Genomic DNA, 243,793 nt, shown 5'->3' with positions numbered 1-243,793 from the left:
CATTATCATACATTAAATTAACAAATTTACAACCCAATCAATTATATTAAAAACAAAGTTAATAGATACTCCACACTCATTTCTTCCTAATTATTTTCAACATGTTTTGCTACTGTTTATGCCCTGGAGGCTGCTTATGACAACTGTACCCGTATGATGGAGTTGCTACACAAAGGTGGCTACTGTGTATCTCTTTCCAACTCTGCATTCAGTGACATTTGGTAGCTAGAAATCCACCACAGTGGGAGTTTTACCAGAAATTGGCAAATGCTACAATCAGGGCTTTCCCTGAAGAGAGCTGGTTGGTAAACATTTGCCTGCACACCACAGATAAAGAAGTATGAGCTCTTCATAGCAGGTCACATACCAAGGTGAGTACAAGAGGCCACCTCAGAACTCCCACTGGGTGCTCTTGTGGAGAAGGAGACAAAGCAAGGTCTACACAGTTAGGGTGGAAATGGGCTCTAGGAGTTTTATACCCATCCAAGTTCTCGCTCACATGTGGAGGACAGCAGGTAACGTGCTGACACTGAAGGACAACAGCCCAAGTACATCCAGGTGTGTAGCAGTATGGCCAAAAAGGGCAGTCCTTTCATGAAGGCATCCCATGACGCCTTTGTGGAAGGGACCCCCAACCCATGGGCCACAGACCAGTACCAGACTATGGCCTGTTAGGAATGGGGCTGCACAGCAGCAAGTGAGTGCTGGGCCAGCGAGCATGACCACCTGGTCTACACCTCCTGTCCCATCTGCGGTGGCATTACATTCTCAGGAGCACAAACCCTATGTGAATTGCACATTCAAGGGTTCTATGTTGTGCACTCCTTATGAGACTCTAATGCCTGATTATCTGAGATGGAACAGTTTTGTCCTGAAATACTGAAACCATAGCCCCCGCCACCCCTCATCTGTGGAAAAATTGTCTTCCACGAGACTGGTTCCTAGTGCCAAAAAGGTTGGGGACCACTGCTTTATAGTACCTGAAATTACATTATATGTTTTTGTTGACAGAGTTTTCTAGAGGGATCTGCAAGAAACTGTTACTATTTATTGCATGAGGAGGGAAGCTTGGGGTGGCTAGAATTCTTTACTTCTCCTGTGTTGATTGCACTTTCTACATTGTATGTATGTACCTTTAATATTTTATAAATGTGTGTTTTTTAGAAGAGATATGCTGACATAGGACACAGAAAGATTTAAAATAAAATGAAAGAAAAGATATATTAAACCAATATTACCCATTAGAAAGCTGCTGAATTGCTACGACTGTCCCATGAAATAGACTTAAAGGCAAAAAGCATCGTGAACGTTAAAGAAGATAAGAGGAATGATTCACCAGCAGGACAAAAACTGTGATAGACAAAAACTGTGGACATGAGGAATGACTGTGATGGAGAAGGACAAGAACTGTGATGAACCCATATGCACCTAAGAACATGGCCTCCAAATACAGAAAGCAAACACTAATGGAACTGTGAGTCCACAGTCTCAAGAAGTTTTGTATATCTCTTTCAATGACAAGACAACAACAAAAAATTAGGATACAAAAGAATGAGTTGAGTCTGTTCGTATTAATTTGAAAAGATCTCTTCAACATATTATTTATTCAATATGCCAAGACGCAGAGCAGTATTGCATAGTGTAATCTCATTGATGTGTTAAAAGTATACATGTGCACAGTTGTACACACAGGCATGCACGCACACACACAAGCCCTTTGGTTCTGCATGTACATGTTCTGCAAGGTTCCAGTGGGGAACAGAACCAGAGTTTGTAGGGATGGGGAAAGAGAAACTTGTATCTCAAATTTTACTCCCCTTATGTTTAAATTTCGTCATGCACACTTATTAGTATTATACCTTTTTAAAAACAAAGAAGGAAAAGAAAAGTCGTTTAAAAAATCTGATTAACTGTCCCTGCAAAAGGCATTCATCTGGTTTCCCAAGTGCTGTCAAATCAAACTGGTGACAGAAATAATCGCCCCAGTCTATTTTCAATGGAGAGAAGGAACACAGTTTTTGAACATTGGTCTATTTATTTTGAAAACTGAAATGTGTACCAACATATGACAAACGTACCGGGGGAGAAGTTTGTGTGAATTGTCTACCACTTCCATTCAAAAACCTCTTTATCTCTGATAATTTTCACAGCCCGGTCTTATCTTTCCAAGTTTGGTGGTGTGAGTTAAGATAAAGGGATCCTTAGACCCTATTGTTGTCAGTGGAACTGGTGCACACCACCCCCGCTTGCAGCAACTCACACAGAGTTGCCCCACCTCAGGGTAGAGAGACTCCCGCCATCGTGGTTTTAGAAAGGAGACACCTGCCCTTGTTACCAGGTACCTTCCCTGAGGGCCATGACTCCTTCCCAGAGCCACGCCCACCATACTCTCCAGAAAAATACCAGGGGTTTACCAAAGACCGTGCGGAGTCAGAAGCCTTGGTTACCTCACGTCTGTGCAGAGTACCCAGGAGGCCCTCGGGAGCCCTCCTGCTTGCTCTGTACGAGGTCACTGTCCTTCCCAGGGGCTCCTATTGTCCCTAATCACATAATGTTGACCCCTAAAGTAGCTGAGGGACTTGCTCAGTTAAAAAGGCTGGGCTGGGCCAGGGGCGGCGGTGGCTAACATCTGTAATCCCAGCACTTTGGGAGGCCAAGGCGGGTGGATCACGAGGTCAGGAGGTCAAGACCACAGTGAAACCGCGTCTCTACTAAAAATACAAAAAATTAGCCGGGTGTGGTGACGGGCACCTGTAGTCCCAGCTACTCGGGAGGCTGAGGCAGGAGAGTGGCATGAACCCGGGAGGCGGAGCTTGCAGTGAGCCGAGATCATGCCACTGCACTCCAGCCTGGGCGACAGAGCGAGACTCTGTCTCAAAAAAAAGAAAAAAAAAAAAGGCTGGGCTGGGCTGACAGTCCCCTTCCAAAGCAGCCTTCTTCTCACTTCTTGTCTGGTGTCCCCCCAACCCTGGGCTCCCTCTCCCCACATGGAAGCCCACTCCCCAGGCCTCTCCGTGAGCCTGGGCTCCACCCAGCAGGGGGGTCTTGGGTAGATGGACTTCCTGCGTGGCAGGAGCTTCTAGACAGCAGGAAGGGGCGGCCATAAGCCAGTTCCCAAGGACAGGCGGCTCTGCTGCAGGCTGCCCGTCAGCCCAGCCGTGGGGCACCCCGGACTCGGGGCCACGTTATGGGATGAGGGTCGTGGCAGCTATCTCTGGGGAACACACTGGCCACAGTGAATCATGTGCTGGCACCTAGGGTGCACTCACCCTGCTCAAAGCTCCAGTGCCGCATCCCCCAGAATATCACTTCCAGTTCATGATCTCGTCATCCACATGGGGTCCAGGTGAGGCTAAGGCTTCACAGGTGTGGATCCCCCTAGTCTACAATGGGACAGAATAGCTGCAAATAGCACTCCCCACTCCCAAGAGGGGCACGGGTGTGAGAGGCTGCCGGCCCATAGCAATTCTGAAATTCGTCTGGGCGCAGGCTGCCGGTGATTGCCCCGGAGACCCGGTCAGTGGCTTTGCTGTGCCAGAAAGACAATGCAGGTCCAACGCCCACCTCGTGTTGACCCTGCTCGCCCAAGGCCTTCTCTGAGCCCACGTTCAAATCCAAGCAGGCGTCTGACGAGGGAGGTGAGAATTCGTCATTGTCTTCCCTTCATGTCTGCTGCAGTTCACACCTGGCTTCGCACTCACTGAATGGCGTGGGGCACGGGCCTGTCTCCGACAGAGATTCCCACTGGGATTGCTGCGTCACCTCCTCCCCGGCTCGTCCCCACCCTCCCAGCGCTGCTGGGCCTCCTGCCCCGTCCTTGCCGTCTGGGATTTGTCCCCTGCCAGGCGTGTGCTCCTGGGGCAGCATCCTTTCCCTTCTCATCCTGCGGTCACAGCTGCAGGGCGGCTATAGCACCTGGAATGGGGTGGAGACCATGACTAGCTCCTCCTGCACCCCGTGGGGAGTCTGGCAGGGATAGGACTGCCGTCCGGAAAGCCTTGGGCATGTGTGGCCCTGAGACTGGTCCTCACCAGCAGCACTTGGTAGGAGAGATGCAGTCCACTCCACTTTCAGAGGCTTTTAGAGGCAGCTGTGTCTCCATCAGGCTCAGGAGATGGCAGGGCTCAGCCACCAGCTAGCCAGGGACTCCATCTGGGACCCCATAACCACTGTTATGCTTGAGCCGTTTTGTACCTTGGGGCCTGTTTTTCACACACCCAGCCTGCCCTGGCAGCACAGAGGACCTCCGAGAATGTGTGTGGAACAAATGAGCGAATGTGGAAGCTGGCGGCCGGCACCGGGCACGTGTCTGTTGCAGCTGAAGCCCAGCCTCACATTCCAACTGCCCCCCTTCCCCCATGGCCAGATGCCCAACAAGGAGAGTGCAGCTGGCACCAGAGGTCTTGGGCCTGTGCAGGAACCTGAAGAAAGTTCTGGAACAGGGCTGCTGGCTTTGCATGCCGTCATACCCACTGTTCATGCACCTTGACTCTCCATTCAGTACTGGCATCTCCAGGCAGAATCTTGCAGTGTGCAGGGCTTCCACTGTGCCTTCCCAGTCCCTGCCACCAGGAAGCTCTCCTTGGCTCACATGGAAATGAAGCCGTGGCCAGAGTTTGCACGAGTGGCCAAAGGTCAAGTGGCTGAAGTTGCCCACTGGGAAGGACGTCAGAGGCAAGTGCACCCCCATCCCAGAGGCACCGACATCCCAGGGGCACCCCCATCCCAGGGGCACCGACATCCCAGGGGCACCCACATCCCAGGGGCACCCACATCCCAGGGGTGCTGTGCACAAGAGGTGACCCTCCCCTCCCCTGGGAGCACTCCTCTCCAGGCGCTGCAGGCCAGGGTGGGGGAAACTCTGTCTGGATTGGGAGCAGGGCGTGGGGAACCCTATCTGGATTGGGAGCAGGGCTGGGGGAACCCTGTCTGGATTGGGAGCAGGGCGGGGGGAACCCTGTCTGGATTGGGAGCAGGGTGGGGGCAACCCTGTCTGGATTGGGAGCAGGGTGGAGGGAACCCTGTCAGGGCAGGGGGGGACCCGGGCTAGGAATGCACATCGTGGCAGCCGGAGCCCTGATTCAAGTGGAGTTTGGCAGAGACACCCTGAAGACGCAGCACTTGAGCACAGAGCTCCACGCTGAGTGGGAGGGATGTGGGTGCAGGGTGGTGAGTGGACATCCAGCCAGCGCTGGGGAAAAGTCCCATCAAAGCAACAGACTCTTTGTACAAACTGGCTCAGGGCCAGCTCAAGTTGAAGGACAAACAAGAGGTGAGCCCCAGTCTGCCAAGGCAGGCGGGTCTGACGCAGAGCTCGCGGGTTTCTGGCATCCAGGCACTCGGGCCAGAACCTGCAGCAGGTTCAGAGAGAGACAGCTGCGACGTGTCCTCACACCTCCACCAGGAAATCGATTCTGGGGTTCGGAAAGGAGGAGTGGGTCTGGGACAGCTGCCCACACAGGAGCCCCCGTGGCTAAGGACAGGCCAGAGTCACATGGTGAGGACACTCTCCCACCTCTGCCTGCTGGCCTCGCTGCCTGCCTGGGGCGCATCCAGGTCCGGAGTGGAGACCACACCAGCCCCAGTCCCCAGGTCCCTCCCAGACTCCCTGAAGGGCAGTGAAGGCTCAGGAACCTTCCAGGCCATGTCAAAGCTTCTTCCCCACCTTGGGTGTGAGGCCACGCACCTTCCCCAAAAGCTGGTGCAGACATCACGGTCACCACTCACCTGACCCTGGTGAGTCCAAGCACATGCAAAGCTCACCTTCAGCCCTGTGGCGGGGCCTGGCTGTGCCCTAGCTCCAGGCATCCAGGGTCACGTGGGCAGGATCTGAGGATCAGATCAGCAACCCTCCACCCACCTGCCATGGAGCTGTGCACTGGCCAGCTCTCGAGGCCCTTTCCTAAGCCGGCACGCACCCCACGCAGCCCACCTGGGCCCCCTGAGCAGGTGGATTGTCCTGCCTCTCCTGCCTGTCACCTGGTGGTCCTCCTGCCCTGGTTCTCACCACCAGAGTCGCCAAGCTCCTCCAGGTCCTTCAGGGGCCCCCAGTCGCCACTTCCCTAGTCACCCCCAGCCTCCCCCAGGCCAGCTCAGGGCCCACAACACTGTTGTAATTACTTTTAAATCATAAGAAAAGAAAAAGGAAATTTTAGATCAAATAAAATGTTTTAATATGTAATATTAGCACATTTGGGCTTCTTATCAACACAGATGTAAAACAGAATTTTTGATGTTTTGTGGAGGGAGGGCCCACGGAGGCAGAGTGCTTGCCACACGGCATCTTGTGTCCTGGCCGTTGGGCCACGTGGCTTCCCAGCTGGGCAGGACCCTCACCCTCTAACTCCTGGGGCTCACAGCCTTGGCAACTGTGAAGCCTCATGGGTCCAATTGAGCGTCTGGATTCTTGTTGAACAGAGTTCAGGAAGGACTTTCTGATTCCATGAAATCTTGCGGATCCGGCACAGCTGCCCTCTTCTTCCTGCCGAAAAGTGCCAATCGCTCCCTGGTGTGGTGGAGCTGCCAGCCAGCTGGGTGGCTTGTGGCCCAGAGCCAGCAGCACTGAACAGAGCCCCCCAGGGGAGTGCCTGGGGGGCTAGTGAGGAGGGGCCCTCAGCAGGGGTGTCTGCACAGCTGAAGCCCCTCCAAGGAGTGCCCAGACAGTGCCACATGGTCCAGAGAGATTTAACCCCTGGGCCAGAAGCTATAAGAGGCAGGCAAGCACTGCTTCCTACGGGGAGAAGGCCGCTCGCCCAGCCTACTACAGCCACTGGCAGGAAGGCACGGGCTGCCCTGCGTCAGGGGTGGGATGGCGCGTGGGCCCGGGTCACTCTGATGGGTCCTCCTCACTGTGAAAAGGGATGGCATCGTGTGTTCAGACGCGTGAATCAGTGTCAGGCATTGCTTGGTGCCGTGGCATGCTTTCCTGTACAGCCCGAGGCTGTCTGGGGAGAGGCGGGAACTGACCTTTCGTCTCTCTCTGCAGCATCCCCTGCCACGGGCAGCTCCCCAGATGCCACCTCTTGTTCCGGGCCCTTGGCCCTGCCCCAGGGGGAACTCAAGGGTTGTCTCACCCCCAAAATCAACCTGTAGGTTGATGGCCCCAAAGACCCATGGAAACCAGGAGCCTACCCCAGGCAGCTTCGGCCTCATTTTGGAGGTTCCAGCTGAGCTGAGCCAGCAGCTGAACAAGCCCACAGGCCCCGCAGTGTCCTTCCCAGGTGGTTCCGGGGCCTCCAAAAGCTGCGTGGGGTGGGGGGGCGTGCCTTTCCCTGGCAGGGACCAGGGGCTGGGTGGGGCAGAAGGACAGCCAGGGTCTCTGATGAAGGAGAGAAGACCTTTATTGTCAACGAGAGGAAGACAGAAACAAAGGACAAAAAAAGATGTTATTGGTGAAAGCTTGGGGGATTCAGCCAACTTCTATTTCTAACAAATGAAGGACAAGAAAAGGCTTAATCAGCTAATGGAATACAGGCTGGGCCGCTAACGCGGTGTGAGGGGCCAGGGAGACGGCGTCTGTGTTTGACATATAAATCAGCTGTGAAGGCGCCAGTCCACCAGGGAGAAACCAAGCCGTGACCCCAGAGCTGCTCACAGCACCGGCCCTGCAGGCAGGGGAATGAGCTGGGCCAGGGTGCCACGTGAGGGGGCAAGAGGGCAGGGCAGGGAGCTTCGTCCCAGGGTCCTCCTGTATCTGCAGCTCACACAGCTGTAGACAAGGGCAGGATGAGCAGGGGCGCCGGGCAGGGGCCTCCAGGAGGCACTGGGAGAAGGCCCAGGGGGCCAGGGTGGAGCCTGCGAGGTCCTCCTCGGGATGGATGCTGCAAGGGCCAAGTCTGCTGGCAGCAGTTTCACTGATGTCTGCCCATGTAGCTGTGGTGCATTCGAAGCCCTCTCAGCAGCGAGCAGACCACTATCCGCACATCAGGAACAGAAACCCACCGAGGGAAGCGAAGAATCCTCCTGGGGCGCATCCAGCAGCAGGTGGGGAACCGGTGGGAAAGGAGCTTCGTGGGGAAACAGCCCGGCCTGCTCCGGGTGGTGGGTGCCCCTGTGCATGAAGTTATCAGAACCCAGAAGTAGACACCTGGTTTGTGCATTTTAGTAGAAGCTAATTAACCTCAACTACCCACATGTACATAAAATTCTCGGAACCAAATTTCCATCCTGTTGCCTCTGGAGGCAAATCCAGGGGCCCCCGTGGCCCCCGGGCACTGCTTATGCACCGCACCTCACCGGAGGGCACAGGTGAGCTCCTGTGCCCAGGTAAGTGGACGTGGGAAGTACTCATCCAGCAAAGGCAGTGACTGCCCGTCTGCAGTGCCTGTCTGCCCGTCTGCAGTTACTGTGCACGTCTGCACAGGGCCAGCCGGGACACATGGGGCAGGGCCTCTCCCACCCGCTGGGGGGTTGCTGCTTTCTGGAGCAGGTCATGCTGGGGTTCTTTGTTCCCTAAGGAGACAGGAGGGGCCCAGTGGTGCACACTGTACGCTGCTTCATGGGGCTGCGTCATGCTCAGAAGTGCTTACAGCCAAGCAGGTGTTTTCCGCACAGAATGTCCACCAACCTATACAAACCCAGAGGGCTTTTAAATTATTCTTATAATTTTTAATGAGGTAGGAGCTAAAACAGAAAAACCTGAACCATCAACAACCAGAAAGTGCCCATCACTGGAGGCAGGAGCTGGGCTGACTCTCCTCATCCTGCGGGCATCAAGTGGCCCGGGCCCTCGTCCTGCAGGCATCAAGTGGTCCAGCCAGGCACTCCAGGGGAGACTGTGGGGTGGGGGTTGTGTGGAAGACACACCTGTGATGCCGGGACAGGGCTTCCACCCCCTTCCTGCCAGCCCTGTGGCCCTGTGACTCTCCAAACAGTGTCCGCTGCCTCTGCCTGGGGATGGGGCCCTTGTTGGTATTCTCTTCCCCAGGATGGAGGGCACTGCCCGATACTCAGCTGCTCACTGAAATGGGGGTGGGGCTGGGCGCCTGCGCACCCCCGGGGAGCACAAAGGTCAGGGAGGTCCTCCTGGCCCGCACAGCTGCAGCCGGCTGGCCACCCACAGCCCTGGGCCCGAGAACGGCGCCAAGTCCTCCTCAGGCCCTGGTCCCCATAAGAAGCATTGGGCAGTTAGTGGATTTTCCCCGCTCTCGGGAAAAGGATGGAATCTAAAACTTGGGATTGTTCACTGCTCTCTCAGGAGGGCACAGCAGGGAGTCTGCAGCTTCCGCCAAGATCAGTTTAACATTGTGAAAAAGAAGCACGCGGGCCACACCTGCAGCCTTGAAACTTGGAGCCAAGAGAGAAAAACAGGCCCCAACCGATGGCCTCCTGTGGGGCCAGGGGTGACGTCCCACAGCCCCTGGGGTTCACCGAAGTCAGAACCACCTGATAGAGCCGACCCCTCCCCACACATGGGCAGTCCGAGGCCCTGGACGTGAGCAGAGGGGCTGTGAGAGCCGGGCCGGGGGTGGGGCAGGCTGCTCAGGGCAGGAAGTGAGGCCCAGGACACAGCCCTGGGAAGAATAGAGTCCTGACGGGGAGGAGGGTGGCTGGAACGCCCACTGGAACGCCCACCGTCTCTTTGGCTTCGTTGTCCTGCCAGGGTGCAGGTGTGGGACGTCTCTCCCAGGTGGTCAGCGCCGCCGCCAGTCTGCCTGTTAGCACGGGCGGCTCTGTAGGGGGAGATGCAGCCAGCGAGGAGAACCCGGCAGAGCCTGAGAAACTGAAACGCAGGGTGTGCAGCCGCTGCTGGCCTTTACATTGTGGGAACAAGCAAAATGGAAAAACAGTGAGAGGCTGAGAATAAACCACCACGAGGCCATTCGAAGGCGCCTCAGCCCAGCAGGTGGAAGGTGGTTCCACCTAAAACTTCTGGGCTGTGACAAACAGAATGGGCGAAGGCTGGAAGCCTCAGCATCCACTACGATGAAGCAAAAAGCCACGAAAAGAGGAGAGTGAGATAAAAAGCAAGCGCTACCGCTGAGTTCCAGAGAAATGCAGGTCACAAGGCCAGGAGGCGCTTCCTGGGAGCCAGTCACGGACCAGATCCGGAGGCCAAGGCAGAGACGTCGCACTGCACCAAGGGATAGTGAAAGCAGCCAACGTCCTTGGAGGAGACAGTGTCCCACTCAAGTAAGGACTCTAGACATTTTTGAGGAATAAACAAAAACATTTGAATGGAAAGAAAAATAACTGAAAACATAAGTGGAAATGTTTTCCTCAGGCCTCGGAAAGATCTGTTGACGCAGATGGGGACGTGCACTGTGTTGCTTTAAGGAGTCAAAGCAAAGAAACACAGACACATGCTGGGAATGCATTTGAATCACACGGATTTTGGAAACATCCTACGTGTGTCTAATGAAGAAGAAAAAAAAAACACAGGGAAAAAGTTTACCAGAAGAAACCAAAGCTGGCCTGTCCTCAATCCCCCACCCCCTTCCCCACCCCAGGGTGTCTCCGTGTGGGAAGAAAGAAAAGCAGGACCCAGGGAAGCAGGTGAAGCTTCCCCCTCTGTAAGCCTGTTTCCTCCTCTGCAAGATGGAGCTAATTACAGCTCCCGCCCATAATGCTGTTGGGAAGACGAAGCAAGTTCCTGCCTGTGGAGACCTTGGCACTACCCCAGGTAGGGTCAGGCACTGTATTATTATATTGTTATCATTGGCATGTATGAGCCCACAGAAAGACAACTTTAGCAACCTGAGCGCTTGATGTCCTCTCTAGTACTAAGAATGTTCCATTTAGTGCTGGCATCAGATGGGGACTTTTATGTTTCAAGAATGCCCAACTCAAACCAGCTTAAACATGAATTTGTTGATTAATATTGACTCTTATAAAGTCCAGAGGAGCGCAGGCTTCAGGTACAATGTGATCAGGGTTCCAGTAACATTTATCTACAAATCTCTGCCATGCCGTGCTCCACCCATCTGTCTTATTCTCAGCGTTGCTTCCCTCCTGGTATCAAAGTAGCTGTAGTAGCTGGGCACAGTGGCTCACGCCTGTAATCCCAGCACTTTGGGAGGCCGAAGTGGGCGGATCACTTGAGGTCAGGAGTTCCAGGCCACCTGGCCAACATGGTACAACCCCGTCTCTACTAAAAATGCAAAACTTAGCTGGGTGTGGTGGCGTGTGCCTTTAATCCCAGCTACTGGGGAGGCTGAGACAGGAGAATTGCTTGAACCAGGGAGGTGGAGGTTGCAGTGAGCCGAGATCACTCCACAGCACTCCAGCCTGGGCAACAGGGCGAGACTCTGTGTCAAAAAAAAAAAAAAAAAAAGTAACTGCAGTAGTTCCAGGCTTCATACCCACACCCCACACCAGTGACAGCACGAGTTTCTGTCCTAGACTTCCAAATAAAGACCAGGAACTGCCCTGATGCCTGAAGGGCCATCCCCTGGAAGCTGGGATCAGTGAGGAGGCTGTGCTGACTGGCTTAGAGCATCAGGGCACCCCTCCAGCAGGGGAGTGTGCGCACCCAGCACTAACGGGGAAGTCGCTGAACCCTAAGAATAGGCAGTTGGCCTGCAAACCCAGACTCCATGCAGCCCCCTCCCCAGGTAAGAACCAGGCATCTGGCTGGCCACAAGCCGTCGAGACTTCAGGGCTGGGCCAGGGCCTGGCCTCCTCCAGCACCCCATGCCAGCTTCTGTCCTTTCCACGGTATTGAGTCATCCTCCAACACATCTCTCACCCCAGGGTTCAAGTCTCCTCCCTCCTCTTACAGCAGCCCTTGGGGCTGCTCTGTCTGCATGTACCTAATAGCTGGCCTTTGACTTTTGCACAGCTGGATGGTTCATGCTAGAGGAAACTTTTACCTGTTCTCCCTGGAAGGAAAGCTGCAGGGACCCACACAAGACCTGCAGCCTTGCTGGTGTCCTCTGCAGTTGCTTCTTTCTTTCACACTATAGAAAATAAACGGTCTCTTTTTTGTGTACTTTGTAGAAACACCAAATCAGAGTCCGAAGAGCCCCAGGATGGTAGATAGGAAGGGGACACTTCGACCACAGGGCGCAGGTTGGGGCCCAGAGAGAGTAAATCATGCTGTCAGGGTCACAGGTAGCAGTTTGTAGAACCAGATCTGACCCAAAACAAAGTCCATTAACAGACCTTTGAGCAAAGAGCGATTTCATGAATTACGATGCACCTGCACACTCTGTTTTTTTCTAACTGGAGTGAGGAGGGAAGCGTGTGCTTTGAAAGAGAGCGTCGGTCTGGAAACGCTGCACATTTATTTTGACAGGAACACGGCAGGCAAAACAATCTGATTAGTGACCCTCCGGGAGCCGCGATCCGATTAGGCCTCCCAGGCGCCTGTGCTGGCTGCCCCTGGACGGAGGTGGCTGGAGACAGCAGAGCAGGCGGAATCAGGTCTGGTTTATGTTGAAGACTAAGATGCGTCTCTGGGGACGCTTGCCGGTTTCTGCTTGGCCTTGGCAGCTTTGTTAACCTGGCAACTGGAGCAAGAGAGAGGCCTATTTGAAAAATTAAAGATGTGACGAAGGGAAAAAAAGGTCTCTGGAAATTTCCATCTGAGTGCTGGAGACCAAATCTGTTTCCCCCCATCAGGACAGCAACTTGGGCTGCTATCTTCCTGCCCAGAAGCTCAGCGGGGCACGTTTCCACTCAGCCTGCTGAGGAGAAGTCAGCTATTAGCAGTGTTATTTTTTAAACACGAGACGCATTCCAAGAGAATTCAGAAGACACATTTGTCTTAAAAATTATGACTTATTCAATGCAAGCTGTTTGTTGTGTAACAAGATTGGGTGAAATGAAATATGCTCCAATGACAGGGCTTCTGTTGGAATGTGCCACTGTAGACAGTCTGTGTTTATAGACTTGAGAATTAATCATTTTAAACTCCAGAAAGAACCCACACACTTCCAGGGTGAATGCTAAAGACAGTGCTGTGGTCCCCCTGTAACACCAACAATCCACAGACTTTACTCCAAAACCTACATTTCCAACTCTGGGGTCCCTACTTGCTTCCCGCACCCTGGCTTCGCTTTATCGGGAGCACAAATTACCTGCACATATTTAAAGTGTACAATATGATACGTAGGCACTCCTGAAACTGTCACTAAAATCTAGATCATGAACATATTCACCCCAAAATCTCTTCCTCCCCCTCAGATTCTCTTACACTGCTCCCCTGTCCCCAGGCAGCTGTCGGTCTGTTTCCAGAGCTACTGACAGATCTCCACCTTCTAGAGTTGTATAGAAATGGACTCAGGGGGCCAGGCACGGTGGCTCACGCCTGTCATCCCAGCACTTTGGGAGGCCGAGACCGGCGGATCACCTGAGTTAGGGAGTTCGAGACCAGCCTGGCCAACATGGTGAAACCCTGTCTCTACTAAAAATGCAAAAATTATCCGAGCATGGTTGTGCACATCTGTAGCCCCAGGTACTGGGGAGGCTGAGGCAGGAGAATCACTTGAATCAGAGAGGCAGAGGTTGTAGTGAGCCGAGATTGTGCCACCACCCTCCGGCCTGGATGACACAGCAGGACTCTGTTGTTAGACTGGCCTCAGTCACGAGCACAATTGCTTTGACGTTCATTCACGGCATTGCACGGGCCGGTCACTCCTTCTCTGAGTCATGCGGATTGGTCATTTACTTCTTTTTTTTTTTTTTTTTTTGGAGATGGAGTCTCGCTCTGTTGCCCTGGCTGGAGTGCAGTGGGTGCTATCTCGGCTCACTGCAACTTCCGCCTTCCAGGTTCAGGTTCAAGCAATTCTCCTGTCTCAGCCTCCTGAGTAGCTGGGATTACAGGCGCCTGCCACCACACCTGGCTAAGTTTTTGTATTTTTAGTACAGACGGGGTTTCACCGTGTTAGCCATGATGGTCTCGATCTCCTGACCTCGTGATCCACCCGCCTAGGCCTCCCAAAGTGCTGGGATGACAGGTGTGAGCTACTGCACCCAGCCGTCTTACCGGGTTTTAATTTCCGTTTCCCTCATGAATAATGACACTCTTTCATGTGCTTATTTGCCGTAACTAAACTGTTTATTATTTTTTCTAGTGTAGTTTTTCCTTGTATTTATTTTTAAATCCTTTTTTTTTTTTTTTTTTTGAGACGGAGTCTCGCTCTGTCACCCAGGCTGGAGCGTAGTGACGCAATCCCAGCTCATGGCAACCTCTGCCTCCCTGGTTCAAGCGATTCTCCTGCTTCAGCCTCCCAAGTAGCTGGGATTACAAGTACCCGCCACCACACCTGGCTAATTTTTGTATTTTTAGTAGAGACGGGGCTTCTCCATGTTGGCCAGGCTGGTCTTGAACTCCTGACCTCAAGTGATCCACCCACCTCAGCCTCCCAAAGTGCTAGGATTACAGGTGTGAGCCACCTTAAAAGTACTTTTTGTAACAGATTCAGATTTACACAAAAATTGTGAAGATGGTACAGAGAGTTCCCACATACCTGGTACCCACAGTTTCCCTCATAAACATCTTCCATTACTAGGATACATTTGTTACAATTCATGAACCAATATTGATATATTGTCGCTCTCCAAAGTCCCCGCTTTATTCGGATATTATTTGTTTTTCTCTAAGGCACCTTTTCTGCCCCAGGATCCTGTTCAGAATCCCATGCTACATTTAGTTATCTCGTCCCCATAGGCTTCTCTTGGCTGTCACAGCTTCTCAGGCTTTTTTTACTTTCGATGGCCTTGTCAATTTTGAGGAGGACTGGGCAGGTATTCTGCAGAGTGTCTCTCAGTTGGGATCTGCTGGCATCTGAGGTTTTCTCATGATTAAACTGGGAATATGGGGTTTTGAAAGAAGACCATTGAAGTAACCCACCATCTTCAGCCAATCATGTCGAGGATCCGTATGACCAACATGATTGTCACCATTGATGAGGACTTTCATCACCTGGCTAAGACAGCTTGTCGGCTTCCTTGCTGAGAGTGTTCCTTCCCCTTCCAGAACAGTCCTCTTGGAGGGAAGTTGCTGTGCCCAGCCTGCAAGCAAGAACTGGGGAGTTACGCCCCCCTGAGGCAGAGTGTCTACATAAATTATTTGTAATTCCTCCGCGTAGATTTGTCTCTTCTTCATTTGTGACTATGTTATTGCATCCTTTATTTAGATTGGCATGGACTTGTGGGTATTTACAATTGGGTCACGGTGCGATAACACTTCTTGATTTTGTTGCTCACACTGTTCCAGCATTGCCCGTTAGGAGCTCTTCCAGTCAACTCCTGTAGCCCTTTGACATAGCCCATCAATCTGAGGTTTGTTTTGGCATTTTATTACTACATTTTAGTACAAGATGCTCTAGTCTCATCTTGTATATTACTGGCCCCAGCTCTGGAATCCACCAGTTCTCCAAGGAACCCTGGTTCCTTTCATTGAAGAAGCGTATTGGAAACCGAGATCTGAGTGTGAGATGTGCTTATAGCTATTGAGGTGTTGTTGCTGCCAAACCCTCTCAGCTCACAGAGGAGAAAATATATGTGCATATATAAACCATGTATATATGCATATCTAAAATACTTCTCTAGGTAACCATCGAAATCTATACGGGGCTAAACATCAGTTCATACCAATGTCTCCAACTCAAATCTAGCACCATGTGGATCATCCCAGCTGCCTCCTCTTGCTTCTGTAACCTCCTAATAGTGAAAAATCTGGCTCCTACCATCTACTATCCATGTATTTAATTGTTCAATTTCAGTATACATGTGCTATGGTTTGAATGTGTTCCCCAAAAGTTCATGTGTTGAAACTTGATCCCCAATGAAGCAGTGTTGAGATGCAGGACCTTTGAGAGGTGATTGGATTAATCAATTCATGGATGAATGGGTTATGCCGGGAGTAAGTGAGTTCTCACAAGAATGGGTCTGTTGTAAAAGCGAGTCTGGCCATCTCTTGTAAGCCCCCTCACCATCTGATGCCCTGTGCCACCTGGGACTCTCCAGAGAGTCCCCACTAGCAAGAAGGCCCTCAGCAGATGCAGCCCCCTAATCTTGGACCTCCCAGCTTCCAGAATGGTAAGAAATAGATTTCTTTATAAAGTACCTAGTCTTAGGCATTCAGTTATAGCAACAGAAAACAGACTAAGACAATATTATGGTAGTGTCAGAACTGTTAACTCACACCTCACTGGGAAACAACTTTGTCAGCTAGATTCTAGTGCTTATGTACTGTTCCTTTGCCTTTGGTCTTACAGATTCCCCTCATTCTGAACTAGGTCAGTGCTGTTCCCCCACTCCCTTCAGTGAGGATGTTCCATGCATTTGTAATACAGTTAGATGGTTTTGTCACATTCTGGATTCCATCCTGAGGTCCCTGAGCTTCCTAAATGGTTTTTAAATTTGCATACAATGTGGTGTATTCTTTGTACTGTAAAGTTTCACAGGTTTTTGATAAGTTTATAATATCACATATCCACCAATACACTATCATACAGAATAACTGCCCTAAATAATCTCCCGTGCTTTAGCTATTCAGTCCTCCAGCCCTTCCCACAAACTCTTTACCACTGATCTTTTTACCAGCACAATGGTTTTGCCTTCTCCAGAATGTCATATCATTGGGGTTATATAGTGTGTAGTGTTTTCTGCCTGACTTCTTTCACTGAGTCTTAGGCTTTTAAGATTTATCAGGAATGCATTTCTGTATCTATTGACCATATGGTTTTTCTTTATGTTTATTGTGGTGAATTCCAGTGATTGATTTTCCATTGCTAAACCAACCTTACATTCTTGGCATAAACACCAATAGGTCACAATGGAGTTTCTTTTTTACATGTTGTTGGGCATAATTTGCTAACATTTTAATTGAGAATTTTTGTATCTACATTTAACTAAGGACAGAGCAGGGTGAAATATTTAAAATGTTGAAAGATCTCCAACAATTTCGAGTTCTATATCCAGTAAAATTATTCTTCAGTGTAAGGGAAAAATAAAAATGTTCTCAGACAAATAAAAATGGAGAGAATTAATCACCAGCAGACATGCTCTACCAGAAATATTAGAAGAATTTCCTTAGGAAGAAGGAAATTATATAGGTCAGAAACTTGAATTTACCTAAAGAAACTAAGTGTTTGAGAATGAATAAATACAAAATCCTTCCCCCCTTGTTCTTAATTGATCTAAAATACAACTATTTATTAAAAGTAATAATCATAATGATATTGGGTGATTATAGCTTATAGATAAGTAAAACAAATGACAGCAATGTGGTAAGGGATGGCAGAGGATTGGGAATATTCTGTTACAAGATACTTGTAGTGTATGTGGAGCAACATAGCGTTATTTGGAAGTGGATTTAGATTAGTTGTAAGTGTATATTGCAAACTCTAGGAAAACACCTTAAAAATTTTTTAATAAAAATTGATATGCAAAGAAAAGAAACATATGGAATGTGTATAGAATCATGTAAGATGCTCAGTTAAAACCAGAGAAGGCAGAAAAATAATCTCAAATTGTGTTTTCATCTTCAACCAGTTTAAAATACTTTCCAATTTCCCTGTTCATCGTTTCTTTGACTGGTGGGTTATTCAGTTATCTGTTTTCAGTTTCTAAACATTTGGAGATTATTCAGAAATCTTTGTATTATTGATAACTGATATATTTCCAATTGGCCAGAGAACATAGCTTGATGCAGTGAATCCTTCAAATTTATTGGGAATTTTTTTTTTTTTTTTTTTTTTTTTGAGACAGAGTCTCGCTCTGTCGCCCAGGCTGGAGTGCAGTGGTGACATCTTGGCTCACTGCAAGCTCCGCCTCCTGGGTTCACACCATTCTCCTGCCTCAGCCTCCCGAGTAGCTGGGACTACAAGCGCCCGCCACCAGTCCCAGCTAATTTTTTTTGTATTTTTTTAAGGCGAGACGGGGTTTCACCGTGTTAGCCAGGATGGTCTCGATCTCCTGACCTCGTGATCCGCCCACCTCAGCCTCCCAAAGTGCTGGGATTACAGGCATGACCCACCATGCCCGGCCGGGAATTGTTTTATGACCCAGAATATGGCCTATTTTGGTAAACTGTTTTTGTGCAGATGAAAAGAATGTGTATTCTCCTGTTGTTGGGTGACATGTTCGATAAATATTAATTTGACTGATAGTATCCTTCAAGTCTTGTCTGCCTTTACTAAGTTGTCCGTCAATTTGTTCTATCAGTTATTGAAATGAGGTGTTGAAATCTCTGACTGTAATTGTTGGTTTGTGTACTTCTCCTTACGTTCTAGCTGTTTTTGCTTCATGTATTTTGAAGCTTTATTAGATGCGTACATGGTTAGGGTTGTTAAGATCTCTTGATGAATTGATCCCTTTATTATTATAAAATAATCCTCTTTATTTCTTACAATGTTCCTTATCTGATATCTACTTTGATATTGTAACAGCCACTCCAGCCATCTTTTGAATAGTGTGATGGTATATATTTTTCCATCTTTTGATTTTAAACCAATTTGTATATTTATATTTAAAGTGTTTCTCCCTGTCAGCAACATAAAGTTCAGTCTGGCTTTCTTATCTAATCATATAATTTCTGCCCCAGTTGAAATGTTTGGGCCATTAGAACATAATTGTGATTATTAATACGATTGGGTTTAAATCTATTATCTTACTTTTCTTCTCATATTTGTTCCATCTGTTATTTTTTCTTTTTTCTGCCTTCTTTTGCATTGTGTTTTTAATTCCATTTCTCTTCTTTGTTGGCTTATTAGCTATAATTCTTGTTTTTTCTTTTATTGGTAGCTTTAAGATAAATAGTATATATCTTTAACTTATGCAGTAATGTGATATTAAAATAGCATCTTTCCATTCCTTCTCACACCTTTTTTGCTGTTGTCAAACATTTTTAAACCTCACAAATTTTTTTTTTTTTGAGACAGGGTCTTTCTTACTCTGTCATCCAGGCTGGAGTGTGGAGTGCAATGGCACGATCATGACTCATTGCCACCCTGACTTCTCGGGCACAGGAGGTCCTCCCACCTCAACCTCCCGAGTAGCAGGAACTGTGGCACGTGCCACCATGCCCGGCTAAGTGTTTGTATTTTTTGTAGAGATGGGGTTTCGCTACATTGCCCAGGCTGGTCTTAAACTCCTGAGCTCAAGTAACCCGCCTGTCTTGGCCTCCCAAAGTGCTGGGATTACAGGCGTGAGCCACCGTACCTGGCCAAACTCACACATTTTTAAACCTCACAATACATCATTAGGGTTTTTCTTTTCGTTTTAAGCAGTTGGTTATCTTTTAAAGATATTTTAAAAGTAAGTTTTTAATATTTGTCCACATATTTTCCATTTCCAATACTTTTTATTCCTTTGTCCAGATTCAGATTGTCCTTCTGTCTGAGGACTGCCTTTAACATGTCATATGACATTTGTCTACTGTTGATGAAATCTTTCAGTCTTTGGGTTCCTAAAAAAGTTTATTTGACCTCCATTTTTAAAAGATGCTTTTCTCGGGTATAGAATTCTAACACTTTTTAAAAATCTGTTGGTACTTTCGGCCGGGTGCGGTGGCTCATGCCTGTAATCCCAGCACGTTGGGAGGCTGAGGCGGGTGGATCACAAAGTCAAGAGATCGAGACCATCTTAGCCAACATGGTGAAACCCCGTCTCTACTAAAAATATAAAAATAAGCCAGGCGTGGTGGAGCATGCCCGTAGACTCAGCTACTCGAGAGGCTGAGGCAGGAGAATTGCTTGAACCTGGGAGGCGGACGTTGCCGTGAGCCGAGATCGCACCACTGCACTTCAGGCTGGCAACAGAGTGAGACTCCATCTCAAAAAAAAAAAAAAAAAGAATCTGTTGGTACTTTAATGAGGTTGCTCCATGGTCTTCTCACTTGCATTGTTTCCAATCAGAAATCCATCCTTATCATTATCTTCATTCCTTTGTATGTGAAGTTTTCCCTCCCTCTGGTTGGTTTTAAGAAATTTCTCTTTAACACAAGTTTTGAGCAATTTGATTATAATGTGACTTGGTTGTGTTGTTTTCTTAATATTTCTTGGGCTTGGGGTTTATTGAGATTCTTGGATTTGTGGGTTTACCTTGTTCAAATCCTTGTTTTACAACTTAAAGTGCCTTAATATTACACACGCATTAGGGCACTTTAAGTTGTCCTGTAGCTCACTGATGCTTTGTCCATTTTTTTAAGTATTTTTTTTCTGTATGTTTTATTTTGTACAGTCTCTATTGCTGTTGCTGTGTCTTCAAGTTCACGCATCTGTTCTACTTCAATGTCTAATCTGCAGGGATCCCATCCAGTGTACTTTTCACCTCAGACGTTGTAGTTTTCATCTCTAGAAGTTTAATTTGCTTTTTGTTTTTGAATCTTCATTGTGTCTCCTCCTAATACTCTCTTTTCTTTACCATTTTGAACATATAGTTATAATAATTGTTTTAATGTCCTTTTCTACTAAATCTACCTTCTTTGTCATTTCTAGATCTGTTTCTATGGATTAATTTAGATCCTCATTTTGGGTTACGTTTTCTTTTTCTTTTTTGCATGCCTGCTAATTTTTGATTGCATGCCAGACATTCTGAGTTTACTTTGTTAAATAATTGACATTTTTGTCTTCCTACAAATATTCTTGAGCTTTGTTCTGGAATGCAATTAAGTTACATGGAAACAGTTTGTTTCTCCCAAGGCTTGCTTTGAACTTTTCAGGCAAGGTCAGAACAGTTTTTAGCCTAGAACGAGTTTATCTCCCCTACTGTAGCAAAGCCTTCTGAGTGCTCCACTCCACGTCCCATGGGCCATGAGATCTCTGCTCTGACTGGCGGAACAGGCAACATTCCTGCCTGTGCATGAGCTCTAAGGGTCACTCCTGCTTCTCTTTCTGATGGTCTTTCCCTGGCCTTCAGTATTTGCCTCTCACACCTGCACAGATCCGTACACACCTAGATACCGGAGGAGGCTCTTCCATGGACTGTTGGAATCTACCGTAAATTCACCTCCTTCCTCTCTGATCCATTCACACCTAGTTACCGGAGGAGGATCTTCCACGGACTGTTGGAATCTACCATAAATTCAGCTCCTTCCTCTCTGATCCATTCACACCTAGCTACCGGAGGAGGATCTTCCACGGACTGTTGGAATCTACCGTAAATTCAGCTCCTTCCTCTCTGATCTATTCACACCTAGATACCGGAGGAGGATCTTCCGCGGATTGTTGGAATCTACTGTAAGTACAGCTCCTTTCTGTCTGGGACTCCGTCCGGTGATTTCTGGCCACCTTTGCCTCACAGGCTCCCAGCTGTGTTTCCTCAGCTGTAGGAAACCATGGTTCTGCCTGGATTCCTTTTCCCTGTGCTGCATCCTGGAAACTTTCTCCTGGTCATGAGCTCCGGCAGCTCTAGGTCTCAACCCGTTTGTTTCACGTCTCTCAGGGAGCACTGCACCACGCTGCCGGGCACCAGGCTCTGAAAACATTTTGCTTCACATATTTGCCTGTTTTTTTCAGTTGTTTCATGGGGGAGAGTGAGTCTAGGTTCTGCTCCTCCCGCGCTGTTAGTGGAAGTTTTCAGAACTGGCCTTTTGAAAAACTTCCCAGAGACTGTCATAAATGTTCCGTAGTCACTGGGGCTTCCCTTTGTGATGCTGATGTGGCAAATGTGTGTGGTGTCGTGTCGGTGTGATGTGCCTGTGTGGTAAGTGTTGTCTGTGTATCGTTTTCCACAAACATAGCTTTTGGTTCATGCCTGAGCTCTCTGACTGATAACTGTCTTAAAATTAAGAGGAAACCCTTTGGAGTTAGTGTGCATTTCTGGATTTTTCTTTTGTTTTGTTTTGTTTTGTTTTTGAGAAGGAGTCTTGATCTGTTGCCAGACTGGAGTGCAGTGCTGTGATCTTGCCTCACTGCAACCTCCACCTCCTGGGTTCAAGTGATTCTCCTGCCTCAGCCTCCTGAATAGCTGGGATGTCCAGCTAATTTTTGTATTTTTAGTAGAGACAGGGTTTCACCATGTTGGCCAGGATGGTCTTGATCTCCTGACCTTGTGGTCTGCCTGCCTTGGCCTCTCAAAGTGTTGGGATTACAGGTGTGAGCCACTGCACCCAGCCTGGAAGTCTTATCTTTCTTTGCTGTGCAGGTTCCCACCTTCACTTTTTATTTAATTTTTTAATTATTTTTTATTTATTTATGTTTTGAGATGGAGTCTTTCTGTGTCCCCGAGGCTGGAGTGCAGTGGCACGATCTTGGCTCACTACAACCTCTGCCTCCTGAGTTCAAGCAATTCTCTTGTCTCAGACTCCCAAATAGCTGGGACTACAGGTGCACACCACCACACCTGGTTAATTTTTGTATTTTTAGTAGAGATGGGATTTCACCATGTTGACCAGGCTGGTCTCGAACTCCTAACCTCAGGTGATCTGCCCACCTCGGCCTCCCAATGTGCTGGGATTACAGGCGTGAGCCACCGCACCCGGCCTCACCCTCACTTCCAATGCAGCGTCCAGTACTTGTAGCTGGAACCCACCAGGCCAGGAGAGGGAACACTGGGAGGTGTCCGGGCCCCAGACCTGCCATATTTAATCCTGGCTGCACAAACACGACACTGTTCTAACTCGAAAGAGGTTCATTTGTTACAAGTGAATGGCATGGCAAGTTACTGCAATAGAATACTCAAATATTTATTTTATTCTTTGTCAATTATTTTTAGCACATCTTTTAGGGTCATTGCTCGTTCCTGTTTTACTTTGGTCGTGCTCATCTGAAGGCATTTGCCCCCAGCTGGGTGTTGTTCAGACCTCTTGCCTCTCTTGTCTTCTCAACAAGACTCGGTGACATTTGCTCTCTCCAAGTGCACTGCAGCAGAAAATACTGTGGTTCGCAAGGCAGGTAAAGTGGATTAGGCTTGGTCGTTTATTCTCGTTCTTTCCTTCTTCCCTTGCACATGGGTGGCTGGGAAGCAGCTTCGTTTCTAAGGGCCGGGAATGACCACGGCAGTGGTAAGAGCAGCAGCTGAGGCTGAGCCAGGCCATGAGCATCCCCTCCACCAGCCGTGAGAGCGCCTTTTTATCATGGAGAAAGCAGGATCAGAGAGGCCAGCTCAGAGGACAGCGCCGATTCACCGGGGCTCGGGCGTCCCTTAGCTCCAAGCCGATTCTCTGGGGCTCGGGCGTCCCTCAGCTCCAAGCCGATTCTCTGGGGCTCGGGCATCCCTCAGCTCCAAGCCGATTCTCTGGGGCTCGGGCGTCCCTCAGCTCCAAGCCAATTCTCTGGGGCTCAGGTGCCCCTCAGCTCCAAGCCGATTCTCCGGGGCTTGGGCGTCCCTCAGCTCCAAGCCTGGGTGCTGCTCTTCTTGTTTCTCTGTTTGGCCTCAGCCCAGCATTGGGTTTGTCCTCCTCATTGGCACTTGGCCGCTGTTGTCACCACTCCGCAAGGCCCCTCACCTTTGTCATTCCTCTTCTTGGTCCCTCGAATCCTCATTCCCAACTCCAACCTCCGCTCCCCTGCCCCGCTGTGCGCGGCTGTCCTTGCTGGTGTTGTCTCTTCCCTCCTGTTCTGGAGGAGTGTGTGTCTCTTTGTTTGGACTCTGATTTCGCTTCCTACCAGGGTGCCAGTGCCACATCCCATTCCCACATGGCATCTCCAAGACCCCTCCCTGCTGCGTAGTGGATTAGCTCCTGTGGGCGCCACTGTGGGCACCCTAGCGGGGATACCAGTGCCACATCTCATTCCCACATGGCGTCTCTAAGACCCCTCCCTGCTGCGTGGTGGATTAGCTCCTGTGGGGGCCATAGTAGTGGGCACCCAGTGCGCTTTGCCTGACCCTCCCCAGATGATGGACATGGAGTGTCCCGCTCCTGCCGGCCTCACTGAGCCGTGGGCACGTCCCCGTGTGGGCCCTGTGTGGCTGTGGGAGGAGTCCTTGAGGGGTGGATCCTGGAGAGGACTTTGCCGGGCCCTGGCGTCCCCACCTCTCAGGGCCAGGCCGCTCCCCAGGAAGGCTTCACGGTTTATGCTCCATGAGTGACCCCAGGGCTCCCCTAAGCCCACGTTCCAGCCACACCTGGCACGAGCCAGTTTCCTACATTTTGGGAGCTGGGGGGTGTGACGTGCTGCCTCCTGCAGAGTAAGCTGCATTTCTGACATTTTGGCCCCTGCGGGTAGTCTGTTCACATGCGGATCCTGTCTCTGGCGCTGTGGCCGATTGCCTGAGGTTCAGCTGTGCCCACTGCCCATGTGGAGGGCTGTCTGCCCCCATCATCACCAGAAATGGATGTCACAGTGAAAATAAATCTGCTTGTCACACTGGGGGCCATTTTGACAGCAAATTCCATGTCTAGCAATTTCTCTTAAAAATACCCTGTGTGAAGGAATGGTGCGCATTTGAATGACTAGTTCTTCACTGCTGTTAATGAGGAACATGGAAGCTCTGTGTGTGCTGACGTGGAACCACCTCCGAGCCAGTAAGTGAGAAAACTTGGCACGCAGGTGTGGCCCCACGTCCGGAGGTCCATCTGCATGCCCCGGGCTCCAGGTTTGGCCGGGTGCTCCCTGGACAGAGCTGCAAATCAGAATCCACAAGTACCTGCAGGGGCCTCGATAAAATAAAGACTGAAAAACAACTGGAAAAAAAATATATAAATCTTAGCAAATCTTTGCAAGTTGGAGCTGGAAGACGTGGCATTCCCGTGGTCTCCGGAGGACCCTACCTACCGCTGGTCCCCATGGGGGACTTGCCCATACCCTTGGCCGTTTTCAGTGTGTGTGTTTGTCTCCTTGTTGGTGCGTGGTGACACCTCACCGACCTAAATACACAGATGGGGGCAATTCCTTGATGGACCCGGGACACCGACACTCACCCAGCCTCAACGTTGCGACGTTTCCACACAGCTGAGGGGCTGGCAGTTCTTCATGGTGCTTTTTGACTTATGTTTTTAGGTTGGATGCAAGCACTTCTACCCGTCTTTTCCTTTGTGATTTCTGCCACTGGCATCCCTAAATTTATGTAGTTATTGACTTCCACATGAAAATTCAATTTAGGCCACGCACGGTGGCTCATGCCTGTAATCCCAGCACTTTGGAGGGCTGAGGTGGATGGATCACGAGGTCAAGAGATCGAGACCATCCTGGCCAACATGGTGAAACCCCGTCTCTACTAAAAATACAAAAATTAGCTGGGTGTGGTGGTGTGCACCTGTAATCCCAGCTACTTGGGAGGCTGAGGCAGGAGAATCGCTTGAACGTGGGAGGCGAAGGTTGTAGTCAGCTGAGATTGCACCATTGCACTCCAGCCTGGGGACCTAGCCAGACTCCACCTCAAAAAAAAAAAAAAAAAAAAAAAAGAAAAAGAAAAAGAAAATTCAATTTAACTGAAATGTGTTTTCCTGTGTGCTGAGAAATTGGAACACAGCTCCATCTTGTTCCAAGCAACCAGGTGGCCGTGCTCTGTCCTGCCCTGGGAACAAGCCTGCCCTGACTCCCTCAGATTCCCGGCCGCAGGGCTCCCTGTAGCAGCTCCGCTCCCTACCTGTGCCTGCCCTTGCTCAAACCAAACGCAGTCCTCTCACACATTTATTTCTGGAGCTGAACTCGAGTCACACTGGCCACATGCGAAGAAGAAACACCCTCTGCAGCCTGGTCACAGCCCCACCACCTGCTGCATCCCTGGGAGGATGCCCAAGGCTCGCCAGCCAGCACCCCTTCTGCAGCACCACTGCCTTCCCGGGTTCTCGGGTTCTCACTGCAGTGACAATTGGGGCGAATCCTTCAAAGCTTGAAGGGCCCACTCAGGATTTCTCAGCAGCCAGAGCTGCAGGCCCACACCCTGGGGCCAGGCTGCAGAGCCAGCATGTCTGAGTCCCAGCTGAGGTCCAGCCAGCCGTGGCCCACCTGGACTTGGGGGGTCTCAGCCTGTCGTCTTGGATGCTGGGTGTCATACACTTGTCTGGCCTGATCTATCACCGGCTGTGTGGAGCCCGACTAGAGAGCCTTGGCCCCGAAGGGTTTTCAGAAGCCGCCTCCAGTCTCTCGTCAGCACGGGACGTGCTAACCACTGAGCCCAGGCTTGGAGATGATGCCGCTGCTGTCTGAATCTGGAGCCACTTGGCACAGACTGCCTTGGATGGCACGACACTAAAAATATCCCCAAATAGGTGGCCTCCTGGTCATGCCCTCCAAGGAATGGAGCTCATGTCTAAACAGGAATGATTCCATCAGAGATGCAGGAGGCAAATGTGAGCATCACACTATCACTCCCCACGCCACTGGGCTCAGGAGGCCAAGTCCGAGTGGCCAGGGCACGGCCACCCCCACACCCGCTTCCCCTCCGCAACCGTCTGGGCTACATCTGTGCTGTTAGTTGAGCAGAGGGCTCAGCCTGAGCCAGGACAAGCTCCTCACTAGCATCCCCGAGAGTCACCAGAGCCCAGGACAGGGTCCAAGAGAGGCATACCGTCTGAGTGTGGTGGAGGGTTGAGGCTCCCCGGGAGCCTTGGAGCATCCCTTCTGCTCAATTCAGGGCAGTGAGTGGCCTTGGTTTGGGCCCCTGCACCCTGGTCCTGGTCACTGCACAGACCCCCAGCCTTTGCTCCTCTGCTCTGGCCATGAACCACTGCAGGGCTGTGGCTGGAGCAGGACACTCCAGGCGGACCCTCACATGCCAGCAGCCCCCGGGCCCACCCGTCTCTGTGACAGAGACTACCAGCAAGGTGTGCAGGGCCCGGGGCTCAGGGCCAGGCTGGGGCCACAGGGCACAGGCCAGCACCTGGTTTACCCAGAGCAGACGAGAAGCCTCAGGAGAATGTGGCAGGGGCTACAGGGTCAAAGCTGGGGACTCCAGGATGTCACGAGGCCAAGGTCTGGCTCCACTGATAGGGAAGACCCATCTCCCGGGCCGCTGCCTGAGCCCCAGTGCCCTGGCCTCGGGTTCTCTGTCTCAAATCTCTTCCTGCTGCCAGGGCTGCAGCAGCCCCAGGGCCCAGCCTCCAGCTCCGTTCTTCCTGAGTCCTGGGCAGCTCCATGCAATGGGCGCCATTGTGCAAGGAGCTGACACGTGGGGAGACAGTGGCTGGTGCCCAAGTCCTGGCACCAGGGCACTGGCCAGGCTAGGGCTGAGCCCAGGGGAGGCTCTGTGGCGTCCAGAGGCCTCTCGGAGTGGCCAGGCCAGGGCTGAGCCCAGGGGAGGTTATGTGGCGTCCAGAGGCCTCTCAGAGTGGCCAGGCCTCTGAGGCGCCGTCCCAGGAGACACATGCAGGCTGGTCGCCGTGCAGGGCCCCAGGAAGCCCCGGCCACAGGTCTCCCACGCCACCCTCCACCCCGCCTCTCTCCCCATCCAAGATCTTCCAGAGGACGTGAGAGAACACTTAAAATACTTTGGTGCAACAGAGACAGATCAGCCACAGAGCCCTTGACAACGTCCTGTTCTGTCCCATCTATGGCAGCTCCGGCCATGTCCCTGGCCCCGACCCCGTGTCTCCTGGTGCCATGGCTGCAGACAGGTGTGTCTCTGGCTGGTTTCGTCTGCACGGTGTTTTGAGAAGAATTCAGTTAGTTTTAATTAGTATAAATTTAATCAATTTTAATTAATTTTAACTAGCTAATTTTAAGTCTTTAATTAGTTAAGAAAGGGTTTCACATAAGAATTACAGATTTCAAGCTTCTCTTTAAAAGTTGGAAGCATCAAACACCCAAGCCCGGGTGCTGGTGGGGAGCAGCAGGGGAGGACGAGCTGCTGACCAGCGGGCCTGGCTCAGAGCAGTGTCCAAACTCGGCCCTCACAGGCCCCGCTGCCCTGCCGCCAGAGCTTGAGCTTGCAGTCTTGGGTCGGCCTGATCTTTCTGTCTGCGGTGGAGGTAGAGACGCTGACGTGCTCAGCTTAGGAGTCTCAGGTCTCCCTGAACCGCAGGCCGTGAGGACCTCTGCTGGTCATCCCCCAGGTGGCTGGAGCCACCCTCTTTCGGGGACTGGAACGGGAGCATCCTTGTGGCCTGAAGGGGACCGTGCTGGTGGCCACCCGATGCTCAGGCCCCTCTTTCCAGCTCTGTGTGCCCCACCCCAGCTTCTGTTCTCAGCTTTGACCCGCGACCTCCGACCTTCAGAGGGTTAGGGTGGGGGTCTTCCTGGAAACCTCAGGGGAGCGTCTGTCCCGTGGCCATCTCCCGGGTGTAGCCCTCGCTGCATCCGCACCGTGGCCATCTCCCGGGTGTAGCCCTCGCTGCATGCGCACCGTGGCCATCTCCCGGGTGTAGCCCTCGCTGCATGCGCACCGTGGCCATCTCCCGGGTGTAGCCCTCGCTGCATGCGCACCGTGGCCATCTCCCGGGTGTAGACCTCGCTGCATGCGCACCGTGGCCATCTCCCGGGTGTAGACCTCGCTCCATGCGCACCGTGGCCATCTCCCGGGTGTAGACCTCGCTCCATGCGCACCGTGGCCATCTCCCGGGTGCAGACCTCGCTGCATGCGCACCGTGGCCATCTCCCGGGTGTAGACCTTGCTCCATGCGCAGCGTCGCGGTAATGTCACTCACTGGGCCCACGGGGACCACGTGGTTCCTGCCTCAAGGTCCGCGACCCCCTCCCGGCACCTCCAGGACCGCGCACCGCGCATGGGCGGCAGCCGGGCCCCTCGGCTCGCGCGAAACTCTGCGTGGGTCGCTTTCTGCGAGGGCCCGCCGTTCGCGTGGAGCCCACCCTGAACGGGAGGCTGCGGTCCCCCATCCCCGGCGCGCTGCTGCGCAAGCCCGTCCCCTTTCGCCGCCGTCCCCGCCGCCCCCTGCACCTCCGTTCCCCGCAACCCGCGCCGCCCGCACCGCCGCCCACGCCGGTCCCCGTTTCCCCCACAACCTCCCCCAACCCCTCCCGCCCCCAACACCCCCCACTGCCCCCCATACCGTCCCCGCCGTCCCCTGCAACCCCCACCCCACCCCCACCTGCAGCGCTGCCGCCCCCGCCGCCCCCTGCGCCGCCCCCTGCGCCGCCCCCGCCGTCACCTGCGCCGCGAGGCTGCTGGGCTGGGACCCGCGGAGGCTCCGGGCGCCGCTCGCCCCCTGGTGGCCACTCCCCGCGTTGCGTCGGGGAAACCCGAGGCCTCCAGGCGCGCGCACGGCGGCCCCGCACATAACCTAGACGTGCTCCAATGACTGGGCGCGGGGTTCTGGAAACATCGACCCAGGGAATGGACCGAAAGTACCGATGTCGTCAAAGGGGCTGCTTCTGGGGAAAGGCGAGGGGCCTCGCCGTTGAAGCCAGGAACAGGGCCCGCTGCTGGGACTCAATGAGTGTGGACAGTTAAAAGCAAATAAAATGGGAAAAACCGAAACAGTACGAGGAAGGTTCACTTGTCAACTTGTCATAACAATAATAGTAAAAATGATAGCACAGCAGCTTTAGTCACCACAGCCAAGCGGAAGGAGGCGTCCAAATGTCCATCCATGAATGAAAAATCAAACTGTGGAGACGCACACAGGGAGGATCGCCGGACTGAAAGGAAGTTCCCACGCCGCTGCCCCGTGCAGGGACCTGGAGACACGATGCTGAGTGCCCCTGGCCAGGCACAAGAGGACGCGCACTGTGCGTGGTTCCACTTAGAGGCCCCGCAGTGGCCAAACCCGGCCAGAAAGTGGGATGGGGGCGCAGGAGATTGGGAGGGGGCGCGGGGGACTGGGAGGGGATGTGGGGGATTGGGAGGGGGCGCGGGGCATTGGGAGGGGGCGCGGGGGACTGGGAGGGGGCGCGGGGGATTGGGAGGGGGCGCGGGGCATTGGGAGGGGGCGCGGGGGATTGGGAGGGGGCGCGGGGGACTGGGAGGGGGCGCGGGGGACTGGGAGGGGGCGCGGGGCATTGGGAGGGGGCGCGGGGGTTTGGGAGGGGGCGCGGGGGATTGGGAGGGGGCGCGGGGGATTGGGAGGGGGCGCGGGGGACTGGGATGGGGGCGCGGGGGACTGGGACGGGGCGTGGAGGATTGGGAGGGGGCGTGGGGGATTGGGAGGGGGTGTGGGGGACTGGGATGGGGGCTCGGAGGGATTGGGAGGGGGCGCGGGGGGGATTGGGAGGGGGGCGCAGGGGGGATTGGGGGTGAGTGTGTCCTGGGTGCAGAGCTTCAGTTTTGCAGGACAAAAGCGTTCTGGAGATGATGGGAGTGATGGCCGCACAACAGTGTGAATGTCCTTAATGCCATTGATGTGTGCGGTTAAAAATAGTTAATATGGTATGTTTTATGTCTCTTTTACCACAAAAAAAATACAAAATAATAACAGCAAGGCCTAGGGCTGGCACTGTGATGGGCTGGGCTGCCTCCGGCTGAGCCGTGTCCCCTGTGGCTCCTCGACTTTATCCCGGGGACCCTCATGGGCTGGAGGAAGGATGTGGCCTGGAGTCATGTCCTTCACACAGCACCATGACCCTTGCACAGGTCCTAAAGGTCAGCAGCTCCCGTCCCCTTAGGCCGGTGGCAGGGATGCGCTGTGCCTGGAAGGACCAGTACAGCTTGCAGGGCAGGACCCAGCCCCAGCCTCTGCTTACAAAATAGCACCCATGGCAGCAAAGGCCCCTGCCCTCCAGGCCCAGCCTCCAGCGAGGCCCCCGCTCCAGTCCTGCCCCAGCCCTAAGCCTGGCCACCTGCCGCCCGGGTGGAGTCTTGTTTCTTCTCAGCATGGGTGCTGAGTCCTCCGGGTGAGTGAGATAGTGGAATCTGCTCTCTGCGATTTCCCAGGAGGAAGAGCTTCCATTGTGCGAGGTCTTGTGTAAAAGTGAGCACACGGGGCCCCACGGAGAGCTGGGGCTGGCGCTGCCCTGGATGCCCCGTTCTGGGCGAGAGGCCGTCTGCTCTGCTGGTGACTGTAGATTATAGCACACAGCCATCATGTGTTTTGTGCAGTGTCCTCCTATCAGCACAAACGCAGGGACAGGGTGGACGGGCGGACCAGCCCAGAGACTCCCGTGTCAGGTCAGACTCATGGCCCAGGAATGACCTGCAGGCTCCGCATTAGGGGTCTGGGACCACACCCAGGGCCAGGATGAGATTGGCCCCAACCCACTAAGACCCGCTCCACTCCGCTGAGACCAGCCCCTCTCTGCTGGGGCTGGCGCTGGCGCTGTCCCGGGTGCCCTGTTCTGGGCGAGAGGCTGTCTGCTCTGCTGGTGACTGCGGATTATAGCACATGCTTATCCCTCCTCCACATGGTCCTGAGACCTGGGCCTGGGTAGGAACTGGGTGTCTCTGCACATTCGAGGGCTGCAGTCCTGGCCTGGCCTGAGCCTCCGGGTGGGTGTTGCTCTCCCCAGGGGCTCTCCCTGGGGCCCCCGACCCAACAGCCACCAATGTCCACACTGCCTGCTGGTGGCACAGCCTGTGGGTCTCCCTGGAGCGGACAGGAGGGCAGTTTTTTTCTTTCCCTGGGACACTCCTGAGAGCTGGACCAGCCTGACCCCCGCTGCTCAGGCCGGGAGGGAGGTCCTGAGGCCAGGATGTAGCTCCCCTGGGCAGACACAGACACAGCAGCAGCAGCCCAGCCTCTTCTTTGGCCCATCGCAGACCTCTCTGGTCCGGCAGTGGCCTCACCCACTCCCTGGGGTCATCACTGTCTCCTCCTGAGAAGGCCGTCAGTCCCCACCACACAGCCAGCCCTGTGGAGTGGTGGAGACCGTGGGTCAGACACTCGGGCGGACACCTTTTGTAGAAAAGCAAATTCCATCCCATGCTCTGAGGAACGCACCTGAAACAGCCATAAGGAGGCCGCACAGGAAGCCGAGGTCTCAGGCCAGCACGGCGGCAGAACATGCAGGTGGTGTGGGTCCATCTCCACGCTGCCTTAAAGTACGGACATAAAGGTGTGGACGTGCAGGGAGGCGCGAACCCCAGTCACAGCAGGGCCCTTCACTCTGGCAAACTTGACAGATACCCCAGAAAATGCATGAATGAGGCTATCAAAGATTGAAATCCCACTATTTGCAATTTAGATTTTATTCATGTAAAACACGATGTGCATAGAGAATATGCATTTTTCGAAAGCCCATGAAAATGTTTAAAAGGTAACCCAAAACCAAGCCACAAATTGAAGCTCAAAACAATTTCACAAAATGAAAACCTGCTTAGGCCATGTTCTTTTATCTTAACTTTATAAAATATTAATGAAACCAACAAACAACAACATCTGGCTACTGGAAACGTTTGAATCATTCTCTGAAATGAGTCATGAGTCCAAGAGGAAATCAAGCAAAAATCACGTCCTACCTAGAGGCTGACGGCAATAAGTGACACAGCGTCCATGGGCCTGGCCAAAGGTGCCCAGTGAGAGGAATGAATTATTAAATGGTTTATTATTCCTAGTTTTATTCAAATTAAAGGAACATAGCAGTTAACTCAGAAACTAGAACAGAAAAGGAACAACAAAGTCAACAGGAAAAAGAAAAAATAATGAGAAAAGCAGAAATTAATTAATTGGAAAGCAATTAAAACTTGATTATTTTTGTTTTTTTCCTTTGAGATGGAGTCTCGCTCTTGTCGCCCAGGCTGGAGTGCAGTGTCTCGGCTCACTGCAACCTCCACCTCCCGGGTTCAAGCTATTCTCCTGCCTCAGCCTCTTAAGTAAAACTTGAGTTTTTAGATCCAAAAGGTAGTTCCTTGAAAGAAAATAAGAGGAACAGAGAGTGCAACCAACCCAGGTGCAGCTGGGCCTGTGAAGAACAGGAAAGGGACTAAGACGATGGGGAAGGTGGAGGGAGGGGGAAGGTGGAGGGAGGGGGAAGGTGGAGGGAGGGGGAAGGTGGAGGGAGGGGGAAGGTGGAGGGAGGGGGAAGTGGGTGTTGTGGGGAGGAGAATGGAGGCAGGGGCCAGTGCAGGGAAGGTCGGGGAGGGCGGGGGAAGGGTTGTGGGGAGGCGGGGGTGTTGGGGGTGGTGGGAGGGAAGGGGACGGAGAGGCGGAGGAGAGGGGAGGAACATGGAGGAGGGGGAGGAAGGCAGAGGAGGGAGGCAGGGAGGGGAGATGGGTGTGGGGGGAAGGGAGGTTGAGGAGAAGGCAGAGGAGAGGAGAGGGGTCTGCAGACTGCACGCCCCTGCACCCCTGCATGTGAAAATTGAGAGGGAACGCCAATCATCCAGGAACACGTGAATACAGAAACATTCGGAAGAAGACGACGAAATCTGCGTGCAACAAAACCGCGGAAGCCCGGGGCCTGCAAGGCTGAGCCTCCCAGCGGGGCCGCTGTGATCCTGAACCGTGGATGGAGAGCTGGCTGTGGTCTCCCCTTGGCTGGGAGAACTGAGCTCCGTCCTGCCCACATCTGCCTGTTTGTTTCATGCAGTTCCACTCTGGATCTAATAAGACCGTGTAGTCAAGGAAATTCCAGCTGGAGAACCAGCCCTTTCCACCTGGAAACGTTCACTTGTGCTTGTGGACGGGGTGGCAGGTGGCCCACGGGAAGAAGGGAGCACAGAAGACCCCGTCTCCATGGGGTCTGGCATACGGGGACCTGAGGTGTCTGTGGGGGCTGGAGAGAACCAACAGCTGCCACCTGAGGACACAGTCTCACGTGACCCTTTGGGGCTCAGAGGCCTCGGGGGCAGGAGGCGCCTCCCCGGGAGGGAAACACCCCAAACCACGGAGGTGACCAGGGCGGTGCATGGAGTGTGGGAGAGACCAGGTGCCAGCCTGGGCTGGGTGGGCAGGAGCAGGATGCACAGGAGCCCAGGAGGAGCTGGGATGCGGTGGGCGGTACCCCACACTGATCCCCACTGTCCACTTTTGGCCAATCCTGCAACATCCATATTTGCCAGCCTGGCCGGGGAGAGACAGTTCCCAAGATGTCGGAGAGTTCGGGGCTCTGCAGCCTGGGAGGGCCTGGGAGGGCTGCCCTGGGGCTAAGAAGGGGCAGAGATGGGGGTCTCTGTGGGGACAAGATGTGAAGGAGGTAACATGGAGACCTACGTGGCTGGAGCATACTGGACCTGCACCCCATCTGCAATCAGGAGCCACAGTGTGTGCCCGGCTGTACCCTCCCCACCGTCCACCACCCCCCACCTGTCCCCCTCCCCACAATCCACCACGTGTCCCCCTCCCCCCTCCCCACCACCCACCACCTCTCCCCCTGCCCCTCCCCCATCCCCCTCCCCACCACCTGTCCCCCTGCCCCTCCCCCCACCTGTCCCCCTCCCCACCACTCACCACCTCTCCCCCTGCCCCTCCCCCCGTCCCCCTCCTCACCACCCACTACCTGTCCCCCTGCCCCTCCCCTGCCACATCACTCCCCTTTTCTCCCGAGGCTGAGGCCATTCTGGGTTCTCCCTTGTAACCAGCTGAGGCCTGGATTGTCTCCCAAGAGACACGAGAGGGCTTGGAGCATTCGACTTGCTTCCAGGCCTTTCACCCACTTCCAGCAGTGCAGGCTTTTAAAAAACAATTTTATTGACGTGCAATTCATATGCCATAAATTGCACCCATTAGAAGCAGTTGTTAAACATGTCTGACAGATGAACACAGCCATTAACCTCTACCCCCATCAGACACAGAACAATTCCACTGACCCCGAGCCTCCACCACAGGCACCTGCTTACCTGCCTCCTTCCAGGACGGAGCCTCCCTCCCCCACAGATGGACTTTCCCAGGCTGGACTCTGGCCCCCCAGTATGAGGGTGCTGAGACTCACTCAGTTATTTCCTTTTAGTTTGAGTAGTCCCTGTTCTGTGAATGTACTGTGTGTTCATCCTTCATCCCATAATGGATATTCGGGTTGTTGCCAGTTTTTAGCAGTTACATGAGAGAACAGGGTACAACTCCTGTGCATGGGCTTTTGTGGGATCATGCATTCATATCTCTTCAGCAGATGCCTAGGAGTGGAACTGTGGTTCATAAAGTAGACACATGTTAAACTCCACAAGAAGCTGCCCCACTGTTTTCCAAAGTGTTTGTAACATTTCACATCCCCACATACTGCTCCACAGCCTTGCCAACACTTAGTATTGTCAGCTTCTTAAATTTTAGCCTTTATAGTAGGAGTGGTTTGGTACTTCAGGCCTTAATGACAAAGGATTATGATATTTATGATATTAGGTATATTTTCACATCTTAAGTGTTCAAATCTTTTGCATATATATATTTTTATTTTTTTATTTTTTGAGACAGAGTCTTACCCTGTCGCCCAGGCTGGAGTGCAGAGGTCAGATCTCGGCTCATTGCAACCTCCACCTCCCAGATTCAAGCAATTCTCCTGCCTCAGCCTCCTGAGTAGCTGGGACTACAGGCACCCGCCACCACACCAGCCTCATTTTTGTATTTTTAGTAGTGAAGGGGTTTCACCATGTTGGCCAGGCTGGTCTTGAACTCCTGACTTCAAGTGATCAACCTGCCTCGGCCTCCCAAAGTGCTGGGATTACAGGTGTGAGCCACTGTGCCCGGCCTCTTTTGTGTGTTTTAAGAGTGGGCTATTTTCTTATTACTCAGTTGTAAGGGTCACTTATGTGTCTGGATACAAGTCCTGTATCAGACACAAGGAATATGAATGTTTCCTCCCACGTGTGGCCTGACATTTTGTTTGCTTCCTGTGTCACTGGACACAGATCTACAAGTTTGACAGTGTTAGCTTTTAGTTTGGGTCTATCAGCCATCTCAAATTAGTGTTTGTGAAAGGGACGTGATAAAGTCTGATGTTCATCTTCCCCTGTGGATATCCAGCTGTTCTTGAACTATGTGATCTAGAGACCACCCTTTCCCCAACTGAATTACATGGACACCCTTGTTGGAAATCTGTTGTCTGTGTGGGTGGTCCTATTGCCAGACTCCACCAGCTTCCCTTGGCCTCCATATCTCTGAGCTCTCCGACATCGCTCTTCTTAGTCACAATTGTTCTGGCTATTGTAAGTCTTTTACATTTCCATCTCAATTCTGAATCAACATCTCGATTTCTAAAAAATAAGCCTGTGAGATCTCTATTGGATTGCACTGAATCTATGGATCAATTTGGGGAGAATGTTCACCTTAATAATGAGCCTTCCAATTGTCAATGAAAAGAGTCAAACTATGTAAAATATATGAAGAGATTTATGCTGAGCCAAATATGAGTGACCATGGCCCTTGATGCAGCCTCAGGAGATCCTAAAACATGCGTCCAAGGTGACTGGGCACAGCCTGGTCTCACACATTTAAGGGAACATGAGACACCAATCAAATACATGTAAGATATACACTGCTCTGGTGTGGAAAGGTGGGACAATCTGGTGGGGGCTGGATTCCAGGTTATAGGTAAAGCTAAACATGTCGGGATTGGCAATTGGTTGAAAGAGTTATTATCAATAGAAAGGAATGTCTAGGTTACAGTAAGGAGTTGTGGAGATCAAAGTTTTAGCAGCAGATGAAGTCTCTGGGTTGCAGGCTTCAAAGACTAGATTCTAAATGATTCTTATCAGACTCAAGGTGTGTGTTGACGTTGAAAGTTGGTCGGCTTTCTCTGAATTCCAAAAGGGGGTCAGGTGTAATGACGAGTATCCATCCCTCCCTTCCCCTCGTGGCCTGAACCAGTTTTTCAGGTTAACTTTGGAATGCCCTTGCCCAGAGGAGTGGTCTGTTCAGAGGGTTGGGGGCTTAGAAGTTTATTTTTGGTTTACACAATCCATGAACAAGGTCTGTTTCCCCCATTTGTTTAGCTCTTCATTAATCTCTCTCAGTAATGTTCTGCAGATTTCAGTATAGAGAATTTACACATTTTTCATTAAATGCATTCTTAGATATTTTCTGATTTTCAATGGCATTGTAAATGCTGTTTTTCAAATTCTGTCTTCCAATTATTTGTTGCTAGATTATAGAAGCACAATTACTTTTGTATATAGACTTAGTATCTGATGGCCTTGCTAAATGCCTTATTATTTCTAGTATTTTTGATAACCTGTTAGGATTTTCTGCCCTGAATTGCATCATCTGTGAACAGAGACTCTGCCGCTTCCTTCCCAATCATTTTGTCTTCTAACGTCATGCTTAGGTTTCTCAAATAGCTTGCTTGCAACCAAGATACATGCCTGTGATTGTGGTGGAGCTTGATGTAAACCTCCTCCGACCCCAGGATGTTCCTGTAGCCGGACATCACTCCACCTGTGGGCAGGAGGGTTATCACCTCCAAGTTCTGCAAATGAGGACCAGGCAGCGTAGGCTTCAAATTCCACCTTGCACTGGCCAGATTTCCACTGGTTATTTCAATGTTTTTTGAACACTCTCTTGTTAGATGACATTATTTTAAACAGCTGCCTTGTAATTCCAAAGAGGTTCAAACCTCCCCCTTTCCCTAGTAAAGATGGGCTATTTAAGCACAATTTTGTGAAAGTCTGCCTGTAGGGAGACTTGGGGGCATCGGGATTCAGTGTTCTGCTGCTGGGCCAGGCAAGGCTCAACTGGGAGGGGCTGGGCCTGCTGGGGCCACTGTCCGGGGCCCCAGTAGGGCTCGGAATTCAACTCCATGCCCAGAGGACCAGGTGGGACACACTTCCAGGGAAGAAGTGTGGCAGGCACAGGCCCAGGTTAGCCCCACTGCTGTGACAGGCTGTGACAGGCTGTGAGGGTCCTGCGCTCACCTGGGGGATGTGAAAGCCGGGAGCTCCTGGGCTCCAGGCAGGCCAGGGACAACGCTTCTTCCTCTGGGCTTTGCTTCTCCGCTCAGCCGCCACAGGGCTTCTGGCTTCACAGAGAAGGTGCTGAGGATGGTGGCCTGGCTCAGCCTCTGAGAGGATGGGGGCCACAGCTGCAGGCAGGCCTGGGCTTGCGGCTAGTGCTGGGAGGCCTGACACAGGGGCATCCATGTCAGTCCCCCTTCTCCAGACCTTTGGGCCCCTAGGACCTTGTGATGGACCACCCCTGGCCACTGGGAGTGTTAGGAGGTCAGCTCGTGGAAAAAGTGGGGGCAAAGGCTCGGCGGGAGTGGGGGCTGGAGAGAGGGGCAGCTGCAGCAGAGACTCACAGGCCAACAAGAGGCTGGGGGCGAAGGCCTGGCGGTGGGGGGCTGGAGAGAGGGGCAGCTGCAGCAGAGACTCACAGGCCAACAAGCGAGGCAAGGCATTTACAGGGTGCACTGCACCTCTACCAAGCAGATTCAGATGGGAGCAGAAGCACCTGTCATTCAGCAAGGTGAGACTGGGGGGACGCCTGGAAGTGTGGGAGGAAAAACTGGCTGAGGCCACGTGCAGGCCAGTTCACTGCACGTGCTGGGGCGTGGCAGGCCGGTCCGTGCCCGTCTTCCTGCGTATGGGGTGCCGTGTGCACAGGAGCATGCATGTGTATGTGTCTCTATCTCTGTATGTCTGTGTCATGTGTGTCTGTGTGTTTACGTCTCTGTATCTGTGCATATGTCTTGGTGGTGTCTGTACGTGTGTGTATATGTGGGGAGGGCTGTTTTTGTGTTGCTATGAAGGAATACAGAGACTGGGTATCATAAAGAAAATAGGTTTAACTGGCTCACGGTTCTGCAGGCTGTACAGGAAGCATGGTGCCAGCATCTGCTCCTGGTGAGGCCTCAGGAAGCTTCCACTCATGGTGGAAGGTGACGGGGAGCCAGCGTCAGATAGCAAGAGTGGGAGGAGGGGAAGGAAAGGGGGGGTCCCGGACTCTTTTAAACAACCCGCTCTTGAGTGAGCTAACTGAACAAGAACTCACTCATCACCAAGGGGATGGTGCTAAGCCATTCATGAGGGATCCGCCCTCATGATCCAAGACCTCCCACCAGGCCCCACTTCCAACACTGGGAATCACATTCCAACATGAGATTCGGAGGGGACAGAGAATCCAAACCACATCAGTGTGTGCGTGTGTCTGTGTGTGTCTCTGCACATCTGCGTGGATCTGTGTGTCTCTGTGCATGTGTGTCCATGTATTAGCATTTGGTCCAAGCCTTGCTTCCAGAGCCACAGCTACCACAACAGCACCAGCTGAGGGAAAGGGCTGCTCGAATGCCACTGCCTCCCTGATGCTGACAGGGACCTTAACCACAGGGACAGCCCTGCGTCTCTCCAGCCAAGGCAGAGGACTGGCCGGTTGGTCTCAGAAGGCAGTGGGTGGGCAGGGTCCTCGTTCTCTGGCAGAGATTTCTTGGGCCTGGACTATGGGTGCTAAGGCTGCCGGGGAGTGGGGGCCCAGGAGCTGGGGATGGGGCACTGCTGTGGGGTGGGCTGCAGAGCCCACCTGAGCCCCTCCAGGAGGGGAAGGGGTCTCTGCAGCTTGCAGCCCCCAGACATCACTGTATATGGCTGGAGCCTACAGGCTGGAGGGCGGGGATCCACACCGCTGGGCCCCTGCTGATCCCTCCAACCCAGGGCTTCTCCCAGGGACCAGCTCTCCCTCCCATCCCTGATGCTCAGGCACTTAACTATTTGACAAACCGATGATGAAACACGCAAGGACGGGGACCGCTGGAGGCTCATGAGGCCCCCCAAGCACAGGATCCATTCCCAGATGCCAGTGTCACTCCCAAGTCACCTGCTTTTGTAAGTCTCTATTTTGGGTGGAGCCCTCTGGAAGCCCACGCCCCGCTGTCTGTGGCCACTCCTCACAGGCCTCGATGGAGGTCTCTGTAAGGTCTTCACGAGTCTCCTGGCTCTTCCCTCAGAGCAGCTGCCTCCAGATTACAACTGCCAAGTGCTGTTGGTGGCTGCAGCCCCACCTCCCCACTCCGAAGCACCTCCTGCAGGAAACCTGGGCCTTGTGTGGCTGGGGAACTCCCAGGACTCCTGCCACGCAAGGGGACCGGAGGGCAGCTTGGGCAGGCCCCTTGCGGGCAGGGGTGGATTCGCTCGGCTCCACCTGGCCGGAGAGACAGGTGAGGGACTGGTCTTTGTGGGTCCTGCGGGGTCCCCTTGGGGCTGTGGCTCCCTGCCTTACTGTCTCCAGGCGCGAAGGGGGTGGGAGCCATCCTTCTATGGGAAGGGGTCTAGGAGCCCCGCTGCTGTTCATCCCCACTTCCCCTCGGCTTCCTGGCCTGCCCTGCGCGTAAAAGGGAGCAGGCTGCCCTGGCAGAGCTGGGGCCGGCTCTTCTCTGCCTGGAGGGAAGGAAAGGCCCCTCCTCCTCCGCGTTGCCCCTCCCGTCTTCCAGCAGGGCCAGGTTCTGCCCGCCCGTGGAAAAGGCCAGTACTGGGGAGAGAGCCAGGGCTCCCACGAAGCAGGGGAGCCCTCCAGGCGAGGCGCTCCATCCTGTAGTGTTCCCTTAAATTCTGCAAGCTACCCCAGAACCCCCATTTCCAGCCAACAAATCCTTTTTAAGTTCCTTTTAGATTTGTTCGTGTGGCTTGCTACACTCAGGACTCTGGAAAGAAGGCCCAGGCCAGAGCTTTGGGCAGGCGGCCATTTAGGGCAAAGGCCCTGTGTGGGCTTCCTGGTGGGGTTGCCCGGCTGGTGGGCAGGAGAGCCAGAGCACCCCCCACACCAGGAGGCAGGTCGTGGACTGTGCTGTCTACACTCGGGAAGGGGTGCATTCCAGGGGCTGCTGCCCCAGACTCACCGCTCACCTGGGACCCGCAGTCTTGAGCTGTGGGTGCCACGGTGGCCGTCCCCTTCTGTTCTGTGCGGCGGACTTCCCGGCTCCTCCTTAGCCTTGGGGCCCCCACAGCCCTCGGCTTGGCTTCCCTCCCCATAGCCAGGGGCTGGATAACTCCAGGGTAAAGTGACCCTGTGGCCCCCCACGTCCCCCCGTGTCCTGCACAGGCCCTGGGCTTTCGGCGGTGCTGTCTGCTGCAGCCCCACACCTTCCTAGGAGAGTGGCCCAGGCCCCCCTCCCTGAGTGTGACTGCGCTGCCGTCTGCGAGGCCTGCGCGGGTCTCCCCGGGGCTCTCCCTGCTGAGATGGGGACTGGTGGCCCCGGGCCACGTCCTGGATCCGGCTTGCTCCTTGGTACAAGCCCGTAGGGGTCACGGTCAGGCAGGAGGGCGGGCAGCAGGGTCCTGGGGGCGCCGAGTTCGAGGCCGTGCGGTCCCCAAGAGCAGGCTGTGCGTGTCCCTGTTGGAGCCCCACGAAGGTGGCCCAGGGCCACCCCTGAGGGCCCGTGGGCCCGACCCGCGTCCCGGATCCAGCTTGAGGCCAGGAATGCAGGTGTTTAAGGTGCCAAAAGGAAAACGCACAAGGCCTCGTCGAGGAGGTGGGGGTCACGAGGGGGTCCAAGGAGGGGACTGGGGGTGGGAAGAACGCGGGGGAGAGGGATGGCAGGGTGCCCGCCCGAGGGACCGACACCTCCGCGAGCGGCACCCCGGGATGCTGACGCCGGCGAGGGTGGGGGCCCGAGGGGCGGTCGGGGTCAGGGGGCGGCCCCAGGGGTAGGGCCGCAGCACGGGGGGCCGCGTGACCCGGGAGGCGACCGGATGGGGAGCGGCCGGCGCCGGGGCTGGGAGAGGGCCGTGGGCGGGCGCGGCCGTGGGTGGGAGGATGCCCCGCGGGGACGCTCCTGCCGCAGCGCCCGGCCACGCGCGAGGCCCCGCCCTCAGGACGCGTCCGGTGGGACGGACCCGCCCTCCCCGCAGCCGCGCGCCCGCCGCGCCGCCTTGTGGGCGCTGTAGTCCCGGAGTCCGCGTGCGCGGGGCCGGGTCCCGGGAGCCCCAGGGCAGCCGCCCCGCCGAGTCGCAGGTACTGGTGGGGAACGGGGCCACGGGGCCGCGTGTCGGGGGCTGCGGGGTGTCTCGGGGCCCCGGGGTGAGTGCGGGGCGCGGGCCGAGGTTTGCAGGACCCTGTGAGGTGAGTGTGGGGGCTGGCGCTGGGGTCCGCGGGGCTCTGGGGAGGGTGCGAAGGCTTGGGCCGGGGTCTGCGGTCTGCAGCCTGGGGTCTGGGGGGCCCTGGGGAGGGTGCGGGGCGTGGGCCGGGGTCTCAGCGGGGGTCGCGGTGGCCCGCGCCTGGCAGAACGGTTGCTGTGCAGCGGGTTTCCCGCCGCTAACTTTCCGCCCCAGCCTGCTAATGGGGTGGTGAGTCCCGCCCCCCAGCCTGCCCTCCGCGTCATCCTGGGGCGCCAAGTCCCACCCCCGGGTCTGGAGGAACGCGTGGATCCGGCGTTCGCGCCCAGGCACGTGTTGCTTCGGGACGGGCCAGCCGGCGGGTGAACCCTGCCAGCCACGCGTGGGGCGGGCCCCTGGCACATCTCCAGGCCATTGTCTCCTGTGCCAGAAGCTTTGTAGGTGCAACTTCCCCTTGGAGCAGCTGTGGGTGCGGATCCAGCGGAGCAATCCCGAGGCGTCTGAGAGACAGCCTGGACAGCCGCTGGAGCCTTTCCCGAGTGGGTCCTTCCAACACCTCTACAGCAGGAAAGCCATCCCCCTAGGGTCCTGTCCATCGGAAACTCCTGTCCTGGGGAGTCTGGCCTGCCTGGCCTCAGGACACAGGCTAACTAAGCTGGCCCCGAAATCCAGAATGCATCCAGAGGGAAGGTGGGATAAAGTCTTTGGAGGTGCCTGTCGGCCGCCCTGTAAAGAGGTGGCCTCCCCCTACGGAGACCCGAGAATCCCCGCATAGGCCAGATTCAATCAGCAGAGCCGAGGTCCCTGTGGCCCAGTGCACCTGCCTGCCCTGTCCAGGCCTGGGAGCCAGGCTGCATCTCACTGGCCCCCTTTGCCTGGATGCCACCTGTGCGCTGCTTGCTGCCATTGCTAATTGCTTTCTTTCCAAAGGGGCTTTGGTGGATTTTTATAATTCCAGATAGTACAGTTATCTGTGCTGGACACAGACGAGAAAGAGTGCTTCTCGGGTGTTTGGGCCTGCAGCAGTGATAGCCGGAGGGTCTAATTATGCTGTTAGGAACCCTGAACTTGGTCATCTGAACGGGGGCCAGAGGGTGTGCAATGCTTTCTTCTTCTTTTTAAACTAGCAGGCGTTCTAAAAAACCTAACGAACATTCTTGGTTAGCCTTCCAGAGTAGGAGCTGGTTTAAAGACGGAATGATAGGTGGCATTTGCTTTTGTTTTGATTGCGGGTCTCCGGCCTTCTCAGGTGCTTGGAAGGACAGGGCCTGGGTGGGGGTGGTCACTGGGGACAGTGGGGCCGGGGATTTGTGGGGGCTGTTACAACCTTCTCCTGAAGGCAGGGATTCTCGCTGCTTCCCCATGGCCCTCCTGTCTGGCCAGGGACTTCCTTCAGATGCCGGGAAGAGGCCTCAAGCTGTATGGGACTGGGCTGGGGTCTGGACACTTGGAGTCTAGGCGTCCCCTGGCTTGGGGCTGCGTTTCTATGATGGTGACCAAGTTCCCTATCTTTCCTCTTGGAGGTGGTCTTGGCCGTGATGGCCGAGCACCTGTCAGTGGGCTACGTTTACCGCACGTAAGTTGAGTGTGCTGGCAGCAGAGGCTGACTGTTAAGACCAGCAGCACCCCCTTGCTGGCTGAGACTCTGGCTGTCTCCCCAAGGAAGGAATGTTCTGGTCGCTTCTGGAGGTGGCACCTTTCAGAACAGGGGGCCCAAGTACCCAGGGCTCCTGAGCCCCTGGGGGTCCTGTGGGTGGGGATCTGACTCCTGCAGCCATGGACTGTGGGCCCAGACTCTGGGCTTAGTTCAGCCCCTGATGGCTCCCCATTGTCTGCGGTGATCTGGTTGCTCTGGTTGTCTGGGTATCGGTGCGCCTGTCTAAACCTGCTGACTGGTGGGAAAGTGAACTTGACAGGGAGTCCCAGGGCTGAATGGGTCTCCCAGTGGGGAGGGGTGGGTGTGGTCTGAGGTATGTCCAGCTCTACCTGATGCCTCTCTGGGCATCAGGGTCCCTGGTGATGGAGCCCAACCTTTGTGCACTGATCTTCCCAGCTGTTGACAGGCCCTGAGGAGGCGTGGAAGGTGAGGCCGAGGCAGGCGACCGTCAGATCTGCCTCAGCCTTGCAGTGGCCCCTGTCCGCGCTTCCTCCTGCCTGGCTGGCTGTTTTCATTCTGGCCCTTTGAGAACTTCTAGGGTCCTGGCTGCCTCCAATGGAGGGTGCTGGTCCCATCTTCTTCCCAGCTGTGCCCTGCCATGGAAACCTCGAGGTTCCCCTAACCCTTCCCCCTCTTCCCTGCGGCCCCCATTGCAAGCCCACCAGTCTCTGCCTCTTAAGAGCTTCCCTGCTGTCACCTGTGTTCCTTCAGACATGAGTGTGTAGAGGTGTCAAGACAGGACCCCAGATGATGCTGATGGCTTTGTCTAAGTGGCCTGGGGAGGGTCTCTCTCTCCGGTCCCTGAAGGCAACCTCTTTCCTAAGCCTGTGTCAGGTTGGGGGCGGTTCAGGGAGCACTTCCAGCCTGAGTGGTCTCTGATACCTGGAGACTGAATGCTGAGAGCCTGGGGCAGATTTTCCTAGGGGTCCCTGGACCCCCAAAGCTGGCCCCACATCGAGGGATGCTCTGAGCCCCTGCTAGAGGGTTGGAGGAGACTCTCCTCAAATCCAGACCCTCTGCAGACCCCCCTGCCACCCTCCCAAGCCGGCCCTGTGGTGAGGCAAAGTTGTCCGACTGTGTCAGCCCAGTGCAGATGGGACGGCGACCCCGCCCCACAAGGCTGCTCAGCTGCCCTCTGCGTGTGCTGCATCCCCACCCCACCTGAGCAGCAGACGGCCTTTCCACACGCACTCTGCCAGGGCTGGCCTCCGGGAGCAGAGGTCAGCTGATACAGACGTGAGGTGCACCTGTGTGGGACCAGGGCTGGGTCCACCTCATGGGGTTGGCTTGGTGTGGGCGCCTGACACACTTGTTTATGGCAGCTCACTTTTGACTTACTTGAAAGAGAACTTTACACCGAGGCCTTAAATGGAAAACCAGAGCCACGTGGCACCTGGAGACATGATTCTGATAAGTGGACAGGCTCCTGCCCCACAGCTAGAAGGCACGATTTGTGGTGGTGAGACGTGCTTTTGCCCGCACCGGAGGAGCCTTTCTCCTGGGCAGAATCAGGACCGAAAGAGACAAGCCCTCCAGTGTGCCGCGTGCTGCTGCTGCTCCGCCACGTGCCCTGGCCGTGTGGGGTGGGGGTGCTGGCGGGATGGTCCCCAAGGTTGGATGCATGTTGCCTCGTGGATAAAGGCCCGTGGTCTAGGGTGCTCCATCTGGAATGTGTCAGGTCCACTCATGGCTCCTGCCAGCTGCTTTTGTCTAGGGTAACCTGCCTCCGGGGATGCTGGGGTCCCTGGGCTCAGGGCCTGGGCCCAGCTCCATCCCATCCTCCCTCCCATGTATGCTTCAGCCCTGGCTGCCCTCAGCCCCCTCGAGGACACCTGCTTTTCCCTCTGCCCTTCCCTCACTGTGGGCTTGGCCTGCATGCCCTCCGGCCAGGGCACGGGGGCAGGTGCATTCCCCACGCTCATGTGCAGGATCCGACCCCAGACTGATGGGGACCTGAGGCTGGTACCTGCAGCCACCTGCCGCTGGCCACCTGTGGTGTGACCAGGTGTGTCCCCAGCCTCCAGCAGTGTCCATTCCTGCCTGTGCCCTTCCTGGGCCACCTGGGTGCCGCTAGAGCAGCAGCAGGCACGTGGGCTGCCTTCAGGCCTGTGGGGTGAGGTGTGCCCGCCCGACCACCACAGCCACACGTACTGCCCAGCAGTGCCATGAGTCTAGTGTGGCCCCAAACCCTAAATTTTGTTAGTTTAGTTAATATAGTAAGTCAATTAGTTAATTAACTTGGTTTTGATTGGCATTTAAATCACTCCATGTGGCTGGAGACTTCCCTCAGCCTCGGAGACCCTGGAGGTGGTGACGGCCTGGCCTGGGGGACTCTGGAACGGCTCAGGTGTAGGTGGCTCCCAGTTTGGTGCTACGGGGTGTGGATGGGTCTGGGGTCTGCATTCGTCTCCAGGGTGGTGTTTGGTCCTGAGTGGCGAGGAGGAGGCCGGCACTGGGCCTCGTTTTGCGGGGTAGGGAGGCTGCAGACCATCTTCCAAGGTGCCCTGACTCCACCCCTCCTTCCAGGCAGAGCGTCACCTTCGTCCCCTCCGGAGCTACACGTGGCCTGAGCAGCATGGAGCCCTCCAGCCCAGCGGTGGAGAAGCAGGTGCCCGTGGAACCTGGGCCTGACCCCGAGCTCTGGTCCTGGCGGCGCCTTGTGTGCTACCTTTGTTTTTACGGCTTCATGGCGCAGATACGGCCAGGGGAGAGCTTCATCACCCCCTACCTCCTGGGGCCCGACAAGAACTTCACGCGGGAGCAGGCACGTGGGTGCAGGGGTGCGGGGGCGGCCGCCAGTGGGTGGGCGGGGAGGAGTTTCTGGAATAGGCACATGGGCACCGGGGTGCCAGGGCGCTTTTCCTGTTGGATGCGCGAGCACTTGAGGCTGGAGTGGGTGAGTGGCCATGTCAGCTGATAATATGGTCCCAGAGGGAACCCGGCTGGGGTCTCACACCCCCTGCAGCGGACACCATCAGATGGAGGGGCCTGGCTTCGGCCTAGTAACCAGGCTAGATAAAAAGTGATATTGTATCCTGCAGAGAGGGAGCCTGCCCCACCCCACCTGCCAGGCCGGGCTCATCAGCCCTCCTGGTGAGGAAGCCCATGTCCAACCCTGCTGGGCACCTGCCTTCAATAGAGACTTAGTGGCTATTTACCTAAAGAGATTATTGAAGGAATTTTCATTTTACTCAGCCGTGAGGACAAAGGGTCTTATTGAAACTGTTCTAATAGACTTACTCCCAGTCACGGGTCTCTCAGGCCACGTGAACGGTGGAGGCGGGAGCGGCCCTATCTGAAGCAGTTTCCTCCTGAGCTGTGGGGTCCTTGTCCATAAGGCACATCCGCACAGAAGGAACCTGGAAGCCTTTGGGAAAAGCGCTCTCACAGGCTGCCGGCCCAGCTGGTCACCCTGACGCCCCATCCCAGGGCCCTGGGCCTGCTCACCTGCCCATCCCAGCCGCCGTCCCCGTCCTCTGCACCCACATTGCTGACGCTAGGCATGCCTCTTGTTCCCTGTGTCTCCTGGCCGGAAGCCGGGCCCTACCCCTCCCAGACCCTAGAATTGTGAAACTGATGCGCAGCCGAGGGGTGTGCTCTCGGGACAGTGGAGGTGCTGCCCTTCCCACGTGCCGGGCTCAGAGCACCGTGCGGTGTGATTGTGTCTCGTCCCACGGCCAGCACTGCTAACCGCCAGGCTGGGTCACTTTCCAGGCGAGGACAGGGTCTTGCCCTGGCTCCGGCTGTCGGTGGTGGGGCTGGGGCTGGAGCGGCGGAGCCATCTCCTTGACCCCTCATGAAGTGCCTTCTGCTCCTGGCCAGTCCGCCCCTCTCCCTGCCACCCACTGACCAGATGGCATCTCTGCTCTTAGTGGAGGGCCACTGTCCACCACCAAGGTTATTTATAGGGATGAGCATTATGTGTGGTGTTTCCCTTAAAGTAACAAAATAAGAAAAGTCTCTAGAGCGAAAATGTTTAAATCCCATCTGCCTGCCCTCTCATGTTGCACATTAACGGATTAAAAAGTAGATTCCAGAAATTAAGCCATTCCACCAGGCCTTGGATGTCATCAGAGGGACGATGGGTGCAGGCGCTCTGTGCACCTGCCACTTGGTGGGGCCCCCTGATCCCAGCCCCTCTGGCTGCAGGAGAGGCCCGGGGAGAGCTTCATCACGCCCTACCTCCTGGGGCCCGACAAGAACTTCACGCGGGAGCAGGCACGTGGGTGCCGGTGTGCGGGGGCGGCCACCAGTAGGTGGGTGGGGAGCAGCTTCGGGGGTAAGGGAGGCCCGGCCTGCCAGGACTCGCCAGCCCCTGTTGTTGCCAGGCTTCTGTCTAGGAAGTTCACTAAGTGGTGTCTTGTGACCCAGCTTTGGCAAGTTGCTCTCCTGCCCAATCTGACTTGAGAGACGTTCCACGTGGGTTCGAGGCTGTTCTTAAGCTGCGCCTCCTGGGTTGAACTACAAGGTGCTTATCTGCTGCTTTGCTGGAGGTGATTAGGGGATTCCGGCTTCTCCCACCGCAGGTGATGGCTGCGGGTAGAGTACGAGCTGGCAGCCTCAGGCAGTGGGCCTTGACCCAGCTGGCCCGGGTTGGCACTTCCAGCTCACTCCTGGGGCAAATGCTGCTTCCTCTGCAGCCTGCCACAGGCTGCCCATGTTCCCCTCACCAGCTCGGGTGGGCTGCTGAGCGCCGGCCGTCTGGCCACTGTGAGGAGCGTGGTTTCCTTTGCTCACATTTGCCCTGCCTCCATTTCTCCCGCCGTGGGCCGATGTTCCGGGGCAGCCCTGCGGTTGCTGTCCTTCTTGGACCTGGTTCCCTTTTCTGCCTCCTGGGGACCCCGTGCCCTTGGGATTGGACTGGCTGTGTGTTACATACGGTGTTTCTCTGGAGTCATTTTGAATTTGGCCAAATTTCCCTCCAGGGTTTCTGCTTTGAGTGTCAGCTGAGAGCGCTTTCCCCGGCCGAGTCCGTGAGGTGCTCCTGGGTGGGTTGAGGGTGCCGGGGCCCCCGCTGGAACTGTGCTGTGTGGTGGGAGCTGCAGCCCCCGCCCTCCTCCAGGGAGACCCCCTGGCCCAGGACCCTGTGCACAGCAGTCCCTCCTGACCTGCAGACCATGCCCCATCCCCAGCCAGCCCCTGTTGGGTGCCCTTCTGTGGCATCCAGTCCTGCTGCCCATGCCTGACCCTGCCCTCGCATCCTGCCTGCCTTCAGGCCTTGCCCACCTTCCTGCCTGCCTGTTCAGAGAAGCTGCCCTGAGGCCGTCTGGGCGTAGATTTGGGCGCAGCTGCCTGCACTCTGCCCATTCAGCCTGGACCCCAACCAAGACCTGTGGAGAGCACGGCCGACGCTGGGCTCAGGCAGCAGGAGGCTGTCCTCGTGTCAGAGCCATGGCCGCCTGACAGATGCCACCTCCCTGCTGGGACCGTTGTGGGGGCCCCTCCCCCAGCAGCCTTGTAAGTGGGACGCAGGTCACAGCTCTGGGCAGAGCCTCCCTGCTGTCTGCCTGCCAAGGCTGAGGAAGGGGGAGTAGGGGCCGTCGAGGAGGTGCAGGGAGAGGAGAGGGAGGGCTCCGGGTGGGTGTTAGGGGGTGTTCAGGCTCCACCTTGACCCCGTGGTCTGCCAAGGGGGAGCTCTGCACTCAGACCCTCAACTAAGACCAGGAGGTGCCTGATGAGGCCCCAGCCTGCAGAGCCAGCTCCTGGTGGAATGAGGCATGCTCCATTCATTCAGAGGTGGTGAGGCTTCTAGGACCCCTGGCCGCCCTTTTCCAGAGAGCCGTGGGGTCTGGGGAGAGCCTCTCTGCTGGCTGGCTACCATTTTGACTCTGGGCTGTGGGCAGGACCTGTGCCCTGGCCAGGGGCTGGGGCTGTCATGCCCCCGCGCGACCTCCTGTGTCTGGGGGTCGGGGGTCCCTGAGGTCCTAGGAGGGCCCGTGCCTCTGAGCCGCTTCTTTCGGAATCTGCAGGGGTTCTCTGGGCTGGCCCTGAGGAGGAGCCTCCCTCAGTCGAGCAGGCCATCAGCCAGGAGAGCTTGCCCACAGAGGGACTGTTTGATGTCCCCAGGACATTGCTGTAAACACAGTGCAGAAGCCGATGGCTGGCCCTGAGGCTCTCTGTGACCCGACGTGGTCACTCAGCCTCCTGGCACATGACCTGCCCTCAGAGTGTCCCGGAATGTCCTGAGCAGGACGGAGTGCGGGAGGGACCTTGGGTGCCTGGTGCTGCTGGGACCACAGCCTTTGGGTCAGCCTGGCCTCCATGAGGGTGCAGGCTCCGGGGTGCGACCTCAGGGTGCCCTGAGGTGGGGTCTCTGGGCAGCCTTCCCCTGAGCCCCTGGGAAGCTTCTCAGCATGCCGGCCTGGCTGCAGGTCCTATTGCCCAGCTGTTCACAGTAGCCGGTGGCCAGGCTCTGAGCACATCGGGCCACACATCTTGGGTGTGCCAGACAAGAGGCTGAGAGGCCCTGGGGAGGCGGTGTGGCTCGGTGCAGCACCCCCTGTGCTGACCCAGGGTTTGGTCCTGTCAAGTGTGGCTGGCAGGGGCTGAGGTCACCTGGGGCAGCACGAGTAGGGCTGTGGGGTTGCTGGTGGTCAGGCCTGAGTCAGGTGGGGCCTGCTGGAGGCCCAGAGTCCACCAGGGCCCTGCTGGCTCACCTGGTACCAACCTCCAGTGGATCTGAGGTGGGGTCTGGTGGGGCCTGTGGGTGGGGCCACCTGCTGAAAATGCACCTGGGCCCCAGGGGAGGCTCCAAGCGTAGGGTGGCTCCCACATCAGTCCCCAGGGAGGGGCAAGGCAAGCAGCTTGGCCTCACAGGGGTGGGGCCTCTTCCTCTGGACTGTGTCCAGGTGTGCCCAAGTGTGCCCGCAGCAGCCCTGGCCCCTACCAAGACAGCTGAGGATGTTTGGTGCCTGCCTGGAGTAGAGTCTGGGGCAGTGCCCTCTGACCTTGTCCTGTAGGAGGTAGCACCCCCAGCCCCATGCCCAGCTCCACGTTCCCATGGAAGGTGGATGTGTGTTGAGGCCACAGGCCTGGAAGCCAGGCCTGGAGTGTCCACCATCAGCTCAGTGGCCAAGGCTGTGGAGCTGGGTTCCCACATAGCATGTGATGGAGGAGGTGGGGGTGGGCAGGCTGACAGCCTGTGCTCCCCCTCCTGGGTGGGTGCAGGGCGGCTACAGGGGCGCTTGCCCCGCTCCCTGCCCCTGGGTTGGAGTCTGGCCTTAAAGACCTTGCTCTGAGGACAAATGTGAGATGGGAGTGCGCAGCCCAGGGCCCTCTGCCCTACCCCACACCCTCTCTTTCCCCTTCTTCCCCTTCCTGTCTTTCTTCCCCTGCTGGGTTCCCCCACGAACAGTCCCTCCCACGAACCTGCTGTTCCTGATCCTGCCCTTCCTTTCTGTGTCTTCTGTTTTTGTCTCTCTCCAGGAAGGATGGAAGGAGCTTGTGCTGGTGTGAATGTGTATGGGTTACAGCTGTGTTTTCCATGTTGTTTAAAATGAAATAAAACCATGTTTTTATTCTATTAAAAATAGAGAAGCTGGCTGGGTGTGGTGGCTGGTGCCTGTAATCCTAGCACTTTGGGAGGCCAAGGTGGGCAGATCACCTGAGGTCAGGAGTTCGAGACCAGCTTGCCCAACATGGTGAAACCCCATCTCTACTAAAAATACAAAAATTAGCTAGACGTGGTGGTACGCACCTGTAATCTCAGCTACTCGGGAGGCTGAGGCAGGAGAATTGCTTGAACCTGGGAGGTGGAGGTTGCAATGAGCTAAGATTGTGCCACTGCACTCCAGCCTGGGCGATAGAGCAAGACTCTGTCTCAAGAAAAAGATAAAAATAAAAATAGAGAAGCTTAGATGAACAGGATTGTTAATAACGATTCCTTCTGTGGCCACTGCCAGCTTTCTGCAGGCAAACGCTCCCAGGCTCCCGGGAGGGTCGGGAGCCAGAGGTCCCTGTTCAGAGAGGACGATGCAGTGGGACATGGGACGGGGCGTGCTGGGGAGAGGGGGTCACACCAGGCAGTGTTGGGGCAGGAAGCCGTCAGCAGCCATGACCTCGCGCGGTCTGTGTCCGCCGCAGCGGCAGCATTGCTAACGCCTGGTGGGGCGCACGCCCGCCTGTCCGCAGGTCACGAACGAGATCACGCCGGTGCTGTCGTACTCCTACCTGGCCGTGCTGGTGCCCGTGTTCCTGCTCACCGACTACCTGCGCTACACGCCGGTGCTGCTGCTACAGGGGCTCAGCTTCGTGTCGGTGTGGCTGCTGCTGCTGCTGGGCCACTCGGTGGCGCACATGCAGCTCATGGAGCTCTTCTACAGCGTCACCATGGCCGCGCGCATCGCCTATTCCTCCTACATCTTCTCTCTCGTGCGGCCCGCGCGCTACCAGCGTGTGGCCGGCTACTCGCGCGCTGCGGTGCTGCTGGGCGTGTTCACCAGCTCCGTGCTGGGCCAGCTGCTGGTCACCGTGGGCCGAGTCTCCTTCTCCACGCTCAACTACATCTCGCTGGCCTTCCTCACCTTCAGCGTGGTCCTCGCCCTCTTCCTGAAGCGTCCCAAGCGCAGCCTCTTCTTCAACCGCGACGACCGGGGGCGGTGCGAAACCTCGGCTTCCGAGCTGGAGCGCATGAATCCCGGCCCGGGCGGGAAGCTGGGACACGCTCTGCGGGTGGCCTGCGGGGACTCAGTGCTGGCGCGGATGCTGCGGGAGCTGGGGGACAGCCTGCGGCGGCCGCAGCTGCGCCTGTGGTCCCTCTGGTGGGTCTTCAACTCGGCCGGCTACTACCTGGTGGTCTACTACGTGCACATCCTATGGAACGAGGTGGACCCCACCACCAACAGTGCGCGGGTCTACAACGGCGCGGCCGATGCTGCCTCCACGCTGCTGGGTACGCATGCCCTGGTCCCCGAGGCTCCTTCCCCCAGAGGCTCCCCGTCCACCTCCCCCTGCCCCGTGGATCCTTCCCCCGGAGGCTCCCTCTCCCGCCCCCTGCCCTATGGATACCTTCCCCCAGAGGCTCCCTACCACCTCCCCCTGCCCCGTGGATCCTTCCCTGGAGGCTCCCCGCCACCTCCCCCTGCCCCGCGCATCCTTCCCTGGAGGCTCCCTCTCCCGCCCCCTGCCCTATGGATACCTTCCCCCAGAGGCTCCCCACCACCTCCCCCTGCCCCGTGGATCCTTCCCTAGAGGCTCCCCGCCACCTCCCCCTGCCCCGTGGATCCTTCCCTAGAGGCTCCCCGCCACCTCCCTCTGCCCCGTGGATCTTTCCCCGGAGGCTCCCCCTCCCCGCCTCCTGCCCCGTGGATCCTTCCCCCGGAGGCTCCCCGCCACCTCCCCCTGCCCCGTGGATCTTTCCCCGGAGGCTCCCCCTCCCCTCCCCCTGCCCCGTGGATCTTTCCCCGGAGGCTCCCCCTCCCCGCCTCCTGCCCCGTGGATCCTTCCCCCGGAGGCTCCCCCTCCCCACCCCCTGCCCCGTGGATACCTTTCCTCAGAGGCTCCTGCTACCTCTCCCTGCCCCGTGGCCCCCCAGGGCCGCTGCAACGCCGCATCCCTCTCCTCTCAGGAGCCATCACATCCTTCGCCGCCGGCTTCGTGAAGATCCGCTGGGCGCGATGGTCCAAGCTGCTCATCGCCGGCGTCACGGCCACGCAGGCGGGGCTGGTCTTCCTTCTGGCGCACACGCGCCACCCGAGCAGCATCTGGCTGTGCTACGCGGCCTTCGTGCTGTTCCGCGGCTCCTACCAGTTCCTCGTGCCCATCGCCACGTGAGTTCCAGAAGGGTGGGAAGCCGGGAGCGGGCAGGCGCCAGGATCAAGCCCCGCGCTTCGCTGGGTGCTCCCACCTTCCTGCCGCGCCCCAGCAGTTGTGCCACTGCTGGCCCCGCCAGCCACCCGGAGCTGACCAGGGTCCCCACTTGCCTCTCCCTGGGACCTCGGGCATCCCTTCCTGTGCCGTCCTGCTGCTCCCCCAGGCCCTCCGCGCTCCTCTTTGAAGCCTGCTGGGCTCACAGCCTTGCCCGGCTCCCAACCCCACCCTCCAGGTCCCGGGCTGCTGAGACCCTATCCAGGCAGGAGTGGGAGCTTGCACCTGTGTGAGTTCATCCTCAGCTTACACTCACACCAGGCACTCACACCACACACACCACACACTCATGAACACACACCACATGCTCACAGAGCGACACACCACATACCACACTCACACATGGACACAACACATGCTCACACACGGATACACACCACACACATGGACACCCACCACACACACATGAATACACCACACGTGCACACATGGACACCCACCACACACATGAACACACACTACATGCTCACACATGGATACCCACCACACACTCATGACCACACACCACACGCGCACAGATGGACACTCACCACACACTCATGAACACATACCACACGTGCACACATGGACAAACACCACACTCACACATGGATATATCACACATGAACACACCACACACACGGACACACACCATGCTCACACATGGATATATCACACATGGCGACACACTACACATGGACACACCACACACACAGACACACAACGCACACTCACATGAACACACCACATGCTCACAGATGGACACACCACACAGACACACCACACACACGAACACACACCACACACACATGAATGCACCACATGCTTACACATGGACACACACCACACACATGGACACACCACACCCTCACAGATGGACACACATCACACTCACATGAACACAACACATGTTTACACATGGACACACTACACACTCACAGATGGACACACACCACACACACGGACATACAACACACGCTCACACGTGGACACAGCACACATGGACACCCTACACGCTCACAGATGGACACACTCCACACTCACACATGGATATATCACACATGTACACACACTACACATGGACACACCACACAGACACAATGCATGCTTACATGAACACACCACGCACTCACACATGGACATACCACACACATGAACACACACCACATGTTCACAGATGGACATCCACCACACACACGAACGCACCACATACTTACGCATGGACACACATCACACACATGGACACACCACATGCTCACAGATGGATACACACCACACATGGACACACCACACACACAAACACACACCACATGCTCACAGATCGACACCCACCACACTCACATGAATGCATCACATGCTTACACATGGACACACACCACACATGGACACACCACATGCTCACAGATGGATACACCACAGAGACACACCAGACACACGAACACACACCACATGCTCACAGATGGACACCCACTACACTCACATGAATGCATCACATGCTTAGACATGGACACACACCACACATGGACACACCACATGCTCACAGATGGACACCCACCACACTCACATGAATACACTACATGCTTACCCATGGACACACGCCACACACAGACACACACCACACACTCACATGGACACACCACATGTTCACGGACACCCACCACACTCACATGAACGCACCATATGCTTACACATGGACACATCACACATGGACACACCACACACGGATACACACCACACTCACATGAACACACCACATGCTTACACATGGACACACAACACATGCGCACACATGGACACACACCACACGTTCACACATGGACACACCACACGTTCACACTTGGACACCCAACACGTTCACACATGGACACACGCTCACACATGGAGATACGCACACATTGACACACTCCCACCACATACTCAGACCACACACACTGACACACTCAGACACTGATGCTGTGCGCTCACACTGGCCCCTGCCTCCCTGGACCTGCCCCCTCTTTCCTGCCCGCTGGGAGGACTTTGGCCCCAACTCAGTTCCCCTTCCTGGGCTTCCCCTCTGGGGTGGCCTCCGAGCCCTGTCTCCCTCCCTCCGTGGGTCATCCCCCTGGGCCTTATGCTGGTCACGAGCCTGTTTGAGCTGAGAGCACCCTCCTGACCCTTGCATTGTGCCCTCTGCGTCGGTGGCCTCACCCCTGCAGCATTCTGCCTGGATGTGCCCGGCCCTGTACTTCCCCGTCCTCCCCACATGCAGGCAGCAGTCTCCTGGCATGGGCAGCCCGGCCCACCCTTCTTTCCCACCCCTGCCATACTCAGGGCCCCTTCCGCTCCTGTGTGGCCGCCTTCTCCACGCTCCCCGAGGCCCACACTGGGCTCTTGCCGTCCCCAGCTCGTGAAGGCCCGGTGTGATCTTGCTCGGGCCCCCCTCCCTGACCTGCCAGCACTGTGGAAAGGGCCAGGGCCTCTGCCGATGTGCTGTCCCATTGCTGCATTCAGGGGGACAACGCCTGAAAGGTTTTAGTTATAAAGTCATTGATGCCCATCGCAAAAAAATCCAACACAGTGCAGCAGCGTGCAAAGCAGAAAACCGCTGTTTGCTACGGGGAATCCCAGCATTTTCTGCTTGTCTGTGTTGGGCTGATGTCAGACACAGGTGCAGGTGGTCACTCCCGGTCATGAGTGGTGGGCCTTACAACCCATCCCCAGTCTATGGGTAAAGTCACCGTTTCCATTTTTCTTACACAAGAAAAACACTGAGATGAATGCCCTTCTACCTACATTTTTGTTTCCAAATTCTAATAATGACCCTCAGGTGGATTCCTGGAAGGGGAATGGCCAGGTTGGAGAGTATGTGCTTTTGAAAGAAGGTTTCTGTCAATATTGCAGGTACCCTGCAGGCTGGCATGCGGGCTTCCTCCCGTCGGGATGGTGGAGTGGCCTCCCCACCCTCCCTGAGTCCCTGACGGGCCGGCTGGGCTCCCAGCCTTTCCTTAACCAGAGCGAGGCCGGCCGGCCTGCTGTGGACTGAGTGGCCCCTGTGTGTCTCCTGACTGTGTTGGGACTCGGTTTCCTCCCTGCTGATCTGGGGAGCATTCATCTGTGTCATGTATTTTCAATCACCTGTGCCCCCATCACACCCCACACTTGTTTGCCTTTAATTCAACTCACAGTGTTTTCTGAGTGTCCTTGGAAGCACCCTGGGGGCTGGCCTGGGTTCTGCCCTGCCCAGCGCCGGCATCCAGAAGCTCGTGTTTGTGCTGGGTTCTCCCTGTTGTTCGTCTGCCCTTTGTCCCACTGACTTGCTCACCAGGACCTCTGTGTGCTTCTCATCCTCCCTGCCGCCCGCCTGCCTGCCCCCCCATCTCCACTGTCCCCCCATCTCCAGTGCCCGGCAGCACAGACACCTCTGCCCTTCTCTAAAGGGTTCCTGGGCATTTTTGTTTATTTTTTCTTCAGGTGAACTTTAGGACATTTTTTGTCCAGTTCTTTTTTTTTTTTTTTTTTTTTAAGTACTTTGTGGATTTTAATAGGAACTGCATCCGAAGCCTAGTTTCTTTGCAGAGCACTAGAAGCCTGGTGTGTCACCTCTCCATGTCAGGAATGTGGTGCCTTCATTCCTGGACATGTTCATGCCACGCTCACCTCCAGGGCCCGCCGTAACTGGCTGCCACTCACCTCTAGGGCCCACCCTGCCCGGCTGCCACTCACCTCCAGGGCCCGCCGTAACTGGCTGCCACTCACCTCTAGGGCCCACCCTGCCCGGCTGCCACTTACCTCCAGGGCCTGCCCTGCCCGGCTGCTGCTCACCTCCAGGGCCCACTCTATCTGGCTGCCACTCACCTCCAGGGCCCGCTCTGCCTCCAGGCCCCCTCTCCCCGCCAGCTGCCACTCACCTCCAGGGCCTACCGTATCCAGCTGCCACTCACCTCCAGGGCCCACTCTGTCCAGCTGCCACTCACCTCCAGGGTCCCCCTCCCCCAGCTGCCACTCAACTCCAGGGCCCCCCTACCCAGCTGCCACTTAACTCCAGGGCCCCCCACTACCCAGCTGCCACTCAACTCCAGGGCCCCCCCCCACCCAGCTGCCACTCAACTCCAGGGTCCCCCCTACCCAGCTGCCACTCAACTCCAGGGTCCCCCCTACCCAGCTGCCACTCAACTCCAGGGTCCCCCCTACCCAGCTGTCCCTCACCTCCAGGGTCCCCCCTACCCAGCTGTCCCTCACCTCCAGGGCCCCCCCTACCCAGCTGCCACTCAACTCCAGGGTCCCCCCTACCCAGCTGCCACTCAACTCCAGGGTCCCCCCTACCCAGCTGTCCCTCACCTCCAGGGCCTGTCCTGCCTGGCTGCTGCTCACTCACCGACTTTCTAATTTATGGAACATTTAACCATGAAAGACTTTTGTTTCAGACTTTTCTGTCTGTGCCCAGAGGTTCTCTTGATAATGATTTTCTGAGCGTTTTGAGATGCCTGTGACCTGGTCTGTCCCAGAGCTCATGGGAGCCCTTCCAGGCATCTTCTCGAGTTTGTGTTTTGTGACACCCATTGTATAGGTTCATCATCCCTAATCAAAACAGCCAGAGTTCATCCGGGTGCAGTGGTTCACACCTGTGAGCCCAGCACTTTGGGAGGCTGAGGTGGGCAGATCACCTGAGGCCAGGAGCTCGAGACCAGCCTGGCCAACATGGTGAAACTCTGTCTCTACTAAAAATACAAAAATTAGCTGGGCGTGATGGCGCATGCCTGTAATCCCAGCTGCTCGAAAGGCTGAGACAGGAGAATTGCTTGAACCCAGGAGGCAGAGGTTGCAGTGAGCTGAGATTGTGCCATTGCACACCTGGGCAACAGAGCGAGACTCCATCTAAAAAAAATAATAATAACAACAAAAAATCCAGAATTTGAAATACTCCAAAATCTGACAGTTTTTGAGCACTGGAAAGACAACCCAGTGGAAAATCCTATACCTGACCTTGTTTGACGAGTCTCAGAACACGGTCAAAAGTTTCTTCATGCACAAAATTACTCCAGAACTCAGGGTGAGGCCCTGGGCAGTAGCAGGAAACCCCTTTGGCTTGCAAATGTGTGTTAGGTATTATATAAAATCACCTTCTGGCTGTGTGTATGCAGTGTATATGAGCATAAATGAATTTCGTATTTAGAATTGGGTTCCATCCTCAAGATATCTCATTATGGATATGTGAATATTCCAAAATCCAAAACTTCTGGTCCCAGGCATTTTGGATAAGGGACCCTCACTCTGTACTGAGCCAGGGGGACGCAGCAGCTCCCAGAATGGCCCCTTGAGGGTGGCCTGGGTGCGGGCTCCTGCCTGGCAGGGGCGGGCATGTGTGGGAGAGATGGGGGCCTGGTGGGGGGCTTGTGCGTGCCCTGGGACCCCGTGGCTGCCGGGCGGGTCATGGGCTGGTGGGAGCTGGGCTGCAGGCTTTTCCCTGTGGCTGCTTCTTGTTCTCCCAGCAGCGCCTGATGTTCCCGCTCTTCCCGTTCAGCTTTCAGATTGCGTCTTCTCTGTCTAAAGAGCTCTGTGCCCTGGTCTTCGGGGTCAACACGTTCTTTGCCACCATTGTCAAGACCGTCATCACTTTCATTGTCTCGGACGTGCGGGGCCTGGGCCTCCCGGTCCGCAAGCAGGTGAGCCCATTTCAGGCCTGCGTCCTCGGGGACGGAAGCTACTTGTGGGGACGTTGTCAAGGCCTCCTGGTGCCCGCCTGATGTGGAACCCACTGTGGGCTGGGGGCACAGGGTGCGGGCCTGGGGCTTCCAGTGGGACACACCGGGCCAGCGAGCGCAGGAAGTGAGAGAGACCCCAGCGGGGCTCAGTAGTTGTGGGCGGGAGCCTCCGTCAGGCCCTGGGCCTCAGTGGGAGCAGCTGAGCCTCTGCTCGCCACGGCAGAGCTGTCCTTGTCTCCGCTCTCTGCCTGTGGCTGCCGGAACTTGGTGTCCTTGAGCCCTGGCTAGAGGCCACGTGAGCTTTGTTCTCTTCAGGAAGGAAAGCTGAGCAGAGCCACTCAGCAGTGTTGGTGCGCAGGCCTCTGCGGGTGCCCTCCCCTCTCCCACCTCTCGCGGGCCTTTGCTGCTTCTGAGAAGAGCTGGAAAACACACATTTAACTCCTGAGGGTCCCAGCCAAGGCCGGGTCTCCGAGTGAGCTGGAATCAGCCACAGTGGGCGTGGTGTGAGAGGTCCTTCCAGGGTCCTCAGGACTGCCCCAGCCTGCAGCTAGACAGATGCCCTTGGCGGGTGGGACAAGGGCTTTGTCCACCTAGGGCCCAGGTCTCACTGGGCAGGAGGACTGTCAGGGTTAGCCCTGATCCTCTGAGGGTGTGGAGTCTGTTCAGCCTCAGTGACTCCAGAGCTCAGGGTGAGGCCCGGGCAGTAGCAGGCATCCCCTTAGGCTCGCAAATGCCTGTTAGGTGAGGATGGCTGTTGCTCGCTCATCGAAAAGCATTCTTCAGCCCAAGAGTGTCATTAGGGCCTGTCCACACTGGCAGGCCACGTGGCCCTGTTCCACAGAGCCCTCCGGGTACAACGCCCCCGACCCAGGTGTGAACACTCAGGGCGGGTGAGTCTCCGAGGCCCAGGTGTGAACACTCAGTGGGTGACCCTCCGATGCCCAGGTGTGAACACTCAGGGTGGGTGACCCTCTGAGGCCCAGGTGTGAACACTTAGGGTGGTGAGCCTCCAAGGCCCAGGTGTGAACACTCAGGGCGGGTGACCCTCTGAGGCCCAGGGGTGAACACTCAGGGCGGGTGAGTCTCCGAGGCCCAGGGTTGAACGCTTAGGGCAGGTGAGTCTCTGAGGCCCAGGGGTGAATGCTCAGGGTAGGTGAGCCTCCAAGGCCCAGGGGTGAACGCTCAGGGCGGGTGAGCCTCCAAGGCCTAGGGGTGAACACTCGGGGCAGGTGAGCCGCTGAGGCCCAGGGGTGAATGCTCAGGGTCGGTGAGTCTCCAAGGCCCAGGGGTGAACGCTCAGGGCGGGTGAGCCTCCAAGGCCCAGGGGTGAACACTCGGGGCAGGTGAGCCGCTGAGGCCCAGGGGTGAGTGTGTCCAGGCCCGGCCTGGGTGGGCACAGCCTCCTGGTGGCTGGGCTGGTCTCAGGTCTGCAGAAAGGGGGCCCAGAAGGCTTCTATTGAATACATGGCCCCAGGGTGGGACGCTGGCAGCAGTCCAGCTGGCTTTGGAGGGGCTCCAGCACCCGGGAGGAGGTCTTCCCCATTCTTGGAGCCCCGAATTACCTCTGACCCCAGACAGCATTGGCTGCCAGCATGTATGGGCAGGGAGCGCCCGTCCCAGGGAGACCCCAAGGGCCCTGTGTGGCCCCAGCCAGGCTGGAACTGGCTTTTGACCTGCCTCTGGGTGCTGACTGCCCCTGACTACCGTGCCCGCCCCACCTCCATCCCTCTGTGACTGCCTCTTGTTCAGCCCCTGGCAGCTGGAGGGGCAGATGCCTGAGGGCCCTTTAGGGACCCTGTGCGTGTGCTGCCCTGCAGCTGCCCTGTGGAGGGGACCCCTCACAGTGGGCTTCTAAGGGCCCATGGGGGCTTGGTGCAGGGGGTGGAGCAGTTCTTCCCCAGAGAGCTGGTCATGAGGAAGCCCTTTCCCTTCCTCAGCTGGTCCTGGTGTGGCCGTGGAGGCCGTGGGGGAGATGGCTCTGGGGAGGTGAAGGCAGGTTCTGGCCTGTGGTTCCTGGCTGCCTCTTGGCACATAGAAAAAAAACACATGGATGTTTCTCTGGCTGGTTTGATTTCTAGGTTAAAAAGTAACTAGTGGGGCATCTTGCTCATGGCTAGACATCCTGTTGGGTCTAGAGGAGGTGGTGCCGGCTCATCTTCCCCTCCCCCCGCGCCTGTTACTGGGTGCCGAGTGTCCACTCTCTTTCCTCCAGCATGGGGAGAACAGCTGGGCCAGGAGTTCAGGCTTGGTCGGGGGTAGAGTCTGGAGACGGGTGGGAGCCGTGATGGAGCACGGGGGGACAAACAGGCCTAGAGCTTGCCTCGGTTTGCCTGCTTTTTAAATTAAGCTTTATATTTGGGTAATCTTACATTCACATGCTGTTTAATAAATAATACAGGGAGATCCATGTACCCCGTACCCAGTTTTTGCAGAGGTCACGTCTTACAGTTCTGTAGCACATCACAACCAGCATGGTGACAGTCAGGATCCAGAACATTCTATCCCCACAGGGATCCCTTACGCTACTCTTTATAGCCATGGCCCGCCCTACTTCCAGCCTCACCTCCTCTTTAACCCCTGACAACCACTACCCTCTTCTCCGCTTGTATGATTTTGTCATTTCAGGAGTGTTGTATAAACACAGCTATGCATTGTGTATCATTTAGGGATGGGCTCTTTTCACGCAACATTGTTCTCTGAACATTCCTCCAGGTTGTTATTGTGGTTCTAGCTGATTCCTTCTTGCTGCTGAGTGGTGTTCCAGGGTGTAGATACAGCACACTTTATTTATTCACCACTGAAAGACTTGTTTCCAGTGTGGGGTATTACCAATAAAGCTGCTACAGACATTCTTTTATAGGTTTTTGTGTGAATATAGGTTTTCCTTTCCCTGGGACACACACCCAGAAGTGTAAGTGCTGGGTCACCAGGTCATTGCCTGTTTCTTTCCAGGAAAGAAGCAGGGAAGCAGCCCACTTTCCATAGTAGTCATACCGTTTTATATCACCACCAGCAGACTTTGAGAGATCCAGTCACAGTGTCTTCAGTATGTCATGTTGCCACTAGTTTTTATTTTGGCCGTTGTGATAGGTGTAGTGATATTTCATTGTGGTTTTAATTTGCACTTCCCTGGGGGATAATGTTTTAATTTGCATTTCCCTGGTGGATAATGATGTTGAACATCTTTTTATGTCCTTATTTTCCATTTGCAAAATCTTCACGTTTTCTGCCCATTTTCTCATTGGATTGTTCATTTTTATACTCTTGAGTTTTAAGCATTGTTTGTGTATTCCAGATATTAGTCCTTTGTTGGATATATACAGTTTGCAGTTTTTTTTCAACTCTGTAGCTGGTTGTTTCATCTACTTAACGTGGTCTTTTACAGAACAAGTGTTTTTTTAACTCCCACGAGGTCTGATTTAACAGTTTTTCCTTTTATGGAAACTCTTTGCCTAGCCCTAAATTCAGATTTTCCTCAAATTTCTTTTTTAAAGTTTCGTGTTTTTACATTTAAGTCTCTGACCAGCTTTGAGTTAATTTTTGTATAAGATGTGAAGTTTAGGTTGAGGTCACTTTTTTTTGGCCTGTGTGTATCCATTTATTCCAGCATCATTTGTTGAAAAGACTTAGCTCTCCCCATTGAATTACTTTTGCACCTTTGTCAAAAGTTGGGCATATTTATGTGAGTCTGTTTCTGGGTTCTTTATCCTGTTCCATTGAACTATGTGTTTACTCTTGTACCAATATCACACTGTCTTGGTTATGAAGCTTTATAGCAAGTTTTGAAATTGGATAGACTGATTCCTCCAACTTCTTTTTATTCAAAATTGTTTTGACTATTATAGTTTCTTTGCCTTTCCATATACATTTTAGAGTAATCTTGTCTGTCTACAAAAATTCTTGCTCAGATTTTGTTAGGAATTGCAATTAAGCCAGTGTATCCATTTTGAGAGAATTGATGTGTTTACTATGTTGTTTTCCAATCCATGAACATGGTATATCTTTCCATTTATTTAGATCTTTGATTTCTTTCAGCATTTCGTAGTTTTCAGCATATGAGTACTATACATGTTTTTAGTTTATGCTTTTTTTTTAAGTAAATCAAACAATATTTTGAAATTTGTTATGTGCATTAGTCTGTTTGGGCTGCCATAGCAAAATATCACAAACTGGGTGACAAACAACAGAAATATATTCTCTCACAGTTCTGAAGGCCGGAAGTCTGAGATTAAGGTGTTGGCAGGTTGGTTTCTCCTGATGCCTCTCTTCTTGGCTTGCAGTTGGCATCTTCTCCCTTTGTCTTCATATGGTCTTTTTTTCTGTGTGTGGTCCTCCCTGGTATCTTTTTTTTTTTTTTTTTTTTTTGAGATGGAGTTTTGCTCTTGTTGCCCAGGCTGGAGTACAATGGCACAATCTCGGCTCACCGCAACCTCCTCCTCCCAGGTTCAAGCAATTCTCCTGCCTCAGCCTCCCAAGTAGCTGGCATTACAGGCATGCACCACCATGCCTGGCTAATTTCGTGTTTTTAGTAGAGATGGGGTTTCTCCATGTTGGCCAGGCTAGTCTTGAACCCCGGACCTCAGGTGATCCGCCCGCCTCGGCCTCCCAAAGTGCTGGGGTTACAGGCATGAGCCACCTCGCCTGGCTAGTGTCTGTCTTCTTATAAGGACATCCAGTCAGGTTGGAGTAAGATGCCATCCTTGTGACCTCATTTAACTGTAATTACCTTTTGAAAGGCCCTGTCTTCAAATGCAGTGACATTGCGGGTTAGGGCTTCAACATATGAATTGGGTGATGGGTTCACAATTCATTCCATAATAGCATATACATGTTCATTGCTAGTGTATAGAAATATAGTTGATATTTGTGTGTTTATCTTGTATACTGCAATTTTGCTGAGCTTACTTATTAGTTCTAGGAGGCTTTTCCGTTTTTTGGTCTTTGTTTTTTAAATTCCTTGAGATTTTCTATGTAGATAATTATGTCATCTGCAAATGTTTCTTCCTTTCTGATTTGTGTATCTTTTATTTCTTTTTATTGACTTAGTGCAGTGGCTGGAGCTTTATTAATTCCTTCTTTCTGCTTGCTTTAGATTTATTTTGCTCTTCTTTTTTCTAGGTTCTTGAGGTGAGATATTGATTTGAGACTTTTCCTCTTTTCTAATTTATGCATCTAATGCTATAAATTTCCCCACTCAGTACTGCTTTAGTTGCATCCCACAAATCTTAATAGGCTGTGTTTTCATTTTCATTCATTTCAGTGTGTTTTTTGATGCATCATTATTTCAAATTTTGTTGTTTAATTTCCAAGTGTTTCGAGATTTTCCTGTTATCTGTTATTAATTTCTTTTTTGATTCTATTGTGATTGGAAAACACATTATTATTTCAGTCCTTATAAATTTGTTAAGATTTGTCTTATGATCCAGAATATTGTCTGTTTTGATATACTATGGACACTTTGAAAGAACGTATATTCTGCTTTTGGGTGGAGTGTTCTGTAAATGCTGATCAGATCCTGTTGGCTGATGGTATTGATTTCCTCTCAGTTCCTGTGGATTTTCTGTCTAGTTTTATTATTATTGAGAGGGGGTATTGAAGTCTCCTAAGTATAATTGTGGATCTGTTTCTCCTTTCAGTTCTGTCATGTTTTTGCTTCACATATTGGCAGCTCTTTTGTTTGTTGCATACACGTTTGGGATTGAAATTTGTTTTGGTGGACTGATCCTCTTGTCAATTGTGTAATTGTGGGATTATATAATGTCCTTCTCTGTCTCTGCTGTCCCTGGTCTTTTTTTTTTGCTCGGAAGTTTATTTTACCTGACATTAATATAGCCACCCCTGCTTTCCTTTGATTAATGTTCGCATGATACATCTTTTTCCATCGTTTTACTTTCAACCTTCCTATCTTGGTATATTTGAAGTGAGTTTCTTGTAGACAGCACATAGTTGAGTCATGTTTTTAAATCTACTTTGCTAATCTCTGTTTTACAGTTGGTGTATTTAGAGTCTCATTTATATTTAATGTGATAATTTGTATATTAGGGCCTAAGTCTGCCATTTCGTTTTTAATTTTTCATTTATTCTCTGTCTTTAGTTTCTGTTTACATTTTTTGCAGCTTCCAGTGGGTTACTTGTACATCCTTTAGAATTTTGTTTGGTTTATCTATTGTGTTTTTGAATGTACTTAGTATAGCTTTTTTGGTTGCTTTATGTATTACATTAATACATAAAGTTTGAGTGAAGTATAGAAACTTTATGTCACTTTATCATCTCCCACTTACAGTACAATTATCTTAAATATTTTCTCTACTTACCTTTAATGCTACATAAGAAAATATTGTAATTTTTGCATTAATCATCAAACATATTTTAGAAAATGAAAGAAGGAAAGTCTGTTTTATTTACTCATAATGTTGCCTACTGTGGTATTTCCTCTTTCCTGTTATTTCAAGATTCTTTCCTTCTTTAGTAATTTCCTTTCTGTTTAGAGAACTTGTTTTTTGTTTGTTGGTTTTTTGCCATTATTTTAGATAGATCTGCTGGTTACAAATTTCTTCTCTTAGTTTTTTTTCATCTGAGAGTGTCTTGATTGCTCTTTTATTCTCAAAGGATGTTTTCACTGGCTATAGGATGTTGGGTAGACAGTGTTCTTTTTTTTTAGCCTGTGAGAAATGTGGTGCCCCTTCCTCATAGCTTTCAGGATTTTTGATGAGAAATTACTGTTATTCAAATTGCTTGCCTGTAAAGTGTCATTTTTTTCTGGCCACTTCCAAGATTTTTTCTTTATTTTTATCACTAGCTTATAGAAGTTTGAATATGGTATGTGTTGGTGTGATTTTGTTTGCGTTTTCTATTTGAGGTTTGCTCAGCTTCATGAATCTGCAGTGTACGTCTCACCAAATTTGGGAAGTTTTCAACCATTATTTCTTGAAATGCTTATTGAACCCCACTCCTTTTCTCCTCTTTTTCTAGAACCCCCATGTCACAAATGTTAGATCATGTTATGTAGTCCCACAAGGAATGAGGCTTTGTTCATTTTTTTTTTCAGTCCATTTTTTCTTTTGTTCAGGTTGGATAATTTCTATTGTTCTACCTCCAGTTCATTGATCATTGCTCTGCCTCTTCTATTTTGTTGTTGAGATGATTCATTAAGTTTTTAAATTTTGATTATTGTGTATTTCAGTTCTAAATTTTTATTTCTCTATTTCTTTGCTGAGACTGTGTTTTTTCATTTGTTTCCAGCATGTTTGTTATTGTTCACAGAAGCATTTTTATGGTGGCTGCTTTAAGATCTTTCTTGGCGAATTCTACTGTCTGTGTTGTCTTAGTGTTGGTGTCTATTAATTGTCTTTCAGTTTGAGATCTTTGTGGTTTAGTGTGCCAAGGGATTTTTTAGTGAGATGCAAGCATTTTGGGTATGATGTAATTTCGGCATCCTGTTGTGGCTGACACAGCTCCTGCAGGTCAAGTGGGGTGTGCACCTCGCTACAGGCAGGTGGGGTGGAAGTCCAGGCTCTCATTCAACCTTTGTGACACCTGAGGGAGGGTGGGTAGCTGGGTGGGGGCTCCTTCTTGTTGCCAGGCAAGGATGGGAGTCCAGCTCCCCTCGTGGCCCCCTTGATGCCCCTGGGGTTGGGACATTCTCATTATTGCTGGGTGGGTGAAAGTCTGGACTCTCCACTTGACCTCCTCTGATGCCCCCCAGCATGGAGGGGGACAGGCACGCTCTTACTACTGGGTGAGGATAAGAGGCCAGGCTCCCCACATGGTCTCCACTGACTCCATGAGGCTTTGGGGGTGACTAGGCTCCCCACATGGTCTCCACTGACTCCATGAGGCTTTGGGGGTGACAGTCTAGGCTTCCCTGTGGTTTCTGCTGACTCCATGGGGGTGAGGGTGGGCGTCTTTACCAGCCAGTGGGAGTGGAAGCTCTAGTGCCCACTGGTGTTGTCTGACACCACCCCGCAGGGGACTCGGGGGTCCTTGTTACAGGCTGGGGAGGGTGGGGGGTCCTTGCTGACGTGGTGGGTGGAGCTGAGGTCTGGTGCCTGGGGGGAGCAGGGCAGTTCCTGTTGAAAGGTCTTTCCTCATGTTGGGCTGCCCCTTCTCTGGGTCTTAGGCCAGAGAGAGAGCTGCTTCCATGGGCTCTTTTTTCTGCATCTGTTGGCTTTTCCAGCCTGCTGCCTTCTTCAGTTTCAAAATATCTGAGGCGAAAAGAAAAGCCCTCAGGGAGCTCTGTATGGCACAGTCTGCCCTTGAATGGCACAGTCTGCCCTTGCACGGCACAGTTCCCCAGACCCCGAGGGCCTGGCCAGTCTGCCCTCGCGTGGCACAGCTCCCCAGACCCCGAGGGCCCGACCAGTCTGCCCTTGCGTGGCACAGCTCCCCAGACCCCGAGGGCCCGGCCAGTCTGCCCTTGCGTGGCACAGTCTGCCTTTGCGTGGCACAGCTCCCCAGACCCCGAGGGCCCAGCCAGTCTGCCCTTGCGTGGCACAGCTCCCCAGACCCCGAGGGCCTGGCCAGTCTGTCCTCCTCGCTCCCCCTTTCAGAGTCTTCCCAGGTGTTTATCTCAGTGTCTTGGGTAGAGAAGAGCAGGGAGAAGTGTGTCAACCCCATCTTCCTGAGTTTGCTTTAAAAACAGCTTTCCTGGAAGGGTGCCGGTGCCGATGGGCTGCAGGGATTCTGGCCTGCGGGTGTGGAGCTGGGGCCTCAGGGGTCTTGGGCGGGACTCACTGGGCTCTGCCCACAGATGTCCTGAGGGCACTGCAGCCTCCTGAACCCTCTGCACCTCCGGGAATGATCAGGTCCCTCCCTGGTGTCCCAGGACATCTCCAGTCCCTCCTGCCCCTGGCAGCTGTGAGAATCAGGAGAGATGTGGCCACCACTGGTGCCGCTCCTTCTGGTCATCGTAGCACAGCTTCCACTGCCAAGGTGGAGACGGGCTCCATGTGCAGGCTGCTGAGTGGTCGCTCTGGGCGCGAAGCCCTGGGGATCAGCTCCCGGTCACCTGCTGTGGCTCTCCTCACTGTGCTCTGCCAGGCGAGACGTTCTGGCCCTCATGGGCGCCCTTCCGCTGTCTCAGCACCATGGGTGGGCAGCAAGCACCACCAAGCAGGGGCCTCGGGAGCAGACACTGCAGGCCACGCAGAAGCAGGCCACCTGCCAGGTTCCAAGGGGTTCTTGGGAAATGGTGGGAGCCCCCCTTCAGGCCTGTGCCAGGCTGTGGAGGTCAGGGGGTGCTGTGGGGAGCACTGTGGCACCTGCTCCCGGGGCTGGCCTCTGACTGCTGTGCAGTGTTCAGGGTCAGCCTCTGAGCTGGAGGAGGGTGAGCCTGGGAGCAGGTGTCGGGGTGTAGGGTGCCAGTGTCCCAGCCAGGCCCTCCCCACCCACCTCACCCGGCCTCTCTTTCCAGTTCCAGTTATACTCCGTGTACTTCCTGATCCTGTCCATCATCTACTTCTTGGGGGCCATGCTGGATGGTCTGCGGCACTGCCAGCGGGGCCACCACCCGCAGCAGCCCCCGGCCCAGGGCCTGAGGAGTCCCACGGAGGAGAAGGCAGCACAGGCACTGAGTGTGCAGGACAAGGGCCTCGGAGGCCTGCAGCCAGCCCAGAGCCCGCTGCTCTCCCCAGAAGACGGCCTGGGGGCTGTGGGGCCAGCCTCCCTGGAGCAGAGACAGAGCGACCCAGCCCCGGCCCCGGCCCCACAGGCAGCTGGATTCCTGAGCCCAGTGACAGCCCCTTCCGCCTGCACTCTGTGCTCCACCCAAGCCTCAGGCCCTGACGCTGCAGATGAGACTTGTCCCCAGCCGGCCGTCCATCCTCCTGGTGTCAGCAAGCTGGGTTTGCAGTGTCTTCCAAGCGACAGTGTTCAGAATGTGAACCAGTGACTCCTGGGCGCCCCTGTGGTAACTTTGCAGGTGGCCCTCGGTGCATCCCCATGACACCCGCCTCGAGGGCCGCCTGCCTTAGCCATGGGGACCTCCGCTTATCCTGCTGGCAGGCCCCCTAGGATTCTCCCTGCCCTGTGCTGCACTCTGGCGGTGGCCACAGCGTGCTGGCGACACTCAGGGCAGCTGCCTGGCCATGCTGTCCCTGCGCTGTGCCCCGCGGGCTTTGGTTGCTGGAAGAGGTGGGTGGTGGGCTTCTGTGTCCACCAGGCCTGACTGGCTCATGCCCCTTGGGGGGCTTGAGACAAATCCTTTCTGCTCCCCAGGGCTGGTGAAGTGGCCTTAGATACCAGCTCAGGGGACACTGGCCCCACAGGAGTTGTGAGCCCTCTAGGGCAGGGTGGGAGCCGGGACCCTGAGGTGTAGCTGAGCTGTGACATTGCTGGTCATCCTCGGTGCTCTTGCTTTTTGAAAGATGCTTCTTTTTTTTAACTGACGTAGAATGAAGAACTGCATGTGGCTTCTCTGTCTCTGGAAAAGCCATCTCAGGTTGGCGGCAGACGCATCGTCGTCAGAGGGGAGCAGCGGCTCTGGTCCTCGGAGCTGGTTCCTCTCTTCCACCCTAAGGGCAGCCCTCCATGGTCCTGTCTGTCCTTCTGAAGTGTGTCCATCCTGACCTGCGGGTCCTCAGCTGCTCCCACACTCGTGCCAGCCCGGAGAGGACTGGTCCCGGTCACCGCGGACGTGCTGGCCTTGGTATGTGCCAGGCTTGCCTGGGCTGGGCAGCCTTGGGGGGGCTGCCTTTGTGGTGGGCGCTGGGGAAGTACGTCCCAGCGGCCTCAGGGTCTAAGGAGCGCTAGTGCCTTGCCCACAGGTGCAGGACCATCTGATGTGATGTGAACACTCTTCCCACATACATTAAACACACTTGTTAAGTGAGTGTGCGCAGGGCTTCTGATTCCGGGCCGGCCTGGCCTGGGGGTTCAGGGTCAGCAGTCAGTGAGGAGGCCAGGAGAGGCGTCCCAGCCTTCTCCCATCTCCAGCCCACGCGGGGCCTTGGTGCCCATGAGCTGAGACTCCCACAACCCTAGTCAACGGCCCTATCCTGTGGGGCCTCTGCCACATCTCGGCAGCCCCGGGTGAATGGCTGGCTGCTCAGCAGCTCAGCACGGAGAGCTGGGGAGAGAATCTCTGGCTGGAAAGGGGCTGCTAGAGCTGCTGAACCCAGGGGTCTCCCGAGGCGGCTCAGGGGAGCAGGCATCTTGGGGTACCCTGGGTTGGGGCAGAAGCTGCACATGGAAGATGGCCCGAGTCAGTGGATGGTGCCGGTCAGACAGGGCCGTGGTCCCGGGTGCATCCAGGGGCTCTGTCATGGCCACCCCGGGGACCCTGCTGGGAAGGGTCTGCACCAGCCATTTCCTGGGCTCGTAGATCTAGCAGGATGTGATGGGTGGAGGTGGGCTGGGCCTGTGCCACGGGCCAGAGCGTCACTGGGGAGGCCCACACTGCCATCAGAATCCTCCTCCCAGCGCCTCCCCCACCTGAGAGCCTGCTCCCTCTGCAGCCCGCTCACTGCACCCACCACCTGCCTGCCTCTGAGTCCTGCACTCACCCGGCCACCAGGACAGGGATGGCTGTCAGGATGTAGTGTTCCTGGGAGCAAGTCAGGTCCTGCTGTGAGGAGAGACCTGAGAGTGTTGGTGTGTGTCCACACACCCATGCATGCTTGTGTACCTGTGCACACTATGGATGCTCCTGCACAGCTGTGTATAACTGCACACCCGTGTATGCTGATGCACACCCGTGTATGCTGATGCACACCTGTGTATAACTGCACACCCGTGTATGCTCAGGCACACCCGTGTATAATTGTGCACACCCGTGTATAACTGTGCACACTCGTGTACAACTGCACGCCTGTGTATGCTCATGCATGCGTACCCCATGTAACCGTACGTGCCCGTGCACACTCGGGATCTGCCAGTGGGGCAGTCCAGGGATAAAAGACTCCTGAGAACTCCTTTTGGAGAATTGTGTCCTTCCTGTGACAGTGAAGGCTGCTTGCAAACCAAGAGTCAGCGTAAAAGGTCCCTTTTATTTGCCTGTCTGAATTGGCTTCACATCACACACAATTACAGAACCAGCCCCACCGGTTTCGTCGCAGTCCTGAGGCAGGTGCGTGTTGGCCGTGCTGTGGTCAGCCTGGCGCTGCCCTGAGTCCACTTGTCCCTCCACAGAACGAATGACTCTGGCGTCGATGTTGCCGGATCTCAGGGGTGGCTGTGACAGAGGACCTTGTTGCACCTCGTGGCTACTTTGTTCGCCCGCAGGGCGGCCTGTGTGCACCCTGGGGGTCCCCTTCAGTCGCAAGGAAGGCAAGGATATGGGTTTCCTAGGAGACAGCCAATGACTGCCCTGCATCTGGAGCCAGCCTGTCCATGGGCAGTGCACAGATGACAGCCCTCCCTCACTGCCCTGTGTGCTGGCTGCCGCATGTCCTGTGCCAGCCTCAGCCTCTTCGACGTGATCTTGTTCCATCCTGGCACTCAGCTGGATAAGTGCTGGCTGAGCCATGTCCCAGCCAGGGGCATGAGATGGGGACCCTGGATGGGAGGCTGCCAGACCCCAACTCATGGGTCCCTTGAATCTCCCAGCTTGGACTCGGCCAGGGTGCAGCTGTCTGCTTTGGATGTATGTATCTCATGGCTCATTTGGGAGGCCAGCCCCAGGCTGCTGTGCGTGGTGTTGGAGGACAGGCCAGAGCTGGGGGTCACAGTGGGCCTCTGAGCTTGCTGTGGAGAATGACCCAGAGCTGAGCAGAAGGGGCTCCCCCTAGCCCCAGGGACCTGAGCCTCCCTCCCATCTACCGCAGGGCAAGCACACACCCTGGCGAAGAGCCCAGGTGGCCCTGTGCTGAGTGTGGCCTCAGCAACCATTGCCTCACGGGGCCTGTCTGCTAACAGGTCTGGGTTTTGTGCACAGAACGGTGCTGCTAGGTGGGAGATGAAGTCAGCACCTGCTGGGGCGAGCACAGCTTCCCAAAGCAGGAAATCCTGGAGAAATCGAGCCATGGTCTGATCAGGCCAAGAGGTTGCACAGGGCATGATACTGCACCCCGCCTGACCCAGGCCGCGCCAGCTGGGCTCACAGGTCAGGGGAGAGTTGGGGCAGGTCAATGTCAGCATCAGGCTTCTGTTTTAAACTTTTAAAAAAATACACTCTTTGGCTTCCTTTTATTTCTTGAGGATTACATGAAACGTGAACTATACAGGAAAGTATGGCAGCCAGGTCCTGGGGCTGGCCGGCCGCTCCCTGCCCACAGTGGGGGCTTCCTCCGAGCCGCCCGTCCTCTCCGGCCATCCGCATCCAGGCGGCGGCTACTTGGAGGCAGTCATGAAGCTGTTCTCGATGCAGAGCACGATGTAGGCGTGATGGCAGCTTGCGGCATTCTGCCCCAAGAGCCTGCCCCCCAGCAGCGAGGAGGCCTGGCCTGTGGCCGAGGGAGCCTCTGTCCGCCACGTCTCACAGTAGCTCTCGGTCAGCCTGCGCCCGTTGGGGTCCGAGCCATGCCACACACTCTTCTGGGGCCTGTAAGACGGGCCGGGCCGTCAGTCAAACCCAGACCTGCTCCGCTTAGGGCAGAGGCTACTCCCCGGGCAGGAACGGTGGAGGCAGGAGGCCAGCCCTGGGAGTACGAGGGGGCCGCAGAGGCTCCCTGCTGGCTGCCTGTGGAGGGGGCTGCATCTCCCAGACTGCCCCCCATGCTGCTTCTGCCAGACACACCCACGGCAGAGGGGAGAGGGGCCAGGGCTTGGCCTGGCTGGGTGAACCTGGCCCTCATGCCTGCTGAGCAAAGGCTTCCTGTGGCTGCCTCACTAGGAACCAGCTACGCCTCCCGGGCTCCTGGCTTCAGGCCTTCCCTGGGGCCCAGCCCCGCCCACAGCGCTCCTGTCAGAGACCCTTGGCAGGTGCATCTCCGTTACAGCAGATGGCCAGGCACTGCTGGGGACACGCTGTGTGGCACCCCGAGACACCCCTAAATGCATGAGTGTTGGAAGAATTGGGGTACTCAGGTGGGGAGACACCCCTAAACACATGAGTGTTGGAAGAATCGCGGCGCTCACATGAGGAGGGCACAGCGACATTTGGGATGAAGCGTTCTTCTAGACACCCTGGAAATTTCTGTCAACATTTTAAGGGCACACATGCTCGGACTCCGTGTTGCCCTTTGAGGAGTTTATTCTTGGTGAATAAACTCACTGCGCTGCTTACATGGCTGACCACGGGCTTGGTGACATCCGGGAGTCGTGGAGTCTATCCACCATGAGCAGAGGGCCGGGGGCACTTCAGGGCCTTCTTAGAACTACATTGCTCTCAAACGCATTGCTAATGATTACTTCTCAGAGCAGTTTTCGTTTTTCTCAATGCTCTTTTGGATTTTACAATTTTAAAGTAATGAGCATGTATAAGATCTGTCCAAAAACTCAGGGGGAACTGCTGTTAGGAGCCTGGCCGCCCACCCGCCTGCCCGTCCGTCTGCCTTCCCTGGCTGGGGCTCTCAGAGCTGCTCACACGGCACTGGGAACCTACCAGGTGGGGTGCCTCAGGACGTCCTTGCCGTCAAAGGAGAAGATGCGTGCCCCGGGCTTCAGCGGACCCTCAGAGCCTGAGAACAGAGCCTCCCAGCTGGGAAACAGCAGCTCATCCTGGAAGAGAAACCATGTGTGTACGTGTGTGTGGGGTGTGGATGTGTGTGGGTGTGTGGCGGCTGTGTGGGCGTGTGTATGTGTGGGTGTGGATGTGTGTGTGGGGGGTGTGGGGATGTGTGTGGGGGTGTGTGTGGGTGTGTACGTGTGGGTATGTGTGTGGGGGTGTGGATGTTTGTGGGTGTGGATGTGTGGGTGTGTGTGGTGGCTGTGTGGGCGTGTGTATGTGTGGGTGTGGATGTGTGTGGGGGGGTCTGGGGGTGTGTACGTGTGGGTATGTGTGTGGGGGTGTGGATGTTTGTGGGTGTGTGTGGATGTGTTTGGAGGTATGTGTGGGGGGGTGTGTGTGTGGCGGGTGCGTGGGCGTGTGGATGTGTGGGTGTGGATGTGTGTGGGTGTGTACGTGTGGGTATGTGTGTAGGGGTGTGTGGTGGGGTGTGGATGTGTGGGGGTGTATGGGTGTGTGTGTGCTGGGTGGGTGTGGATGTGTGTGGTGCGTGTGGGGGTGTGTACGTGTGGGTGTGTGTGTAGGGGTGTGTGGTGTGGGGGTGTGGATGTTTGTGGATGTGTGTGGGGTGTGTGTGGGGGTGTGGATGTGTTGGAGGGTGTGTGTGTGGTGTGTGGGTGTGTGGGGTGTATGTGGGTGTATGTGTGGGGGTGTGTTTTTTGCGGGGGTGGGGTTCTGCAGCTCCTGGGCACGTCCCGCCGGGGAACAAGCGCGGGGGAGCCAGGCCTGGCCAGGCAGCCTCTGCAGACTCCAAGAGGCCTTGGCTAAGGCAGGGACCCTGTCCCCTAACGCCAGGCTGTAAGGGTGGGGCACGCCGGGCTGCAGCCGCCTGCTCCCAGCCCTGGACCCTGGGTCTCTGACCCCTCTGCTGTTGGCTCTGGGGAATGTGGGTGCTCCCCGGGGCACCCAGAAACCACAGCCCAGGGGCCACAGAATAAAGCCACGTGGGGGGGTGCTGTGGCAGAGAGGCCACCAGGCCGGGTGGCATTGGAGGCCCAAGGGACGGTTCCTGATTCCAGGCTTGTGAGGCCTGTCACCTGTGCGGACACTCGGGCCAGCAGCCTGGGACCCTCTGAGGGGCACTGCCGGGGGAGCAGGGTCAGGGGGCCACGTGGGGGGCCTCATGGGATGCCCTGGGGGAGGTGGCAGCACCCAGGGATGCAGAGGCTCTGGCCTGAGCTTTGAGGGGTGTGACCCACCCGGAGCCTGTCCTGAAGTCACCAGCCTGGGCGGCAGTGTCTGTACCATGGTGGCCTCCAGAGGCCCTAGAGGGGAGCTCCCCGCTGGGAGTTCACCCCAGAGGTCAAGTGGGGGCCGAGGAGCCTGTGCCCTCGGGACTGGACTGACCCACCTTGAGGTTGACGATGGGCACGGCTGCGCGGTCGGCGCGGCGCACGATGCTGTACAGGTCCTGTAGCCGCGAGGACAGGAAGGCGCGGAAGGTGCCCGCCAGCCCCACGGCCCGCGCCTGCTGGAAGCACTGGAAGTCGGCCCCGCGGATGCCCCGCATGCTGCCTGACAATGGGCTGTTGAGCGCAACCAGGTGGAGCTGCGGGGAGAGGGGCGCGTCACGGGCTGCGTCCCATGCTGCCCCCTGCACCCAGGCCCTGGGCGCACCACCCCGGCCCCGCACCTGTGTGGACAGGCACGGCCAAGGGGGGCTGAGCAGGAAGCGCCCAAGTGACACACCAAGGGGCCCAGGCAGCAGCCCCCATACACTGCCAGGTCAGAGCAGGCCCGGGCCATGTGGGTGCCCCCCCAGCTGCCTCTGTAGGCGGAGATACGCCAGTTCCTCAAGGATGTGACACAGGCTGGACTTTGATGACCACTGCTTGGCCACCAGAGGGCAAGTCCCAGGCCCGGCCGAGCCGCCCCGATGGCCCTGAGCCGCCAGACCCCCACCCATGGCTGAAGCCTGGGACCCCCAGCAGCTCTGCGGGGGGCTGGGCCCTCTTCCGCTGCCGAGAGCCGAGGGGCTAGATGGAGCCGAGCCCACTTTGGGGGGACACTCACCACGGGCTGGAAGTCGCGGTGGGTGTGGGCGGGTGGGCTTGTGGGTCGCGCCGGCCGCAGGTGCACGTAGGAGCTGTGGTGCGGGGCTCCGGGGTAGGGCTGGGGCTCGGGCAGGCGAGGGGGGCTGGCCAGGATGTCGTCTGCCCGCCAGGGCCGCGCGGTGGGGTGGGGGTGCTCCCACCGTGGGTAGGGGTTGCTGTCGTGCAGCTGCACCACGGGGGGCTGCAAGGCGGCCACTTCGTTGTCCTGCAGGTGGGAGACGCGGGGCGTGTCGGCGGGGGGGCCCTCCGGGTGCCCCTCCTCCATCCGTGTCCTGTTCTGGGCTGGGTGAGAAGGGCTGGGCTCCGAGCTGGCAAGCAGGGAGCTGCGCCCCCGACTCTGGGGCTGCCCTGGGGGTGTGGGCAGCAGCAAGGGTGGGGAGTCCTGCCTGCTGTGGCGCCGGATCACGGGTCACCTCTGCTCAGGCCCCACAGACCCAGCCACGCTCAGAAGCCGCGGCCCTCACTGACCACGTGCCCTGACCTGCCCTCTCCTTGCTGCAGTTCCTATTCAGGGCCCCGACCTCAACATGGCGACCTTTGACCTTCTCATCTCCCTGAGCCCTTGCTCTGTCTCCCTCAGAGGTGACCTCCACCCTAGAAATCCCAGCCCCCAGGCCTGCACCCCAGTCCGGATTCCCCTGATTGATTCTGCACCTTTCCCCACAGCCCTCAGCCCCTCCTGCCCCAGCTGCCATTGCCATCCACCTGCACTCCGTCCACATGGCTGTCCCCACTGTCTGCTCCACAGGGCCGGGCTGTGTGTTACCCAGAGCAATATCCATGGCCACCCGGCGCACAGGAGGGGCCATGACTATTGACTGGCTGAATGAGAGAATGAATCAGCAAATGAGTGAGAGCAGACTGGGCTGAACCCTATGAGGAGACAGGCCACTGCGGAGCCCCTGACACTGCTCCACATCAGACTGGGCTGAACTCTGTGAGGAGACAGGCCGCTGCGGAGCCTGTGACACTGCTCCACCCACATCAGGCCTCACTTCTGAGCCAATTAAGGAATCATGACCTCTACTCATGGAGGGGCCGACAGCAGCGAGACGCAACACTTACTCAGGAAAACAAAAATATTTCTACCCATCCATCCACTCACCCAGCTTTGCACCATCCATCCACCCACCCATACACTCACCCACCTGTCCAACATCCAGCCACCCATCCACTCACCCACTTACCCACCATCCATCCACCTATTCATCCACTCATCTACCTATCCACCATCCATCCACCTATTCATCCACTCATCTACCTATCCACCATCCATCCACTCACCCACCTGTCCATCATCCACCCATTCATCTACCTCCCCATCCACTCACCCACCTATCCACCATCCAGCCACCCATCCACTCACCCACTTACCCACCATCCATCCACTCATCCACTCACCCACCTGTCCACCATCCATCCACCCATCCACTCACCCACTTACCCACCTATCCACCATCCAGCCACCCATCCACTCACCCACTTACCCACCATCCATCCACTCATCCACCCATCCACTCACCCACCTGTCCACCATCCATCCACCCATCCACTCACCCACTTGTCCACCATTCATCTGCCCATCTATCCACTCACCCACCTGTCCAGCAACCACCCATCCATCTACCTCCCCATCTACTTACCCATCCACTCACCCACCTGTCTACCATCCATCCACCCATCCACTCACCCACTATCCACCCACCCATTCATACACTCACCCACCTGTCCACCATCCATCCATCTCCCCACCTATCCACTCACCCACCTGTCCATCCACCCATCTATCCACTCACTCCTGTCTACCAACTACCCATCCATCCACCTCCCCATCTACCTACCTATCCACTCACCCACCTGTCCACCCACCCAGTCACCCACCACTCTAGAGATATCCATTCTTGTGTCTGGCACTTTGGGTGAGGGAAGGCAAAGACACAAGATGTGGATTTTGGCCCCAAGGATTTTGACCCTGAGGAGGTCAATGAGCGGCAGACACAACTGGGAAAGTTGAGGGATGAGAGCGGCTCCCTCGTGAGGCCGGCAGCTGAGACGGAGGTACTGGGGTGGCCGGCAGCTGAGATGGAGGTACTGGGGGGGCCGGCACTGAGACGGAGGTACTGGGGGGGCCCTGCGCTGAGACGGAGGTACTGGGGGGGGGCTGGCACTGAGACGGAGGTAGTGGGGTGGCTGGCAGCTGAGACGGAGGTACTGGGGTGTCCTGCGCTGAGATGGAGGTAGTGGGGTGGCCTGCGCTGAGATGGAGGTAGTGGGGTGGCCGGCACTGAGACGGAGGTACTGGGGTGTCCTGCACCCGTTTCTGCAGCAGGGGCTGATAGTGAGCCACATGTTCAGCTCCAGGACTCCAAAGGACCACGTGTTATTCCCCCAAACAGGAGACAGCACATACCCCCTCATGTCCTGACCACCCACCAGTCTCAAGAGAAAAAATGCTCCTTACCGTCCCTCGTGGGAGTGGCGTCCGGGCCTCCAGCTGGAAGAAAGCAGCAGGGTCACCCAGGACCTGCGGCTGGGCCTGAGCCAGGGTGCCCTCCATGCCCAGCACCCGCCTCTCCCTCCCCAGCACCTGGCCCTCCCAGCCCACAGGAGGGTGCCCTCCCTGCCCAGCACCTGGCCCTGCCAGCCCACAAGAGGGTGCCCTCCCTGCCCAGCACCTGCCCCTCCAAGCCTGTGCCAGGGTACCGTCCCTGCCCAGCACCCAGCCCTCCCAGTCCACAGCAGGGTGCCCTCCCTGCCCAGCACCCGGCTCTGCCAGCCCACAGAAGGGTGCCCTCCCTGTCCAGCACCCGGCCCTCCCAGTCCACAGCAGGGTGCCCTCCCTGCCCAGCACCCGCCCCTCCAAGCCTGTGCCAGGGTACGCTCCCTGCCCAGCACCCGGCCCTCCCAGCACGCGTTTGCTAGGATGCCATCCTCCTGCCTCCTCCTGTCAGAACCAAAGCCCCTGAAAGTTAGGATGGGGCTGCATCTGGGTGCCTATGAGGACACCTGGCACACAGTGGGCACCAGCTCAGCATCTGTTATGAGACTGGCAGCCTCTCCCTGGCCAGATGAAGGGACTGGAGTGGGATTCACTGTCTGGGGTGCTGCAGGGGCCGGCCAGGCCCAGTTGGGGGCCGGTGGCCAGAGGGAGGGAGTGCTAAAGGGAAGGTGGGAGGGCTCTAGAAGGAAGGTGGGAGGGCTCTAGAAGGAAGGTGGGAGGGCTCCAGGAGTCAGGGCTGTGTCAATGTGCAGTGTTCTGCCATGGAGGCTCCCACGGACGTCACAGGCCGTTTCAGTGGCACGGAGCTTCTACCAGTCCTCACCTTTGCCACATGAAGGTAAACCTTCCCCGGGGCCCTGCAAGCGTGGCCATGCCCACCTGGATCAGAGCGGCCACTCCTGCCACCCAGACCATTTTGGGAAAGCAGGAAAGGGGCTGGCCTGGCCTGGAAAGGGCAATCCCAGGTGTGTCTGAGGAGCCAGGCCGGTGAGCAAGGCCCGTGCTAAGCGGAGAGGACACATTTCACCCCACCTTGGTGTTTATAATGCGGGGTGCAGAGCCACGGGACAGCCTGCACCCCAGCCGGGGCCGTGCTGTGGATGTCACGTGGCCCTGGAGGGCCTGAGCCCCCCTGCTGCCTCGTCCCATCAGGCGCCTTGTCTTATTATCGGGTGTGTGAGGTGACATTTATCTTTGTAAACGTTCACTGTGACATGACCCGCCAGGAGCGCCTCACACACCATGTGTTCATCCGCTTTCAGAAGCTTGAGCTCACTTTTCTCTAAAGCCAAAACTGCTCACAAAAGTATTTTACTAAACTTTACCAAAAGTTTGAAAGTTTAAGAAGCGCTGGCTGCCACCTGCCCCCATCCCTGTCCGGGACCTGGGCCTCTCGCCTTCGTTAAGCCCCAAGAGGTGGCTTCGGCCCTTCCACGGGTCAAGAACCCGTCACACAGAGCGCTCACCTGGACCTTCCGGAACCCGTTCCGCACGCGGACGTAGAGCTCCTCCTGCTCGGCCACGAAGATGAGCCAGCCCTCGGGAACCTCGTGCACCTGGCCCAGCATGGCCTGGCGCGTAGCCCAGAGCCTCACCTGCTGGGACCAAATGCAGAGGTGTGGGGCTTGAGGTGGGAGGGCATGGGGCAGAAGGAAGGAATGCCCGTTTCAGGGTGCTGGGCAGGGGCCGCAGGGCTTTGGACAGGTGTGGACTGAGGCGGCTGCCCCCATGAGCACCATGGGGACCCCTGCCTGCCTCCAGCCCCTCAGGCTCCGTGGACAGTGCACGGGCCCTGGGCACTTCCCAGCTGGTGGTCGTCCTCCTGGGTCCACTGGATCCCCCCATGGCCTGGCCCCGCTTCCACCCTGGAAACCGCATCTTGGCCTCCTGTGTATCTCCCTGTGGGGTCCGTGGGACGGTGCCTCCGAGGGGCAGGGGCTGCAGAACCAGCCAGGGTATGGGACGCAGGTGCCCAGCTGGCTGCCTAGATACTTACCCCTGAGGAGGCGCCCACGGTTCCAGGGGGCCCAGGGGGCCCAGGGGGGCCCGGAGGGCCGGGAACGCTGATAGCTGCAGGAAAGAAACCAAAGTGGGAACACGAAGCCACACGAGGTGGCCTCTGCCCGGGGCTCACTTCCCACTGACTTACTCTGCCTGTGAGGGCCGGGAAATGAAGGGGGCCCTGGGGGGCCGGGGGGGCCTGGGGGGCCAGGAGGGCCCTGGCGCCCCTCGTAGCCGATGCCGGGGGGTCCCTGAGGTCCAGGTGGGCCGGGCTGGCCCCGGATGCTCTCTCCCTTGGGACCCTAGGGACGGCGACAAGAGACGCTTCCTGGTTACCTCGTGCCCTGGGCTGGGGGCAGGCAAGCTTGTGGGGTTGGGGCTACATTGAGCTGGGGGTGGGCAAGCTTTTGGGGCTGGGGCTGCCTGGGGCTGGGGGCAGGCAAGCTTGTGGGGCTGGGGCTGCAGCTGCCAAGACCCCCTTGGCGAGCGCAGCCTCTGAGTCACCAGTCCCCTCCCTGCCCACGCCATAGCCTGAGAAACCCCCACACCATCACCCCTTCTTCCCTGGGGGTGCGATCCCGGGGGAGAGACCAGCAGAGACCAGAGACCTGACAACAGTGTGGACCCCCAGGCAGTAGCTGGGGCCCATGGCTCTCTGGAGGCTTTCAGGACTGATGGGCCTAAACCCTGATCTGACCCGGCCCAGGAGCAGAGGTGGATGCACATGGCCACAGCAGGAGGGCAGGCCATGGAACACTGCAGGGGAACGGGGGGTGTCCGGGGTCAGTGCACCCACACCCACACGGCCTGCTGCATCCCCACAGGGGGCAGGGACATGTCGGGGCTGCTGAGCTTGCAGGGGCAGCTCCGGCCTTGGCGGGCGTCGGTGGCCAGGCTGGACCTGTCCTCAGCTCCTGCACCCAGACCCCTGGGACATGCGCTCTGCCTGCACAGGCTGGGACTTACTGGAATCCCAGGGTAGCCAGGTGGGCCTGGGGGGCCGGGGGGGCCTGGCAGCCTGGAGCCGAAGAAACCGCCGCCCCCGGGCTCACCCCTTTCGCCTTTCTGTCCTGCGTCACCTCGGTCTCCCTTCTCCCCCTGTGGATGGAAACACTTGTGACACGGGAGCCCTGAACCCCTATAAGCCACAGGTGGCCTCCCATCCCCCTGAGCCAGGGCAGGGCAGTCAGAAGCTTCCGGAGTCCAGGCCTGGGAGCTGCTGGCTGCATAGAATAGGGCTCGACTCCCCACCTCCCACTGCATCAGCCAAGTCCCCCAAAAACTGAGCCGGGGACAGGAACGTCCTGAGGGACGCCCTTGACACCCTCTGGAGCCAGTGCCCCTCGCAGGGCTGAACAGGAAGGGGGCTTGGGCTGGATGGGAGGAGGAATTGGGAGCAGCCACCCAGGGGGATGTACAGGACCTTGGGGGCCCCCAACCCCACAGGGAGGTCACCCACCTTCATTTCAGCCTCCAACTGAAGAAAGTCAAACGGAAACTGCCCTGCGAGAGAGAGACAGGTGGGGTCTCGCTGAGGTGGCGTCTGATGGCGCCGGGCTCCCCCTGCAGCCCCCAGCACTGGTGGGTTTGCCTGAGGCCCTTCCAGCCATTTCCCAGTAGAGATCGAGTATTTCATTAGGTTCTTCTTAGTTAACTGATACTTTCTGCTGTTTTTGTTAATGGTGCCTTTTTAAAACTTCACTTTTAATTGCTTAGGACTCTGGTGGTTTTTCTAAACTGCCCTTCCATCTGGTGACCTCGGTACATTTACTTACTAATCCTGACAGTTCACCTGCAGATTCACTTGGGTGGTTTACGTGGGAGACGTGCTGAGACAAGAGCAACGCGATTCCCTCCTCTCAGCGTCCTGTCCTTCCTGTCTGTCCTCTGCCTCCTCCCAGGGTGGGCAGGCAGCCGTGTCTTGGCCCTGACTTGAGGGTCCCTCCACCCGCTCCGAGAGTGAAGCTGTGGCAGTTCCAGGTGGCTCCTTCCAGACCACGGAGGAGCCCTTTGCTGAAATTACTGCTTGTTGCTTCTTCTCTCCTTTTCATCGGTCTTCACAGAGGTGTAGGAATGTTGTTAGCCTTTGCAAAGAATTAACTGGATTTTTGGACTTTCTTGATCCTTGCTATTTTTATATATAAAACATACACAACTTCTCTTCACTCATTTTTGATGTTTAATACTTTTTCCCATCTATTTTCATCAAATAAATGTTGTTCTTTAACAATAAATGCTGTTTGTTCTTTAACATCTTAGGCTGATGTGTAGAAACAGGTACTACTTAAAGCTGTAATTTTGTCAACGGAGATGACAAAACCCCTTCTCCTTCCAGGTGGGATCTTAAGACAGCCCTGGGCAAACCTTCTCCCGTGACTGTTCCCCTGGAACCGTGACCAGGGTGGGGACCACCTCATCCCTGGAGGCCGTGCCCTGTAACCCAGAAGCTTTGGAGCATGTGGCTCCACACCCCCAGGGCCCCCCATCCCACAGGTGCAGTTCCCTGGGGTTGGAGGTCACGGCTGCTGTCAGGACCCATGCTCCCTCTCGGGCTGGGCCCTGCTCCGGGTCCTTCTGCAGAGGGAGGTGACCGGCTGTGGAGCCCGAGGGTCCTTCTGCAGAGGGAGGTGACCGGCTGTGGAGCCCCTGAGGGTTCTTCTGCAGAGGGAGGTGACCAGCTGTGGAGGCCCCACCGCCTGGGAGACCCGGGGTCGTGCAGGGCAAGGCCCCTGCGGCTGCAGTGTGAGGGCTGAGGATGCCCTGGACGCACCTCAGCTCCAGGGGCTTCTGACTTCCACCTGCTTCTCCTTGACTCATGAGCCGCGTGGAAAGGCACTACCCTGTGGGCATTTCCCACTTGCTTCTACTGCACTTGTGAGATCACAGTTCCTGGAAGCCAGGCCTGCTTTCAGCCTAGCCGGGGCCCCTCTGGGGCAGACCCTGGTCCCGATGCTGGGGATGCGGCCTGGAGACCTTCGCAGGTGATGCCTGTCAGACCTGCTGTTCAGATCTCTCTGGGCTGAAAGTCCCCCTATAATGATTGATTTGTGTTTTTCTTTCTCACTTTGCCAATTTACTTGTCATATCTTGAGACTATCTCATCAGATGCACAGAAATGTAGAATTACTGAATTTCTCTGGTAGACTTGCTCCGTCGTCTCAATGAACATTTATTCTTGACCTTGTTTCTTACTCCAGGATATACTTTGCACACACACACACAACACACACACACACCAAACCACACCCCCACACTACACACCCAACACACACACACCAAACCACACACTACACACCCAACACACACACACCAAACCACACACTACACACCCAACACACACCAAACCACACCATACTACACACCCAACACACACACACCAAACCACACCCCCACACTACACACCCAACACGCACACCAAACCACACCCCCACACTACACACCCAACACACACACCAAACCACACCCCCACACCACACACCCAACACACACACACCAAACCACACCCCCACACTACACACCCAACACACACACCAAACCACACACTACACACCCAACACACACACCAAACCACACCCCCACACTACACACCCAACACACACACACCAAACCACACCCCCACTACACACCCAACACACACACCAAACCACACCACACTACACACCCAACACACACACACCAAACCACACCCCCACACTACACACCCAACACACACACCAAACCACACCCCACTACACACCCAACACACACACCAAACCACACCCCACTACACACCCAACACACACACCAAACCACACCACACTACACACCCAGCACCCCCATAGCCACACTCCACACACACCCCACACCACACACCCAACACGCACATACACACTCCACACACCCCCCTCACACCCCCACCCCCTCACACCACACTACACACCCAACACCCACATACGCACACTCCACACACCCTCACACTCCCACTACACACCCACATATACACACTCCACACACCCCACTACACACCCAACACCCACATATGCACACTCCACACACCCCCACACCTCCACACTACACACCCAACACACCCACATACACACTCCACAAACACCCACACTATACACCCCCCCACTACACACCCACATATGCAAACTCCACTCCACCCACACCCCACTACACACACTCAGCACACCAACATATGCACACTCCACACACCCCACACCACACACCCAACACCCACATACACATTCCACACCCCCTCACACCCCCACCCCCTCACACCCCCACCCCCTCACTACACACCCAACACCCACATACGCACACTCCACACACCCTCACACCACTACACACCCACATATACACACTCCACACACCCTGCACACCCAACACCCACATATGCACACTCCACACACCCCCTCACACCTCCACACCCAACACACACATACGCACACTCCACACACCCCCTCACACCCCCACACTACACACCCAACACACACTCCACAAACACCCACACTATACACCCCCACACTACACACCCACATACGCAAACTCCACACTCCACCCACACCCCATTACACACAGCACACCCACATACGCACACTCCACACACACCCAAACCCACACCAGCCTCTGGGTGCCTTGACCTCTCCAGCCCTCACGTTCAGGGAGCGTCTTTTGTAAGCAGCATACGGTTTAGCCATATCCCACTGACAATGTCTGTCCTTCAATGGATGTATCTACCCTCGTCATACTTAGAGCACCTGTGGATGTATCGGGGCCTAAATCTACTGTTTTATTTCCTAGTTTCTATTCATCCCACCTGTTCTGCATTCCTTTTTCTCTCATGTTTTGCCTTCTTTTGGATTTACTGTGTGTGTGTTAAACGTCCTGTGTGTGCCATCCTGCCTGCCCTCCTGCCTCTCCACCAGTGTCAGCTCTGCATTCCTCTCCAACCTCACCGTCCAATATAGTGAGAACTACCACCACTCCCCAGGGCGCTGAGACCACGGGAACCCCTAATTGCACTGACGCTGGGACACCGTGCTGTGCAGCCTGTGCCGGTTCCCGTAGGAGCCTCTGACCCCACTGTTGCTGGTACCCTGTGCTGGGCAGCCCACACTGGTTCCCAAGGGAACCTCTGACCCCACTGTCACTGGGACGCCAGTTCCTGCTGGCATTGTCTCTCCCCATCTCTGTACTCCTTTCCCTCGGCCTCATCTTCCCCCTGAAGTGCCCTCCACCGCCGACACAGCTCGGGTCTGGAGTGCCAGCCTGCATGTCATCCTCATTCTGAAGGCCACGGGAATACCACTGGCTGTCGGAGTCTACACTGGCAATTGACTTTCTTGGATATTTTGGAAACCATTTATGGTCTTCCGGCTTCTCCCGTTTTGCTGAGAAATCTCGTCACTCTAATTGTTGATCCTTTGAATAAGGGGAATGCTCTGAGCCTTCCTTGGCTTTGGAAGAGCGTCAGCCATTCCAGCTGCAAACATTGTTCCCTCTGGAGCCCTCGGAGCCCTCATTCTGGCTCCCAGGGACAGGCAATCCCATGTCCACCAAAACCTATACACAGGTCTCAAGCTCCAACTGTTCCGCCTTCAGCCCCGGGTTCATCCCAACACCTCTGAGCTTCCCAGCTCTCTGCTGCCATCTCCAGGCTTCCTGTGGCTTTTGAATGTGTGACCTTCGGAGTTCAAGGTGGGTCCGATGACCCCATGAGCTGGGCCTCCTGGTCTGGTGTGTCACTGGCCTCTCCTCCTGGTTCCTCCTGGTTTCTGGTCATCTGTGCATCACTCAGTCCTTCCTGGGCGTCGTGTGTGATGCTGAGAGATCCAAGGCTGGGACGGGCGCATCTTCCATCTTCCCGCTTGCTTTCTGCCTGCCTTTGCCTCCACAGGCCTTAAGGATGTCCTGGCCCAGACTCGGCCTCTGCCTGCCTGGTCCCTTCCCACCCCAGGGTGCAGCCCCAGCAAGAGCAGGTATGGCGGCCTCCTCTGCAGAGGACCCTGGCGGTGAGAGGGGACCCTGATGGCGAGAGGGGACCCTGGCGGCGAGAGGGGACCCTGGCGGTGAGAGGGGACCCTGGTGGTGAGAGGGGACCCTGGTGGTGGAGAGGGGACCCTGGTTGTTAGAGGCGCCCGAGGCTGGCCTGGCTCTCTGGGCTTCTGCTCTGCCAGCCCCCAGACATCCTCAAACAGTGGTTTTCTCACATTTTATCCAGCTGTTCTCAGTGGTCTTGGCAGGATATCCAAGCAGCCCTGCCACCCTCAATGGAGGTGGGGCTCGGGGGGAATTCTTGTCCTTCGGGGGAGCACGGGTGCTGGGCTCACCCTCTGGACGGCCTGTCAGGCAACGCCTCCTTCCCACATGAGACCCTGGAGAGTTTCTCGACAGAGGGTCCTCCAGTGCCGACCCCCGGCCCCGTGGAGGGGAGGGGGCATCTCAGGACTGCCGGCCCCGTGGAGGGGAGAGGAGGGGGCGTCTCAGGACTGCCGGCCCCGTGGAGGGGAGAGGAGGGGGCGTCTCAGGACTGCTGGCCCCATAGAGGGGAGGGGGCGTCTCAGGACTGCCGACCCCGTGGAGGGGAGGGGAGGGGGCGTCTCAGGATCGCCGGCCCAGTAGAGGGGAGGGGAGGGGAGGGGGCGTCTCAGGACCACCGGCCCCATGGAGGGGAGGGGGTGTCTCAGGGCACTGAAGCTGCTGTGTCTCTGCGCAGTGCCCACCTGGGTCTACCGTGGAAGGGCAGCCTGCTCCTCAGGAGGTGATGGGGGTATCTTGCTGGGCCTGTGCCCTGCAGCCACCCTCGCCCCCAAATCCAGGTCCTGTGAGGGCCCCATCAACCCAGAAGGGGCTTCCTTCCTCCCGTAGGGTGAGGTGGTCACCACCCAGTGATGGTCCAGGACTTGCTTGGGGGGGGCGGCTCTAGATGTGACCACACTTCAGTGCTGGCCACGCCATGGCTCTCCTGCCTGGGATGCCCAGAGCTGCTCACCTGGTGGTCCGGGGGGGCCCACTTCTCCTTTGGCGCCCTTGGGTCCTGGAGGGCCCTGATTCCCTGGAGGAAGAAAGACCCAGTGCCCGTCATGGAGTGTGCCAGGGAGGGCTCCAGGGTGGTGCCCCTCCTGCCCGAAATGCCCCAGTGCCTGGGGGCCTGGATGGGGGGGGCATCAGATGGGGGGGCCTGGATGGGGGGCATCAGATGGGAGGGCCTGGATGGGGGGCATCAGATGGGAGGGCCTGGATGGGGGGGGCATCAGATGGGGGGGCCTGGATGGGGAGGCCTGGATGGGGGGGCCTGGATGGGGGGGCATCAGATGGGGGGGCCTGGATGGGGGGGCCTGGATGGGGGGGCATCAGATTGGGGGGACCTGGATGGGGGGCATCAGATGCGGGGGCCTGGATGGGGGGGCCTGGATGGGGGGACCTGGATGGGGGGCCTGGATGGGGGGGCCTGGATGGGGGGGCATCAGATGGGGGGGCCTGGATGGGGGGCATCAGATGGGGGGGCCTGGATGGGGGGGCATCACATGGGGGGGCCTGGATGGGGAGGCCTGGATGGGAGGGCCTGGATGGGGGGGCCTGGATGGGGGGCATCAGATCGGGGGGCCTGGATGGGGGGGCCTGGATGGGGGGGCATCAGATGGGGGGGCCTGGATGGGGGGGCGCATCAGATGGACATGGGGACAGTCAGGTAGGAGCTCCTGGAGAGTGGGGGCGCCCTGGGTCCCCCTCAGCAGGCCATGTCGGGGCCAGGCCACACCTGCAGGGCACGTGCTGACCAACAGGAGGGACGGGGCTGCTTCTACCCTGCTTTGGCCAGAGAAGCAAAATCTAAATGGAGAACAGCAAATGGGGGCCACCCCAAGGTCAGGTCCTGGACAGCTGTGCTGGGAGGGCCCGCAGGAAGGGCCAAGGTCATCGGAACTGGGGCGTGGGCTGGGTGTGTGGCACTGGCCTTGGGGCACTGGGGGAGTCTCACTGCTGCTGGCACGGGAAGGAAGGTGGGGCTCTGGAGCATCCCTTCAGAGCCTGTATCCCCAGCTGTGAGCCCGGGACCCTCACCTGGCAATCCTGGAGGCCCGGGGCGGCTGGACTCTGCAAACACCTGCAAGGAATGGGGAGAGGTGGCTGCTGAGGGCGATGTTCTGAAATGGAGGCCACCACCACTCAGGGGTCCCCAAGCCCAGAAGCACCAGCCCCTGTATGAGGCCACATGGCAGCCTCCCCCAGTCAGAGACGGGAGGGAACAGGGGTGTGGAGAGCAGGAGCCACGGCGTGACGCCACTTGGCCCTCGTCGGTCACTTCACCTTGCTGAGCCTGGGAAAATGGGGGTGCCCCTAGCACCCCTGGGCTCAGGCCCTTAGCAAAGTCAGCTGGAAGCAGCTCCACAGCCAGAGAGCCCTCCCTTCCCCAGGGCTTCGCCTTCCTTAGGAACTCAGCTGCTAATCCACTGCCCACCAGACTGGCGCATCCTAGAAGGACCCCCAGACGCAGAGGCCAGGGGAGAAGAAGGCCCAGCCCCTCTGTGGGGCTCTGTGTGACAGCCAAGGGCGGCTGCAGGACAGTGGGTGCCCTGGGGACTTACATTGCTGTCGTAAACAGGAGTCCCTGGAGGGCCTGGGGGCCCTGGAGGCCCTGGGGGGCCGGGCATTCCCTGTGGGGAGGACAGAGAGCTGTTAGTAAGGCTTATAGCCTGCCTGTCAGGCAGCAGCTGGGAGCAGAGACAGTTCAGAAAAATCAGAAAAATCAGAAACCTGACCAGGCAGACCTCTGACCAGGCAAAATCGAGAATGCAGTGGGTCACTGGGGCCACGGCTCCCTGAGGACAGGAGCTGGCCCCGGCCCCACCTCATCCCACGTTGGAGTCGTGCACAGATGTCCCTCGGGAGGAGTGAAGAGGCCACCGGGTCTGCATCTCAGGTAAAAAGGTGACTGAAAATGCCCCACCCTGCCGACATCAGGGAGACAAAGCTCTTGGCTCAAAAGACAGCAGAGTGGACGCCTTTGGGCTGAGCGGGAGAACCCCCAGCATGGAGGGCATGGAGGGCATGGCCCAGGCCCATGGACGCCCTGCTGAGAATCCACGGGGGCCTGTTGTGTGTGTGTGTGTGTATATGGGTGCACATGTGTGCATATATGTGTATTGGTGTGTATGCATGTGTATACGTATGTGTGCATGAATGTACATGTGCAGTGTGTATGCCCATCATGGAATGGGCCAGGGAGGGCTCACAATCATGTATGAGTATATGGATACACGTGTATACATGCACATGTATGTATATATAAGATGTACGTGTGTGCATGTAGACAGGCGTGTATATCCACGAATATATGTGTATATGTGCACGTGTGGATGTGTGTGTGCATGTGTGTGTGTGCATGTGCATGGATGCATGTGTATGTGTGCACACATGTACGAATATGAGCATATATGTGCATGCATGTATGAGTGGGCACACGTGTGCATGTGTGTGTGGACATGTATGAGTGTGCATGGGTATGGCAGGACCAGTGCAGTGTGGCCACATGGCACGGCTGCTTATAAGTGGCCTCTGAGAGGAGCTGCAGGACCCCAGGCTGTGGCCAGGCCATTCCCAGGTCCTGGTCTCCCAGCCACCCAGGCCGCCCCTTGAGAGACACTCACCCTCATGCCAAATCCAAGGCTGGCATCTCCGGGCTCCCCTTTCTCTCCTTTCAATCCGTTCATCCCGGGGCGACCCTGGGGCGGAGCACAGGGGGTGGGGACTGCTGGGCACTGGTCATCACCAGCCACGTTCCCGCAGGGTGGCTGCCGTAGCCCCACGCCATGCCCGGCCCACCCTCAGCCTCACACGTTCCCTGCCCTCAGGCTACCCCGGCCCTTCTCACCCCTTTCCTGCACAAGGACCCTTTTGGGAGGAGGTGACTGAGCCTAGCACACACAGGCCCACTGCCCTGTCTGCCCCCAGGGCTTCCTCTTGGGTACTGGCCCCTCGTGGGGTATCGCCAGCCACATCCAGGACAAGAGCTGCGCTCAGGCAGGGCCAGTTCTTGGGGGAGGACAGTGGGTGCAACGGCCATCCACTCCCCTCTGGGCATGTCACCCCCATGGGCCTGGGCTGCTCCCCACCTGCCAGACCCCATCTGCTGCCCCCACTGGAGACCCCAGGTCCTCACCGGCCGTCCAGGAAAGCCAATCTCTCCCTTGTACCCCGGCCGTCCGTATGGACCCTGCAAGAGGAAGGGAGCCAGGCTTAGTGGGGCAGACCCTGGCCCTTGTCCACGAGTTGGGGGGACCTGGGGAACGGGAGGGGCTATGCAGAGCCCAGCACCCTCGGCCACCCATCAGCTCGGAGGAGCCCACTGCAGCCTCACACCGACACCTGCCCCACACGCTTTAAAGCTGCACTAGGGAGCATGAGCTCAGCAGCCACGGGCAACCGTGTCCTTAGGGGCTGTCATGCCCGAGCTCAGTGCAGAGAAAGCCAAGAGCTGACTTACCGGGGGTCCTCGGAAGCCCGGCTCTCCCTGAGCAAAAAAACAAGAAGACAGGGTTAGGTGGCAGCTTGTGCCCCACCTGGCAGCCTCCCTGAGGACCCCTGTGGTCCCTTTGGGTGCACTGGGCAGTCCCCAAGGAGCAGGCAGCCCTGGGGAGGACGGGAGACACTGGCAAGGGGAGGGTCAGGATTGGGGTTTGCGTCCAGGTTGGTGCAAGCATGGGGCATGCCCCGGGGCCCTGAAGCAGGGGTGGAGGGTGGAGGGTGGAGGGTGTGGGCCACAAAGTGTCGTGGTTGCCGCAGGCCCTGGCTCCAATGCACAGCTGGGTGGGACAGTGGAGCTCTCGCTGGGCCTAGGGATCCTGTGTCTGAGGCCCACCCCAAACACCCCGGAGGGCTCACTGCTCCCTCTGAAAGTGGGAGAGCCGGTGCCCCACACTCCAAAGATCCAGGCTCCTCCCTAGGACCCTCCCCGAGGGCTTTTCTGGGCGGCTGCCTGCAGGGGGTGGGGACCCAGGCACAGGCCCCTTGAGGAACTGACTCCGGGCCCTGCCAAACTCAGGGTCCTGCAGGCACCCTGGGGCTGTAGAGAGGAAGGAGCCTGCGGCTGCTGCCCACAGCATCAGGGCCCCCAGGAAGAGGCTGGAGGGGCAGCCAGAAACCTGCTGAGGCTGAGCTGGTACAGCCTGGGCTCCTGAACCCCACAGGCCAGGCCCCAAGGAGGCGTGAGCTCAGAGCCGCAGCTCACCGAGAACCTCCACTCGGCAGGGTGGGCTCAGGGGCAGGGAGGGCTCAGGGGCAGGGAGAGGACGAGGGGCCGGCGGGACCACTGACATGGGTGCGAGACAGGAGGGGCCACGAGGGCCAGGCCTGGATGGTGGAGCCCTGCTTGGGAGACGCTCGTGCATCAGGAGCCAGACCCTCAGGAAGACCCTGCCCAGGCTGTCTCCACGGCCCCAGGAGCCCCCACGCCCGCTGGAAGGAGGCTGCCTGGCCCTCACCTTGGCTCCTTTCTGGACAGGGCCCAGGGCACCGCCGTCGGGCCTGAAGATGCTGCCCGGTTCACCCTTCTCACCCTGGAATGGCAGGAGGTCCAGCAGGGTCAGGGCCAACTCCTTCCCCACAAAGCCTCACCCAGAGCCCCGAAGGCAGGGCCACTGTGACTGGGCCTCGCAGTCCGGGTCCTCTCACGGGAGGTGACCACAGGGACGGCCCGAGCAGGGATGTACCCCTCATGTGTCACAGCAGCAGCCGGGGGGTCCCGGGTCCCTCCCAACAGTGGTCACCTGGGCAGGCTGGGGCCACCCCTGGGTCGCAAAGGCGGTTGAGAGACAGCACCTGAGACCCTTACCTTGGGTCCCGGGGAGCCTCGTTCGCCCTTAGAGCCCAGGTCGCCCTTGGGTCCTGCAGGTCCCTGGAATGGAGGCCAGGCAGTGAGGCCTGGTGGCTGGCGTCTCCCCCAGCCCCAACGGCTGCTCCATCTCCCCCGACAGCTGCCCCCAACAATATGCCTGCCTTGTCAGCCCCACCAGGACCTGTCTTGGCCCCAGCCTCACTCCAGACACTGCAGGCCTCAGCAGGTGACCCCCACCAGGACCCCTCCCGGCCCCAGCCTCACTCCGGACACTGCAGGCCTCCGCAGGTGCAAGAAGCTCCCTCAACCTCACGGGTGCCCACCCAGCACGGGGCCTGCCAGGGGCTCTCGCCCACATTCCGCTCCCATCATTTCCGTGGAGACAGTGACTGTCGCTATCCCTCAGGCCTGATGAGGCCCACCCCAGCTTGACCGGGCTGCTCTGTGCTACCAGGCGGAGACCCCTCCCCAGCCGGGAGGGCAGTGGAGGGCAGCGTGCAGCTCTGGCGCCAGGTTACTCACAGGAAAGCCTGCGAAACCTGGCCGGCCCTGGGGAAAGAGGGACGGCGTCAGCTGGGGTCATCACGCACCCGCGCGGCTGCCCGGACCCCACCCAGCCTTGAACCCAGGTCCCCACAGGCCCATCTCTTAGAAGCTGGGCAGGCACGTACCTCAGGTCCCGGCACGCTCAGGACGGATCCCTGTCCACGAGCAAAAGGAAAAATCGGAAACAAAGAGCTGCATTTAAAATTAAACTGGACTCGAGCGACTTACAGATCAACAAAACACCAAACCAAGAAATTCAAGGAAAATGTTGCTTTCCAGTCTTCCTGGGCCTGGGGCGTCCCTCCTGCAGCACAGACGCCTCTCGGCTCAGAGCAGCTGGAGGCAGACTCCAGACGCCCTAAGGGCCACAGTGTTTACTTTCATTTTGGTTTAAAATGCTCCTCTCTCTGCTAGATGCTCCCTTGCTTGCCAGCGGAGGTGGCTCGGCCTACGGGAGGCTTTTCTGATGTTCTGATGACTTGACCGTCACACCGAGGTCCCTGTAGCCTCTCGGGCTGCCCCTGCCTCGCAATGCCTGTCTGCCTGCTCCTAGCAAAGCCATGCTGGGGCAAGCCCTCTCCTGCCTGTTCCCAACTCCACCCTTCCTCTCAAGACTGTTATAGTCCCACCTCCTAGGTGGGGAACTGGAGCACAAGGGTTAGGTAACTTGTCCAGTGTCACACAGCTGACGGTGCCTGCTCTCAGCTCTGCCCCGGGCAGCCCCTTCCACTGGTGGCCATAGAGAAGCAGGGATCTGAACCCCTGGCCACACCCAGCTCTGCTGCCCTGGGCCCTGCATCTGCCCGGGGCTCAGCTCCCCGCCCAGAGCAGGGCTTGGTCCCTGTGTTCCATGTGGCTGGGCAGAGACGCGTCTGCCTCTGTGAGGCCAGGGTGGCACAGGGACCAGTGGGATGCACTGCTGGCAGGCGCAGAGGGTGCAGCTGAGAGGCCTGATGGACGGGCCGCAGTGGGGAGGAAGGTTCCGGAATGAACACAACCTTCACCAGAGAGCCAAGGGTGCGTCTGCTTCTTCTGACGGGGCAGCTGGGTGACTACACGCAGCTTTGGGGCCACAGTGTCAAGGACACAGGGACTGAGCCCAGTGGGAGCCTTTGATGTAAAAACACTGGCCCCTGTGCAGGCCCTCACCCCTCCCCGGTGTCTCCATCACCACATGGAGCTGGGCTCCCCGGGCGTCTCTGACCGAGGGCGTCTCTGACCGAGGGCGTCTCTGACCGAGGGCCTCTGCAGCCCCCACCATGGAGTTGGAGTGTGGCCTCGAAGTCAGGGCCTGTCCTGACCTGGGGGGTGTGGGGGGGTGTGTGCGGCTCAGGGAGGGATCTCTGCACCCAGTGGGGGTTCTGGACAGATTGGGTGCCCACCCACGCAGCGTCCTTACGTCCTGTTCCGACACGTAGACCACAGGCCCCGGGGGTCCGGGGGGGCCAGGGAGGCCTGGCTGCCCAACTCCGTCCTTCCCTGGATCTCCCTGGAAGAGGAAGCCACGCGTCCGGCATTTCATCTCAGCTGCTCTGGTCAGGACCCCAGAGTCCACCCAGCCCTGGAGGGGGTGCCCAGAGCCCATGGGGGGTGAGGAGGCACCCGGGGCTGTGGACTGTGGCCTTGGAGCCCCCTGCCAGGCAGGGCAGGCTCCAACAGGGACGGTCGAGCCACACACGCTGCCCCCAGCCTGAAAGCCACCCCTGTCAACTTGCAGGTCTTTGCCCTGAGTCTCTGAGGTCACATGGGCAGCAGGGGGACGGACCTGGGCGCAGCTGAGGCCAAACCTTCTGGGATGTCCCAGCGCCCCCCACCCCCATCCACCCACCCCAGGGACACTCACCTTTTCTCCCTGGCTGCCTCTGTCTCCCTTTGGCCCCTGAAGACACAGGAAGGAAATAGTTCATCACCAACAGAAACAGGAGCCCCTGGCCCCCCGTGAGGGATGGCTGTGATGAAGATGTGGGGTTATTTCCCGACCGGCTGGGGCCTGGGAGGCAGGCAGCCACCGAGAACCCTGACAGAGACTTGTACTCAGCTCCTGGCACTCAGAGACCCAGGAGAGGGCACACGGAGGCCCAGGGACCCGGGAGGGCATACCTCGTGCCAGCTTTCATCTTGGCATAGTCCCTTCAGGGCTCCACGCCCCCTGCCCCCCGCACCCTGGGCCTACCAAGGCGGCTCACCTGGGGCCCAGCAATGCCCTCTCTGCCAGGGAGGCCGGGGAACCCAGGGGCTCCGTCTGCTCCAACTTCTCCCTGAAAGGGTCACATGGAGGACGCAGGGCATTGGCCACACGCCCAGGAATGCAGGGACCCCCATGTGGAGTCCGGGGTACCCGTGGACGTGGCGATGGCCTGGGCTTCTCTCTCTTATCCCTGTGGGCCTGAGCGGGGGCTGTGGAGGGATGGAGCAATGGGGGAGGGAGGAGTCGGGGGGGGGGAGCCGGGAGGAGGAGGAAGTAGGGGAGGAGGAAGTGGAGGAGGGGGAAGTAGGGGAGGGGGAAGTGGGGGAGGGGGAAGTAGAGGAGGAAGTGGGGGAGGGGGAAGTAGAGGAGGAAGTGGGGGAGGGGGAAGTCGGGGAGGGGTGTGGGGGAGGGGGAAGTCGGGGAGGGGTGTGGGGGAGGGGGAAGTCGGGGAGGGGTGTGGGGGAGGGGGAAGTCGGGGAGGGGTGTGGGGGAGGGGGAAGTCGGGGAAAAGGAGGGAGAGGTGGGAGGCTGGTGGCAGGGGCCGAGGGGGCCTGCACAGCCAGACAACTGGGAGGGAGGAAGGCCATGTTTCTGACGCAGTCAAACCTGGGGGTGCCCTGGGGTTGGGTGCCCTGCAGGTGGGTATCCTGGGGGTTGCCTTTGAAACCAGCACGTCTTCAATTATAAAGAAACAAAGCAGTGGCAGGAAGAGCGGGGGAGGCCGCCCCGAGCTGATCTCCGCAGGCGTCCACCTGGGCCCTCCCTGCCTCTGCCTGGCCACGTCCCTGAACCCGGGCACAGTGCTTACCTTCGCCCCCGGCAGCCCAGGCACGCCAGGATCCCCCTAAGTAAATAAAGGGGCTCGGTGAGTACCTGCTGGGGCCAGCCCAGTCCTCAGGCAGTGTCCACCCCGGGGGAAGGGAAGGGTGAGTTACCCAGGATGCATCTCACTGCCCTCCCCCAGCCCAGAGCCGAGGGGTCCCAGGGACACTAAGCAACTTGTGCAGGGACCTCGTGGCCCACGCTGGCCGAAGGCACCCGGCCTGGACTGCTGTGGAGCCTGGGGACATATTCCATCACGAGGACTGCAAACAGTACCCCGCTGAGATAGCCTCATTCAAACAATTTAAGAAAGCAAACACACAGCCCTTCCCAAAAGTCAGCCTTTTGAAATGTCCCGATGTCTTGCAAATGAAAGCAAAGCATTCTCAAAGGAGCAGGTGCCATGGCAGGGGCTGGTGACGCGTGAGAGTGCGGCCCCAGGTGGGCCCCGTGCGCCCTTGGCCCCGCACGCAGCAGAGGACACTTTGATGAGCACGCAGCAGGGTGAAAGGCAGCTGCTGCCCAGGGCCCAGGAGAGGAGGCTCCAGGCTCCCCACTCAGGCACCTGCCCTGGGAGCTTCGGGGCCTGGGCAGGGGTGGGGTCTTTGGGGCCAGGCTGGGGGCTGGTGTCCCCCAGGGACGGGGGGAGCAGAGGACACAGCTCCCGGGTCCTACAAGGTCACCACGCCTCTGTCCCTGAGCCCAGGAGTCCACCTGTCCCTGAGGCTGAGGTGGGGACCCTGAGTTCTTACCCATGCCCCTCTTTTCAGCCCAAGTCTGAGAATATGCTTCAGGTGTGTGAACCCAGGAATCTTGATTCCTGGGCTTCGGAGAGAGAATGGGACAACAGCCCCTTAACGCTGGAAGTCTAGGTTGGGGGTGGTGTGTGATTATTTCCCTGTCAGGCTTTTTTGCTGTATTTTGCAAATTTCCCAGGATGAATTCATCCTACTCCTGCCATCAGAAAACCCGAGGCAAGGCCCTGTCTCCCCCAGCCCCAAGGTGTTGAGACCAGGGCCGAGCCAGCGACCACAGAAACCCAGGCATATCCGTCACTGACCTTGAGTCCTGGCAGGCCGGGGGGTCCCTGTCAGGGCAAAGGAGACACAGTGTTAGTGCAGCTGGAGGCCCCACTGTGAGATGCTTCTGCCACAAGAAAAGCCCACTGGTAACAGTCAAGACTTAAAAATACGTGTGTAAAAGGAAATGTACTAAGTTAAAATGGTAAAGCCATTCTAACTTACTATGGAATCAATTAGTTTCTGCCTAATTGAAATTTCTCATTCATTTTGCTCCGAGTAAGAAATGTGTCCCAGCCAACCGTGCTCTCAACAGGCTGAGTCTCAGCATGAAGCTGGACGCTGTGGCTTCAGCCACCCCATGTGTCTCTTGGGCAGGGCTGTGGCCCTGGGGGGGTCCTCCATGCTGGTGCCACGGGAGTGCTGGTGGCGTGGAAGGGACAGCGGGGGCAGGGGAGGAAGGAGCTGCCAGCCCCTGGGTCTGCCCCTGACACGTCTGAGCTGTCTGAGCACAGTTGTTTTGGGATTTTGGTCACTCCTTGCTGGCCCTAACCCTGAGCGGTATACACGTTAACAGTAGAACAAGGTGGCTGGCCCTAACCCTGAGTGGTATACACGTCAACAGTAGAACAAGGTGGCTGGCCCTCACCCTGAGCGGTATACACGTCAACAGTAGAACAAGGTGGCTGGCCCTCACCCTGAGCGGTATACACGTTTACAGTAGAACAAGGTGGCTGGCCCTCACCCTGAGCGGTATATATGTTTACAGTAGAACAAGGTGGCTGGCCCTCACCCTGAGCGGTATATATGTTTACAGTAGAACAAGGTGGCTGGCCCTCACCCTGAGCGGTATACACATTTACAGTAGAACAAGGTGGCTGGCCCTCACCCTGAGCGGTATACACGTTTACAGTAGAACAAGGTGGCTGGCCCTCACCCTGAGCGGTATATATGTTTACAGTAGAACAAGGTGGCTGGCCCTCACCCTGAGCGGTATACACATTTACAGTAGAACAAGGTGGCTGGCCCTAACCCTGAGCGGTATATATGTTTACAGTAGAACAAGGTGGCTGGCCCTCACCCTGAGCGGTATACACGTTTACAGTAGAACAAGGTGGCTGGCCCTCACCCTGAGCGGTATACACGTTTACAGTAGAACAAGGTGGCTGGCCCTCACCCTGAGCGGTATACACATTTACAGTAGAACAAGGTGGCTGGCCCTCACCCTGAGCGGTATACACGTTTACAGTAGAACAAGGTGGCTGGCCCTCACCCTGAGCGGTATATATGTTTACAGTAGAACAAGGTGGCTGGCCGTCACCCTGAGCGGTATACACATTTACAGTAGAACAAGGTGGCTGGCCCTAACCCTGAGCGGTATATATGTTTACAGTAGAACAAGGTGGCTGGCCCTAACCCTGAGCGGTATACACGTTTACAGTAGAACAAGGTGGCTGGCCCTCACCCTGAGCGGTATACACGTTTACAGTAGAACAAGGTGGCTGGCCCTCACCCTGAGCGGTATACACATTTACAGTAGAACAAGGTGGCTGGCCCTCACCCTGAGCGGTATACACGTTTACAGTAGAACAAGGTGGCTGGCCCTCACCCTGAGCGGTATATATGTTTACAGTAGAACAAGGTGGCTGGCCCTCACCCTGAGCGGTATACACGTTAACAGTAGAACAAGGTGGCTGGCCCTCACCCTGAGCGGTATACACATTTACAGTAGAACAAGGTGGCTGGCCCTAACCCTGAGCGGTATATATGTTTACAGTAGAACAAGGTGGCTGGCCCTCACCCTGAGCGGTATATATGTTTACAGTAGAACAAGGTGGCTGGCCCTCACCCTGAGCGGTATACACGTTTACAGTAGAACAAGGTGGCTGGCCCTCACCCTGAGCGGTATACACATTTACAGTAGAACAAGGTGGCTGGCCCTCACCCTGAGCGGTATACACGTTAACAGTAGAACAAGGTGGCTGGCCCTCACCCTGAGTGGTATATATGTTTACAGTAGAACAAGGTGGCTGGCCCTAACCCTGAGCGGTATACACGTTTACAGTAGAACAAGGTGGCTGGCCCTCACCCTGAGCGGTATATATGTTTACAGTAGAACAAGGTGGCTGGCCCTCACCCTGAGCGGTATACACGTTTACAGTAGAACAAGGTGGCTGGCCCTAACCCTGAGCGGTATACACGTTTACAGTAGAACAAGGTGGCTGGCCCTCACCCTGAGCGGTATACACATTTACAGTAGAACAAGGTGGCTGGCCCTCACCCTGAGCGGTATACACATTTACAGTAGAACAAGGTGGCTGGCCCTAACCCTGAGCGGTATACACGTTTACAGTAGAACAAGGTGGCTGGCCCTAACCCTGAGCGGTATATATGTTTACAGTAGAACAAGGTGGCTGGCCCTAACCCTGAGCGGTATACACATTTACAGTAGAACAAGGTGGCTGGCCCTCACCCTGAGCGGTATACACGTTTACAGTAGAACAAGGTGGCTGGCCCTCACCCTGAGCGGTATATATGTTTACAGTAGAACAAGGTGGCTGGCCCTCACCCTGAGCGGTATACACGTTTACAGTAGAACAAGGTGGCTGGCCCTAACCCTGAGCGGTATACACGTTTACAGTAGAACAAGGTGGCTGGCCCTCACCCTGAGCGGTATACACATTTACAGTAGAACAAGGTGGCTGGCCCTAACCCTGAGCGGTATATATGTTTACAGTAGAACAAGGTGGCTGGCCCTCACCCTGAGCGGTATACACGTTTACAGTAGAACAAGGTGGCTGGCCCTCACCCTGAGCGGTATACACGTTTACAGTAGAACAAGGTGGCTGGCCCTAACCCTGAGTGGTATATATGTTTACAGTAGAACAAGGTGGCTGGCCCTCACCCTGAGCGGTATACACATTTACAGTAGAACAAGGTGGCTGGCCCTAACCCTGAGCGGTATACACATTTACAGTAGAACAAGGTGGCTGGCCCTAACCCTGAGCGGTATACACGTTTACAGTAGAACAAGGTGGCTGGCCCTCACCCTGAGCGGTATACACGTTTACAGTAGAACAAGGTGGCTGGCCCTCACCCTGAGCGGTATATATGTTTACAGTAGAACAAGGTGGCTGGCCCTCACCCTGAGCGGTATACACGTTTACAGTAGAACAAGGTGGCTGGCCCTAACCCTGAGCGGTATACACGTTTACAGTAGAACAAGGTGGCTGGCCCTCACCCTGAGCGGTATACACATTTACAGTAGAACAAGGTGGCTGGCCCTAACCCTGAGCGGTATATATGTTTACAGTAGAACAAGGTGGCTGGCCCTCACCCTGAGCGGTATACACGTTTACAGTAGAACAAGGTGGCTGGCCCTCACCCTGAGCGGTATACACGTTTACAGTAGAACAAGGTGGCTGGCCCTAACCCTGAGTGGTATATATGTTTACAGTAGAACAAGGTGGCTGGCCCTCACCCTGAGCGGTATACACATTTACAGTAGAACAAGGTGGCTGGCCCTAACCCTGAGCGGTATACACATTTACAGTAGAACAAGGTGGCTGGCCCTCACCCTGAGCGGTATACACATTTACAGTAGAACAAGGTGGCTGGCCCTAACCCTGAGCGGTATACACGTTTACAGTAGAACAAGGTGGCTGGCCCTAACCCTGAGCGGTATACACGTTTACAGTAGAACAAGGTGGCTGGCCCTCACCCTGAGCGGTATATATGTTTACAGTAGAACAAGGTGGCTGGCCCTAACCCTGAGCGGTATACACGTCAACAGTAGAACAAGGTGGCTGGCCCTCACCCTGAGCGGTATACACGTCAACAGTAGAACAAGGTGGCTGGCCCTCACCCTGAGCGGTATACACGTTTACAGTAGAACAAGGTGGCTGGCCCTAACCCTGAGCGGTATACACGTTTACAGTAGAACAAGGTGGCTGGCCCTAACCCTGAGCGGTATACACGTTTACAGTAGAACAAGGTGGCTGGCCCTAACCCTGAGCGGTATACACGTTTACAGTAGAACAAGGTGGCTGGCCCTCACCCTGAGCGGTATACACGTTTACAGTAGAACAAGGTGGCTGGCCCTCACCCTGAGCGGTATACACGTTTACAGTAGAACAAGGTGGCTGGCCCTAACCCTGAGCGGTATACACGTTTACAGTAGAACAAGGTGGCTGGCCCTAACCCTGAGCGGTATACACATTTACAGTAGAACAAGGTGGCTGGCCCTAACCCTGAGCGGTATACACGTTTACAGTAGAACAAGGTGGCTGGCCCTAACCCTGAGCGGTATACACGTTTACAGTAGAACAAGGTGGCTGGCCCTCACCCTGAGCGGTATATATGTTTACAGTAGAACAAGGTGGCTGGCCCTAACCCTGAGCGGTATACACGTTAACAGTAGAACAAGGTGGCTGGCCCTAACCCTGAGTGGTATATATGTTTACAGTAGAACAAGGTGGCTGGCCCTCACCCTGAGCGGTATACACGTTTACAGTAGAACAAGGTGGCTGGCCCTAACCCTGAGCGGTATACACGTTTACAGTAGAACAAGGTGGCTGGCCCTCACCCTGAGCGGTATATATGTTTACAGTAGAACAAGGTGGCTGGCCCTAACCCTGAGCGGTATACACGTTAACAGTAGAACAAGGTGGCTGGCCCTAACCCTGAGTGGTATATATGTTTACAGTAGAACAAGGTGGCTGGCCCTCACCCTGAGCGGTATACACGTTTACAGTAGAACAAGGTGGCTGGCCCTCACCCTGAGCGGTATATATGTTTACAGTAGAACAAGGTGGCTGGCCCTCACCCTGAGCGGTATACACATTTACAGTAGAACAAGGTGGCTGGCCCTCACCCTGAGCGGTATACACGTTTACAGTAGAACAAGGTGGCTGGCCCTCACCCTGAGCGGTATACACATTTACAGTAGAACAAGGTGGCTGGCCCTCACCCTGAGCGGTATATATGTTTACAGTAGAACAAGGTGGCTGGCCCTCACCCTGAGCGGTATATATGTTTACAGTAGAACAAGGTGGCTGGCCCTTACCCTGAGCGGTATACACATTTACAGTAGAACAAGGTGGCTGGCCCTCACCCTGAGCGGTATACACGTTTACAGTAGAACAAGGTGGCTGGCCCTCACCCTGAGCGGTATACACGTTTACAGTAGAACAAGGTGGCTGGCCCTCACCCTGAGCGGTATACACGTTTACAGTAGAACAAGGTGGCTGGCCCTCACCCTGAGCGGTATATATGTTTACAGTAGAACAAGGTGGCTGGCCCTCACCCTGAGCGGTATACATGTTTACAGTAGAACAAGGTGGCTGGCCCTCACCCTGAGCGGTATACACGTTTACAGTAGAACAAGGTGGCTGGCCCTAACCCTGAGCGGTATACACGTTTACAGTAGAACAAGGTGGCTGGCCCTAACCCTGAGCGGTATACACGTTTACAGTAGAACAAGGTGGCTGGCCCTAACCCTGAGCGGTATACACATTTACAGTAGAACAAGGTGGCTGGCCCTAACCCTGAGCGGTATACACATTTACAGTAGAACAAGGTGGCTGGCCCTAACCCTGAGCGGTATACACGTTTACAGTAGAACAAGGTGGCTGGCCCTAATCCTGAGCGGTATATATGTTTACAGTAGAACAAGGTGGCTGGCCCTCACCCTGAGCAGTATACACGTTTACAGTAGAACAAGGTGGCTGGCCCTCACCCTGAGCGGTATACACGTTTACAGTAGAACAAGGTGGCTGGCCCTAACCCTGAGCGGTATACACGTTTACAGTAGAACAAGGTGGCTGGCCCTAACCCTGAGCGGTATACACGTTTACAGTAGAACAAGGTGGCTGGCCCTCACCCTGAGCGGTATATATGTTTACAGTAGAACAAGGTGGCTGGCCCTCACCCTGAGCGGTATACACGTTTACAGTAGAACAAGGTGGCTGGCCCTCACCCTGAGCGGTATATATGTTAACAGTAGAACAAGGTGGCTGGCCCTAACCCTGAGCGGTATACACGTTTACAGTAGAACAAGGTGGCTGGCCCTAACCCTGAGCGGTATACACATTTACAGTAGAACAAGGTGGCTGGCCCTCACCCTGAGCGGTATACACGTTTACAGTAGAACAAGGTGGCTGGCCCTCACCCTGAGCGGTATACACGTTTACAGTAGAACAAGGTGGCTGGCCCTAACCCTGAGCGGTATATATGTTTACAGTAGAACAAGGTGGCTGGCCCTAACCCTGAGCAGCAGTATACATGCTAATAGTAGAACAAGGTGGAGATTTCTTAGGAATTTCAGATGCTACTCAGGCCAAACATTTGTTACTACCCAAAACTGGGACCACAAAAAGAATGTGATGACTTGAATTTCCCCAGAAAGGCCTTTCAGGGGGCACACGGCCCCATGTTCCTTTGTCTTGGCCACCCAGTGTCTCCCACTTTGCAGACCAGGCCCTCACCCCGTGGCTTTAGTTCAATGAAGGGGCATCTCCGAAGAGCGAGGGTGGCCCGTGGGGCACGGTGCCCGCCACACGTGGTCCTCACGGCTCTGCAGGGCAGCTTCCGATGCCTTGCAAGGCCAGTGGCTCTCAGGGACACTCTCCTGCCCCAGGCAACACCCCCTTTCCCCTCAGAGCTGGCCATGCCCAGCTCACAACAGTACCTGCGGCCCATCAGCGCTTCGGGCTGTTGACCAGAAGGGACCCCCGGAGCCTTCCATGTCATCCTGGAAGAGACACACAAGACACGTAAGGGCCTGTGTCCCTCCTTAGGGAAGGGCCCCTCCCTGGGCGGCCCGAGAGGATGGTGGGACATGCTTTGGGGCCACGGTGGTCTGGGGAGCCACCATTCTCAGATGGGGACTGTCTGCCTGGTGGCAGGGCCTGGGTGGGGGCCCCCCGGGGCAGCCCGTCTCAGGTCAGCTCATTCGCTCTTGGTCAGGGCACGGGTCCTGGGGCATGGCTGGGCCGAGTTCCCCATCAGCACCGTGGGGCACGGGCAACGGGCGAGAGACTCGAGCCCCACCATGGGGAATATAGAATCCCAGGCTGAGGCAGCGCCAGGACGTGCTGCTCTGTGAGTGAGATGCCAGGAGTAGTACAGCTGGGGCAACAGCAGCCCCCGGCTCTCCAGGGGGTCAGGTGTAGGCGGTACTCACAAATCCAGCGGGGAGTCCTGGTCCCGGTGGCCCAGGGGGCCCAGGGGGACCTGGTGGTCCAGCGGGTCCAGGGGATCCTGCCAGGCCGCTCTCCCCACGAGCGCCAGCAGGACCGGGGTCTCCCTTGCTTCCCTGCGTGGGGTGAGGAGAGTGTGTCAGGACCCAGCCCAGGCCCCGCTGGCCCTGCAACCCCAGTGTAGACACGTTTTCTTATGATGCCTTCTAAACCCTGCAAATCAAAAGGTAACGAACATTCTGCCAAGCAATGCAGGCCCCACAGCAGCCTTTCTTCTAACTTTACGACACGATTTCAGCCACATAGAAACACAACTGAGGAGAGAGCCACGGAGCCCGAACTTGGTCGGGGTTGGGCCCACATGCACAGCGGGAGGCACACATGCACAGTGGGAGGCGCACACGGCGCCCTCGTTACCTCCAGCCCTGGCTCCCAGGCAGGCGAGGGGAGAAGAGAAGAGAAAGGAGAGAGGAGAGGAGGCTCAGGACCCTGGGACCAGCCCTGGCTCCCGGGCAGGCGAGGGGAGAAGAAAAGAGAGAGGAGAGGAGGCTCAGGACCCTGGGACCACCGGGGCTAGAGTGGATGCAGGCGTTGCGGTGACTGTATTAGTCTGAAAGCCGTGAGAAGCAGGCGAGCCCGGAGGCATGTGCTGGAGCCATCGGTGACCCAAGGCCCCAGCCACCTGGAGTGTGAGGTGAGAGCCCGGTGCAGGGGGCGCGAGGCAGGGAGGCCCTGGGGCAGGGGTCCCGCTGTGACGTGGCCCAGCTGCACCACCCCCCTCGTCGCAGCCACAAGCTCCCTGAGCCTCGGTTTCCTTGGCCGTAGACGGAGAGGCCCAGGGTTCCTTCCTGGGCTCGGGACAGAGCGGAATGAGATGGTGTGAGCCCAGCACTGCCCACAACTGGGGCAGGAATGTGACCAGCTGCCTTGATATGGTCACAAGCCCAGCCGGAGGTAGGAAACCTCCGCAGTGGGGAAGGGTCTTTCCATGTCCCCCACAGGCGCTGGGCCTCCGAGCCAGAGCTTTCCCCGCCCTCCACCTGCCAAGGTGATCCTCGACTGCCGCCTGTCTCCTCCCTTCTAGGGCTGGGTCTCCGCTGCGGCCACCCTGCAACAGCTATGCTGGGGCTGAACAGATGGGTAGCAGGTACCACCCACTTAACTTGAGGGCTAACTTTATGAGAATCTTAGATTTTACTTTCTTGGCTTTAATCTATCTTAGTGCCTGACATCCTTTTATCGTCTTTAAAAATCTAATTTTTTTTGTTTTTAGACACAGGGTCTCGCTCTGTTGCCCAGGCTAGAGCACAGTGGCATGACTGTAGCTTACTATAGCCTTGAACTCCTGGACTCAAATAATCCTCCCGCCTCAGCCTCCCAAAGTGCTGGGATTACAGGTGTGAGCCACTGTGTCCAGCCTCATCTAATTTTTGATCTTTAAAAAGTGCCTATAAAAAAGTTTATTTAGGCCGAGTGTGGTGGCTCATACCTGTAATCCCAGCACTTTGGGAGGCCGAGGCAGGTCGATCACCTGAGGGCAGGAGTTTGAGACCAGCCTGGCCATCATGACGAAACCCTGCCCCTACTAAAAAAAAAAAAAAAAAAAAAAAATTAGCCCGGCGTGGTGGCAGATGCCTGTAGTCCCAGTTACTCAGGAGGCTGAGGCAGGAGACTCACTTGAAACTGGGAGGCAGAGGTTGCAGTGAGCTGAGATCACACCACTGCACTCCAGCCTGGGTGAGAGTGAGACTCTGTCTCCAAAAAAAGGTTTGTTGAAAACTTCTTTCTAATTTCATCCCTTTTTTCTTTATTTTCTATTTGGTTTACAATTAGGTTGTAGGGTTCTAGAATTCTCATTCATGTTACTTGACATTTTTGTTTTTTTTTAATTTGCATTATTTTCACATGTACATATCTAATTTTGCTGATTTTAAAGTTGATCAAAATATTCCTCCCCTGCTTAACTCAAAGCCTACATGTGTACATGTATGCACACATACTAGAGACATAGATGTGCATACACTACAAATACGTGTGTGTGTACATATGCTAGAGCTATGTGTGTGCACGTGTGCTAGAAATACATGTGGGCACATACCTAGATACATGTATGTGTATGTGCACATAACAGATACGTGTGCACATGCCCTACATACATGTATGTGTTGTGCATATACACCAGATACGTGTGCACATATGCTAGAGATACATGTGCACATACATGAGAGATGTGTGCACATGTGCTGGCTATGTGTATGCATGTGTATGTGCACGTATGCTGGAGAAGTGCATGTGTGTACATATGCTGGAGAGGTGTGTGTGTGTGCACATATGCTGGAGAGGTGCGTGTATATGTGCACGTATGCTGGAGATGTGTGTGCGTGTGTGTGTGCACATATTCTGCAGAGGTGTGTATGTATGTGTGCACGTATGCTGGAGAGGGGTGTGTGTGTGTGTACATATGCTGGAGAGGTGTGTGTGTACATATGCTGGAGAAGTGTGTGTGTGCGTGTGTACATATGCTGGAGAGGTGTGTGTGTGTGTGTGTACATATGCTGGAGAGGTGTGTGTGTGTACATATGCTGGAGAGGTGTGTGTATGTGTGTACATATGCTGGAGAGGTGTGTGTGTACATATGCTGGAGAGGTGTGTGTATGTATGCTGGAGAGGTGTGTGTGTGTGTACGTATGCTGGAGAGGTTTGTGTGTGTGTGTACATATGCTGGAGAGGTGTGTGTATGTATGCTGGAGAGGTGTGTGTGTGTGTACGTATGCTGGAGAGGTTTGTGTGCGTGTGTACATATGCTGAAGAGGTGTGTGTGTGCGTGTGTGCATATGCTGGAGAGGTGTGTGCGTGTGTACATAGGCTGGAGAGGTGTGTGTGTGTGTACATATGCTGGAGAGGTGTGTGTGTGTACATATGCTGGAGAGGTGTGTGTGTGTGTACATATGCTGGAGAGGTGTGTGTGTGTATGTGCACATGCATTCATTCCCAGCCCATGTCTTCTCAGCCCCTCCGGGTGCCCTCACCACCTGACTCGCAGCTGTCCTCTTCCTCACTCCTCTCCCCACTGGCCTTCCTTCCCTCATCACCCCCATCCTGGAGCTTGGCCGTGCTCTGGGGAAGTTCCCCGTTGAGTGCCAACCCCGTCCAGCCCCAGGTGAGGAGCTCCTGACGTTTTGGACATGATTCGAGTGGGCTGCCCACGGAGGCCTGGATCCTCAAGGGGACCTCCGGGGGCATCTGTGGTGGGGTCGGCACAGATCGAGGGCACCTCCGGGGGCGTCTGTGGTGGGGTCGGTACAGATGCTGACTGGAGGCCCAGGCCCGGCTCCCAGCCCCTCCTCTGCAGGGCTCTAGCTTCTCCTCCAGCTCCACTCCCACAGAACAGGAGGAGGAAGTGGGTCGTTGTGGGGGTGTCAGATAAACTGTCTGGTCAAGCAGGCTGTGGCCCAGACCTCAGGTTGCCCGAAGGAAGGCTGGGTCCATGGAGAGCAGCTGCCCTGAGTCCAGAGGGTCTGAGCAGACTCTGGGCCAGGCCAGGGCCGCCAAGGACACCCCGGCTGCCTTCAGCTCTCCCTCCGAGTGCCCCCAGATGCTCATGAGCCTGCAGGACGGGTGGATGGGGCTCCCCTATGGGGGGATGTTGGGGGGCCCAGCTCAGGGCCCTCCCCAGGCCACAGGCAGCCTGTCTACCTGCTGTGGCCCAGCCCCTCCTCCCAAAGCTCCCGGAGCTGCTTTATCACGCTTGCCACAGGGAGCTTGTTTCCAGATGAGCTCAGCTTCCAGGGCGCGTCTGCCCTCAGTTCACTGGCAGACCAGAGCTTGGCGGAAGCCACATCGCAAGAGTGACAAGGGCTGAAGCCACCTCGCCAGAGTGACAGAGGCCGCTGCCAGCGATTCCAGCAGGACGGATGGACAGATGGCAGAAGTGGGGGTCAAGGCCAGCCCCGGGAGAGCTCACTCCCTTGACCGTGGGGCCTCTACCCTCTTTGGGGGTCTGAGCACTGAGTGGGCACCGGGGCAGGGGACTGGTGTGCCAGGGATTCTGCTTGTACCTTATGTCCTGGGGCGCCTGCTTCACCCTGTATGGAAAAGAGCAGGATTATGACAAAATCAGATCCGCAGCACAGCAGACAGAGGAAGGCATGTCGCCCTGCCAGGAACTGTGCCCTGACCCGGGTCCCTGCTTTGCTGCCTGTGCCGGTTTAATAGTTTCTGAGGCTGTTGCCACTGTCATCCCCCTTTCTGGTGTGGTTGGGGTCCTGAAAGGGAAGCCACAAGGGATGCCAAGCCTGATCCCAATGCTGGACCTGGCTACATGTGGGGCCTGGGGCCTGGATGCCTCCCCAAGGAGGGCCCTTCAGCTCAGCCACAGGCTTAGAGCAGCGAGGGGCATTTACAGCCTGCGTCCCCTGCTCAGTCCAAAGCAGCACAGCTCTCATCTGAGGTCATGCTGGAGACCACCCCCCAGGGGGCCGGACGCAGGCGCCTCCTGCCAGGTCCACCCACACACGCCCGGGGCTCCAGCTCCTTGTGTCAGTCCGACAGAGGCTAATGGCCACTGCCCCATAACCAATGTGGAAGCTTGGAGTAAGATCTCAGATCTCGCGGGGCGCCCACATTCTTAAAACCTGTGAGTCCAGTCATCATCACAGGGTTACGAATTCCTACCCAAGCCCCAGCCGCCCAGGTCAGGGCGACCTCCAGAGCCCGAGGCCCCAGGCTGTGGGGCTGTGATGGGGGGCTATTCCTGGCATTTCCCCTTCACGGGCGTCACCAGGCACCCCCGGACCCGGGCCACATGGTGTGGTGCTGGGCCCCACTCACCCTGGACTTGAGGGAAGACTTACCAGGCTGCCTTTCTGCCCAGTCCTTCCTGGGGGCCCCTCTCTTCCCGGAGGGCCTGGGGGTCCCTGGGGGAGAGCAGAGCATAGTGGGTCTTGATGGCATTCGGCCACTAAAACGATTTCTGGGTTAACAGGTGATCTCGGCTTCCACAGGTTTCCGGAAGGCAGGACACAGAATGTTCCCCAGACACAGGGCCAGGGTCCCAGGGCTCACGGGAGACCCCACACCCTGCGCAGCCCGCAGTTTCCCAGCCACATTGGCAGGGCGAGATGGCAGGGCCGACAGCACCGCGGCAGGAAGACACCTGCACACCAGCTCCCTCTGAGAGGCGGTCTGGCCACACGTATGAATATGGATTAGGCATGTTCTTTAAGCCCAAATTGCCCCTTAGAATGGGTCCCGGGGAGCACTTGCCATGTGGCACCCAGAGAGGCCTCACGGCCGATGGTGACAGAGAACGCCCATCAGTAGGGTTGGCTGGCTCAGGTAGGGACTGTCACGGAGGCAGGGGCATGTCATGGGTGACCTAACCCCACACTCCCGGCCCTGCACGGCATGGCATGCTACCGAGTGAGCCCAGGCCACGGGGTGCCAGTGCAGCACGACCCAATTACAGCAGCCATGCCTGCACCTGCTGCCCATCACGACCTGCTGCCCGTCACGACCTGCTGCCTGTCACGACCTGCTGCCCGTCATGACCTGCTGCCCGTCATGACCTGCTGCCCGTCACGTGTGGCAGAGACAGTGGGGCAGGCACCTGCTGCCCATCATGACCTGCTGCCTGTCATGACCTGCTGCCCATCATGTGTGGCAGAGCTGGTGGGGAGCCTGCCGTGGGGCCCTGAGACCCCATGAGCCGCGTTGGCCAAGCCCGCTTCTCTGTCCCTCGGCCCTCCAGCAATGCTGACCTCAGCCCTCCCACACCCACCCATGGGAATTGCTCATGGAGATGCTCTCTGTGCAGTCCGTGGACCCACAGGGCCAGAGAGGTCGGAGGCCTTGCTCGCGGTCACCCCCACTGGTCAGCACCCCTAGAACCACGGGGTGGCCACTCAGGTGCCTCCGCACACCCCAGGGCGGCCCCGAGTCAGCAACCGCCCGCCAGCTCCCAGAGGAGATGAGGTGAGGGGGCGGGGACTGGGGAGGCCTGAGGCGGGGCAGGGGCTCCCATGTGGCGTGTTCACCCCCAACTCCCAGCAGACAGGGCTCCTGACACTGACAGGACTTACCGGGAGGCCGGGAAACCCGGGGGGACCCTCGCGCCCAGGCACACCAGGAAGGCCGGCAGGTCCTGGGACGTCGGAGCTGTTCACTCCAAAGCGGCCTGGCTCGCCGGGCAGGCCTGGGACGCCGGGGGGTCCGGGGGGTCCAGGGAAGCCTCGAGGACCCTGGACGTGGGCGAACACAGATAGTCACAGCCCATGTGGCACCCACCAGGGATGACCACCACCCCCAAACCGGGCCTCGTCCCCACCCCCCACAGGACCCCAGCGGAATCTCGGGGGTCCATGGCCTGTTCCTCATGGGCACAGACATCGGGCAGCGCCGCAGGTTAAGGGCCACTTACCCGCAGGGCCTCCAGATCGCCACTGAAGCCAGATCCCTCCATGTCAATGAAGGTCTGAGGAAAAGAGCCAGAGAGACACATTGCCCTGAGCTCAGCCCCCCGCCTGGCCTACTCCTGGCCCCTGCCCCGCAAGCTGCATATCAAGCTGCTTCTACAAGGAGGTGGAAACCACAGCTCTTCTGCTGCCCCCAGAGAAGCCTGAAGGCAGGTGGATGGGGACTCCCACCACACCTGTGACCCCTCAGCTCAGCCGAGACCCCACGCAAGCCCGAGTGTGGAGCTGATACTCCTGGGCCAGATGCCCTCCCAGAGGCAGTGCCTGCTTTTGAGGAGGGCAGACCCGAGGTCGCAGGAAGCCAAGGGCGGGACTCACCAGCTTGTCGTGTCTGAAGGAGGGTCCTGGGGGCCCCGGAGGCCCTTGGGGTCCTGGGGGCCCTCTCTCTCCAACCCCAGGGTCTCCCTGGCAACACAAGACAAGCCCGTCACACCCTGGACATGCACACAGCCCCTATCTTGGGGCCAAGGGCCAACACAGGAAGGGGCCCCACCCAGCCACAGAAACTCACCTTGTCGCCCTTGGGGCCTACGTCCCCTGGAGTCCCAGGGAAGCCCTGTGGCCCGGTATCACCCTGGAACACAGCAGCCGGGGGCTTGGTCAGGGAAGGCACCACCATGGGCCGCGCCCAGCACCCTCAGTGCTCCTCCCCCAAGCAGGGGACGGACGGGAGCTGAGCCCTTCACGGGAGTCTCCGGGGCCCGGAAAGTAGGAGGGCGCCAGGCGCAGCAGACTGTCTCCTGCCTGAGCCCATCCCACCAGCCATGCCTGGGGGAAGCTGTGGGGAGCATCCCTCAGGAGGTCACGGCAGGTCCCCCGAAGGCCTGCACAACAGCTGGTGCTTGGGTGTTACATATGTGTGTGTGTGTGTGGTATGCATGGTGTGTGTGAGGAGTGTGCATGTGTGATATGTATGTGTGACGTGTGTGCATGTATGGTGTGCATAATGCATGGTGTGCACATGTGTGCACACATGGTACGTGTGTGCATCCACGTGTGGTATGTGTAATGTGTGGTGTGTGTTCATGTGTGTCCACATGTGGTGTGTGTAATGTGTGGTGTGTGCACGTGTGTGTAGTGTGTGTGCATGTCTACATGTGGTGTGTGCACACGTGTGTAGTGTGTGTATGCAAGTGTATCCACGTGTGGTGTGTGTAATGTGTGGTGTGTGTGCACACGTGTGTGTGTGCATGCATGTGTCCATGTTTGGTGTGTAATGTGTGTGTGATATATGCTGTGTGCATGTGTGGTATGTGTACATGTGGCTCCTCACCCCCCCCACACACGCAGTCTCACACACTCACACATGCACACTCACACATGCACACTCACACACGCAGTCTCACACTCATACATTCACACACTCAAACACACACGCACACACACACGTGTGTGCCCTGTGGGTGGGCCCCATGGATCCTCACCCCACACTCACACATGTGTGTGTGTACCCCATTGCAGTGGGTGGGCCCCGTGCCGCCCCCCAGCTGACTGTCCTGTTTTGTCTGCCGTGGTCCTCATCGCAGGCAGCTTGGCTGTGGGGTGCCAGGCGGTCAGTAATGACCATTCGGTGGGCACCATGAGATGCCCTCCCTGTCCTTTCAGACCTTCTAGACTGTTTTTAACTTGCACCCTCCTGTCCAGCGTTCGTGACGGCCCTACTTTCTGCCGAGTGTTACCATTCGCTGGGCAGGCTGTTCCCAGATCTTTATTCGCAGTCTATCACGTCGTTTTACTGTGTTTGGAAACAGTGTTTGCTGATTTTTAAAGTCTGAACTGCGTGTTTTGAGACAGAAGCTCTGACTTCACGCACACCCAACCCCCCTCCTGACTTCCTTTTTCTTTGCTGTGCGTTTTCCCTCTAAGGGTTTGGAAGCTCTGCCTTTTCTCACTTCCTTTCCTTCTTCATGGTAGTTGTGGCCTAAATGTCTCAACACAAATGCATAACTGCTATTTCCCATCAACAGTTACACTCATCTTTTCTTTACAAAATTCCATTTTCAAAATGGTTTTGCTGTACAGTCTCCTCACTGGGTCCCGTTTAAAAAGAGTGTCACTGGCAACAAAGCCCTGGGGTCTAAGCAAACATCACAGATAACACGGGAGTCAGAAAGAAAAGCAGACTTACTGGCTTTCCGTCTTCACCAGGGTCACCCTGGGTGTGCAAGAGAGGCCATTAGTGATGGGAAATGACTCCTCCGGCCCCACCTACAGTCTGTACATGGAAATGCACCCCACGCTCCAAGTCCCCACGAGGTGGCAGACGCCTTCCCTCGATGTCCTCGCACCGGCACCAGGAGCCTCCTCACACCCACAAGGCCTGTGTCTGAGCAGCTCCACCTCCCATGTCTGACCACCTTCTAGCACCAACCCAAGCAATGGTGGGCCTAAGGAGGCTGCTGACCTGCCCAGATCCCAGCTCAGCTCACTCCCACGTCGGCCGCAGGCTCTCCCCCTCCTGCCCAAGCCCCCACCTCCAGACAGGGCCGGACTGTGGGGGGCGTGAGGACTCACCGGCTCACCGTCCCTTCCAGGGGTGCCGTCCCTCCCCGGAGGCCCTGGGGGTCCTTGTGGTCCGGGAACAGGTTGCAACGCTGGGCCTGCAGGACCCAGGGGACTCACCGGGCACAGGAGACCCGGGGGACCAGGCAGACACGGGGATCCTGGGGGTCCTGCCCGGCCAGGTGGGCCTGGAACACCTGGCTCCCCTTTCTGCCCCTTCAGGCCGCCCTGGGAATAAACAGAACACAGGGCCCGGGCTGGGGTGGGGCCCCACACACCCTGCCCGTGTGTACCGCTGTGCCCTCCAGAGTCCCAGGCTGGGCTGCTTCCCACAGTGGACACGCAGGGTGGACGCATGCTGGCACCGAGTGCTGGGCACAAAGGAGGCGCGGGCACAGAGGGGCTTCATCAGGGCTCACCAGTGAGTGGCCCAAAAGGCCATGGGTGCTCTGGTTCAGAACGGTTCAGGAGCACAGGGAGGTGGCCTTACCTCTCTCATGCGGCCCCCAGGGGTCCGGACACTCCCGTCCCACGCGGAGACAGAATCTGAGCCAGGAAGTGTCTGAGCTGGGAAGAGAAGCAGAGGTGGCCACTGCCAGGCCCCCCGGGTGGCCCCAGCTCTGCTCTCGGCACCCCAGACGGCCCCGGCAGCCCAAACGCTTTCAGTCCTGGAGCCCGGCTGGACACCATCAGATCCCCAGCCTCAAGCCACAGTCCCCTGAGCTCCGGCTCCCAGGCACAGGCTGGACACCATCAGATCCCCAGCCTCAAGCCGCAGTCCCCTGAGCTCCGGCTCCCAGGCACAGGCTGGACACCATCAGATCCCCAGCCTCAAGCCGCACTCCCCTGAGCTCCGGCTCCCAGGCACAGGCTGGACACCATCAGATCCCCAGCCTCAAGCCGCACTCCCCTGAGCTCCGGCTCCCAGGCACAGGCTGGACACCATCAGATCCCCAGCCTCAAGCCGCACTCCCCTGAGCTCCGGCTCACAGGCACAGGCTGGACACCATCAGATCCCCAGCCTCAAGCCGCACTCCCCTGAGCTCTGGCTCCCAGGCACAGGCTGGACACCATCAGATCCCCAGCCTCAAGCCGCACTCCCCTGAGCTCCGGCTCCCAGGCACAGGCAACAGGGAAGCAGAATTTAAAATCAACAGTGAGGCCGGTGTGGCCATCTAAGCCGATGACAGCTGAAACCTGGGAGATGCTTCCTGAATTTGTTACAAGAGACCCCGGCCCCCCAGAATGCCTTCTTATCACCCAGCATGCTTTGTCCCTTTTCCTTTTTACCTCTTAACTTTTAATTAAAATAAAAACGAAAACCAACAGAAATCCTGCAAGAGAAGCACAGTGAACACCCAGAGCCTGTACCCAGAGCCACCATCCAGGCCTCGGCATCTCCCCACCTGTCTCACACACAGACACACACTACACATAATACACACACATCACACACATGTACATTACACATGCACATCACACACATACACACAATACACACACTACAGATACAACACACAACGTGCACTGCACACCACACACGTACACTACACACAACACACACCACACACAATGCACACACCACACACACTCTGCACACATCACACTCTGCACACATTACACACACCCACACATGCATGCACCATATACACTACACACACATCAAATAAACACATCACAAACATGCACATCACACGCCACACACACCACACATCACACAAACACGTGCCACATATTACACACACATGCACCATATACACCACACACTACACACACCATACATCACACACATACCTCACCATCACACAAACACACGTTACACACCACACACACCCCACACCACACACACACCACATCCAGAAAAGAGCTTACCTCCTAACGAAGCGCTTACCTCCTAACGAAGCCACTGTGGTCTGCTCCTCGATTTCTTCGCTTCTGGAATCTTCCATGCTGCTGCCTCCAGCCAAGGGTGGAGTGGTGACAGGGGGTGGCATGGGGAGCCTGGGTTTTAGGGCCGCGCCCTGGAGGACAAGAGGGGAGGTGGCCTGTTATTCAGCCAGCAGATGCCCAGTGGAGACTTGCTTGGTTTGTGAAATAAAATACTTAAGATTGCAAGAAAGATAAAGAAAAATCCTCTGAAACAGGAGGGTGCTCCAGGGCTGCGTGCAAGGGGCTTCCTTCCGTGGGCCGCAGGGGTGTGGCCGCCCGTGGGCTCCCCAGATCCCCAGGACCCAGGACTGCGCCTGCTGTCACCACAGAGGCCTCCTGGCGCCCAACAGGCCATGCTGGGAAGCTGATGTGAATCTCCAGAGGGTCCCTGCAGGGACCACGTTCCTGCGCCCGTCTCTAACAGAAAGCACCACGCCTCAGTCCCAGGGCTGGAGCCTCCCCATTCCCCGCCCCTCCCGTGTTTTCTCAGGTGGCCCGAGCTGGGGAAAGCCTTCCGCACGCTCCCTGCACCCCCTTCTCCTCCCGGTCGTCAGACTCACACACCCCGCACGCTCCCTGCACCCCCTTCTCCTCCCGGTCATCAGACTCACACACCCCGCACACTCCCTGAACTGCCTTCTCCTCCTGTTCGTCAGACTCACACACCCCGCACGCTCCCTGCACCCCCTTCTCCTCCCGGTCATCAGACTCACACCCCGCACACTCCCTGAACTGCTTTCTCCTCCTGTTCGTCAGACTCACACACCCGTTCATTCCCTGGTGGCCACCCACAAGCTAACGGAGGGATGGGGCGAACGGAAGGCCAAGCTTGCCTCAAAGACCAAGGAATGTGCAGGGCAGGACCTTGTTTTAAAGGAACATCCTCTCAGCAGAGACACGCGGTGGCCAGGCAGGGCCGGAGCGGGGCCTGTGCCTAGGCTCCGAGCGTCTGCCCAGCCCAGCATCCCTGTTCCCAGCCAGGAATACGTCTTCGTGGCATAGAGGGAGCTCTTGGAGCCACACCTGTGTGTGCACACGTGTGCACCCCACTGCTGGGAGGGGCTCTCCGGGGACCCTGCAGGGTGGGCTGGGCCCCGTCCAGCTACTCACCGTCTCCTCCCTGAGACGCTCCCGGGCGTCCCCGAGCCCACTGCCAAAGTCTCCGGATGCCTGAGGAGTTTGAAAAGGGAAAGGCTGGAGACATGGCAGCCAGGCCAGGCCCCGAGCCCAGCGGACCTGAGAAGTGAAGGAGGCTGCTCTCGCCTCCTCCCGGTCCCCTCTCGCCTCGTCCAGCCCTCTCTGGTGCTCTCGGAGGGGCCGCTGGGGTTGGCACGCTGGCCTTCCCTGCCCAGACACTATCTGGGCTTCAGTAAGTCGTGTCCAATCGGGTCGAGGACAGTGACGCTTCTGAACCTGCCTCGGCCGGTGGTCAGACATGCGGAGGCAGGAGGGGGAACGCGCTCCTCTCTTCCAGCCGGAGCCCTGCCCCGGAGGAGGCCGCACCACAGATGCTCCCCGCACAGGTCTCCCCAGTGCAGTCCCCGCTGGGCCCAGGCCTGGGCCGAACACGCGCCAAGGCGGCTAGTCGTTTTAAACTTCATGAAAACCCGGAGGAGAAACATCCTCAGGGACCACTACTGACCCCTGAGGGCAAGACAGACCAGGGGAGGGGTGCAGCGCCTCGGCGACCCCCAGCACCCAGCAAGCTGTACCAGGGCACAGCCTTGTCATGGCCGCCATGTGAACAATCTGGCATCTTCTGGCATGTTCCAGGCAAAAACAATGGGCTTATTGGGCAAAATACAGAAAAAACATGAAAGTAACATGGATGTTCACACGCTGCACACAGTCCAGCCACGGTGTCTCCGGCCCACGCCGCCAGGAGCAAGGCTGTGGGTCCATGTCCACGGTGTCTCCTGCCCACGCCGCCAGGAGCAAGGCTGTGGGTCCGTGTCCACGGTGTCTCCGGCCCACGCCGCCAGGAGCAAGGCTGTGGGTCCGTGTCCACGGTGTCTCCGGCCCACGCCGCCAGGAGCAAGGCTGTGGGTCTGTGTCCACGGTGTCTCCTGCCCACGCCGCCAGGAGCAAGGCTGTGGGTCTGTGTCCACGGTGTCTCCAGCCCACGCCGCCAGGAGCAAGGCTGTGGGTCCATGTCCACGTGGGGCACGTTGTGATCTGGGCCCCTGAGTGAGAATTCCCTGCTGTTCCTCACACCTGGGTCTGGCGGAGTCTCCCCTTGGGTACCAGGTGATTCCACACACCCCACCAACACACACGCCACACAACACACAGACACAGACACAGAGACACACGCACCATGCAGACATGCAGACACAACACACAAGACAGAGACACATGCCACACAGAAACACACACAAAAACACACAGACATGCACACATCCACACACAACACACAAGACAGACACACCACACACACAGAGACACACTACACACACACACAGACACACCACAGACACGACACACAAGACAGACACACCACACACACACAACACACAAGACAGACACACCACACAGACATACACACACATCCACACACAACACACAAGACAGACACACCACAGAGACACACCACACACACAACACACAAGACACAGAGACACACCACATAGACACAGACACACACACACTTTGCTGAGCTGCCTCACATCTTCTGTCTCACCAGCTGCCATGGAGGGTGGTTTTTGGTGTTTATCTTATGCTTTGTATTTGTTTTTACGGGAAAGTTCAGGGCAAGGAAGGGTTCTGAGGTGCCGCAGGAGAGCATAGAAATGGGCATCGTAGCTTCCCAGTGCCCCAAGTGGTATATTTTGGGACTTTAACTGTCATAGCCCTTGGCCCTGAACTCCACGTGCCAGGGATTGAGGGGAGACCCCGCCCGGGCCCCGGATGTCACTCACCCCATCTGAGTCATCGCCTTCCTCGTCCAGGCAGTGCATGGGGCTCACCTGGGGGTCCCCGCGTACCTTCAGCTCAGCGATCATCCCCTAAATGCAGACAGAGAAAGGGGTCACCAGCGGTCCTGAGGCAGCAGCGGCAACCCTGGTGCTGCTTTAGCTCCAGATTTCAGGGGGCCCACAGAGGGCAGGAGAGTCTCGGAGAGGGAAGGGTTCTCGGGCAGCCTCCCTGGGGGTGCGGTATGCCTCATGGTAGGAAGACGTGGTGAGACCCAGGGGCGTCTGGGCGCTTTCGTGTGGGAAGCACCTGGCTGGGCGGAGGCTGCTCCCTCAGACTGAGCTCATCTGAGGCGGCTGATGGGCCACCTGAGGGCTAGGGGTTTAGAACCACAGCGGGTGTGGCTCGATCCAAGGCCTGGGAGAGCGGGCAGATTTGAGGGGCTGCAGGTCAAGTCCCCCAACCCCAAGTCCTGGGAGCTTTACGCAAGCACCAGGCGGCCTCATCTCCTGACTCGGACCAACCGAGGCAGCACCATGGCTTTGCTTTCTTTAAACTTCACCTTTTCATAAAAAACAAAACCCAGAAGCCAAGGACAGAAACGCCGCAGATGTGGGCAAGTTTCATGGATCTCTGTGCCCATTCCGTCCGGAGCCGATCTCACTCACTCACCCACCCACCCACCGCTCCCTCCGGCATCCTCAGTCCTGGGCTGAGTGCCAGGGTGCCTGACCCTGCCCTCTAGGGTCCTGGCGTGGCCGGCAGTGCCTCGTGAGACGCAGGCCAGGGACGCTGGGCAGGGACACAGGAGGGCACAACGTCCTAAGCCTCAAGCAAGCAGCGAGCCCGGGGGAGAGGACACTGGGAGGGGCTTTGGCAGGAAAAGCGGCTGCCAGGTGGGGGCCGCGCACAGTACCAGGGGCTCCACTGGCCGCACTGCGGGTTCTGCATCCCGGCCTAGATTTCAGAGCCAAGCGAGGCCAGCTGGAGCCTGGGGCTCCCCATGCCGGCTGGGCCCTCAAAGCCTGAGCCTGCAGGATGGGATGTGAGTGCTGAGTGTGTGGGCACATGTGCGTGAGAGCATGCATCTGCATGGACACGTGTGCAAACATGAGATCATGTATGCACGCGTGTGTGAGCTCATGCATGGGGCGGTGTGGACCCTGTGGGCCCCCTGGGTGTGCACAGGTTTCCCAGAGAACGCACCAGCAGTTCTCAGCGTCACACTGCAGGGGAGGGCGTTGCCTACAGTGCCCCCGGGTCGGCCAGGGGCAGCACCATGGGCTCCAGGGTCCACCATCCACCAGGACCTACTGCGTGGGGGCAGGGCAGCAGCCCAGCGGCTGAGCCTTCACATTCAAGAGCCCCCAGGTCAGGCCCAGGGAGGAGCTGTGGTTGAATTCTAGAAAACTGCGCTTCGGCCGGGCGCGGTGGCTCACGCCTGTAATCCCAGCACTTTGGGAGGCCGAGGCGGGTGGATCACGAGGTCAGGAGATTGAGACCACGGTGAAACCCCGTCTCTACTAATAATACAAAAAATTAGCCAGGCATGGTGGCAGGCGCCTGTAGTCCCAGCTACTTGGGAGGCTGAGGCAGGAGAATGGCGTGAATCCCGGAGGCAGAGCTTGAGTAAGCCACGATTGTGCCACTGCACTCCAGCCTGGGCAACAGAGCGAGACTCCGTCTCAAAAAAACAAACAAACTGCGCTTCTGCCCTGGGGCAGCCCAGGCGGGGGGTGCATCTTGGGTGGTCTTGGTGTCAGGGAGGGACTGGGCATTCCTGACACCCGATCCCCACACAGACATGCACTGTCCAGAGAGGCCCGTGAGGCCCTGACATCCCGACAGGTGGCCACAGCGCTCTCCTGAGGGTGCCCCCGAGGGGCCGACGCCTTCTGCATGGGGCTACAGGGTGCCTGGGTGGGGGGCGGCTACAGAGGGCGGAGAAGCTCTGAGCCCGTGGTGGCCACTGGCTCCAGCGGTGGGGCAGGAGGCACTAGTGCAAAAGCCACAGGCCCATTGCAAATATTTAAGGGACTTAGGACTGAAAGTTATGAAATCTGGAGACACCCAAAACACAGATCACAGGAATTCTGTGAGGAAAGAGCATGTAAAATGCTTCCCGACACGCTGCAGCCTCAGCGCCCTGGAAATCAGGACACAGCTGGAAATGACGTTCAAGGCAACAGCAGCAGCTGGAGGGGGTGCATGATTTCCTGGGAGACGGTCACTGACAAACCCGACTCAAGAAAGTGAACCTGAAAAGACCAACAACGCCCAAGGACTTTTACGACGAGGAACACAACCAGTGCTCCGGAGGGCTCTGTTGGACCCAGCCGTGGCCGGGGGTCCCAGGCACCATCTGTGGCAGCGCCGGTGTTGATGCAGCCTTGTGGAGAGGCTGAGGAGGAGGAAGCCTCGGTTTCCTCCCTGCTCCCAAAGCTCTGTGCTTGTTTCTGCCAAAAATTATGAGTCACACAACTTGAATGTTTCTTTCCCAAGTATCTCAATTCAGAAGTCTGAGAAAATCCTGTGCTGAACAATTCTTCTTCTCTACCACACAAGCGTGCTTCTTCTCTCCCCAGCTGGAATCTCATCTAAGACCCAAAGAGAAAGTTCCTGACACCTGAGGCCTGCAGGGACCTGACACAGAGACCAACCAACACAGCCCTCAGCACACAGCCTGCAGCGCGCCACCCACGCCCAGCAGCACACGGCCTGCAACACGCCACCCACGCCCAGCAGCACACGGCCTGCAGCGCGCCACCCACGCCCAGCAGCACACGGCCTGCAGCGCGCCACCCACGCCCAGCAGCACACGGCCTGCAGCACGCCACCCAGGCCCAGCAGGGCCCTCTAGCTCCCTCCTGTTCCAGCTCTCTGACCTTCCAAGGTTTCACTGGGCTGTTGTAAGTCATGCTGTCTTCTCCAGGCCAGATTTAACCACATAAACACATCAAATCCCAGCCGGGTACAGTGGTTCATGCCTGTAATCCCAGCACTTTGAGAGGGTTAGGCGGGTGGATCACCTAAGGTCGGGAGGTTCGAGACCAGCCTGACCAATATGGTGAAACCCTGTCTCTACTAAAAATACAAAAATTAGCCAGGCATGGTGGCAGGTGCCTGTAATCCCAGCTACTTGGGAGGCTGAGGCAGGAGAATCGCATGAACCTGGGAGGCAGAGATTGCAGTGAGCTGAGATCACCCCATTGCACTCCAGCCTGGGCAACAGAGCAAGACTCCATCTAAAAAAAAAAAACACAAAAAACCACACATCCAATCCCAAAGGTCAAAAAAAAAAAAAAAAAAAAAAAAAAGACAAGGTAAAAAGGCAAATGACAAGGTAGAAATAAAATCTGCAGCATACAAAACCAAAGAGCAGTTTCTTTTATATATAAGGAGTTTGTATAAATCAATGAGAGTTGGGCCCATCGAAAACCACAAAGAACATAAACCGGTCAGTCACAAAGGAAGAAATACAAACAGACAATAAACAAGTGACAAAATGAAAGTCTGTCTTCATTAACAGTCCAAGAAATGCAAAATTAAACACCCAGACCCCCTTTTCCTACACATGGGACTTCGCTGATGAGGAGGCCCTCACCGCAGGGCGGCGGCCCCACTCTCCTTAGCGCCATCAGGGCACAGCTGTGCACCCAGGTACCAAGCTCTCGGCACTTAGCCGCTTTTCCTAACAGTGTTAAAGATGTCCGGCACTTGTGGGCAACTTTATTCCACCAAGAAACGGCTGGGGATTCACACAACAATTTGCCTCTCACTGGAGGGGGTGACTCTGACTTCTTTCCTGGTAATCATGTTTGTGATCAAGAGGAAAACAAAGAGGCCCAGTTTGGTGTCAACGTCCTAGCAGCTCCTGAGCTCTGGGGGTTAAAAGTTCCGGCCAAAGGTGAAAGGTCAGCTTTCAGAACCCCCAGACACCAAGACTTAGAACAACTTCAAACAAACAGCCCTTGTCTGGGCAATAATTAACCTTCTGTCCCCTGCGGCCCGCCAGGGCAGGGGCGTCCAGCTGCAGGCCAGCTTGAATGCTAGAATTCAGGGACTTGTGAGACAGTGCCAGCTGAGGTCACCCACGTGGCTGTTCCCAGCCAAAGGTTCCCAGAAATGCAGGGGCTTTGGACACAGACCCCACATGGGTTTAGGGATCTGTCCGCTCCCCCAACTCCAAGAAATGAAGGCCCACTGGAGGGACTTCCCGGAGACTCAGGTGGAGACGGCCACGTGCGTTCACCGCTGGGGCACTCCCACCACGTGCTCCGAAGTAGAGTCTCACAGGCCTGGGGCTGCTGCACCCTTTGTTAAAGGTGCTGACTTGCAGGGCCGCCCTGAGCCCCTGGTCCCAGTGGCTATGCAGCTACCACAGGAGAACCCTGCTGGGATCAACGCCCTGCTGCCGCCAGCTTTGGATCATTCATCGTTTTCAACAAGGACCCCAGCTTTCATTCTGCATGGGGTCACGAGGCGTGTGGCTGGGCCTGGACTCGGTCCTCACACACCCGACCAGCTGGTCAGAGGCCAGGAGCCCCAGTTCACCACGGGGCTTGGTACAGGCCTGGGGGTATCTCTGGGTCACGGGGTCACGGCTGGGGTGGATATCTAGTCACAAAGTCGTTCAAAGGGGGCCCTCCTGGGCTGGGCCCCAGGGTCTCAGAGAAACCATGGAAGCCCAGGGCGACCCTTCCTGGGGGCGCAGGAGCCAGAGAGCCAAGAAAGTGAATACCACCCCAGCCAGGCCAGCCAAGAACCCGGGAGGCCTGCGCCGGAGGCCAGGGCTGAGCAGCCAAGAACCCGGGAGGCCTGCGCCGGAGGCCAGAGCTGAGCGCAGCTGGGGTGCGGGCTCTCCTCTTCCGGCCACAGCTCCGTCCCTGTCCCAGTGGCCACCCCACCCCACCTCACCCCGGCTGCTCCAGTCCCCCAACGACAGCACAATGGCGGCTACCTGGAACTTGTCAGGGTCCGCTCCTCCCGCCTGAGCCACGAAGAGCCCGGCACCAGGCTCCAGCTCCAGGCCCCGTGAGGACCGAGCAAGCAGCATTCTCTGGAACTCCTCACAGTCCACGTAGAGAGTCACATAGCCACCCTCCACGCTGAGCGCTAAGTGTGTCCACTGGCCGACAAAGGCGGGGAGCCGGAAGCTGGCGGCTGTGTGGGTCTGGCCTGCACCTGGTTCCGTGTAGAGCAGGGAGATGTCCTGGTGCCCGTCCTGCACCCCAGAGAGCTTCACGCCCAGCAAGACCACGGCCTGCGCGGAGTCCGTGATGGCAAACAGCACCCCTGGGCCCTCTGTGGCTGGCCGGATGTGGAACAGCAGCGAGAAGTCGCGGAAGAAGAGGCTGGGGAAGTGGTACCGGGCCACTTGGCCGCTGTTGGCATCTGGCCCAAAGACGTAGGCCAGCCCGACGTCGGGGTCATCCGTCTGGGTGACCTGCTGGGGCGGGGGGTCCCCAAGGAGCTGCAGCAGCCCCACCTCCTCGCTGACGCGCTCTGCAAAAAGAAAGACAGCTGGTGAGGTGGCTGTGCAGGACGGAACCGGGGCCACCGACGCAGCCTGGAGAGGCAGCCAGGCAGGAGCAGAAAGGAGAAACTGAGTCTGGGAGGGCTCTCCACACGCCTGGCAGCCTGCCCTGATCCCCTGGGCTCAGCCACCCAACGGCCACCCAATGGCCACCCTGGGTCACTCATTCCCAAACGACTGGCGTGCTCCATGCAGAAACCTGTCTGCAGGGGACATGGTGTCTGCAGGGGACATGGTGTCTGCAGGGGACATGGTGTCCACAGGCCCCCTTCTGTGCTTTGAGCAGGGATGGGCGGAGCCAGTGGGGAGAAGGGGCCAGGGACTGGCCGGCACCCCCGCCGGAGCAAGGCGCTGTGAGGGGCTGGGGGTGGCAGCCCTCCCGCCCGGCCGTGTGCCCCGCCCGCCCACTCTGACCCTGCTGGAGCAGTTCAGGCCGGCACCCCAGCCTGGCCTCCACAGTGAAGCCACAGCTCCACCGCAGGGAAGGAGGGAGGCTGACTCCACACCCCACTGTTCTTCGAAGCCTCGGCTACGGGGCCTCGCCCAGAGCGGCTGCCTCAGCTGGGGCTCCGTGCGGCATCTGAGGACACAGTGCGGGATTTCACCCAGAGCTGTCAGGGGCGCCGGCTCACCCGCTGGGCCAGGTGCCTCATGTGGCAAGGACAAGCTGTGTCTCCCCACCCCGCAAGCTGATTCCCCTAGGGGCCACAATCACCCTTTGGAGGGGCTGCATGCCTGACATACCTGCCAACGTGCCACAGTCTCCCCACCAGCCCCGCTGCTCCCTGCAAATGCCCCACAGTGCCGGGTGACTCACTCCATTCATTCCTGCCCAGGCGGAGCTTGACCTCACTTCAACTCAGTAGCCCAGGGTCAGAAGGAGCCCCGTTCATCCCTCACCCAGGGAGCCCAAGCCAGGACGCAGCCCCGGTGCCCGGAGTTCTCACACCTCGTTTCCTGCCCACGGGAGGGGGGCAGCACCCACTTAAGGGCAGACCCTGCTCAGAGTGACTTCCCAGCACACCTGCCGTGCCAGGCAGAGCCCGGGCTTTGCAGCCACAGTCTGGGCCAGGGACTTGCCCTAAGGCCCTAGTCCGGAGACCCCGAGACCCCAGACAGGCTGGACACGGTCGGCTTCCGAGAGTGTAACGGTTACTCCGGGACGCTTGTGCGGTGGGCTGGCTCCTGGTGGGGCACTCCTGTGGGAAGGGGCTGCTGCAGCCTAGGCGTCCTGAGGAAGGCGGGGGCGAGCGCCTGTGCACGTGTGCGTGTACCTGTGGGGTGGGGAGCTGACGGCCCTGTGGCCGGGCCAGGCTGACCTGGGACAGGACACGAGGGAAGAAGTGCTGAGCCTGGACGTCCTGAGGGAAGCGGCACCTCCAAAGAGCTCACAGAACACAGAACCAACGGAAACAAGAGTGCAGAACCCCCGGCCCCGCCCCGGCCCCTGTGGAACACAGAACCAAGAGAAACAAGAGTGCAGACCCCCCCAGCCCCGCCCCGGCCCCTGTGGAACACAGAACCAAGAGAAACAAGAGTGCAGACCCCCCCGGCCCCTGCAGAATACAGAACCAACGGAAACAACAGTGCAGACCCCCCCAGCCCCTGGCACACGCCGTGGGCACCTCCAGCGCCATCGCTGCCCCACGAGGCCCTGACCCCAGCATGAGGCAGTGTGGCAGCGTGGACTCCCTGTGGTCCCCACCCTCATGCCAACTGGACTCAGGGCCGGGCGCAGAGTGGACAATGGGCTCTGTGGACAGCAGCCTGGCTCGGCACCTGCACCCTGAGGCTAGGGGCGGAGGGGTCCCAATGGGCTGAGCCTGGGCTCTGGGGGCCAGCAGTCACGTCCCCCTCAGACAGAGGCCGCCGTCCGCCCAGATGGCAGCTATTACAATGATCGTCCATCCAGATGGCAGCTGTGACAATGATCCTTTTTCTTATACGAAGTACCCTGGCCCCACATGTCCACGCTGGGGCTGTGCTAAGATCAGGAAACAGGACTCTCGGCCTGGGGGCCAGAGGCCCTGGCAGCTGCCCAGCTGCCTCCGAATTCACCTTGGAGAAACCTCCTGCCACCCTTCCTAGAACATTCCGTCATTGATTGGGAAAGCAAGATGCGGCAGCTGCCACCTTCCTGGGCTGGAAGGCACCAGCACACTACGCCAGCGGCCCCAGGGACCCCAGTGACAGCAAAGCCCTTTCCAAAGCTGTCCCGTCTCCTCTCCACGAAGCTCCTGGGGGCTCCCTTCAGAAGTCAGCTTCCAAACGCCCGGCCCTAAGATGCTGGATGGGCAGAGAATGGCGCAGCCTCCACTCCCCGAGGTACGGGCCCAGCTGTTTCAGATGTCCTGGAATCAAACAGCAAATGCCTGAACCCCATTTCGAGAGCTCAGCCTTCCCGGGTGCGAGAGCTCAGCCTTCCCGGGTGCCAGAGCTCAGCCTTCCGGGGTGCGAGAGCTCAGCCTTCCCGGGTGCGAGAGCTCAGCTTCCCGGGTGCGAGAGCTCAGCCTTCCGGGGTGCGAGAGCTCAGCCTTCCGGGGTGCGAGAGCTCAGCCTTCCCGGGTGCGAGAGCTCAGCCTTCCCGGGTGTGAGAGCTCAGCCTTCCTGGGTATAGTGGGGCGGCCCCTCCTGCTGGGCCACCTCCCTTTGGATCAAGGTGCTTGCTTCTTTAAAGACCATTTCCCCCTCAGGAATCAGGCCAGCCAGAGGTGTGGATGGTTCTGGAGGCCTGTGTGTGTTAACAGAGGCCCCTTTAAATATGCCCAGGACAAACAGTGCAGCCAGCATCCTCCCTGCAGGAGAACAGCGGGGACCTCTGGCTGGGACTCTCCGCTGTTCTCACACCAGTGTGGAACGTCCCTGCCCCTCCCCTTGGGTCCCTTATCTTAGGAGGCTGGGGACGTCCATCCCTTCTGCAGCGGCAGCCTCTGAGCCAAAGCACCCTCTCCCAGAAGCTGGACTTTCCAGGACTCTCACTCCCGGCCTCACCCTGACACGGCCTGACTGGGGGTCTCCTGTGAGTCCCATCCTTGGCTTTGTCTGACACCTCCCAGGACAAGACCCTCCCTTCTCCCCAAACTGGGCTCTCCACCAAGAGCCGCGTTCACCCATGGGGGAGTGGGATCCAGCCAGGCCAGTCCTCGAGGGCCACACCCAATGTCCTGCATCCCTCACGGCCACCATGGCCTCGAAGAAAAGCGCAGACCCCTCAGAGACCCTCAGACACGTGTACCCCACGGACGCCTGCCTGTGCTCAGCACCAGGTGCTCCAGCCACTCCCCAGAACCAGCCCAGCCTGACTCCTCGGGGCACAGGGCCTGGAGTCTCTGCCGCTCTTTGAAGGGCTCCTGAGGACAAGATCCAAGGCTGCCTGGCCAGCCCCCGCCCTCCCACACAGCCCCCTCCAGTCCTGCAGAGCCAGGGCTGCTCCTGCCCGCATGGGGCGAGCCGAGTTGGGGAAGCCAAGCCCAGCCAGGTGGGTTTCATGTTGCTCAGGCAATATCCAATTCAGCACTCGGAGGCCCAAGAGCTTCCGAGACACAGGGTCTGATGCAAACTAGAAATCAAAGCAATCCCATGGGCGCCCTAAGAGAAAATGGCTCTGAGATGGGACATTTCCCTCAGGCCAGGGAAGCCAGCACAGCCTGTCTTTCAGCTCCACCTGGGCCTGTTCAGAAATCCATGCACGCAGCAGCTGTGGGGCCCACGAGGGCCAAGGGCAGGTGGGCTGCGGCATCTCCAGGGCACAGCCTCGGAGCCCAAAAACCCACAGCATCCACACCATGGTAGCTGAGACCTTGGCGTGCGGCCACAAAAGCTGCCCTGTGACTCCCAGGACCAAGTGCCCTGGAGCTCCGTGTGGCACCTGCACGGCTGCCCAGGTCCACGCCAGCAAGTGGAGGCTGCGTCAGTGGTTCTGTGACAGCTTTCAGGGACTCCGGGAGCCTCCCTTTCAAGCACACAAGTGCAGGGCTCTCGTTAAACAGAGGTCACAACCGATCCAGAAGAGAGAGAAGAAGGACAAAAGCCAGAAGTTCTCATCAGTGACCACAGTGACACGAGACAGCAGGGGAGGTGCCGGCGAGCCGGCGGTCTCGGCGCCCGGGGCACAGGACACACAGACCACACTGGTGGGCCCAAGGCAAACAAGTGGATGAAAAAGCAGCAAGAAAAACCCAGCTCCACCTTGTCAAAAACGTTAGCTAAAATAACACCAAAGGCTAATGGAAAAACAGCAGGTAAATGGCTGTGAAAGTGAGCACCACAACACTAACGTGGGCCAAACGGACCCGAACACGAGCCGGAGCCATTCGGCGGACAGCGGGGACGATGTGCTCTGACAGCCCTGTGGAGTCTGCCGAGCCGGTAACCGCTGTGCACCTACAGGCGAGGGAGTTGCTCCCAGTGACAGACCCTAAGGCTCCTCTCTCAGCCCACTTTCCTGGGAAAAGAGAAAATAACCACCTCAGTAAGACTCACACAGAGCTTCCGGAACCTGATCCAGAGCTTGAAGAGCGCGCCACCATCATCGCTCCATCACACTGTAGCACTTACACAGTGAATTCCCCTGGGGACATTAACGCACCACCATCATCGCTCCATCACACTGTAGCACTTACACAGTGAATTCCCCCGGGGACATCAACGCACCACCATCATCACTCCATCACACTGTAGCACTTACACAGTGAATTCCCCCGGGGACATCAACGCACCACCATCATCACTCCATCACACTGTAGCACTTACACGGTGAATTCCCCCGGGGACATCAACGCACCACCATCATCGCTCCATCACACCATAGCACTTACACGGTGAATTCCCCCGGGGACATCAACGCACCACCATCATCGCTCCATCACACTGTAGCACTTACACGGTGAATTCCCCCGGGGACATTAACGCACCACCATCATCACTCCATCACACTGTAGCACTTACACGGTGAATTCCCCCGGGGACATGAACGCACCACCATCATCGCTCCATCACACTGTAGCACTTACACGGTGAATTCCCCCGGGGACATTAACGCGCCACCATCATCACTCCATCACACTGTAGCACTGACGTAGTGAATTCCCCCGGGGACATTAACACACCACCATCATCACTCCATCACACTGTAGCACTTACACGGTGAATTCCCCCGGGGACATCAACGCACCACCATCATCGCTCCATCACACCATAGCACTTACACGGTGAATTCCCCCGGGGACATCAACGCACCACCATCATCGCTCCATCACACTGTAGCACTTACACGGTGAATTCCCCCGGGGACATGAACGCACCACCATCATCGCTCCATCACACTGTAGCACTTACACAGTGAATTCCCCCGGGGACATTAACGCACCACCATCATCACTCCATCACACTGTAGCACTTACACAGTGAATTCCCCCGGGGACATTAACGCACCACCATCATCACTCCATCACACTGTAGCACTTACATGGTGAATTCCCCCGGGGACATCAACGCACCACCATCATCACTCCATCACACTGTAGCACTTACACGGTGAATTCCCCCGGGGACATTAACGCACCACCATCATCACTCCATCACACTGTAGCACTTACACGGTGAATTCCCCCGGGGACATTAACGCACCACCATCATCACTCCATCACACTGTAGCACTTACACAGTGAATTCCCCCGGGGACATTAACGCACCACCATCATCACTCCATCACACTGTAGCACTGACGTAGTGAATTCCCCCGGGGACATTAACGCACCACCATCATCGCTCCATCACACTGTAGCACTTACACGGTGAATTCCCCCGGGGACATTAACGCACCACCATCATCGCTCCATCACACTGTAGCACTTACACGGTGAATTCCCCCGGGGGCATCAACGCACCACCATCATCACTCCATCACACTGTAGCACTTACACGGTGAATTCCCCCGGGGACATCAACGCACCACCATCATCACTCCATCACACTGTAGCACTTACACGGTGAATTCCCCCGGGGACATCAACGCACCACCATCATCGCTCCATCACACCATAGCACTTACACGGTGAATTCCCCCGGGGACATTAACGCACCACCATCATCGCTCCATCACACTGTAGCACTTACACGGTGAATTCCCCCGGGGACATTAACGCACCACCATCATCACTCCATCACACTGTAGCACTTACACGGTGAATTCCCCCGGGGACATGAACGCACCACCATCATCGCTCCATCACACTGTAGCACTTACACGGTGAATTCCCCCGGGGACATTAACGCGCCACCATCATCACTCCATCACACTGTAGCACTGACGTAGTGAATTCCCCCGGGGACATTAACACACCACCATCATCACTCCATCACACTGTAGCACTTACACAGTGAATTCCCCCGGGGACATCAACGCACCACCATCATCGCTCCATCACACTGTAGCACTTACACGGTGAATTCCCCCGGGGACATCAACGCACCACCATCATCACTCCATCACACTGTAGCACTTACACGGTGAATTCCCCCGGGGACATTAACGCACCACCATCATCACTCCATCACACTGTAGCACTTACACAGTGAATTCCCCCGGGGACATTAACGCACCACCATCATCACTCCATCACACTGTAGCACTTACACAGTGAATTCCCCCGGGGACATTAACGCACCACCATCATCACTCCATCACACTGTAGCACTGACGTAGTGAATTCCCCCGGGGGCATCAACGCACCACCATCATCGCTCCATCACACTGTAGCACTGACGTAGTGAATTCCCCCGGGGGCATCAACGCACCACCATCATCGCTCCATCACACTGTAGCACTTACACGGTGAATTCCCCCGGGGACATTAACGCGCCACCATCATCACTCCATCACACTGTAGCACTTACACGGTGAATTCCCCCGGGGACATCAACGCACCACCATCATCGCTCCATCACACTGTAGCACTTACACGGTGAATTCCCCCGGGGACATGAACGCACCACCATCATCGCTCCATCACACCGTAGCACTTACACGGTGAATTCCCCCGGGGACATGAACGCACCACCATCATCGCTCCATCACACTGTAGCACTTACACGGTGAATTCCCCCGGGGACATTAACGCACCACCATCATCGCTCCATCACACCATAGCACTTACGCAGTGAAGTGCCCGGGGGAACATCTTGGCGATCCCAAAGTGCTGGGATTACAGACGTGAGCCACCATGCCTGGCCAAGACTTGATTTCTTGACAGAAAGAAACATGTTTGAAAATGATTCTGGAGTACTCTGGGAAATGGCAGATGGAAAGCGCCAGGAATCCATCTCCCCAACTAATTAAGAAGTACATGGACAGAATTTGTCTTAGAACTCTTTTGGAACTCTGGAGTCTACTGAAAGCTTGCAATGTCCAGAGGAAGGCTTGGACAGTAACAGGTGGTTAATTTAGCTAAACCCCAGCTCTTGGCACAATAGCAGCCGCACATCCATCCCCCACCCCCATTCCCATAGCAGGTGCCATGCACGAGTTCCTGGAGCAGCAGCCACACAGCTTGTGGGAAACAGGATGGCAAAAAGGACCCTGTCCTGCAGACATCGAGAACCTGTGCTCTGATCAGGTTGCTTGGAATCACAGAGGTGCAGACAGGGCGGGGGCCATTGTTTTACACTCCCTCTGTTGTTGCAAGCTCCCCCTTCCAGCTGAAGTGACTTCAAGGGGATTTAGAGGGCGGGCACTGTTTTTTCTCCCTCATTTTTATCTTATTCCTCCTTTGGGAGCCAAACATGAAAGAACAGGACTTTGAAAAAGAGCAGCATGTAAGAGGAAAATTAGAAAGTGGCTGCACACACCCAGGGAAAGGGACAGGCTCAGAAAAGACCCGAGAAGACCTGAAGTTCACACCTCAGGGAGATTTTTGGCACAGAGACAAAACATTTTTTAAAAAGTAACAACAAAAAAAGCGAACGCTGGTGAAGGGCGAAATTGACTTCAAGAGCCACATTACTGAGTTCAAATGTTCACTTTTTAACACAAAATCACAAGGCACACAAAGTGATAAGAAAGTATAGCACATTCAAAGGAGAAAAATAAATCAACAGAAGCTGTCTCTGCAAAAGACCTGATGGCAGATCTACTAGACAAAGACTTTAAAATGACTGTCTTAAAGATGCTCAAGGAACTACAGGAAGGTGTGGAGAAAGTCAAGAATGTGATGTATGAACAAAATGGAAATATCAATATAAAACCCTTGAAAGAAACCAGAAAGAAATTATAGAACTGAAAAGTACAATAGCTGAAATTGAAAACATCACTAGAGGAATCTGAAGGTGATTTGAGCAGACAGAAGAATAAATCAATGAGCTTGAAAATAAGATAATGGAAATTTTCGAAGACAAAAGATGAATGGAAGGTGAAAAGAGCCTAAGGGGCTTGTGGCCACCATCAAGAGACAAGGAAGTATGCATGCTGTGGAAGCTGCAAACAGAAGAGAAAAAGAAAGGTGCAGAGGGACTATCGGAAGAAATAATGGCTGAAAACTTCTCAAATTTGTTGGGAGACATGAATATAAACAGTTAAGAGCTCAGGGAACTCCAAGATGAACTCAAAGAGACTCACACCAAGTTACATTATGATCAAACTTTCAAAAACGGAGAGAGAATCTTGAAAGCAGCAAGAGAAAAGCAACTGATCACACCCAAGGGCTTCTTAATAAGATTATCAGCAGATTTCTCACAGAAACTTTGGAAGCCAAAAGGCAGTGGACCAGTACATTCAATGTACTAAAAGAAAAAAAAAAAAACAACTGTTAACCAAGAGTTCTATATCCAATAAAACTGTCCTTCAAAAGTGAGGGAGAAATTGGCATTCCCAGATAAACAAAAGCTAAGGGAGTTAATTGCCACTAGACCTGCCTTGCAGGAAATGGTCCAGGGAGTCCAGCAGGTGAAATGAAAGGACACTAGTCAATAACAGTAAGTCACATGAAGAAACGAAGATCTCAATAAAGGTAAATACATGGGCAATTATAAAAGCTAGTACTGCAACAACAGTTTGTAACTGCGCTTTTTATGAATGAACCTGGAGGATATTAAACTAAAGGAAATCAGGCAGGCATAGAAGCAAATACTGCATGATCTCACTTATATGTGGGATCTAAAAAGGTCATATTCATAGGAGCAGAGTAGAATGGTGGTTGTCGGGGCTGAGGTCTAGGAAGGACAAATATGTGTGCATGCCACAGATGTGGCTAGCAAGAAGGGAGCCTCGAGGGGGGCCCAGCAGCCTGGCTCGAGAGGGCTCTTCAGCATTGCAGCAGACACACGACAAGCAAGGGCCCCACAGGGGGGCACCAGGAGACCAGCAGGCATCCACCCTAATGGTACAGGCCATCTGATAAGGGGTAGGGACTGGTGCCGGGATGGATGGTGCCCATGCACATAGTGGGATGCAATGGGGCACAGCTGCCACCCTACTCTGTGCATAGGCAACGGGGGCCTCCTTGACTTACTGTTACTGAGTAGCGTCCTTTCATTTCACCTGTTGGACTACTGGACCATTTCCTGCAGGGAAGGTCTAGTGGCAATTAATCCCCTTAGCTTTTGTTTATCTGGGAATGCTAACAGGGCACAGCCGAGGCCAGCCCACAGAGAAGAGGAAATGTAACTGTTGGTCGAAGGGTACAAAGTTTCAGTTATGCAGGAAAAGTAAGTTCTAGAGGTCTAATGTACACATGGTGATTACAGCTAGAATACTATATTGCATATGGCCCTTCAAACTTGAGTAGATCTTAAGTGTTCTCACCACACTCACAACGGTAACTGGTTGAAGTGATAGATGTCCACTAGCTTGACTTTAGATATATACAAAAACCATGTAAAAGGACCTTCAGGGAGCCCCGTTTGGAGTGCTGTGCTTTTCATTCTGCCTGCGCCTGGTTCAGAATCACACAAGATCTTGTACCCACAGACAACTGCACCCAACGCACTGGGCCCTTGACACTCCAGTAGGAGTTAAATGCTGAGTCACTCTTGGTGCATCTAAGAGGCATGGAGAATTTACGAGAAGCTTAGCCAGCATCATCGAAAAAAATATTTGTAGGTTGCCAAGCAGTGAGAGACAAGCATGAGTTATTTCCCACGGAGTGGTCTTCTCCCTTCTTAAACCAGTTACATGGGAACGTCAAACAAATCAAAGCATTTTAAGGAAAAGGGACATTTTCTCAAGTTCTGCATTTGACTAAAGGAGCAAGAGGTAAGCACTGTGTAAGGATACCTGTGTGCCAGTGGCTGGCCCATGGGGTAGGGAGCAGTGATGAAGGAGCAGCCCCTCGGGGCCATCATGGTGACGTGACCTTCACGTGCACTCCCGTGGCCTCCCACTGACCTCCGAATGTCTAGTGATGCGGGTGGAGGCAGAGGAAGCCCCAGCCCAGGGGCCTGTGCACCACTTGCCAAGATCATGGGACTTGTGCATTTGAGATGAGCGACTTGGCCGGCGTGTGTGTAGACCTGCCTCCCGAGCACCCCGGTGGTAGCTGTGCCCGGTTGCACCCCACTCTGTGCATAGGCACTGTCCATCCCGGCACTGGTCCCTGCCCTCATCAGACAGCCTGCACCATGAGGGTGGACGCCTGCTGGTCTCCTGGTGCTCCCCGGCTGGGAGCTTGCTTGTCCTGCATCTGCTGCGATGCTGAAGAGCGCTCTGAGGCCAGGCTGCTGGGCCCTCCTTGAGGCTCCCTTCTTGCTAGCCACACTTGCGGCATGCACACGTGTCTGTCCTTCCTAGGCCTCAGTTTCTCACCTGTAAACGGGAACAATACACACCTCCCAGGTCAGAGGATGCTTGCCTGTAGGACTCCTTGGAAATATCACCTGCCTCTGCCACAGTCCCAGGGGCCAAGGTTTGTGAGAGCTCAGGAGGGGCGTAGAGAGCAAAGTCCAGAGGGCCAGGCACCCGTTGCTGTTGTGGGGTGACACTCCCACAGCCCTTGTGACCTGAGCTCCATATGTCACTCACAAAGTCCTACTAAGACAGCCCAGGGGGCTTCCTGGAGGCAGTGTCCCAGGCAGCCCAAGCCCAAGCCCTGCTCACTCACTCTTGGCAGCTGCAGCAAGGGAGCCTCCCTACCCCACCCTGGCCCTCCCCTGTGAGGGGGCCTCACTCCCTTCCTCGTGGGCCTGAGGGACAAGCCCACAACACAGCAAAACCCTCCACAGGGTCCCTGCCTGTGTGCTGACCACAGGGTTCACCCTCCCTTTGAGTGCCCCCCACGCCCCAGCACAGCCGCACTGTCCCCCACGCTCTCCTCGGGGTGGGCTGGGGGGGTGGACACACAGGGCAGTGCCCAGGACGAGATGGAGGGGGCACTGGAGATGGAGCTGGGCAGGAGGCAGCAGGACCCCTCCACCTCCCCTCCCCTCAGAGGCACATACTCCCTGACCCATGGAGATGCAGCCAGGGACCTCTGTGGGCCTCGAGGGCTCTGTTCTGGTGCCAGGATCACAGCCCAGCACCCCCACTTTCGGGGCCTCACAGTCTGCCCTGGGGAGTCAGGCTGGGCTCCCCCTCCTCCTCCTGCCCCTCACCCAGGGCTGGGAGTGTCCAGCCCAACATTTGCCCGGCAGGAGTTGGGGCTCACCCAAGAGAAGCCTGGGCTGAGGAGGAGCTGAGAGGCCAGAAGAGGGGGCAGGACCCTCCTGGCCAGGCCACACCTGGGAAGGGGCTCCTTGATAAAGCCTGAGGCCCACCTCTGGCCAGAGGCAATACAGGCCAGGAATGCTGGAGTCCCCCAGGACCCTGCACGGGACATGGCCTCCCTCGCATGGGGACACTACCAAGCTGTCCAGATGTTCAGTGAGAAGTCCCCATCAGGCTGCGCCACCAACCCCGCCAGCTGCAGTTACAGAAATTCCTCACCCTCACAGCCCCACTCGGACCCCAGCCCCCAAGCCATGCAGCTGAGCCCCGACTCCCGGGAGAACAGCACCTTCCCTGAGGCTGAAGCTTGTTCACAGCGCTCAGCTGATCCCAGACAGTCTCGGGCTGGCAGGGCTAGGGCAGGGTCAGGTGCGCAGGCCTGGCGTTTCCCCTCCCACAGGCCGCAGCCCTCCCAGCCCGCTGCTGTCCTGTCTGCCTCCATGGGCTTGCAGTGGAGGAGGACAAGGTGGGCTGTGCTCAAGCCTCCCGGGGCTCCAGGACACCGGACCCGGGTCCCTCCAGGCAGTACGGCTCCTGCAGGGCTGCCCTATCCACGTGCTTGGTGGGAAACAGTAGCCAGGTGGGGTGTGGCCCTGGGGGGGCCCTGGGGGGGTTGCCTGCTGGTGCTTGCTCGGCATTTGGGTGTTCCAGGGACGGAGCATGAGCAGAACCCAGGAATCCGGCTGCTTGTAGCAGTGCCAGCTGCGCTGGGGGTGACATCTAAGCCCTGAGGTGCCAACATCCGTGGGCACAGCCCCTGCCTCAGGAGAGCTCCAGCCCTACAAGATGCCAACAGCCGCAGGCACAGCCCCTGCCTCAGAGAGCTCCAGCCCGACACTTCTGGGGTGCATCCACAAGGGCCCCCACTCCTGCACACACCAGGCCACCCCAGCGCAGTTCCTGTGCCCCGCTCAGGCTCAGCCAGGCCCTGCTGCAACCCTCCCTCCCTCCCTGCCTGCCCCTCCATTCCAGCCCACGTGGGCTTTACTCCTGGGACCACCTGTTGTCAGCACTTGTCCATGCTCTGTCTGTGGCCCCCCGACCACACCCCAGGCCCCACGCAGGGTCTGCAGAGGCTCTGGGCTTTGCTGAGAGAAACGGTCACTGGCCTGAAACTCGAGGGGAATCACCAAGCTCGTCATCCCTCACAGAGCCTGGCAGGTGGCCGTCCACCAGAATTTCCACTGCAGGTACCCCCACCTCCAGGTCCGGCACAGCCGCTAACCCCCACCAACCCTGTCCCAAAGCCCAAAGAGCAAACAGCAAGGCTGCTTCCCCTCGGCACTATGGGGAGGACAGCAGGGGAGGACAGAGCACCTCACCCTGTGGGGACGGGGCCTCTGGGCCAAGGCTGCCAGGTGCACACAGCAGGCAGAATCTGAAAGGGGCAGGCACAGCTCAGGGGCCCTGTCTACCCCTGGACACAGAGGAGGGAGCTGCTGGGGTCCTTCCTGGGCTGCCCCTGCCCCCGGGAAGTTAAAGAGTCCCCCCTTCCCTCCTCTTCCTGCCCCTCAACTGCCCAGCCAGCAACAAGGCCAGGCCACGTGGTGATGGGGCAACGTCCCCTGGGCCCAGGAGCGGCCCCCACTGTGGCAGGGAGACTGTGTGCTTCAGGATGGGGAAGGGGACATGAAAGGCTCCCTCTCAGGACAGGCCCTGCAGACCTCCCTGGTCCCCACGCTGGGAGTGTCTCTGCACTGCCCACGCGGCAACACCCTTGGACCGAGCACGCTGGGGCTCCCAGGAAGCACGTCGAACCGTGCAGCTTAGTGACCGGGGCAAGGTGGATGCAGCCGCACCTGAGCGGGAATCTCGGCTCCCTGGGGTGAGTCACGCCACTGCCCCACGCCTCAGTTTCCCCTCTGTGACTCGGGGCATGGCAGGGTATCTCGGAACCGTGCTGAGGACTAAATGTGCTAAAATGCTCAGGGAGCCCCAGGCCCAGGCAGCGCCTGGACACATCGGCTGCGGTTCATCCAGCCCTCTTCCCGTCTAGACGCTGGCCTCCTCCCCGCACAGGAGGCCTCACTCCCAGCTCTCCCACCTCCCGAGGGCCACGGGCCCCTGAACATACAGACTCAGTGTGGGGGGAACCTGTAGCAGGCTCACGTCAGCCCCGACCACGCTTACCTGGCAAGGCAAAAAGGAAAGGGTGGGGAGATCGGGGCCGGCCAGTTACCTGCAGCCGGCCCAATGAACACACAGTACCCGTCCTCCTGGGTCAGGAGCGAGGCACAGGCGACAGGCAGCCGGCCCCCACCCAGGCGGCTCCAGCACGCATCCTGCAGGGCCTCGCAGAACTGGCGGCAGGGTGGCGGGGCGGGCGGTGGGACGCTGCCGCATGGGGGGGGCCAGCAGCAGGCAGAAGAACCAGGCGAGGAAGGGGTGGCAGCGCGTCCGCAGCAGGCCCCCCCAAGCCTGCGCCCCGGCCCGCACCTGCTCGCCGCTCTCGTGGTGGAGGTGGTTGGGCAGCCAGGAGCGTGAGATGCCCAGGCGGCCGCAGACCGGCAGGGAGGGCGGCAGGGGCAGGCAGCGACCGGCGGGGGCCTTGGGGTCAGCCCGGAGCAGGGCAGAGTTATTAGCAAGACCCGGCCCCGCAGAGTTAGCCGCGTGGGAGACCCAAGCACCGCTGTCCCCGATTAAAGTGGTGATTGCGACCTGAGACAGTGCGCCCGGGAGCCCAGAGGAGAAGGCAGAGGGGGCTGCGTGCTTGCCCAGGGAGCCCGTCACCAGGGGGTGCAGAAGTGGCGTGCGCAGGCGGACGTCAGGGCGTTGGAGCTGCTGGCTGGCAGCGGCTGCGGCGGGTGAGAGTCCTTGGCTGTCTGGATCCTGCAGGCTTCCCCAGGGAGGGGCCCCGCCCAGCAAGGAGGAGAGAGAAGCTCTACCTGAGGACGATGGTGGCACCGAGGGCCCCGTGAGTGGTGCCCAGGGCCTGCCCAGGGAGGGAGGCGATGGGGTGGGTGCAGGCAGGGTGCCAGCCTCGGTCGTGTGGGCGCCCGGAGAGCTGGGAGTGCCACGGCTGGGCCAGAGAGTGGTCCCATTCTCCTGGGGGGTGCTGGAAGGCCCAGGGAGGGCAAAGGGGCCCACGGGAGTCTCGAGGACCAGCGTTTCCACCCTGGTCAAGCTCTCAGTGGGGACAGTGTCATTCCACAGCTGGACGAAGCTCCTGATGCCTTGGGCCACGTTCAGGATCTTGGCTCCGACACCGGCAATGTTCTCCTCTGGCGTGTCTGGGCTCTCGGCAGAAGTGGGGGTGTCCTGGCCATCTTCCAGCAGCTCTGAGGGTGGTTCAGGGCTGCCAGGGACTGTCGCTGGCTCTGTGGAACCATTCCGGGGGGCCATGTGTGTGGGCTGCGCAGGCAGGGGCCCCTGGGGCTCAGGGATCGTGGTAGCTGCGTGGCTGGTGTCCTCATTGTTGAACCAAAGCCAGTTCAGGTTCAGCAGGTCGGCCCGGGCAGCCGCCAGGGAGCAGAAGAGCAGCAGCAGGATGCGGCAGCCGCGGGGGTCGGGAGCCATCGGGGCAGTGCGGCTGGAGCCACGGGCTGCGGGAGGGCCTCTGTGCCTGGAGGTGGGGCTAGCCAGGCTCACGCCCTCCTGCTCTCCCCTGTGCAGGCTTCCCAGCCTCTGGCTGGCTGTCTTCCACCCCCCACTCTTGCAGAAGGAAAGAAGGCACCAGCCTTGGAATCAAGGTGCCCAGCACCCGGGGGTTCCAGCACCCAAGGATTTATAAGTTTTCCCACGGCCCTGCAGCAACCCTAGGCTCCGTGAGGACAGAGGGTGACTGTGTGCAGTGTCCGCAGGGTTCCCAACGTGCTCCGCTAGGCTCTGCCGGGGCAGGGCTGCTGAGTCTCTGGATTGGGGCTCCAGGCCAGGACCCCATCCCAGAAGCACTGAGGCAGCGGCCCCCAGCCCCTGCTCCCCTCTGACCTGGGCCGCCCAGAGGCACCTGGCCTGGAGCCATTGTGTTCTGGGAAACTTGGAACTGAAAAAATGCTCAGCTTGTTGCAGTGCCAGTTCCACTGTTGCAATGGCTGCCCAAGTCGTTAAACATCCTGGGGAGGGTCTCGGGGGGCTCGGACCCTCTCAGAGCCGCTGTGCCTCCCCTCAAAGCTGGGGCTTTACCTGCCTTGGACTGTGTCCGTCTCAGCCCTTCCTGACCTCCTGCCCAGGAGACCCAGCAGAGAAGGAGCCCAGGACCCGGGCAGGAATGCATCCTCCTTCCCGGCCTCAGTCTCCCCGTCCACAAAAGGATCCGATTAGACTGGAACATTCCAGGCAGTGGGTAACCCACAGGGATGTGAATGGCATGTGAGTGGCTGCTGTGCACCCCCCCAGCTGCCCAGGCACAGCAGTGGGTGCTGAGTGTGCCTTATGCCCTCTGAGGACCTGTGTGCAGCCTGGCCATCGGCCCATTTCACAGATGAAGAAAACCAAGGCATGAGCCTGCTGACCCCACTCAAGATCACGGAGCCCATAAGAGGTGGAGCCAGATGGAATCCAGGCAGTCTACACAGGCGTGCTCACTCACACACGTGCACTCACATGCACACACGTGCTATCACACACATGTTCACATATGTGCATCCTCACACGCACACACCCACAGTTTTCACCCCACAATCCACCCACCCCCTCAGTGCTCTGCATGCCCGCTCCCCCAGCTGGAGTCCCTCGTCACCCTGCCTCCTCCAGGCTGTGTGGCTGGGGTTGCAGCCACCCTCCCCCAGGGCTGGGTCCAGTAGATGTGACAGCAGCTGTGACGAAACAGCCCCACAACCTGTCCCCAGCTCAGGATATGCTATAGCCATTGGTTGACTGCTGTCCACAGGGCAGGGCTGGGCTGCTTGGGACCCGGCCTCGTTTCAAGCAGCTGAGTGCCACGTCCTTCTCGAGGGCAGGCGCAGGCATTCCATAAGCAAACATCTGCGTCTCAGTGAGGCCGTGCTCCCAAAACTAATCCCCACACTGCTCAAACTTGTCTTAGAGATGCCCAGAGAATAGTCTCTTTGCTTGAAAACTGACTGCTGCTGATGTGATTTTATGCCTGAACACGCCTCCGGAAAGTCTCCGAACAGAAATTCCAGAGACTGCCCCCTCTTCCCTCAGCGCATCTCGGGGAGGGAACTCTGTTGTGGGGGACGCCCCCAGCCCCAACCTGAAGGCTCTGTGCTCAGAGGGTCACTGGCCAGCTGGGCTGGCCCTGCATTCATGTCCCCAACATACAGCTCCTGGGCAGAGGCAGGCACAAGGAACTAATTATGCCCGGCAATGGAGGGAGAGCAGCTCTGGCCCTCGGGGCCACACTTGGAGGATGGTGGCAGCCCCATCGCACTAAGCACCCACCCTGCCAACTGCAGGGTGCCCAGCTCCCTCCACCCTTCACCTGCCCACTCCATTCCTGACCCCACCTTTCCTGCCCCCTGTCCAGGACTCCTCCACCTCCAAGTGCTTTGAGAGCTTCCTGCAGGGTTCTCTCACCTCCAAGCACCTCCAGTGTCACACGTTTAACCTCCTGGAAGTCCTAGTGCGGCTCTGCCACGGCTCCACAGCTCAGCCCCTAGGATCTGGTTCCCACCAGGAAGCACCTGGCAAGGGTGGCTACTCCATGAGCCTCCTCACACATCATCACTCACACGCACGTGTGTGTACACACACGATCACAAACACCCACATATGCACACATATATGTATGCTCACTCCTGCTCACACATGAACACATGCACATACATGCTCAGCTATGCCATATGTCATGTGTGACTACTCACATGCTTACATGTGTCCGACATGAATGCTCACATGCACCCACAAGCACACAGTACATACATGCTCACACATGTCACATATGAATACTCACTTGCACACACAAGCACACACGTACATACATGCTCACACGTCACATATGAATACTCACTTGCACACACACAAGCACACACGTGCATGCATGCTCACATGTCACGTGAATACACATGCATATACAATCTCACATACATATATGCACACGTCACACGTGAATGCTCACATGCACACACAAGCTCACACACATACATGCATGCTTACACATCACAGAGTGCATATGCATGCTCACACACACACGCACACACACACACACATGCACACACACAGGCAAGCACACTCACCATGTACTTGCACTCTCAGAAAGCACCCTGGTGTTGCCCAAGTCCTGCTAGCAGCATGGCCAGGGATCCAGGCCTCCTCCCCAGCCCCTGCCCAGCTCCGTGTAAAGGGCCCAATTGTGGCTCGTTCCAGGAGTCTGTGTGCCCAGATGGCACCATGAACAGTGCGGACCAGGGTTTCGGCGTGGCCTCTTCCCCTTGGTGGAGGGAGTGGAGAAGCTGAGGCACACAGAGCAGCAGTTGGCAGTTTCCCTGTGGCTCCTCGGCACCTCCTGGGGTGAGTGCGGCCTCAAGCCTGCCAGAGACGGAGGACACACGTGTCGTCATGAGGGACCTTGGGGTCTGCAAGAAGGCAGGAACCACTTGGCTCTGATGGGGCGGCTGGGAGGCCCATGATGGAGCTCACTGGAGACGACCCAAGCTAAGGAGGAAGAGGGCCCACGGCTCCCGACGGAGCAGAGTTGACAGGACAGGTGAGACCCCTCTCTGGGGGTGCGCGGGACCTGGGTGACACACGAGAGTGCCCCAGTCTGAAGTCCTCACACCCTATTGCCTTGAGGCCTGAGATTGACCTTCCCAGTCTGACTTCATAGAGGAAGCAGCCTTCAAATCCCACCGCCTTCCCCTCTGAGCGTTCCTGCTGCTGTGCGCAGAACACGGGGTCCTCATTCAACTCAACAAAGGCAATGTTAACCACAAACTCCCTCAGCAAACCCCACGCAGACAAGCGCATCATCCCTGTGAAAGCCAGCGAGGAGCTGGGGAAGAGCATGGCTCGCCAACCCCTTGGGATCCCAGAAAGGTGGCACCACACAACACAGCCACCCAGCTGCGTCCCCAGGGCCCCAGAGCCTGTGGGGCCCCTTTCTCTGGCTCTCAGTTATGACAACAGGAGGGCCAAGGGGCTCCCTTCCTGGAAGCCAAGCTGACCTAGCTGCTGTGTTGTGCATCATCACAACCTGTCCCAGGGCGTGTGGAGTTTGACCTTGGGTTGACTCCCTGCTCTATCCTCCGCTTTATTCCCTGATGAGAAAATGGGTCTCCTCTGTTGCTAGGCTACAGTGCTGTGGTACCATGGCCTCCGCTGGCCGGCCATCTGGCCAGGGCACTAGAAATGCCCATTGGAAGCTGTAGCCATGGGCTGCCCGCTCCTGAGGGGCCTGAAGCTGACAGCTCAGAACCCCACATCCCCAGAGGACCTGCCGTCCCCCACTGGTGCCGTCCTGCAGAGTCGGGCCCTGTCTCCAGAGGTGACGGCACTGCCAGAGCAGCCACGAGGGCCCTGGAGCCTAAGCGTCCACCTGGCCTTGGTGGACCGGGGGTGCTGTCCCACCACGGAGTGGGTGTCCTCCCTCAGCCTCTGGTGTCCGCACAGCCATCGAGGGCTCACCACTGCCACGCCAGCCACGGGCTCCAAACGTTGAAGCAGCTGGCAGCAGGGTGCAGGGTGGGCACACTGGGAGGGAGGCCTGAGATGCGGTGGGGAGGTCACATGCACTGGCTGCAGTTTCAGAGGCCGAGGGAGACTCCGCCCACCATGAACACAGGTGCCAAGAACTGAGCCTCCCCACTCCCTGCACCCCATCTGGTCTTCAGGAAGGTTCCACCCTCCCACTGTCTCTGCCCTGCCCCAAGCCAGGGTTTGTCCTGTCTTGTTGGCCTGTCTGGTTTGAATTCCTAAATAGTGTGGTCTTTTATTTTCTTTTTTTAAAAAGGCACAAACACCCACACATGAACAGGGGAAACTGGTTCATCAGGGGACAAAGAGCGGGGCTCATTTCCGGGCTGAAGGCCCCAACCGTAGCTTTGAGGATCCGGGTTGTTCAATCGTCAGAAACGCCCCTCCTGCTTTTGGCCACCCTAGGCCTCAGCCCGCGGTGGGTGGCTCTGGGCTCCCTCCCCTTAGGTCTCCCACACCTCGACCCTGAAGGCTGGGGGAGGATGACAGGGATGAGGGAGCAGGGCAGCTCCCACCTGAGCCACGCTCTTCGCTCCCTGAGCTTGTCCTTGCCCCCAGATGCTCGCCTGAGCCCAAAATGTCCTGCAGAGACCCCTCAGGTGTGGCCTCCCTCCTCTCCTTCCCCAGGGACCAGAGACTGTCCAAGGACAGGCCCAGGCAGGCTCCGGGAGATTCCAGGGAGGGAAACCTGGGCCCTGAGGTCCCAGTACCCACTGCCCACGGGCACGCCCCCAGGCGGGCACAGCCAGTCAAGGTTTGGATGCCGCAGACACGTCTCCAGCCCTTTTGAAACTAAAACATGACTTTTCATCTTTCTGTGGTGCAACTAGTTTATGATTGTCTAAAGTCTCTGAATGTGCTTCCTGGGCTCTGCATTTTGTAGCTACTTTTTCAAACCACAATGATAAAGGCAGCTTTATCATGGCATTTCCAGAAGCTCTGGAAGTGCTCCCTGACAGCTCCGCTGCTTGGCCGGGACCTCTCACCAGACCTGGCCACCGGGCACAACCCGGCCAGCGGCACGACCAGCTGCCGCCGCCTGCAGATTCAGTGGCTGGAGGTGGCTGCACAGTGAGAGGGCCAGGTGGCCGGGCCTGGGTCCAGGTCCCTGGAGCGCATTCCCCTGTCACCAAACACATGGACCTGAAGACCTACGGTGGCAGAGGGAGTGTGGCAATACCCTATCTAACATCCACCCCCAGCTTACAGCCTCTTTCCCCATCTGCTCAGTGCTTAAGGTGCCCCATAAGCCCATTCTCTCCCCCACAGTGGGGGCAGAGTGGAGGCTTCTGTCCCCCGATTCCACGACGAGGCTTCTCTTAGCTCTTCCCTGGATGTACATTCCTGGACTCAGCCGTGTCCCTCCCCAGGCTCTGGTGTCCCTCTGACTGCTCGGCAGAGCCTGGGGACTATGAGGTGGGGAGCCTGAGCTCTTCAACCTCAAATCGTCCACTGGGTGATCACAAGCGGTGGGAGCCTTCTTGGCTCCTAAATTAATGCCAAGCACAGCCTGGCGCTCAGTGGGCGGCCTGCCTCTTCTCCCTGCACCTGGCCGGCGGCAGCTGGAAGCCCATGAGAGCCAGGCCCTCCCCTCGGGCTTGGTGCAACCTCCACCACAGCCCCAGAGTCCACCCTTGGGAAGGCCGCCAGAGACACAGGAGATGGATCACTGGTGCAGGGTCATGAGCCGGGCAGCGGGGCCTGAGGCAGGAGCAGCAAAAGGATCAAAGCGCCGCAGGGAAAAGACACTTTAGACATCTTCCCAGGGACAGCTGCCACCTCTGCCCCTGACAGGAGGCCACGGGGAGGACACACAGTCCCTACCATGGCTCTCCACAAAGCCTGCACCTAAACACGAGCAGGCAGGTGGGTGAGTCCAGGCTGTGGGACAGACACCCCCACAGACACCCGGCTGGACTGCCATGTTAGGAAGAAGGCGGTGGGGCAGCGGGGGCAGGCAGGGCTGCTCCAGAGTCAACAGACTACAGAGCAGGACACTAATGCCACACGTGGTCCCTGACGGTTCTGGGACTGCCCAAAAGACACGCAGGCCAGTGGGGCAAAGGACATTATGGAGCGCATCAGGAGATGGCCTGTTCGCAGGAGGACAGACAGAATTATTGTAAACTTCTCAGGCATGACGGTTACACTGTGGCTCTGTGGGAGAATGTCCTCGTTCTTGGGACAGGCACACAGAAGTGCATCTACAGGGCAATGGGTGGAGACGCTGCGGCTCACCTCAGCGAGTGTCTGTACTTGCATGTGGGTGTGCAGGAGCACACGCATGTGCATGTACACGGATGTGTGGTTATGGATACACGCATACACAGATATCTGCATGTGTGGACTGCATGTGGATTATGTGTGCATACAGATAAGCATGTGTGAATGTGTGCATGGGTATGTACATGTGCACACACGGATACGCATCACGGATGTGTGCAGATATATACACACGGATACGCATCACGGATGTGTGCAGATATATACACACGGATACGCATCACGGATGTGTGCAGATATATACACGTGGATACGCATCACGGATGTGTGCAGATATATACACGTGGATACGCATCACGGATGTGTGCAGATATATACACGTGGATACGCATCACGGATGTGTGCAGATATATACACGTGGATACGCATCACGGATGTGTGCAGATATATACACGTGGATACGCATCACGGATGTGTGCAGATATATACACGTGGATACGCATCACGGATGTGTGCAGATATATACACGTGGATACGCATCACGGATGTGTGCAGATATATACACGTGGATACGCATCACGGATGTGTGCAGATATATACACGTGGATACGCATCACGGATGTGTGCAGATATATACACGTGGATACGCATCACGGATGTGTGCAGATATATACACGTGGATACGCATCACGGATGTGTGCAGATATATACACGTGGATACGCATCACGGATGTGTGCAGATATATACACGTGGATACGCATCACGGATGTGTGCAGATATATACACGTGGATACGCATCACCGATGTGTGCAGATATATACACGTGGATACGCATCACCGATGTGTGCAGATATGTATGCACATGGAGGTGTATGTAGATATTCTTGTGTGCACATGCGCGTGGATACCTGTGCACGTGGATATGCATGTGTGTGGATATGGACACGGATGGAGGAAAAGGGAGTGCCTGGGAAAAATATGGCAAGTGTTTGCTTGTGAGTCGAATGGAAGGTGTGTATGAGCATTTTCTGATACTCATATCAACGTCAATGCAGGTTTGAAATGTTCTCAAAGGATGTTTGTAGAGAAAATAGAGCTTTCTTCCTGATGTCTTCTGGCAAACTCCCTATGCCAGCTCTACCTCTGGCAGTGCAGGTGACTCAGCAGAGGGTGGGAAGAAATGCTTTTCAGACCTCGATCCACGTCCCCTGGGGCTCTGTGTGGGTGTTATTCCTGGCACGCCTTCAAAGCCTTGTTACTCCTCCCAGTCCAAGGAGGCTGGCAGAAGACGCTGCCTCTGTCTTCTGAATGCTGCCGCAAGGGGGGCCGATGGGTGGAGCACAGCGGGGCAGCGAGGCTCACCGACATCTCCTGCTTGATGTGATAAAGTTCACTGAGGGCAAAACAAAAGACCTCAATGTGCTCTATAGGCTCTAAGGGAACCATCTACGCTCTACCCAAAACAAAGCAGATATTTTCAAAGACTCTAAGAAGTTCGAGAGCCAAGGGGTCCCCCGATTTTGTTCTTCTCCAGGATTGCTTTGGCCATTCTGGGTTCCTTGAAATTCAATTTAAGTATTGGGGTCACTTTGACAATTTCTATAGCCAGTGGGGATTCTGGCAGGAGTTGTGTGGACTCTAGTTGATTTAGGGAGTATTCTATCTTCCAATCCACAAACATGGGATAACTTTCATTTATTTAGATATTCCTTAATTACTTTCAATGTTGCTTTGTAGTTTTCAGAGTATAAGTTCTTGTTGATGCTGTTGTAAACAGATTTTTCTTTCTTAATTTCATTTTTGGATTGTTCATTGCAAAATAAATACAATAGATTTTTCTATACTGATTTTATACCCTGCAACCTTGTTGAGCTCATTTATTAGTTCTAATAGTTTTTGTGGATTACTTAGAAAAAACTGTAATTTTAGAGGAACAATAAAAAACTTCTTAGAGGCTACAACTTTTACTTTTAAATATATATGATATATGATATATAATATATGTAAGATCTGGCCTCTAAAAATACAGTTTTACTTGTTCCTTTCCAATCTGGATGTCTTTTATTTCTTCTTGCCTAACTTCCCTGGCTAGAACCTCCAGTACAATGTTAAATAGAAGGGGCAATAGGGAACGTCCTTGTCTTGCTCCTGATCTTAGGAGGAAAGCATTTGCTCCTCCATCACAAGCACAGTGTCAGCTGTGGGCTCTGTCACAGATGCTCTTTACCAGCTTGTTGAGTGTTTTTCATGAATGGTGTTGAATTTTGTCCAATACTTTCTCCGCATCTATGGAGATGATTGGGTGTTTTTAATATTTTATTCTATTGATATGATGTATTACATTGATTTTCAAGTATTAAACCAAACTTGAATTCCTGGGATAAATCCCACTTAGTCATGGTGAATTTTTTTTATATGTTGCTGGATTTTATTTACTAGCAGTCTACCAAGGATTTCTGTGTCCATATTCATAAGATAAATTAGTCTGCAATGTTCCTTTTTTGGCAATGTCTTTGTCTGATTATGGTATCAGAGTAATACTGGTCTCACAAAATGAGTTGGGAAGGAAGTGTTTCCCTCTCTCCTAGTCTTTTGAAAGATTTTTTGAGAATTGTTTTTAATTCTTTAAATGCTTGGTAGAATTTAGCTGGGAAGCTCTCTGGTCCTTGGCTTTTCTTTATGGGTGTTTTTGGATTACTAATTCAGCCTCTTCACTTGTTATATATCTATTCACATTGTCTATTTCTTGCTGAATCAGTGAGTAGTTTGCACCTTTCTAGGCAATTCTCAATTTCATCTGCCATCTAGTTTGTTCATAGTATTGGATTAGAAAAAAGTCAAAGGACTTATATTCCCAATTTTAAAACTTACTACAAAGCGATGGTAACAGGACAGTGTGGGAGTGGCACAAGGACAGACACATGCATTGGTGCAGTGGAACTGAGGGTTCTGGAATAAACTCATAACCTACGGGCAACTCATGTTTGACAAGAATGTCAAGACCGTTCAGTGAGGAAAGAGCAGCCTTCAACAAACGGTGCTGGGCCAACGGAACAGATACACGCAAAAGGGCGAAGCTGGATCTTCACACCACATGCAGCTATTAAAATTTTTATTTTAGCTCTTAAATAAAAGAGCTAAAATAAAAAACCTTTTGAAGGTTTTCTTTTTCATAACCTTGGATTTGGCAAGGGATTCTTACATATGACAGCAAAAGCCCAAGTGACAAGAGAAAAATAAATTGGACTTCATAAAAATTTAAAAGTTTTGTGCTTCAAAGGACACCATCAAGAAAGTGAAATGACAACTCACAGAATGGGAGAAAATATTTGCGAATCATGTATGTGAGGAAGCACTTCTATCTAGATGATGCAAAGAACTCATAACTCAACAACAAAAAGACAATAATCCAACTAAAACTGGGCAAGAATCAGAATAGGCATTTCTCCAAAGAAGAAATACAGACAAAAAAAGATGTTCAACATCATCAGTCATCATGAAAATGCAAATGAAAACCACGAGACACTGCTTTACACCCAAGATGGACTGGAATCAAAAAATCAGATAAAAATAAGTTATGGCAAAGATGTGGTGAAATCGGAACTCTTAAGGCTGCAGGAAGGGACGTGAGATGGTGCAGACACTTGGGAAAGCAGGCTGGCAGTTGCTCAAATGAGTAAACACAGTTACCATAGTCCCTGTGATTCCACCTTAGGTATATACCCAAGAGAAACGAAGACACATGTCGACATTGAAACTTGTACACAAGTGTTCACAGCAGCACTGTTCATCACAGCTAAAAGGTGGACACCGCTCAGAAGTCCACCAAATGCTGAATCCATAAACACAGCATGATGCCTCCACCCGGTGGGACATTATTCAGTGACAGCAAGGAATGAAGCCCTGGGACAGGGTGCAACACGGACGAACCCAGAAACCACACGCCGAGGGGAAGAAGCTAGACAGAAACGACCACACGTTACATGGTTTAATTCATATGGAAGCTCAGAAGAGGGAACGCAGGGACAGAAAGGAGATGAACGGTGGCCAGGACTGGAGGGAGGGCGGGCGGCGGAAAGGCTTCTCTCTGGAGTGATGAAATGTTCCAAGGTCGATGGGTATGATGGTGGCATAGATTTTTGAATATACTGAAAACCACTGGATTGTACACTTCGAGTGAATTGCAGGGAATGTGAATTACATCTCAGTAAAGCCGTTCAAAACAATCAAGGGAGACCCACATCACATTTTCCAAACCACAAAATCCTTAATGCTGCTTGATTTCTTAATAATTCCATTTTGAGTGAGATTGATTTTTTTCATGTATTTGATGAAAGTGTTTCTCTTATAAATTCCTGTGCTTTTAAAACTCACTTTTAGAGGGGTATTTATCAACTTTTAAAAACTAGGGTATGGACACGGAGCCTTCTTTGCTGCTAGTGTTGGTTTTCAGACCTAGTACCAGCATGTTCGAGGAGCACGTGGCTTCCTCCTAACACATCAAGTAGCGTTTCCTTCCTGGCTCACAGCCTGCGCTCCCCGGGGCCTCTCTCGCCCTGCACGACCCAGGCTCTCAGAGCTGCTCTCATGCTGGCCCCCGGTGCTCGCGGCTGGCATTTATCGAGGGCTCCTCTGTCCACAGCACTGTGGAACCACCCTCCACGCACGAGTGAGCGTGCACCTCACAACTATCCTAGCATGTGCATTTTACAGCCAGAAAACCAAAAGCCCGGACGACCAGCCGACCCCCGTCCTATGCCTCACCACACCCCCGCACACCACCCACAGGAGCACACCGTCCTTCATTCACTCTGCACGTCCCACACCTCACTACACCCCTGCACGCACCTCACTACACCCCTGCACCCCCACACAAGCACACGGCCCTTTATTCACTCCGCACGCCCCACGCCTCACCACACCCCCGCACGCCACCCACATGAGCACACGGCCCTTCATTCACTCTGCACACACACCCGTGCTCCTGTTGCAAGCCCAGCCTGCTCACAGCACTGAAGATGTAATGGAGAACAAAACCTGGCACAAAGTGAACAGAGAGGTGATTTCGGGAGGCAGGAGGTGCCACGGAGCACACACGTCACATGGGAGAGGGTCGAGGACGCCACGGGATGACCATGCCAGGCCAGGATGTGCAATGGGGAAGGGGCCGAACAGAAGGCAAGAGAGAGCGACAGCATGGCAGCTGGGAAGCACGTTCCGCACAGACGGACACTGAATTCTTGTGTGGCAACGTGGCCCCCCAGTGGTAGGGCCAGACACCTACTCAGCCTGCAACATCCTGGCCACCCAAAAGAGGACAGGCAGTCCTGGCTGCCATTGGGAGGACGGTCCCCTTCCTAGGAGTCTGGAGGGCCACCAGATGTCCAGCGTCCCTGGGACGCATCTAGGGGATCATACAGCAGGCATCTCTCCTTAGTGCTGCAGCTCAGCTGTTCCTCTCCACCAGCAGAGCCGCTTAAAGGGGCACGGGGCCGCACAGCTCTCATACTCTTCACCAGGAAATTAGCACTTGATCTGTGTTTTCACGGAGGCCTCCCTGGGGACCCGGCTGCAGCCCGGGATGTGACGGACAGGTACAGCACCACCCAGAGGCTTCACCCTTCGCCCACGTGGGAGAAAAAGGGCCGCCTGTCGGAGAACAGTTCAGCACAGTCCACACCCCGGGACCTCCTAGGTCCCGAGAGACCACAGTGCAAGGAGGGAGCCCTTGGCCGAGGCTCCCAGCCCTGGATGGCCAGCGGCAAAGCATCTCCACCACCGGGACTCTGCTGCGACATCAAGCTGGGCTGTGAGGGCCAAGGAGGAAAGGCATGGGCGGCCTTTCAAGCTGGTGAAGGCCCACTTGGTTTTCAAGGGTTTACCAGGTTGCTCATTAACTGGGTTTTCTCATGGAAGACCCCAGGGCAGGCTCACACAGCCAGGTTCCCACGGGGCTGCCAGACCTACCCAGACCCCAGCTGTGACAGCCACACTTGTTCCGGTTGGAGCCATGGGGTAAGCACCTCCCAGGCACCAGGACCTGTGCTGGATGCAAGACCCACGTGTCCTCCAGGAATCCACCCACACCAGCACCGCCGCCCACACCAGCACCACCACCCACACCAGGACCACGCCCACACCAGGACCGCTGCCCACACCAGCACCGCTACCCACACCAGCACCGCTACCCACACCAGGACCGCCACTCTTGGGCCTGGGCGTGCTCATCCAAAGGGGTCCGGCCCTGCTACTACCCGATGACAGAGACTACGATGTCCAGGAGGTGGAGGAAGTGGTGGCGGAGGCAGAGAGGGCAGTGCGTGCCCAGCTGTGGACACAGGTGAGGGTGGGCTTAGGGGCAGGGACACCCATGGTGAGTGAGACACGTGGGTGATGTGGAGCCAGAGAGTGAGGGGCCCTCCCCACAGACATGATGCGTGCCTCTGCGGCTTCACGGATTTCATCATGCTCTGCAGTTACAAAAATAAAACTCACAGGTGGGATTTAAAGGAGAAAAAGCAAGGCACAGGCACGGAACGGGCAGGGTTTCCTCACGTGTACCCTGTGTGTGTGCAGCGGGTGGCATCCAGTCATGGCCAGTGTCCAGGCCCAAGGCTGTGGCCCCACAGCAGCCACGGTGGGCAACAGGGCAGCGCCGCCCACTCAAGGGCACAGCCGAGCTGCAGGACTGTGCGGTCAGGGCAAGTGGGCCTCCCCGCAGAACTGTGTGGATGAGGGCGAGGTGACCTCCCCTGGGCTGTGGATGAGAGCGAGGTGACCTCCCTGCAGCACTGAGTAAACAAGGGTGAGGTTGTGGGGAGGTCAGCTGAGGGTGGTCTGCCCCAACTGCAGGCTCTGGGCTGGGCTTCCCTGAGGGTGGCGTGGGTCCGGCCATGTGAGGCGGTGGGCAGAGCCCCTTCTGTACCCCACACAGTGGCTGGTGAGAAGCACACAAGATGCACAGTCCTCTCCCTGGAGTGGGGGTCCCAGGGGGTCACCAGGCCTGCGCTTTGGCAGGGAGAGACCCCGAGACCCCATGGACCCTGTGCTGAGGGCAGCCTCCCATGGCGTTGGGGGTGGCGTGGGGAGTCCCTCCTTTACAGAGAGAGCCGTGTACCCAGCAGTGTGCTCCATCCTTTAAGGACACGGGACATTTTCTGCTGGAAACAGCTGCATATCAGAGGTGGGCGTCTGAGGTGGACAGGTGAGAGCTGACCTGGCGCCACGCCGTAAGCTGGCCCTGCTCAGAGGAGACCTGTTGGCGTGAAGAGCCAGCGGCAGAACATTGGAAGCTCACGGCCATGTTCTGTAGAAGGCGCCGGCTGGTGAAGCGGAGATGGCAGGTCATGGAGAGGAGCAGGGGGAACATGAACAGCCCGGGACGGGAACGGTGGCCAGAGCCAACGGGCAACAGGACTGGAGGACCTGGTGGGGGCACCTCCAGGCCAGGAGCTGGCAGCCCTCGAGGTGGGGTCAAGCGTCCCGAGGCCTGGAGGCAGCTGCTGGGGCAGGTGGGGCGCCTGGGATGGGCATTTGGGGGTTTTATGATTTAACACAGGAAAACTCAGCCTGGGAATCTGTGCTGTCCCTCATCTTCTGGGGACAGTAGGGGCAGCGTCTGGCCCCATTGCTTCCCCCTCTCCCAGTACAGAACCAAAATAAGACCTCGATGAACCCTGAAAGGCAGCAGGTGGAGGAGCGTGTGCCAGGAGTAGAGGTGAGGGACCGGGGGTACGCAGGAGCAGCCCCTGTGTGTAGGGGAGCTGTGGCGTCCAGCACCTGTAAGACCCCGGGTCTGGGCAGCTGCAGCAGATTCCGCCCACAGTGGGGAGATGGGAAGTCTGTTGTAATTCCCAGGGCCATGTGAGGCGGTGGGCAGAGCTTGGAGTGGGAAGGCGGGTGTCCCTGGGGTTTGCATCCCGGGGGGCACGCAGTGAGGTCTCCATCAGTCTCGGCAGAGCGAGAGAACTGCTGAGCCTCCTATGAGTGAGCATCCCGTGGTTTCCACGCACGATAACGTCCTAGAAGTGCCGATCTCGCCCCCAGGTTCCAGCCCTGCTCCCAAGTTCAAATCACCCTGGTGCTGGGAAAGCTCACCCTGCCTGGGCCCACGGCCAGGGGCCCATTCCTAGCTCCAGGTCTGAGGCGGAGTCCGGCATCGACATTTCCAAAAAGCTTAGACGCGATCCCCACCTGCAACCAGGGTGTGACATAACGCCAGCAGGCCCCGACTGCTTCCGGGAAACGTGGCTCAAACCCCAGCGGGCCCCGACTGCTTCCGGGGAACGTGGCTCAAACCCCAGCGGGCCCCGACTGCTTCCGGGGAACGTGGCTCAAACCCCAGCGGGCCCCGACTGCTTCCGGGGAACGTGGCTCAAAGCCCAGGGGGCCCCGACTGCTTCCGGGCAACGTGGCTCAAACCCCAGGGGGCCCCGACTGCTTCCGGGGAACGTGGCTCAAACCCCAGCGGGCCCCGACTGCTTCCGGGGAACGTGGCTCAAACCCCAGCGGGCCCCGACTGCTTCCGGGGAACGTGGCTCAAACCCCAGCGGGCCCCGACTGCTTCCGGGGAACGTGGCTCAAACCCCAGCGGGCCCCGACTGCTTCCGGGCAACGTGGCTCAAACCCCAGGGGGCCCCGACTGCTTCCGGGGAACGTGGCTCAAACCCCAGGGGGCCCCGACTGCTTCCGGGGAACGTGGCACGGAGGCCCAGGACCTGGAGCCAGGGGTCAGCCCTGGGCAGGACCTGAGGAGCCCACCCAGCAACTGCCAGTGGACCCCTAGCAAGCCTGAAGCACCCGCTTTCCTCACAGACAGCAAGGGGCAGCTCTGGACCCTCTACGTGGGTGGGCAAGAAGCTAAGGGTCTGTGAGAGCCCAGGGAGGCCTCCGCTTCTGAATCTTGCAGAGCTTGGAGAACGCAGCAAATTCCAGCGGGAGCCTGTGTGCACAGGTGAGGAAGCTGAGCTGGTGCGGAGCAGTCACACAGCCACAGCCGAGGTTCCGACCCCACAGCCCTTGCCCTTACATCCGCGAGCATCGGGGGCTGGGCCGGAGACGTTTGCCCCATCATGGGAGGACCGGCCCCTCCGCCAGTGCGGCCCACGGCCTGCCAGCCTCCCCTCGCGCTTTCTGGGTGCTGGCCCCACAGAAGGGGTGGGAGGTGCGGGGTCGGGGCACCAGCGCGCAGCCCGAGATTTTCCAGTTTGCTTTCGCTCAGGAGGTCATTCAAACACTCCCATCTCCCAGGCCTAGTTCCCACTCCTTGCTACATTCGCAGCCGGAGACTGTAATGGACTTCACAGGCTCGCACTGAGCACTCGGGCGCAGAGAGCGGCATTTCCCAAGCATCTTAGAGGACAGGCTCTGTGCTTGGCACCAGGACGAGCTGCACTTCCAAATCCAAACCCTGCTTGCTGCACGCGCCCAAAGCCGCCCAGGCTGGCAGCAGCTCCGCGCAAAACACGCTCTGAACACGGCCGCAGCTCGCAGACCGGAGGCCCCGCGCACAGGACTTGGCCCAGCCAGGACGTCTGGAGCCCGCGCGACGCGCTTCCGTCAAGCCAGGAACCGGCCGCCAGGGGGAGCCAGAGGCCCAGGCATTTCTCAGCAGGCACCGAAGTCCCAATGGGAACTTTCACCCAAAAGTTCACTTTGCTCTTGGTTTCGTTGGACGTTTTTATTATGAACGTAACGCACACGTTGCAATATGTAAAGGCCTAGAAAGTAAAAGGTCATGACCTCTCTGCCCACCAGCCCATGACCGGCGGGCGCCCGGTCTGCTCACACGCACACGAGGCACGCACCGGAGGAGCCGAAACGGAACGCGCTGCGCCCTCCGCGCCCCTCGACCGCGGCCACTCGGGCCGTCCAGGCCTGCCTGGGGTGCTGCGGAAGAGCAGGTCCCTGCCACCGTGTTCTGTTGGGGAAATGACCAAGGAACACGTTTGTTGATTACAGCACTGTACATAAGAGCAACAGATAGGTTTTCTCGAATTAAAAAACGTTAAGTGTAGTTTTTAACTGACACATAAGGGTCACATTTGTGGGGTGCCTGGTGGGGTCAGATACGGGTGATGAGCGTGGCCTGCACCTCCAACAGCCTTTCTTTGTGCTGGGAAAGGCCCTGCCAAATTGCCATGAAAGTCCCTAAGCACGTCCTGTGGCTTTTGGTATCCATCTCCACACAGACCCACAGCAGCCCCTCGGCCCCCACCGGCCCCCAGACCACACCAGGGAGCCCCGGGTCACCGTCTGGAATGTGCCTCTGGATGCCAAGTCACATGTGGGCATCTAACTTCATTTTCTTCCTTCCGGCTACACAGACAGACCCGCTAACGTGTCTAATAAGCCACTCTGCCTGCAAGGATTAGACGCGCCTTTGTCCACGTGCTGCAGAGCTTGCGTGGCCCTGGCACCCTGCAAAGGCGCCCTGAGCCTCAGTGGACTCCCGCCAGAGTTGAACGGCCATGGAAGAGCTCAGTGCAAACGGGGTCTCAGCCTCCACAGCACACACTCCCTCTCCACTGCCTCTTTCCCTTTCCTGCCCCGAACAGCAGCCCTGCAGAGTAGCTCAAAGCCCTGAGAAGGGCAGGCCGTGCTTCCGGCAGGAAAAGTAAACCCTACATCGAGAAAACAAGGGTGGGTGCACAGTGTGACTGGCACTCCCTGCCCAGGCATCCAGGGATGAGCTCCAGAGGCCAGGTCCGGGGTCCCCTGCCCAGCCCTGGAGTGTAAGGGTCTGTGTGAGTGAGTGTGTGTGTGCGCGTGCAGGAGAGTGCCTGTGTGACGCTGTGGTGTGAACAGCACACACCCCCACCTGCAGAACCTTGGCAATAGAACCCACCTTCACTATGTACAGGAGTGGATGCAGGGAGCAGAAGCCCCAGCCACAGCTCCTGCCACAGCCAGCTGCTCCCCAGCCAGGGCGCCCCCAGCCCGGCTTGCCCCTAGCCAGCCCCTCCCTAGCCAGGGTTCCCCCAGCCATGGCTGCCCACCAGCCAACAACTCCCCAGTCACGGACCCCCAGGCACAGCACCCACCCAGCCACAGCTCCCCAATAGCCACAGCTCCCTCCCTCCACAGCTTCCCCGCCAAGCCACATCTCCCTCCCATCAGGGACCCCACAGCCACGGCTCCCTCCTTCTAGGGCCCCCCAGCGGCGGTCCCCGGAGCAGTCTCAGCTCTCTCCCCACCAGACCCCCTCCCCCAGCCTCAGCCCTACCCCAGCCACAGTTCCAGGGCTGCAGGGGTGGGGCAGTTTCCCGCCATCCAGTCCCACGGTCCCCTCCCCCATGGGAGTTCCATGTGGCCTCCACGTGGCCTGAGGCACAGGCGCCCACAAAGACGACCTTTTTGCCGAACTGAAAGCCCTCTTCTTCCAGATAGAGCAGGAAGTGGAACCTCTACTCCCCAGCTTTAAAATCACAAGAAATGCAGGAAGTCAGGAAAATGAACACAGATTCACAATGGGGCGGCGGCACAGTCCCTCGTCCCTGCCCAGCTCACGCAGGCTTCTGCCCACTGCACACGCTGGATGGGCCCAGAGAGAGGGCGGCTGCTTTGCTGCGACACTGCTGTATAGCTCGCTCGTCCCTGGGCCTGGGACCTCCTGGCTGAGGGTCTTCTCAGCCCAGGGGCCCACCATCAGCTCAAAGAAATCAAGGGCTAGAATCACTGTCACCCACATGGGCATTCACCAAAGGGATGGCAACCCTGTAGGTAGGGTTTCAAATGAGCCCCCTTTAAACATGCTCTTGCTCACAGAGGATACTGTCTGCAAAGGCCCCACATTGTGCTGGCTTTATAAAGGCACCCAGAAGATGAGCCTGAGGCCCCAGTGTCCCCCTTGCCGACTGCAGTGGGCAGGAATTGGCCACCCTGCCTGGGCCATGGACCCACAGCTCTGCTGTGAAGGACAGCGGGTGAGGCCGGGACCCCAGGGTGCATCTCACAAGGGCTCAAGAGACGGGCTCACGGAGTTACTGATGGGAAGAGCATTTGTTCATAGGTGTCCCAATTAACAGACCCACGATCCTGAATGCAGAGGAGGCCGACACCCTCCAAGCAGACCTGTGCCAGGGAGCGCCGGGGGGACGTCCAAGGGACCCATAGGTGCTCGTGATGCCCCAACATGCCTCAGCCCAGGGCAGACCCTTCACCCCATAGGACTCCCAGCTCCCCGTCCACCCAGCGTCTACCCCAGCAGGCAAATGCTCACTTACTGCTCCCTGACCCCACCTCTGCCCCAGCCAACCTCTGACTCCCTCCCGGACTCCCACAGCCTGGCCCTGCCCGTGCCTCCACCTGACACATGGAGGCCGAGCTGGGGCTCAGAGGGTGGGTGCCCCCCAGCCCCCAGGGTCACTAAGAATGGGCTGCCCATTCCCGGTGAGTCTGTGCTCAGAGGGAAGGCCAGGGCTCCGTGGCCCAGCTGAGCAGCTAACACTGAAGGGGCTTCTGAACCCAGGCCTAACCAACCCACCCATGGACCAAACTGCTGGAGGTCTGCAGGAGGTCTCTGACGGGAACGCCCCCACTTCCTCCTTCTCCCTCCACCCACCCCACACCCCCCACTCCTCCTTCTCCCTCTTCCCACCCCCACCCCACCTTCCTCCTCTTCCTTCCTCCCTCCCCCCACCCCCTTCCTCTTCTCTCCTCCCGCCCCCACCCCACCTTCCTCTCTTCCTCCCATTGACCCCCTACCCACTTCCTGGGACTCACACCTGCAGTGTGGCATCCCGGCATCCCTATATCTGTCCCCGTGAGGGCAGGTTCACCCCACCATCCCCACCTGCACCCACAGAAGAACAGGGACCAGGGCTGCGAGAGAGCAGGGCAGTGGCTTTCCTTCAGCCCTTGGTGCTCCAGGGGCAAATCCCACTGAGCACATCCCTCAGGAAACCATGCAGAGTCAGAACCAGCCCCTGGCTTCCCCTCTGACTGGGCTTTCCCAACCCAGGCTCTCAAGCCACAGCCTGTCAGCATCATAGGAACCACGGCCTGGTCTAGGACCGGCTGTTCAAAGGCCCTGGGTCACCCCTCATCAGAGCGACCCCAGCACAGCCCAAAAGAGAGAAGCGATGCCCCTTTCCGGGAAGCCCGGCTCTGGGGGCTGCAACCCACCAGGACCCCCGCCAAGATGTGGGGGAGCCCCATCTCCCCACTGCCAGTCAGCCCTCCTCACCCCAGATACATCCAGGAACCACCTGCATATACAGTCTTTGGTTAGGAAGAAGGTGGAGGCGGAACGTCCAGGTGCAGATTCATTCAGCCTCTGCTTCCCTCTGAGGAGAAGATGCACTGGGTTCTTCTCCATGACTTTTTAAAGGTCGTCGTAACAGCCCTGCTTGTACATGCCAAGCCTCTGAAGCTCACAGAGCCATGGGAAGCCCTCACCCCGACTCAGGCAGGGAGTCCCAGCCTCCGGCCTGATGCTCAGAACTGCTGCAAATCCCCCCCAGAGAGAGCAAGGAAAACAGGTCTCATGCACAAACTCTTATCACCTGGACCTGTTAATGGCTGCCTGGGGGGTCAGATGGGAAAGGTACCTGGTTTCTGAACTGAGAACAGAGGTTTCAGGAGCTCCTGTGCCCGTCCCAGCAGGGGCTGCCTGTCCCCGAGGGCAGAAATGCTGCGGCCCTGCACCCTCTGGTCAGATGCTTCTGTCCTGCCCTGCCACAACCCCCTCCTGCAAGAGCTGGAATGGCACCACCCCCCGGTGAAGCCACTGCCTCTGGGTTTCTAGATCATGCACCCATGAGCCACAGGAGCACAGGCTTGCACAGGAAGTGTCTGCTCACACATCTGGCCCATGCACCTGCTCGCACACCTGGCCCATGCACCTGCTCACACGCCTGGCTCATGCACCTGCTCACACGCCTGGCCCATGCACCTGCTCACACATCTGGCTCATGCACCTGCTCACACATCTGGCCCATGCACCTGCTCACACGCCTGACCCATGCACCTGCTCACACACCTGGCTCATGCACCTGCTCACACATCTGGCCCATGCACCTGCTCACACATCTGGCCCATGCACCTGCTCACACACCTGGCTCATGCACCTGCTCACACATCTGTTTGGCACCTGAGCCCCCAAAGGGTGGGTGTTCATTCCCCTCTGCCCCTGATGGCCTCTTTCCCACTGTGCACACAGACTGGGGTTCCTGGGGGGCTCACCTGACACCACCTGGCTCCTGGCACCTGCTCAGTGCCCCTCAGCCTGTCATGCCATGCCACAGCCCCTCCCCTGGCCAGTGCTTTCAGTGAACCCATTTGCAGGGGAGAAAAACTGAGGCACAGAGAAGACACATGACCCAACAGTCACACGGCTGGCCAAAGAGATGCTACCTGTCAGTGTAAAGAAAATTATCGAACCCCACATGGGACCAAGAGCTCAGGAATGTGAGCTGCTGGCTGCTCCAAATGCCATCCAGCTCATCTCCCCAAGGGGTGACCTCAAAAGGTGTTCTTGCAGGAGCTCTTCTCATAGGACAAACCCAGCTCACAGGGGCCACGGCAGCCACGCGAAAGGAGCCTCCTTGCAGGCCCTGGGCTGGCGTCTGTTGGATCAACCTGAATCCACTCGAGACCTGCAAAGGCCCTGGTATTTTCTTGGTGCTCTGTGGCCCTGCCCACCTTTCAGGCAGAACTACTACCAGGCACAGGCACAGACGCACACAAAGACGACCAGAGAGGCTCCCGGGCTCCACTCTCTTGGAGCTGGTCCAATCCACACACAGTGGGTACTAGCAACCTCAAATTTTAAAGTTTGTTTAAAGCATGTTACCTATAAAAATAAAGGGCTTTTAAGAGCTTTAAGTTGGAAGATTGAACTAAATGTTCTGTCCTATCATCCAAACTTTCTGTCCACATCTGAACAAACCCAGCGCGTCCCTCTCTCCTTGTCCTTCTGTAAACTCACAAGGTCAGAAGGAATCAAACATGAAAGGGTGTCCGTGACCCTCTCAAAATGAAGCTATTGTGACTGTTTTCTTTGGCTAAATGACTCAGTCAAGTTTTGAAGAGGATTAACATCTGTGCACACTGCTGTTTTTTCTAGAACCTATTTGGGGTTTCTCATACTTATTCTAGGAAAAGTGGCTGCAGGAGGCACCTCTCCCTAGAGGGGTGAATTTAGTGGGACATTTGGCATAACTCTGCCGGAGGGGTTGGCGCAGGCGTCTGTCTTCTGCAGCCCTTGATTTCTGTGGGTGGAGGGTGAGGCGCCTCGCAGCTGTACCCAGGGAGGCCTGCCTGCACAGGGCTGGCTCACAGAGCAGGCTTTTGCTGTAGGACAGCCTGCTATGGGGCCATGTGCCACCCTGACCCACACAGCCACGTGCCCAGAGACATTTCAAGGAAGCTTCCAGATCCCAGCCCACGGAATGGCTCAAGATTCCCGCCAGCAATCACACAGAAAATGGCCATTGTCCTGCCGCGCTCTGACCCCAGCAGTGTGGTCCAGATGCTCTGACTGGAGCCACAGGCGCTGAGGTGCGGCAGATGTGAGGACTCGAGGGGGTTCTCGCCCAAAAAGTGGGTGATGAAAAGTGGCAATGTGGCTCCCAGCAGAGCCTGCATAGCCCAGGGGGCTGTGTCTGCAGAGCCTCCAGCTGAGCACCCCAGTCCATCCCACTCCAGGCCCTGTGCAGAGGCAGAGGAGGCTGCTAGGTGAATATCCACCTGATTTAAACCTGGAAGCAATCGATGGACTGCATCACCCACAACATGAAGTGGGGGGTCCCTCAGCGGCATCTGCAAGGCTGCCTGCCGCAGACTCTCACTGAGACCCTGGAACGTGGCCTCCGCCAAGGCCACCTCCACCAGCCCAGCCCCAGCCCCAGCCCCAGCCCTGACCTTCAAGATCCCCCATGAAGGCACTTGTCCCTCAAACCCAGGGAGGCCCTGCTGGGGCAGGGAGAGGCCTGGGGCTTGTTCTCCAACCTGTGTCTGCTCTAAAGTGCTGGAAGGAGGCCAGGGGGACTGAGGTGGGCACCGCCCAGGGCCTGCAGCCCACAGCAGGCTCAGCTGTGGGAGGGTCTCCATGGGCTTAATAGGATGTGGGCTGGGAAAGCAGCTTATGACACCCTTGTTAGCAACGGGGCAGGAATGAGAGCAGCCGTCACCAGGGCAGCAAGTGCAAACCGAACCAGGGCTGCCCTTGGCAGGAGCAGTGACCATCCACCCACTCACCCACCTGGTGCCCCCGCTGTACCCCGAGGAGCTGAGGGCAGGGGCTCTGCTGCCCCCACCAATGCGTGCAGCTTAGACAGTCCGAGACAGCCTGCCCTGCCTGTGCCCAAATTGTCTCAAATGGCAGACACCGAGAGCCGCAGAAAGCCAGCTGGGATTGTCTTGGGGGCCTGGGGGTCTGCTGGGCCCTCCAGAACATCACCACCTTCCGGGGGCTTCCAGGAATCAGTCAGAATGAGTCCACCCTCCTGTGGGCCGTCTAGGCCTGGCCTCCACCCCTGACCCCCAGGGCCGCCTGGTCCTGCCTGCCTACCTCCCCTGGGCTGGGGGTCCACGCAGGCTCCGCTGTCTCTGCAGCCAGCACTGGCCCTGCACACAGCAGGCGCTCGGTGGACGTCACCTGGGCCTCCCCAGGTCTGCAAACACTGCCCCTCTGTCCTTGGCCCAGAAGGGGTGGGACACCCTGTCTGTCCGTCGCCCACCCTTGGAAAGCACAGAGGCGGGCTCCCTCCCAGGCCTGCCTGACAGCCCAGATAAGCCGCTATGAATGGAATGCGACCTCCTCCTGCACAGGAGCGTCACCCCCAGCCTCGCAAACAAACCACCTGGAAGCCAAGAGACCAGCTCCTGCCTGTGAATAGTCCTGCTCGGCCCACCCGTCAACAGGCAATGGCACCCCGGGCCTTATTTCTAGGTCTTTCTATGAACTTGATTTTCAATGGCCCAGCTGACTAAGGGCGGGCGAGGCGGTCCACGCGTTCTGTTCCGTCTGATCTGCCTTGCTCCCGAGCTGAGCCTGCCTCCTGGGGTGACCACGGCTGGCAGAGCCTCGTGATCCTGGCTTCCCAGGCCAGCCCCACAAAGGAGATTGCTTCGGTGGACAAGTGCAGGCTGAGGGCCGGGGAAAGCCAACGGGGCCATCGACGCTCCCTTGCAGTGCAGCCTCCTGCCTAGAAATAAAGGCAAGTTATCCCAGACCAGCCACGAGACCCCAGGCCGAGACTCGCCATCTCCACATTCTTGGGCTTCCAGAGACTTAGGCAGCCACCCACGCTCTCCATCAGCCTTTGTAACCGGACCCGGGGTCACCAAGAATGACCCTGAACCTGCCCAGGGTGGATGCCCCACCCGGCCCCTCCTCAGCAGCTCCCTTGGGCACAGCTGGAGCAGAAGCCCACAATCCCAGTCTCGAGCCCCCTCCCCAGCAAACAGCAGGCAGCAGAGGACCCGGGTGGCGGGGAGGCCCCTCCTGCCATGTCAATCGTAGCCTATGAAAAGGCTGTGTCCTCCCAGAGCGTTCAGGGTGAGAGGCGCCAGAGAGGTGCTTCGACCTGTTCAGAGCCTTAGCTCTGACCTCCACAGAGTTCCACACACTCAGGAGAAGGCGAGAGGACGCTAGAAAGATGGGGGGCCCCCAAACCATGACCCCACTTCACATGCCAGAGAGGGCGAGAGGGCACTAGGGAGATGGGGGGCCCCCAACGAGAGGGCGCTAGGGAGATGGGGGGGCTCCCAAACCATAACCCCACTTCATGGACACAGCACAGGCAGGAGAGGGTGAGAGAGTGTTAGGGAGATGGGAGCCCTCAAACCATGACCCCACTTCACGGACACAGCACACATAGGAGAGGGTGAGAGGGTGCTAGGGAGACGGGGGGCCCCCAAACCACGACCCCACTTCACGGACACAGCACAAACAGGAGAGGACGAGAGGGCACTAGAGAGATGGGGGGTTCCCAACAAGAGGGCGCTAGGGAGACAGGAGGCCCCTAAACCATGACCCCACTTCACATGCCAGAGAGGGCAAGAGGGCACTAGGGAGACGGGGAGCCCCCAACGAGAGGGCACTAGGGAGATGGGGGGGCTCCCAAACCATGACCCCACTTCACGGACACAGCACACATAGGAGAGGGTGAGAGGGTGCTAGGGAGACAGGAGGCCCCCAAACCATGACCCCACTTCATGGACACAGCACAGGCAGGAGAGGGCGAGAGGGTGTTAGGGAGACGGGGGGCCCCCAAACCATGATCCCACTTCATGGACACAGCACAGGCAGGAGAGGGCGAGAGGGTGTTAGGGAGATGGGGGGCCCCCAAACCATGATCCCACTTCACATGCCAGAGAGGGCGAGAGGGCACTAGGGAGACGGGGAGCCCCCAACGAGAGGGCACTAGGGAGATGGGGGGGCTCCCAAACCATGACCCCACTTCATGGACACAGCACAGGCAGGAGAGGGCAAGAGGGTGTTAGGGAGATGGGGCCCTCAAACCATGACCCCACTTCACATGCCAGAGAGGGTGAGAGGGCACTAGGGAGACGGGGGGCCCCCAAACCATGATCCCACTTCACGGACACAGCACTCCTGGCCTGGCACCGTTGTAGAGGCAGGAGCCGTTCTGCTGGACCAAGGCGAGCAGGCTTGGTGGGGGGAGCTCAGGTCCCGTGCACATGGGCCCAGAGGAGGTGGGGAGGGGGCACTGGCAGCTGAGGACACACAGTGGCCTTCACAGGCCCTGCAGAGGATGCTGACAGAGGCCGCGAGAGCCTGTCCGTCACCTGAAGTCAGGCTCCCAGCTCCACCGTCCTGAGATCCCGCCGCCTGCTCATGAGCATGTTCGTTAGCTCAGAACTCAAAACTAGAAGATGCCTCCGGCCCCATCATGAGACTGGAGAGGGGAGAAGAGGAGACAGGAAGTGGAGTCTTCCTGGGCCACGTTCTATGCAGCCAAGCCTGGGTGCTGGGCACACAGTGGGTGACTGAATGATGGAAGGGGCGGGCACTGCCAATCAACGTCCGCTGACTCTCTCTCCTCCTGCTGTGGGCACTGCCCCCTCCTCACAGGGACCTGCAGCAGCCATTGCTGACAGTGACCATCACCCACAGCTCACCGTGGCAACTGTGCACCTGCAACGCCCATGCCTGAGACTCTGGCCTTTCATCTTGGGGAGGCCTGGCTGAAATGTTTTCCAAAGCAAAGGAGACAGGGAAAGAGACTCTCAGATCCCTCCAGGGAGGTGGTTAAAGAAAGCTGTAGTCTCGGCTGGGCGCGATGGCTCACGCCTGTAATACCAACACTTTGGGAGGCTGAGGCGGGCAGATCACAAGGTCGGGAGATCAAGACCATCCTGGCCAACATGATGAAACCCCATCTCTACTAAAAATACAAAAAAATTGGCCGGGTGGGGTGGCACGCCTATAGTCCCAGCTACTCGGGAGGTTGAGGCAAAAGAATCGGTTGAATCTGGGAGGCAGAGGTTGTAGTGAGCAGAGATCGTACCACTGCACTCCAGCCTGAAAACACAGCAAGACTCCACCTCAAATTAAAAAAAAAAAGAAAAGAAAGAAAAGAAAGAAAGAAAGAAAGCTATAGTCTCTAGTGCAGAGATATTTCGAGCACATAAAACATGCTTTAAAACGTAGAGAATCTATGGTGGACTATTACACACCCACGAAAAGGGATGAATCGTGGGTCCGCACAACACCACGACGTACCTGGAAGCGTGAGGCTTGTGAGACGAGCCAGACACAAAAGGCCTCGCACTGTGGGAGCCACTTGCACGAACGGCCAGAACGGCCGATCCACAGAGGTGGAGAGTGGACTCGCAGGTTCTCGGGGCCAGGCAGTGGCTGCGTGACGGCCCAGGGCTCCCCATCTCCAGTGTGTGAATGTTCTAGAATTGGGCAGTGGTGATGGCTGCACAGCCTTCTGGCTGTACTAAATGTCACCGAATTGTTCACTTTAAGATGGTTAATTTTATGCGTTGTGAATTTCACCTCAACTTTAAAAAGTTAAAGGATCCGATTGTTTCCAGTTCTTCAAAAGATGGAACATGCCAGGGTGGAAATTGGTGGCCTCGGTCCTGGCTGCTACTGAAGCCTCCTGACCCCACAGACCCCATCCTTGGGGCCTGGCTGGTCACCCCTGCACGCCAGGTCAGCTGAGGGTGACCCTGGCCCCACCTTCCTCAGAGCGGGCTCAGCCAGTCTCCCGGTTCCCACAGCGCTACGTGTTTGAAGCCTGAGGCCACCCTCACCACATGCTCCTCAAACTCTGAAAGCCCCCAGGCCCAGACGCCGCCTGCCCACAGGAGTGCCGGATCCCACACTGCACAGCACTCAAGATGCACACTCGAGCTGCCCACGGAGGGATGGGGGGCAGTCAGGAAGGCTTCACGGAGGAGGTGGTGCCGACGGGCCTTGGCCCGTGCGAGCAGTGGGCAGGAGTCGGCTGCTTTGGCTGTGACCCAGGAGACCTCGTGTCCTCCCGGCTCTGCAGGGCCAGGGACAACATCTCCCAGGACAGAACAAGCAGGGAAGTGCCTGACCCATTCAGACACATCCAGGCCCCGGGTATATGAGTCACCTAGGCTCATTAGTCAGGCCTGAGCTCATCACCAGTTGCCGGCGCATTCCCGAGGCCTCGCCCCCCTTCTGCTGGTTCTCAGTCCTGCAGACCCAACCCCAGGGCCAGGCGCATGGGAGTCACGTGACAGCGACCAGCGTGAACGCTGGGCCCGGCAGACCAGTTGTCCGGCAAAGGCACCCAGAGCACTGGCCACCCCTCACGGCAAAGTCCAGGGTACGCACAAGTACACACAGAAACCTCAACACCCACCGGCCGGCCCACCCCACCTAGAGAATTCTGCTCCCCGCCCGCCATGGTGTTGGTGTGTCCAGACACACCGCAGAGGTGTGAGGTCAGGAGCAGGGGTGGCCGCAGAGCAAGAGGGGGCCTGCCTGGGGGAGGCGGAGCCCATGGGCACGGCACCCGGGCACACAGTCTGGTCAGTGCCAGGCGGGTCAAGAGGCCTGAGGCAGACATGGGAGGCTGGTGGGCCAGGGGAGCCAGAAGCCTCAGGGACTGCTGGTGAGTTACTAAGGGCCACATCTGGCCTCCTGATTCAATGCCAGCCTTAAGCATTGCCCCAGAAGAAAGGGGTGGGGAGAAGCCTCCGGGGGCCAACGGCAGGACAGCAGGGGGAGATGACACTGTGATTTAAAAGGTCTAGAGAGAAAGGGCTGTGATGGAAGTGGATACGGCACCCACACGGAGAACAGAAAGCTGGGGCCAGCCCCCAGCGTGGCTGCCCATCAACATTGAGTCCAGATATTCCAGTGACCAGGCCCCACACATGCTCCTGAGACAGCCCAGCTTTTTAAACTTCAGCAGAAAGCAAACGCACAGACATCGCCTTCCAGAAGTGTGAGCGTGAAGCTGGGGCATCTGCACCTCAGGAGTCTGCCCTGCTGGGGTGCGGCCCTGGGACGGCAGGGCTGAGATGCCCCTGCGTCCTGAGAGCACCTGTGTTCATGGCACCCCCGCATCCCCTCCCCTCTGCTCAGCCCCCTGCTCTTCAACAGGCAGCTCCTTCCACCGCGGGGAGCATCAGTCCCAGCAGCATGGGCACCCTCCAAGGCCTCCCTCCTAGACCCCTCAACACTTAGAGGAGAAAAGACAGAGAGGAGGACCCAGAATAGGCAAGTATCTGCAGGAGGATGCAGCCATGAGCTCCCAAACCTGCTGGACAAAGCGGGCAATCAGCAGCACGTGTAGAGGGCGGACAGTCCCGTGATCTCACGCAAGGGCTGAGCATGCAGTGGCGCTGCCGTCCCGGCTAGGACTGGCACCCAAGGGTTTCCGGGGGCTTCCAGGGCTGGACATGATGGGGGAGCCCTGCAGGGGTCTGGGCTTCTCCATCTCCATGAGGAGTGTGTGGACGCCCGCCCGGGAGAGCAAGCGCAGCCTTACCGCGCTGAACCAGGGACTGCCCTCTCTCAAAATAACTCCAGGCCAGGAGTGGTGGCTCACACCCGTAATGCCAGCACTTTGGGATGCCAAGGCAGGTGGATCATCTGAGGTCAGGAGTTCGAGACCAGCCTGGCCAACATGGTGAAACCCCATCTCTACTAAAAACACAAAAATTAGCTGAGTGCGGTGGCGGGCACCTGTAATTCCAGCTACTCTGGAGGCTGAGACATGAGAATCGCTTGAACCCGGGAGGTAGAGGTTGCAGTGAGCCGAGATTACGCCACTGCACTCCAGCCCAGGCGACAGAGCGAGACTCTGTCTCAAAAAAAGAAAAAAAGTAACTAGAAAGTCACTCAAAATAAATGCTGTCAATTCACTTACACCCCAGCCAGGCAACTGCGAAAAGGTGGGGAAGCAGGAGGGAGCGGGGCGGGGGCAGTGCTCTCTAAAAACCAGGGGAGTCGCACTCAGCCCCTTCCCGGGTTCTCATCCCACAAGAAAGAAGCAACAGGGATGCAGGGATGAGGCCTCACGGTGCTTCAGGCAAGGACAGCCGGCCCAAGTCTGAATGAAGTTTGCACGCACAGATGTGCTGTTCTGACTTGGGATAAATGTGGATCTCGTGAATCCCGAGAGCCCTTGGCGCTCTGGCTTTGCTTTGGAAGACAATGCCCCCTGCCAGACCACCCTGGGGAGGATGGGGGTCACCACAGGCCCCCAGGAATGTTTCCGTCCTGCTGCCCAAGTCCAGAGACTGCCCCTGAGGAGCCGGGGAGGCTGGACGACTAGAGGGACCCTCTGACTCCAGACACAGGACCCCACCTTGTGCAAGTCTGCAGCCCAGCTCCACACCTCACAGGGCAGCCAACGGGAGGTAGCAGTGCAGTGTTCACGCAGGAGGGTGTGGGTGAGTGGGGTTGTTTCAGAGGCCTTGGGCCACCCAAGGGTGAGGCAGGGGGTCCACCTCCATGCACACCTCTTGGGGGACAGTTGCAGGGACCCCAGGGACCTGCCGACTCTGTGGCAGCACCAGGGTCCTGCAGGGGAGCCCAGTCTGGGGCTCTGACAGGCGTGTCCGGGGAGACAGGTGGACGCAGTCACACTGCACTCACAGCACACACACATGGCTGTGGCTCCAACAGGCGTGTCCGGGGGGACGGGTGGACGCAGTCACACTGCACTCACAGCACACACACGGCTGTGGCTCCAACAGGCATGTCCGGGGAGACGGGCGGACGCAGTCACACTGCACTCACAGCACACATGGCCAGGGCTCCGACAGGCGTGTCCGGGGAGATGGGTGGATGCAGTCACACTGCACTCACAGCACACATGGCCAGGGCTCTGACAGGTGTGTCCGGGGAGACAGGTGGACGCAGTTACACTGCACTCACGGCACGCACACACACAGCTGTGGCTCTGACAGGCGTGTCCGGGGAGACGGGTGGATGCGGTCACACTGCACTCACAGCACACACACACACAGCTGTGGCTCCGACAGGCGTGTCCGGGGAGACGGGTGGACGCAGTTACACTGCACTCACGGCACACACACACACAGCTGTGGCTCTGACAGGCGTGTCCAGGGAGACGGGTGGACGCAGTTACACTGCACTCACGGCACACACACACAGCTGTGGCTCTGACAGGCGTGTCCAGGGAGACGGGTGGATGCAGTCACACTGCACTCACAGCACACACACACGGCTGTGGCTCTGTGCAGCCCAAGGCTGGTGTGAGGAAGGAGGCGGTGGGCGGTGCTGCCCACCCATCGGCTCACAGGCCCAGCAGTACCGATGGAGAGGCCACGATGCCACGAGTCAGACCCACCCCCTCACCACGAGACTGACTGGCCCCCAAGCCCGGGGCGTCTGAGAAACCTCCTGCGAACGGCTACAGAGGAAATTTTCATGTGTGAGAGATCTGCAGAAAGTTCTGGAACCCGCACCTGGACCAGTTTGGACCCTCAGTGGAAACACGTCAAAGAGAAGGAAAACCAGCTGGGGAAGGATCCCGGCAGCAGCAGCTCAGATCTGGGAGAAAGAGGCACAGGCGAGGCAGTGCCTGAGCAATGGAAACCGACGGGCAGGAGGCGGGAAGGGGCTGCGCCACGGGCCTCCCAGGGTCCCCACACCACTGCACACCTAGGACTGAGGGATGGTCAGTGGGAGTCAAGGGCTGCCCCGGAAGGGAGCCGGTTTTCAGCAGCTTCCAAGCTGAAGGGCAGAAGCCACCAGGACCTGGCCCAGCGCTCTGGTCCAGGGTCATGTCACACCTCCGACCAGGGATTGGAGGCTGCAAATTGGAGGCACCACTGGCCAAGTGCTCTCGAGTTCTCCACTGGTCAGGTGGGCCGCAGGGGCCTCGGGGGAGCGCCTTGGCACTGTGAGAGGTGATCATGCAGGTTCAGGCACAGCCGCCCTGGGGGTCGTCCTCCGTGGGCACCTTAGGGCAGGTGTCCGTATCCCAGGAACCCTCGCCCCAAGACCCACGGCTAACCCACAGCAGAGTTGCGCTCCAGGCGTGTTTACCTGCAGCCACACACCTCCCCACCCGGCTCCCTGCCCTGCAGAGACGGCCTCCCACTGCTCCCCAGCGGAGCCCTGAGCCTGCCTGTGCCCTGGGCCTGCCAGCACCACCAGGGCCCACCACAGAGGCACAGGAAGCCTGGGTTTGCTCCTGAATTGCCGTGACTGCCACCTCCTCCACCTGAGAAGGTGTCACTATGTCACTGTGGACGGCGGACCGGGCACTGCGGGAGGTGGGGTGGCCTGCCAGGGTCCCGACACGAGGCCTCCTTAAGCCCTACCCTCCCCCCAGCACCAGCGCCCGGGACCCTCTGCAGGGACTGTTTCCACCAGGGCCCTGCACCACTGCTCAGCACCCTGGCCCAGCTCTGTCTGCAGGACCTGCTGGCAGGACAGGCCCCTGTCTGTGCATCGGAATTCACTGGGAGGCAGCTGCTCCTACAGCCTCAGATTCCAAATCCAAATGCCCAACAGGAGGGCCCTGGGCGAGAAGCTGAGTGCGTCTGGCCTCTGCCCCCAGGACGCTGCAGAACCCTGCTCCGAGAGGGTCTTAAACTGGCCGGTAAGGGCTTCAGCTCAGAACCACGGAGTCTGCAGGACGAAACTGCCTCCACCCGGTATGGGCAATGCACTCAGGGAGAAAACCAAGCTATCCTCCAAACACTGGGGAGCTCTGGCTGGCCTCCTCTGTTAATATTTGACTCAAGCCTGAGCTACCTAATTCAGCATTAACTGGAGTCACTCAATGGCCATGAGCCCCCTAGTTCTGCAGTAACTCAGGTGGGGGTGGGGACGACCTGGGCTGACCCCGAGGAGGCTGGGATTCAGGAAAGGCCGACCTCCAGATCCACTCACATGACCCTTGGAGCCGGGCCCTCCGGGAGGCGGGGAGCGGGGGGCGGGAGGCAGGCGCCCGGCTGTGTGTGGACACAGCTTTGGGAGGGTCCTGCTGCTGCCCGAGGTGCTTGTGGAACTCCACGCCTTTCTCTTTGCAAATCACTGAACACAGCAGCAAGGAAAGGGAAGACAGTGGAAGCTCAGGGAATGTACCCCAGCATGGCAAGGGCAGCTGGCCGATGCTCAGGAACTGGACCAGCCAACACTCAGGGACCAGACTGGCCAGCACTCGGGAACTGGACCAGCTAACCCTCAGGAACCATGTCACCATGGAACATAAGCCATGGTTTCCAACTCCCTTAAGCTCCAGGACACCATTTCCAAGCTTGATTTGCCCTATGGAGAAGGAGAAGTGGTCAAAAGTGGGGGCATTAAAACCACTTCGGCTGGGTGCGGTGGCCCACACCTGTAATCCCAACACTCTGGGAAGCAGAGGTGGGCAGATCACCTGAGGTCAGGAGTTAGAGACCAGCCTGACCAACATGGAGAAACCCCATCTCTACTAAAAATACAAAAAATTAGCTGGGCAAAAATACAAAAAAAATTAGCCGGGCATGGTGGCGCATGCCTGTAATCCCAGCTACTTGGGAGGCTGAGGCAGGAGATCTCTTGAACCCGGGAAGCGGAGGTTGCAGTGATCACAGATCACGCCATTGCACTCCAGCCTGGGCAACAAGAGCGAAACTCCATCTCAAAAAAAAAAAAAAAGCCACCTGGACCTTCCTGAAACCCTCCACCAGGTGGTCTCCCAAAGAACAGGCCCCTCCACCCAGGAGGCCCACAGCCCCGCCTCACCCAGTGGCCTAACCTGGGGCCGCCACCTCCCCTTTCCTTGGCAGAGTGCTGGGCGGAGGCCCCGTTTTTCACCGACCGACGGCTGGGAGAGCCCGTGCCACCCACTGTGCCCTGAGACGCGCACAGGACGGCGACTCACAGATGCCTTTTGCTGCCCTGCCTGGGTCCTGCCACAGCGCGAGGTGCATCAGGCCAGGCAGCCACGCAAAGGCCCCCGCTCCTGGCTTCTGCCATTTTTCTGTCCTGCAACTCTACCCTGGAGCCTCCCACCCCTTCAAAAGCTGCAGGAAGAGGTGAGACCCCTCAGTGCCCACAGGCGAGGCCCCGCCATTGCACTCCAAACGCCTGCCCACCAAGCCCAGGGCCTCCTGCCCCTCTACAGACAGAGTCCACCAAGCCCAGGGCCTCCTGCCCCTCTACAGACAGAGCCCACCAAGCCGAGGGCCTCCTGCCCCTCTACAGACAGACAGCAAGCCCAGGGCCTCCTGCCGCTCTATAGACAGAGCCCACCAAGCCCAGGGCCTCCTGCCCCTCTACAGACAGAGCCCACCAAGCCCAGGGCCTCCTGCCCCTCTACAGACAGACAGCAAGCCCAGGGCCCTCCTGCCCCTCTACAGACAGAGCCCACCAAGCCCAGGCCCTCCTGCCCCTCTACAGACAGACAGCAAGCCCAGGGCCTCCTGCCCCTCTATAGACAGAGCCCACCAAGCCCAGGGCCTCCTGCTCCTCTACAGACAGAGCCCACCAAGCCCAGGGCCTCCTGCCCCTCTACAGACAGACAGCAAGCCCAGGGCCTCCTGCCCCTCTACAGAGTCCACCAAGCCCAGGGCCCTCCTGCCCCTCTACAGACAGACAGCAAGCCCAGGGCCTTCTGCCCCTCTATAGACAGAGTCCATCAAGCCCAGGCCCTCCTGCCCCTCTACAGACAGACAGCAAGCCCAGGGCCCTCCTGCCCCTCTACAGACAGAGCCCACCAAGCCCAGGCCCTCCTGCCCCTCTACAGACAGACAGCAAGCCCAGGGCCTCCTGCCCCTCTACAGACAGACAGCAAGCCCAGGGCCTCCTGCCCCTCTACAGACAGAGCCCACCAAGCCCAGGCCCTCCTGCCCCTCTACAGACAGACAGCAAGCCCAGGGCCTTCTGCCCCTCTATAGACAGAGTCCACCAAGCCCAGGCCCTCCTGCCCCTCTACAGACAGACAGCAAGCCCAGGGCCCTCCTGCCCCTCTACAGACAGAGCCCACCAAGCCCAGGCCCTCCTGCCCCTCTACAGACAGACAGCAAGCCCAGGGCCTCCTGCCCCTCTACAGACAGACAGCAAGCCCAGGCCCTCCTGCCCCTCTACAGACAGACAGCAAGCCCAGGGCCTCCTGCCCCTCTACAGACAGACAGCAAGCCCAGGGCCCTCCTGCCCCTCTATAGACAGAGCCCACCAAGCCCAGGGCCTCCTGCCCCTCTACAGACAGACAGCAAGCCCAGGGCCTCCTGCTCCTCTACAGACAGACAGCAAGCCCAGGCCCTCCTGCCCCTCTACAGACAGACAGCAAGCCCAGGGCCTCCTGCCCCTCTACAGACAGACAGCAAGCCCAGGGCCCTCCTGCCCCTCTACAGACAGAGCCCACCAAGCCCAGGGCCTCCTGCCCCTCTACAGACAGACAGCAAGCGGGTGTGCCAGGGTTCCTGAGCCAAGTCTAGGTGCCCAGACTTTGCTGAGATTAAACCTCACAGTGAGCCTGTGTGTGCCTGCATGTGTGTGTGTGAGCCCATGTGTGTGAACCTGTGTGTGTGAACCTGTGTATGTGAACCTGTGTATGTGAACCTGTGTGTGTGAGCCTGTGTGTGTGAGGTGTGTGTATGTGAACCTGTGTGTGTGTGAGCCTGTGTGTGTGAGGTGTGTATGTGAACCTGTGTGTGTATGAGCCTGTGTGTGTGAGGTGTGTATGTGAACCTGTGTGTGTATGAGCCTGTGTGTGTGAGGTGTGTATGTGAACCTGTGTGTGTGTGAGCCTGTGTGTGAGCCTGTATGTGTGAGCCTCTGTGTGCCTGCGTGTGTGTGTGTGAGCCCTGTGTAGGTGAACCTGTGTGTTTGTGAGCCTGTGTGTATGTGAACCTGTGTGCATGTGAGTCAAGTGTATGCGAACCTGTGTGTGTGTGTGACAGCCATGTGTGCATATCAGCCTGAGCGTGTGTCTGTGTGTGTGAGGTGTGTGTATGTGAACCTGTGTGTGAGCGTGTGTGTGTGTCTGTGTGTATGAACCTGTGTGTGAGTGTGTCTGTGTGTGAGGTGTGTGTATGTGAACCTGTGTGTGAGCGTGTGTCTGTGTGTGAGGTGTATGTGAACCTGTGTGTGAGTGTGTGTGTGTGTCTGTGTGTATGAACCTGTGTGTGAGCATGTGTGTGTGTGTCTGTGTGTGTGAGGTGTGTGTATGTGAACCTGTGTGTGTGTGTGTCTGTGTATATGAACCTGTGTGTGTGTGTCTGTGTGTATGAACCTGTGTGTGAGCGTGTGTGTGTCTGTATGAACCTGTGTATGTGTGTGTGTGTGTCTGTGTGTGAGGTGTGTGTGTGTGAGCGTGTGTGTGTGTGTGTATGAACCTGTGTGTGTGTGTGTCTGTGTGTATGAACCTGTGTGTGAGCATGTGTGTGAGCGTGTGTGTGTGTCTGTGTGTATGAACCTGTGTGTGTGTGTGAGCGTGTGTCTGTGTGTGTGAGGTGTGTGTATGTGAACCTGTGTGTGAGCGTGTGTGTGTGTGTCTGTGTGTATGAACCTGTGTGTGTGTGTGTGTGTGAGGTGTATGTGAACCTGTGTGTGAGCGTGTGTGTGTGTGTCTGTGTGTGTGAGGTGTGTGTATGTGAACCTGTGTGTGAGCGTGTGTGTGTCTGTGTGTATGAACCTGTGTGTGAGTGTGTGTGTGTGTGTATGAACCTGTGTGTGTGTGAGCGTGTGTCTGTGTGTATGAACCTGTGTGTGTGTGTCTGTGTGTATGAACCTGTGTGTGTGTGTGTGTCTGTGTGTATGAACCTGTGTGTGTGTGTATGAACCTGTGTGTGTGTGTGTGTCTGTGTGTATGAACCTGTGTGTGTGTGTGTATGAACCTGTGTGTGTGTGTATGAACCTGTGTGTGTGTGTGTGAGCGTGTGTCTGTGTATGAACCTGTGTGTGTGTGTGTCTGTGTGTATGAACCTGTGTGTGTGTGTGTGTCTGTGTGTATGAACCTGTGTGTGTGTGTGTATGAACCTGTGTGTGTGTGTCTGTGTGTATGAACCTGGTGTGTGTGTGTGTGTGTGTGTGTATGAACCTGTGTGTGTGTGTGAGTGTGTGTCTGTGTGTGTATGTTGGCATGGAATGGATGAAGATGGCACCACACCACAGGCAGTAATGGAGGGTTGCAAGCTGAGAGGCCACACATATGACGCAGGTCACGGTCACAGTGCTCAGGAATTCCAGAGGTGCAGCTGGCCCTGGGGGACCCGGGCTGTGTCCTGTCACAGGGCCCTGAGCCTCAGGTGCTGAGGTGTTCAAATGTTCTCTCCACTCGGTGGTCCACCTGGCTGCCTAATGCCTGGGAGGTGGCAGGAAGGAGGGTCTCTGTGCCAGGCAGGCACGGCAAGTACCTGGCCAACCCTGAAACAGTGTGAGCTTCCTTCCTGGCAACCTGCCGGCCACCCGACCCACTCCACGCCTTCCAGGCCTGCAGGCAAGAGAAGAGGACTGCAGGAGTGAGCAATTTAAGAAACGGAAGGTCGAGGTTTTCCAATCTAATTAACAGCATGACAAGCCAGGATGGGCTGCTGACCCGCATGGAGCCTTGCACAGCCAGAAACGCGGTGTCCTGCTCCGCTCCTGAGACGCCAGGGCTGTCACTGCAACACAGCCCCCAACACTTCCACACGGGCGGACTCTGGCTCTCCAGGCACTGCAGCGCCCTCTCCTCCCCTTCCCAGCTCTCCTGAGGCCTGTGGTTCTGGAATCTCTGCTCCGTGCAAGCATGCCTGTGGCCCTCCTCCCGTGTCCAGTCGCACCAGGCCCTGGGATCCCGGATCTGGCTTCCCCTTTGCAAGTGGTTCGAAGCAAGCACCTGTGGGGGTGGGGGCAGCAAAGCCGTCTGGCCAAGGTCCCTTCTCTAGAGTGCCTGTCTGTCCGTCTGTCCTTGAGGAGCCTGAGGAGTGCAGGGCAGGACAGGCAGGCACCAGCTGACCCGGTACCGGGCAGGGACCAGTGCAGGACCTTGAGGCAGGGCTTGGTGGGGTGGGGGTGGCCAGAGTCTCCTGGCTCGGAGCAGATGCGGGTGAGTGGCACAGACTGTCCTCACACCCTCCTGGGACAAAGGCAGGAATCCATGACCAGGACAGACACACTCAGGACTGGGAGAGGCAGAGCAGGTGCCTGAGCTTGGCCACGCACAGCTTCCAACGAGGCTGGGCCGTCCACAGCTCCCCAAGGTTACCCGCCACTGTTCACCCCACCCCAGCACAGCCGAGAGCCATGGTTTCTCCTCCCATGGAGTCCCACGTGGCTGCCCACTCCAGGCCCAGCCCGAGGGCACCGCCTTCTCCAGGCTGCCTTCCCCGCACACGCCACACCTCCAGCCCCAGAAGGTTCTGAGGAGGGGAGGAGCTGGGGCCCCCACTCGCCCTCCTGTTGCCAGGATACAGGCCCAGGAAAAAATGCCACAGTGCTGGATTAATGTCTAGACAACGTGACCTTTCCCCTGGTTCTCTAGATATAATTGGGACCCAAATTGTCCGGTGTCATGAGCTGACAGCAGGGATGAAGGAGGGGTCTGTTCTCGGTGCCCCGAGGGGACTCCGGGAGAGGGAGAGGGCAGCCCACTACCTGTGTGGGGGCTACATGGGGACGAGCCAGGGTCGCCCACAAAGGCGCTTTCTGTGGAGGGGACGTCACCTCTTCCATCAGCGATGACACAGCTCTGAGATCACAGTGTCCTCACAATGGCTCCTGTTAACTCCCTGCTGCCCGTCCTGCCAGGCTGGTGCCATGAGACCCTCGGGGCTGGGCCGTGGGACAGGTGCCCGTCCTGCCAGGCTGGTGCCACGAGACCCTCGGGGCTGGGCTGTGGGACAGGTGCCCGTTCTGCCAGGCTGGTGCCATGAGACCCTCGGGGCTGGGCCATGGGACAGGTGCCCGTCCTGCCAGGCTGGTGCCATGAGACCCTCAGGGCTGGGACGTGGGACATGTACCCATCCTGCCAGGCTGGTGCCACGAGACCCTTGGGGCTGGGCTGTGGGACAGGTTCCCGTCCTTCCAAGCTGGTGCCATGAGACCCTCGGGGCTGGGCTGTGGGACAGGTTCCCGTCCTGCCAGGCTGGTGCCATGAGACCCTCGGGGCTGGGCCGTGGGACAGGTTCCCGTCCTGCCAGGCTGGTGCCACGAGACCCTTGGGGCTGGGCCGTGGGACAGGTTCTCGTCCTTCCAAGCTGGTGCCACGAGACCCTCGGGGCTGGGCCGTGGGACAGGTGCCCATCCTGCCAGGCTGGTGCCACGAGACCCTCGGGGCTGGGCCGTGGGACAGGTGCCCGTCCTGCCAGGCTGGTGCCACGAGACCCTCGGGGCTGGGCCGTGGGACAAGTGCCTGTCCTGCCAGGCTGGTGCCATGAGACCCTCGGGGCTGGGCTGTGGGAGGTGCCTGTCCTGCCAGGCTGGTGCATTGAGACCCTCGGGACTGGGCCATGGGACAGGTGCCTGCCCAGCCCTGCAAACACATCCAGCAGGTGTTGAGGGCTGCCAAGCACAGACTCCTACTGCCAGCCATGCACAGCGCCAGCTGCGACAGCAACGCCTCTGCCGGGAGACGCGGAGGAGACCGGCCCCGACGCTCCTGTCCCGGGGGGCTGCTGCACACTCAGGCAGGATGCAGGGGTCCTGAGGGGGACCCTCAGCCCACCTATGGCTCCCGTGGCCAGTCTGGTCCTGGTATTTATCTCAACTTCATTGTTGTCCAGAAGCTGCTTTTTATTATTTGTGACCATAAAAGGATGTAAATAAATTCCTGTTTTGAGTCCAAACTACCTGGGTCCACCAGGCCACAGAGCAGGGACACGGCCTCAATGTGGAGTCAATAAGCCAAGGTTGTGAGAAGATTCTCAGGAGTGGGGTCCAGGAAGGGAGAACTGAGGGCTGGGGTTTCAGGGGGCATTTTACTTTTCATTCCAGGCAGCGCTGTATTGGCTGGGGTCTCAAATGCTGAATAATGCTCCTGTTGGACTTCAGTAATTTAAAAAAATAAAACTGTTTAAAAATCATGAAAATTTCATAATGCAACCAAGTAGCCCCAGGTCCTGTCCCTAAGCATGGTGCCCACCCGTGGCTTTGAGGAGGATCCTTCAGCGCCAGCCAGGCTTCCTGGCATTCACACCCAAAACACCTGATAAATCTGCTGAGAGAAGCACTGTGCCTGGCACGAAATAAAGTCCAGGCCACTTTGCAGCCCAGCTCCCACCCCAGGGCCCGAACAGTGATGGGCGGCCTCAGAGACCACCCAGTGGCCCCAGGGAGCCGGACCCAAGCCTTTGGAGCCAGCCTGGTGATCCTGCAAGCTTGTCACTACATGGCATTGAGTGTCACCACACACAGCATCACATGTGACCACACATGGCATCACGCATCACTACACACAGCATCATGTAACTACACAGCATTGCATCACTACACTGCATCATATCACTACACGGAATTGCCTGTCCCCACACACGGCATCACGTCACTACATGGAATTGTGTGTCAGCACACACAGCATCACGTGTCACCACACATGGCATCACATGTCACTATGCACAGCATCATGTCACTACATGGCATCACGTCACTACACGGAATTGCGTGTCACCACACACGGCATCACGTGTCACCACACATGGCATCACATGTCACTATGCACAGCATCATGTCACTACATGGCATCACGTCACTACACGGAATTGTGTGTCAGCACACACAGCATCACGTATCACCACACATGGCATCATGTCACTACAAAGCATCGCGTCACTACAAAGCATCGTGTCACTACACGGAATTGCATGTCACCACATATGCATCACGTCACTATATGGCATCACATCACTACACAGAATTGTGTACCACCACACATGGCATCACATGTCACTACACACAGCATCATGTCACTACATGGCATCACGTCACTACGCAGAATTGCACGTCCCCACACACGGCATCACATTACTACATGGAATTGCATGTCATCACACATGGCATCTCGTGTCACCACACACGGCATCACGTCACTACACGGAATTGCATGTCACCACACACGGCATCCCGTGTCACCACACACAGCATCATGTCACTACATGGAATTGCGTGTCACCACACATGGCATCCCGTGTCACCACACACGGCATCATGTCACTACACGGCATCACGTCACTACACGGAATTGCATGTCACCACACATGGCATCCCGTGTCACCACACACAGCATCATGTCACTACATGGAATTGCGTGTCACCACACATGGCATCCCGTGTCACCACACACAGCATCACGTCACTACATGGAATTGCGTGTCACCACACACGGCATCACGTCACTACACGGCATCACGTCACTACACGGAATTGCATGTCACCACACACGGCATCCCGTGTCACCACACACAACATCATGTCACTACACGGCATCACATCACTACACAGAATTGCGTGTCACCACACATGGCATCGTGTGTCAGGGCCCAGCTCCAGAGCCTCTGGCCAGGGCTGGCCAACTTCTGCTCAGCACTTTGGCATCCCTGACCCGCCACTGACACTGGGGACCCTGGTCCTCTCATCCATCCTTTACTGAGGACAGGGAAGAGCTGAACTGCAGCCCTGATGCTCCCAGATTGAGGCGGTGAAGACTATGGCACTGTCTGCCCCGTGGAGGGGCTGCTTCTCCATCTCCCTGCCTGCAAGCCGTCGGGGGGTCTGGCTGGTTCCACATGACAGAAGCTCCTCTAGAGGATGTATATTGGTCATCACGCCTGGCAGGGCCGCAGGCACAGGGGGTCGGGGTGGGAGGACCCGGGGACCTGACGCTAAAGCGGAGACAGCCTTGGAGGTCCCTGAGGAGGCGCCGCTTCCCTGAGACCCCAGGAAGAGACGTGAGCCAAGGAGGGCGGGCTGTGCAGAGCAGGTGAGAACCGTCGGCGAGCATCCCGAGGCTCAGCAAGGAGGCAGCCTCTGCAGTCACCGCAGCAGACAAGCGACCGGGCAAGCGCGGCTCCAGAGCCGGCCCGGGGATTCATCTAAACACCCAGCAGCTGTTCCCAGGCCACCAGCTCCTGCCACAAAGCAAGGGAAACCACCAAGAAGGGACGGCTGCCTTGACGTGGGAAGAATGAGCCCAGCACTGAGCTGCCCTGCCAGAGACATCCCTCCCCAGCTCGGAGACCCTCAGCGATGCTGGCGGGCAGGCGTGGGAAGGGCACACCCATCCTACCACTTCGGCAGCCAGGGGCTGGGATGCAGACCCCTCTGCCCCTACCAGGGATGAGCACCCGGTCAGCTCTGCTCAGCACTGTCCTCAATCTGCAGATGCAGCCCACAAAGAGCTCGGAGTCGGAGCCGGCTCCTCTGGAAGGGAAGGGTCTTGTCACTGCACATCTAGACAGCAGGCCCTGGCCGTCCAGCCCCACGCCAGGTGCCCCCACTCACAGCCAGCACTCCGGGGGCGGCACACGTTAACGAACAGGCACCTGCCCTTCTCGGTTCCTGCGGCAGCAGTACTGGCCATGCCAAGGCCACCTGCCAGGAAAGACGGGTCTAGGGAGGTGGGAGAGGCGGGAGACACAGAGTGCTGCCAGCTGCGCTGTGGGTGGGGCCTGGGGAAGGAGGCTGGAGGCCAGAATCCCCTTTTCTCTCTTCCCTACAGTGCAATTCTCCCCACCCTTAGCGTTTTCCACAGAGCAGCACCTCCTTCACTGCTTCATGGGAGTGGCACCCAGGACAGAGGGCCCAGCTCTGCCCAGACCACAGTGGCTCCAACAATGGATGCAGAGGATTTGGGCCAAACCACATCCCCTGGCCAAGAGCGGTCACCCCACAGTCTGTTGTTATTAACAGGTCTGGTGCACAGGTCACCCCACAGTCTGTTGTTATTAACAGGCCTGGTGCACAGGTCACCCCACAGTCTGTTGTTATTAACAGGCCTGGTGCACAGGTCCTGGGTGTGCTGAAAAGCCCATCAGGGAGCTAGAGGGAGCAGAAGTTGGCACACAGAACGCCAGAGAGATCGCGGGCCTGGAAATGCCACGGAGAGGGCAGCTGGGCCAGGCAGGGCAGGGGGCACCCGTGAGACCCTCGAGTCGGAAGAGGACACCTGACGACACTGAGCAAGCCACAGACCGCAGGACAGGGAACCTGCAGGTGAAAGAGCCCCAAGCTCCAGGGAACCCCAGGGCTCCCTGCACAGCAGGCAGGCATGGCCGGGGTCCAATCCAGAGACTGCAGTGGAACAGACCACAAGCACAGAGAAGTAAGCGCCAGAAGGAGGTAAGGCAAGCCAGTGCCATTCATATCCATTAAGAGGCTAAGAATCCCACAAGGCCCTGACAAGCCAGGAGGCGAGTCCACGTGAAATACAAAAACCAGCAGGGTCTGGCAGCAAGGGGAGGAGCTGCTCCTGGGGAAACTGGGCAGGCTCTCTGGGATCCCAGCACCACCTTTGGAAAGATCATTCCCCAAAACACACATTATCTAAACAGCGACCCACCACAACCAAAAGCAACCAAGAACACTGACAGTCAGAAAAGCCCATTAACAAAAATAACTTAGGGAACTAAAATTATTTCTGCTGAAAACAGAAAGGTAAAGATCAAATTAGCTGCTCCCAAATATCTGAAAACTCACGGAACAAGAAAACATACCTGACGTTGAAAGCACTGTCACTCTCTTGAGAGCAAGACTAGCTTGCAATTCAGATGAGGGAATGCAGAACGAGGATATGCAGAACGAGGGAAAGGAACAGTTGTCAGGGGCAGGGGCTGGGGCTGGGGATAAAAGACCCGGCCAAAGTGAGCTGTGCTGCTTCCAATCAAGTGGGAGAGTAGAGGCTGCACCTCCGAATTCAACTAGAAACTGTGTGCTAGTCAGCATGCAGCTCCAATCTGACTAATATTTAGCACCTGCTGAGCCTAAGCTGGAATCTAAGAGATGCCAGGTGACTGGGTCACAGAGGACAGACCGAGGCCCAGGAGAGGCGCTGCCCTCAGAGGAACCTAAGAGATGCTGGGGGACCAGGTCACAAAGGACAGACCGAGGTCCAGGAGAGCGCACTGTTCTCAGGGTCAACACCTAGGGGCCTGGATTTCTGAATCCGAGCAAACGCCGCCCTGCCCCAGCCACCCCCACACCAGTGCGGAGCCTCACGGTCCCCACACCACCCCCAGTTCACAAAGGACACCAGGCGTGGGGAGACTGTGCCCCGGCCACCCCCACACTGGCCTCAGTTCACAAAGGACACTGGGCATGGCAAGATTGTGTGTGCTGCCCCAGTCTCCTGGCCAGAAAGTGGGCTGCAGGACAGAGATCCAGGCTGGCCAGCCCTACTGCTCCTGACCAAGATGGACCTCAGAGAAGGTCCCCGTTCCCCAATAATAGGTTTAAAAAGCCGGGTCTAGGGAGCCACGATCCAGATGCCAATGAGAGGTGTGATTCAGAGGTTTCACGGGCCCCACAGGAAGGGCCGGTGTGGCCATGTTCCCAACTCAGCTGGGTCAGGGTGACAGAGGCATACCTGCCCGGTGTCGCTGGGCAGTCTGGATAACGAAAGGGGTCTGGCTGTGTGTTCTGGATAACTGAAAGGCCCGGCAAGGCATTCCAGATAGCCGAGGGCCCACGCGGTGTTCTGGATAAGCGGGGGCTCACACTCTCCCGGCCCCCGGCAAGTACCCTCAGGGCTGAGGGCCTGCTTGGCACGCACCTGGTCAGCTTTTCTTTATGAAAACCCCCAACACACCATGCCCGCCTGGCTGCGTGAGCACCACCCGGGGCTCCACCCGGCATCAGTTCTCCCCTCGGCTGCAGCGCCAGGCACTGGGCTGGACGGCACTTTCCAGGAGTGCTTCTGCGCCTTTGCCTCATTCTCCAAAAGTAGAGCTCGCACCTCTCTGAAGGCCAGGCAAGGCGTGAACTCCGAGGCCCCAGCCAGGGTCTGATCAATGGCACTGCCTGCACTTTCCCGTCCGGGGCCTGCCCAGGCCGCCTGCCGCACCCCCGCTCTCAACTCCACACTGCGCCGGCTCCCCCCTGCATCCATCTTCCGGAAGGGGGGCTCCATTCACAGCCCCGCTCCGCCACCCCTGCGCACGGTCCTGCCCCTCCTCCGCCCCGCCCATGGCAGCCGGCCCTGAGCCCTGAGCCCCAGGTGTCCAGCTCCTGGCTGCTGCCCCAGGCCTGCTGGGAGGTCATCCTGGGGACCTGATGACCAGAGGTTCCATTGACAGTCAGGAGATTCCGAAGGCCGAGGACTCATCTTTAAGTCTCCACAAAGCCCACAGCCTGGGGTGGCCCTGGGTGTGCAGGAAGTGCCCATATTCTGACCCCCAGCAGCCTTGAGGGTCCTGCTGAAGCTCGGAACACATCCAAGGCTTCCTGCCCCATGGAGTGGGCCCTTCACAGGTGAGAGGCCCTTATTCGCACGGTTACTAATGCCACCTCTTCTGTGAACCAACACCACGCCGCACTGTCACCTCTGGCTGCTGGGACAAGTCAGTCAGTGTCTTAAAGCAACACAGACGTCCCTCAGAGCTCAGGAGACTGGAAGTTGGAAGTCCTGGTGCCCGCAGGGGTCCTCTGGAGGATCCAGGGGGAACCCAATTCCTAGTCTTCTCATACCCTCCCCAGCCCCCGCCCATGGCCCCGCCTCCATCATCCCCTCCTCTCTCAGTCCTGCCCCTTCCCTATAAGGACCCTCATGACGACGCGGGGCCCACCCGATAATCCAGGGTCATCCCCACCTGATCCTGAGCCTCATCACACACACGAGTCCCACAGGCCGGGGTGGTCAGCTCGGGGTCAGTATTCGGCCTTCTATGCGTGTGATCGGAAGTAGAAGCATAAATGAGGGTTTTGGGTTTTGTTTCTTAGGTTTGGGGATGTTAGTGTCCATCTGTCTGCCCTCTCGCTGGCGGACAGGGCTGTTTTCTGGTCTGGGAGGCGGCTGTCCGTGAGGCCCTCAGGCCACACGCCCGGAGCACGGCCGTCAGCAGGGGCCAGGCCTGGGGCAGAGTCGGCCGCAGGGTCCGAGCCTTGTCTGCAGGAGGCCACCCGGGTCTGTTAAAATGTCAGACGTCCCCTGTGATGACAGGAAAGGCTGAATTGGGACAGGTGGTCTCCCTGGTTTCCAAACCTCCCACAACATTCTTAGTCATTTTCACAATAGAAACGTGTGACTAACAACCTGAGCAGGTCAGGCTGGAGCCATTCCTTTGGGGGTGAAGTCTCATTTCAGCTAGAAAACAGGGATGTCCTGCTGCCCCGAGGGGATCAGAGACCCCGCATCAAGATGTGCCCCCGAAAGGGAGACAGGGCTGAGATTTGGGGACCCAAAACAGATGAGAGGTCAGCAGCAACACTGCCTGCCAGGCACGGGCACACCATGGCCTCCCAGGAAGAGGCGGGGCAGCAGCAAAGCCAGGAGAAGTGAGCTGACTGACGGCCAGAGCCGCAAGGCTAGGCAGGAGGGCCTGGGGCCAGGCGGTGCATCCAATACAGAAAGGGCCTCCCCCTCCTCCTCCCGATCCTCCTCCTTCTCCTCCTCCTCCTCCTGCTCCTCCAAGGGACCGAGGCTCAGAGAGCAGAGATGGTTCAGGTGCACACGGGCTTGGAGAGGGCAAGCTGTTTAGCTGAAATGAGAATTTATACTAGAAGATGCCTCCTAGCTCCATGGACCAGCTCACTCCATAAGGCTCCTGCCCCTGAGGGTCCGCCACCTCCCTCAGCACCCCTCCAATCCCACACCTAGGGAATTTCCTGGGAACCTGCCTTTTAAACCCTCCCCATCCTCTACCCTGCCTCTGCAAAGTCCCAGGCACAAGTGCTGGGCATGGCTGGCGGGGCCTTTTCTTCCCTCAGTGCCCAGGGACAAGGATGTGCAGGGCTGGCAGAGGGACCCCGAGGTTAGCGTGGACGGGATCCACGGACACTTCCTTCTTTCTGGCTGGAAGGCTGAGGTGATAACAGAAAGGAAGCGGATGTTCTCTGAACTCCTCCTCAGAGGCAGCACGTGAGGCTAAACTTTACAAAGCACAGACGCCTCCCTCCAGGAACGGCCTCTTCACAAGAAAGCTCCTTGCCGGGGCAAAAGAGGCCCGGCTTTCTCAGAAGACTCCTGACAGCTGAGGGGTCTTAGCGGGAGATTTTAGAAAACGTTGGCCACCCAGTCACAAATCCAGCAAGTAGAGGAGGCAGGTGTTCCCTGGGTCCCCACGACAGGGGCAGTGAAGCCTGTCACGGTGCAGGCACCCTGGCCTGTGGACATGTGGCGGGGCTGGAGGAGGCAGGAGTGGCTGCCCTCTCTAATACACATCGTCGGTTCAGCAGGCACAGTGCAGGGCTGAGTAAGAAGCAGCACAAAAGCTGCGTCTGCTCACGGGGACCCATTTTACTCGCGTTGCAAACCAGTCCCTCCTATGGGGCTCTGCCCTAAGGGTGGGGATGGAACCCTCTCTCCACTGCAGAGTACCCCCTAGAGCCTCAGGACCAGCCAGCCTCAGAGGGCTGTCAGCAGGATGCACCCCAGGAAGCCGATGTGTGATGTCCCATCTTTCCTGTATGGCCCCATGACGCTCCACCATCCCCAGGCACAGATTAGAGACCAAGACACAGAGAGGGTGAGCAGCCTGCCCATGGCCACACAGCACTCAGGGTCACAGCCTGAGCTCTCAGCCATCACACTAGGCGGCATCCCACCCATGAGGACATAGAGGATGACCAGGCTTCCTGATAGTTTAGCCACTACTGTGAGAAGCATCTCTAATTCCATATCCACAAAGGCAGAGTCAAAACGCTAACAGCTGACAGGTGCCACGTGGCCTCCCCACAGGCACTGATGTCTCAAGCACCTTCACTTGCAGGACCCCCACGGCCCCTCAGCAGACCTGCGCCACAGATGAGCAAAGTGGCAGGGCCAGCTCCACTGTCTGTGTGCCTGGGCCGCAGGCCCCTGAGCTCTGCTGGCCACTCCAGGGTCCCACCTCTAAAGGGACCAGAAAAATGAGGAAAAACAACTCCACACGTTAAGAAATATCATACCCCATGGCTGGGCGCAGTGGCTCACGCCTTGAATCCCAGCACTTTGGGAGGCCGAGGCAGGTGGACCACCTGAGGTCAGGAGTTTGAGACCAGCCTGGCCAACATGGCAAAACCCCATCTCTACTTTAAAAAAAAAAAAAAAAAATTAGCCAGGTGTGGTGACACACACCTGTAGTCCCAGCTACTCAGGAGGCTGAGGCAGGAGAATCGCTTGAGCCTGGGAGATGGAGGTTGCAGTGAGCTGAGATTGCACCACTGCACTCCAGCCTGGGTGACAGAGCCAGACTCTGTCTCGAAAAAACAAAAAACAAATATCATACCCCCAGTTAAAGGCTGACCATAAACAATAAAAGTACGCAAAATAGGACATCCAGAACTGAAAGCATCAACAGACAAAAAGCAATGGGGAAAGAGAAGGCACCTGCAGGGCAGTGGGCACGAGCTGCAAACCCGGCATTCCCAGAGAAGCACAACAGCCCCTTAGTGTGTGAAAACGTTCCCCGGCACGGCGAACGCCGCGTTCCCAGAGAAACACGACGGCCCCTTAGTGCGTGAAAACGTTCACCCACACGGCGAACACCACGTTCCCAGAGAAGCATATGACAGTCGGTTAGTGTGTGAAAACATTCACCCACATGGCAAACTTCGCGTTCCCAGAGAAACACAACGGCCCCTTAGTGCGTGAAAACGTTCACCCACACGGCGAACGCCACGTTCCCAGAGAAGCACGACGGCCCCTTAGCGGATGAAAATGTTTGCCCGCACGGCGATGGGGACTCACAAAACAGAACTCTGAGATGATATTTTCCATCAACCAAATTAGCAAGGTTTTTTAAAAGACAGGACCCAGCCTGGCCGTTTGGGCTGCAGAGCTGCGTGTAAATGAAGGTCGCCCATCAGAAGTGAGGCCCTCCCCTCTCCTGCGGGTCCCAGACCACAGCATCCCCCGACTCAGCCCTGACTTTGGCTGGGGCGGCACCCAAGATAAGAGCTGTGAGAAGACGAAGCCCTCGCCTGCATCAGCGATAAGGGTGCACTGTTCCCTGTGACTGCTCACTCATGGCGCCGGGCCCTCCAGAGCCTGTGTCAGCGATAAGGGCGCACTGTTCCCTGTGACTGCTCGTTCACAGCGCCGGGCCCTCCAGACTGTGGGCGTCTGAGGCTTACTCCGGGCCCTTCAGACTGTGGGTGTCCGAGGCTCATTGTGGTGTTTCCTTCCCCCCTCTCGGGCAGGCACAGCTTCTCGCACACAGAAGGTGCTCAAAAATGCACACAGGAAAAAGGAATCAAAGGCCAGGTGGACCAAGAACAGTGGCTGGGCTCTCCCCGAGCAGCTGGCGGGGGCCTCGCCGCCCATCAGCCCACAGCCCTGGGCTCCGAGGTCCTCCACTAATGCCGGCTCCCAACCCTGCTGGCCTCTTTAGCCCCAACATGGAAGAGGTCACAGACACTGCCTCTGTGGGGTCACCTGGCATTGGGGAAGGCAGAGCCACTGCAGACGATGTCCTGCCCCTGGATAACACCCTGCATTGGCAGCCGCAGGGCTGGGACTTCGCCGCGGGCCCACGGAGTTCCTGGGACGCTACCCCTGTCTCTCCCATGTCCCACCCAGCAGCAGCGTCCACCTGAATTGAGTGATTCCTCCCAAAACAAAGTCTCCCGTTGTCTAAGTTGTAACATGGAAGGAAGGTCTCTCTCAGTCCCCAAGGTCATGGGGTGTGTGGACTTGGGCCTGCCCAGGTGTGTCCAGACGAGGCCTCCGGAGCAGCCAAATCAGACAGAGGCTCTTCCTGAGCCCTCATGCTCCGGGACCGGAGATGCCAGATGGGGTGAAGCCGCCACCAAGATGGGCTGCTGGCCCAGGAGCTATGTCCAGCCTGGCTTTCCCATCAGCTCACGTCACCCCAAAACAAACAGTGCCTCTCCTGCCCCCAGGAGCAGCTGTGCTGGCAGGTTCTCCGCAGATAGAGGAGTCCGAGCTGCTGAAACTTGACGCTGTCTCACAATCTCTAAGCACAGATTCCAGAGAGGCCTAACTGCGGCAAATGTTAAAGCTGCTCAACGGAACGGTGGGGAAATACAAAAGCACGGACTTCAGACCAAAATAGATGAGCAAACGAACAAACAAACGGCTGGGGGGGTGGGTGCGAGCTCTGCCACGGTAACCCATCACGCTCCCTCCTCCTGCCATTCCCATTGGCCTTCCTGCCTGTTGCTCTGGCCCAGTGTCTGTCCGCAGGGGTCCCCGCAGGGGTCGGCCCTGACCCCCAGTGTCTGTCCACGGGCACTCCCCGCAGGGGTCAGCCTTTGACCCCCCCACCAGTGCCCGGCCCCAGCACCAGCGTGTGCCCACTCGCAGGCCTGCTGGCCCTCTGGAAGCCGGTGTGGTGAGAGCCAAACCACCACCCAGCCTAGTGCTGATGCCTGCCCTGCCCTGCCCATCACAAGGCCCCGGTGGGAAAGAGGGGCCCCACAGGGGATCAGCCCCGAGGTGGCGAGGTGACCCCATCTGCCACCATGAAATGCCAGAAAGTGCCAGAAAGATGCAGGGACTTGAGAATAATTCCCCTTCCCATGGTTCCTGTGGAAGAAGCCAGAACAGCCGTGCCGGGGCCTGCCTGCGCCAGAGGAGCTGCAGGGAGAAGGCATGCTCCTGCAGGCACGGGGCACAGACGCTTCCCCTGCAGCCGCCACATTTCATCTGACTCAGCGCATCCGTGATCAAAAACTCCTCCTGACAGCCCTTCTGCAGAGGCCCAAACCCACCATCTAAAACGTTACCGCTAGAGCTGGTAAGCGCCGCTCCCTTACTCTCTGTGGCCCTGGGCAGCACCAGGGGACAACACAGATCAGCTCCCTGCCTGGGCTGGCTGTCTCCTCACATGACACAGGGTCTGGAACAAAGATCCAGTGTGTGGTATGTGGCTTTTACACAATTGCCAGCGGCCGCTCACAGAACACCTGGAGGAAGCAGCCACTCCCGCCCCGGGGTTAAGGAGGGGGAACTGAGGCAGCAAGGCTGGTGACGGCCACTGGCCGTGGAGCAGGATCTGCGCTCAGGCACCAGATGGCAGGGCCTCACTTGCCTGGCACTCCACTGCCTTGGACAGGTCCTGGCCTGTGACCGCCCGGTGCTGGGCTCTGGCCTGTGACCGCCCAGTGCTGGCCCTGGCAAGGCTTCCAGGAGGCAGGTATCAGCGGCCCAGTCATTCTGGGCAGGTGCCTGGGCCCCGAAAAGGGCCTTAGACCCCAAACTCCCAGGCCTGGGAGGCCTTGGATGAGAGGAGCACCCCACAGTGCCCCCAACTGCTTTCAGGATCTTCATGGGCCACAGTATGTCAAAATGTACCAAATATCATCATCGTATAAGGGCACCCAACATGTATTTTAGTTTCCCAGGATTCCGCCCCGCCCTGCACAGCACCATACGAGGGAACATCTGTCTCAGGCCCTGTGCCATCCACCGCTGGCCAGCTGCTGAAATCTCGCCGTGGGGTTGGGCCTGGCCAGGCCTGTCGTCTTGTTCTCTGACAGGCACCTGCTAACAGACAGCCCGGAGGGTGGCAGCTCTGACTGGCCCTGGCAGGCACTGGGGTGGCCCCTTCTCTGCATGGTCCAGTGCCCCATGCTGGGAGTGGGGTGAGGGCCATGGCCAGCCCCTCCAGACACAGCCCCAGCCTGGGGGCTGTTCTCAGCCACAGCCAGCTTTGTCCCTGCCAGCCTCTGCACCTGACCCCTGAGCACTGGTGGGGAGCTAGTGCCGGCACAAAGGCCCAGTTGGCTGGCACACCCTCCTCTGCAGGCCTGGGGCTGAGAGAGGAAGAGACTTGCTGGAGGTTTCAGGTGTCGCCCCACTCCATCCCCCATAGCTGTGAGGTTCTTTGGATCCCTGGGCTTCACCTGGAGAGTTCCAGGGTGGCCTGGGGTCTCCAACATACGCTCCACAGCCAGACCCAGGCGGGTCTCCTTCCTGAGCAGAAGCAGGCACCCCTCCCCCCACACAGTGAGCGGGGGTGGGGAGGGAGTTGTGGGGGCCCCTCTCTCTGAGCTGCCTGCATACTCCCTGCCCCTACACAGTGAGCAGGGGGTGGGGAGGGTGTTGTGGGGGCCCCTCTCTCTGGGCTGCCTGCAGGCTGCAGCTTCTACCCCCGTCCAGCCCAGCCCCTACTGTCTGTTTCCAGCAATCAGGAGCTGCTCCCAGGGCGGTGGTGCTGCTGCTCATACCACAGGATCCCCTGGCACTCCCGGGGCCCAGAGAACCCAGCCTTTTCAACAATCCAGGTAAAGACAGAACAAGGCACTCTGAGGGAGAAAGAGTTTGTGCGGATGCAGCATAACTACGTGAGAATCACACACCTGCGGGGGGCATGTGTGTGCACATATGTGTGCACTTTTGTGTGTGTGTGTGCATGTACACAGGTGTGCCTTGCACTTTTAAATGGAACAGCAGCAGGTGAAGTGGGGCTCTCCCGGACTGGCCCCCAGTGTCTGGCGCCTGCACTCTGGAGCAGGGCAGTTCGCTCCTTCTAGGTTTTCCTACAGAGGACTTCCCCGCTGTGCTTTCATTTATAGGAAAACAGGAGTGCCCTGAAAAACAAGTTTTGCTGAAATTCAAAACTATCTTCCAAAGCCCTTGCATCTGAATCCTGAAGACTCCCCAGTGGGTGAGCCCAGAAACAAGACCACCTTCTACAGGAGGGTCTCTCTTACCTAGATGCCGTGTGCCCTGGGGTGAGCCACACCCACGGAACCCAGGTCACTGAAGCCCAATCCCTGCAGGGCTTCAGAGGGAATGGGGAGTGAGGCACAGGGACCCTGCCTTGTACCCACACCACTGGGCTCTGTGCTGACCACCAGACAGGAAGAGGTCCTAGTGGTGAGCAGGGGCAGGACGTGCATCTTCTGGGGGCTGCAGGGGGGCAGGGGGAGAGCCTGATGCCATGGTGGAGTGTAGGAGAGGCTCAGAGACAAGGCGACTCATGAGACCAGGCTCCTGGTGTGGCCATGGGCATCAGCAACTGCCCCGGTGACACAGTCCTCTTCCTCAGCCACTCTGACTCTGAAGCACTGACTACAAGCACCTCTCGGGAGTCATGGCTGTTTCCCACACACAAATCCACCACAGGAGAGACTGCAGGTAAGACTGTGGCACCTCACACAGCTGGGTGGCAACCAAGCAGCCAAGTGACCACTGAGCCCCCAGGTTCCTGATTACAGGGAAAGGCACAAACACCATTCAAGAACCTCAGCATCACAGCGACCAATCCTGACACAAAAAAGCAAAAGACTTTTCTAGGGATCAAGTATAGCACAGAGACATGGAAAGATGCATCATTCTTGGCCAGAAAAAAAATGTGCAAATCAGCAAACTGGGCCTCAGGCCTTCAACTCTCAAGGGTGCTTTTTAAGTTTTGAGAACAACTCAAACCCTTGCCAGAGTCAGCATTTCATACACATTAGCTCTTCTCCAATAACCCCTAAAGGGGGCGACTGTTTTCCCATTTCAAGGGGACTGGGTCCTGCAAGGACTGGAACCCCGGCTGCGGGTGGCCTGGAGCCTGAGTTCTCTCCAGGCTGGGGGAGGGGTGTGTGGGCAGCATCCAGACCCCTCTCTGGGCCTGCTTCCGCTTCAGCCTCCTGGCCACCCGCCTTCCACATTCCATTAGACACCTCCAAGGGGCCTTCCTGCCCCAGAGTGCTTGAGGCTGGGGCAGGCCCGGGACAGAAGAGGAACGCACAGCCCATTTGGCAAACGGTAACTCTCCCTGCTGAGGCCTGCACTGACTTTACACCCCACTCTTAGATCTCAAGACTGCATCTCACCAAAGCTCGACTAACATTTTTTTTTTTTTTCTATTCAAAAGCAAAAAACCATCACCTTTTACATCTCCTCCTTGATAACGTTTCATAAGCTCGGGGCTTGGGCCCCAGCGTCTTTCCTTTCCTTTGTCCCTGTGCGATTTAAAACATCCCGCCCAGGGAGCCCTGGTCTGGGCCCTGCGGGCGCTGGCGGCCCGGCTCAGAGGGCAGCTCTGCAGCCTGATTAATGGCCCCGAGTGACCCTGGGCCGCGGTGGGGATGGAGCCGCGTGAGCTCACAGCCGCTCTCCGCCAGTGCTTCACCCCCTACAGTTCACACAGTAAATGAGGAATTGTCTACGACTCAACAAGCAGGTGTTTTCAGCACATCTACTTATAAGGTAGCTACTTTTCTGAAAGGTCTATGCTACTATTTAACCTGGTGACTAAGTCGATTGGAAACAATGAAACAAATTATTACAAGAATCCAGACGACATCCCTCCCTCCCTCCCTCCCTCCCCCTTTCCTGCTTCCTCACCCGCTGTAGCAAGCAGGTGTGGAGTCGAGTCGGAGGCAGGGGCTGGCTGCCTGGACCCCCGGGTGGGATTCCACCCGCGACAAGGCACCCAGGCCCTTTGGGCGGGGCTCCCCTGGGGTCCGCGTCCCCGCCGCCTCCCCCGGGCCTCTGCTGGGCTGGCTGGAGGCAGGAGGCCCCGGTTAGCAGCGTGGTGGGGAACTGGGTCCCGGGGTTGGCGACAGGAAGGTCCCCACGGGCCCCGCGCACAGTTTGCCGCGCACGGGAAGCGGCGAGGCCGGCGGGGCAGCGGCTTCTGGGCATTGTTCTCGGACCGCGCGGCGCTCGGTTGGCATCAAAGGGGACCGCGCAACCCGACACCACGGCGGACGCGGGGACAGAGGCCTGAGGGCGGTGGGGACAGAGGCGCACAAGGCCCGGCCCGCGGCGAGGAGCCTGGGAGCCCGCGCGGCTTCGCCTCAACAGGTTGGAAACGCGGAGACGACGCCCCGCGCTCCGCCGCCTTCCGCCCGCGGTCAGTCCCGGGACCCGGCGCTGCGGGGACGAGGCCGTGACGGCGACACAGGCCGCGTCTCCCGAGACCCCGCGGCCCCGCCCCGAGCCCTCCCGGCACCGACGACCCCGCCGGCCGCGGAGGTTCGGTCCCCGCGCGGGGACTCCGGCCGCTCGCACCGCGCACCCCTCCCGGCCCGGACCCCGCGGGGAGAATGAATGGGCGGGACTCCGGCCACCCCGCCCCGCCCGCTCCGTCCGGCTCCGGCGCCTCCCGCGCGCGTGGGCAGGGCCGGGGCTGAACCCAGAGCGGCCGGGGCGGGGGTGAGGGAGCCGGGCGGGGACCCCAGCCAGGGCGGCGAGGCCGGCGGGGACCGGCGCGAACCTTCCCGTCCCGCCCGCGTCTTACCTGGCTCCGCGGAGGCCGCGCGGACCCCGAGCAGTAGGACCAGGGGCGCGAGCACGTCCAGGAGGCGCCGCCGCCGCGGCCACAGCCAGGGACACCTGCGCGGGACAGGCACGGGTCAGGGCCCCGCAGAACCCAGCCGACCCCCGCCGACCCCCGCCGACCCCCGCCGGCCCCGCGGCCCCGCAGCCCCCGCCCGTCCGCAGCCTCACCTTGGCGTCCCCCAACCCCCGCCCGCAGCCCCCGCCGCACCTCGGCGCCATGCTCCCCCCAGGACCGTCAGCGCCGCGGGATGCTGCCTCCTCCGCCGCGGTGCACCCGCTCGGACCGCCGCGCTCCAGCCGCCGCCGCTGAGAGGCCGGGCAGGGGGCGGGCAGGGGCCGGGCGCGGGGCGGGGCGGGCGCGGGGCGGAGCGACGAGCAGGGCCAGGCCCGGGGAGGGGAGAGCGGGGCGGGCGCCGCGGCGGACCTGCGGCTGCGAGGACCGGGCGGGCCGAGACCCGGGGGCGGCGGGGACGGGCGAGGACGGACAGGGACGCGCCGCGCCCCGAGGAAACTGCCCGAGGCTGCGACCCAGCCTAGGGCCCGGGGCTGCCCCGCGAGGAAGCCCAGGTTTATGCGGAAGGTGAACCCCGCTGCCCGCCGGGCTACGACCCCAGCCCCTGAGTCCCGTGGGGCAGCGGGAAGGGGGGAGATTCACCGCGGGGGGGACGGGATGGCGAAGGAAGCCGGCACCTCCGGCCCGCAAAGCCCCTGCAGGGTCCTGCCCCGGCTGCACGGAGGGACGCGGGACAGGAGGGGCGTGCGAGGGCCAGATCTGTCCCCAGGTCCCCCTGTCCCCAGGACCCGGCCCAGCAGAGCCTCTTCCTCCCCAGTTCCCAGGCTCCTCCTCCCTCCCAGGTGAAAACCCTGTTTCTATTTCTTCAGGGCCAGCATCCTGAGCCCCACCTGCGGGCCCTGGGCGCTTTCCTCCTGGCAGCTGTGCCCCCACCCGACCGGACCGCTCCCTGCAACTAGAGAGCCCTCACACCAGCAACCACCCCCACCTGCTCCCACCTCGTGTGCACAAAACTCATGGCACTGGCTTGACGGCTTTCTCTGATTCCGCCTGGCGCATCCACACTGTCCCTTCTCGGCCAGGGCTCATCTCCTATGCCTGGACCAAGCAGCATGGTTTTCAGTCTCCCTGGTCTCCCCACACGTGACCCCACCCATCCTCTGAAGCAGCCCCAGGAGGCAGCAGTGACGTCACACTTCTAGTACCCGGCCCTCCCGGCCCTCCTCTCTGGGCTTGCTTGCCAGGGTCCTCCCAACCTGACTGCTGCCTCCCACCTCCTCTCCGCCCCTGGAGCTCTCCAGCCGCAGCCCAGCCGCGGGGCCTGCTTGGGATTCTCCTCTGCTGGCATCATCCCTGCCTGCCTCAGCCTTCCCAGGCCCAATCCTGCCCAATCTCACCTCTTCCCACCCATCCACCTGGCCAGGTCCCCACCAGCATCTGCCTTCAAACCTGGAGTCCTTCTCTGAGTGCTTGCGGTCCACTGTGAGGAAGGAAATCAATTTAAAGGATTATGACCCACATTTTTTAAAAATAAAAAGATTAAGGAGAACAGCATAGAGTAGAAGTGGTCATCGCACACTCTTCTGCAAAACTTTTGTTTCTCAGGTGGATGGAGGAGTGAGTCTGTGTGGTGTGTGTCAGGGTTTGGTGGTGTCTCTGCAGTGCGGTGGGTGTGTCTGTGTATCTGCTGTGTGTGTGTCTGTGACTGTACCTTGTGTGCATGTGTCTGCGTGTCTCTCTGTGCTGTGTTTGTGCGTGTGTGTTTCTGTAACTATGTACAGTGTGTGCATGTGTGTCAGCATGTGTGCGTGTGAGTGTGTGTCAGGGGTGTTCATGTGTGGGTCCTGGTGGCATCTCCTCCCGAGGCTCCTGGTCTGTCTGGCCCCCATCCATTAACCCTGCAGTGCAGGTCTCTTTCACCTCTTCCATCTCACCTGCCCTGGGGTGCCACTTCCACCCAACCCAACCCATTCCTAAGTCTTCCGTCAGGAGAGGTGCCTGCTGCCAGGGGAAGCAGGTCTCTGCAGGTGTGGCCTGATGCACTGCCCTGGGGGCCTGTCTGCGGCTCCCAGGAGGGAGGGGCTGGGGCAGGGCGGGTGCCAGCCCACCTGTGGCCCAAGTTGGCCTACCTCTCTTCTGCCCCGCTCCCCACCTTTGGGGACTATGGGGGTGTGATCAGTAGGAGACATAGCTACTATGAAACACATGTGACTGCTTACCTGGTAGCTGTAGGAACTCTTTTTGCTCATTTGTTTCACTTGGGGCCTTACCTTGGCCTCATGGCTGTGTCCCCATAGGCCCTGCAGCATCCCCTCTTTCTATTAGAGTTGTATTGTTTCCTTTGTAGACACGAGTGATATGTGATAACCACAGAAAAATCAACAGAAAATGCAGAAACACACGTAGCAGATAAGACCAAAAGTCTCTCCATTTGCCTTACCTCCTCCCGGGCCCTTCTGCACAGACGCCCACAGATGCTCTGAGGGCAGCGCCCAGCGTCCACGTGGAGCTCTGCTTGGCCCTGTTTGTCCCTCTGCCAGGGTCCCGGAGGCTCTGTGCCCTCTGGTAGGGGCAGGCTCAAACCAGCGCCCCCAAAGAAACGGACGTGCCAGGTGCCTGGGGGGCCTTGGAGCACAGGTGTGGGCAGCAGGGGAGTGGCCATGGCTCATTGCAGGGACCCAGGGGAGGGCTCATGGGCTGTGGAGGAATGGGCTGTGGGGTGTGCAGGGAGGAGAGAGCATCCAGGACCGAGGGCAGCTCCGGCAAAGGTCCTGGGGTGGAGCAGGGTGGAGCAGGCTCAGGACTGTGTCCGGTTTCCAAGAAGTGGTAGCAGATACCTCAAGTCTGCGGCCTGCACCACAGGTGTCTGTCTTGCTTCCTGGGCAGGTGGGGCCTGGGATGGGGTTGATGAGTTTGCAGGGAGAGGTGGTACAGACAGGGAAGGGGCTGCACTCAGGCTCAGAGGAGCTGCCCGGGCCGTGGTTACAACCCGCAGTGCACAGGAGCCTAGGAATGGTTCAGCTTTTGTGAGGGGCTGCACTCCTCTTGACATGGAGCAGAGCCGGCCTCAGCCCTGCCTCCACCTGCACCTGCCAGGGCCCTTTGTGCTCCCTTCCCTGCCGCACCATCCACCCAATCACAGGGTGAGTCATCTGAAGACACATAACTCACACAGGACACAACCTCACTGTAAAAACTCCACATGTGACCAGTAAAGCTGGAGTCCCAACCCTGCCTCCTGCCAAACCGAACCCTTATCATCTTCTGTGGGTTTTCCTTCCAGGCTGTTTTACAAAATGCATTTTGTAGATATTTGTTACTCTAGAAACATTATGTTGCTTTGTGGAATTTTAAAAACAAAGCATACATGAGATAATATCCATGGTTTTGAAGCTTGCTTTTAAAGCTCAATTTCTGTTCTAGCTCTTTCTATGCCAGGATGAACACATTTATGTAAATGATTGAATGAAACTAACTAGCTAAGTCTCCCTAAAATTAATGAAACTTAGCTTATTTGTCAGTTCTTCCACCATTCATGAGACTTAGCTTATTTCCATTTCTTTGCTTAAAATAATATGCTGTCTTGAAAAGAGATAGAAACTGTGAGAAAGAACAAAATGAAAATGCTAAAAATGAAAACACAGTGAAAGAGATGAAAAATGGCTTTGAGAAGCTTGTCAGTAAACTTGACTTAGCCAAAGAAATCCGTGAATTTGAAAATAGCTCTACAGAAATCATCCAAATGGAAAACCAAAGAGATAAAAGGAAAAACATAGAGCATGTTTCCAAGGGATTACAAGACCATCTCAAGTAGTCTAACACACATACAATTGGAATCACAGATGGTGAGGGGGTGTACAAGGAATATTTGAAGAAATAATGGTCAATAATTTTCCAAAATCGATGACAGACATCAAAGCACAGATTAATGAAACTCAGAGAACATCCATCAGGAAAAACACCAAAAAAATAAAACAAACAAAATAGAACAGAAACAAAAACAAGCACAGAAACCTGTGCATATTCAAGCTGCTGGGGAAAAAAGACATGCAGAAACTCTCTAAAGGAACTGGGAGGAGAAGGGAGGGAGAGGGACACGAGGTGCGAGACACCTGCAGACACTATGCAAGGTGGATGACGATGGAGGGATGGCTTTCTAGTACTCAATTCAAGGCACTTTGTCTTGGAATTGGACCACTGTATACATTATTTCCTTCAGACATGAAGAATAATATAGAAATGGAAGAAATAATTAAAAATTAAAAAATTTTTTTAATTGCTGCAAATGACAACTATTTAAAGGGAAAATGGTAGTGTTGTATTGTGTTGATAACATGCTCCAAGGTAAAGCATGTGATGATAACTCACAAAGGATGGAAGAGAAGAGTTGGGAAAATACTGATGTGGGGTCCTTACACTATACGTGAAGCAGTCTCATACCATCTGAAGGTAAACTCTGATTAATTTAAGACTTAACCCTAGGACAGTGAGTACAATTTTCTAAAAGACATATAAGTTATAGGACAAGAGGACATAAAATGGAATGATAGAGTAATGCTCAGTTAACCAAGAGAAGGCAGAAAAGTGAGCAAAAGAAGCAAAAAACATGTAACAAATGGAAAACACGTGACAAAATGGTAGCTTAAAATCCAATTGTATCAATAATTTATTAAATGTGAATGGTCTAGCCATACCAGTTAAAAGATAGATTGTCAGATTGGATTTTATTTATTTATTTTTATTTTTTTATTTTTTTATTTTTTTATTTGAGACAGAGTCTCGCTGTCTCCCAGGCTGGAGTGCAGAGGCGCGATCTTGGCTCACTGCAAGCTCCGCCTCCCAGGTTCACACCATTCTCCTGCCTCACCCTCCTGAGTAGCTGGGACTACAGGCGCTCGCCACCACGCCCAGCTGATATTTTTGTATTTCTAGTAGAGACGGGATTTCACTGTGTTAGCCAGGATGGTCTTGACCTCCTGACCTCGTGATCCGCCCACCTCAGCCTCCCAAAGTGCTAGGATTACAGGTGTGAGCCACCACGCCCGGCCTGTCAGATTGGATTTTAAAAAGCAGGATTCAACTATATCGTGTCTACAAGAAATGCACTTTAAATCTAAAGACGTATATAGAGTTAAGCATAATACACCATTCAAGCACCAGCCAAAAGAAAGGCGGGATCGCTGCTTCATCTCCGACAAATAGATTTCAACATCTACATGGATGTAGATGTAGATCTAGAAGGAGCATCCACATGGATGATGAGGGACTTTGCATCATAATGAGGGTCAGGGCTCCAAGAAGACATCACAATCATAAATGAGCATGTACCGAACAACAGGGCTTTAAACCCCATGAAGAAAAACCCATCGAACTGGAAGGAGAAATAGATAGATCCCCAGCTATGCTTTAAGACTTCATCTCTCTTCTCTCGGTAATTGTCAGACACATGGACAGAAAAATCAGTAAGGATGCAGAGGGCACGAGCAACACTACCCAGCACCTAGAGCTGATTGATGTTCATAGAACACACCACCCAGCAACAGCTTTAGCACATTCTTCTCGAACGCGCATGGACGTCACCAAGATAGACCATATCCTGGGCCATAAGATATATCTTAACAAATTTTTAAAAATACAAATCCTACAAAGTATGCTTTTAGGGCATAACAGAGTTAAGCAAGAAATAAAAAATAGTTATCTGGAAAGTCCCAACATATCTGGAAATTTTAAACAACACATTTCTCAATAAATCGTATGACTCTTGGGAGACAATTAAAACTTTGTTTAGTTAATTGAAAATAACAGCATATCCAAATTTCTGGGGAAAAGCTAATGCAGCGCTTAATGTGAAATTTATAGCACTAAATGCAGAAAAAAAGGAGCACAAAGAAACGACCTGAGCCTCCAACTGAAGAAGCCAGGAAAAAAGCAAATTAAGGACAAAGTAAACAGAAGAAAGGAAATAATAAATATCAGAACTGAAATTAATGAAAAATAGGAAGCAGACCAAAACAGTAGAGAAAAATTATTGAAGCCAAAAGCTGGCTGTTTTTTGTTTTGTTTTGTCTTCTGGAAATTCTGTCTGGATTGAATTTTTTTTTTTTTTTTTTTTTTTTTTTTTTTTTTTTTTTAATGGAGTCTCACTCTGTTGCCCACGCTGGAGTGCAGCGCGATCTCGGCTCACTGCAGCCTCCGCCTCCTGGGTTCAAGTGATTCTCCTGCCTCAGTCTCCTGAGTAGCTGGGATTACAGGCGTGAGCCACCATGCCTGGCTAATTTTTGTATTTTTAGTAGAGACAGGGTTTCATCATGTTGGCCAGGCTGGCCTGGAACTGCTGACCTCAAGTGATGCACCCGCCTTGACCTCCCAAAGTGCTGAGATTACAGGTGTGAACCACTGAGCCCGGCCCAGACTGATTTTTTTTTAAAGGGTACTGACATAAATTTCCAATATCAAGAATGAAAGAATAGAAGAAGGAAAGATCTTACAGATATTAAAAAGATGGGCCAGGCTCAGAGTCTCACTCCAGCAATACCAGAACTTTGGGAGGCCAAAGCGGGATGATCGTCTGAGCCCAGGAGTTCAAGGTTACAGAGAGCTATGATCATGCCACTGCACTCCAGCCAGGGTGACAGAGTGAGACCCTGTCTCTTAAAAAATAAAAAGGATAATAAATGCTACCTATGAAAATAGAAAATTTATAAAATACCATTTGTGAACAATTTTAATTTAAAAAACTGAATAGCTCCGTGTCTGTTGAAGAAATTAAATTCATAATTAAAAGCCATTTAGGAGGAAAACCCCTAGCCCAGATGTCTTCACTGGTAAATATTATAAAACATTTATTGAAGGAATAATTGCAAATGACAGAAGCTCTTTCAGAACGTAGAGGAGAAAGGGAAACTTCCCAATTCATTTCATGAGGCCTCTATTACTCTGATACCAGACAGAGACACCGCAAGGAAAGAAAACTGCAGATCAATATCCTGCAAAAATCCTTGACAAAATGTTAGCAAAGAAAACCCAGTACTGCAGAGAAAGGATCATCACAATCCTGACCAGCAGGTACTATCTCAGGGATGCAAGGTTGGTTTAACATTCAAAAGTCAGTCAATATAATTCACTCTATTAGTAGAATAACTGAAAAAAGTCGTGGGATCATCTCCCTACAAAGAATACACATCTACAGAAAAATAATATGGCAACATTAAACGCCAATTCTTAAAAAAGTTCAGGAAGTTAGGAATAGAAGGCAATTTTCTCAGCCTGGTAAAGAACATAATTTTATACTTAATATTGTAAAACGAAATGCTTTCTCCCAAGGTAAGGAACAAAAGAAGGATGCTGCTTTCACCATTTCTATACAATATTGCATAGGAGATCTTAGTTTAATTAGGCAAGAACAAGAAATAAAGGGGTACAGATTGGAAAAGAAGAAATAAAAAAGGTCTATTCACACATGACATGGTTGTCTCTAGGAAATCCTAAGGAAACTATACACAAACTTTTAGAACTAATAAGTGAGTTTAGCAAGGTTGCAGGACATAAGGGCAACACAGAACAAGTGGCTGTGTTTCTATATACTAGCGATGAAAAATTAGAAATCAAACAAAAGCAATACTTACCACAGCAGGGAATATGAATACTCAGAAGATTCTTGATCAGAAGTTTCAATATTGTGAAGATGTCAATTGTCCCTAAATTACGTATAAATACAACACAATTACAAGCTACATGCTAGCAGCTTTTTGGTAACTATTAGCAAGCTGATTACAAACTCTGTATAAAAACGCAAACGAACAAGAATAGCCAAAACAAGGTTGAAAAAGGAAGAACGAGTTGGAGAATGCTACTCCCTGTCTTCAATATTTTATTATAAAGCTGCAGTCATCAAAACAGTGCAGTTTGCAAAAGGAAACAAATATAGACCGATACAACAGAATAGAGTCCAGAAATAGATTCGTGTGTATATGATCAATTGATTTTCAGCAAAGGTGGCTCCTCTTCTCTGGCCCCCTCTCCCCCTCTCCCACCAAGTGGCAGCTGGGATGTGGGAGAGCAAGATCCATGTGGATGGGTGAAACCACGCTGGTCTATGGTTCCCCGTCTCTAGTTCAGCTCCAGAGGCGTCGGTGCAGCACCCATCAAGGAACATGCCCAGGAGCAGGTCACTGCACCCGGGCAACCACAATCAAGGGTGTCCCCAGCAGATATTTCTAGTACCTGCAAAGACCTGCAAATTTAGGTGCAATGCACCCATCAGGGGTCATTTCCTGGGTAACATTCTGCCTTGATTAGATTTTCAGGGAAACATAGCTAGAAAGTTAGAGCAGTGTTAACTTGCCCATATTGATGAGAGAAGATTATGTTAATCTTTTACTCACCTCCCAGAATTGGCTAAAAAGAACACAACGGACAACACCAGCTCTTGGAGGGGATTAGAACCGGGCGGAGCGTCCCTATGCTGCCGGTGGGAGCATAAATTGTACAGTCTCTTTGGAGAAGTGGCCTGTCTGATAAAGTGGAGCATGCATGCATCTGACGAGAAGTCCTCTCCTGGGAATGCACCCCGCAGACACTGCCGCATATGTTCTAAAAACACGTGTCCAGGAACCTTCACAGCAGCACCGTTCATCACAGTCTGAACCAGAAATAGCCCAGTGTCCCTCAGCAGTCAAATGGAGACGGTGGTTGTTTAACACAACGCGGTGACCTTCGGCAATGAGGAGGAAGGTGTGACAGCAGGACTGAGCCTCACAAATGTCACGGTTGCATGGGAGGGGACAGACGCCTAAGTGCACACAGTCGATGATCCCATGCACACAAAACCCTTACTGTTTAGTGGTCAGAAACATTCAAAGTGGGCTGGGGGGCAGTGGCTCATGCCTGTAATCCCAGCACTTTGGGAGGCCGAGACGGGCAGATTACTTGAGTCCAGGAGTTCAAGACCAGCCTGGCCAACGTGGTAAAACCCCATCACTACTTAAAATACAAACATTAGCCAGGTGTGGTGGCACGTACCTGTAATCCCAGCTACTCGGGAGGCTGAGGCGGGAGAATCGCTTGAACCCGGGAGGCAGAGGTTGCAGTGAGCCGAGATCAGGCTACTGTACTCCAACCTGGGCAACAGAGCAAGACCCTGTATCAAAACACACACACACACACACACACACACACAACCCACCATTCAAAGTTATTCTTACAGATCATAGAAAAACTGATAAAATTTGATAAGAATAAACATTTGATACTTCTTGAGATCCTGGATGATGTGATCAGATAAAATTTGATAAGAATAAACATTTGATACTTCTTGAGATCCTGGATGATGTGATCAGATAAGGAATGAATTTTCCAATTCGTCATACATCACACAGACTAGTCTCCCCTAGAAATACAGAGGCTCAGAATCCCATCACATTCAGAAATATAAAGATGGGTCAATATTAGGACATCGGTGACCACAAGTCACTGCTTTGTCAGGTCAGAACAGAAAGCCATGGATGTGTCAATAAATTCCAAGATGTTCAACAAAATTCAACACTTGATGATAAAATCTCTTTTGCTATGGGGCAAAGCATGTTTTCTTTTTCTTCCTTTTCTTTTCTTTTCTTTTTTGAGATAGGGTCTCACTGTCACCCAGGCTGGAGTGCAGTGCTGTAATCATGGCTCACTGCAACCTTGAATTCTGGGCCCAAGCAATCCTCTTGCCTCAGCCTCCCGAGTAGCTGGGACTACAAGCACGTGCCACCATGCCCAGCTAATTTTTGTATTTTTTGTAGAGATAGGGTTTCTCCATGCTGCCCAGGCTGGTCTTGAACTCCTGGGCTCAAGTGATCTGCCCACCTCAGCCTCCCAAAGTGCTGGGATTATAGGTGTGAGCCACCGTGCCTGGCCAGCATGCATTCTTAACTTGATAAAAGTCATCTCCCAGATATTGAAAATAGATTGTGAAATATTTTGCATTCCTTTTAAAATCACCAAAAAGAAAATGATAAAATTTGATAAGAATAAACACTTGATACTTCTTGAGATCCTGGATGATGTGATCAGATAAGGAATGAGATGAAGAGTAAGCATGTTGAGTTATTTGCAGATGACAGCATGGTCCCTCTAGAAATTGCAAGAGAAATCAGTCAGAACACTGCAAAGGTATCAGAATAAATAAAAGTTGGGGATGATGGGCATGGGCAAGGTGAACATCAAAACAAACCAATAGTTTTCTTATACATCAACAATAACTAATATAGTATGATAGAAAAAATGTCTTCACAATAGTCACGAAACATGAAATGCCCGTAGTGAGCCTTGAAAGGTGTGCAAACAACTTCATCAAAAGGATAAACTTCTACCAAGGGATTGGAAAGAGTCTCCGTAAACGTGAGCGCCCCTTCGCTCCGGCAGTGAAGCCCAAGGGTGAAGAGCAGAGCTTTCGATGTTAGAAAGGGGATGGGACACCCAGTGGTCCCCAGGCCGGTCAGCTCAGGGCCCCATCTCGTCATCACCCTGCCTGTCCCCTGCTCTCCACCTGCTCCCTGGATCACAGTTCCCACAAAGCTCTTGCACTTAACCCTTTCCTCAGGCTCGAGTCTCCAGGGAACCCACCCAGGACATCCTCTAAATTCATAGCTAGGGAGTTCACACCGAGGGGTGGTGAAGGGGGAGAGGCACACTCAGCCTCTACAGCCGTCCTCCCTGGCCCACGTCCACTTGCCAGTGAGGACCTTGGCAGATGCTCGCCCCTCTGACCTCATGAGCTGGTCCTCATCTGAAAAATGGCAGTAATAACCGTGTTTGCCTCCTGAACCGGCTGGGGGGATCCAACATGACAATCCACTGAACCTCAGCAATCGGACCTGCAGAAGCCGAGGTGGAGAGAGTGTCGGCCGGGGTCTGATCCCATTTCAGAGACCGGATTCACAGAGCGGAGGCCATTTTCCCCAAGCCTGCATGGCCACAAGGGAAGAGCTGAGTTCGGAAGTAGACGGCCTAAGGGTGCCTGCTCAGCCCCCGACCCCATAGCTGACTGGGACCCAGGCTCAGCCCCCGACCCCACAGCCAACGGCTACCCAGGCTCAGCATGTCCCGGGCCCAGGAGGGCTGTCTGTGTCACCTTTGGCTCTCCCCAACATCTCACCCAGCTCTATTGATTTCTGTCTCTAGGGCTTCTCCAGAGTCTGCCCATGTCTCCATCTGTATCATCACCACTGTAGTCTAAACTAGAGGGGTGGCAGAGCCACTCAAATACCTTCTTTCTTGATGCAACCTGCCCTCCACGCTGGAGCTAAAGGGACTGTCGGTGCTGTGGAAGAGCTGATGGCAGTCCCAGAGCCCTGGAGCTTGGTGCCTGGGCTGCAGACCCCAGCTTTGGGCCCCAGCTTCTCTCACATGTGCTCCTGTCTCCCTTGTGCTCCTGTCTCTCACTCTGGCTGAGCTCCCGCCTGCGCTGAGCCTTGCTACGCCCCATCAGCCCCTGCTCCCTGCGAGGTTACCCTGCTGGCTCCAGGCCTCCTCCTGTCCTGGATGGGCCCGCTGTGTCCCTGAGGCTGCCACGCCAGCCCCGCTCTGTCCTCTAGTGTGGAGGTTGCCCTTGTCCTCTCCCCAACGCCTCTCTGTGCACCTTTGGTTGTGGGATTTGATCCTTAGGTTGCATGTTCTAGAAAGGTGTGTGGCAGTCGTTTCCTTGCAGTTTTTTCTTGTTTAGCATTTTGTGCAGGCTGCCTGGGGTCTGCGTGACTCCAGGTGTGGTGTGGGGCATGTTTGATTTCAGGGTGTGCGTATAACTCAGCTCTGCTGTGTGCCCTCCTCAGTGGGGCATGCATGTCGACAAGAGAGGCTTCGGGAGAGTTCCAGGAACACCACCCCAGAGGGTCTCTACTGCAGGACCAGTCCTGTCACGCCCCTGTGTCCCCTGCACCACTTCTCAGATGACGCCGGCAAAGCGTGACAAAGCGTGACAGACAGTGCTGCTCTCCCTGACTGTCTTTCTCCTCCGGTGAGAGCCCTCCCTGGTGGCCCCGGCGCAGGAGGCGTCCACACCATGCACACCGTGCTGGCCATGTTGAGGTCTGGCCGTCAGAGGCCGTGAACCCCGGGAAGGATGACTTGCTCAAGGAATGAGGAGCGGGCGGGGACCCACCATGCCCCTGCGGGCCTGCTGCAGGTGGGCGGCCTTGTGCCGGGAGCAATGCCCTGGCGAGCATGCGAGGAAGGACTCAGCCATGGGGCCCAGGCACTGCACCTTTTTGCAACTTACTCTTGGCTCTGTGAGCCATATCCAGGGGATTTCATGGGCTTTTCTCCCCACACTGTGACTGGAAACCAACGCAGCTCCTTTTCCTGTTCCTCCGGGCAGGACAAAGCCCAGCTCACTGTGAGCGTGAGGGTGACCCAGTGGCCAGGTGGCCCCCACTTGGATGCAAGGGCTCTGCCTCCTTGGAGGTGGCTCAGACCAGGCCTCTGACTTCAGGGCCTCCATCCAGTAAGGACTGGGGAGTCAGCACTTCTGGGAGCCATTTGTGGAGCGGCTGTGGGGGTGCCCCAGCTTTGTAGCCTCAGCCACAGGGAGCGGCGCCTGTGGCTCAGGCCTTCTCCGGAGACCCCCACTGAGTTTCCGCCCGGCTCAGAGCTCGAGGCCTGACTCCAGGACTCACCACGTTTGTGACTTCCGGAACATTCCTCAGCCTCTCTGTGCCTCCGTTTCCTCATCTGTGAGAAGGGGAACGAAAGACTCTGTCATCCTGGGGCCCTGGAAAGGTTAAGATTTACAAGACCGACTGTAGCAAGAGTTGTCAAGGGTGTGGAGCAGCTAGAACTCCCAGCACTGACTGTGGAAACTTAGGGAAGACCACTCACTTCCGCAGTAGGACAACCATTCTGAAAAACAGTTTGGCCACTTGCTAAAAAGTTAAACACACATCTGTCTCGTGATCCAGATATTCAGGTCCTCAGTCATCCACACCAAGACCCGAAGCCACATATTCATAGCGGCCTTGTTTGTGAGGGCTGCAAACTGGAGGCAAAGCAAGCTCCTGTCAGGAGGCAAGTGTATCAACCAGCCTGGAGCTCTTCTCCCACGGAGGGCACTCAGAAGTAGAACGCAGTGAACTCAGTGTGGGCCACGACACAGGCAAACAGCACAGAGCTTGTGCCAAGGAAAAGAGGCCACACCAAAAGGTGAGCACTGTAGGATTCTGTTCACGTAAGATTCTAGCAAATGTAAACCAACCTGTGTGACAGAAAATAGATCAATGGTTGCCTGGGGTCGGGACTGGGAGTGGCTGGGGAGGACAGGACAGAGGACACAAGGACCCCTGAGAAGTGGGTCTGTTCACTGCCTGTATGGTGGCGGTGGATTCATGGGTACACACAGATGTCAACTCATGTCAAATGGACACTGATGTGCAGTTTGTTGTATGCCGATTCTCTGTCAATAAAGCTGATCAACATGATTCATGACAGTTCAAGCACTAGTTAGTTCAGTCTGCACCCTTGGGTGGGGGTTTCCCTGGCCGGGTACGCATGGTACCGTAGTAGGTAGCCAGGTGATGTGGTTTGGCTGTGTCCCCACCCGAATCTCATCTTGAATTGTGGCTCCCATAATCCCCACATGTTGTGGGAGGGACCCGGTGGGAGGTAATTGAACCATAAAGGCGTGTTTTTCCCGTGCATCCTCTGGGTCCCCGTCTCCACGCACCCTGTCCGTGCCTCCAGGGGCCACCTCCTTGCCTGGGAGCCTGGCCTCAGACTCAGCTTGTGGACAGTGGTGTGTTTCGGATGGTTTTTATGTTATTCTGTAAACCACGCAAACACATTACACACACACTTGTGGATGCGTGGTGTATCTTACAGTAAGCAAAGTCAATAAAAAACCTTAAGACCAGAACTACAAATGTGGATGAATTTTTACGATGAAGTTGAGCTCTCTGGGGAGGTTCTCAGTGGAGGGGCCTGTCCAGACCCAACTCCCCTGCTCTGCCTTCAGGTGCCGGTGAGCGGGACTTGTGGCGTTTCTGGCCCCTCAACTCGTGGGAGGAGACCTGGGGGTGCTAGGAGGGCCGGAGTGGGAAGAACGGGGACTGTCACGTACAGGACGCGGGGGAAGGGGCTGGGGGGCGAGCCTGGGAAGGCAGTGGTCGTGGGGGCCTCACGCTGCAGCCCCACCCACCCAGCCCCTCTCCTCTCTGTCCTGCCCTCTCCACGGTGGTCTGAGCTCCTGTCCTGCCCCCCCATCTATCTGCCTCCCCTTTTCCTGTTTCCTGTCCGGCTCTTCTCGCCACCTTTGCCTCCCTCAAGGGGTTTCTGTAAATGAAGGAAAAGGGAAAGATCCAGGGTGTTGCCTGGCCCCGCGAGGGGAGGCAGAGGCCAGCGTGCCCTTTGCCCAGCCCTGCAGGACACCCGGCCTTGGCACATCCTTGCAGCCGACTCCCGCTGCCATGGGACAGCCATTCTGGAAGAGTCTTCTGAGCTTGCCGCTGGCTCTCCCTGCCTGCCTTAGAGCCACACGGAACCCTCTGTGTGCTGCTGCAAGTCGGCACAGAGATCCCCGGGCAGCAGCCTTCAGCCTTAACTCACTCAGGGCGCAGTGAAAAGGCAGCCGCCCTGACCAGCCGCCAGCCCGAAGTCACCTGCTGCGGGCTGTGGAACGAGTGGAGGGGACCCGGCCGGCCCACCCGGGGGGCACTGGCGGGCAGGGTTTGGAAGGCCTGGGGGGCGGGCTGCAGGCAGAGCGCCTCTGTGTCCTCCCACCTTGCTGTCTGGGATGTGGGCCAGGCCCCTGGTGCTGGTGAACAGAAGCACTGGGCCCCCACTGGCGAGACCCGGGGCAGGAACCAGGGGCCGAGTTCGTTACCTGCTGTGGTTTCGGTGAGGTGAGGGCTGAGCGGGAAGAGACGCAGGCAGTTCTTGGAGAATCCTGGTGTCAGGTCTGTCTCTTGCAGTGAAGCCCCTGGAGAAGTTGGGCGTCTCCCCAGCATGGCCAGGCAGGGACGGGGGTTGGGGGGCGTCCAACCAAAATCCCAAAAAGGTGTTCCGTGAGACTTGATGTGATTATTCTAAAATGTATATGGAAGACTAAAAAAACAGGAATAGCCAGGACACTTCTGAAGAGGGAGGGAGATTTTTCCACCGCATGTTGGGATTGTTAAGAAATTATAGCAGTGGAAGTGATGTGAGATTTTTGCCTGGATGGACAGAAGGGCACCAGGATTGGACAGAGAACTCAGGAACAAATTTTTGTGTGGGTGGAACCAATGGCTTTGCAGGTTAGTGGAAACAGGGGAAACCTCTCAATCAGTAGAGCTAGAAAAAAATAGTTATCCATATGGAGAAAGATGAAAGTAACTCCCAGTGGATTAAGGATTTAAATGTCAAAAACAAAACTGTAAGCTCTAATTAGAAAATGTGGCTGGGTGCAGTGGCTCACACCTGTAATCCCAGCACTTCAGGAGGCCCAGGTGGTCAGATCACGAGGTCGGGAGATCGAGACCATCCTGGCTAACACGGTAAAACCCCATCTCTACTAAATATACAAAAATTAGCTGGGCCTGTTGGCAGGTCCCTGTAGTCCCAGCTACTCGGGAGGCTGAGGCAAGAGAATCACTTGAACCCGGGAGGTGGTGCTTGCAGTGAGCTGAGATCGCACCACTGCACTCCAGCCTGGGTGACAGAGCAAGACTCAGTCTCAAAAAAAAAAAAAAAAAAAATGAAAAAAAAAAAATTGTAAGTGGCTCTCTTTTAGAGGGTGTGTTTGGAAAAGATTTCAAAGACACGACACACAAAGAAGCAGACGACATGGTCAGAATTGATACTCTGTGAAGAATTTAAAAAGGAGATGATTTACAAAGGCAAAGACAGGGTTTGTGGAACTCAACACAGGACGTACAGCGCCCAGGGCTAGTAACTCATTTATTAGAGTCCGAGAGCGTGCACCAGCGGGGTGAGCCTACAGGAGTGGTCCAGTGGGGTGAGCCTACAGGAATGGCTGTGCTCAGTGAAGGATTCACTTGTTTGTTAGAGTCCAAGAGCGAGCTCCAGCAGGGTGACCCTATAGAAGTGATGGTGCTCAGTGGAGGACTCACTTGTTTATTAGGGTCCGAGAGCAAGCTGCAGTGGGGTGAGCCTACAGGAGTGATAGTGCTCAGTGGAGGACTCACTTGTTTATTAGAGTCCAAGAGCGAGCTGCAGTGGGGTGAGCCTACAGGAGTGGCCGTGCTCAGTGGAGGACTCACTTGTTTATTAGAGTCCAAGAGCGAGCTGCAGTGGGGTGAGCCTACAGGAGTGGCCGTGCTCAGTGGAGGACTCACTTGTTTATTAGAGTCCAAGAGCGAGCTGCAGTGGGGTGAGCCTACAGGAGTGGCCATGCTCAGTGGAGGACTCACTTGTTTATTAGAGTCCGAGAGTGAGCTCCAGTGGGGTGAGCCTACAGGAGTGGTTCAGCAGGGTGAGCCTACAGGAGTGGCCGTGCTCAGTGGAGGACTCACTTGTTTATTAGGGTCCAAGAGCGAGCTGTAGTGGGGTGAGCCTACAGGAGTGGCCATGCTCAGTGGAGGACTCACTTGTTTATTAGGGTCCAAGAGCGAGCTGCAGTGGGGTGAGCCTACAGGAGTGGCCGTGCTCAGTGGAGGACTCACTTGTTTATTAGGGTCCAAGAGCGAGCTGCAGTGGGGTGAGCCTACAGGAGTGGCCGTGCTCAGTGGAGGACTCACTTGTTTATTAGGGTCCAAGAGCGAGCTGCAGTGGGGTGAGCCTACAGGAGTGGCCGTGCTCAGTGGAGGACTCACTTGTTTATTAGGGTCCAAGAGCGAGCTGCAGTGGGGTGAGCCTACAGGAGTGGTTCAGCAGGGTGAGCCTACAGGAGTGGCTGTGCTCAGTGGAGGACTCACTTGTTTATTAGGGTCCGAGAGCGAGCTGCAGTGGGGTGAGCCTACAGGAGTGGCCGTGCTCAGTGGAGGACTCACTTGTTTATTAGAGTCCGAGAGCGAGCTGCAGTGGGGTGAGCCTACAGGAGTGGCCGTGCTCAGTGGAGGACTCACTTGTTTATTAGAGTCCGAGAGCGAGCTGCAGTGGGGTGAGCCTACAGAAGTGGCCGTGCTCAGTGGAGGACTCAACCATCACAGCAATTGGCACGGAGAAGCCCAGGGGAGTCCATTCCCCTGACCTCGCCCTGTGCCCTGGCCCTGCCTTCCTGCTGGGGCCTCCCTGTGGATGAACCTGGGGACTGTGGGGAGTGCAGCTCATGGGCCTGAGGGCAGGGAGGAGTGGCTGCCCACTCCTCATGTTCCCTAGTCTGAGGGGTTTCCTTCCTGAGGGGCTCCTGGGCTTCAACACGGCCTTTGCTCACTACAACCTGCGAGGCCAGCAGGGTAGCTTACAGGGCTGGTTTCTATGCTCCAGTGTGGACCACGGCTTCCTCCCACCCCAAGCAAGCCTGCCTGTCCTGTCCTGGCCTCCCTAGGAAGGGCTGCAGTGTCCAAAATAGCTTCAGAATTCCTTAGAGCCAGAGAACGCAGGGCCTCGGACAACAAAGACCTCTGGGGACAGGGCAGATGTCCCTGAGCCTGGATTCCTGCCTCTGACGTGAACTCCGACTTGGGATTCCCAAGACAAGGGTCAGTGTGGGATGATCCTTTTAAGGGAAGTGTCCCCCTTGGGGCCAGTGAGGTCGCTCCTGTGGTGGGGAGTGCTGTGGTGTAGACCAGGCTTGCGCAGCAGTCCCTCCAGTGGAGGCTGAGAGCCTTCCCTCTTCTCCCAGGACCAAGGACAGTGTCCAGTGGACATGGAGAGAGCAGGAGGGGCGGGAGTGGCTGCCAGCTCCTGGCAGGGACCACGGCCAGCCCCATCCCCATCTCCAGCCTGGGCCTGGGTTGCTTGCCCATCAGTTGGGTTCATGAGGGCTCAGAGCCCCTGAAGTTTTCAAACACATCCTGATTCCCAAGAGCCGTGACTTGATGTGTGACCTCGCTCTTCGGACACATGAGAGGTATTAAAGTTCACGTCTTTCCTTTCCTTTCATGCTCAGTTTGCCTCTGGTGAGCAGGGGCTGATTTTTGCCGTAGAACCTTCCAGCACAGACAGGGAGCCCGTACACATGGGCTTGGAGCCCCATGAGGCTGCCATCGTAAGCCAGCCAGGGTTGTTAGTGTTAAGGTGAGAACACGCTTACGAACACACACATGCATACATGCTCACATACTCACACATTCACACACTCATGCACACACAAATGAGACACCAAAGCATGGCTCGTTCTGCCCCCGCCCAGACACCGTGTCAGGAAACTCACGTCTCATTGCTGTAACGCTGTGGCGTCCACCAATGACCGTGGAGGTGCCCTGAGTATTGAAGCTGGGTTAGGATAAATGCTAGTGAGTAGGCGAATTTGCCCATGAATAATGAGGCTCGACTGTGTTTTACTTGAAGAAACACGTAGGAGCTAGAAGTAAATGGAACAGCATTCAGGAAGGCAACGCTTTTTTCCTGAACTCATGCAACCTCAGGGTCCCAGGGTCCCAGGGTCCCCACACCCTGGCTGCCGCACCTGGCAGGTCTGGGCCGAGCAGTGCATCTCTGACGCGTCCCCGTGATGCGGCTTCTGCTTGTCTGGGTTCTACACTGAGAGAACCTGCTCTCATCGAACGGGTGCCTCAGGTCAGGCTCTGCAGGGAGCCAGCTGGGGAGCTGCCTTGTGTGTGAGAGCTGCATGGAGGCTCTTGGCACAGCTCCGTGGCAGGAAGGGAGTGATGCAGGAAGCCCAGGACCATCTCCGCAGGCTACAGCTTCTTCCACGACAGCCTCTTCCTGCAAGTTTCAAAGTCAGTTTCTGTGCACATGAAGCCGGAGTCAGTGAGGCTGAGAACCTCACAGAACAGTTTCCAGGCACATGAAGCCAGAGTCCATGAGGCTGAGTTCCAGCACAACCAAGCTGCCCCCGTGAGGCTGCCTGATACCCAGATGTGTGTGTTTAAAAGAGACATAAGGCAAGATTTGTCATGGGATGAATCATCTTCCCTGCTCCTAGGGGCAGCTAATTTTAAAGTAGCCAGGGCTGCTTCAAGGTCACGGTGACCCTCGTGGGCTGTGTTATTGCAAAGTCAAACTGGAGAGAGCATGAGAGCGTGTCCGGGACAGAGTGGATCTGTGGATGCTCCTGACTTTGAGAGCGTGTCCGGGACAGAGTGGATCTGTGGATGCTCCTGACTTTGAGAGCGTGTCCGGGACAGAGTGGATCTGTGGATGCTCCTGACTTTGAGAGCGCGTCCGGGACAGAGTGGATCTGTGGATGCTCCTGATTTTGAGAGCATGTCCAGGACAGAGTGGATCTGTGGATGCTCCTGACTTTTTGCACAGATGACGTTGATGTTTAAGGCTTCCCTCCCGACGTTAGTGTCCGCCTCAGCATCTTTCACCTGCTCCCGACGTTAGTGCCCGCCTCAGCATCTTTTACCTGCTCCCGACGTTAGTGTCCGCCTCAGCATCTTTCACCTGCAGAGCACTTAATGGAGCTGCAACTTAGAAACAAAGAGGTTGAGGTTCCTCGAGGTTCCAGTTCCTCCTGTAAAAGTGCTCCTGAGAGCAGCTCACGTGTGTATGTCCCCAGCCCTGGCCGGCCGGACACAGCCGGTGGGACAGGAGCCCGGCAGGTATGGGCCAGCTCAGGTGACTGCCCACCGCTGCCTGCCTGGAAACTGTGTGGCCTCCCCCATCTGCCTGGGCTGGCCAGGAGCTCACATGGAAAGGGATGCACCTGACCCTGCAGTGCCAGTTGCCAGGGCAGCTGGGCGACACGCAGTGAGCTGCACCCTGGATTCCTCACATAGCTCAGGAGCCTCAGCGTGTGGCTCTGCAGAACCAGGGCCCCTGGAGCACACTTCCCCACAGTTTAAACTGCTCCTGCCACCGGGTGGCTGGCCCTCTCCCACCCTGGGGTCGGCCATCAGAGCCCTCCACAAGGAGGGAAGCAGGCACTGATGAAATCTGGGGGAAAAATGGACTTTGGGAGTTGGACCTCAGAGCCCTCCACAGGGAGGGAAGCAGGCACTGATGACATCTGGGGGAAAGATGCAGACATCTGCGGGAAATATCAAGCAGAAAGTGGCATTCGTCTGCCTCGGAGTTGGCGTGGCTGGGTGGCGTGTTTCCCATGTCCCAGCCAGTGCGACTCAGCCCTCCCTCCGGCGCGGCATGCAGGCCTAGCACGCTGCCTGTGTGGCTCACGGAGAGGCAGCCACGTGTGGTGGAATCTGTCCACAGGCCTCTCGAGAGCTACGTCCACCAGCCCAGGACCCTCACTGGGCCTCAAGGCACTGCTAAAGGCCAAGGAGGGGTCAAGCCTGCTCTTCTGGTCTAGACTGGCCTCCCCCGACCAGGGACATCTGCCTAAAAGCACCCCTCACCAACAGGGAGGGCCCTGCCTGCGAGTGGCGTGAAGGCAGGGTCTCCCCTGTTCCTCCCACACTTCTTCCCCACCCAGGCTCCCCCACTCCCTTGGGCAGGGGTGCTGGGCTGGGTGGATCTGCCTAGCTTCTGCCCTGCTCCACTCCCCCTCGCCACCTCCCTCTCTAGCTCCTTCTGCATCTCCCCAATGCATCTCATCGCCACCCTCACCTCCACCTCCCTCACTCGGCCTGTCTCTTCTTTGTCAAGCCAAGAGTGGCCTCAGATGCGGTCACAAACCTACTGGGGCTGGCAGGCCACGGAGACGGTCTATAGCACCAACCCCAGGTGCACACAGGGGAGCTGAGGTCCTGCCCCCACGACTTGGCCATGGTCACAAAATCCCCGAAGGAATAGAGCAGAGGTCAGCTTCTGACCCCCGGACTGACCCCTGCAGCCACCTCCTTGGCTCTGGCGGTGGAGAGAAGGGGCTCCAGCGTGGGTGGGAGGTTCTGGTGGAAGGCTTTGGTGAGAGAATGCAGATGGGGCCAGATGTGCGTCCTGCAGGAGCTGGAGCTGCCGGAGTCGGGGTGGATGGGAAGCATGCCTGCCCCAGCCACACAGCCCGACCCAGCACACAGCTCCAGGGAGGCAGGGCTTCTCCAGGCCACTGAAGGGTGCCCTGGAAAATAAGGGGCACTTTCCCCTCCTTCATGGAGGCTTCCGTGCCTCAGAACATAAGTTTTCTTTTGTCATTCCTGAGAAAGCTCATTTTGTTGTGGGAAAAATGAAACCAGAGCATTTGTTCAACCGGGAGCCGTGGGCGGATAAACAAAAACACACACCAGCCGGTTCTAGGCAGCGGGACGGCACTGCGCCTCCCCGAGACCCCAGTCAGGGCTGCACACACATCTGCACCTGCCGTTCATCAACAGTGACAGGCATGTCCAGGCCAAGCACCCCAAAGTCAGGGAGGGCCTCTGGACCCGCTTTCTTCACCACACGGCGTTCCTGGCCTTCCAGTATTGACGTCATAACTGCGTTTCTATTGGCACCACTTTTAACTGAGTTACGGAAAATCAGACACTTCTGCCTTGGGAGACAGATTTCCGACCACTATTTTTATTTTATTTTATTATTTCACCTAGAAATTTTGCCAGCTGGGTACGGTGGCTAACATCTATAATCCCAGCACTTTGGGAGGCTAAGGAGGGGGGATCACTTCAGGCTGGGAGTTCGAGACCAACCTGACCAACATGGCGAAACCCCGTCTCTACTAAGAATACAAAAAGTTTAGCTGGGCGTGGTGGCAGGCGCCTGTAATCCCAGCTACTTGGGAGGCTGAGGTGGGAGAATCACTTGAACCCAGGAGGCGGAGGTTGCAGTGAGCTGAGATCACACCACTGCACTCCAGCCTGGGAGAAAGAGCAAGACTGTCTCAAAAATAAAAATAAATGTCCTCTTCAGCATGAATGTAGCTGTTTTGATACTTGTAACTTCTGTCATGCACAGGGCACAGGCTCCACTGCATCCGACCACCCCCTGCCCTGCCCCCAGGCTCTGCGAGGATGTGGTGATCACGGACAAGGCCTCAGGTCACAGAAAGGCTGAGACCCCAGCACAGCCCGGCACAGCCACGCTACTGCCACAGCGCTGCGTCCCATCCTGTGCCAGGGAGCCTCAGTGGGCTGGCGGCTGGGAGATTCCCTCTCTTCTTAAAGCAAAGAGCCAGCTTGGCCCAGGTGCTCAGCCCTGGCTACTGGGAGGAAAATCACTTGGGAGCAGAAAACCAGAGGAAGCTGAGCCCCACCCGCAGGGCAGGCAGGTCCCGACCCTGGGCGGTGGGGCTGGCTTTGAGCAGGGGCAGGCCCCTGGGGGTGCTGCTGTGCAGCCGGGGAGAGGGTGTGAGGCCCAGAGAGTGTTTGCTGCTCTGCAGGGCAGGTCCCAGCGTCTCACCCCAGAGGCTGTTGGGACCCGCGGATTCCCTCAGGAAGGGCGCCTGGCCTGGCTGCGGCACCGGAGGAAGCACAGCCCCGGTAGGTGAAGGGCCTGTGTCCACATCTGGAGCTTTGCTGCTGTTACCATCATCCTCAGATGACATGGCCTGACTCTGGGGCTCACAGTGCCCCCGTTTTCACAGCCATTTAATTCCTTAGGCCCAGTCCTGGAAGGACGGATGCGCATCCTCTGGGCCCCAAGGGGAACTTGTGTCCTTTTCCACCGAGCGACCAGCCCAGTGATTTGGCCGACCCCACCGCAGGGGCCGGGGGGAGGGGGCTCCCACGCTGTGCGGTGCCCAGTGGAGAGCCAAAGCCCCACACCTCTGCAAAGGGCAGACAAAGCCAAGATCAGCTTTAGCAGGGACAGGACTCCTGCACAGAGAGGAGTGGATATGGCCTGTGGTCAGTGACCTCTCCTGGAGAAAGACTGTGACTGGCAACAGGCAGCTGCAATCACCGGATAATTGACCGACAGCTTCTCTACCCAGCGCTTTCTCCATGGGCAGCCCCTCCCTGAGCTCCCTTTCAGAGGCTCCTCCCCACCACCCAAGGGAGCCCCGCACAGCCCAGCCCAGCAGCTGAGCCCAGCCATCCTCCTCTGCCGTCTCCTTTCCCATTCTGTGGGTTGCCTTGACAAATGGCCGCAGCCTTGGTGATTTTCAACAACAGAAGCGCACGCTCACAGTCTGGAGGGCAGGAGTCTGAAACCAGCATCACTGGGCCAAGGGGCCCCTCTGAGGCCCCGGAGAAGGTCCTGCTGGCTTCTCTTGGCTCCCAGAGGCCGTGCACTCCTTGGCTTGCGGCCGCATCGCTCCGACCTTCGTGGACAGCCTCTTCATGGTGCTCTCTGTCTCCGTGGTCCATGGCTTCCTCCGTGTCAAGTCTCCCTCTCGTGCGAACCTTGCGATGCCACCTGGGGCCCACCCGGATGACCCCAGTTGATCACTCCCATCCTGGGATCCTAACTCAATCCCATCCCCAAAGATGCATTTGCCACATAAGGTCACATTTGAGCACCACAGGGATTGAGACCTGGTGTATTTGGGGACCATTTTCCAGCTGACCGTGCTGTTTACACCTGAGCTGAACCCGCAGGCTGCTCCCTGCCAGGCACTGGCTGCAAGGGCAGAGGCCCCTGAGAGGCCTGTTTCCTTCTCCCTCCTCAGCCAGCGCCTGCCTTCATGGAGCTTTGCAGGTGTGTCTTCTGGTGGAGGAGACGCTGCCCTCTTATTCGTCACCCCTTCTCTGAAAACCAAGAAAGGGCTGACTATGATGGCAGCTGTCCACACAGATCCTGGGAACTTGAAGCCACAAGCAGGCACCCACCAAAGGCTCTGGGCTCCTTATCACGGTGCGCTGGCATCCACTGCTTGGTGGCGATCAGCCCCTTGCTCTGTCTTCCTCAGTCTCTGCGTGTGTTGCCATGGTCGAACGGCCCACACAGTCATGACACGGAACATCCACGTCCTGCCTTGGTGACAGCGTTGGGGGCAGCGGGCCAGGAGCCAGAGAGCAGGATCTGGGTTGTCTCCCTGCTCCAAGGACTGGATATGCTGAGAAGACACAGATGCGCCACCTGGGTCCTGGGGCAGGTGCTTTGTGGGTTGGGTTCCCTGAGACTGGAAAGGATGTGTCTGGAAGTCACCGGACGCTCAGAATCTGAACCAAACCCTGGGGCCACAGCAGCATGAGGGGGCAGCTGCACAGAGATAGCTTCAGCCTTGCTCCCCACTGGCCCTTAAGGGACCAACCTGCCACTGTTCACAGAAAGACAGCTTCGGCCTTGCTCCCCGCTGACCCCTAAGGGACCCACCCACCACCGTTCAGCCTGGACAGGACTCCGACCAGTTCCTCTCCGGGCGGACTTTGGCTGTCTCTGATTTCGGGGTGAAGCTCTCTGTACACAGTTGCTTCTTTCTGCTTTAGCCTTTCCCTATCTGCGTGCTGGGGTGAACAACAGGTGTCTCTCTTGCTAAGTGGCTCCTGGCCTCTGCTGCTGGTTTTATGTGCTGGGCCTTGTTAGGCTCCTCTGTGTGCTTGGTCACTGCTCCTGGACAGCCCAGCACCTGCCCCTGCGGCTGCCTTGGCCATGGCCCCCATGCCTGGCGCTCAGCGATCCCGCCTTAGCCGTGGCCCCCATGCCTGGCGCTCAGCGATCCCGCCTTGGCCGTGGCCCCCATGCCTGGTGCTCAGCGATCTTGCCTTGGCCGTGGCCCCCATGCCTGGCACTCAGCGATCCTGTTCCCACAGGAGGTGGGCTTTCCAGAGCCACTTCCAGAACAGCAGCCGGGTGGGCTTTGCCTCAGCAGTGGCCAGCTCAGTTAGCCAGACATGGGCCAGGCGACCTCGCGAGGGTGAACCAGACCTAGATGCTGGGCTTGGGAGGGGGCAGTGGCGAGCGGCACCCCTCCCTCCTCCCCTGGAGGCTGCTTCAGGCCAGGTCTCCAAGTGTCCGAGCGTCTTGCGTGAGCCGAGGTGGGCCAGGCAACACGTCCCCTTCCCTTTCTGCTATCTGTGCAGGGCCGGTCTCTGTGGTTGTTCCAGCCCATGCCTCCTTCCCCAGCCCACTCCCAGTAAAGCGCCACACACAGGCCTTGCCTGGGGGTGCTGGGGACCCTGCTGAGATGGCAGAGGTGGGTGCCCAGGAGGAACGGGAGCTGGACAGATGTGTCGGGGGAGAGTAGAGCGGGAGGGAAGCAGAAGCATCGGGCTTCAAGGAGTTTGGGGCCACAAAATCGTGTTCCTGAAAACAGATAGAAGGGATCAGCTTGTCTTGGCCACTTTCATCCTTTTTTCTTGTTTCTGTCAAATATATTCCTCGGATTGCGTGGGCCTCGGTGTTTAGAGAGAGGAATGGACGCAGAGTGTCCTTGTTTCCCTGCCTGGATGCCGCCTCCACGGGAAGTGCGGGAGGTGAGCATGTGTGCACCAACGGACGCTGGGTGCGAGGGGAGTGTGTGTGAGGTGAGTGTGTGTGCACGGACAGACACTGGGTGCGAGGTGAGTGTGTGTGCACGGACGGACGCTGGGTGTGAGGTGGGGGTAGATGACGGATAGATACAGATAAACACGGGAGAGGCTGGGGCACGGAAAGTATTCATCAGCAGAAGCTTCTGTTCTGGGATGAGCACCATGGCGCTGACATTAACTGTCCAGAAGGCTGAATCAAGACAGAGGAAATGGAAAAGGAAGGGGTGTCTTCCCCGTGATAGCACTCACCACCTGTGCTGAGATCGGGACATTCGAGGCTCTGTTGATAAGTGGCTCTGGAGCCAGCTCATCTGGGCTCACCGGGGTTCAAACCCTGGCTCCCCACCCACCGGTGGGGTGTTGATGGCTGAGGCGTTTGACCACCCCGTGCCTCAGTTTTCTCACCCCCTTAGGGATCTGTCAGCATGAAGGTGGGGATGGGTGTCCAGGGCTGTGAATGTAGCTCCTGGGGGCGGGCCCAGCAGATGCCAGGATCAAGGCAGATGTGAGGGGTTGGCTCAGGTCTTTTGGGTCTGAGGGGCTCAGGGAGGTGCAATCAGGGAAATCAAGTCAGCCCCTGGACAGAGGAGTTCAGAGAAGGAGCAGGGACAGCACCCCGGATGGGGAGGGCGTGAGCTGTGACCAGGGAGCAGCAGAGAGGAAGGTGCAAACCAAGCCTGCTACCCGGGGGGCTGGGGAGGAGGTTCTGAGGAGAGTGGGATGGCTTCCTGTGGCTGGCGCGGGGCCACTGTGGCCCTGACAGGAGCGGCTCTGGACAGTGATGAGAAGGAATCAGGCGGCTCTGGGCCACCGTGGCCCTGATGGGAGTGGCTCTGGACAGTGATGAGAAGGAATCAGGCGGCTTGGGGCCACCGTGGCCCTGGTGAGAGCAGCTCTGGACAGTGATGAGAAAGAATCAGGCCTCCAGTTTAGGGACTCTGTTCCTGGTGATCCCTGGGCTAAAGGACTAATCAGGGGAATCTCAGTATTTTCCCCTGACATGTAAGTCACTGAGGAGGGCGGTGGCATGGTCACAGCAGTGCAATGTGCCTCCCTGTCACCTGAGAGGTCACCCAGGGCCTCACCTGGCTGCTTCTCCAAGGCCTCCCTCCCTGGCCAGCCCCAAAGGAAAGTGAAGTGCTGGGAGGGCAGGAGGAGAACTGGGGGGATGGGGAGGAGTTTGGGGTCAGGCCCCCCTAGAGCTGGCTTTGCGGGACCTCCAGGTCTCAGACCACAACCGCCTTGTCATGCAAAGAGAGGGCCCAGGAGGGACCAGCCTGGCAGTGCCCTTGTCCCTGTGTATTGGGTGGAAGTGACAGAGAATTCTATGCTTGAAACCCGAGTTGCCCCAGGGCTGGGTGAGTGGACTGGAGACTTGGATTACTAGCCTGGGAGGGTCCATGTGGTTCTGTTTAAAGTTTCAGTAAGAGTCGGCTCCCCTGTTTGGTTTGTTTGTTTGTTAATGAAGATTGCTTCTTCCTTTCGAGTCTTTAGAGGAAGAATCACAAAGAGCCTGGGGCTGGCTGGAATTTTCTCCCGTGCAGCCATCCAGCGTCCCATGGCATCTCAGTGTGTGAAGCCCTTTGTATACTTCCCTGGAATGTAGCTTTTATTTTGTAACAAAGCAAATGTTTTACTGTTGGTTTTCGTTGAACAAATAAATATTGGCTCCAACACATGTCAGAGAAAGTCGACAACAATAAACCCAAGTGTCTGTGATTAATGAAGGAGAAAATGATCCTCCCCACTCTTCCCCTCCCAAAACATAGGTCCCAAGATGGGATTTTCAGTCATGGACCCCTCCAGAGCCTGGGTGGGTTCTGTACTTTTGGGTGGTTGAGTTTTTTCTCTGGCCTGGGGAGGCCCCATCCTGGAGTCCTTTATCTGCTGTTTCCCACCTGTCAAGTGGGGTTGGAATCCAATAATGGGAGAAATGGCCCCTCTGTGCTCTAAGGAAGGGCTCTGCGCGGTGCTAGTACCTGCTGTCACATCTGTGTTTTTAAAAATACAAGGCCAGCATGTTGATTCTCCCAGGAGATTTATGGTATCAGCCAACCCCTGGGCACTGTGGGGCTGGGGTGGCCCTTCTAAGTAGCCCCCATAAGAACAGGGGCCTTATGGACCTTTATACACTGTATCCTTCCCTATTGGCTTATTTAGGGGAGGAAAATCTTTATCAATCCCCTCAGGTTCTGTTCCTGAGGTCTGCAAATTAAACCGACAAAAGGCAGATTTGCAGCAGAAAAGATAGCAGAAAATTAAATTTAAATTTGAATGTTATGTGCATGGAAGCTTCACAGACAAGAAGCAAAAACCCAAAGAAGGGATGAGACATGGGGACTTATATACCATTTTAACAAAGGGTGATAAATTGTGGAGAAGTCACTGGACAAAGGAAAAAGGGGGTTTGGGCTCCTAGGGGTGGTAGATTGTTGGTGGTGATTTAAAAATACATGGGAGGTAAAGGTTGTTTGGTAGGGGCTTTTTTGTAGTTAAGAGTCATTCTCCTCTGCCTGGTACTGGAGAGGGGAACACCTTTACCCAGAGAAATGTATGCCCTGCTTGTAGGCAGAAAGAGGAGGGCAGAGAGCTCTTCCTGAATCTGTAGCTTCTGAATTGCCTTCAGCTCAAAATAATTCTTATGCAAAAGTGGCATATTTTGGGGTCGTGTATTACAACCCCATTCACCAAGGGCTGCTCCCAGAGGGGGTGCAGTTGAACAAGGGAGCTACCAACACGCCCAGCAGGCAGGTCCCCAGGGGTCTGGGTAGGGCCCCCTGGCCTCCACCACCAAGACCTCCTAGGCTGACCAGTGTCATCCCTCAAAGCTGACACCCCATTGGTCAACGCCAGTTAAACCAGTTTCACCATCGAGAGGTTTTTTCAAGGAAAACATTTGCCTGAACAAGAATGCAGGATTGCACCGCAGCCTTTCTGAAGGCAGAAGGGGCTTCTGGTTGGATCTCACATGCCCTCCCTGGGCTGCAGAGCATGGCCAATTCCCCAGGGGCTGGTTTCCGTCTCTCATTCCACTGATGTCACAGGGGCTCTGAGTTTGGTTCTTGCAACATCTGAGTTTGGTGTTTTATGGCCACCATGGGTTCCCAGGGCAAAGCTCCCACAGAAACTCAGCCCAGGTTTAATTAATGGGGAATGCTCCCCCTTCTCTCCAGCTACTGCGGAAGCCCCCACCCAGGAGAGGACCAATCTTGCTGGGGAGCCAGGGCTCCCAACAGGGACCCCCAGAGACACTGGCAGGCAGGTGAGCCGGCACTCAGGGCCACATGGGCAGCTGGATGGTGTCCCTGGGCAGGGTCTGCTCATCCCTGTGGCTGGTGGGGGCTTGTCAGAGTCACAGGGGCTGAAGCTGGGGGAAGTGGCTCAGCAGTGGCTGGTCAGGCCTTCCAAAAGACCCCTGGATGCCATGAGGATGTAGCAACAGGGGACCAGCCACCTCTAGGCCACCTTCAGGTTATCATCTCTAGGCCTGTCCAGACCATCTCTAAGCCATCATCTCCAGGCCACCTCCAGGTTTAAGCCTCCTTATTCGGGCTGAACTAGGCCAACCCGGCAACCTTCTAGGTAATGACCACATCTACAACGTCATCGTCACAGCCCACACATACAACGTTATTGTCACAGCCCGCGCATTCGTCATAATCTTTTTCATAGTAATATCCATCATAATCGGAGGCTTTGGCAATTGACTAGTCCCCCTAATAATTGGCGCCCCCAACATGGCATTTCCCCGCCATCTCCAGGCCATCTCTAGGCCATCATATCCAGACCCTCTCCAGGCCGCTTCCAGGCCATCATCTCCAGGCCGCCTCCAGGCCATCATCTCCAGGCCACCTCCAGGCCATCATCTCCAAGCCACCTCCAGGCAGAATGCCCACTCGTCTCTGTGCTTTACTCTACTCTTCCTCTCCTGTCTCCGGAGTGGTCTGCAAGGACCTCTTCCCCACTGCCCCTTTCTCTGGTCTTTGGATATTTCATCTAAAAGCCCCAGAGAGGATTGCTTGGAGCATGGCTCATCAAGGCAGAGCCCTGGACTTGGGAATGGGTCCCCAGTGAATGGCAGAGATGGGGCACCCTCCTCCATCCCCCCAGCCTGCAGTGCCTCTGCTCCTCCCCCTCCTCCATCCCCCAGCCTGCAGTGTCCCTGCTCCTCCCCCTCCTCCATCCCCCAGCCTGCAGTGTCCCTGCTCCTCCCCCTCCTCCATCCCCCAGCCTGCAGTGTCCCTGCTCCTCCCCCTCCTCCATCCCCCAGCCTGCAGTGTCCCTGCTCCTCCCCCTCCTCCATCCCCCAGCCTGCAGTGTCCCTGCTCCTCCCCCTCCTCCATCCCCCAGCCTGCAGTGTCCCTGCTCCTCCCCCTCCTCCATCCCCCAGCCTGCAGTGTCCCTGCTCCTCCCCCTCCTCCATCCCCCAGCCTGCAGTGTCCCTGCTCCTCCCCCTCCTCCATCCCCCAGCCTGCAGTGCCTCTGCTCCTCCCCCTCCTCCATCCCCCAGCCTGCAGTGTCCCTGCTCCTCCCCTTCCTCCATCCCCCAGCCTGCAGTGCCCCTGCTCCTCCCCAACCTCTGTGGGTGACCCTAAGCTCCCCTTCCATGAGGAAGATTGGGGGAGCCTCCATAGTCCCCGCCACCCAGCATCCCCAAGTGTGTCCTCCTCTGCATGTGCACTCCCTGCCACGGCCACTGGACCCAGGAAGACCCAGCCCCTCCCTCCCTCCCCACACCCTGCTCTGCACGGTGCTGGAGGACAGACACCCACCATGCTGCCCCGCTCCTCTCGGCCCTTTGCTTGCACCCGTGGAGTCAGTCAGACGCCCAGCCCCACCCACAGCTGACGTCTGTCTAGCGAGTCACCCACCAGCCTCCCAGTTGCGGCCGTCAGCCGACCTCTTTCTGTTCGTCCTTGGAATGTGCTTCTCCTGGCTCTCCCACCCCCGCCTGAAAACCCACTGCCAATCTCCTATGCCCCTCATAGGGTCGGAGACCCCAGTGCCTGGCCCGTTCTGCCGTTCACCTCATCACTCCCTGGGCCATCTTGCCCAGCCTCATGGCTTCCCAGATATCGCACAGACCCCTCCCAGCCTTACATCCCCGTCCCCAAATCTGCTTTCTCCCAATGCCCATTTTCAGGCCAAGGAGGTTACTTAGTGCCCATCTCGAACTGAACATTTCAACAGACGCCCCCTCCCCTCCCCGCCCCCCGCAGCCCCACGTGTTTCCTGTGCTCCCTGTTCAGGCACTGGAACCACTATGGACAAGGCCGTGGCTCCTGAAAGGTCAGGCTCCGTGGAAGGGGAGAGAACAGCACAGCCCAGCGGGCTTTGCTCACACCCCCGTGCAGGGATCTAGAGGGGCCACAACAATGAGCCCAGAGTACAATTCCAGGATGTGTCTCTGTTCCTCCAGGCCAGGACAGTGTCATCAGGGAACGGAAAACACCAGCCACTGCAACAGCCCAGTTGCCAATAACTACAGAGGAAACGCAACGTGGCTGTCACAAAGCAAATGTGTGCAGCCTGCAGGCCCGAGGATCTTCCACGGTAACAGTGCTCTGAGGCGGGAGGCTCAGCTGCAGCCAGTTCTCTATTCCTTGAAAGAAACACAATGAAAAATCATCTGTGTCTGACCTTGTCTGTGAGCCTGGAGGGTGTCCTTGGGTCTTGCTGGTCCCTGAGGTGGCTCTGGGATGCTCCCGGCCTGAGGGCCCAGAAGAGAGCCAGTGGCTTCTGCTGCTGTCAAGGATTCAAAAGCACCTATGCTTAGAACCCACAGCTCACATTCAGGGAGACGGACAGGAGCCAAGGGCCACACTCTGAAGAGAGAAGGTTCCCACTGAGCACCTGAGGTTGAAAGCCTCAGCCCCAGGGCCCAGAGCCTCCAGGGCCGAGGAGAAGAGGGAATGCATTGCTGTCTCCCCACGCCAGGGCGTTGGCAGGTCTGCAAAAATCATGCCCTCTTCTTCTTTTTTTGTTTTTGAATTTTGTAATTTGAGAAGGAAAACAGTATGATAAAGAAAAACATCCTGAGTTGGAATCCTGGTGATGTGAAACCTCCCTGGCGTGTTCACCACTGGGCTGTTAACCGGGAGTTCCCATCTCAGGCTTAGGTGCCTGGGGGCTGTGAATGGAGCTGAGCTGTGAGCTGGGCTCCCCGTGGGGGCATCAGGGTGGAGAGGAAGGGATATGGGCATGGGGAGCTTCGGGTGGGGAAGACAGGTAGGAGGAGGCGGGGGAGGGGCAGGGGTGGGGAGGAGGCGGGGGAGGGGAGGAGGCGGGGGTGGGGAGGAGGCGGGGGTGGGGAGGAGGCGGGGGTGGGGAGGAGGCGGGGGAGGGGAGGAGGCGGGGGTGGGGAGGAGGCGGGGGTGGGGAGGAGGCGGGGGAGGGGAGGAGGCGGGGGAAGGGAGGAGGCGGGGGTGGGGAGGAGGCGGGGGAGGGGAGGAGGCGGGGGAGGGGAGGGGCGGGGGTGGGGAGGAGGCGGGGGAGGGGAGGAGGCGGGGGAAGGGAGGAGGCGGAGGTGGGGAGGAGGCGGGGGAGGGGAGGAGGCGGGGGAGGGGAGGGGCGGGGGTGGGGAGGAGGCGGGGGAGGGGAGGGGCGGGGGTGGGGAGGAGGCGGGGGAGGGGAGGAGGTGGGGGTGGGGAGGAGGCGGGGGAGGGGAGGGGCGGGGGAGGGGAGGGGAGGGGGAGGGGAGGAGGCGGGGGAGGGGAGGAGGAAGTGGAGGGGCAGGGGTGGGGAGGAGGCGGGGGAGAGGCAGGGGTGGGGAGGAGGCAGGGGTGGGGAGGAGGAAGTGGAGGGGCAGGGGTGGGGAGGAGGAAGTGGAGGGGCAGGGGTGGGGGCAGCGCTGCAGGAGGGTGGTGTCCATGTGAGTGTATGTTTTTGTTACCTCCACCAGAGCTCCTGGTGTGGGCTGTGTGGGTCCCTCTGGGCGGCGTCCACCTCCAGGGCTTCCCTCTGCTCTGGGAAGCACTTGGACATGGTGGAGGAGCAGGCCCTGCCCTTGAACCAGTGGCAACATCCTCCTGGTTCCTCAAATTCCCCCTGGAGCTGCCTGATCAAGTCCCCCTTCCCCACGAGGGCTGATTGGACCTGAGGCACCAAGGAGCCTGGCTTCCACCCTGGGAGGGACTCTCTGCAGGAGGGGCCGGTGCCTGCACTGGGCTGACGGTCACCTGCATTCCAGGGGAGTCCAGCTCCCAGGCTCTGCAGCACCTGGCTGTGGCCCGGCCTCACCTCCACGCATCCTGGTGGGCTTCTATGGCTTTGCTCATGGCACAGTATGGCAACCCCACCTTAAGCTCTCCCCTCATCAGGAGGGACCCCATGGGGAGGGGCTCACAGCCAAACCCAGCTCAAGGGCTGTGCCCCAGGGCTGGTCTCAGTTGGGTGGGAGAAGTAAGCAGAGGTTTCTGAGGAGGCTGGCCCATCTCAGACCCTGCTGCTGATCCTGGCCTTCAGGCCAAGAGCTCTACAGCTGAGGGGCAGCTCCTATTTGGGGACCACCCAGGGTTTCTGGGCTTTACTGTCAGAGTCTGAGTTTGAAAAGGATGATGGCAGGGGGCTGGCAGGGTATCACCCCTGGTCTTAGGTGAGGTGGGTGATGGCATTTCTCAGATGACCAGCTTGGGTGTGTGACCTCGGAGGTGTCCATGGGACAGGAGTGCCCATCTACCACATTCCCCATGGAACACAGCAGTGGCTCAAAGCAGCTCCAGAGGTGACTGTTAGGTCGGCCCCTGGCCCTGCCCCAAACCTGGTGTGTGCTGGGGATGAGTGATCTTACTTCTCTGTAAAATGGGGGTGTTTCACACCTCCTGAGGGTGTTAAGAGGATAAGGGGAACAGAAGCTTCTGCACCCAGTCAGTCCAAATGAGTGTTATTATGGCCCAGGCTCAGGCTTCAGAAGTGAGGCTGTGTGGCTGGACTTGTTCCCTCTGGTGCCTCTGCCACCACCATTAGACCATGCCCAGGCTAGTCTGATGCAGGATGGAGGTGTGTGTGCACTGGAGCTGAGTCACCTGCAGCGAACCCCAGTGTGCGAGCTCGCCCACACAAGTTCAAGACAAATACAAAGAAAAATACACCTACGCATATCACAGTCAGATTGCTGAAAGCTAAAGATAAAGACAAAATTTTAAAAACAGGAAAAAAGGCAACTTCTTTCAAAGGAAAACAAAACTTACAGCTAACTTTCCCAAGGAGACAATGGAAGCTGGGAGACAATGGAATGAGACCGTTAAAAAGTTTAGAGAGAAAATGCAGCTGTCTCCTGGTATCCAGAGTGGATTGGTTCCAGGACCTCCTGGAGATGCCAAAATCTGCAGATGCTCAACTCCATGCTGTAAAATGGTGCAGTGCTTGCATACCACCTCCACACACCCTCCCATGTGCTTCAGATCATCTCTGTGTTACTTACAATACCTAATGTGCTGTAAATGCTATGTAAAGAGTCAGTATACTGTGTTGTTCAGGGAATAATAACAAGAAAAAGTCTGCATATGATCAGTACAGATGCAATTTTTGTTTCCAATATTTTAAACTAGTGATTGGTTGAACCCACGAATACAGAGGGCCAGCTGTAAGTTCCAACCAAGGGTGTTTTGAGCGTTAAATTAATTTATTTAAATTTGTATTCTGAGATCATTTTAGACCTTCTATACAAGAAGCATTATAAAAATAGTCCAAGAGTCCACACATTCACCGAGCTTCCCCAGTGTTAATGTATTACATAACCATGGTACAATTAACAGAACTAAAAAATTGTTGTTGGTACGCTACTATCAAAGAACCAACAGGCTCTAGCAGCATTTCGCCCATTCTTCACTAACATTCTTGTTCTGTTCCAGGATCCCCATCATGCTTCTCCTGTCAAATCTCCTTCGTCTCCTCACATCTGGGACCGTTTCTCAGTGCGTCCTGGCCTTTCATGACCTGCACACTCTTGAAGAGGATTGCCAGCAATGTCAGAGAGTGACCCGCAGTGGGGGTTTGTCTGAGGCTTACTCACAATTGCAGTGGGTTATGGACTTGTGGAGAGAATACCACGTATGTGAGTGCCCTTTCATGACATCACGTCAGGGTGCAGGGTATTGTCCTGACTTACCACTGTGATGTCACCTTTGATCACTTGGGCAAGGTGAAGTCTGTGCATTTCTCCAATATAAAGTTATTATTTTCCCCTTTTCTTGCTCAATTCATGGAAACTGAGTCACTAAATTCAGTCCACACTCAAGCTGAGTGACATTAAGATCTGTCTGCTACACTTCTCAAAAGAAGACATTTATGCAGCAAAAAAAACACATGAAAAAATGCTCACCATCACTGGCCATCAGAGAAATGCAAACCAAAACCACAATGAGATACCATCTCACACCAGTTAGAATGGCAATCATTAAAAAGTCAGGAAACAACAGGTGCTGGAGAGGATGTGGAGAAATAGGAACACTTTTACACTGTTGGTGGGACTGTAAACTAGTTCAACCCTTGTGGAAGTCAGTGTGGCGATTCCTCAGGGATCTAGAACTAGAAATACCATTTGACCCAGCCATCCCATTACTGGGTATATACCCAAAGGACTATAAATCATGCTGCTATAAAGACACATGCACACGTATGTTTATTGCGGCACTATTCACAATAGCAAAGACTTGGAACCAACCCAAATGTCCAACAATAATAGACTGGATTAAGAAAATGTGGCACATATACACCATGGAATACTATGCAGCCATAAAAAAGGATGAGTTCATGTCCTTTGTAGGGACATGGATGAAATTGGAAATCATCATTCTCAGTAAACTATCGCAAGAACAAAAAACCAAACACTGCATATTCTCACTCATAGGTGGGTGTTGAACAATGAGAACACATGGACACACGAAGGGGAACATCACACACTGGGGCCTGTTGTGGGGTGGGGGGAGTGGGGAGGGATAGCATTGGGAGATATACCTAATGCTAGATGACGAGTTAGTGGGTGCAGCGCACCAGCATGGCACATGTATACATATGTAACTAACCTGCACATTGTGCACATGTACCCTAAAACTTAAAGTATAATAAAAAAAAAGTCACTGAAAAAAAAAAAATCCGTCTCCTAGAAACAGGGAGATAAATGAGGGTGAGGACGCATGCTACAGCCACCGCAATAACTACTATGTTGAGTTACATAAATATCCTGTTTTTCCTTAAAATTCTGTCCACTAATTTTAGCATTTATCAGTGGTGACAGCAGCAATTACTACTGTTATGTCATAACAATGATTTTCTATTTCCCTTATTCATTTTACATTTATCCATTGGAATTTTTCTGTAGTTAAGAGTTGCCCCTTCTTATAAATTTACATATTCAATCATTAATCAAATCAACGTGGACTCCTGTATATTCATTTTTCCTTTGGGCTTTAAGTCAATAATATTGTAATATATGCCATTGCTCAGTAACCAACTATCTTATATCCAGGAAAAATATCCTGTAAAAGTGAAGTCAAAATACAAACATTTCCAGACACAGGAAAATAGAAAGTGTTTGCTTCCAACCACTGGAAGGGATTCCCAGGGGGCTGCTCTGATGAGGGGCGGCTGTGGCCCACAGAACACAGCACAGAGAGGGGGTTGTGGAGGCCTTGGGGGTAGGGACCACCAGAGTCACAGGACATCAGCGTCACATGACAGTCTTCACGGGTTTAGAAGCAGTGGGTTAACACTCACGGCCGCCATAGCAGAAGACATAGAAGGGAGATGCATTCATCTTCTGCGGCTGCGTAGAAATCACCGTGAGTTTAGCAGCTTGAGAATGCAGACCTGCACTCACAGACGGTTTCTGGTGTCAGAAGTCGGGGGGCTCCACTGGATTTGCTGCTCAGAGTCTCTCGGCCAGAGTCCAGGTGTCAGCCGGCTGGGCTCTGAGCGGGAGGCCTGGGAGAGGACCCACTTCTGAGCCCATTACTATTGTCGGCAGAATTCAGGTTTTTGCAATTGTGAGCCCAGGGCCCCCTCTCCCTCCTAGCTGTCAGCTGGGGCTTCTGCTCCTGAAGGCCCCGCATTCCCCATCATCCTTCCCTTCTCCAAGCCAGTGAATCGCTCCAGCACAGGCCAGGGAACGTTCTCTGACCTTGAAGGCTGATGGGCTCAGCCTGGGCCCGTCCAGGTGATCTCCGTATCATAAGCCAGTGAATCGCTCCAGCACGGGCCAGGGAACGTTCTCTGCCCTCGAAGGCTCACTTGCTCAGGCTGGGCCCATCCAGGTGATCTCCGTATCATAAGCCAGTGAATCGCTCCAGCACGGGCCAGGGAACGTTCTCTGCCCTCGAAGGCTCACTTGCTCAGGCTGGGCCCATCCAGGTGATAGCATAAGACCGAAACCCTCATTAAAATTCTCTTTTCAATTGTGTAATATGTAACGTAACATATTCACGGGGTCTAGGGATTTGAACAAACACAACTTTGGGGGAGGGGTCATTCTATCTATCACAAGGAATCATGGAATTAAAGAGTTCAAAGGTCCTGGCGTTGTCTGAGGAGAGGTAAAAAACTAACTTCCATTAGATTCTTAAAAATTAAAGATGCATATTGTAATTTCTGAAGTCACCGCTAATAGAACACTAAAAGAATCTGTAGCAAGCAAGCGAATAGAAGGAGAGTATAAAATAATAGAAAGATAGGTAATAAAACAAAAAAGAAAATAATAAAGGAGAAGAAAAGGAACTTGGAATAGGAAGGGAAGCCCACTTGCAGGATGGCAGTGGAAACCCCACATATTTTTGAGATTACATCAGTGGCAAGTGAACAAATACTCAAACATTGTCAGACTTGGTTTAGAAAAGGCAGCAAAATCCAGTAATATTCTGCTTATGGGGGAATACATCAAAAAACACACAGAAGGCTGGGTGCAGTGGCTCACGCCTGTAATTCCAGCACTTTGGGAGGCCGAGGCGGGTGGATCACAAAGTCAGGAGATCGAGACCATCCTGGCTAACACAGTGAAACCCCGTCTCTACTAAAAATACACAAAATTAGCCAGACGTGGTGGTGGGCACCTGTAGTCCCAGCTACTCAGGAGGCTGAGGCAGGAGAATGGCATGAACCCGAGAGGCGGAGCTTGCAGTGAGCCGAGATTTCGCCACTGCACTCCAGCCTGGGCGACAGAGCAAGACTCCGTCTCAAAAACACACACACACACACATATACACACACACAGAAAAATGGCAAGTGAAGGAATGCAAAAATATATCATTTAAACACTAAGCAGAAGAAAGCCGCTACAGTGGCGGTGATGTCAAAGTGGCTGAGAAACCACAGAGGTGACTGGCTCAGCAGCAAAGGCTTTTCTTATTTTTTAATTTATTTTGAGATAGAGTCTCGCTCTGTTGCCCAGGCTGGAGTGCAGTGACGCAATCTCGGCTCACTGCAACCTCCGCCTCCTGGGTTCAAGCGATTCTCCTGCCTCAGCCTCCCGAGTAGCTGGGATTAGAGGTGCCCGCCACCACGCCCAGCTAATTTTTGTATTTTTAGTAGAGACGAGTTTTGGCCATGTTGGCCAGGCTGGCCTCGAACTCCTGACCTCAGGTGATCCGCCTGCCTCGGTCTCCCAAAGTGCTGGGATTACGGGCGTGAGGCACCACACCCAGCTGGGAAGGCCTTTCTATAAGCAGTTCTGTGTGGGCGGCTTTTCAACAAGCCGCGCTGCAGGGATGGGGTCTCTAATCGGAGGAAATGAATCCCGATGTCACCTGCCATCATTCTAAAGTATCAGTTCCATATGGATTATTGCTCTCAAGATAAAATAATAGAGATTTTAGAATGTGAAATAAGGAAATATATAATCATGATATCTTACACCGACCAGAAGAGTATATCACAAGGACTACATGAAGTTCAAGGACTTCTGTTATCAAAAGGCACGTGAAGACTGAAAAATTAAGCCACACAGTGAGAGGCGCTACAGTACGTGTCATTTCTTAGGATTGACAGAGGACTTGTGTCGAGAATGTACGAAGAACTCTGACAAATCAATGAGAATAAAGCGCCCGCCTGGCAGAGGCAGGGACAGACCGAGGTGCGTCGCGATGTGGGTGTCCGGTGAGCACGTGGGAGGGGCCCAACCTCACCCATCGTCCGGGAGGTGCAGACTAAACCCTGAGACACCGTCCTACCCCAGAGAGGCCAACATTTCCAAGATCGACAGCTCCAGGCGGTGGGCAGAGTGCCACGGCCAGTGTGGAAAACGGTGGTCGGCATCCACTCCAGTCTAACGTTTCGTACCTGGGACCCGGCAGTCCCAGGCCTCAGTGTGTGTTGTGGGTAGGAAGCACCTACTCATGTTCACCCAAAGACATGAGATTGTTTATAGCAGCATTATTCCCAATACCCCTGAACTGGAAAGGACTCAGATGACCACTGGCAGTGGGATGGGGGTGGAACAGCCACATCATAGAACACGGGGCAGCGATGAAACCAGCTCCTGCGACACACAGCCACATGGCTGCATCTCACACCCGGGAAGCACCTGTCGGGAGGCACTGCCCCTCCCAGGATCCTGCAAGCGTGAGGTGGGCACCTGGTAGGAAGGGCGTCCTTCGTGCTGTGGCTCACTGCAGCCCTTCTCCCAGGGGCCCCGGGCATAAGTCTCCATCCCCACGGTGCCTGGACGTCCCAGCCGACTCAGGGTCCTTCCCTTGCTTCTTCCACCTCCAAACCTTCCTCCTGCTCTGTGTCCCATTGGCTGCCTGGCAGGAGAGCTGCAGAATGGCCCGTGAGGAACTGAGGACACACACCGTCCTCCCTATGCAGAATAAGGACAGAGTCTCCCTCTTCTCTTTTCCTTAAAGTCTTTCTCTGTCCTTTTCAAATGTATGTCAATCTGTTTTCTAGCTAAGGAAGCCTCTGCCCAGGCTCACAACTCAGGAACGTTTCCTTGGGAGGTTAGTGCCTCAGAGCAGCGGGCCTCACTTGCCAAACTGCAAATCCCGCGGAAGGCACAGGTGCGCAGTGTTCACTCGGCTGTAAGGAGTGAGGTTTCTGTCTCTGCAATGCCTTCAGTGGGCTGCCCCAGCCGCACCTCGCATTCTGGCTTAACGCTTACTCGGTAATACAATTGCTTTTTCTCTTCCAACTTTCTGGAGAGGTTTTCTGGGTTGGAAAATACGTTGTGTGAGATTTCCCCAGCAGATCCCTGCCAGGAGATGACAGCCGGGAGGAGAGTGGGCTCGAGGGCCTCTCCTGGGCCCCAGGAGCTGCTCGCTCCAGCCTGGGTACTGCGCCCATCTTAGCTGCGTGTGGGCCACCCAGTGCTAAACTCCCCTCCACTCCCAGGTTTGTGTCTCCCTCAGCCAGGGTCTGACCCGCCCTGGGCAGGAGCATCTGCCTTGTCAGAGCCGGTTCAGGTTTGTGTCTCCCTCAGCCAGGGTCCGACCCGCCCTGGACAGGAGCATCTGCCTTGTCAGAGCCGGTTGCCGTGTGTGCTGCGTTTGCTCCCGGTGGTCAAGGCCACACCAAGTGTCAGGAGTTCCCAGGCCCTGCAGCAGATGAACCTCTTCCCCTTGCTGCCGCACACGCTCTGCAAGACAAGACCTCACTGAGTCCCCTCTGGACCCACTGGGCTCAAAAGCCATTCCCAGGGGCTGACCACGGGATCCCAGGGACAAGGACTTCACCCTGTGCCTTGTAACTGAGGACACAAACTTTTCTTTCTCTCTCCAAATGCTCTTTGCACAGTGCATGGTGGGCCAGCAACGTGGCCTGGGTTAGCTCTGCCCGGTGTGGGATGGATAAGAACATGGCCTGGGTTAGCTCTGCCCAGTGCGGGACAGACAGGCCAGGCACAGCCTCCAGGATGCCTGGTCACCCTGCTGGAGCTCCAGGCGACACCCAGCCTCATCTCCTCAGCCACACTGGTCATGCCTGGACACGCATCAGAACCTCCCCATCAGGGACCCCCAGGAGTACCTTCCCCAGGGGTCCCCTTATTTCCCTAGCCTTTGTGCAGTCGTTAGGGATTGTACATGATGGTTATGGAGGAGTGTTTCACCGGGCAGAGGCAGAGAGGAGAGGAATCTGCAGAGACAGAAGGGGCCACCCCACAGCCCAGCCTTGGCAGCCGGCAATGGGAGAGGGGCTCACGTGTGCTTACATCTGGAATGAGCGGCTGGGGCCGGATGCCCATGGGCTGGGTGTGGAGGGAACCGGTGCAGAGGTCGGGGAAAGGCTGGCGTGGGAGGCACAGCACTGCACTGGCTGGAAGTGGCCCCCAGAGGCCAGGCCGGTTGCTGGTCTCCAGAGCCAGGAGGACCAGGCCTGGGAGCCCCACCCCAAGTCCAGTTGCAGCGAGGGCTGCATCCCTCCCCCACCAGCTGGGTCTGAGTCACCTCTGCGGCTGCTCTGTTCCCAGGCCCCACTGACCCTCCAGAGCCTGGAGGGCCGCCAACTGCATCCAACCTCCCTTCTCCAACCTCCAGCTCCTCTCCCCAGCACCTTCTGCTCTCTCTCACCCCACAGGTCTGAGTCTGAACCCCAAGGACCGGTGAGGTGGCCAGGAGGACAGGGCCGGGTGGAGGGGGTCGGACTCTCACTTCTCCATTTAATTCTGTGTGAACTTCCCACAATGGGCTGGAAACGCATCTGAGCCCATGCTGACTTCTGGTCAGCCCTCGGCCTGAGGGTCCTTCACTGCCAGAAGGAGGTTGTGCCACCGCCAACCCCGCCAGGCTGTCCCCCTCCCCAGGCGACCCAGCGGGAGCACCTCCCTGGCAGCAGCTCATGCACCACTTCTCATACATGCCAATACTGCAGCCTCGCATCTCAGAGGGGCCGAGCGCACACCACCACCCGCCCTGCCGCTAACCCGGAGGCCCCAGGAGTGGCCCAGACAGAGAGGACACGAGCCGAGTCCTGTGCAGCCTCCTTGCCCCAGAGACCCTTCCTTCAGTGATTCTTTTTTGTTATTGTTGTTGTTTTTGCTTTGTTTTTCTTGAGACGGAGTCTTGCTCTTGTCACCCAGGCTGGAGTGCAATGGCACAATCTCGGCTCACTGCAACCTCCGCCTCCTGGGTTTAAGTGATTCTCTTGCCTCAGCCTCCCGAGTAGCTGGGACTACAGGTGCCTGCCACCATGCACAGCTAATTTTTGTATTTTTTTAGTAGAAACAGGGTTTTGCCATGTTGGCTGGTCTCGAACTCCTGACCTCATGATCCACCCGCCTTGGCCTTCCAAAGTGCTGGGATTACAGGTGTGAGCCACCGCACCTGGCCCCTTCAGTTTTTCTTCTATAGCCAAGCCACTGATGCTGGGAAAACCAAGCCGCCTGGAACCCTGATTTCTGACGTGAGGGATAAAACTCCTGATGTCACAGGAAGACACAGGCTCATGGGTGCCAACACCGCCTGGTTTACAGAGGAATGCAGTGAGGAATGAGGTGAGGAATGTGGTGAGGAATGTCACGTTCCCACACCTCCTTGGGCTTTGAACTCATAATCTGTGAAAATCCCCCAAAGGCCATTCAAGATAAAAGGAACTGAAAAAGCCACCCGCTCCCAGTTCCTATCACATCAAAGCACAGATGGGAATTAGATTCAAGGCCAGCAGATGGTGGGAGGTCCTCCTCTCTCACCCGGGCTCAGAGGCACTTTGTGGGTCCAATGACAACGGGCTGGTCCCACTGTAGCCCCTGACAGCCACACCTGGAGTCAGATGCACAGGTCAGAGCTGCCTTCGGCTCCTGCCATCAGCCCCTCAGGGCCCCTTTTGGAGCAATCCAGTCTCTCCTGGAGGAGCCCCGGGTCTCTTCTGGGTGAACACCTCCGTGGATGAATTCCGGGTTTCTCTCCTCTCAGGGGTCCCCCCCTGGAGCCTCTCCAGGCTCCTCTGCAGCTCAAACAGGGTTTCTCCTGGGGAGTGAGGGCTGGGCCCACACCTTGCCTCTTCCCCTCCCAAGGCCTGGTGCAAACCATGTGCTCCTCCAGGACTGGGAACCCAGAAATCCTTTTGGTGCGGCTGGCTCTGGCAGACCAAGTCTTGGCCGCTCACTATGGCCCAGTGACACTGGCTTGGCCGCTCACTATGGCCCGGTGATGCTGGCTTGGCCGCTCACTATGGCCCGGTGACGCTGGTGACACTGCGCCTGTCAGGCTCCTCGGGCTTGACAGGGAGGAGCGGGGTTGAAGGAGGCCTCCTTTGCTCCAGCCGGGACCTGGCCCAACTCCAGAGGCCTCAGCCTCAGCCTCCAGGGGCAGGCGTCTGAGAGGTGCCAGAAATCACCTGACAGCATTGTGTATCCAGGGCTCCCGGGACCCCAGAGAGTAGGAGGGGAGGGAGGGCAATAGTGCGGCCGTGCCGTGGGGATGCTGGCGAGTCCCATCCGCTCTTCCCGCCCACAGCCTCATTCTCCACCATCCTGTCTCCAGTCTGCTGGAATCAGCTGGCTGGGATCGCTGCCTCATGTTTTCAGGAGAAAAAGCAAACCTGACCATTCATCAGACAGGGCAAGTCAGCCTCGTCCGGCCCCGTGTCCCCGTCGGGGAATTCCAGTCCATCCTGGCTCCACCTGGCCCAATCTCTTTGGGCAGCACCTGTGGGGTCACAGCTTCCCTGAGAGGCAAAGCTCAGCTTCACGGGTGTCTCTGGAAGAACAGTTTCCTGGGTCCCAGGCCCTGCCCCTTTTTCAAACACCTCTTTCCTCTGTGATGCAGCTCCAGCCCCAGCCCCTGGAGACTCCCCCTGGCCTCCTGGTGCTTGGCTCCGGGCCCCGGGCTGAGCTCACAGACTTCCCTGCCCCATCTGAGGCCCCTCTCCCCATCCTCTCCTCTACCCCGCAGCCGGGCCTGGCCCAGCGGCCCTGGGAGGGACCTGCCACAGCACATCTCAGTGGTCGCTCGTGAAAGCGGGCTGGGTGATTTGGCCAGCCGTCCCCGCATGTTCAAGGGACACTGTGGTGTCACGGGCTCCGCAGACAGTGGGAAAGCACTCCCAGCAGCCACTCAGAACTTGGCCGCCCGCACCCCATTGTTCACGCTCCGGCGCCGCTTCCTTTGGTCATGAACCAGCAGAAGTTGCTGAGGTCTGTTTCCCCCATCAGGGTTCACATGGCCTGAGTGAGTCATATTGCGGCCACTTCCTTTTGGATACACTCACCAAATACCCACAATTTTACTCCCAGCAGCCAAGAAATTTCCATCTGTTCAGAACATACAATTAAAAATCCTTCCAAAGTGAAAGGAACTTATGACTCAGCAGGGCCCCGAGAGTGACTCACTGGCAGGGAGCCGTCGGCCCGTGTTTCTGGCCCTATGCTCCTTTCTCATTGACTCAGCAAACACTCGCCAAGCTCCTACTGTGTGTCAGGCACCACGCAGGGCTCACACAGATGACCCACTCGCCAAGCTCCTATTGTGTGTCAGGCACCATGCAGGGCTCACACAGATGACCAGAGGCCCAGTGTCCACGCTCAGGAGCACCCAGTCTAGCGAGAGAAGGAGCAGTGGCCGCAGCACAAGCCAGGCTGTGGCTGGGCCGGGGCTGGGTGTGGAGAGTGGGCAAGGCCCCCGGCCATAGCATGAAGGATGCCCTTCCTCCCAGGTGCCCACCCCACTCTTGCCGGATCCTGGGAGGGACAGTGCCTCCCGACAGGTGCTTCCCGGGTGTGAGATGCAGCCACGTGGCTGCGCGTCTCAGGAGCTGGTTTCATCGCCGCCCCGTGTTCTATGATGTGGCTGTTCCACCCCCACCCCACTGCCAGTGGTCATCTGAGTTCTTTCCAGTTCAGGGGTATTGGGAATAATGCTGCTATAAACAATCTCATGTCTTTGGGTGAACATGAGTAGGTGCTTCCTACCCACAACACACACTGAGGCCTGGGACTGCCGGGTCCCAGGTACGAAACGTTAGACTGGAGTGGATGCCGGCCACCGTTTTCCACACTGGCTGTGGCACTCTGCCCACCGCCTGGAACTGTCAATCTTGGAAATGTTGGCCTCTTTGGGGTAGGACGGTGTCTCAGGGTTTAGTCTGCACCTCCCGGACGATGGGTGAGGTTGGGTCCCTCCCACGTGCTCACTGGACACCCGCATCGCGACGCGCCTCGGTCTGTCACTGCCTCTGCCAATCAAATCTCATTGATTTGTCAGAGTTCTTCGTACATTCTCGACACAAGTCCTCTGTGAATCCTAAGAAATGACACGTACTGTAGCGTCTTTCACTGTGTGGCTTAATTTTTCAGTCTTCACAGTGTCTTTGTGAGGAGGCAGTGGAGATGGAGGTCTTTCCCTGACTGTGTTCTTGCTGGGAAAAAGGATAACGCGGCTTCTCTGTGACAGACCAGGTGTCCGCAGAATCCACAGACCAGTGTCTCCAAGTATAGCCCTGGGTGTGGGAGAGCTGTCACCAAACCCATGAACAGAGCTGTCCAGCAGGGGCCGACTCAGGCTGCGAGGGTGATGCTGAGCCCCACGGAGGGGCGTCGGGGAAGCACCCACTCTCCCACTCACCCTCGGGGGTTCTGTGGGGCTCGGCCTCTCCTACTCGAAGTCCAGACCCGACTTCCAGGCTCAGGGCACGATGCACTTTGGGATGAGAGAGTGGCCTCTTGTGGGCCCTGGGGGCCCTTGTCAGTGGGACCACCCACCCCTCCTGGGGGCTGCTGTGGTGATTTTCAAGAGAAAAGAAAACATTGCCAAGGGTTTCTCAGAGTTGAAAAGCAACACAAACCTGAGTGTGCGCCTGGCAGCCAAGAAGAGGCCTAAACAACTGAGATCAGTCAGGATCGTTAAGGACAAAGATGTTCAAAGGAATTTGATGGAGAAAACCCCCCAGGGTCAGTCAGAAACCCCGGCTGCCGTCGAGCAGCTGACGCTTGAGGACGTTCACTGCAGTCACTGTTGGGTCCTGGGACAATAGGCAGGGCTGTGTCCTCTAGGTCCCAGCACCCCTGTGGGATGGGCTCACCGGTGGCTCTTTCCGGATGACCTCTCTCTCTCTCTCTCCCCGCTTGGTGTGGTCGGGTTGCTTCTCTCTCCTGCTCACAAGGAGGGGTCCCCTCTGCATGCTTGCTCTGTCCCCAAAGTCCTGATGCCACCCCAAAGGTGCTGACGTGACAGGGGTGGTGTGTCCTGGGTCTGGGGACAGGTGGGGTGTGGCTGGATGTAGGTGGGGGGCCTGCGCAGAGCTTGGAGCCAGGTGATCAGGGAGGTGGATGGGAGCTTCCCAGACCTCCTCACCCTGCTCCTAAGGGAAGGAGACCCGGCCCTGCTCTTGGGTCCGCGGGTAGGAGTGGGGGAAGAAGCAAATGATGAACATAAAGTCGCAGCTCAGAGGTGACGCTGGGCTAAAAGCAACATTTTCAAATAAAATCTGTTGGAATTCAGACAGGCAGGACAGCGGGGAGCTGGCCTAGGACCTGAAACCCAAACCTTGCAGGGCAGGGAGCTCACCAAGGCTGTGCCAGGCAGGGGGGCTCAGGCACCGCCTTCACCTCCTGCCAAGACCCTTGAGTTTCACTAAGAGCCTCCTTGCTGTCAGTGTGCCCCTGCGAGGGGCCCTTCCCGCGTGACCAGGCAGTCAGGCCTCTGGGTCAGCCTTCTTGGCCAGATGACTTGCAGGTGACCAGGGCTGTGGAGGGGCAGCTGAGGCAGCAGGGAGGGAGGCCACTGGGGACCCTGAGCACTGGCTCTGGCCCGTATGGGTCCTCAGGTGGATGGTTCAGCCAGAGGCACTGTGACTGCCTGGAGATTGTGGAGCTGGGAGCAGGGACTGGGTGGGGGTCGGGCTGAGCTCACAGGGATCTTTGCTTATCAAGGGGGAGAGATTTTCTGCAAGAAGACTTAGGACTGCAAGTGGGGCTTGGATTTTTGGGATTCCAGCCTGGGAGGGCAGCTTCCTGTGAGTCCTGGGCCACTCCTTGGGTAGCCCACATGCCCTATTTTATGGGGCCGTTAAGACATCTGGACTCTGTCCCATGGCTGCTGGAGGCATCTGCCTGCCTCTCCCATCTCTGGGACAAGAGGGGGTTGGGGTAGCGGCCTGCCCAGTCTCTAATAGCAGGGAGGGTCCCCAGGGCACCCTCCCCTCGGCCACCAGGAGCAAGTGCATCAGCTTCCCCTCCTTCCTACCCCGGGGCCTCGAGATGGGGCCCCCAGGATTGTTTTTGGCTCAGCCCTGGCACAGAGCATGAAGCTGATCTTAGCAGTGGTCTCTGGCCCCCGCGAGGCTACAGCACCCCAGACCCCTCACCCTTCCCCAGGGACACACGAGGACCCGGTCTTGGCCCCTAATGGAAGCCCCCGAGCTGGCCCAGCTCGCCAGCTGCCCAGCTCTGCCCTCTGCTTAAGCTCTCAGAGCCACAGCCCCCGACGCTCTTCCCTTTATAGATGATAATACTTTCTCTTCCTATCTGTGCAATTTTTATTAACTTAAAAATTTTTGTGGCATTTCTCCATTTGTGGCATCTTTTCAATTCCCCTGAAATGATCTGCTTCAATGTTTGTATGAGTTCCCTGTGGCCTGCTGTGACAAATGACCACAAACTCAGTGGCTTAAAACAACACAGATTCAGCCAGGGGTGGTGGTTCATGCCTGTAATCCCAGCACTTTGGGAGGCCGAGGCAGGTGGATCACCTGAGGTCAGGAGTTTGAGACCAGCCAGGCCAACATGTTGAAACTCCGTCTCTACTAAAAATACAAAAATTAGCCAGGCTTGGTGGCAGGCGTGTGTAGTCCCAGCTACTGGGAGGCAGAGGCAGGAGCATTGCCCAGGAGGTAGAGATTGCAGTGAGCTGAGATCGCACCACTGCACTCCAGCCTGAGTGACAGAGCAAGACTCCATCTCAAAAAAAAAAAAAAGATTCATTATCTTATGGCTCCGAAGGAGTCACTCGGGGTGGGCAGGGCCGGCTCCTTCTGGCCCCCGGGGAGAATCGCTCTCCCACCTTTCCCCGCCCACAGTCCCTGCTGCGGTCCTGAGCCTCCCCCCGCCCTCCTGCCTCCCTGGATAAGGGCCCCTAAGGATTACCAGCAGATAACCAGACCTCCCCTGTCAGAGTGCCTGGCCTTCATCACAGCGACCAAGTCCCCTCTGCACAGAGCCACACATTCCTGGGAGGGAGCAGGGCATGGAGGCTTTGTGGGACTAGTATTCTGCTTAACACAACGTGCTGATAAAACCTCATTGTGTCTGGGGAAGATTTTAGTGGGGGCTGCGTTCCTCCTTTATCCTCCCTGAATACCTGGACTTTGTCTCTTGTTCTGAGATGCTCATGTTTCCCTCTGGGCGGGGAAGGGCGGCAGGGCCCAGAGGGAAAGGGGAGTGGGGGCCGCACCAGAGTTCTGGGACCGCACTGATGAGGACGAGGACAGGGACCTGTGTCCGAGGGGGTGGAGACGGCGGTGAGTGGATACTGTGAGGCTTCCTGGACACCAAGACCACCTGCACGATCCCCCTGCCCGGAGTCCCCTCCTCAGTTCCCATGTAATGAATTCGGGGATGACTGGGTCTAGTCTAGGCAGTGGACGATCGCTGGTCCTGATTGGATGTCCCAGGGGTGTGGATGGCAAGAGGGCAAAGCCACACTTGCTTGTCCTAGTGAACCTCAGAACAAGCCTTCACTTTAAGGCCCTGGGGGTTGTTCTCTGGGGACTGTATCCATGAGGAGGGAGCGCCCTCTGCATAGGCTGGCGGCTTCCAGCTCTCAGGGTCTCCTGGAGGAATCTCCCCAGCGGGGCCTCCCGATCCCACCTAGAGCAGCCCCCATCCCCTCTCTCTCAGGCTTGTGCCAGCCGTCATGATGCTCTCACCTCCTTATCACCTGCACGGGAGAAAGGCCCAGGATAGCAGTGGGGCCGTCCAGTTTCCCTGTCCCTGAGGCCTCACCCGGTGCCCACGAGGACAGAGGGATGGACGTGTGAGGGGTCAGGGGATGTGGGGCTTCCCGCCCTCCAAATGCCTAAAGCTCACACTGCAGTTTAAAAGCTCACTTGTATTTGGCCACGCACATTGAAAATTGCTAACGTTTGCGTGTGGCTGCAATTGTGAATAGGACGTCTTTTTTTCCATTGCATTTTCTGGCTGGTGAGCATGATGGAGTGGGAGGTATAGCCCCTTGAGGGACTCCCGGGGCTGCAATGGGGAGCGCAGGAGGAGGCATTAAAAGCTGAGCTGAGGAAGGCATCTCCCTGGGGCCTTGAGCCCTGGGAAGGTTCAGTGGGGTTGGCCCTGCCCCTAGCTGCTTCCAGTGCAGGGGCAACCCACGCACAGACCCCACTCCATGCCGCTCTCCTGCTCTGCACCCAGACCAGCCCGCCTTCCCAGGGGCTGCAGGGCTGGCCCCCACCCCCTCAGATGCCCCGAGCCGCCTCTGCTGCCAGGATGCTCTTCTTCCTGTCCATCTGCTCAGCTTCTCATTCCTGGGCTGTGCCCCAGGTTCCCAAAGGCTGGGACCCTCATGCATGCTGTCCTAGGGCCCACACCTCTCTGTGGCCCTCTGGGCAGCTGGTGGACTACAGCTTTGCCGTCCGATTCCCTGGCTGCAAATCCAAGCTCTGTGCTGCTCAGCTGTGCGGCCTCCCTGTGCCTCAGTTTCCTGCTCTGTCAAGTAGGGATAGTGGTGGCACCTATTCATAGAGTTGTGTGGCCAGGCTGTGCTCACAGCCAACAGCCATGGAACACGACACAGAACGTGCTAGTTAGGGGAACTGCTCTTCCACACTTGGTGTGAAATAATGAGGCTGATGAGTTGGAACTATTTTGTTCCATCATCTTTTGCTCCATCATATTCCACCCAGGCCCCTCGCCCACCTGGGGGCTCTGGCTCGATGGTCCCCCCCGGGCAGCAGAGGCTTGGGTACCAAGGAACATTTGGCCAGTAGTGGAATGGCTGGATCCCCAGATCTTGGCTGTGACCTAACCGAAGCTCTCAGTCCTGGAATCAGCTGCGAATCCAGGTTCTCTGTGTGGACGGGGCCCCGGTTCACAGAGCAGCCAGGAATGGTCTCTAGTCATCACTGGTCAGATTTGTTGGTGGGAGGTCACTCATGTGTCCACCACACACAAAAAGCAAAACAAAGCATGGAGAGAAGGGGCTTGGAGAAGGTGACCTGACGGGGGCCACGGCTGCTCCGGGAGAGGCTGCCGCTTGTGCTTTGAGCCTCACCCATCGGGCGGCATTTGTGCAGCTGGGCCCTTCCCGGCATCGACCACCAGGCCCGAGTGTGGGGCCCGAGTTGCTGGCTGCCCTGAGTGCCCTGGTCCCTGGGGTCCCCATGGGAGATCGAGGGGCTCAGGAGACGGCATGGGACTCAGGAGGTCCCGGGGCAGCTCCCCCTTCAGGCAGATCAGGGCTGCTTCTCGCTTCACATATTGGGCCTCATTTATCCCAGTGCTGTCGTGTACGAAACGGATTGAAGACTTTGAAAACCACAGGACCCCGGGGGCCTGTCTATTCATTCCACATTTGACATGCTGTGAAACCAGGACTCTCCACCCAGCAGCCCACAGGTGCGGCAGGGGCCAGCTCGCTGTCTTGCTCCTGACACACCCCGCGCCCTGAGAGTGCCCGGCGTGCAGGAATATGCGTTCAGTGGTCAAGCAATCCCAAGCTGGCTGGTGAAGAGAGAAATGAGTGGTGTGGGCCTGTGTGTATCCGGCCCCACGCAGCCGGAAAGCATCACCAACAGTGAGACCGAAAGCAAAAAACTGAACATTCTTTTTCTGCGAAAGAACATCTGATTGGAAAAACATGCTCCCAGCTGCAGGAGCTGAGGGCAGCTGTGAAACGTGCCGGCTCGGCGTGTTTGACAGCAGAACGGCTTCGTGGTCCTGGAGTCGGAGCCTCGCTGGTTGTGATCGCGGACACATGGCCACCTCCCTGTGACAGAAATCATGGCTTTTCCGGGACTTAACGTCCTCCTTCTTTTCACTGCTATATTTTGAAATTTAAAACTTAGAAGACAAAGTTGTGAGGATAGAGAGGGAGCACCTCACTCGGACTCAACTAACTTTGTGCATTTCGCCCCATTTTCTTTATCACACTTCCTCTCCCTCACTCAAAAGTGTTTTTAGAACCAAAAAAAAAAAAACAAGTAGGCGTGCACAGGCCAAGGGAAAAACTTCCCCTTTGCCCTCGGAAGTTTCGCTGGAAAATCAACTCACAGAAGGCAGATTAACTGGAGAAAAGGCCAACGTGTTCTAATGTGCATAGCATGGAGGGTCTTAGGAGGACGATTACCCCAAACCCCGGGGGGCCACAGATGGCCATGTACCCTTCTTCTTGGGGGAAAGGAGATGGGGCAGTGTGGGTGACTTTAGGGTGGTAGTAAATGATTTTTAGGGAATTCAATGGGCTTGAAGCACAGACAATGGCCTGGAACAAAGTCCGCTGCAGCAGACAATGGTTGTGACATTTGCCAGGTGTGTTGACAAACCTCAGCCTTTCTTCTTGCGATAGGAGCTCAGTTAATGGAAACGCAGGGAGGGGACTCCTGGTCATTGTTTTCTTCTTTGGCCAGTACAGACTTCAGGCAGACAAGGGAGATTCAGGGAACAACTTCGTGTTTTGGGAAAGACAGGAGCAGGGAGGTCAGAGAGACCTTGAGGCTGCCTCGGTTCACATCAAAGCTGCATCTCAGGTACCGTCTTCTGAGCCCCAGCAAGCCGGGGTCACCATGTCCAGTCACCCCCGTGGACGTCAGCGTGTGCCTGCAGGGAACGCCTCTTGGTGCAATCACCTAACGATGTGATACAACCATCTAGCCGGCAGTCCATTTCCCATTCTTGTCCACTATCCCAGTAATGTTCCTTCCCACCCAAGGGTGCAGTGCAGGAGCACGCGTGGAATTTAACCATCACGTCTCCGATCTCCTTGAACCCAGAACACTCGCCTGAACTCTCCTGTCCCTTTGGACCTTGGTGGTCTCTCCAGCGCTCCTTATTGGCAGTCTAAGGGGATGCTGGCAGGCCGAGCAGAGATGGGGTTTGTGGAGTCCCAGCCCCGGCAGCTCAGGGTGGGGTCCGGAGGGTGGGTTTGTGTGGAAGACCACACCTTCATAACAGGCACCCTCTCCAAACTGCACGACTCTAGTTTGTCTCGCCTTGTGGCATTGGCTATAATTTCCAGTACGGCATTGAACAGAAGTGGCCAGGCAGACAGCGTCACCCCGTTCACAGACTGAGAGGGACACCGTTAAGGAGGTCCACCCCAGTGGCCACATTGTCACTTGATTACCTCTGTAAAGATCCCATTCTCCGGATACAGTCACCTTCTGAGACGCTGGGGTTAGGATGTGAATTTTGGCAGTAGGGAGTGGGGCAAATTCAGGATAGAGCAAAAATTCTCCCCTCTTCCTCTGTTTTCTGAATGAGT

The 243,793-nt window shown here is 56.7% G+C and overlaps 3 protein-coding genes and 1 long non-coding RNA gene across 13 annotated transcripts; 2 read left to right on the top strand and 2 right to left on the bottom strand.

Moving 5' to 3' along the window:
* Window positions 1-9,591: 9,591 nt before the first annotated feature.
* On the top strand, window positions 9,592-69,587 carry SLC19A1 (solute carrier family 19 member 1). 8 transcript variants are annotated; one of them, XM_054542649.2, is made up of 8 exons: window positions 9,592-10,621; window positions 20,929-21,128; window positions 45,758-45,995; window positions 51,362-52,121; window positions 52,797-52,998; window positions 58,578-58,719; window positions 68,171-68,665; window positions 69,149-69,283. In XM_054542649.2, the coding sequence occupies exons 1-7, from the start codon at window positions 10,565-10,567 to the stop codon at window positions 68,645-68,647; spliced, it is 2,076 nt and encodes a 691-aa protein (XP_054398624.2). In that variant the 5' UTR covers window positions 9,592-10,564; the 3' UTR covers window positions 68,648-68,665; window positions 69,149-69,283. The 8 variants fall into 8 exon arrangements, with proteins under 8 accessions (XP_054398624.2, XP_054398623.2, XP_024095138.2 ...); XM_054542648.2 differs by having other exon boundaries at window positions 68,171-69,587; XM_024239370.3 differs by lacking the exons at window positions 9,592-10,621; window positions 20,929-21,128 and adding an exon at window positions 41,373-41,473 and having other exon boundaries at window positions 68,171-69,587.
* A 1,135-nt stretch (window positions 69,588-70,722) lies between these two features.
* On the bottom strand, window positions 70,723-192,410 carry LOC100457565 (collagen alpha-1(XVIII) chain). Of its 3 annotated transcripts, none has more exons than XM_054542644.2 (42): window positions 192,298-192,410; window positions 192,049-192,143; window positions 122,282-122,826; window positions 117,327-117,413; window positions 115,519-115,578; window positions 114,371-114,500; window positions 112,970-113,046; window positions 112,492-112,707; window positions 112,106-112,132; window positions 110,489-110,551; window positions 110,296-110,382; window positions 109,923-109,976; window positions 109,585-109,743; window positions 108,358-108,420; window positions 107,563-107,589; window positions 103,489-103,620; window positions 102,994-103,056; window positions 96,347-96,373; window positions 95,273-95,308; window positions 94,463-94,534; window positions 94,120-94,155; window positions 93,676-93,765; window positions 92,402-92,431; window positions 92,253-92,279; window positions 91,728-91,790; window positions 91,378-91,452; window positions 90,381-90,407; window positions 90,057-90,110; window positions 89,545-89,619; window positions 88,483-88,551; window positions 87,959-88,001; window positions 86,889-86,951; window positions 81,375-81,418; window positions 80,882-81,013; window positions 80,064-80,217; window positions 79,911-79,984; window positions 79,381-79,512; window positions 77,876-77,908; window positions 75,374-75,619; window positions 74,712-74,909; window positions 73,238-73,353; window positions 70,723-72,235 (listed from the first exon to the last, which is right to left on the bottom strand). In XM_054542644.2, the coding sequence occupies exons 1-42, from the start codon at window positions 192,306-192,308 to the stop codon at window positions 72,025-72,027; spliced, it is 4,023 nt and encodes a 1,340-aa protein (XP_054398619.2). In that variant the 5' UTR covers window positions 192,309-192,410; the 3' UTR covers window positions 70,723-72,024. The 3 variants fall into 3 exon arrangements, with proteins under 3 accessions (XP_054398619.2, XP_054398620.2, XP_054398622.2); XM_054542645.2 differs by having other exon boundaries at window positions 79,381-79,509; window positions 192,298-192,406; XM_054542647.2 differs by lacking the exons at window positions 192,049-192,143; window positions 192,298-192,410 and adding an exon at window positions 124,132-124,270.
* LOC134760863 (uncharacterized) lies at window positions 81,010-82,149 on the top strand. Its single transcript, XR_010138897.1, has 2 exons — window positions 81,010-81,496; window positions 81,817-82,149. It is a non-coding gene; the product is annotated as an uncharacterized LOC134760863 (long non-coding RNA).
* On the bottom strand, window positions 136,098-139,192 carry LOC134760862 (collagen alpha-1(XVIII) chain-like). The gene has a single exon (XM_063720926.1). The coding sequence runs from the start codon at window positions 138,066-138,068 to the stop codon at window positions 136,728-136,730; it is 1,341 nt and encodes a 446-aa protein (XP_063576996.1). The 5' UTR covers window positions 138,069-139,192; the 3' UTR covers window positions 136,098-136,727.
* Window positions 192,411-243,793: the final 51,383 nt, after the last annotated feature.

Source organism: Pongo abelii, chromosome 22 (assembly GCF_028885655.2).
Source record: "Pongo abelii isolate AG06213 chromosome 22, NHGRI_mPonAbe1-v2.0_pri, whole genome shotgun sequence".
NCBI classification, from domain to species: Eukaryota; Metazoa; Chordata; class Mammalia; order Primates; family Hominidae; genus Pongo; species Pongo abelii.
This window is presented reverse-complemented; position numbering and strand designations above follow the sequence as displayed.

What these genes read in the sequence shown, in the direction of transcription:
- LOC134760862 (XM_063720926.1), bottom strand. Translation starts at nt 138,068, where the DNA reads ATGGCTCCCGACCCCCGCGGCTGCCGCATCCTGCTGCTGCTCTTCTGC.
- LOC100457565 (XM_054542644.2), bottom strand. An exon ending in AGTTGGAGGCTGAAATGAAG is followed by an intron (nt 81,014 to 81,374) that starts GTGGGTGACCTC and finishes TTCCATCCACAG; the next exon opens with GGGGAGAAGGGAGACCGAGG. An exon ending in TGCCCATCGTCAACCTCAAG is followed by an intron (nt 73,354 to 74,711) that starts GTGGGTCAGTCC and finishes TTTCTCTTCCAG; the next exon opens with GATGAGCTGCTGTTTCCCAG.
- SLC19A1 (XM_054542648.2), top strand. Translation starts at nt 10,565, where the DNA reads ATGCTGTTGGGAAGACGAAGCAAGTTCCTGCCTGTGGAGACCTTGGCA. An exon ending in AGACCTTGGCACTACCCCAG is followed by an intron (nt 10,622 to 20,928) that starts GTAGGGTCAGGC and finishes ATTCACACCTAG; the next exon opens with TTACCGGAGGAGGATCTTCC. An exon ending in GCGGATTGTTGGAATCTACT is followed by an intron (nt 21,129 to 45,757) that starts GTAAGTACAGCT and finishes CCCTCCTTCCAG; the next exon opens with GCAGAGCGTCACCTTCGTCC.